The 260,547-nt window shown below is 48.1% G+C and overlaps 17 protein-coding genes, 4 long non-coding RNA genes and 1 pseudogene across 35 annotated transcripts; 11 read left to right on the top strand and 11 right to left on the bottom strand.

Moving 5' to 3' along the window:
- Window positions 1-17,477: 17,477 nt before the first annotated feature.
- SPINT4 (serine peptidase inhibitor, Kunitz type 4) lies at window positions 17,478-18,884 on the top strand (the record flags this gene model as incomplete). The annotated part of the gene is made up of 2 exons (XM_081291446.1): window positions 17,478-17,550; window positions 18,706-18,884. 2 exons carry the CDS (start codon window positions 17,478-17,480, stop codon window positions 18,882-18,884), a joined length of 252 nt encoding a protein of 83 aa, XP_081147572.1.
- A 14,369-nt stretch (window positions 18,885-33,253) lies between these two features.
- LOC308646822 (large ribosomal subunit protein eL6-like) lies at window positions 33,254-34,175 on the top strand. The gene has a single exon (XM_081290235.1). The coding sequence runs from the start codon at window positions 33,271-33,273 to the stop codon at window positions 34,117-34,119; it is 849 nt and encodes a 282-aa protein (XP_081146361.1). The 5' UTR covers window positions 33,254-33,270; the 3' UTR covers window positions 34,120-34,175.
- A 16,734-nt stretch (window positions 34,176-50,909) lies between these two features.
- WFDC3 (WAP four-disulfide core domain 3) lies at window positions 50,910-62,674 on the bottom strand (the record flags this gene model as incomplete). The annotated part of the gene is made up of 6 exons (XM_081293337.1): window positions 50,910-51,041; window positions 51,555-51,739; window positions 53,731-53,862; window positions 61,004-61,150; window positions 61,975-62,106; window positions 62,563-62,674. The coding sequence occupies 5 exons, from the start codon at window positions 62,672-62,674 to the stop codon at window positions 51,555-51,557; spliced, it is 708 nt and encodes a 235-aa protein (XP_081149463.1). The 3' UTR covers window positions 50,910-51,041.
- A 2,628-nt stretch (window positions 62,675-65,302) lies between these two features.
- DNTTIP1 (deoxynucleotidyltransferase terminal interacting protein 1) lies at window positions 65,303-89,686 on the top strand. Of its 2 annotated transcripts, none has more exons than XM_081291064.1 (13): window positions 65,303-65,483; window positions 66,030-66,100; window positions 67,114-67,210; window positions 71,431-71,529; window positions 79,972-80,040; window positions 80,295-80,351; window positions 80,588-80,646; window positions 81,997-82,045; window positions 84,225-84,283; window positions 84,384-84,444; window positions 87,167-87,238; window positions 89,154-89,209; window positions 89,328-89,686. In XM_081291064.1, exons 1-13 carry the CDS (start codon window positions 65,379-65,381, stop codon window positions 89,464-89,466), a joined length of 993 nt encoding a protein of 330 aa, XP_081147190.1. In that variant the 5' UTR covers window positions 65,303-65,378; the 3' UTR covers window positions 89,467-89,686. The 2 variants fall into 2 exon arrangements, with proteins under 2 accessions (XP_081147190.1, XP_081147191.1); XM_081291065.1 differs by having other exon boundaries at window positions 65,304-65,483; window positions 82,000-82,045.
- Window positions 75,031-76,603, bottom strand: LOC308647672. The gene is made up of 3 exons (XR_014021680.1): window positions 76,188-76,603; window positions 75,977-76,063; window positions 75,031-75,217 (listed from the first exon to the last, which is right to left on the bottom strand). It is a non-coding gene; the product is annotated as an uncharacterized lncRNA (long non-coding RNA).
- Window positions 89,687-90,460: 774 nt separating the features above from the next.
- UBE2C (ubiquitin conjugating enzyme E2 C) lies at window positions 90,461-94,476 on the top strand. 2 transcript variants are annotated; one of them, XM_081289766.1, is made up of 6 exons: window positions 91,045-91,318; window positions 91,811-91,838; window positions 92,431-92,517; window positions 93,532-93,736; window positions 93,832-93,891; window positions 94,231-94,476. In XM_081289766.1, the coding sequence occupies exons 1-6, from the start codon at window positions 91,218-91,220 to the stop codon at window positions 94,287-94,289; spliced, it is 540 nt and encodes a 179-aa protein (XP_081145892.1). In that variant the 5' UTR covers window positions 91,045-91,217; the 3' UTR covers window positions 94,290-94,476. The 2 variants fall into 2 exon arrangements, with proteins under 2 accessions (XP_081145893.1, XP_081145892.1); XM_081289767.1 differs by lacking the exon at window positions 92,431-92,517 and having other exon boundaries at window positions 90,461-91,318.
- Window positions 94,477-99,593: 5,117 nt separating this feature from the next.
- On the bottom strand, window positions 99,594-102,624 carry TNNC2 (troponin C2, fast skeletal type). The gene is made up of 6 exons (XM_081293189.1): window positions 102,519-102,624; window positions 100,634-100,685; window positions 100,379-100,522; window positions 100,184-100,298; window positions 99,947-100,083; window positions 99,594-99,770 (listed from the first exon to the last, which is right to left on the bottom strand). The coding sequence occupies exons 1-6, from the start codon at window positions 102,519-102,521 to the stop codon at window positions 99,739-99,741; spliced, it is 483 nt and encodes a 160-aa protein (XP_081149315.1). The 5' UTR covers window positions 102,522-102,624; the 3' UTR covers window positions 99,594-99,738.
- Window positions 102,625-109,176: 6,552 nt separating this feature from the next.
- On the top strand, window positions 109,177-114,456 carry SNX21 (sorting nexin family member 21). Of its 3 annotated transcripts, XM_081293498.1 has the most exons (3): window positions 109,177-109,562; window positions 110,009-110,166; window positions 113,781-114,456. In XM_081293498.1, the coding sequence occupies exons 1-3, from the start codon at window positions 109,301-109,303 to the stop codon at window positions 114,453-114,455; spliced, it is 1,095 nt and encodes a 364-aa protein (XP_081149624.1). In that variant the 5' UTR covers window positions 109,177-109,300; the 3' UTR covers window position 114,456. The 3 variants fall into 3 exon arrangements, with proteins under 3 accessions (XP_081149624.1, XP_081149625.1, XP_081149626.1); XM_081293499.1 differs by lacking the exon at window positions 109,177-109,562 and having other exon boundaries at window positions 110,020-110,159; XM_081293500.1 differs by lacking the exons at window positions 109,177-109,562; window positions 110,009-110,166 and adding an exon at window positions 113,615-113,625.
- Window positions 114,457-114,710: 254 nt separating this feature from the next.
- Window positions 114,711-127,552, bottom strand: ACOT8 (acyl-CoA thioesterase 8). 3 transcript variants are annotated; one of them, XM_081293501.1, is made up of 6 exons: window positions 127,324-127,552; window positions 125,944-126,080; window positions 120,187-120,412; window positions 117,466-117,623; window positions 116,783-116,977; window positions 114,840-115,077 (listed from the first exon to the last, which is right to left on the bottom strand). In XM_081293501.1, the coding sequence occupies exons 1-6, from the start codon at window positions 127,449-127,451 to the stop codon at window positions 114,959-114,961; spliced, it is 963 nt and encodes a 320-aa protein (XP_081149627.1). In that variant the 5' UTR covers window positions 127,452-127,552; the 3' UTR covers window positions 114,840-114,958. The 3 variants fall into 3 exon arrangements, with proteins under 3 accessions (XP_081149629.1, XP_081149627.1, XP_081149628.1); XM_081293502.1 differs by lacking the exon at window positions 114,840-115,077 and adding an exon at window positions 115,094-116,691; XM_081293503.1 differs by lacking the exons at window positions 116,783-116,977; window positions 117,466-117,623 and having other exon boundaries at window positions 114,711-115,077.
- An 88-nt stretch (window positions 127,553-127,640) lies between these two features.
- On the top strand, window positions 127,641-147,542 carry ZSWIM3 (zinc finger SWIM-type containing 3). The gene is made up of 2 exons (XM_081293492.1): window positions 127,641-128,113; window positions 145,195-147,542. Exons 1-2 carry the CDS (start codon window positions 127,959-127,961, stop codon window positions 147,116-147,118), a joined length of 2,079 nt encoding a protein of 692 aa, XP_081149618.1. The 5' UTR covers window positions 127,641-127,958; the 3' UTR covers window positions 147,119-147,542.
- Window positions 127,976-152,728, top strand: ZSWIM1 (zinc finger SWIM-type containing 1). 2 transcript variants are annotated; one of them, XM_081293497.1, is made up of 2 exons: window positions 127,976-128,113; window positions 149,942-152,728. In XM_081293497.1, exon 2 carries the CDS (start codon window positions 150,062-150,064, stop codon window positions 151,430-151,432), a length of 1,371 nt encoding a protein of 456 aa, XP_081149623.1. In that variant the 5' UTR covers window positions 127,976-128,113; window positions 149,942-150,061; the 3' UTR covers window positions 151,433-152,728. The 2 variants fall into 2 exon arrangements, with proteins under 2 accessions (XP_081149623.1, XP_081149622.1); XM_081293496.1 differs by lacking the exon at window positions 127,976-128,113 and adding an exon at window positions 148,495-148,955.
- Window positions 152,729-152,834: 106 nt separating this feature from the next.
- Window positions 152,835-154,716, bottom strand: SPATA25 (spermatogenesis associated 25). Its single transcript, XM_081293505.1, has 2 exons — window positions 153,905-154,716; window positions 152,835-153,532 (listed from the first exon to the last, which is right to left on the bottom strand). The coding sequence occupies exons 1-2, from the start codon at window positions 153,957-153,959 to the stop codon at window positions 152,901-152,903; spliced, it is 687 nt and encodes a 228-aa protein (XP_081149631.1). The 5' UTR covers window positions 153,960-154,716; the 3' UTR covers window positions 152,835-152,900.
- A 152-nt stretch (window positions 154,717-154,868) lies between these two features.
- NEURL2 (neuralized E3 ubiquitin protein ligase 2) lies at window positions 154,869-157,503 on the bottom strand. The gene is made up of 2 exons (XM_081293504.1): window positions 156,560-157,503; window positions 154,869-155,102 (listed from the first exon to the last, which is right to left on the bottom strand). Exons 1-2 carry the CDS (start codon window positions 157,305-157,307, stop codon window positions 154,987-154,989), a joined length of 864 nt encoding a protein of 287 aa, XP_081149630.1. The 5' UTR covers window positions 157,308-157,503; the 3' UTR covers window positions 154,869-154,986.
- A 15-nt stretch (window positions 157,504-157,518) lies between these two features.
- CTSA (cathepsin A) lies at window positions 157,519-163,140 on the top strand. Its single transcript, XM_081293495.1, is given in 16 exon segments — window positions 157,519-157,677; window positions 157,680-157,717; window positions 157,905-158,083; window positions 158,248-158,359; window positions 158,611-158,661; window positions 158,751-158,837; window positions 159,061-159,216; window positions 159,512-159,603; window positions 159,929-160,013; window positions 160,392-160,483; window positions 160,561-160,639; window positions 160,732-160,871; window positions 161,354-161,429; window positions 162,181-162,270; window positions 162,423-162,527; window positions 162,705-163,140. Coding segments are annotated over 16 exon segments (1,479 nt in total). The 5' UTR covers window positions 157,519-157,664; the 3' UTR covers window positions 162,789-163,140.
- PLTP (phospholipid transfer protein) lies at window positions 162,938-173,408 on the bottom strand. Of its 2 annotated transcripts, XM_081293494.1 has the most exons (17): window positions 173,255-173,408; window positions 172,555-172,665; window positions 172,376-172,475; window positions 171,506-171,634; window positions 170,935-171,090; window positions 169,563-169,626; window positions 169,416-169,479; window positions 168,741-168,832; window positions 166,819-166,995; window positions 166,672-166,731; window positions 165,105-165,269; window positions 164,941-165,008; window positions 163,993-164,035; window positions 163,835-163,898; window positions 163,673-163,749; window positions 163,312-163,404; window positions 162,938-163,272 (listed from the first exon to the last, which is right to left on the bottom strand). In XM_081293494.1, exons 2-17 carry the CDS (start codon window positions 172,652-172,654, stop codon window positions 163,216-163,218), a joined length of 1,509 nt encoding a protein of 502 aa, XP_081149620.1. In that variant the 5' UTR covers window positions 172,655-172,665; window positions 173,255-173,408; the 3' UTR covers window positions 162,938-163,215. The 2 variants fall into 2 exon arrangements, with proteins under 2 accessions (XP_081149620.1, XP_081149619.1); XM_081293493.1 differs by having other exon boundaries at window positions 162,938-163,404.
- Window positions 173,409-175,769: 2,361 nt separating this feature from the next.
- Window positions 175,770-179,016, bottom strand: LOC308648098. Its single transcript, XR_014021780.1, has 5 exons — window positions 178,840-179,016; window positions 176,996-177,442; window positions 176,637-176,675; window positions 176,003-176,157; window positions 175,770-175,868 (listed from the first exon to the last, which is right to left on the bottom strand). It is a non-coding gene; the product is annotated as an uncharacterized lncRNA (long non-coding RNA).
- Window positions 179,017-182,057: 3,041 nt separating this feature from the next.
- On the bottom strand, window positions 182,058-182,332 carry LOC308647410 (LYR motif-containing protein 2-like; annotated as a pseudogene). Its single transcript has one exon. The product of its transcript is annotated as an LYR motif-containing protein 2-like (transcript).
- Window positions 182,333-190,539: 8,207 nt separating this feature from the next.
- On the top strand, window positions 190,540-194,216 carry LOC308646725. The gene is made up of 2 exons (XR_014021464.1): window positions 190,540-191,858; window positions 194,048-194,216. It is a non-coding gene; the product is annotated as an uncharacterized lncRNA (long non-coding RNA).
- Window positions 194,217-195,513: 1,297 nt separating this feature from the next.
- On the top strand, window positions 195,514-204,229 carry PCIF1 (phosphorylated CTD interacting factor 1; the record flags this gene model as incomplete). Its single annotated transcript, XM_081290065.1, is given in 16 exon segments — window positions 195,514-195,531; window positions 195,533-195,689; window positions 195,778-195,902; window positions 197,102-197,239; window positions 197,434-197,564; window positions 197,671-197,825; window positions 198,467-198,614; window positions 198,692-198,775; window positions 199,000-199,099; window positions 200,377-200,539; window positions 201,237-201,409; window positions 201,540-201,626; window positions 201,712-201,896; window positions 202,539-202,632; window positions 202,722-202,897; window positions 203,003-204,229. Coding segments are annotated over 16 exon segments (2,196 nt in total). The 3' UTR covers window positions 203,265-204,229.
- On the bottom strand, window positions 197,725-202,939 carry LOC308646726. Its single transcript, XR_014021465.1, has 3 exons — window positions 202,805-202,939; window positions 198,058-198,111; window positions 197,725-197,806 (listed from the first exon to the last, which is right to left on the bottom strand). It is a non-coding gene; the product is annotated as an uncharacterized lncRNA (long non-coding RNA).
- A 128-nt stretch (window positions 204,230-204,357) lies between the features above and the next one.
- Window positions 204,358-224,604, bottom strand: ZNF335 (zinc finger protein 335). 6 transcript variants are annotated; one of them, XM_081290063.1, is made up of 28 exons: window positions 222,777-224,604; window positions 221,881-222,131; window positions 220,153-220,393; window positions 219,276-219,353; window positions 218,720-219,025; window positions 218,493-218,627; window positions 217,174-217,320; window positions 216,085-216,334; window positions 215,811-215,988; window positions 214,780-214,892; window positions 213,710-213,728; window positions 213,456-213,572; window positions 213,304-213,380; window positions 213,054-213,214; window positions 212,371-212,603; window positions 211,377-211,470; window positions 211,154-211,248; window positions 208,538-208,797; window positions 207,520-207,631; window positions 207,061-207,435; window positions 205,948-206,090; window positions 205,714-205,868; window positions 205,473-205,576; window positions 205,305-205,382; window positions 205,015-205,098; window positions 204,864-204,929; window positions 204,703-204,784; window positions 204,358-204,621 (listed from the first exon to the last, which is right to left on the bottom strand). In XM_081290063.1, the coding sequence occupies exons 2-28, from the start codon at window positions 222,079-222,081 to the stop codon at window positions 204,494-204,496; spliced, it is 4,032 nt and encodes a 1,343-aa protein (XP_081146189.1). In that variant the 5' UTR covers window positions 222,082-222,131; window positions 222,777-224,604; the 3' UTR covers window positions 204,358-204,493. The 6 variants fall into 6 exon arrangements, with proteins under 6 accessions (XP_081146189.1, XP_081146187.1, XP_081146190.1 ...); XM_081290061.1 differs by having other exon boundaries at window positions 216,085-216,337; XM_081290064.1 differs by having other exon boundaries at window positions 216,085-216,253; window positions 218,493-218,630.
- Window positions 224,605-250,011: 25,407 nt separating this feature from the next.
- On the top strand, window positions 250,012-257,753 carry MMP9 (matrix metallopeptidase 9). The gene is made up of 13 exons (XM_081291960.1): window positions 250,012-250,197; window positions 250,666-250,898; window positions 251,223-251,371; window positions 251,637-251,765; window positions 251,864-252,037; window positions 252,265-252,438; window positions 252,809-252,985; window positions 253,105-253,260; window positions 254,093-254,375; window positions 254,509-254,648; window positions 255,229-255,379; window positions 255,483-255,586; window positions 257,456-257,753. Exons 1-13 carry the CDS (start codon window positions 250,057-250,059, stop codon window positions 257,572-257,574), a joined length of 2,130 nt encoding a protein of 709 aa, XP_081148086.1. The 5' UTR covers window positions 250,012-250,056; the 3' UTR covers window positions 257,575-257,753.
- Window positions 257,754-260,547: the final 2,794 nt, after the last annotated feature.

The raw sequence follows: 260,547 nt of genomic DNA on the forward strand, positions 1-260,547 counted from the left end.
TAAAACTTCTTTTTCCTTTTTCTCAAAACTGGGTCCTCATTTATTGGATTGGCATCAGGAACAAGGATGAAGCTTTTGGTAACAGTAGCAGTACAAAATGGTGCAACCTTAATGGAGTGGAATTTGGCAATATCTAATAAAACTATATATGCATTTCCCCTATCTTTTTCTTTTCCAGTTTTTTTTTTTTTTTTTTTTTTTTTTGCCCCAGCACTAAAGATTGAACCTAGAGCCTCGCACATCTAGTCAAGTGCTTTACTGCTGAGCCCTTCTTATTTTACTTTGAGATAGGGTCTTGCCAAATTGTCCAGGTTGGCCTCAAATTTGTGATCCTCTTTCCTCAGGCTCCCGAGTAGCTGGGATTGCCAGTGTGCACCACTGCACCCAGTTTATGCCTTTACCCTTTAACCAACGATCACACTTAAAATTGCTACCCGATGCCATACTTCCAACATCACAGAAAACATACCCATGCTTTTTCATTGCAGCATTATTTGTACTAGCAAAATCTTAGAAAGGACACACTTGTCCATAGAATAGAGACTGGCTAGACGACAGGGTGGTGCGTGCACATGGTGGTATGGAAATGCAGCTGTTCATGAGGGGAGCATCGCCGTGAACTGCTCTAGACTAATTTCCAGGATATATCATCAAACCAAAGCAACAACATGAAAGTAAGTATGTTTGTGCAAGGAAAAAAGGGGGAGTGATGAATTCAAAAAATTAATTATCTTTATCCTACACAAAACTTCCCAGAGAATTAATTAATAATAAATTAATTACGCAGCACATCCAATGAGGGCTGATACCATCCTGGTACCAGAAGGGAAAGTTACAGGCCCAATTTACTTATGAACATAAATGTTAAATCTTTAAAAATTGATAAATGAAGGAATGACAGAAAGATCGGTAGAGGGGGGAGAAAATGATAAGAGAGGAGGGGAGGAAATGTAGGGAACTGGTGATTGAAATCAAATTCCTAGCGTGTATGATCTTTTCAAAGCAAATCCAAATATTGTGTATAACTACGATCTCTAGTTTAAAAAAATAAAACACACACACTTTCAAAAATCTAACCAAATACACAAAAATCACATTACCATAAAAATGCAAGAAGAGCTTTGTGTTAAAAAGTCTTTAGCGTAATTCATTACATTAACAAATTCACAGAGGAAATGATGTTATCTTCTCAACGAATGTAGAAAAGAGCAATAGAAGTAATTTTACATAAATTAATGCAAATCTTCTGGTTATGCCAAGAGTGAAAGAGAACTTTCTAAACCTGGTGAAGGGTGCTTATGAGAAACCTAAAACAGACGACACAAAAAGGAGAAATTTAAGAAGCTTCCATTTTAAATCGGGTATTAGATTTCTATTCAACAATATACTAGGGAGCCTGCCCAGCTCAAGACACAATAGAAATGGTGTAAAGCTTTGACGAGGAAAAGGACGACCGTTATTATCTACAGATGATGAGCTCTGAAAAGAAGACACGGGAAATTTATGATGAACAATGGGAGAATACAGCCAGCTCAGACACGGAAGCGTTTCTCCTCCTCCAGCATCATACAAAAGGAAAAAACCAAAAAGTTATGATACTCTTCACAATTTCATTTTTAAAATGTAAGCCTCTGGGAATAAATGTAACAAAGACATGTAAGATCTCCCCAGGGAAAACTTATTTTAGACACATTTTGAAGTTGTAAATAAGACTTCCATGGTAGAACATGCACTTGGCATGCCCGAGGCCCTGGGCTCCATCCACAGCATCATCAGATAAAAACACCCTGTGTAGAGAGAGACCTACCGAGGGGAAGATGATGGGCTGGAGGAGGAGTGGATTTGGAAACACTGTGGGCCCTGTACTGGGTGTGCTTGGGAGGTGCTTGGGTTTCTGCCAGGCCCGCCTTGATTGGAATATACAGAAGAAGCCAGGCCCAGGAGGCCTCCCGGGCTGCTTTCTCTCTCTCCTCCTCACAGCAGCACCTGGTCAAAACCAGCTGGGCCAGGATGTCCCCACCCATTCTGGTGGCACCATGGCGTCTCTGCTGCCTCTCCAGTTCCTGCTGGTGCTCTGTGTGGCACCGCAGCTGTTGTCTGGGAGTCTCAAGGAGCGCTTTCTGAGTAGGTGAGGGGTTGGGGTCCAGTGGGGGGGGGGCGGCCTCCGCGGAGAGGATCTGTGAGCAGACCATCCAGAATATGTCATGAAAAAACAGGGTCGTGTTCAAAGCCCGAGCTTTGTCGTCAACAAGATCTCCGTTTGGATCTCTGCTGTTTGGTGACTGCATGACCCTGGGCCAAGTGTCTGGATTGGCTCTGAGATAGTTAGGAGGAAAAACTGAAATAATGTGTGCAGTCAGAGCGCTCTCTCCTGAGACCGTGGGACATGGTCTGTAAGTTTACTTACTGTGTTATCGGCCTAATCCCCACTATAGTCTTGCTGCCCTCGTTCCTTCCAAGAGGCTTGGTCCTACTTTTCAGGCATTTAAACAGGCAGGAAAATGAAATGGTAGAACTCAAATTGCAATCTACACAGCCTTGGCCTCGGAGCATGTTTGGGGAGGAAGAAGTCTTTCATTGTATTTCACTTTTTAAAAATCCAGAGGTGGAGCTGGGGCTCAGTGGTAGTGCACTTGCCTGGCATGCGTGGGGCACTGAGTTAGATTCTCAGCACTGCATATAAATAAATAAAATAAAGGTCTATCAAAAACATATATCAAAGGTAACATATGTACATATATGTATATATATATATGTGTGTGTGTGTGTGTGTGTGTGTGTATATATATATATATATATATATCTTCAGAGATAGTGCGCGATCACCAGGAATTATCATCAACTGGACAGTACAGTCTATCTCAGCCACCATTGCTGTCCAGCTCAACCTAACAAGGAAAGTAATGCTAACCTTGACCTGAACAACAAATGGGAACAGAACTACTATTCTTCCTGAATGCACTCTTCTGTGGGGAAACCTCTTCAGAATATTTGGGGCTTGGAAAAGGAGTGTGTCTGATAGACATGTTGCAGAGCAGGATAGGTCCCGTTTTAGGAGCTCGGGGCAGACACGATGTAGGAGGACTGGAGGGGCTAAGCCAGCTGCAAGAGCGTAGGAGTACCCAAGGCCAATGAACTGGGGAATCAAGGGCTATAATTTGAGGAGAGACGCCAAAGTCTTTAGGGAAGACTGGCACGTGTTGGAGTGAGACTGGAACCAGACATCCAGACAGGAGCAAGACCTGAGGAGAGCAACCTCTCTGAGATCCCTGGCTCATGGCCTCCTTTCCCACACTGCTCCACTGAACCCCAGGCTCTTCCAACTGGAGACTGGCTCCAATTTCTTGCACTGCCCCAGTGAGTTGTGTCTGGGAAGTGCAGAGTGAGCGCTGGTGACTGATCTCTGGAACTCAGCTTCTTTCACCCATCTCTAGTGCCAGTTGTTTAAGTGACAGCCCCAACCTCATTCTTCATTCATCTCTTTCAGGTCATCAAGATGTCCTACAGATCTCCCAAAAAATTGCAGATTTTTTTCAGAGCAGTCAGCCAACTAATTGGCAATAGATGCCCCGTCTATGAATTTGGCCCCAAAGAAAGGACAAATCATAGAATACAAAAATGAGGGCCTGGTACAAGTTGGGGAGAGGGGTTAATGGGGCCCAAACTTAATGCCTTAGATTCAGGAACAGAGAGGGGACTGTGAGTTGGGGCATTTGGACAGTATCTCTCACTGGAAGTGGGTCTAAGCTTTGAAATGAGACTTGTGGGGGTGTCAACATGAAGATTATTCTTCTTTAACAGTAGGAAGTAGGGCATCCTGGGCTCTGGGCTCCTAATCAGGAGGTACCAGAGGAAAGAAGATGAATCAATGCACCACATTCTGAAATTCACACCCTTCTCACCATGAAAGAAGTCACTCCCAGAACTCACCTATGAATTGGGTCCTTCCTCTCTGATCCAATACCTTCAGTTGGTTGTGTGGCCTTCATCCTTTCCCAAAACTGACCTTCCATTTACTCTTTCTCTACCCAAACAGCCTGTGTTAGTTGACCCTACAACAAACTATGATGTTAAAGAGAAGGTTTATGACTTGCTTAAGACCACCCAATGAATAAGTGAAGAAAGGGTACACAATACCTCTCGTTACTCACCTTCCACCTTCTACTCACACCCACGACTAGACCCAACCAGAGTCTATGGGGACTAGGCATCGGACTTACAGTGGTGGTGAATGACCAATGGATTCAGGTTTCTGCCAAACTCTGTCTTTGATCAAATATCCAAACTCTGGTTCACCGATCAGAACTCAAGGAAGACAAAACCCAATTCCCTCCCTGGGGACCACACAAGAGAGAATAGGTGGCAAGTTCCTGGGCTTTCTGAGCTTTGAGTGTTACTTCAGCCTGTGGCTCAGGCCCTTCGCCTACTTATTCTTGTTTCAGAATACATCTTGGAGCCTCCACCCTGCAGATCAGAACCTGAGAACTGTTCCAGATTCTGCACGGTCCAGGAAGATTGCAAGGCCCAAGGACTTAGCTGCTGTGCTGCCTTCTGTGGGACAATCTGTTCACTAAACATACCTCCGGAACCCTCAAACTGAGGGACCTCCCTGATCCTAGAGCTGCCGGCGGGAGCCCAACAGAAGAGTCTCAGCCACTGTCATGGTTCTTTATTTCTTTATTTTTTGGTTGTTATTGCTGACATATTACTAACACTCCTTCTCTTTCCAAGATTAAAATTTCCACCAAGTCCTGACTAGAAGAGCATCCTCCATTCCTAACCCTTCCTCCCCACCACTACATTATGAAATCTCTGAATCTGCTTCTCTGAACACACCCCAAAATGACTACATCCACAGACCTTCCCCTGGCCCAGAATCCACCTTTATCCCCAGACTGCCTGGAACACTATACCTGGGGTCTGGAAGTGTCATCAAAACCCCAAACAAGTGTGGGTCTCTGCTTTGGGCCTGCCCTCCTTTCACCAGCCATCATTTAGAGGACCCTGCATTCTGACCCTGGAGGTCCAGCTCCGGAAAGCTGTAGTTAATGGCCCTAAATCTGCTAAAGGGAGAATGCTCTGGGATAGAGAAAGGACATGAAGGTGCGGATGAGACATCTGGTTTTGATCTTGCTTTGGGAATATGTCTATCACCTTCAGGAAAATGATTCCTCACTTTTGATCTTTATTTTTCTTATGAATAAAATGCAGACTCTGTTTTGTTTTGTTTTGGTTTTTTTTTTTTTTTTCCTGCTAGCAAGACCAGAATGAAGTCTCAAAAACCCACAGTAGGAAATTGACCAAAGAGCTTCTTGAGAGAAGCACGACTGTCTTGTTCTCCTCTGTTTCCCCTGCCCCGAGCGCAATCTCCAGCCTATGAGACAGGTTTGGAGCACTTAGGTATGCGCTCAGAGCCAAATACCCAGTCTCTACCACTTCTTAGCTAAGTGACCTTAACAAACTAACCTCTCTATGGGCATTAGCCTCCTCATTTTAAAGACGGAACAATATTAGTGAGATTAAAATAAACAATCCATATAAGCTTGAAAACATTGCTTGGCACATAATAATTGCTCAGTAAATTTTAGTGATCAGATAACCACTTTTCTCTCAAGAGACTGGCCCTTATAAATAAACTTACACATCTTTTGAGGCTTTGGGATAGAACACCAGAAGCCAAAAAGATAAGTCTTTGTCGTCACTGAGGTTTTTGAGGTTCTGCTTGGCCTACAGCAGGAGAACTCCGCTTTGTGGTCTAGTTTCCATGGTGGAAGTCATAGAAAATAAAAATCAAGTCTCCAAGAATAAACTGCACTGGATATCACTTGAAGATGATTTTTTTCAGGGACAGAAATGTTAGTGAAGGAACTTTGGAGACCCCATGCCTGACAACTGAGGTATGTTCCCCCAAAGCGTTGTGTAGGTGCAGGCCTGCCTGGCCTCAGGGTGGCATCTCCCAGGACTGCTCCTTTTCCTCTTGTGGCCGCCCAGGGTCACCAATATCCCCACGAGGCCAGAACAGTCTTTTGAAGGCCAGTTTGCCTGGTCTTCCACCCTCCAGGTTCTATCCCTGTGCTCCCTGGGGCGGGGTACAGTCCCAGGAGAGTTCTGCAACACAGAGCAACAGAGGGCAGAGCTATGACCCCAGGGGAGCACAGGGCACTCAGATCTGAGGCTCTGCCAGGAACAGGCTCTTCCTGCCTCCAGGTTGACAGTACCCTAGGCAAGGAGTCCAGCGGAGCGCTTCATGTGTGTGACTTTGGTCATCCCACTGTACTTCTCCAAGACCGTTGACTCTTTCATGTGGAAGATGACAGAACATCCATGCCTTGGGGGATTGTGGGGACAACACAAAGCCACATGGATGAAGAACTTAAGCATTTCCTTAAAAAAAAAAAAACAGGTGGAAGATCATCTTTAGAACTTTCTCAGTGTTATAAGCATGGGAAAAAATGCAGGCTCCTATAACTCCACCACCCAAACAATAATAGTCATCATAATCTGGTGGCTTTTGTTTCAGAGGACTTTGGGGGACATTAGGAATCGAGGGTCTTCTCATTGTCCTGATAAGACTACAGTAAACGTGGTGTTGAGCTGGCGCTGTCTTGGAGCTTCACGCTGTGCGAAGCGTGGACAGTGTGGCAGGTGAGGGACAGTGCAGGGCACAAGTGCATGAACTCTTGCTCAGGACCCCTTGGGCCCATCGAGCTCACTTCTTGCGGCACCTTGGGCATAGCTGACTACTCACACCAGATGGCAGCCATCGACCCGACCCACGTGTCTACGAGGTTAGATCATCGGGGCTCCTGCAGCAGGTAAGTGGTAAGAACCCTGCTGTTAGACCCAGGTAAAGGCCAACTAAATGTGGCTGATGACACTATATTTTTATTGCCATGTCAGGGTCAAATGGCTACATAATGGGTACAGATGACTTTGTAAGTCTCACTCTAATGCTTTGCCCAATGAGGCAGGACTTCATCTTGGACAAGCAGAAAAACATGATCATGAACCTGAGCTGTCTTCTGTGGGAACTGGAAGTGCCGATCCTATTATCTTCTGATAGGTTTCCCGTAGCACATCACTGTCACACCTGCTGTCTCCATGGGTCCTGGGTTCCTCCCCTTCCCCAGCAGCCATCTCCTGCAGACTGCTTGTTGTGGACAGGCCTGTGGAGCTGGGTGGGCGGGCCCGGGGAGGGGGAGACGGGGTGCTGGAGAGGGCCTCCGAAGATGCTGAACTTGTTCCCAGAAAGCACAGTGTTGAGTTCTCCAGGCCACCTGGAAGGGAGGACCCTGGGGCCAGGCCGGCCTTGTCACAGTCCTCCACCAAACCGTGGGCTCTGGAGACTGTGGTTAAGGGCCCCTAACTTTTTAATGTCAACTACCATTGTAGGCCATCTGATTTATTCCTCACCGTGGCCACGATTCTCAGGTCACAGACAAGGAACCGGGAACACAGAGCTGAAGGGATCGGAACCGTCTCCATCAACTAGGGGAGCAAGAGTCAAAACTCCAAGCTGGAGATCTGAAATGCCCTTCCCAAGGGCTGGCCACGGGCGGCTCACCTGTTCTGAGTGGGTTTCCTGCTTCCACTCAGTTGATCCTCTCCCCCCTGCTGACAACTGGGCCTCATAACTCCTCAGTCCCTTTCTACTAGGAACTGCCCACTGGACCGTCCGTCTCTCTGTCCCCATGCAGCCCCTCCCTCCACATTCTACCCTCGCTCTTCTCTCTGCCCTCAATGTCTTCCCCCCAGTTTCCTGCCGAGCTACTCCTGATGCTTCAAGGTTCATATTCAACTTAAAACTCCATGGAACTTTCACCAATTCACTCCAGACAAGATCAGTCACTCTCTGTGTCTCCTCCCAGTGTCCTTCCACCTACCACAAACCATGACACACTGTGTTGTGATTATTTAAGTGACTATTCTTCCTGTCTGGAGTCTGAGTCCCACGGAAGCAGAAACCATGTCTGATTTTGCCCTAGAGCCCTGGCACCTAGTGTCACGTCTTACACACAATAAGGACAGAATACAGACGTTTCCAATAGAAATGAGAAGCGGCTGCGGGAGCAGGAGAACCCTGACCTCCGATGAGCTGTTCTTGCAGAAAAATCCTCCTCGCTGAATGGTCCAGAGTCCCTCAGACGGAAGTTGCCTACTTCAGTTTCCCCCTGGAGTCAGACTCAATTTTTAAACTATTTTTAAACTGATTTATATTTGCTTATAGAAAATTATGATATATAGGAAAACAAATAAAAAAGAAGTTTGAGAGGATCTGTTCACATAGGGATGAGAAGAGCAAGGGTGAAAGGTCCCTGCTACTCTGGGACTCGGTCCAGCTCTGCCCTCATCATGGTGATGCGGAGCCTCTCCTAATCCTCAGAGCCCTAGTCTGTCCACCTGTAAAATAGAGATTAAGAATTCCTAATCTTCAGGTGTGTCGTGAAGATGCAATGAGGTGACACCAGAAACTCTCATGCTAGATTGCCGGCAGAAGGCCTAGGAAGAATGTTACTGTTATTATTCAAGCCTGCCAATCCTTCCTTTATCCATGATTCTTATTTTATAAACAGATCACAACATTCATGCTACTATCAACTTTACTTGCTTGGTTGACTGGTTGTTGATTTTTTTTTTCATTTCTGCAAATTCCGAATAAATTAACTCAAGTTAATGAAAGCAAGTACAGTATTTTCTGAGCTACTGAATATCATCTTAAGAAGAAGCAAGGCACCTGTAGAAAGTACTGCATCCTTGAAAGATACTGTGATCAAACCTCACAATGAAGGATCAGCAGATTTAACAGTGATCTCAACTCTCAACCAAACGTCTGATGAACTCAGCCTCCAAATTCCTTTTGAATGTTGCCAACTTGAAAATTTATGGCAACTACTCCCACAATTCTGCTTTCCTTTCAATTACATGTTTCTGTGTATGAAACTTTCTTGAGATAAATTTATCACAAGTCCATCCTTACTCCTTGATACTTTTCTAATCTGGCTGATTTCCTGGTAACCCCTGGACCGGAGCAGGAAGAACTGTTCAGAAAAGTCTGCAGGCTTCTGAACTCCAGAAACTGACCGGATATGGTTCAGGTGACCTGAGTCAATGTACAGGTTCACCCATTCAGAATACAGCAATCACTACTTTAATAACTGAAGTTGGGACGGGGATGTAGCTCAGTGGTAGAGCACTTGCCTAGCGTGCATGAGGCCCAAGGTTCCATCCCCAGTACCAAATTAAAAAAAAAAAAAATTGAAGCTTGATCTATCTGTCCAGGACTATAAGCACAGCTCACAAGGACCTCTTAAATGTAAATATATATTTATTATAACACAATAAAATATTCAGTGAGTTTCGCAGTCTTGTCATTTCAAACATTTAATAACCATGAGTAGTTGTACTATACCTCTCAAATAGAGAAAACCTCCATCTCACAGGAAGTTCTAATGGAAAGTACTGCTTCAAGCTATATAAAGTTGATGTTCATGTAATGATAGCAAATTAAAGATCGCCGTAACAGATAATTTTACCAAGGTTTTATGGTTTATAAGAAGACTTTTTTACATGTAGTGTATTAGTGTTTAATTCTAATTATTTGTGAAAGAAATAAAATTCCAATATATTTATACTAATTATTGAAACATATATTTGCACTTTGTACTCTGGAGACAATGTAAGAGTGTAATATGAAAACAGTATGAGGAAAGTACAGGGAGTAAAGAGATCCGGAAGTGAAGATTTTCTATTCCACAGGCAACCACCGTACAGATTTTCCAACTAGAAGAAAGAGATGACACAGTAATAAGCCTGTGTTTTTGGAGGACTGGTTGGGTGTTAGGACTGGAGGACCCGTAGGCATCACACCAAGTAAAGATCATGTCTGGAAAAATATAAGGATGAAATAATGATGTGGACAAAGATGTTCATCCATATTATTTATAAATGCAAAAACATTTGAAACAATTTTGGTACTCGATAGAAGACTAGGTATATTGCAGTAGATTCATGGTATAAAACATATGCATGTGTGATCATTATGCAATCAGTTCTCTCATATTTTAGCTGACACTTCAAATCTGGAGACAATTATTAATGAGCACCCATCCATTTGAAAAGTAAAGTATGAAATACGTGTAAAGAGACATGTTCAGAAGAGGCCAGAGTAATCCAATGGTCACCACCAGACTAAGAGGAGGTTAGTGTTTTATCATAAAGGAGAGGATCTGTGGAGATGTTTCGTAAGGATGCTACAGTACCAACGAGTGTTGTGCTCCCTTCCACGAAACCATATGAGGGACTTTAAGAAAGCCAACCAACCAAGCCCAGCTAAACTGTAGAACCTCCTAAGTGCCCTTCAACAGATGAATTTTTAAAGAAAATATGATATATATATATATATATATATATATATATATATATATATATACACACACACACACACACACACACACACACACACACACATACATACAGGGATATTACTCATCCATAAAGAAGAATGATTTTCTGACATTTGCCAGTGAACGAATGATCTGGAGACTATCATGCTAAATGAAACAAGCAAATCCAGAGGTCTAATGTTCTCTCTGATATGTGGGTACTAACACACGACAAGGTGGGGAGGAAAAATAAAAGTTCATTGGATTAGCAAAGGGAAATGAAGGGAAGGCGGGGGGCGGGGGGGACCAGGAAAGACAGTGGAATAAATCAGACATGACCTTCCTATGCTCATATTTGAATACACCATAGTGAATCTCCACAACATGTGCATCCCCAAGACTAGGATCCTAATTAGACTAGGATATACTCCATGTTTGTATAAATATGTCAAACTTGGCTCTCCTGACATGTATAACTAAAAAGAACAAGTTTAAAAAAAAAAAAGATGCATCTTGTCACGGCAAAAATGTGAAAGTCAAAGGAATACATCCAACCTGCAAGAACATTTCAAGCCTGAAAACATCTCTTGACCAAAGAAAGCAAGAGGCAGGAGCAAGTTAAAAGGTAGGGAATATAAAGAAACTGCAATCTGCTCTCTTGGAGGCCACTGGAAGAATGTAGATATGCAATAATATTGATAAGATAATTTTTAAAAGAACAAGATGAACTTAAATACTACAAAAATATGATAGGTCTAAAATACTCATCTATTCCTCTTCAAAAAAGAATAATTCTCCTTTTAAAGAGCCCTTAAATTTTTAGAAAATTGTGATATTTAATAGTGTTTACGAAGATGATACTAGAAGTAATAGGCAAGATAAGGGGAACTAAAGAGGGTGGAGCAGGACGTCAGGAAGGAAGGCTGGACTTCTGATACTCCATCTTTAAATAATATTAAAAGAAGGAAGTGCTAATCAGGTGGTCCCAGTCAACGTGGTGAAAGAAACCCGAAGCCAGATGAACAAAACCATGAGTAAAGGGGATGTGGTCTAACCAAAAGGAGGAGTCACAGACAGCCCTGGTCGGAATCCGGGACTCTCCTGATGAGCACTCAGTCACTGTCCTTTTGTGCCTACTCAACACATTTTTATGGGAACAACTTCCCACTTTAATTCAACCAAAACTAAATGAATCTCTGAGTAGTTACAAGAAGTCGTTTCAGCCAGAGATTCTGGAAGTGAGGTTTTCTGCCTTGCAGGAATGCTAGATAATCAGAGAAGCTGGTCCGAGAAGTTGAAAGTCCAAGGAAAGAGTTGAATGCAGAAACTTTCCGTTAGACAAATCCAGGGAATCTTTTGGAGCAATGGTGGAGAAAAGTGTTTGACCTGAAATCAGCAAGTGGTGTTAGACTTATAAATAAAATTGATAAATACAGTGTCTTGCATTTGGAGTCAGTCACCAAAGGAGAAGAAGGAAATCCTAGTGGGATTGGTGGGGGGTTCTTCTCTGTGAAGTTGGTGGGTTGGTCTTCTGAGTGGTTGGTTGTAAGGATGCCCAGCTAGCTCCTTAAATGTCAGTCCAGGGTGTGTGGGTCTGCAAGGGTGTTTCAAGAAGGCATTAACACTTCAGTGAGGAGCTCAGTAAAGCAAATGGCCCTCCCCTAGGTGGTTGAGTATCGTCCAGTCCCTCAAGAGCCTGACTAAAATAAAGAAGTGGAGAAGGGTTGAATTTGTTGTCTTGCTGAAATTGAGCTGAGCGATGATCTGCTCTCAGTGCTTCTGGTTCTCAGACCTTCAAAGGACATCACCAGTAGGTTTCCAGTTTATAGATGACAGACCTAGGACTTGGTGTCCATTGTGTGAGACAATCCTTACAATAAATTAAGAAATAAATACAAGTTGGCTCTGCTTCTACTGATTCAGTATGGGCAGTTTCCATATGATATATGGTGAAAAGGTCAGAAACCCCTGGGCTCAGTCCTTAAGGAAGAAATGCAGAGAGCGTGTGCATTGTGAGTGCCCAAGTAACACGGAGTAAACTCCCTGGGTCCGGGGGTCTCTTCTTAGAATTCCCCTCTTCACTCTAGGCATATAACATACAGTGAGCAAAAGGTCGAGAAGGTGGAGTAAACTACAATAGGATGGGGGATAAAGTCCACTGTTTAGAAATCCCAAAGGTTAAGGTTAGCAACACAAAAACTCTGAACAGCCTTAATAGGAAACAGACGTTTAATCAAGATTACTGGAAAACAGCAAATAATCAGCCCCAGATGCCTCTGTTCATTTTTAAATCAAATCAAATCCTCATTCCTGGGCCTTCATTTACTCTAGTACCTCCCCACACTAAGTTCTTATTTTTGGCTTCCCGATCCACACCTCTTATAACTAAAGAGAAGAGCTCCGACACCATGGACACTTCTCAGCCTCTGGACTCCCTCTGCATGTTGTGAGATGCTTACTTTGAGGATACACAGTACCCTCCCATGCCTCTGTAGTCAGAAATCTGGGCTAATAACCATTGCATTCCCCTTAGATGGATTTCAGGCAGCTGAGCTGAAGCTCAGTGAAGCAGCACCTGGATCGGTGTTGGGAGCAGTGCCCAACTGCATTCAATTCAGCACCAGAGAGTCAAGGGAAAAGTGTGAAACTCAACGAATTAGGTATAAACGGAATGTACCTCAGCATGATAAAGGCCAATGTTCAAACACTTCAAGCTCTTCCTCTAGGATCTGGAACAGACAAGGTGCTCAGTTTCATCATTTCTGTTCAGCACAGCACTAGAAGTCCTGGCCAGAGCAATCAGACAGACGAGAGAAATAAAGGGCATCCCAAACTGGAAAGGAGGAAGGCAAATGATCCCTATTTTCAGATGACATGATCACGTATATAGAAAACCTTATAGACTCCACTAAAAAATTATTAGAACTAATAAATTCAGTTCAGTTGCCAAATATAAGTTTGGCACAAAAATCAGTATCATTCCAAATACCAATAACAAACTAACTCAGAAACAAATGTTTATCTACTTACTTTTTGGTACCCAGGACTGGACCCAGAGTGCTTAACCCCTGAGCCACATCCCTAGCCCTTTTTTCATTGTTCATTTTTAAATTTTGAGATAGGGTCTTGTAAATTGCTTGGGGCCTCATTAAGTTGCTGAGGCTGGCTTTGAACTTGCAATCCTCTTGCCTCAGCCTCCAGAGCTGCTGGTATTACAGGAGTGCCTGGTTCAAACAGTAAAGAAAACAACCCACTTATACTAGCTAAAAAAATAATTAAAATACCTAGGATTAAATTGAGTTGGAAGATATCCACAATGAAAACTACAAAATATTAGGGAAACAATTTGAAGAGGACACAAATAAATGGAAAAGATATTTTATGTTCATAAACTAGAAAAACTAATATGTTAAAAGTTTTATACAACCCAAAATGATCTACAGACTCCATGCAATCTTTATCAAATACCAATAACATTCTTCATAGAAATAGACAAAAATTCCTAAAACTTGCACGGAACCACAAAGACCCTAAGTAACCAGCACAATCTTGACATAAAGAATAAAGCTGGAGGCATCATACTACCTGACTACAAGACATACCGCAAAGCTGTGGTGACCAAAACAGCAGGGTACCGACATAAGAGCATTCACTTAGACCTATGGAACAGAAGAGAGAACCCAGGCAGAAATCCATACAGTTAGAGCAACTGCTTTTCAATAAAAGCACAAAGAACACACATTGGGCAAAAGACAGTCTCTTAAATAAATGGTCTAGGGAAACTGGATATCCACAAGCAGAAAAATGAAACTAGATCCCTATCTGTCACCACATGCAAAAATCAACCTGAAGTGGATTAATAGAAGGAAGGGCAACAGGGAGGGTGTATGATAAAGTACAGTGTATGCATGTCAGAAAATGTCCCAAAGAAACCCATTATTTTGTACAATTAATATGCACTAATAATTATACTCTTAAATGGATTAAAGACTTAAATATTAATACTAAAACTATGAAACTGCTAGAAAAAAAACGTAGGGGAAATACTTCATAGTATTGTTCCAGGCAATGGTTTTTGGGGTAGAGTTCAAAAGCACAGTCAAGCAAAAATACATCAAACTGAAGGAGCTTTTTCACATCAAATGGTCAACAGAACGAAGAGACAACTGACAGAATGGGAGAAAATATTTGCAAACTATGCATCTGACAAGGCGTTCATATCCAGAATATATAAGGAACTCAAACAATTCAATAATAAAATAAATAATCCAATTTTAAAATAGGCAAAAATAAACACTGAATAGATATTTCCCAAAGGAAAACATACATATGGCCAAGAGGTATATGGGGAAATGTTCCTTATATCTGATCAAAACCCCAGTGAGATATCACCCCAGTTACAAAGGCCATTATTAAAAAGATTTTTTTTAAATGCTGGTGAGGATGCAGGGAAACAAACTTTTATACATTGTTGATGGACATGTAAATTAGAACAGCCATTATGGGGAAAAGCAGGGGTGTTTCTAAAAATTAAAAAATAGAACTACCATATGATCCAGCAATCCCACTATATGAGAATGGAGGATATTACACTAAGTGAAATAAGCCAGACACAGAGAAGTAAATACTTCATGATTCCACTTATATAAGGCCCCTAAAGTAGTCAAATTTATAGTATCAACAGTGGAATGGTTTTTGCCAATGACTGGGTAGAAGAGAAATGAACAGTCAAAAAGTTTTAGTCAAGCAAGATAAATAAAATCTAGAGATGTGGAATACAATACCATACCTATAGTCAATATAATGTATTACACAATGAAAAATATATTAATAATCCTAACTAGAATAAGTTATATTCCATGTATGTATAATATGTCAAAATACACTCTACTGTCACATATATCTAAAAAAAACTAATTTTAAAAATTACTTTAAGTAAAACAAGGATTTAGAAAAGAAAAAAGAATAGGAAACTTGAAGAGTAAACCAGTAATAAAGCTACTAAATAGAGAAAATCTCCCCAAACAGAAAACACAGAGTACACATGATTTGCAGAAAAGTTTGCTCAAACCTATAGGAACAGACTATTTCAATTCAAGTAAGATCTTCCAGATGCTAGAGGTAACTGTTTTGCAATTCAGTCTTTGAGGCCAATATAATCTTTACACTCAAACCAAATGAAGACAGGACAGTATGAGAAATGAAATTTACTTACCAACCCTACTTACAAGCACAGATAGACAAATCTTAACAGTTTACTAGAAAAAATCAGTAGTGTATAAAAAGATTATACATCTCAAGAAACTATAGCATAATTCACCAAATACCAAAGAAAATGTATGGTTATCCAAAAAATACAAAAACTAGTTTACAAACTTCAAGGTCCATTTACAGCCAACTGCAGTGGCACAGGCCACTTTAGTCTCCTACTAGGGAGACTAAAGCAGGGTGATCACAAATTTGAGAGCAACTTGGACTACTTAATGAAATTCTGTTTCAAAATAAAAACTAAAAAGGTCTGGGGTGAAGCTCTGTGGTACAGCACCCCTAGGTTTAATTACTAGTACCACAAAAACAACAAAGATCCATCCGTGATATTTGAACATTTTTTAGCACATGGGGAATAGAAGGAAATATCCTTGACAAGATAAAACCCTAATGTGTACATCATTCTTCAAGGTGAAACTATCAGAAAGATTCCCTTAAGATCTGAAAAAAGATAGAGATGAACATTCACTGCTTCTATTCCACAATGTACTCAAGACAGTATCTAGAGCAATAAGTGAAAAAAATTAAAGTTTAGAACTCATAATTAGAAGAGAATGCACAAAACTGTCATTAGTCACAGATAATTGCCTTTATAAAAGGCAAAAAAATAAAATAACATGTAAGTTTTAGGAATAATGAGAGAATATAGGAGTGTGGCTGGATATAAGATCAATATATAACATCTATCTCATTTTTGTATACCAAAATAAACAGAAAGAAATATAATGTTTGAGATACCATTTACAAAATTATCAAAAATATAAATAATATTATAATATCTACATGAGAAATATCAAAAACCTTTCTTGAAAGATTCGTGGAAAAACCGAAAGAGATGGAAAACTATATTCATAAGACAATATTGTTGTGACCCCAGTCCTCTCAAATTGATCTCCAGATCCAATGCAACTCAAATCAATGCCCAGGATCGGTTTTCTGAATAACTTATCAAGCTGACTCTAAAATTTATATAAAAATGCAAAATCCTAAGGTAATATAAAGTACAAGATATTAAGTGTGGCTTTGAGACAGAACTATTCAGTGGAGTAAAATAAGGAGCTCAGAAAGAGTCATTCGTATGAAACATATGAATGATTGTATTTATATCATGATTCATACATATAATACATATAGTAAAAGTTATTATATGATTAAATAAAAGAGGAGTTCATTTATAAATGGGTCTAGAACCATTAGAAAATCTTAAAAAAAACACTTCATTTCATATTTTGTCAAAAAAAAATCAATGTCAGGTGATGTTAGGTTGTTGTTGTTGTTGTTGTGTGTGTGTGTGTGTGTGTGTGAACCACTGCTTTGGTTTCTTCTCTGTCAATGAAGAAAATAAATGTACCTACCTCATGGGGTCTGTGTGATGTTTAAATGATTAATCTTTATAAATTACTTAAAATAGTTTGTGGCATGAAGGAAGTACTTTGGCAATCATAACTAACCCTATTACTGAGCACTTACTACATTCTGGTGTGTTAATTTTTTTCTCTGCTGTAGATGGTTGAAGAGTAGAAAGGAAGAATCCTTTTTAAAATGTCTTGCTCTGATGGTTCAACTCTCTGGTTGAACCTTCTGCAGAAGCTCTGATCCTTAAGTTTCTATGGTTTCTACATGAATATGGGACTTACTATCAGGGGTCTGATCGGTTTGGGACCTTCAGCTTCATGGCTGGGTACTCAAGCACTCAGTGTTCAACTCAACACCTAGCAATGCCCAATCCTGGCCCTTGGGGTGGGTAGACTCATCCCTTTTAAGTATCAAGGCCAAACCATAACCTAGTGGATACCAAGATCCTCCAAGACCTGCTCTTACTGCACCATGAAGCCTGCTAAGCTGGGATTTCTTCTCTGGCTCTTCATCTTCTGCGCTCTAACTACCCCTGTACTGGGTGGTATGGCTAACACTTTTGATAGATTATGCCAAGAACACAAAGGTATGACGTTAAGGCAGAAAATAAATCCAAAAGCTAATTATAAATGAGGAAAGTGGCCAAAAAAGTGTGCCATCTAGGTGGGCCAGTAGGGTCCTCTTTTGTGGCAATATCCATAGATTATTAGTCTCTTGATTCAGGGCACTACTGACGGGGCTCATAGATGTTTCATGAGGAGAAGAAAACAGAAGTAAGTCATTTCCAGATAGACAGCGTTTTGTAGGAGGTCAAAGAGAGAGGAAGTATTTTGAATTAGGGGTTTTGTGATAAATTTCAAAGAGGGCCAACCTTTCAAGAATATATATTGAACTGGGCATGGTAGAACATGACTGTAATCCCAGCAACTGGAGAGGCTGAGGCAGAAGGATCACAAGTTTGAGGCCAGCTTTAACAGCTCAGCAAGATACTGTCCCAAATAAAAAAATTTAAAGGCTGGGGATGTAGCTCAGTGGTAGAGCACCCCTGGGTTCTATCCCTAGTACTAAAAAAAAAAAAAGAAAAAAGAAGAAAAGTATTTTTGGAATAAAGAGAAAGGGTTTTAAAGACTGAGAAGATTCCAGCATTTGCAATATCTAGGCTCTGAGCTTATAGAGAACACTTGAACACATGATCCTGGTTTATAGGAGTTTATAATGTGGATGTGAAAAGCAATGAGATTACAGGGAATGAGGGTGAGCGCCTCAGCCCCGTGGTCATGCATCCTGCTTTGGGAACAGTTATCTGAATCTTGAGGTGTAGAAGTGTTGTGAAACTGGGGAGTGAATGTTCTGAATTGTAGGTCTTAAGTAGGCAGTTAAAGGGATAGGAAATGAGGGTATGGCGAAGAAGGAGGATGGTAAACTTCAATAAATTGTAAAGATGTGAAATGTGGGGGACCTCGTCACTTTGTACCAGCTCCTTTTTGATACTTCAGTACTTTTCCAAGTTATTGACCACAGCCATAATTTAGAGTTAAAAGCAGGTTGCATCGCTAAGCCACCCTGATTCCACGAGAAATGTCCCTGAGTCTGAGAATGTTTCCAAGCTAAAGTGAGAATTTTCAAGAGCCCACAATGGCAAGACTTCCTGGTATATCCCACTCATCTTCTCCTAACTCAATGGGAACTTCTCACGCAGATCCCTGTGTGATGGATGTGAATCCTGGAGACTGCTTTGATATTTTTATTAGATATTTCTACAACCAAACTTCCAAAAAGTGTGAATATTTTTACTACAGTGGCTGCAATGGCAACCTTAACAACTTCATGATTAAACTAGACTGTCAGGTGGCCTGTGATGAAGAATTCAAAAAGTAAGTAATTCTTTACTATCCTTGGTCTTTCAGGGGATGAAAAATAGAGGGTCTGAGAGCTTGGGAGAGAAAAAAAAATTGGTCAGGGTTTAACCCTGCCTTGGGATGGGAAGAGGGAGGATTGTTCTAACTTAAAGGTTTAACATTTGGGTTGGATCTCAGAATCATTTACTCATTTTGCAGTTAGGAAATCAAACATCCAGAGAGAAAATAGTAGACAGCATCTAATACATAATTACCATGGGCCAGGCATGGCACTGAGCAGCTAATGTATGTTGATATGACCTTAAAATAATATTATGTATTTTATTTTAAAAGTAGATGTATATTATTATTTTCATGTGACCGATGAGGAAACCAAGCCCAGTTGTAGTAACCAACCAGCTCGAGATCCCATGAAATGGCATAACAAGTCTTAGACATCTCGTATGTGCTAAGATCACACAAATCAAATCCTTACAACCCCAGACTTTTAAAAATCTTCATAGCAACATGCTGTTCTATAAAACTGAGCTCCCAACCTATTTTCAGGACAATGGAACATAATGGGGCAGTAGTGTGGGTGATTTCCTGGAGAGTAGCCTTAGGAATAATTCAAAAGCATGAGTTTTGTTTGACTCGTTTTATATGTCTAGTGAATCTTTCCAATGCCTGGAACATCATAGGCAATAACTAAATTTTGAGTGGATGAAGGAGTGAGAGATTAACCAATGAACAGAAGGAACAGTGAAAGACAATGGATCCTCTAGGCTTACCTTAAGACAAAAAAAAAAAAAAATGATCTGCCTTAATCCAAGGAAACTTTTCAAAATCTATAACACAGACTTATTTTTTTCAGGGGCTGATGAGAGGATGTGAGATGGAGTTTCTATGACCAGCCATCTGAATTAAAGATATAAGAAAATTCAGACTAAATTTGAAATCTTTGTGAAATTTCCATTTGTCTTTCCTAAGAAATAGCTGAATAACTATTAAAATGCAAGAGCCTTTGTGTCAGCTCTTTCTCCTCTTGGAATTTCCCTCCCTCTTCCTTACCCAGAAAATGTCAACTGGCCCCAACCATTAGCTCCCCCACACTCTTGAGTCATTCCTCATCCATGAGCTTCAGGAGTGTAGCTGGCCAAATCTGTGTTCATTTATATCACCTCTCCTTTTAAATTGAGCCGATAAGTAGGACAAAAATACCAAATCTGTGCTCCTTTTTTACTTTGACACCAAACCCAGCAGTAGCCCTCACATTTACATGGAACATCCCTTCACTCATAACAAAATTTGCTTTGTCGGTTTCCCTGATTCATGTCCCCCAGGCCATGAGCCCCACTTGGTTTAACTGCCCCCCTGACCTGGCCCATGTTTATGAGTATTTATTTGGACATTTTTATGGCCTCAGTTATTGAAATTTGACTTGGTTATTGGCAGACTTTCTCAAAAAGGAACACTCAACTCCAGGCCAGGAACTGTTTTAGTTACCAAAAGAATGCTGACCCAAACACTGAAACACAGGTCTCCTAAGTAGAATGTCACCGGACTCAGCTTGCTGTGATATGCCCAACTACAGGATTCTCGGGTTGACCATTTCAGACACCCCAACTAAACCTTCACTGAAGTAAGAACGCCTCTCCTGATACCTGTAATCGCCCTCTGCTTGCCTACCCTCCCACCTCACAGACAACATCCAGTCCCCCACCTGTAAACCACATAGGGATCAGTGGTAGCTCAGACCGACACCAGAGAGGTCTTAAGCCATTGAGACCCTGTAACTAGACACACATCCTGAGGAATCTCAATAATGAGATTTAAAAAAAAAAAAAAAGACAGCAGATAGAGCAAAAGTAAAAGCTGATACTTTGAGAGGCTTAACAGAAGAAATAAACCATTGGAAAACCAGTCAGCCAAAAAGGGAAATGTTTACCAACAACAGAATGAACAACAGATTACGTCATATTCATTCAAAGATGATGTGGCCAAAAAATAAATGAACTGGACCTCCACAAAGCAACATGGATAAATATTAAAACCATGATTCTGGGTACAAAAGGCAGGTATCCAAACCAGGATTCAGCAAATATCTTTAAAAGTCAAGATAGTAAACATTTCAGACTTTGCAAGCCAACAGGCAAAATCAAGGATATTATACTAATATGAGAAAATAAAGCCAGGTACAACAGAACATGCCTGCAGCCTCAACTACTCTGAAGACCAAGGCAGGAGGATTGCTTAAGCCCAGGAGTTTGGGTCAGCCTGGGCAACACAGCAAGACTCCATCTAAAAAAGAGAAGGAAAGAGGAGAAGGAGAGAGGGAGGGCGAGAGGGAGGGAGGGAGGGAGGAAAGAGAAGGAAGGGGGTCCAATGGTACAGCAATTGTCTAGCATGCATGAGGCTTTGGCTTCAATCCCCAGCATCTCAAAAAATGAGAAGGAGGGCTGGGGATGTGGCTCAAGCGGTAGCGCGCTCACCTGGCCCGGGTTCGATCCTCAGCACCACATACAAAGATGTTGTGTCCGCCGAGAACTAAGAAAAAATAAATAAATATTTTTAAAAAATGAGAGGGAGAGAGAGAGAGAGAGCAAAGAAAAGAAGTATACACCATCAAAAATTTAAGAAAATTTAGACTAATTTGAGATCTTTGTTTAAAAAAAATCCTACATAAGCAAACAAAATTAATTTCCATTAAAAATTTTACTGAAAATATTTAAATACAACAATAAGAATTGAAAACAGATTTTTATAATACCAGTCTACTGATCAATAAAATGGAACTCAGGTTTTTTGGGAGGAGGGGATAAACATTTTGCTTAATGGGAATTCAAAGTTAGTGTTTCTGATTCATCAAAATTGACTTCAAATGCTGATCTTATTTTATGAATTTTTTCTATAAAAATGTCTTTTTACACAAGCAGGTACTGCTAGGTATTTCAATTCATGACCATATTAATCACTTCTAAGCTATTTATAGAATTGTATTAGAGTCTTCCCTTGGTACTTTCCTTTAGCATACCATTATATAGCAGATTAATCACTTCTAACCATACGTTAGGTAGAAGCAAATATCTGAATTCTGGCAATATGGATATCACTTTTTTTTCTTCTCCGACAAAACTTTCTTCTGGGGTGTGACATCATGGGACCTACACAACCTACCCGGGAGTTTTTCCTCTCTCTTATTAAGGGTTGTATATACTGCATGTGAGTATGATCTCCTTCTTGAAAAGATTTTCAGAATGACCTACAGTAGCAAAGCACTTTTAATAATGTACTCTGCAGACAGACACCTGGAGGCCATGAGGACCCAAAGTCCATTCTAGCCTTGGGCTCTCAGATGCATTCTGTGCTGTTAAGTTATTGCTCAAAGTTCTTTCTTACTCGATTCTAGATCTGCCTCTGAAAAAAGACATGCGTCATGCTGTCTCTGGTGCTGAAGGAAATCTTCCGACACAAACCATTGAACACACGTGAGTCTCAAAACAAAACCACACGGACCCGCGGGGCTTGGGCCCTGCCAACACCCGCAGAGCCTCACGCTGGGTCCGGAGACAGCTTACAGTCACAACACTGCGTGCTACAGAGCTGCATCTTTGAACACATCATTCAATGAAACCCCCTGTCCCCCTACCCAACCAGACACTCCTTCGCTGAAAGCAGCCACCTCCCTCTTGGGACACCTACATTGCTATCTTTAGTTGGGGCAACTCCTAGCTTGGAACACTGGCTGGGCAGGTACTGATAGTCCTCAACTCCCCACTGCCCCAGTAGCCGCTAAGCCTGCACAGTGGCTTCCCAGTGCAAAACAGCTCTCCATGATAGGTCCGCAGCCCCCAGAGCTCAACCTACAAGATCTCCGGAGAGAAATGTCCCTGATTAGGAAGTAGAAAGGGAGAGGGTGAGTGAGATACAGTTCAGAGACTAAATTGGAGACCAAGAGTGAGATCTATGGGTGATATAAGGAGATAAGACCAGGCACTCACTTCACAGAAGTGGGCCCCAAAGGAGATCCTCAGAGTGCAGTCTCTCATCAGGGACCGGCTGGGACATACCCCACTTTCAGGTTACCTGCACCCAAGACCAACCCTCCCACTCTGGTAACCTTCCTCATCCTGAGGGTGGAGATACCAGCAAACAACAGACAAACCCACCCACTGGATGAGAAGGGAAGCAGGAAAGACCCTGATCTCCAACGAAAACAATCCTTGTTTCTTCCTTTGATATTTTTTTTCTTTTTTTCTCCCTCTTTATCCTCCTGCCCTCAGATCCCCAACATATGTGAAAAGAGTGTAGATCACACAGTAAAGATGGTAAGAAGCCATGAGGAACATTCAAGAAATATGGAATAATATAAAAAGACAAAATTTAAGAGTTATTGGGATGGAGGAAGGCATAGAGTTCCAAACCAAAGGAATGAACAAACTATTTAATGAAATCATAGCAGAAAAGTTTCCAAACATGAAGAATGAATTGGAAAACCAAATACAAGAGGCTTACAGAATGCCAAATGTACAAAATCACGAGGCATATTATAATGAAAATGCCTAGTATGTAGATTAAGGAGAGAATTTTAAAAGCCACAAGAGAAAGCAATCAGATTATACATGGGGGAAACCAATCAGGATCTCTGCAGGTTTTTCAACCCAGACCCTGAAAGCTAGAAGATCCTGAAACAACATATACCAAGCACTGAAAGAAAACGGATGCCAACCAAGAATCTTATATTCAGCACAATTAAGCTTTAGATTTGATGATGAAATAAAAATCTTCCATGATAAACAAAAGTTAAAAGAATTTACAGCTAGAGGGGATGGGGTTGTGGCTCAGCAGTAGAGTGCCTGCCTAGCACATGTGAGGCCTTGGGTTAGATCCTCAGCACCACATAAAATAAATAAATAAAGGTATCATGTCCAACTACAACTAAAAAATAAATATTTTAAGAAAATAATTTACAGCTAGAAAGCCTACACTATAGAACATCCTTGGCAAAATATTCCATGAGAAGGAAATGAAAAACAGCAATGAAAATCAGCAGAGAGAGGTATGACACTAAAGGAAAAACTAATCAAAGGAGAAACCGAGTCAAGTTAAATACCAAAAATAAACAAAAATGGCTGGGAACACAAATCATGTCTCAATAATAACCCTGAATGTTAATGGCCTAAACTCACCAATCAAAAGGCATAGACTAACAGATTGAATAAAACAACAACAAAAAAAGACCCAACAATATGCTGCCTCCAAGAGACACATCTCATAGGAAAAGACATCCACAGACTGAAGCTGAAAGGTTAGGAAAAATCATACCACTCCCATGGACTGCAGAAATAAGCAGGGGAGTCCATCCTCATATCAAATAAAGTGGACATCAAGCCAAAGTTAATCAAAAGGGACAAAGAAGGACATTTCATACTGCTCAAGGGAACCATATAACAACAAGACATAACAATTATAAAAATATATATGCCCTTTAACACACCTCTTTCACCACTGGATAGATCTTCCAAACTATAGAACTTAATAATACAATCAATAACTTTGACTTAACTGACATACATAGAATATTACAACCTTCAATGAGCGAATACACTTTCTTCTCAGCAGCACATGAGTCCTTCTCTAAAATAGACCACATATTATGCTACAAAGCAATGCAATTCTTAGCAAATACAAAACACTATATTCTACCCTGCATTCTATCAGGTCCTAATGAAATGAAATTAGAAATCAATGATAAGATAAAACATAAAAGCTACTGCAACACCTGGAGACTAAATAATATGCTACTGAATGAACAATGGGCCACAAAAGACAACAAAGAGGAGATTAAATAATTCTTAGAGGTAAATGAGATCACTGATACAACATATGGAAATCTCTGGGACACTATGAAGGCAGTACTAAAAGGAAAATTAATTGCACGGAGTTAATTCCTTAAAAGAAGAAAAATTCAACAAATAAATGACCTACATTACATCTCAAAGCCCTAGAAAAAGAAAAACAATGCAACAAAAGCAGAAGATAGGAAATAATTAAAATCAGAGATGAAATTAAGACAAAAGGAACGATTAAAAAATTGACAAAACAAAAAGTTGGTCCTTTGGAAAAAAAACTGATAAACCCTTACCAATGCTAATAAAGAGGAGAGAGAAACTCAAATCACTAACATCATTATGAAAAAGGAAATATCACGATGGACACTACAGAAATACAGAAGATAATTGGAAATTATTTTGAAAATTTATGCCTCAATAAAATAGAAAATACCGAAGGCATCAACAAATTTCGTCAGTCATATGATTTTCCCAAACTGAATCAGGATGATATACACAAGTTGAACAGATCATTTTAAAGCACTGAAATAGAAGATGCCATCAAAAGCCTACCAACTAAGAAAAGTCCAGGACCAGATGGATACACGGCTGAATTCTATAAAACCTTCAAAGAAGAACTAATACCAATAATCCTCAAATTATTTCACAAAATAGAAAAAGAGGAAACACCTCCAAACTCATTCTATGAAGCCAATATCACCCTGATTCCAAAACCAAACAAAGACACATTAAAGAAGGAAAACTTCAGACCAATATCTCTAATGAACATACATGCAAAAAAATTCTCAATAAAATTCTGGCAAATTGAATACAAAGACATACCAAAAATATAATGCACCACCATCAAGTAGCGTTCGTCCCAGGGATAATTGGGAATAAATCTAACAAAAGAAGTGAAAGACTCCTACACTGAAAACTACAAAATATTAAAAGAAAGAAATTGAAGTAGACCTTAGAAGATAGAAAGATATCCTATGTTCTTGGATAGGCAGAATTAATATTGTCAAAATGTCCACACTACCAAAACTGTTACACAGCTTTAATGCAGTTCCTATTAAAATCTCAATGACATTCTTATTTTTTTAATTTTTAGTATGGATGGACATAACAACTTTATTTTACTTATTTATTTTTATATGGTGTTGAGGATCGAACCCAGTGCCTTACACATGCCAGGTGAGTGCTCTACCACTGAGCCATAACCCCAGCCCCCCACCAATGCCATTCTTTATAGAACAAGAAAAAGCAATCATAAAATTCATTTGGAAAAATAAGAGACCCAGAACAGGCAAAGCAATCATCAGCAACAAGAGGGAAGCAGGAGGCATCAAAATACCAGATCTTAAACTACACTACAAAACAATAGTAACAAAATGGCATAGTATTGGCACCAAAATAGACATATAGACCAATAGTACAAAATAGAAGATACAGAGACAAACACATATATATACAGTTATCTCGTACTAGACAAAGGCACCAAAAACACACATTGGAGAAAAGATAGCAGGAAAACTGGAAGTCCATGTGTATCAAAATGAAAGTAAGTACAGTCCTGCTAAATCTTGATTCCAGACCTTCGTCCTCCAAAAATGTGAAGAATAAATTTTTGTTGTTTAAGCCACCCAACTGGTGGTAACTTATTACAACAGCCTTAGGGAACTGGAAATGCCTTTTTTTAAAAAAATATTTATTTTTTTAATATTTATTTATTTATTTTAGTTCGCAGCCGACACAACATCTTTGTTGGTATGTGGTGCTGAGGATTGAACCCGGGCTGCACGCATGCCAGGCGAGCGCGCTACCGCTTGAGCCACATCCCCAGCCCCTGGAAATGCCTTTTAAAGAATGAAATAAAGGGGCTGGGGTTATGGCTCAGTGGTAGAGCACTTGCCTAGCAAGTGAGGCACTGGGTTTGATTGTCAGCACCGCATATAAATAAACAAAATAAAGGCATATGTCCAACTATGACTAAAAAATGAATGATATAAAAACACAACATGCAAAACACTATGAGATACAGCTAAAGCAGTACATAAAGAGAAATGTATTGCTGTAATGCCTACTAGAAAAGAAGAAATTTTAAATCAATTCCCTAAAAAAAAAAAAAAAACTAGAAAAGAGAAGCAAACTAAACCTAAAGCAAGCAGAAGCAAGAAAATAATGAAGTTTAGAATAAAATATAGATTACAACGAGAATATGCAAAGTGCACAAGACAAAAACTGATTCTTTGAAAAGACGAGCAAAAATGATAAACCTTTAGCTGAGTGACCAAGACAAAAAAAAAGGAAGGAGACTCAAATTACTAAAATCAGAAAATGGGACATTCAGAAACAATTCCACCACCACTCTAAACATAAATAAAAATAATAATAAAGAAATACTACAAAATCTGTATGCCAAAATAGATCACTTACATGAAATAGATAAATTCTTTAAAAAACAACTACCAAAATCAACTTTTAAAAAATGGGGAGTCTGAACTATAAGAAGAGCTTGAATCAGTTTTTTTTTTAAAATCCCAAGACCAGGTGATTGATGTGACTGCTGAATGTTTTGAGATATTTACAAATTTAACACCAATCATTTACAAACTCTTCTGAAGGGCAGAAGAGGGTGGGCCATTTTCCAAATCATTCTGTAAGGTCAGGCCTCATTAAAAAACCACAGACATTATTTAAAAATTGTAGAGCAATATTCCTCATGAATATAGACAGGAAAATCACCCAAAAGTAGTAGAAAAAAATTCAACAATGCATTAAAAAGTTTATACACCATTATTAAATACCTTGGAATTTGTCTTTAGAGTGCAAGTTTATGTGAACATGCAGAAATCCATGTTAACCACCATATTAATAGAGTAAAGGACATAATACACTTAATAGACACACAAAAAAAGCATTTGGCAAGATTCATCACCCTTTCATGTTAAAAACATTCATCAAATTAGGAACAGAAGAGAACTTCTTCAACCTAAAAAAGAACACCATGAAAAACCCACAGACTATCTTCACCAGTTATCCTCTCTTCTTTCTCTTTATTTATCTTATTGTTTTTGTTCCAATTTTTCAGGCTCAAGGATTAGTTTGTTGACTCTCAAATTTTCACATTCACTTAATAAATAATTTATTTATGACTATTCATTAAAAAGATATTGATGTGCTTCCTGCTGGGCATGGTGGCTCACACTTGGAATCCCAACAACTCTGGAGGCTGAGGCAGGAGGACTGCAAATTTGAGGTCAGCCTTGGCAAATTAGCGAGACCCTATCTCAAAGTAAAAAATAAAAATGGGCTAGGGGTGTAGCTCAGTGGTACAGTGCTCACGGGTTTAATCCCCAGTAACACACAAAAAAAATATTTATCTATCTATCTATAATTAATGTCCTGAAATCTTAGTGATCCTGGGCTATACAGGAGGTGGACCAAGGGAGGCTGAGTTTCACCCACAGAGCTCTAACAAACCATTGACCTTCAAGCTCTATGGCTGGGTGCCCAAGTACTTAGTGTCCTATCCACGAGACTGATTCTGGATGCACCCGAACTCTGCCTTCAGTGGAGCCCCGGGGAAATGAAAATAGAGATATAGGTTCACAAGAGAAGGATCTCCACCTCAAGATATAATCTCAGCACAGCCCAGGACTCTCTTACCTGCTGTTGGGAACGCCATGAAGCCCGAATGGATCCGCTTTTCTCCGTGGCTCTTTGTCTTTTCCATGCTCCTCCATACACTGTCGGGTGACCTGGTGCCTAAAGACACCAAAAAATACTTATGTTATAGTGGAGCTCTTGGAGGTAAGGCAAAATACGAAAAGACAAACCCAAAAGGAATTGTGAAGAAGGGGGTCTAGGCAGAATGGGGGGTGTTGCTGCCAATAACCAGGATCAAGTCCTCCTTTGATCTCAAATCTTAGGGCTCTAGGGCATCTGACTACACTGAGTGCCCTCTCTGTATTGAAGAAAGAAAACAGAAAGTGGAATCAACTTAGTTTCTTACCAAGGGCTGACAGTACAAAAGGAGTGGGGATTATGAAAATTGGGTTGATGTCAAGCATATCCAAGAAATTTCTTTCGAGGGGAGGGTTGTCACGTGACTTTCCGTTCTATCCAACACACGTGTGTAGACCAGGGTCACATTGCACTGATGCAGAGATGCAGACAGAGGCCGTCATTTGCATGTTTAGGGTACTCTCATTCTACTTACTTAATTTTTTTCTTGATTCAAATTATAATGGGCATGTATGAAACATTCAAAGTGAGAGAGACGGAAGCTCTCAGTTGGGGAGAGGGACTGTAGATGGACTTCAAAGAGATGGACGTTAACTCCTTCTTTGTCTCCAACATGGTCATCATGGCTCCTGCTCCAACCACCTTCATCCACGGTCTCAGTGCGCCCAGGTGAGTCTGGATGGGTAAACAGAAGGGAAGCAGAGAGACAGAACACCAACTCTGAGGGAGGAAAAGATGGGCCAGACTAGATATTTTAAGCCTCTCCTTCAGGAGTTTTGTTGGTGGTAAAGGGTTTTTCTAGTGTGTATATTCGCAGAGACTCTGGTGGGGATTGGGGCAGTAAGGCCTCTGAAATGGTGTGTCCTGAGGGGAACAGGTTAGAGGTCACTTTCAGTGCCATGGGAAGCATGGAGTATGTCTCATATGAACAAGAATACCGAGAAAGAGAGAGGCTGTCTCCAGGGCTCTCTGCCTCGAGGTCTGCTGTCAGCTTAGAGGAAGTACAGCTGCCGTTCTGTCCTTCGCCACCCACCTCTCTGCATCTTTGACACACGCTGTAGCCCAGAATCATTGCCCCATGTCGCCTACACAGTAAAATTCATACTTGAGGAACTGGATCTTGTCTCCAGTGATAGAATCAGGTAGATTCACATGGGTGGATGAACTTCAGAAGTCTGAGCCTTTGAGAAAGAGGGTGTCAACGAGATGGTGAGGACTACCTAACTCTGGATTCTGTCTCCCAGACTACTGCAACTACCCTCCCAAGAGGGGCACGTGCAAGTGGATTTTTGTCAGATATTACTATAGCACTGTAACAAAACTATGTGAGCCCTTCGTATTCTCTGGCTGTAGAGGCAACAGAAACAACTTTCAACAGAAATATCTGTGTGAAAGCTACTGTATTGCTGAAAAGTAAGTCTCCTGGTATTTTATCCCACCCTTAAGGATGCTGAATAGCAGAGATCATGTCCCCCCGCCCAACCCCCAGGAAAAAGCAAGTGAGAGGCTAAGGGGAATGAACAAGGAAGCAAGAAATTACATCTGTTGAGGCTGTGCCCAAGGAACAAATTTCAATGTCCCTCATCATTTAGTCCGGCACTTTCTTGACATTATGAAAACTGAAGCCCAGAGAAGCTGATGGTTTGTTTAATTGCCCTCTGAGGAAGGGCACAGGTACAGAGCCCCTAACTCTTCACCCAGCATCTTACTACTACCATGGGGGCCTCAGGTCTTTGAGATCCTGTCCAGTACCTTATTGTTTCACAGTTTAAAGGATAACTGAGAATGTTAGGACAGTAGGAGAAGACCCAATCATTGTTCTGTATCTAAAGTGAATGGCTAAACAATGATCTCAAGAGCAGAAACACTGCTTTATTAATATGCATATCCTCAGAGTAAAGCACTGTATTTGCTTTTGAATAGTTTATGGCCAGAGGCAGTGGTGCATGCCTAAGATCCCAGCAGCTTGGGAGGCTGAGGCAGAAGGATCATGAATTCAAAGTCAGCCTCAGAAATTTAGTGAGGCTCTAAGCAACTCAGCAAGACTCTGTCTCTAAATAAAATATTTTTAAAAAGGGTTGGGAATGTGTCTTGGTGGTTAAGTGCCCCTGGATTCAATCCCTGGTATCAAAAAAAATTTATGGATAGGTATATGGATCTGGAGGGGTATTAGCACTAATGACATCTGTGAGTTCTGCTGATACATAAGGGCCCATAATTGAGTCCTAAATAATAGAATGACCATATGAACATAGTAATCACAAAATTTATTTGTTTATTAACAGGGATCGTGAAACTAAATAATAGGTCAGAAGGAAGAAACAAAGAAAAGGAATATGAAAAACTATGCTAAAATTGTTCCTAGTAAATAAATTAAACATTTCTGGAAGTTTCTTTGATCTCAGAATTCTTGCTAATTTCCTTGCCCACGTTTACCTTTTATACTAATTAGATGTATACATTTTTAACTGAAAATTGACAGTCCATCATCTCTGATATGAATTCATTCATGACTAAATGCTTCCCACATAAACTACAGGTGACCTCTCTGCAGGCTCCATTGATCAGCCTATGGGAGGGCATTTTTTGCTCTCTTCAGTGTGACTGACCAAAACTGAGGGTTTTTTTCATATTTCACAGACTCCAGTGGATTTCCATGTAAGTGGCACTAAAATAATTGCCATTAAATTCTTCCATCTTCCACAAACCAATGACCATCCAACTCCTAATGATCCTCATGCTCTAGGGAAATGTCCCTGGTGCCCCAACACAGAAGCAACACGGGAGCCGTGGCTTTGCAGCTAGGCACTCCAAGTCTTAGGCCAAGGTGAAGCTCTGTTATCTCAGCCTGGAAGGTGATCCCGCTCGGCTCTGATTGCCCTATTCGCGTTCTCTCGTTGGACCTGAGTCTCACAAATGAATCCACTGATATGAGCAACGTAGGCCACTCTCCCAGTGGCCATGAACAATCGGGAAAACTGAATTTGCTTGGGGTATTCTAGCTCAATCTCAACAGCAGCAAACCCTGATCCTGAATTATAGACACAACCTTGGGGAAATCTTGGGAATTAGCAGAAAGCATGGATTAGAGACATTGCAACACCTGTCCCCTGCCCCAGGAATTTTTCCTGTTCAGGAAAAAAGAGGATAAAGGCAACAAGAAGGTTCCCTTAGCCCATAAGTCAATGTCCATGATCCCAAACCATGCTGAGTCCCATGAAAACTTTGTTGTAGGAATTTACATCATAGCGTATACTTCACCTGGTGTTCATTCATGGATTCTGAAGAGCGTCCTCTCGGATCCTTATGAACCACAGTGTTATATAAATAAGACCCAAGAGTCATTTCATTGAAGGTCTTTTGGAACTATATTCTAATTTAAAGAATTACTGTGAGTCAAGTACTCCCTGGAGACAAAAAATTGATAACCCAAGCCTTTCTAGTCCCAAGTTTTCAGATCTCTTCTGGACACTTGAGTAATTGCCCAAGTTTTCTTCTCAATTGATCCTAAATTTGCTCTCAGTAAAAGTATACATGTGTATGTTTTCTGTAATACTGTAGGAAGATTTTCACAAATATGAGAGAAGGGTCAATAACAAAGCACAGAGCCATGGTTATATCATAGGCCTTTGTCCGGAACCACTCATCCAAGGACTAACATGGATATAAACCCACAAGAAACCCAAGTTGGTTTCATGTTAAATTCAAGTGAGATATTTTTAAGGGACAAATCACTGAAAAAAGAGGAACAAAGGTCAGAACAAGGTCTTAGGGTATACACCAAAGCCAGAATGGAAAGATGGTATTTCTGACTCTATTCTCTTCCCTGAGTTGTGTGTAGTCACTAGAACCAGAGAAACTGGAAGGAAAAAAGAGAAATTAAAAGGAGTTTAAGAATGATTCTAGTTCCTGGTTCCAAGAGTCCCTACAAGGAAGGATCTGGTGAAGTGGGATCTGGAATGTAGAACACAGCACGCTCAGAGGGATTCAAGTATTGTGCCCTCCCTCATGTCTGGGTGCAGAGCAGGACCTGACCGAAGATTAAAGAGGGAAGGTTTGTGATCATCGTAGACTCTTAACTCCTTCCTGTCCAACATTTCTACTCAGAAAAGACAGATTAGAAGAGAACCTCTAATCCCCAAGGCTGGCCCTCATGGGTCTGATGAATCACTCCTTCCTTCTCATCTCCATATCCAGCACCCTGACACCAGTTTCATGATGCCAAAGGCTCCTTGTTGGGCTCATTCATGACTTAGCTACTTCCAAATCTCATTAAGCCTATCCGCTAGTCCCAGAATAATTGTTCTCTAGGGTCACTTCTATTTTTCAGGCCCCTGATCTAAGACATGAGGTGTCTTCGGTGAAAAATCTTAATTTCGCCCATGTCTTAAGTCCCCCATGTCTGTTCCGTATGGTTGTTGTTACCATAGTATGCTTTTGTCTTGAGTTTAATGGGTATCATAGATTTTGAAGATTGAAAGTGACCTAAAAGATCAACTAGTTCAACATTTGAAACTGCAGATTTGAAATGTGAAATCAATTGACATACGTCTCCTGGTATCTCAGTTTCATAGAGTACCCTGCCCCTCGTTTGGGGAATATCTTCCATGTACAATTCAAAACCCCCTACTTTTCACGTACTAAACACATTTATGAAGCACCCACTGTGTATGAGTCAGACACCATATGAGGCATGTGACCAAGTGATGAGCCAAGAGGACCAGGCCCTGTGGTCATGGAAGTGACAGTGTAGAGAGGACCAGACAGTACTCTGATAACCACTCAAGTGTTTTATGTGAGTCTTGATCTTCAAGAAACAAATAGGGCTCTTTCCCATCTAGCAAGATGGCGGGTGAAAAGGCTGAGAAGCCAGACACTAAGGAGAAGAAACCTGGAGCCAAGAAGGCTGATGCTGTTGGCAAGGATAAAAAGGAAGACTCTACGGATAAGAAACCCAAGAAAGGAAAGCCCCACTGCAGCCGGAACCCTGTCCTGGTTAGAGGAATTGGCAGATGCTCCCGAAAGGCCATGTATAAGAGGAAGTACACTGCTGCTAAGTCCAAGGTTGAGAAGAAGAAGGAGGAGAAGCTTCCTGCTACTGTTACAAAACCAGTCGGTGGTGACAAGAATGGTGGTACCAGGGTGGTTAAGCTTCGCAAAATGCCTAGATACTACCCGACTGAAGATGTGCCACGGAAGCTGTTGAGCCACGGCAAGAAACCCTTCAGTCAGCACGTGAGAAAGCTGCGAGCCAGTATCACTCCTGGGACCATCCTGATCATCCTCACTGGGCGCCACAGAGGCAAGAGAGTGGTTTTCCTGAAGCAGCTGAGCAGTGGCTTGCTACTTGTGACAGGACCTCTTTCCCTCAATCGAGTTCCTCTGCGTAGAACACACCAGAAATTTGTTATCGCCACCTCCACAAAGATTGATATCAGCAACGTGAAAATCCCAAAACATCTCACTGATGCTTCCTTCAAGAAGAAGAAGTTGAGGAAGCCCCGACACCAGGAAGGTGAAATCTTCGACACAGAGAAAGAGAAATACGAGATCACAGAACAGCGCAAGGTTGATCAGAAAGCTGTGGACACACAAATTCTACCCAAAATCAAAGCTATCCCTCAGCTCCAGGGCTACATGCGATCCGTTTTTGCTCTAACAAATGGAATTTATCCTCACAAATTGGTATTCTAAATTTCTTACGAAGAATCTAATTAAATAACTGATACATTAAAAAAAAAAGAAACAAATAGGATGCTATTAGCAGGGGTAGGTGGGGAATTCAGTCTACCCACAGACTTCGCAGATTCTTTCCAGAAGAAGGGATATTTGAGCTGGCGTCTGAAGCCCAAGCAGACAAAAAGGAGACAGGGTGCTCTTCAGAAGGAGCTGTGTGTGCAAGCCTTGAGGCAGGACAGAGCATGACATTCTCAAAGAAGGGCCCCAGAGGGCTGGAGGCACAGTAGAAGTCATCAGGATCCTGGTCCTGAGGGCTGGATAGGCTGTGATGGGCAAGAACAGAGGGTTTCAAGGACAGTAATGTGTTTTAACACCATTCGGGAATTCTGGGTCTAATAATGGCAGAATAAGCGATATCAGACAAACTACTGCACAGATAGAAATTACGATATCTTAATAAAATGTAAAAAGCAACTGCTTTCATGCACTAAAGAGTGACCAAAAATAGGAAGAAACTGGGTAGACAGGAATCCTACTGGGAGAGATCCATCTTGACATGGATTTTTCTTGGAGGATACTACCGAATCCAACCAGCTAATGGCATCTAAAACTCAAGCAGGAAATGAGTCTTGTGCCCTGAGGATGTTTCAGATGGACTACCAAAGCGGCTATATATTAAGGGGGGAAATCCCAGAAAGGAAGGAACCACAGAAGGTTCCAAAATCTTTATGCAAACTTCTCTCAAATCCTTGGTTGACTCCTCGATCTCTTATGTGCAGGCGAGATTCCATGAATCCAAGGTAAACAATACTTGGAAGGCCAAGATATTGAGCAGATATTTCAACTGCTGCCCACCAGAGAAGTTCAGATTTTTGAACCCTGATATGCTAGAGAGGTAAAACCCACAGCTTTAAACTGAAACCCTGGAAGAATAGTGACTCAATAGGAAAGGCTACATTTCGGGACTAAGCATCCACTCTAGAGCTAGGAGTTGTTGAAATACGTCTGGCCCCCCCACACCCCCTAAAAAAGCATAAAATGAAGCCATCATAAATCCAGGGTGATCTGTCGGTAATTTAACTGCCTGCTAAGACAAAACACAATCTTATTTGGCAGCTCTTGGAAAAGGCGATTTACGTCTGAGCCTGTGTTCTCATCAGCTAAATATATTAACCCCTGCCTTTACGACTTCATTTGATATTGAGTAAAATAGGCCCAAACACTAATGAAACAGGGAATATCAGAAAATGGGAGAGAATATTTAAAGTAAATAGAGGGAGAGAGAAAAGTGCCGACCAACAGAGTGCAAAATCCTAGAAAAAGGTAAGGGCCAATCATGTCCAATCCACGTTCTTATTGCCAATGTCCAGAGACAATGAGTGTTCTATAAACACTTATTGAATGAAAGATCAAAAGCATATAAAACTACCCAATGGAGCGGCAAGACGTCTCAGGTCACACACTAGAGGGAAGGAGAAAGTTCTGGTTTAGATCTGGAGGACCTACCAAATCTCATGGATTAAAAACCAGTCTGCAGAGCTATTGGAAGGAGATGGGACTTTTCGAGGGTGGTCTCCAGGAGGAAGAAATTGTCGCTGGGGTGTGTCCTCAAAGGGTATATTGGGACCTCAGGCCCTTCCTTTTCCTCTCTCACTTCCTGGGAGCAGTGTTGCTCCACCACACGCTCCTGCCACCATGTGCTGATGGCCACACGCCCAAAGCCATGGGGCCAATAATCATGGACACCAACCTCTGAAACCACGAGTAAAAATGAATCTTTTCCTCCTGTTTTTTTTTTTTGTTGTTGTTGTTGTGGGGGGGGGGGGGCTACTGGGGATTGAACTCAAGGGCACTTGACCCCTGAGCCACATCCCCAGCCCTATTTTGTATTTTATTTAGAGACAGGGTCTCACTGAGTTGCTTAGAGCCTCTCAGTTGCTGAAGCTGGCATTGAATTTGCGATCCTCCTGCCTCAGCCTCCCAAGCCACTGGGATTACCGGCGTGCGCCCCTGCACCCATCAATCTTTTCCTCTTTTAGGCTGTTTATCTCAGGTATTAAGTCACGGTGATAGAAAACTGACTAACATAGAGAGGATTTTAAAAACAATGGAAATTCAATCCAATTCAAATATTTTTAAATACTTACTGTGTACAAGGCACTGTGTTAAGTGCTGGGAACTCACAAAGATAATAGAAAACATGAAGGAGCCAGGTGTGATGGTACGAGCCTGCCATCACAGCAACTGCAGGGAGCAGCACAAGTTTGAAGCCAGACTCTGCAACTTAGCAAAACCCTGTCTCAAAAGGGATGAAGCTCCGGGGTAGAGCACTCCTGGGTTCAACCCCAAGTACTGCACAGAGAGGTTGGGTGGGGGGGGTGGCAAGAAAGAAAGGAGGTAGAAGAGAGCCAGAAAAGAAAGGGAGGGAGGAAGAAAGAGGGGAGGAAGGAAATAGGAAACAGACACCAGACATTCTTAGGATCACTGGGATTACGTACATATGTGTTTGTTTGTTTGGGTGCTAGGAATTGAACCCAGAGGCGCCTAACCACTGAGCCACATCCCCAGCCCTTTTTATTTTTTATTTAGAGACAGGGTCTTGTTAAGTTGCTGAGTGAGGCTGGCTTTGAACTCACCATCCTCCTGCCTCAGCCCCCTGAGCCACTGGGATTATAGGCATGCGCCACTGCGCCTGGATACACCCTTCTTCAACCCCCTTCTTGCCTGGTTGCTGGAGTACAGATGCGAATGGAACGCAAGAAGCCAATCTAGACCGTAGAATAGATGCCACCTGCTAGAGTGGGTGGACTAATAAGGGAGCAGGATTCTGAGTGAAACTTCATGAAGCTGCCCAACCAGCCCTGGTTGAATCGCCAATATAATTCTTTTACATGAAAGATAAACTTTGATTAAATCATTATTTGACGGGGTCTCCTGACATATGCAGACCAATTTCATTTTAACTGATACACACAGCCCTAGAACTGCCTGAACCTCTCCAACAACTCCCAACCTCTGGCTTCCACCTTCCAAGGGCACTGCACCTTGAAGCTGGTGACTCTCCCCGCCCTGGAAGAAAAGAAGGCCTTTGGGCCACTAGCACCGACCTCTTACCTGTCACCAGGGGTCAGACACCAGGGTGTGTGTGTGTGTGTGTCCTTGTCCTGGAAGAATGCATAGATGGGCAGCTCCATGTGGACCAGGGATGATTACCACCAGATCCCAGCCCAGGTAAGAACTCTCAGACTCTGCGTAGAGGCCTAGGGCCCAGCCCAGTGGAAGTCCCAAATTACCTTAGAGATTTTGAATTTTGATATTGAAATTTGAATACTTTTAAGAAAGAAAATATTGCTTTTGTAATTGTTATAATTGTGTGAAAAAGGAAGAAAATAGCATGAGAAAGACAATAATATAATTATACATATAATTATATTATTATCATATTATAATAATATTATTATATTATAATAATATTATAATTTATATATATACTTTTTTAATACCAGGAATTGAACCCAGGGGCACTTAACCACTGAGCTATATCCCCAGCCCTTTTTATTTTCTATTTTAAGACAGGGTCTTGCTAAGTTGCTTAGGGCCTTGCTAAGTTACTGAGATTGGTGTCAAACTTAACTATTCTCCTGCTTCAGCCTCCAGAGTGGCTAGGATTTCAGGTGCATCTTCTGCATCATTTATCTGACTTCCATCAATAGAATATGAAATGCTCTGAGCAGGGATCTAAATAGCCTTAGAGACGCACAGTGAGATGTTAGTGTCCCTTTCTCCTTCCTAAGAACAGCCTGTTGTCTTTCATGGAAATCTCTCTCCCTACTCCATGATGTCTTGGGTGAGGGCTGTTCCAGGTGCCTGCTAACGACCCCAAAGCTGGGGAAGTCATCTTCCAGGTGCTGCTGTGTCTTCCAACAAGGGACGCAGAATGTAAGTTAAGACAGAGGTTTTCAACCCGAGGAGAAGTTTTACCCCAGGGGACATGTGGCAGTGTCTGGGGACATTTTGGATTGTCACAGATGAAGGAGTGAGCTACTGGCATCTGGTGGGGAAGAAGAAAGGATGATGCTAATGTCATAATACCAAGACACAAATAACCATCTAACACAAAATATTAATTGGACCAAGGTCAAAAACACTCAGTTAGCAATTATATTCTCCCTCTCTCGGGAAATCGGAATCTTGAGAGAAGGAGCAAGAAGAAGCAGAACACTGGAGCACCTGTCAGAGCTGCCCTATTGTGACCAGACTCTTCCCGTCTAGACGACATGCTTCCTCCCGCTGGGTCCTTCAAAGTGCCAAGTTCTCACCATGGAGCCCTGGCTCTCCATGCATCACGCTAGCCCCAGTACCCTTCCAGCACACTTCCGTTTGCTCACTTTCACTATCTTTCTGTTGCTGGTAACCAGTGACCCTGATATACAAATTAGATGAGGCTGCATTTTAGGATAAACCAGGGGTACCCAGCTGTTGAGCTAAGCAAGCACTCAAAGCATTACTAAAACAATTTGAAAACTTTAACTAGGATTTCCAACTAAGGGTCTCACTGAATTGCTTAGCCCCTCGCTTTTGCTGAGGCTGGCTTTGAACTTGCAATCCTCCTGCCTCAGCCTCCTGGGCTGCTGGGATTACAGGTGTGCGCCACCATACCCAGCAGGAAGAAACTATTTTAATTTCAGTATAAATGTAAGTTTTACATCAAGTCCCTTAAATTGTTAATTATTAGAGACCCTGGTGATCTGACCATCAGGTGGATATTGGAACAGGCCTGCTGTCATTTCAAGTTTTAGTTCTAACAAGCAAAAGAAAACAAGGGAAAGAGAATGGATTCTGTGGTTTATCTTACCTGAACCCTGTAAGAAAGTTCTGGAATGAAAAGCCTATGTTTAATGGAAAAAAAAATTATTAAAACTGGTAAAACATTAAAATGGAAAGATGTAACCTACAAAGTGGATCACTGCAGAACAGAAGAATCTAGAAATTAAAATCAAGAATACTACCTGTAAAGAAATACCAATATATCTTCAAGCCAAGAAATATTACAGAAAGAATGAGGATTTTTCTGTCTAAGACACTTGTTGGTTTGGCTGAAATAAGATTGAAAATAAAATTCTTTGAAGAATTTGGGAAAGATCATAAGAAACAGGACAAGCAACAGCTACAGAGTTCCAGAGCCTTGTTAAATAAATAAATAAATAAATAAATAAATAAATAAATAAATATTTAAGAAAATATAATTATTTAACAATTAAAAATCATGTCTAAAATATAGTGGAATGAGATGGATATCATTACCCTAGATACACGTATGAAGACACAAATGGGGTGACTCTACTTTGTATACAACCAGAGAAATGAAAAATTGTGCTCCATATGTGTGCTATGAATTGAAGTGCATTTTGCTGTCATGTATAACAAATTAGAATAAGTAAATGTTTTTTTAAAAAAACTCACGTCTGTTACGTATTGTGGAATGACAAAAGCCTATTACAGCCAGGCACAGTGGTGCACGCCCATAATATCCATCATCAGGAGGCCTGGCAGGAGGGATCGTAAGGTGGAGGCCAGCTTTGGCAGTTTAGTGAGACCTTGTCTCAAAATGAAAAATAAAGAGACTTCTCTGGAGCCAGGGCAACGGCCTGGTCTCAGATCAGCCCTTCTGAGGACCGCTTGCTTGCAAGTGTCCATCCGTCTGTGCCAAAGCAACAGCCTGCCCCAGAGTGGGCACGACATCACGGGAGGCAACTGGGAGGCGGCCTGAGCTAGCCACGTCAACTCAGCTCCACGCCACGGCGGAATTTTGAACGTTCCCCCCACCCTTTTGTTTTGCTATGTTTCACATTCCTGTAACCCATCCCAGCAACTCGGGAGACCGAGGCAGAGAGTTGCAAGTTCAAGGCCAGCCTCAACAATTTAGCAAAAACCTAAGCAATTTAGTGAAACCCTGTCTCAAAAATTTAAAAGCTGAGGATGTGGTTCAGTGGTAAAGCACCCCTGGGTTAAATCCTCAGTACCAAAAAAAAAAAAGAAAAGAAAAGAAAAACAATAAATAGACAACTGTAAAAACAATGAAGAATTAAAAAGGGCTGGGGATGAGCTCAGAGCACCTCTGGGACCAATCCCCAGAACAAAACAAACAAAGCCTATTATAAAATAGCCAGAACAGAATGCCCCCGTGTCAACATTGCCTATCTGTCATTACAGTTTGAATACAGGTCGCACGACCCCCAAGGCTTCATGTTCTGAAATGTTATTCCCATTAGGAGGCGCCACGAGAGGGAACCTGGCCACTGGAGACGTAGCTCAGTGGTAGGACCTGTCTAGCTTGTGTGAGACCCTGGGCCCAATCCCCAGTACTAAAAGAGAAGGAGTAGGAACTTAACCTGACCACAGTGTTAAGAAGTGGGCCTTGGAAGGGAATTAGGACTAGATAAGGTCATGGAGTTGAGTCCTCAAGATTGAATCCTGGCAGCTTCATAAGAAAAGGGAGGGAGACCAGACAGACCTACAGATAACACCGGCATGCTCCCTGTCTATTACCATGTAACGCTCTGTGCCCCCTCAGAACTCTGCCACCAAGGCTGGCATGATGGTGCACACCTGTAATCCAAGCAACCTGGCTGAGGCAGGAGGAGTGCAAGTTCAAGGGCAGCCTCAGTAACTTAGTGAGACCTTAAGTAATTTAGTGAGACCCTGTCTCAAAATAAAAAATAAAAAAAGGGTTGGGGATGTGGCTCAGTGTTTAAGTGCCTTGGGGTTCAATCCCTGGTACCAAAAACAAAAACAAAAAACTCTGCTGCCCAGAAGGCCATCATTAAATGCAGTTCCTTGACTTTGAACATCCAGAACCACGAGCCAAAATAGACTTCTTTTCTTTATAAAGTACTCTACCTCAGGGTCTTTCATTATAGTAATGAAAATGGTGTGATACATATACATAGAGCAAACCTGGAAGAATGCTCACCAGAATGGGAACGGTACTTATTTAGAGCTGGAAAGATCTTCTCCTTTGAATTGTTCTGTATTACTTGAATATCACAACAGTAATTCTGCATCCTTTTTAAAAAAAAAATCACAAATTGAAAAATAAAAAGGAGGAGGACAAAATGGAAGATGAGTAAAAAATGTAATAACAGAAAGCCTCATGATGCAAAGTTTATAAACAGCCCTGAAGTTACAAGGAAGCTGGGGAAGGAGAGAGAGAGAGAGAGAGAGAGAGAGAGAGAGAGAGAGAGAAAGGGAGGCTGAGACTCAAGATCATCAAACCAAGCTCCAACCCCACCATCTGGACTTCCTGGTCTCCAAATGCAAAGATGAAACCTCAAGCTCCATGACAGAGACGGACAAGATGGACCAGGCCTAGGAGGTCATCTGCCTGCCCACTCTCACCTTAGCTCAGAGAGAAAATGGGTCTGCTCTGGAGCTTCACAGGGCACCAGACCTGTGGCTTTGGGTCAGAGACACGGTGGATAAGGCCGTCCATATAAACATTGCCCAGAATGCAGAAGCATGCCACATCCTCTGAAAAGGAGAGGCATAATATCAGGCCTTAACCTGGATATTGTTACTCATGTATAATAATTAGGCAGAAGAGATGGATCTCATTGTGCATATGTGCACTCATCGTAACATCATTTGGTCAGTTCCCTTCCCCAGGACCTCCCGCTGTGCGCCCTTCTCTGGGTGATGGCCTGTCTGCCCACTGGCCTCCCTTCTATTTCCATGAGTTCATTCTTTCTTTTTTCTCTCTAGGTTCTACATGTAAGAGAAAACATGACCCGTGGTTTTCTGAGTCTTATTTCACGTAACATGATGCTCTCGAGTTTCATCCATTTTTCCTGCAACTGACAATTTTGTTCTTCTTAATGACTGAATAAAACTCCGTTGTGTGTGTGTGTGTGCGTATATATATATAAAATTTTCTTTACTCATTCATTTGTTGACAGACCCCTAAGCTGGTTCCATAACTTGACTGCTATAAATTGTGCCACTCCAGCAAGTATGGATGTATCTCTGTAGTATGCTGACTTTAATTCTTTTGGATAAATACAAAGGACCCATTCCTAGCCTGTTAAGGAACCTCAAAAGAAATCACTAATCTCCACAGTGGCTCTCTACTAATTTACATTTTCACTTACAGTGTGTAAGAGTTCCCCTTTTGCCAAGCGTGGTGGTGTATGCCTGTAATCCCAGAGGCTGGGGAGGCTGAGGCAAGAGGATTGTGAGTTCAAGGCCAGCCTCAGCAATTTAGCGAGGTGCTTAGCAACTCAGTGAGACCTGTCTCTAAATAAGATACAAAATAGGGTTGGGGATGTGGCTCAGTAGTTGAGAGCCCCTGAGCTCAATCCCCGTACCAAAAAAAAAAAAAAAAGAGTTCCCCTTTCCCCACAGCCTCACCAGCATTTATTGTTGTTTGTATTCTTTTTCTTTTTTAATATGTATTTCTAGTTGTTGATGGGCCTTTATTTTATTCATGTATTTATATGTGGTGCTGAGAATCGAACCCAATGCCTCACACATGCCAGGCAAGCGCTCTACTGCTGAGCCCCAGCCCCAGCCCCATGTTGTCTGTATTCTTGATGATTGCTATTATAAGTGGAGGTGAGATGAAATCTCAGTGTAGTTTCAATTTGCATTTCCCTGATAGTAAAGATGTTGAACATTTTTTCATAAAATTTTTGGCCATCTGTACTACTTCTTTTGAGAAATGTCTATTTAGGTCATTTGCTGATTTATTGATTGGGCTTTTGGATTATTTATTTGTTTGTTTGGTTTAGGTGTTAAGTTTTTGGAGTTCTTTATATCTTCTGAATATTAATCCTCTGCTGGAAGAGTAGCTGTAGACTGTTTACACTCCTGATTTTTTGTTTGTTTGTTTGTTTACTATACAGAGGCTTTTTAATTTGATGCTGTTCCATTTATTGATTCTACATTACTTCCTGAGCTATAGGAGCCCTGTTAGAAAGTTGTTGCTGTGCCTGTATGTCACAGTGTTTCCCCTATTCTCTTCTAGCAACTATCAAGTTTCGGATCTTATTCCTAGGTCTTTAATTCATTTTGAGTTCACTTTTGTGCAGAGTGAGAAATAGGAATCTAGTTTCATTCTTCTACATAGGGATTACCAGTTTTTCCAGCACCATTTTTAAAAAGCTATCTTTTCTCCAAAGTAAGTTTTTGGTGGTGACGTTGTCAAAGATCCAATGACTGTGTTTCTGTGAGTTCATCTCTGTGTCTTCTATTCTATTTAATTGGGGTGTGTGTGTGTGTGTGTGTGTGTGTGTGTGTTCTATTCTATTTAATTGGTCTGTGTGTGTGTCTTGTATTCTATTTAATTGGTGTGTGTCTTCTATTTAATTGGTCTCCGTGTGTGTGTGTGTGTCTTGTAATCTATTTAATTGGTCTTTGTGTATGTGTCTTGTATTCTATTTAATTGGGGTGTGTGTGTTCTATTCTATTTAATTGGTTTGTGTGTCTTATATTCTATTTAATTGGGGTGTGTGTGTGTTCTATTCTATTTAATTGGTCTTTGTGTGTGTGTGTCTTCTATTCTATTTAATTGGTGTGTGTGTGTGTGTGTTCTATTCTATTTAATTGGTCTTTATGTGTGTGTGTGTCTTCTATTTAATTGGTCTCTCTGTGTGTCTTGTATTCTATTTAATTGGTATGTGTGTGTGTGTTCTATTTAATTAGTGTGTGTGTGTGTTCTATTCTATTTAATTGGTCTTTGTGTGTGTGTCTTGTATTCTATTTAATTGGTGTGTGTGTGTGTGTGTGTGTGTCTATGCCAGTACCGTGCTGTTTTAACTAGTGTACTCCTGCACTATAATTTTGAAATTGGGTATCGTGATGCATCCAGTATTCTTTGGTGCTCAGCATTACTTTGTTCCAGATCTTTTGTTTTTCAATATAATGTTAGGACTGTTTTGTTGCTATTGTTCTTGTTGTTGATTGCATCAAATCTGTAGACCACTTTTGCTAGTATGGCCATTTTAACAATATGGATCTACTTATCCATGAACATGGGAGACCTTTTCACCCTCCAGTGTGTTGTTCTAGTTCTTTTTTCAGCGTTCTATAATTTTCCTCCCTAATGGCTTTCACATCTTTGGTTAGATTTATTCCTAGGGTTTTTTTTTTTTATTTTGTTTGAGGCTATTGTAAATAAAATTGTTTTCCTGATTTCTTTTTCAGCTGATTCATTGGTGTGCTTAAAAGCTGTTGATTTTTGTATGTTGATTTTGTATTGTGCTACTTCATGAAACTTATTAGCTCTAAAATCTTCTGGTGGAGTTTTTTTATAATAGGAAGAAGATAGTAATTTATTTATTTTTAATTTGAACTTTTCCTCATTTTATTTATATAGTTGTTGATGGGATCTGCTTATTTATATAGATGTTGATGGGATCTGTCGTTATATAGTCGTACACGCATATAATGTAACAATTAAGCTAGCCAATATTACAGCCCAACATTCCCCCCCTCCCTCCCTACCTCTCACCCATTGACTGGTGGAGTTTTCTGGGTCTTCTAACATAGGATCACGTCATCTGCAAACAATTATAATTTGACTTCTTCCTTTCCTGTTTGTATCCCTTTTCTTTCTTCTCTTGCCTAATTGCTCTGGCTGAAATTCCAGATACTGTATTGGACAGGACTGTATTGGACCTCTTTGTCTTGTTCCTGACTTGAGAGGAAATGCTTCCAGGTTTTCCCTTTCAGTATGAAATTGGTTTGGGGTTTGTAGTATACAGCCTTTATTACACGAAGTTCCATCTGTCCCTAGTTTCTTCAGGGTTTTTTATCATGAAGAGGTGTTAAGTTTTGTCAACGGTTTTTTCTGCATCTGTTGAGACAATCATGTGAGTCTTGTCCTGGATTCTATTTACGTGGTTCACCTTTATTGATCTGTGGATGTTGAACCATCCTTGCCTCCCTGGGGCAAAACCAACTTGATCATGAGGCTCTGATCTTTTTGATGTGTCACTGAATTCAAGTTTCACATATTCTATTCAAGATTTTTGTCACTGTGTTCATCAAGGATAGTGGTCTGTGATCTTCTTTTCTTGATGTGTCCTTATTCTGTTTTGGTATCCAGGTAATTATGGCTTCATGGAATGAGTTTGGAAGTGTTCCCTCCCTTTCTGCTTTGTGGAATAACTTGAGGAGTGTTGGTGTTAGTTTTTAAAGATCTGATAAATTTCAGCTGTGAATCCATCCGGTCCTGGTCTTTTCCTTGTTGGGAGGCTTTCTATTACTGCTTCAATCTCATTGCTTGTTATTAATCTTTTCCAGTTTTCTATATCCCTTTGGTTCAAATTTGATAGGTTATATGTGTCTAGAAATTTATCCATTTCTTCTAGGTTTTACAATTTATTGGAATATAGATTTTTCAAAACAGTCCCTTGACCAGTCATAGTGGTGCAGGCCTGTAATCCCAGCAACTCAAGAGCCTGAGACAGGAAGATCGAAGGTCTGAGACCAGCCTCAGCCATTTAGTGAGACCTTCAACTACTTAGTGAGACTCTGTCTCAAAAAAATAAAAAGGACTAGAGATGTAACGCAGTGGTAAGGCACCCCTGGGTTCAATCCCTAGTACCAAAAACCAACCAACCACAGTCTAGAATGATTCTCTGAATCTCAGTGATATCTTCTTGTAATATCCCCGTTTTCATCTCTAAGTTATCAATTTGGGTCATCTCTTTTAATTAGTTTGACTATGGGTTTATCCATCTTATTTATCTTTTCAAAAAAACAAATCTTTGTTTCATTGACCCTTTGTATTTTTTTCATTAATTTTAGCTCTTATCTTTATTACTTCTTTCCTTCTACTAGTTTTAGGATGGGTTTGTTCTTGTTTCTCTTAGTAGGGCTTTAATTTGTTGTGTAATTTAGCAGGGATCCAAGAACACAGAGAGATAGTAAGCTTTTCCTTTAAGCAGCCTTCTGGAATGTCATTTTATTTAATAGTCTATGACTTGGACTTATGTTGCCCTCTAGTGACTCAGAGAAAAAAGCACTCGGCAAAGAACGCTTTCCACTCACACAAGGGCTTCCTCATTCTTCCCTTGTGACTGTGAATCTATATGAAGCTGGCCTTTCTGTGCACCATCCCCCTGACAGGAGGGCGTGTCGTGGGCAGGAAGTAGAAGACTCAACTCAGGAGCAACTTTCCACCCTCTTCACACCACAGACCCCACTTACTGAGAGCGTAGTGCCCCACCAGACACAGCAGTGATATCCAGAACCAAAGCAGAGAGAGATGGTATTGATCATGTGGAGTCCGATTTCTACAATCAGATTCTCAAAAAAGTGGGTGAAAAGGGGAGAAGCTGTGAAACTCACTGGCTCTGGTCAAAGAACAGGACATCGTCAGCCTAGCTTAAGGAATGGCAAATCTCAGAGCCCAGGAATTTCTGCCCACCATGGGGAATCTGAGATGGGGAGGTGTGGGTGGCTTTTCACCATGGCCGAAAGCTAATTGCAGGGTTGGGGTGGTAGTTCATTCAGTGGCAGAGACTTGCCGAGCACATGTGAGAAACTGGGTTCAATCTTGAGCACCACAGAAAAATCAGTGAATAAAATAAAGGCATTCTGTCCATCTCCAACTACCAAAAAATTAAAAAACTAACTGCAGGATCCACTGAGACATATTTTGCGGAACTGAGGTTGGAATCAACTTAAACCTTGAGGAGGGTGGTTATGGGGCCTTCTTTGGTTTAGGGTACATCAGTAGGAAAAGCTGTCCAGAAACCCCTAGTGGAAGTTAAGGGGAGATCTAGACTTGGCCCCATCTTCACCCCCCACTCTCTCCTTTGCTACACCCCTCTCCCCTCATCCCCACCCATTGCCACCCACAGGAAGGTCAGCAGCTCCTACCTGAACAAGGTGGGTGGGCCAGATAAGGAATGATCTGGAACCACCTGTCCCACTTACTCAAACTCATCCCCACAGCTCCCTCTCCAGTCCCACCCGCCACCAGACAGGAAGTCATTCTACAGTATTTTAAGATTCCCAGACTGGTTTTTTTTTTTTTTTTAGTTGTAGATGGACACAATATCTTTTTTATATATTTTTATGTGGTGCTGAGGATCGAACCCAGTGCCTCACACATGGGAAGCAAGCGCTCTACCACTGAGCCACAACCCCAGCCCCCAGATTATTATTTCTGTTGAAAGTTCTACCATTCCAATTTGTTAAACTTCATGTGCATAAAGCTGGGCACCTGTACTCCCAGCTATTCAAGAGTGGGGAGAATCACTTAAGCCCAGGGTGTTCAAGACCAGCTTGGGCCACAAAGTTAAGTTCTCGTCTCAAGAAAAAAGGATATCTGTGCTTGTGTGTGTGTGTTTGTGTGTACACAGGCATTATTTCAGCTTTTTAATAAACAATAAAATGATAAGCAAAATAGTGAAAAAGGAGTTTATTAAGGATTTTGCATCTATGTCCACCCTCATGACATTAGTCTGAAGCTTTCTTCCCTAGATTGTCTTTGTCTGGTTTTGATATCAGGGTGGTATTAGCCTTATGAGTTTGGAAGGGTTCCCTCCTTTTTGATTTCATGGAATAATTGGAGAAGTGTTGGAGTGCGTTCTTCTTTGAAGGTCTGGTAGAACTTAGCTGACCATCCACCTGGTCCTGGGATTTTCTTTGTTGGTAGGCTTTTGATGACATCTTCAATTTCATTGCTTGAAATTGAACTGGTTATATCTCTATGTTCTCCTGTTTCAAAATCCTGGCATATTGAATATAAAAACATATTAAAAAGATAGTGCACCACGATCAAGTGGGGTTCGTTCCAGGGATGAAAGGTTGGTTCAGTATATGGAAATCAGCAAATATAATTCATCACATCATTACATTTAAAGACAAGATATAATTATCTCAATAGATGCAGAAAAAGCATCTGAAAAACTTCAGCACCCCTTCATGTTCAAAACACTAGAAAAACTAGGGAGATTGGGAACATACCTCAACATTGTAAAAGCCATCTATGTTAAGCCCAAGGCCAACATCATTCTAAATGGAGAAGAATCTAAAGCATTTCTTCTAAAAACTGGAACAAGATAGGGATGCCCTCTTTCACCACTTCTATTCAACATAGTCCTTGAAACTCTAGCCAGAGCAACTAGACAAAAGAAAGAAATTAAAGGGATACAAAGGAAAAGAAGAGCTCAAACCGTCCCTATTTTCCAATTACATGATTCTATATTTAGAAGACCCCTCCAAAAAAACTCTATTGAAAAACTTCTTGAACTCATAAACAATTCAGCAAAGTGACAGGATATGAAATGAACTCAAATCAGTTGCATACCTATACACCCATGACACATCAGTGCAGAGAAGTCAGGAAAACTATTCCATTTAAAATAGCCTCAAAAAAATACTTGGAATCAAGCTAACAAAAGAGGTAAAGACCTCTACAAAGAAAACTACAAAACACTGAAGAAAGAAACTGAAGACCTTAGAAAATGGAAAGACCACCTCCCATATTCTCAGATAGGCACAATTAATATTGTCACAATGGCCATACTACCAAAGACACTACACAGATTTAATGCAGTTCCCATTAAAATTCTGACATTCTTCATAGAAATAGAAAAAGCAGTCATAAAATTCATTTGGAAAAATAAAATAGCCAAAGTAATCCTTAGCGAGAAAAGTGCAGCAGGAGGCATCACAATACCAGACCTTAAATCATACTACAGAGCTATAGTAACAAAATGGCAGGGTATTGGCACCAAAACAGACGACCAATGGAACAGAATAGAAGACAGAGACATACCCACATAAATACAGTTATCTCATACTCGACAAAGGCCCCATAAACATACATTGGACGAAAGATAGTCTCTTCAGCAAATGGTACTGGGAAAACTGGAAATCCATAAGTAGTAGAACTGAAATTAAAGTCACCCTACACAAAACTCAAAGTGAATCAATGACCTTAGATTAGACCAGAAACCCAGCACCTACTAGAAGAAAAAATAGGCCCAACCCTCCATCATATTGGTTCAGGAACGAAACTTTCACAATAAGACTCCTAAAGCGCAAGAAGTAAAATCAAGAATCAATAAATGGGATGTTTTTATTTATAGCAAAGGAAATAATCAAGATCATGAACATTGAGCCTACATAATGGAAGGAAAATCTTTGCCACTTGCACCTCAGATAGAGCATTAATCTCCAGAATATATAAAGAACTCAAAAAACATACCAGAAAAAAAATAAATAACCCAATCAATAAATGGGCAAAGGAACTAAGTAGACACTTCTCAGAAGAAGAAATACAAGGGTCAAAAATTTATTTAAAAATGTTCAACATCTCTAGCAATTAAAAAAATGCAAATTAAAACTATACTGAGATTCTATCTCTATGAGATTGGCAATTATTAGAATACAAGTAGTAATGTTAGCGAGGATGTGGGGAAAAATGTTCACTCATACATTGCTGGTGGGACTATAAATTGGTGCAACCACTCTCAAAAGCAGTATGGAGATTCCTTAGAAAACTTGGAATAGAACCACCATTTGACCCAGTTATCCTGATCCTTGGTTTATACTCAAAGGACTTAAAATCAGCATACTACTGTGACACAGTCACATCGATGTTTATAGAAGTTCAATTCACAATAGCCAACCTATGGAATCAACCTAGGTACCCTCAACAGACGAATGCATAAAGAAAATGTGGTATATATACACAATGGAATATTACTTAGCCATAAAGAATAATAAAATTGTGGCATTTGTGGGTAAATGGATGGAACTGGAGAATATCATGTTAAGTGAAATAACCGTGTTCCAAAACATTCAAAGGCCTGGGGCTGGGGTTGTAGATCAGTGGTAGAGTGCTTGCCTTGCCTGTGTGAGGTCTTGGGTTCTATCCTCAGCACTACATAAAAATAAATAAATAAATAATAAACGATATTGTGTCCTACAACTAAAAAACAAAAAGGCCAAATGTTCTCTCTGATATGTGGATATGTGGATGCTAACCCTTAACAAAGAAGGGTAGGAAGGGGAAGTATAAAAAGGGGAAAGAAGGGAAGGAAGGGGATGAGAATAGGAAGACAGTGGAATGAGCTGGGCCTAACTTTCCCACGCTCACATATGACACACACCCAGTGTAAAACCACATCATGTACAACCCCAAGAATGGATCAGAATGGGAACACGTTGATTCCACGTAGGTATAATATGTCAAAATATACCCCACCTTCATATATATCTAAAAACAACAAATAAATAATTTTTTTTAATTCTAAGATGCACACACAAAAAGAATATATGTGATAACATAAAAGATCTCCAAGATACATAATATGGCCCATTTTGGGTACACACATAAGAAAAACCACAATTTTTCAAAATCACCTTGTTTACCTGGAGTGAAACCACACGGAGGGGACAAAGTGCCTTCAAGGAAGAAGGCCTAAAATGGGGACGTTCAGGCAATAAAGTAGCCAGCCTCCCCTGTCCCCCCCCCCCCAGCTCACATTCTCCAATTTAAAAAGGTGAGGGGGCAAACAGGCCCCAAAAGAGGAACTCCCCCAGCCCCACCTCTGCGGCTAGAGGAGGACACTACTTCCACCCATCTCTCTCCCAGCCACACCCAACCACACCCATTTTTATTGTTCCCCCAGCCTCCCTCAGCAGCCTCCCAGCCCCGCCTCACCGGAGCCCAGACACACAGACAGGCCAGCACCAGCCTTTATTGGGGAAGAGGCGCACAAACACCCACCCCAGCCAGGACTGCTTCTCCTGTGCTCCAGGCCAGGGAGGAAGAAAAGCAGAACAGAGAGGGCTGTGAGGGCCCCTGGGAATGTCACAAGCCCCAGGATGTCACCCTCTCCTGGCTGCCAGGATAAACTTCCAGGAGTCACTAATGAAGTTCCAGACAAATCAGGACAAGTAGGGCACCAAGGCCTCTGCAAATAGAAGAAAGATCAAGTCACACTGTGCCTCTGGCTCCAGCCACCCACCTTGTCCTCCCTCCACCCTCAAGAACCCTGGCAGACACTGCTCTCAAAAGTGGACATGGCTACCTGCTTCCTGAATAACCCAACTGCAGACTCTGGTCACACAGAAGTCCACCTTGTATCTCCGTCATTAAAAAGAGGAGCTATGCCTATTCCCTTATCCACTGTCCCTCAGGCCCCCACTGCCCACCCTTTCACTTCCCTAACAATCACACCGCCTGTCTGGCACACTGTCTGAGCTAGCCCCACCTTGACACACCCAGGTCACACCCCATCTCCACCTAACCACCTTACACCTCCAAGCCCGTACTGACCACAGCAGGTTCGCTCGGTGACACAGGGTCTTTCTCCCTAACCATCTTCTGAACCTTCAGCAGTCCCCTTCCAGGACCTAAGCTGCTCTTTGCACACGGCGGTTAAGTCTATTACCTTGATATTGGTTGTTGAGGGGGCTGTTCTCACCTAATTCACATCAGACCTGAGGGTCCTGTTGAAGTTCAAGGACTTTTGGGGTAGCGGGACCGGTGGGACACAGAAACGGCCGCATCCTGACTTGCAGCACTTCTTCCCAGCTTGACAGTTCTCATCCATCATGCATTCCACGATGCACAGGCCTACCAGAAAGGTGGGACAATTCCCAGCCCGCCCTGGAGGGGGGGGGGAAGGACAGGTAAAGAGACAGGGCATTGGCTCCACTGTCCCCAGGTTCCATCTAGAACTCAGACACGGGGACTCCCAGTGAGTTGGCTCTTGACCCCTAACTAGGTTTTAACCAATCTGGCTGAGAAGCCAGGAAGCTAGAGTATCTGAGAACCTCAGGCACCCAAGACTTTGAGCCAAGAGTTTTCAAATAGTGTCCCAAAGAAACTCCCTGGAATCACTCAGGGGTTGGTGGCTAGGCAGGTTTGGGGTAGGGACAAGTGGACTGCAGAAGGACAGGCTCCCCTCTCCCCTCTCTCTCTCATGCTTGGGCTGGGGGGCGTCACTTTCTTGTCTGCCGCCCCTGATGAGGGGTGGTGCGCTGCGGCGTGCTTCTGGAGCACCCTGTCCCTGCCTCTTCTCGTCAGACTTTATTGTTCAGATGGTCCCCAGCTCATGATGAAGGATTCTCAACTTTGGATGGTGAAAAGATGTACCTACTCAGTAGAAGCCACACTTCAGATGTTGAATGTTTTCCTTTCCCAGACTACTTATAAGCAGCACACTATTCTTGCAAGGCTGGGCAACTCAGCCACAGAAGGAGGTGGACACAGAACCGAACCTCTACAGTGGGCCATGACAGTGCCGAGCTAGAAGGTTTGGTAGGGTGGGGCACTAAACGCACTTTCTACTTGTGATGTGTTTATTGGGTGGGAGCCCATCATTAAATCAAGGAGTATCTGTAATTCCTTGTTTAATTATCTGTATTCCCTGGCAGGTTACATGCCGCAGAAGGACAAAAGGCCAACACTTGGAGCAATTCCTGGGAATACCAAGGGACTAAACAAATCTGGGCCAATGATTCTGAAGTGGAGTCCCACAGCACACAAAAGGAGTACTTGAAAATACACACAAGCTTTTTTGTAATATTGAGAACCAAAGGAATTGGAACAGGAATACCCACCCGGGCCCTGTGGCCCTGGAAGGAAGGGTTGCCTTAGGCTGTGGCCTGGGGCACAGGAAGGTGACAGCTCTGGCTCCTCCCAGGAGGGAGAGCAAAGGCGGCCAGGGAGGGCTGTGTCTCAGGTTGATTCTGCAACCCAGGGAGCACTTCAGAACTTCTTCCCACAAGAGGCAACATCCCTCCCTAGATTCCTCATAGTGGAACCACCATTTGACCCAGCTATCCCTCTCCTCGGCGCAAACCCAAAGGACTTAAAAACAGCTTACTACAGTGACACAGCCACATCAATGTTTAGAGCAGCTCAATTCACAATAGCCAAGAACCAACCCAGGTGCCCTTCAACAAATGAATGGATAAAGAAAATGTAGTATATACACACAATGGAATATCACTCAGCCTTAAAGAAAAATGATATTATGGCATTTGTGAGTAAATGGATGAAAATGGATAACATCATGTTAAGTGAAATGAGCCAGTCCCCAAAAAACCAAAGGCCAAATGTTCTCTCAGATATATGGGAGCTAACACATAACAAGGGAGGGTGGGAGGGGGAGTATTTAAGTTCTTTGGATTAGACAAAGGGGAAAGAAGGGAAGGGAGGGGAATGGGAATAGGAAAGACAGTAGAATGAACTGGACATACGTTTCCTATGCTCATATATGAGCACACGACCAGTGTAACTCCACATAATGTACAACCACAAGAATGGATCAAAATCATAATGGGCTGGACACAGTGTGCACGCCTATAATCCCAGCAGCTCAGGAGGCTGAGGCAGGAGGATTATAAGTTCAAAGCCAGCCTCAGCAAAAGTGAGGTGCTAAGCAACTCAGTGAGACCCTGTCTCTAAATAAAATACAAAATAGGGCTGGGGATGTGGCTCAGTGGTCAAGTGCTCCTGAGTTCAGTCCCCATACTCCCATCCCAAAAATTGTAACAGGCTGCATTCCATGTATGTATAATATGTCAAAATACATCCTAGTGTCATATATATCTAAAAACAACAGATAAAAAATAAATTAAAAGAAAACATACCTCCCTTGATGTCTCCACGGCAGGTGTGGCCACAGCCGGTGCTGCAGCATTTATGCCCCAGAGGACACGCCGCGTCCCCGTCACACTGCTCCTCACAGGGAAGGGGGTCGTCGGGACATTCACCATCAGACCCTGCCAGAGAATCAAGCATTGAAATCCAGAGGCTCTCAAGTCCCGAGTGTGAAACACACATTTCACTGTGTCATATGTTAACACATACATATATGTATATATGCACATACTTACACGTGTCCTGTATGCCATGTGCCCTGATGTTTCATATTATTTCTATTCTTTTTTTCAGTGCTGGCCATAAACTGATTTTAGCACTCACAGTCTGAAAACCCCTGTTCAGCTCTAAACCACTAGAGTCTTTCTGCCTTCTTTCATACTGTGGAAGACATTCACACTAATCTCCTGGCACTCATGCCCGGGTAAAGCCAGTCCATAGTCACTCTGAACCAAGGCTTACTTCCACCAATGGGACATTCACAAGAGTGATACAAGCAGAGACTTAATAAACACTGCATTGGGACTTGTCCTCTTGGAACCCTTCTTGGAAACCAGCTGCCATTCTGGAAACCAGCTTGAGCTAGATTGTGAAATGAGAAGATCCCCATGGACAGAGAAGCTGGAGTGGAGAAGCCATCCTGGACATGCCAGCTGCACTCAAGTGCCCTGCATGGGTGACCTCAGCCTCCCATGTGGGTAGGTGAACCCCCCAGCTAAGCCACAGTCAATCCCATGAGACAGAATAAGCTATTACTACTTTGGGCCACTACATTTAGAGATGGTTTGTTACACTGCAATATATAAGTGAAACACTCCTTAATAGAACCCCATGTTTGTCCTGAGAGGCAATAAATCCACTAAAATGATTCACTTCTCCGTATTCTCTGGAAGTAGGGGTGACCAAATTAAAACGTAAATTAGAGAAACTTGTGCATTTCTGATACAAATTATCCCCTCATTCTTTCTTCTTCCAGTCCAAAGACAGACCATGTGGAAAGGGAGAGCAGCCTTCTTCAAGACCAGGAGGCAACTAGCAAGAGGACACAATCAGGAATTGCCAGGGAGAATGAGAGAAATCACTCTATCTTGTTTGCACCACAGAGCCACCAGACCAGCCCTGGTAATTGCTTCAGGATTTCTCATTGTGTGAGGACAAGGAACCCTGCTCTATTGAATCTTCTGTGGTGGGTAGCTAAACATATTCCAGATGTTCCCCCTCAACATCCCTGTGAAGATAATGAAATCCGGAGGAGAGAATGAGGCTTTCCCAGAATGTCAGCTAAGAGTAACAAAATTCAGCCTCTTAATTTGCAATGAAGTACTTTCTGTGACACCATCCTTAAAACACACAGTCAACTAAGCCAGTCCTCAGGAGCTGGCACACCCAAAGAAGGCCTCATCCAAACCAAACCAACTCACCATGACGCAGGTGTCCTAGTGTTTATTCCAGGGTTTTGTTTTCTTTTTTTAAATGGAGAGAGAGAGGTGACAGGCAATTAATGGCCTCCTAGAAAACCAGACCAGGAGCAGCCCGGTGCTCTGCATAGCAACAGGTAAGTGTGCCTGCATTGGGTGGCCCCAGGAAGTCTGTGCGGGGAGAAGAGCAAGGGCTGGACTCCAGGGGGCACAACTGCAGCTGAACAGCGGGCTGTCTGACCTCCCCCTGGGATTTCCCAAATGTTTCGTGCCATTGTGAAGTCAGTCAAGACTGGTCCTGAGTTCTTATTCAGAAAATGTGGTCACTGGAACCACCTGACACACCTCCCACACCTCCTCATCTGCTTGACCAACACTCAAGTTCCATCTAAACAAAGAGCAAAAGACTTTTGTCCCACAGTTGAGAGAGGGCTGAGTATGAAAATCTCCCTGGTGGAAAAACCCAGTGACACACACTTCTCGGAGTTACGCCATGACCCCTAGGGAGAGGGGCTGAGAGCACCTATTTCCCAGATTTCACCATTGTGCTGAGCAAGGTTCTGATGTGGCCAATGCCAAGAGCATCTCTGCTCTCTAGCCTCATTCCCAGGACAATGCAGAGAGGCCCTATCTCTACTCCCTTCCATGTTGGGTATCCTCGAGGTCCCTGGGATTTTGCCAGATTTTAGAAGCCATACAGGTCCTGAGGGTCACAGCATACCCCTTTGACTTGTGCCCGGCAATAATGTCACCCTGACTTTCGCTCAAATACCTGCCAAATAATTCCTTTCTTTCAGCTCAAACATCTGGAATTAATGAGGCCTTCCTTCCTCTTTTTGTCTTTTTTTTTTTTCTGTTATTGTTTGTTTGTTTGGTTGGTTGCTTGGTACTAGGGATAGAACCCAGGGGTGCTCAACCACTGAGTCCACAACCCCAGCCCTTTTTATTTTGTATTTTTTACTTTGAGATAGCATCTTGCTAAGTTGTTTAGGGCCTCACTAAATGGCTGAGGCTGACTGAGCTTTCAATCCTCCTGCCTCAGCTTCCCAAGTCACTGGAATGACAGCATGTGTCACCGCCACTAGCAGACTACGTCATTCTTACACTCCAGCAAGGCAGTCTTTATCATCCTTTATACTAACCTGGAATCCAGTTCTTTCGAAATTCTATCCACTGGTTCTTTTTCTATTACCAGGACCTTTCAAAAACATGCCTCCTTCATCTCTTGGATAAGATCCTCTGCCTTTCACTTTGTCAGGCTAGGTAAGCTCAGTTCCTCATAAAGCATTGGTTCCCCATCACCTCTTTTTTTTTTTTTTAAAGAGAGAGTGAGAGTGAGAGAGAGAGAGAGAATTTTTAATATTTATTTTTAGTTCTCGGCGGACACAACATCTTTGTTGGTATGTGGTGCTGAGGATCGAACCCGGGCCGCACGCATGCCAGGCGAGAGCGCTACCGCTTGAGCCACATCCCAAGCCCCCCCATCACCTCTTAATGATCTTATGAGGAATCAGGATGAGAAATAAGAATGGCAGCCCAAAACTGGGATGGCCACCCAATCCCTGCATCTGTGCCTCTCCCAAGACCCCAAGGGATCACACAAAAAAGTAGTAAGCTGAAGTCCAGAAAATGCAGGCTTACTGCCGCCTCACCCCAACTTCCACTCTGACTTCACCTCCACTTTCTTTCAGAAGGATGCCAATTTTTGTCATAAAAGTGAAATTTCAGAACATCTTAAGCCAAGAAAGGCCCTCTGAACTATCAAACCTACTCCCCTTTTCTTGCAATCTGAGGTCAGTAGTAGCAGAATGAGGTCCCATTGATGGCAGGCACCAGGTCTTATGTCTTTTGAACCACATAATTTTCCCCTACCTTTCAGTAAGGATCACTCAAAAAATAATCAACCAACACTGAGACCCACTCTAATACTGCCAAAAGAGAAGATCCAGAGGCTGACAGTTTTAGGGCTTTGGAAAAGTTATAAACCAGCATGTCAGGAGCCCTCAAGACCACTCATAGCCTCAGTGATTCCTCAGAGGACTCAGCATATAGTCATACTCATGGCTGTGATTTATTAGAGCAAAAGAATACAAAGCAAAATCACCAAAGAGTAAAGGTACATGGGACAAGTCACAAGGAAGCCAGACAGGTTTCTAAGAGTCCTTTCGGGGAATCACACAGGATGCACTTGATTCCTCTAGTAGACAATTGTGACAATGTATGTGAAGTGTCATCTCCCAGGAAAACTCATTCGAGATTCAGTGCGCACAGTTTTACTGCAGGCTGGTCATGTAGGCACCCTCTGCCCAGCACATACCAAAGTCACACTCCCGGAAAGGAAAGCAGGTATTCAGCCTAAGCCACATTGCTTGCACAAACAGTCTGGGCACAATGAGCCACTGTTATCAATTAGGAAGGTAGCAACACTCCCAAAATCCAATTTCCCAGAAGCCAGCCAAGGGCCAGTCTTGCCAGCAGACCTTTCTAAGAATAGCAGACTCCATCTTGCTGTACTAACTCTGCTTTGTACAACCTGAAGTGGGGATTTAGAAGAAGGTCGGCCAGCCAGGCATGGTGGCATATGCCTGTAATCCCAGCAGCCCTGGAGGCTGAGGCAGGAGGATCGTGAGTTCAAAGCCAGCCTCAGCAACAGCAAGGTGCTAAGCAACTCAGTGAGACCCTGTCTCTAAATAAAATACAAAAAAGGGCTAGGGATGTGGCTCTGTGGTTAAGTGTCCCTGCAATACCCAGTACCAAAAAGAAAAAGAGAAAGAGGTCAGCCAGATACGAGAGGAGCCCAAGCCATCAACCCATACAAAGGACATAACATAACGCATGTGTTATAATAAACAAAGCAGGCTCACAGGGGATCTGAAGTGATCCAGTTTCATTCACTGCGGAGGTGAGCCATGCAGAGCCCACAAAGACAACTCCTGGACCTTAATCTTAACCTTTTCTACAAAGTCTCTTCCTTCCTCCCCAGGTTCTCCCATCTCAGTCTAGAGCACAATTATCCCCCATTGCTCAAGCCTGACTTAACATCGTTCTTGGCACGCCCTTTCCAGAGCCACTCACTGCTTTAGTAGTGCTGTCAACTCCATCTTCAAAAGGACTCCAAGTTTTCTGAGGAATCTCCATACTGCTTTCCATAATGGTTGCACCAGTTTGCAGTCCCATCCTCAGACCAGAACTGAGAGCAAGTCCCAGAGTCTACCCATGCCCTCGGGCAACCTGACTGCCCCTCCACCTTGCCAAACATTTGGCACTACCCATGGTAAACCTCTGGCAATGTCAGAGCTTAAGGAAAGCAGGAATTTTTCTTAGGCCAGGAAGAAGAGTTTCCTAGCAAACAGTCCCACTGGGTGAGTAGCCAGCCCTTCCCAGGAATGGAGCTGCAGAAAAATAGTTAACTACCAACTACAGCTACTAACAGACAACCTCACCTTCCAGGCTGGGGACCCTGCTCAGCCAGCAGGCTCTGAGACAGCGTCAGATCACCATTCTGACCTGCCTGCCTAGCTCCAGGGGGGAAGGAAACCCTTTGGGCCAGCCAGGGCCAGAGCAGTTCACAAAGGTACTGTGCTTGAATGCCAGTCTCGCTCTCAGCCCCGCAATTCAGCTCTCAGCCTCAGACACTGGGAAGATTGTACCAGAATCTATGAGCTGCAGTGAGTGATCCGCCTAAGACAGATTCCCAGGCTTTGATTCCAGAGCTGAGCCTCAAGAGTCCAGGCAAGGAGTACAACCTTCTATTCTCTCATACAGGCAAGACGGCTGCCTGAACCAGGCACAAACAGCCCTAGTGGACACTGGGAAGGCATCTGCTACCTGTGGAGGCTTGGCTGAAAGGAAATGTCATGTGCTTGGAGCTTCAGAGTCTCTGAGAGGAGGTAATGGGGAAGGAGAAATTGATCCTGGTTCTGGGTAAAAAGGACAGGTTAGACACTGTACTTCTGACTGGGCCCCCTTTCAATGCCAGAAAGAAGAAATCCGCTGTACATTAAGGGCCAAACATCTTAAATACTCTGAGTCATCAAAACAACCCTCCAGGGTCTATTCTTTCCATCTTACAAATAAAGGAACTGAGGCTCAGAGAAACAGAAGAGACTTGCCCAGGGACCTGCTAACCAGTAGCTGGTGAACATCAGGCCTGATCCCAGGCCCCTGAAATCCCAGACCTGTGCTTTCCACTCTAACATGCTGCCACATGCACTCAGTGAGAGAATGGCTCTAGCTCCTTCAGGAAATAGAAGACCCCGTATTTCAGACAGCAGAGATGCCTAGGTGTAAACTCATTGATAAATATTTTAAAACTATGAAACAACACAAAGTATACCAAGTACACTTGAACAATAGGAAGAGATAAAGATTCCACACTGTAATAGTTAAGTTAATTTATATAACTAGCATCACTTCAATAGAGTGTCCTTAAACATAGGCAATAAATTAAAAGTGGACTTATAAGTAGGTATAATAAACAAGCAGTATAATAATAAAATATACTGGGAAGCACAAACAAGCAGAAGTAGAGGAAAATCCTAAAACAACAGGAAAATAAAAAGGGGGACTAGACATGGAAGATGTGCCTAATTTCTAATACCTTTCAGGAGCCTCTCGAGGGCATGGTGAAGGAGCTGAAGAACACAGCAGAAAGCTGTCACTTCCACCTCCATAGTCTCCGACTGCCACCTCCATAGGTCTCTATCCTCGGCTGGCTTCATTCTCCCCCTTTCTGCCTCTATGCCAACCACACCAGCTTGTTTTCACTTTCTTAAATGGGCGACTCCTTGTCATCTGAAGACCTCGCCACCTGTGTCTCACTCTTCCTGCCATATCTATCACCCCTTCACCCGGCTGACTTCGGCTCCTTCTCCAGGCTGCAGCCAGGCATGGTGGTGAACGTCTGCAGTCCCACTGACTTTGAGGCTCAGCAAGAGGATTGCAAGTTCAAGACCAGCCTCAGCAACAAGATCCTGTCTCAAATTTTAAAATAAATAAATAAATAGGGCTGGGAATGTAGTTCCTGGATTCGATTCCCAGTATCAAAAAAGCAAACAAACAAAAACAGTCACTACCTCAGACATACCTTCCTCGACTCCTCCTCTGAAGCCAGTCCCCCCATTATTCTTTCTCTCAGAGCCTTATCACAGTTTGACCTTATCTATTTACTTACATGCTTGTTTGTTAATAATCTCTTTCTTTCTCCCCTAGTAGGTGATAAACCCCATAAACGCATGGACAGAACTACTTTGTTCATTATCATATACCCAGAACCCATCACTGGATCTGATAAACAGAAAGCATTTAATAAAATTTGTTGAAGGAATGAATGCATAAGTGGAGAAATAGAACCCTGTAAGAGGGAAATTTTTCTTTCAAATATCTCTCCATGAGAACCAGAATAAACAAGAATCCATTTTCAACGGGAGATGGCCATCTCCTGTGAGTGCACAGAACGGGTAGAGTCTCAGAAGCAAATGATTGGGGTCTTCCAAATAAGCACCCAGATTCTATTTTACTATCTCTTTACATATTCTTGAGCTAAGGTTTTAATAGAGAATATTGCAACTGGGAATTGGGAATTACCCAATGGCTTTCAAACCTGCCTACAAATAATAGGCCCCCATCGACCTTCTGGCACCTTCCTCACCTAGCTGGGCCACATCCTACCAATCATCATGGCTTCAGTACCATTTGCATATCTTTTTCTTAAAGTTCTCATAATATAATAGGCACTTAATTATTGTTTCTCAAAGTGAAGTAGGAGTGCCAGAGGGTGTGTGCATTTTGAGAGAGAAACCAGCGGGTCAATCAGACCTCAGGGTGCGGGGGTGGGATGTCTTACCCAGCTTGAAATGAGAGACTGGAGCCACACAGGCTGTGCTGCAGCCAAACGTACAGCACTTCTTTACACCTGGACATGTGTCATCGGTGGTGCAACTTTTAAAACAGGATCGTTTCCGAACAATCCTGGGACAGATTCTTTTCATCCCTGTAAAGAAACAGAGATGGCAACAGGAAGGAGATATGGTGCCCTGTAACACCTAGAAGCACAGCGTAAAGGAGAAGCAGAGGAAGGGTGTCACTAAAGCCACCAACAATAGTCAACACTTATGAAAACATCTATTGATATTCACTTTTTACCAGGAATAACGCATTTGATTCTCACAATTATCTCTATTTTACAGATGAGGAAACTGAGGCTATCACTTAAGATGCGATTGAGAATGTAGCTCAGTGGTAGAAAGAATGCTTTGCATGTGCAAGTCCATGAATTAAGTCCCCAACACACACACACACACACACACACACACACACACACACAAAGAACCTTAAGATTTTAAAGTTTGTTTAAGGCTTAAAAAGGTCTGTCTGCTCCTAAGAGAAATCACTATCTTAAACAGGCTCCCCTTCAGAACTCTGCCCCTCTTGTGACTTACAGGAACTGAGTCCAAAGTAAAAGACATTGACAGTCAGTGGTGTGCTCTTTCCTGATAAAAGGCAAAGAACTGGAGTGCTGAATAATAAAGAAAGGACTCCTGGCTGGGGACGTAGCTTGGTGGCAGAGCAGTTGCCTAGCATGCACAAAGCCCTGGGCTCAACCCCCCATGCCAAAAAAAAAAAAAAAAAGACAAATCAACTTATGAGGAAAGGAGACCCCCCCGCCTTTTTTTTTTCCAAAAAGGAAAAATAAGAAGTTCTTTAGGCAAGTTAGATAGCAAGAGCCAATCTGAGAAGCAGGAAGCTCTTGGTTTTATCCATCCCCAAGGCAAGGCCAGAGAGCATACTGGTATTGTGTCCTCCGTGCCAACAGACCTATAGGAACGTATTCTCGGCAGACCTGACCACAGCCCGTGCTGCAGCACTTCTGCCCAGGAGGACATGACTCATCCTCCTGGCACAGCTCTTTACACGGGTTCTTATCAGGAGGGCATTCTCCCTCTTTCACTGCAAAAGAGAACAAAGAAAGTTGGGATACTGATTAGGCCTTGGGAAATGAGGAATGGAGCCCAAGAGTGCTTCAAGAACTTCAGCATCTCCAAGCATTCCTATCCCAAATATCTCAGCGCCCCGCTTCTCCTCCTCCCACACAACTACGAACTCCCTTTCAGCGCTCCTAAAGCACCAGCTGTGCTGCACATCCAGAGCTGGGGTGGTCCTGGTGGTCTCATTTAATGAGCTCCAAAGAATAACTGGAACTTCTAGTGAGTCCTGTCTCCTTGTCCAGAGAAGGAAAAGAAAGCCAAGAAGATTCACCCTTACTGTCCTTAGAATCTATTTATCCAGTCCTGTCCTACAGAGATGATTGTCTCCACAAAAGAGGAACTTCACACGGGGAGGAGGCAGGGGAGACTTCTCCTCTAGTCACTTTATGTCAGCCAGGGATCCCAAATGATAGCTCACCATGCTCTTCTGCTGTTACCCAGGATGCCAGGAACCCAAAAGCTAGAAGTGCCTTCAGAAGAAAGAGGTAGCTTAACATCCTGATGATGCTGAGGTTGAGATGTGAGCCCATTTCAGGCCAGAGGTGAACACCTTCCCAGAGTATCAACCAAAGAAAGGGCAGGACCAGAGAATCTACCTCAACCCAGTCCCAAAGTCTTCCCTTATGCAATACTGCCCAAGAATGTCTTCTCCTGACAACAAGAAGAGTGATTGGTTGGTGATGTGTGGGAAAATTCCTGGCACTACCATAGGGCACATGTGATGGGGTGATCAAATTCTGTAAGGCAGTTTCACACAGTGCCCCTAGACAGCAAGTGAGGATTCTAGTGGGAAGCTGGAAAAATGGAGGGAGAGTCATTGGATAGAGGATGAAGAGAGCCTCCAGGCCTTTCGAAGGACTTGGGTGAAATGACAAAGGGAAGGACTAGAGGTATGACTTAATAAGAGAACAGCCAAGCTAAGCAAATAACAAAGTTTACCAACATTGTAGTTCCTGCTCATCAGAGCAATCTAGAAGAGACAGAATGAAATGGCCCCTTAGAAACTATAAAAAAAAAACAACAACTATAGAGCAGCACTACTTGAGTTTGTTCAAAGCTAATGTGAATGCACCAAAACCCTACATTTTGGCTAGTTGGTAAACTCAAAAGAAGAGTTGCTATGACTCACAGCACATATGCCCCCTTCCCCTATCTCTTCTTCCTCTGTTTTTATTTTATCTGTCTTGCTCGTGTATTTGGTCAGCTAGTGGTGTCCACTGGCACAGCTTAGCACTGTAGGGCTAAAGTGAGGGAACATTAAAAGTACAAGGTAAAAATCTCCTTAATACAGCCAAAGAGTTTGGTGCAAGGAAGTTGCCCTTAATGTTAAAAGGCTGATGTTGGAGCAACGAAATAATTAAAACTTGTTTAATATCTAGTATGTACTTCATATACATTATTTATTTTAATTCACACAATAATCTTGCAAAGGTAAGAAACTTGATATAAAAGCCAGATATGGTAGTGCGTGCCTGTAATCCCAGCTACCCAGGAGGCTGAGGCAGGAGGATCTCAAGTCCAAGACCAGTTAGGGCAACTTAGTGAGACCTTGCCTCAAATTAGAAAATAAAAAGGACTGGAGATGAAGTACCCAGTATAAAAAGAAGGAAGAAAGGAAGGAAGGAAAAATTGACTCAGAGAGGCTGGAAAGAATGTCAATAAATGGTAGCCTCTGGAACATTGGAACAGTAACAGTATTATTTGAAGGGCTAGTTGTACCATAGTTTTAAGCACTTTGTATGGGGGGTGGGATGTGGATCAGTGGTAGAGTGCTTGGCTGGCATACATGATGCTCTGGATTTGATCCCCAATACCAGGGGGGTAAAATTAAGTGGTTTGTAAGAATTAACTCATTACTCCTCATTACAACCCTCTAAGGCAGGTGCTATTATTCCCACTTTACAGTTGAAAAACTAAGACACAGAGTTTAAGAAAGTGGGTCACACAGCTAGTAGGTGGTAGAACCAAAGTAGGTAGTCCAATTCCATATCCAATATTTTTTTGGAGGATGGGGGGGGGGGCGTTTACTGGGGACTGGACTCAGAGGCACTCTGCCACAGGGCCACATTCCCAGCTCTATTTTTTTTTTAAGAGACAGGGTCCCCTTGCCTTTGCTAAAGTTGGCTTTGAACTCGCGATTCTCCTGTCCCAGTCTCCTGAGCCGCTGGGATTACAGGCCTGTGCCACTGCCCCGGGCCCATATCCAATATTCTTAACCACCATACCACATCACATTTGAACCCTGATCTTTCTGACTGCAGAACTCCTGCACTTTCTACTACCCGATATTGTGATCTGGCAAGAGTCATTTTTCTCTACCACCCATAAATGAATCCAGTTCTATTCGGGGACATCTTACCTCTGAGACAGAGCTATGGGGGGCCTGGGGAATGCCACAGTTAAGCCCATCCTCCCAGCTCATCCCAGAACCACTCCTCCGGGAAGAGAAGCCCAGCTCTCTGCGGGCAAGGGAGGCTCACAGAGCAAGACCCAACCTTCATTCTGCTGCCCTGGAGACAGCCCTGAGGTCAGAGCGAGGAGAGAGGCGGTGCGTGTTTGGGATGGCACAGGCCCCGCTTTCCCATGTGGGGTTTCTGGTCCACGCATTAGGTCCCTCCAATTTTGGAGGCTCCAGCCGAGATATATTAGAAGCTGTAGCCCGCGCGGTGGCGCACGCCTGTCATCCCAGCAGCTTGGGAGGACGGCGAGTTCCAAGCCAGCCTCAGCCAGAGCAAGGCTCTAAGCAACTCAGGAGACCCTGTCTCTAAATAAAATACCAAATAGGGCTGGGGGTGCGGCTCGGTGGGAAAGTGTCCCCGAGTTCAATCCCCAGTACCTGATCCCCCACCCCCCAAAAAAGCTGTAGTGTTCAAAGACCCAACTGCAGGTGTCGCCGTCGGACCGTGCGTCCCCTCAGCTCCCAACCTCAGCCCGCGGACACCTGCTCCGCTCCTCCTACCCCGCACTCGTCCCGGGCCTTGGCCCAGCGGGGAACGGCCCTGAGACACCCACAGTCCCCCGGAGGCTCAGCGCTCCAGGGAGGGAGCCCCAACCGCCCCACACGCAGGGTCTCCGAAGGCCCGTGACCCGGGTGGCGGTTCGGTTCCCATGGTAACCCCGCAGCTGCCGGCGTCGCGCTTTCCGGGCCAGTGGGCGGCGCGCTCCGGTGACGTCACGGCGCCACTTTCCGGCCGGTGGCAGAGTCGGGCTGAAGTTGTGGGGGCCGGGGGCGCCATGGGGGCCACTGGCGACGCCGAGCAGCCGCGGGGACCCGGCGGGGCTGAGCGGGGCGGCACCGAGCTGGGTGACGCGGGCGCAGCGGGGCAGCTGGTTCTCATGGTGAGGGCGCCCCGGGTGAGGCCTGGGCTCGGGCCGGGCAGGGCCTCGGGCTCCCGGGACCCTGGCCCGCGGGCGAGAGAACGCGGCGGCTGGTGCTGCCGAGGGGTTGCCGTTTTCGCAGTCCACGACCTGGATTCAAGTTCTGGCGACGCCCTCCTGGTTAGGTGCTGAGGGCCAGCCTGGCATCCCCCCAGCCCGGGCTGCTCTCCTGTAGGGCGGAGATGAGTAGTACCGGCGACCTCGTCAAGCCGTGGCGAGGGGATGGTAAAAGCCCTAACGCGCCCGGCAAAGCAGCCTGCCACCGAGTAGGCTCTGGGTGTTCCTCCTGCTGCTCCAGGAAAGGCGGCGCTGGGACTTTGAGGCAGGAAACTTTTTCTCGGTTCTTTTTCCCTAGCAGCACCTTCCAATCACTGTCCTCCCCTTCTCCCCAAAGTGGGAGAGGGGGCGAATGGATCCGAGAAGGGATTTCTAGGCTAGCTTCATACTCATCCTCCACCACCCCAGTGTCACAGGCCTTAGTGACATTTGCTCCCTTGATTCCCACAGAACCCTTGGAACATAATGATAAAGCACCGGCAGGTGCAGCGAAGGGGCCGGCGCTCACAAATGACAACAAGGTAAGGCTGGCCCTTAGTGGGACTTACATCCCAGGCACAGAGGTGGGCGAGAGTGTTGGGATCCCCGCTGCACACGGCTGAGAAGAGATCTGTAAACAGTAGAGAGCACTGGCCTGGGAAGAAGGAGACTCATTCTCAACTCTGTGTACTTGAGCAAGTCACTGATGAGTGACTTGCTCTGACTTCCCTCTCTGAACTCATCTGGAAACGGAGGGTAGAGAGGTGGATTTAACAACAGTATCCAAGATCCTTAACATTCATTGAGGCTGCACTTGGGAGCTCTACAGACATCAGCATGGAGGTTAAAAACACAGGCTCTGGAGTCACACAGCTGTGTTCTAATACAGACTCTGTATTAACTGAGTAACTAACTCTTGGACAAGTCCCTAACCTCTCTGAACCTCTTTTTTTCTTAGTCTTGCTGGGGGTCCAATAGTAATATCCAACTCAAGGAAGTGAGGGAGTGATTCACTCAAGGAAGTCATGGGCGTTAAGGATGCCATATATAATTTTTAACCTGGGTAGTGATTGGTCATTCACCATAATTGTTTAAGTGTATGTATTTTTTCTGTATAAATATTATATTTCACTTTGAAAATAATGCCCACTTTATATTTATGAGAATGAAATAAAGTCAAGCATCCATGTGATCTTGCCCAGAATCTGAGCACATGACTAGTGTTTAGTGAAAGCTATCTAGTATTGCTGCTAAAGAATCCTATGTCGCTAGGCATGGTGGCACCCACCTGTAATCCCAGTAATTCATGAGGCTGAGGCAGGATCACGTGTTCAAAACCAGCCTCAGCAATCTAGCAAGACCGTGTCTCAAAACAAAAAATAAAAAGGGCTGGGGATGTGACTCAGTGGTTAAGCACTGCTGGATTCAATCCTTGGTACCAAAAAAAAGAAGAAGAAGAAGAAAGACTGAACCCTATGTCAATAATTGGCTGGGCACACTGGGAGAAGATACGTTTGGGCCACAGCTGCTGACTCTGTCTCGCTCCTAAATGCAGTTTCACAGATCCTGCCATCTCCATGGACCTCCTCCGAGCTGTCCTGCAGCCGAGCATCAATGAGGAGATCCAGACTGTCTTCAACAAGTATATGAAGGTGAGAAGGACAGAGAGAACACTCATGGGGAAAGACTCCTGAGCAGCCAGGGCTTCCCTGCAGCACCACTCTCTGTCTATATGGCACTCAGACATCTCAAGCTTTCTAATTCTGCCAGCTACCCCCCAAGAACTTTTTCCCCTCTTGGAGGTAATTCAGATATCTTTTTTGCCAAGTTTTTGTAAGGATGAAATGACTTAAATGTAATGTGCCCACAATCCTTGCTTGGAAATACCAAGTGTTCAACCAGTATTTTATTACTTGATTAACATTAGCACCATTTTGTTAATTAAAATTACTTTCTTAGCCTATCAATAAACTTCTCCATAGCTCTACCTACATATCCCATGGATGCTTCAAACTCAGTATATTCAAAACTGAACTCTGAATTTTTTTGAGGCGGGGGCTGATACTAAAGATTTATTTTTTAAATTTTGAGACAAGGTCTCGATAGATTACTGAGGACCTCACTAAGTTGCTGTGGCTGACCTTGAATTTATAATACTCCTATCTCAGCCTCTGGGCATACAGGCATGTGCCACCATGCCCTGCCAAACTCTGTTTTCTTCCCAAACCTTCTGCTTATGTATTTTGTTTTTGGGGAAAAAAATTTATTCCCAGCACATGCCAAGGCCCAAGATTTGATACCCAGAACCCATACATACACCAAAAAAAAAAAAAAATATATATATATATATATTTAGCTACTACCATACTGCCAGACACTGTTCTAGGTATTAGGAATGCAGAGTGAGGGGCTGGGGATGTGGCTCAAGCGGTAGCGCGCTCGCCTGTCATGCGTGCGGCCTGGGTTTGATCCTCAGCACCACATACAAAGATGTTGTGTCTGCAGAGAACTAAAAAATAAATATTAAAAAATTCTCTCTCTTTCTCTCTCTCTCTCTCTCTCTTTCCTCTCTCTTTAAAAAAAAAAAGAAAGAAAAAAGGAATGCAGAGTGAAAATAACAGACAGAAACCTTGTTTTCTTTAAGCAAATATGTACTACTTTAGGGAATGAGAGAAGAGAGGACCTCTGGGACATGGGGTTACTTTTTGTTTTATTTTTCAGAGGTGCTATGGATTGAACCCAGGGCCTTCTGCATGCTAAGCAAGTCCATTTTATTTTATTTTGAGATAGGGTCCTGCTAAGTTGCTGAGGCTGGCCTCAAATTTGGTGATCCTCTTGCTTCAGCCTCCCGAGTAGCTAGGATTACAGTCATGTGCCACAATGCCCAGCAAGATTGCTATTGTATGTTTTGTGACTAAGAAAGAGAAGACATTTGAATGGAAACCTGAATAAAGTGAGACGGGACAAGCCATGCAGACAAGTAAGAGAAAAGTGGTCTAGGCATAGAGAAAACGACAGAGGCCCTGAGGCAGGAGTGTGCTTAGCACATTCAAAGCAATAAGTTGACCAGTGTGGAACAGACTAAACTGGGAGAGTAACAAAGTGCTTGGGAGGTAACAAGCCTAGCTCTAGTAAAACTTTTGAAGCCACAGTGAGGATTTTAGATTTTAGGCAGTTGTGGTGTTGCACACCTGTAATCCCAGTGAATTTCAGAGACTGAGGCAGAAGTATCGCAAATTCAAGCTCAGCCTCAGAAACTTAGCAAGACCCTGCTTGAAAATAAAATAAAAAGGACTAGGGGGGCTGGGGTTGTGGCTCAGTGGTAGAGTGCTTACCTAGCATGCGTGAGGCACTGGGTTCGATACCCAGCACCATATAAAAAAACTAAATAAACAAAATAAAGGTATTTAAAAAAAGAAAAGAAAAAGGACTGGGAATGTAGCTCAGTGGCTACATTCAATCTCCAATACCAGAATTTTAAAAAAAGTTTTAATAATACAAGTTATAAAAAATATAGATTACAAGATGATTTATGGATGGATAGATGAGAACATTAATAGATATGTGATGGAGAAACATAATGTTAATTGTAGTCTTAGGTGGTGGGTATTAGCTATTTATTAAATATTCAAATTTTCTATGTATTTGAAATTTTTTAATAAGAAAATACTAATTAAAATTATACAGCCATGTGTGGTGGTTCAGACCTGTAATTCCAGTACTTAGGAAGCTGAAGCAGAATGCTCACACATTGAGAATCAACGCGGGCAACTTTAAAAGGCTAGGGCTGTAACTCAAGTGGTAGAGTGCTTGCCTAGCATGTGCCAGCCCCTGGGTTCAATCCCCAGTACCACATACACACACAAAGATACTTTTTAAAACAAGAGCCAAAAGTCACTAAAATTCATCCCAAAGATACCAAACTCAGTTTTTTACATGAGTATATAGGTTGTGTACATGTTTATATACACATATACAAACTGTTCTGTAACTTAATTTATTTCACTTTTGGTCATGTTTTTAGGTCAGTGCACAATAGCTCCCCCTGCTTCTCTTTGTAATAGTTGTAGAGTAGTCTGTTGTATGGATGTTCCATAATTTAATTAGCTAGTCCCTAGAATATTCAGTTGTTTCCAGTTTTTCCCTGTTTCAGACAACACTGGAATGAACATCTTTGTTCACTTGTGAGACTATTTCTGGGGATAAATTCCTAGAGATGGAATTAGTGAGTAATAGGGAAAAAAGTCACTCTCCAAAAAGGGTGTGTTATTTTGCATTTCTGCCTGTGGTGCTTGCAGACGCTTCATTTGTGTTCTGATTTTGTTCTCAGATCCAGAGGTAGCTTACATTCACCCCTATATATCCATTGTACTGCTCTCCCACGGGCTGCTTGGAAAGCATCCAGATTATTTTAATTGAACTTTTCCCCTAGCAATAATCAGCATTGAACACCAATACTTATTGCCAGTTTTCAGATTTTTGTTTTAAAGTCAAACTCATCCATATTGAGAATATAGCTCAGTTGTAGAGTGGTTGCTTAGCAGATCCCTGGCACCAGAAAATCAGTCAGCCAAACATCCAGTCATTTAATTTGGCATGAAGAATTTTTCCTAAACACTTGAGGTCTCAGATTCAGTCTTTTCACACACTTCTTGATTTGATGTTATCAACAGAGGCATTTGACTTTGCCAAATATAAGGTGGCAGTGTCTCCCCAGAATTGTCTCCCACAGTAGGAGCATTGATTACAGTTTTTAAAGTTTTTCCTATACCCCAGAGAGAACTGATACTTTCTTCTGGAGTCACAACGTGGACTCCTAATGAATGTGTTTTCGGTACCTCCCAGGTATGTCTGGGGACCCTATCACCTTATCCCCAGTGTTTTAGGAAGTATTTCAGGCTCAAGTTCTCCCTCTAACCCAGAAGAGGAACCTTCTGCCAGGTTTCCCTTTCCTTTGCTGGTATCCAAGGGCCTTTGCAAGGCCGCCCTTCTCCCATCCCACAGATTGGGGATTGGGCAGTGAGAATCCTAATAGGACTTTTCTCTGTCTTGATCTTTTCTGTGCCTGTTCACTTTAGACACAAGCTTTCTGGGTTTTTTCCTCCTATGGAAATACTACATGTACATTATAAAAATTAAGAGGCTATAGATAAGCAAAGAAGAAAACAATCATCCACAATATCACTGCTGTTACTTAATATATTATCCTTAAGTTCTTTTGTCTCTGTTTTTTTGTTGTTGTACATAAATAAGCTTGTTCTGTACCAAACTATTTTATAACTGCTTGCTTTACTTGTCATTTTATTAAGAATACATTTTCATGTCAAAAATATGTTCTATACTATCCTTACCATGATTTTTAATATTTGCATAGAATTTCATAATTTATTTAAGCTATGCTTGGACATTTAGGTTACTCTTTGGTTTTATACTGTTTGCACATTAATTTTTTGGGCACCTCTGTGATTATATCCTTAAGAGAGGAATAGAGGGGCTGGGGATGTGGCTCAAGCGGTAGCGCGCTCACCTGGCATGCGTGCTGCCCGGGTTTGATCCTCAGCACCACATACCAACAAAGATGATGTGTCCGCCGAGAACTAAAAAATAAATATTAAAAATTCTCTCTCTCTCTCTCACTCTCTCTCCTCTCTCACTCTCTCTTTAAAAAAAAAAAAAAAAAAGAGAGGAATAGAGGCAGGAGGTAGAGCCCAGAATACGAATCTAAATCTGTCTGATCCCAAAGCTGGGCACATGATCACATTTTCCTTCTGTATGAGAGCAGGATAAAAACTTCTGTTTTATTTTTCAGTTTCCTTCAGGTTATTGTAAATTAGCAGAACTTCTGACCTTGTCCTCTGTTGTGTATCCCTAGTTCTTCCAGAAAGCAGCACTGAACGTGCGAGACAACGTTGGGGAAGAGGTGGATGCAGAGCAGCTGATCCAGGAGGCCTGTCGGAGCTGCCTTGAACAGGTGAGACCAGAGAAGCCAAGACATGCGGGCACAGGGTTCAGCCCTCAGGGTTCTGCTAAGAAATGTGATCCTATCATCAGTGGTATGCCCAGAAAGCCACTTATCTCCAGGGCTTAGAACTGTTGTTGACAGACAAGGCAAAAGAAGTAGGTACTAGGTGCCAGGTATAGTGATAGATGCATTATTTCATTTATGCCTCAGAAGAAACCCTGTTCATAAGGTGTTGTTTTTTTTTTTAATCTCTATTTTACAGATAAAGAAATTACGCTTAGCAAACTCATGGAAGCAGAGAGTACACTGGTGGTTACCAGGGAAGTAGGGAAATATTGGTTAAAGAGCACAGACTTTTGGACTGGAGTTGTGACTCAGTGGTAGAGTACTTACCTAGCATGTGTGAGGAACTGGGTTTGTTTCTCAGCACCACATAAAAATAAGTAAATAAAATAAAAGTTCATCCGCAACCAAATAAATATATATATATTTTTTTTTTTTTTTTTTTAAGAGAGAGCAAGCACAGACTTTCAATTTAGATGTGATGTATATCAGCGTGAGTGTTGCTAATAATACTTTATCGTGTGCTTGAAATTTACTAAGAGAGTATATCTTAAATGTTCCACACAAAATACCTATATAGTGATGGATGTGTTGGTTATTTTAATTATGATCACTATTTCATAATATAGAAATATATATATCAAATAATCACATTGTCCACCTTGAATATATAATAATTTCTGTTTGTCACTCGTACCTCAATAAAGCTGAAAAAAAATTAAATTGGGCAAACCAAAAGAAGAAAAGTAAATTGTAACTTAAGACACAAGAATTAGACAGCTAAGATCTATCTCACCCCTGAGGGTGCTTGGTGGATCACCTTCAAGTTGTCGTAGTCCCTTTTGGGATCAGTAGAATATAGCACACTTGCTATCTCCCAGCCTCTCAGGTGTGGTCAGGAGGCATGACATCAGGTCTGTAAATGACTGTGTTCCCAAGACAATAGAGAACATCAGCTACTGTTATTAATAGGAATTGTCAGCATCACCCAGATTCTTTGCTTTACTGTGAAACTATTAGCTGTGAAAAATGGAAATTTCTTCATAATCAGAGCCATAAGGATTATTGTTAGTTCACTCCTATGAGGTAATTGTAGTGATATGAAAGAAAAATGCCTTCTAAAAGGCTGGCTGCCTACTCAGATGTAGCCTCAGAAAAAAGCAAGACCTCAGCTCTTGAAGGGCAGAACCCCATCCTGTCTGTACAGTGAAAACCAATCTGGTTCTCGTGGGCAAGTGCTATGAGAAGTTCTGATAGTCAAGTTTAAGCTAACCAGATTCCTAAGAGGCCAGATTCATTAATTCACTCCATGACTTCAGTGTGTTATGATCATGTATAACAACTGCTAATAATAAGACAGAAATAATTTGTGTGTGTGGACTGGCTTTGAACTTTCAATCCTCCTGCCTTAGCCTCTCAACCGCTGGGATTACAGGCATGCGCCACTGCACCTGGCTTGTTAATAATATTCTTATAAATTGGAGTTGAATCAAGATTAGATTGATGCTAGGTGCTGTGGTACACACCTGTAGTCCCACCAAGTCAGGAGACTGAGACCAGAGGATCCTGGGTTCAATCCCCAGTACCCCAAAAAAAGCTTAAATTGATAAAACATTTACTCACTTGCATCCCAAAATACTTTCTTGAGTTTATCTCTTTGATTGATATTATTGAGGGCCTACTGTGTACCCATTACTATGCTGCTGTGCCAGGCCCCAACAGTGGTGTGCAAACAGGCATAGTCCTTACCCTTAAAACTCTTGACATTACTCAAGTAATCACACAGTGTATCTGTAGTTACAATCTGTTACAAGTGTGTAAGTATGGAGACAAGACCAGGGATCAAAGGGAATGCAGAATGCCTAAAAAACAGAAGCCAGGGAGGCTGGTTTTAGAGGGTGGAGAGAGTGAAACATGATAAACTGGAGATGCAGGCAGAGGCAGATTACACAGAGCATGAACCAAATTATAGATATGGAGTCGTAACCAGAAGAGTGGCCTAATGAGATTTGCACTTTGAAAAGACTTCTCTGACTGCCTTAGGAGATTGGTTTGGAAGGGAATTTAGGAGACCTTTGAGGGGTTCAGGTAAAAGATGAACTTAAATTGGGCATAACTTGAATTCAATAAATGGTTATACCTTTCCAGTCTCCTGAATCCCCATGTTCACCCTCCAGAGCTGGCCCTTACCAGTACTGATAAGAAGCCAGAATATGGAATAGAAGGCTGTGTGGTCACCATAGAATCTGAGCACAGTGAGGTAAAAAGCCCAAAGAGTCTCATGCTCACCCAACAGGAAACGAGACAAAAAGAAACCTCAAGCAAGTCTTTAACCTTTCTGAGCTTCAATTTCCTCATCTCTAAAATTAAGAATAAAGCCCCTCCCTACAGCCAGTGGTTTGCTGTGGGGATTAAATGGGAAAATATACATAATCAAAGCATAAGTGCATGTGATGCAGAACAACTGGATATTAAATACATTGTTACATTCATAATTACAGAAAGTAGTTCTTACATCAGAGCTTAGCTTTCAGATGGCCATCAGGATAGTTGGAAGGTCTTTGGGGTCCACTTGTCTAAACCATATGCGGAATTTCTTGTTACATTAGAGATTCTTCAGTCAGGCGGCAGTGGTGCACTCCTGTAATCCCAGGTACTTGGGAGGTTAAGGCAGGAGGATTGCAAGTTGGAGGCCAGCCAGGGCAATTTAGCAAGGCCCTGTCTCAAAATAAAAAGGGCTGGAGATATAGCTCAGTAATAAATCACCCCTGGGTTCAATCCCCAGTACAAAAAAAAAAAACAAAAAACAAAAAACAGATTCTACAGATTCTAGACTGGACATGATGGTAATTAGACTAGGAATTTTTTAGCTTTGAGTGGATGAATTCTTGGCGTGTTTGCTTTGACTTCTAATACTACATCTGGACCATCTCAGCTAAGCTCCTTCACTATGCCCTTTCAGGTATTTCTTAGGGAGAAATGACTGATTTTATCTACCACATGTTGCCCTGAGTTTTTTGTTTGATGGTTTTTGTTTTGCAGGGTAGGTATTTTATATATACAGATTATATGCATTTATTAAGAAAAATTTGACATGGTGATTAAGAATATAAGCTTTCTCTTGATTTAAACTGCCCCAGTTGGAGTCCTTGACTAGTTGTATGACCTTAAGAAAGTTACCGTATATTAATAATCTCAATTTTCTCATCTGCAAAATAGGGATAGAGGTTGTACCTCATAGGATTGTCTGAGGACTCAGTGTGCCAACACTCCTAAAATATTTAGCTCAGTAATAAAGCTTAGTAGATGTTACTTGTTGCCTTAAATTCAGAAAACATAAATTGTAAGGAAGAGCCAGGCACAGTGGTACATACCTGTTGAGAGCCACAGCCAAGTCGGAATGGCCCCTGGCATTTTGCCAGAAGTAATGGTTGAGAGGCGAGCCATTAAGATGATGCTGGATTGAAACAGGTTTTGTATTCAATTGTATGTAGACTCCTGCTGTCCGCTGGCTACTTTGGAGTTCTCCTGGGGATTCCTGGGGAGTTCGCGTTGGTTGGTGAAGTTCCGGTGGAGGGTGTTCCTGTTGGTGTGTGGTGTGCCTAGAAGGGATGAGCAGTGGGCCAGGAAGAACCTGAGGAGCTAGAAGAGGCAAAAATACAGTAGGTGACATGCTTTCTTGGGAATACCAAGCAGAAAATGCAGGCACACCACACACCAACCGGAACACCCTCCACCGAAACTTCACCAACCAACGTGAACTCCCCAGGAATCCCCGGGAGAACTCCAAAGTAGTGGGCGCCAGGCGGACAGCAGGGGTCTATATACAATTGAATACCCAACCTGTTTCAATCCAGCATCATCTTAATGGCTCGCCTCTCAACCATTACTTCTGGCAAAATGCCAGGGGCCATTCCAACTCTGGCTGTGGCTCTCAACACACAAGCCTCTCAACACACACCAATAATCCCAGCTACTTGGGAGGCTGAGGCAAGAGGATCCTAAGTACAAGGCCAGCCTAGGCAACTTAGCAAGACCCTGTCTCAAAATAAAGTTTAGAAAGGGGTCAAGGATATAGCTCAGTGGTAGAGTGCTTACCTAGCATGCAGGAAGCACTGGGTTTAGTCTCTACTCTCATAAATTTTAAAAATACATTTGAAAAATCTCACTACCCTGCAATAACCACTAATAACATTTTCTGCTTTCTCCGGGTCTTTTTCCTATATGTGTCTTTATAATATGGCTTATTCATTGGGGCACTAGGGATACAGTGGTGAGTAGACAGACCACCCTGGAACCTGCAGTCCCTTCAGCTGCTACACCGTTTCTTTGTTCCCATTTCAAGCCACACTTCAAGAATGGCTGTCAGCAAGCCGGGTGTGGTGGCACACACCTGTAATCCCAGCCACTCAGGAGGCTGAAGCAGGAAGATGACAAGTTTGAGGCTGAGGCTAGCCTGGGAAACTTCATGAGACCCTGTCTAAAAATAAAAGGATATTGCTTAGTGGTAGAGCACTCTTGGGTTCAATCCCCCACCCCCACCAAAAAAAAAAAAAAAAAAAAAAAAAACGGAGCTGTCAGCAATCACTGGCTCCCTTTCTCACCCACTGTCGTTCTCTGCTTGCTGTGTTTGGCTTGAGTTCTCACCACTTCACAGGGAGCCTTTTAGCATACCCCGTGCTGTCATCCATCCCTGTGGGTCCTGACTGTGCTCAGCTGACTCATGTGGCTTTTGTCGCGTGGGCTCAGTTCACGTCTCTTGGAACATTCTCCCGCTCTTGGTTCATTTCCTTTTGTCCAGCCTCCGGCTAGTGCTTCCTGCCTCCCTGACTTGTAGCGCTGCTGCTTCCTGAGTTCCGTCCTCAGACCCTTTCTGTCCATTTGCGTCCTAAGATGAGTCCATCTAATCCTCTGGCTTTGAAGTCATTTGGACTGATGATGATTCACAGATTTATATCTCAGGCCTGCGCTACATCCACTCTTAACTGCTTCCAGTTCCTTCTAGCAGCAGCAGACTAATCTCTGTAAAGATGAATCAGATCATTTACTCCCTCTTTAAAACCCGCTAGTGACTTCCTGTTACAGATAAAATAAAACTCTAGTGCCTTCCCTGATCCACGGAGCCCTCCTGGACCAGCTCCTGCTGCGTGTTGACTGCATCTCGCCCTGCCGCCGCTCTCGGCCTGCTCCAACCATTCTGACTCTGTCCCGCTCCTCCAGAACTGTCACTTGCTATCCTCCTGCCCAGCACGCTCTGCCCTGACTCTGCTTTTCTTCAGATCTCAGCTTAACTGTTACTCGTCAGCCAGCCCATCCCTGACCACTCCATTGCAGCCCCTCTCTCACCTTCAGTCACTCTCTGTCATTGCACAGGTTTATTTCTGACATTTATTTGAACCTGAAATTATTATGTTCACTTGCTTATTTTCCACCTTCCTCTCAGTCCTTCCCCTACTCTGCTAAAATGCCGAGCTTTACAAGAGTTCAGGCACAGTCTTTTTCATCATTGTACTCCCAGCCATGGAATATGACATGTACACCAGGTGTTTGCTGAATGTTCCAGCAACTGAATGAATTAACAGGCAAGTGAACAAACAGGCTTCCTGCCCTCATAGAACTTACAGACTAGTTAAGCAAAGAGCTAAGAATCATTATCCACATAAATGTGTGCATAATTAATTACACATTGAGACTGGTGAACTCTTTTTTCCCCCTTTCAATGCTTTATTCACTCAAATTACTCAATACAATTTCACTCTATAGGTTCTTAAGCAATCCTTAATGCTAGGCACTGCAAAAGATATAACCAGTTCCCAGTAAACAATTCTAGATTAATTCTAAGCACTACTAAACACTTAATCAGAGAGGCTAATGACAGACATTCTCTCTGCATGCTAAGTTCAAAAGTCTTAAGCCTTAGGCTTTAAGTCCAGCAGATGCGCACTCACTCAGACCACAGTAACCAGGTCCGGAACCAAGCCAGGCTTCCCTGGCATGGAGTGGATGACCAGTTGAGGAGAGGGTCGTAGGGAGAAGTTGCGGCTCTCACCAAGGTCCAGATGAGGTGTAGAGTTTGAGAGTGGTGAGGATCGCTCAGAGGCTCAGGAAATGGTGACAAGTGATGGAATGTCAGGTCCTCATCAGGCTCTCCAGCTCAAGTGCATCCTTGTTTCGGCTGGCTCGAGACTGGTGTACTCTTATCTGAAAAGGAACAAAATTTGGCAGAGACAATCATGAGTCCAGTTTTGGATTTAACAAAACTGGGACGTCCAAGCACGTGCATGGGGCAGGCCATTTGGTTTCTAAGTCTGGACCTCAAAGGATATCCTTTCTGCCATAACTGAAGATTTTTAAAAATCACAGAGTCCTCAGTTTGTGGATGTTAACTGCAGCTGTGAGCACAATGAGAGCAGATAGAATATCTAATGAAAGAGGATGGAATGGAAAGAGGCAGATTAGGGAAGATAAGCCAGCAGATGAGGTTAAGAAAGAGTGGTCAGAGGAGGAGAACACAGGGAGCATGGTCTCAGAGGCCAGGAGAAGAGCGTATCCAGAAGCCCCATCAGTGCTGCTCCAGAGCTGTTGAAACCCAGTTCTGCACCTGGCCTGCAAGGCCCCTGCCACCCTCCACCTGGCCTCCCTTCCCAGGGTTCCTCGCTCCTCACCTCCCTTTGCCCATTACTTGCCAGGCCAATCTTTTCTTCCTTGTTTGAACCGAGTCCCCCCTCCTTGGGGGTTCTGCACTTCTTTCTGCTGCCAAAACACACCTCTGTTCAGCTCTGCTTTTATTTTCTTTGTTTTAACTTTTCTGACCTGGAGGTATCACTGCTTACCTAGGCTGGTCTCAAACTCGTAGATTTAGCCATCCTCCTGCCTCCGCCATCTGGCCAACCCGACTGCAGCCACGCCTCACCGTGCCCAGCTCTGCTCAGCTTTGTTCTACAGCCTGCTCCATCTCAGCTCAGGGGTTGCCTTCTCCATAGGACCTTCCCTGAGCACCCCCCTTAAAATAGAATTCTTCTCTGATGACGGCCACTTCTACCTGGAGTTTTTCTTCTTCGCTGTATTTACCATGACCCCAAATCATCTTGTTGATATACAAAGCAAGGAACTCCACAGTATCTTACTCACTACTGTGTCCCCAGCAGTTATGTCCTAAGAATTCAAGATTTATTAAATGAAAAACAGCAGTTATTGAGGAATATGTAGGATAGTAATGTATTCAGTTAAAAAAGCATGAATATATTTATATGGGAAAAGTGAATTAGAATTTACATTGAAAAGTTAGTGCTAGTTTTCTGTGAATAATGAAATTTCAGATTTGATTTTTAAATTTTGCTTCATTACATTTTCTAACTGTTCAACAGTGATCATTACTCAGATTATTTTTAAAATAAAATAATATAGGGCTGGGTGTGGTGGTGTACACCTGTAATCCCAGCTACAGGGGAGGCTGAAGCAGGAGCAGGAGCATCAACAGTTCAAGATCAGCCTGGGAAACTTAGCAAGCCCCTGTCTCAAAATTTTTAAAAGGCTGAGGATATAGCTCAGCGGTAGAGCACCTCTGGGATCAACTCCCACTTCTGCCAAGAAAAAGAAAAGGCTTCCCACTGACCTCCCCTTCCCCTTTACTTCAGCATGCCCTGCAGGCAGAAGAGGAATGTGCTACCAACGAAGCCTCGGATTTACTTTTTGTGAATAAATACATGTATTTATGTCTTTCTATTTTATCTATTCTTTTAAATAAATATATGTAACCATGCCTTCCCATACTGACTATGAAAGGTTTTAGGGTTTTTTGTTTGTTTTTTCATTTGGGTACCAGGGACTGAACTCAGGGGCATTCAACCCCTGAGCCACATCCCCAGCCCTGTTTTGTATTTTATTAGAGACCGGGTCTCACTGAGTTACTTAGCACCTTGCTAAATTGCTGAGGCTGGCTTCACTCAAGATCCTCCTGCCTCTGCCTCCCAAGTTGCTGGAATTACAGGTGTATGTCACCACACCCAGCTTCTGGAAAGCTTTAGACCAGTTTGGAGTTCTGTCTTAAAAAATACAGGCATTTGGGCTGGAGATATGGCTCAAGTAGTAGTGCGCTCGCCTGGCATGCATGAGGCACTGGGTTCGATCCTCAGTACCACATAAAAATAAAATAAAGATATTGTGTCCACCTAAAAGCTAAAAAAGATAAATATTTTTTAAAAAATAGAGGCGGGGGGGCTGGGGTTGTGGCTCAGTGGTGGCGCACTTGCCTGGCATGTGTTAGGCCCTGGGTTTGAATCTCCGCACCACATATAAATAAATAAAATAAAGGTTCATCAACAACTTAAAAAAAAAATGTTTACCAACCAAAATAGTGATTGTTAACACTTGATCTTTTCCTTTCAGGCTAAGCTACTATTTTCAGATGGAGAAAAAGTAATACCTAGATTGACCCATGAGCTTCCAGGAATAAAGGTTAGAGGCACTGTGTCCGGGGGTCTTGGAGGGGAAAATAAATCGGGCTGGGAGGCATAGGAAGTATGTAGGCTCAGAAGTTTCCTGCACCACCCATTGGTAAGGTCCAGGTCAAAGAGTACCTGAATGGGCTGCAGGGGCCTGGGTCGGCAGCAGCCAGAGGACTACAGGCCAGGGAATCTGTCTTCTACACCCCAGAAGACCCACAGCTCCCAGGCACGGCCTTCCACTGATTCCCTTCCCTTTTCTTCCAGCGTGGCCGGCAGGCAGAGGAAGAATGTACCCATCGAGGAAGCCCCGTTCCCAAAAAGGTAAGCCATTTTCTAGCTGGGAGAGGGTGCTGGGCTTCCTCGTGTACTCTAGGCTGTTCTAGGGACCGGAGGCCAAACCCTAGAAACAGTCACACTGTTTCACTCCCAAGCATCATTTGCACTCTCTGGAAAACTGCCTTCACCAGGGGACCCTGGACATGCCGTTAGGGCGGGGTGGGAGGTTGGTGGGGAGTGTTCCCCAGGGTCAGGGCTCTGACAGCTGTTCTTTGTGGCAGAGGAAAGGACGGCCTCCTGGACACATTCTGTCAAATGACCGGGCAGCAGCCGGCATGGTGTGAGTAGAGGCCGCCAGTGTGGTGAGAGCTGACGGGAGCAGAGGGACAGTTGTGGTCTCGGAGGGAAGGAGGCCACAGTTCTGTGCCTGTGAAATCAGACCTACCTGCTTAATCCCAGAGGAGTGTTTCCCTGGTCTAGGAGTGAAGAGGTGCGCAGTGAGGATTTTATCCTGGTTTTGCCTCAGAACAGTTCAGCTAGCTTGAAACAGTCGTTTCCACTGTGGTGTATATCAAATGCTTGTGGTTGGCCTAAGATACCTTTTGGACTTCCCTTTTTAATCCTTACAGCCACCCCCTTAAAGAAGATATAATTCATTTAGCAGACAAAGAAAAAGAGAAGAAAACAAGAGGAAAAAAGACTCAGAGAATTACTTGCCCAAGGTCATACTGTTAGTAAGGGAAAACTATACCACACTGTCTATGGGATGAACCTTTGCAAAGTTTTGTTTGTTTGTTTCACATTATTAGGAATTTTGAACCCAGAGCTTCACACATGCTGGACAAACACTTTGCCACTGAACTACATCCCCATTTTTTTTTTAAGAGTACTTTTAGGTTCATTACCAACAGTGGAAGATAAAGAAGTATTCCATATACTCCCTGCTTCCCCATTCACACAGCCTCCCCGTTATCAACCTCTGGCACCCACATGGTACATTGGTTACAATTGAGGAATCTACTCTGACGTTACACCAGAGTCCACAGTGTACATTAACACTCACTCGTGGTGTTGTTCATCTGTGAGTTTGTATAAGTGACAGGTATCCACTGTTATAGTATCACACAGAGAATTTTCACCAACTAAAAGTCCTCTGTGCTCTACCTGTTCATCCCTTCCCCACCCCTAAGGTTTAAAGAGTTTTGAAGCAGCAGAATCTTTTTTTCAAACACAACTTCATGGAAACTCAGTATATGAAGCAGATAAAGTCATTCTTCTGGTAAAGGGGAATAAAGATAGTTTGAAACCACTGACATAGGAGAGAGAATAGCATTAATTGCCATCCCTTAGATTTGTCTCCTCCTGGGTCAGTTTGGTTCCTCGTGAACACAAAATGGGTAGGGCAAGGGCTGGGGGTGTGACTCATGGATAGAGCACTTGCCTAGCACGTGTGAGGCCCTGGGTTCACTCACTCCCCAGATGGCACAAACAAAAACAAAAACAGGGCAGCTGCTGCTCTTATCTCCTGCAGACAGATGAGAAAGCTGCAAGGTCCTGGACTTGCCCTCCTGCCCAGTCATATCAGAGCCAGGGCTGAAGGGAGTCTGTATGAGGCCCTACCACCATTAGCAATCTTCCTTCCAGTCTTGGCCCACCTTGGAGAATTCACCTTTCTTCTTTTCCTTTCAAGCAGATGGAAGCCAAAATCCTCTGAACCGATTCGCCGGGAAGGCCCCAAGGTATAATTTTGTAAGCATGTTGTGTGAGCGTGGCAGTGACCAGTATCCCAGAGAGACTCAGCCAAGGCTCTGGGGACCCAGTGAGGGAAAGGGGCATGGGTAGTATAGGATGTGTTCACACATTCCACAGCCATGTTCCCTTCTCTACCTCCAGCAACTGGTCCTCCTGAGAAGATCCCACGTGAAAATTGGAATGAGGCATAAAATAAAGAAAGGGCCAGGCTGGGGCTGTAGCTTAGTGGTGGAGCACTTCCCTAGCACGCACAGGCCTCGAGCTCCATCCCCAGGGCTGCCAAAAAAGAACAAGATTCTATAACAAAGAGAAGCAGGAGTCCCTTATTCCACAAGTTCACGAGTGGTCTGATACTTTGCTCATTACCTAATATTGGCAGGCACTGCCTAAATCTTTGACTTATCTCATTTAATCTTTATATCAAATTTATGAGATAGGTTCTATTATCATTTTGTAGTGAGGAGCTTCCTTTCCTGCCAACTCCCCTGCAGGTAAAAATTATCTTATGCTCTTAATACACTTGAGTTTTGCCCAAATCATACAGCTAGCGAGAAAGAGCCAAGTCTCAGGCCTAAAGTCTGTTGACACCACTAGCCTCTGCTGCTTCCCAAACAGTTGTTTACAAGCTTTTTTAAGGATTGAATCCTTTATTTCAATAAAGTCATTGCTGGAAGCCCAGTAAAATAGATGAAAGTACCGCAGTCTTCCTCGAAGCTGTGTCTGGAAGACGCTGGCCACCTCTCCCCTGGTCCTCTCTGCTTTCCCGCTGATTGTCACTCCTGCCTTCTGAGCTCTGCTTACTCCCTTAAAGCTGGTGGCCGTGAGCTCTCCCAGATCTTTCTGTTCTCTCCAAATTTCCCTCTGTCTTGGTGAGTTCTTCCTTGGCAGTGGCCCTTGGTTGTCCCCAGAATACTCCCCTTGGCCCACTTCACCTAAAGCTTTTCGGCGAATGATCTAAATCATCTACTCTGTGGTTTCAGGGACCACCATCTGCTAAACTCCCCAGTCTCTTGGGGTATCACAAACCTTTCTTCTTTAAAACCTGTATATCCTCCTGTCTGCTAGACCTTTCTGCCTGCAAGTTCCATAGGCATTTCAAAAGCAGCATATCCAGGGCTGGGTTGTGGCTCAGCAGTAGAGCGTTCACCTAGCACGTGTGAGGCCCTGGGTTCAATCCTCAGCACCACATAGAAATAAATTTAAAAATAAATAAATAAAAGTAGTTGTGTCCAACTACAACGAAAACAAATATTTTTTTAAAAAAGCATCATATCCAAAATTGAACTTGCAATCTTTCCTCACTGACCCTCCCTTACATTGCTGCCCTTAGTCATTGTCCCCGTTCCTTTCCACCGCCTCCCTACATCCACTCAAGTGCTGGATGACTCTTCCTTCTGAGTGTGTTCAGTCCCTATTACTTCTTCCTCCTCCTGACTGCTGCCTACCTCAGCCCTAGTCTTGCTTCAGTTCTGCTTGATCACAGCAGCCTCTAGACTGCTCTCCCTGCCTGTCACCATGCCCCTAAACCCATCATCCACACTGCTGGAAGGTGAGCTATTTTTGAAGCATGGCTGACTCTTATATGTTCAAAGGCCTTCAACAAGTCCCCAGTGCCTGAATAAAGAAAAGGACAAACCCTTAAAGGTGGCTTCCTGTGACTACCAGCTCCTCCGTGTCGCTCTCTCCCGCCTCAGCAGTTCTGCTCCCTGGCTGGCTTTCTCCTTTACCAACACAGAATTGCTCGTGGCTTCTCCAGCATGCCAAGAGCTCCCACCTGCCTTTACACGTGCTGCCCTCTGTCTGGAATGCCCGTCTCCTCCCCTCAACCCTGTCCAGCTCATGCTCACCTTTAAGAATTAACTTGAGGACCAGCTCTTCGAGGAAGACTTCCTGACTGACCATCTGCTTTGGCACCACTCACAGCCAGCATTCAGCCTTGTCATTGCCCCATCACATAGTGGCCTGATTATTTGTATCTATGTCTGTTTCTTATTCATCTCTTTATTTCCATCATCTAACACAGGGCCTAGTATATTAAAAGTACTTCATTTCCTAGTCAACTCTTGAACGAGGGATAAGGACAATGGTGAGAAGTGGTGGGGGCAGGAGTGTTTCTGTCCTGCTCACCACATTAACCCCACCCTGACCGGCCTCTCTCTTATACAGTGGGACCCAGCTCGGCTGAATGAAACTACCACCTTTGTGTTGGGCTCTCGAGCCAACAAGTGAGTCTAAGAGCTTTGGTGCTAATGGAGGGGCAACTCGGGCCTCAACTACTAGAGGCTCTGCCTGATGGAATCCTTACCACTCATCTTTTACTTTCAGGGCCCTAGGGATGGGGGGCACCAGAGGGAGAATCTACATCAAGCACCCACATCTCTTTAAGGTAGGTGAGTGCTGGGAGGTCAGCAGGCCATTGCATTGGGAGCAGATGGCATTGGGACTTGTACATAGCACAGACACTGATCTGGAACACACACTGATCTGGGAGTCCGGACATCTGGGTTCTGGTTGCTCCTTCCTCATTCACTTTTTTACCTCTTGTGATTTACTCAGACTATTTTGCCTCAGTGATCACAGCTGCTTTCCTTGCATGATGATTGTGTGCCAAACACAGTTTTAAAAGCCACACTTACACGATGTCATGGAACGCTCCTTTAAGATAGGTATTGTAGCCAGGCGTGGTGATACATGCCTGTAATCCCAGCAACACAGGAGGCTGGGGCAGGAAGAGCACAATCAGACGCCAGCCTCAACAGCTTAGCAAGACCCTGACTCAAAGTAAAAAGGACTAGTGATGTAGCTCAGTGGTGCAACACCCTGGGTTCAGTCTCCAGTACAAATATATATATGATGACATTAGCCAGGTGTGGTGATGTGAACCTATAATCCTAGACGTGGGAGGCTGAGGAAGGGGAACTGCTTGAGCCCAGGAGTTTTGAGACCAGCCTGGACAACACAGGGAGATCTGCCTCAAGGAAGAAAAAAAAGTATTGTGATATTTATCCAAAGGTGAAAAAAGTAGATGTTAGGGAAGGCTAATGACTTGGCCAGAGTTACTCAGCTGGTAAGTAATGAGTCGGAATCAAATCCAGGACTGCAGTCACCAGAGCCGAGCGCTCAGCCCCGGTATCCAGTTGTCTGTGAAAGAAAGCAGCTGGAGCAAGGCAGGCTCCCCTCTTCAAAAGAGATGACTCTTCCCTGAAGAGCAGCTTGCTGTGGTTTCCACTGTTTGAGAAAATAATAGGGGAGATCTTAAGTTAATTCACTCTTAGATGGATTTGTATTTCATCAATTTCAAAACATCCACATAGATTAAAATATAGTACTGCAGCCAGGCACAGTGGCACACACCTGTAATCCCAGTGGTTCAGGAGGCTGAGGCAGGAAGATCACAAGTTCAAAGTCAGCCTCAAAAACTTATTGAGGCCCTAAGCAACTCAGCAAGACCCTGTCTCTTGGGGCTGGGGATGTGGCTCAAGCGGTAGCGTGCTTGCCTGGCGTGCGTGCGACCCGGGTTCGATCCTCAGCACCACATACAAACAAACATGTTGTGTCCACCGAAAACTAGAAAATAAATATTGAAAAATTCTCTCCCTCTTAAAAAAAAAAAAAAGACCCTGTCTCTAAATAAAATACAACAAAGGGCTGGGGATGTGGCTCAGTGTTTAGGTACTCCTGAGTTCATTCCTCAATTCAAAAAAAAAAAAAATAGTACTGCATATTTGTTCTAGACAGTTTTTGCACCTATACATAAGGCTTGCTGCTCCTTGCCAGAACTGTGTAGCCCCTTTGGGATCCCAGAATCATAGGATCTGCCTGCCACACCCTGTGCAGCTCTTTGAGTGCTTTGAGGGGCAGAACTGCTGCCTGTTTCCCAGCATTCTGACCCAGGGCTTCCAACACACAGAAGTAGCCTACTTGCTACTTCTTTATTTTCCTTAGTGTCTTTACTTCTGCTGTTCCCTTTACCCAGAAGACCTTTCTCCTCCACTTTATCTTCCTGTTATTTAACATCTGCCTCCCCCAAGAACCCTACTTGTGTCCTCCCCTAGATGGATATTCTCTGGGACTTGCTGTGAATTCCCATCAACATGGTTAAGAGTATGATTCCAATCCGGGTTCTATCCCTTACCAGCTCAGCCTTGTGACCTTAAGCAAATGGCTCCACATTTCTGAGTCTGTTTTGTCATATACGAAATGTAAAATGAGAATGATGATAGACCAACCTCTTGGGGTTAATTAAGAGAGAATGTAGTAAAGCACCCAGCATAATCCTGTCACATACAAAGGGACTCAGCAAGTGTTAATCATTTTTATTAGCATAGTTCCCCAGTTCTAAGACCTATTTTCTGTAATAAGCCCCCAACCCCTTCTCTTTACAGTGGGTGTTACCTCTTTTTTAAAATTTTTTCATTCTAATAAATGAAGGGAAAATTTTTATTGTTTTCCTTCACAGTTCTCTGTTAGTGATCATAAGCATCTTTTTAGTCATTTACAATCTATTTGTATTTGTTCTGTAAACTGCTTAGTACATTTTGGCCCATTTTTCCATCCTTCAAAAGACATTATTTGAATTCTTCATTTCCTCTTTTAAACTTTGAAATCACAGAGATATAAATTCATTCTTCTCATTAAAAGATTCAAGCAGTACACAGGAAGTGATAGGGAATAAGACACATGTGCCCCTCACTCCTGACTCTGTCTTCCCTCCCTGAGGTCACCAGCAACCACAGTGGTACATATCCTTCTCTGCGAGCATGTGCCTAGAGTGTGTGTGCAGGCATAGTGTGCATGCCTGTGTCCTTGTCCTCTATTGATATTTTACTTATTCAGATGATACTGTACATAGTTGTCTCTGGTTTTATTTTTTTCACCCAAAAATTGATTCTATGTTTTGAGAAAGGAAGCGTGTGAGGATTCAGAGTATATTATTAAATCTCTGGGATTAGTTCACAATCCCTGGCTGCCTGGGCTTACTCTGGAGATTAGTGAGGCCTCTTTATGTACATGCTAGACAAGGTCTTGTGGTAAGAACTGCTCAGGGGCCAGGAGGAAAGCCCTTCACACGAGGCTAATGTCTCCTCCTGTAACTTCATCCCTCACAGTATGCAGCTGACCCTCAGGACAAGCACTGGCTGGCTGAGCAGCATCACATGCGGGCAACAGGCGGGAAGATGGTAAGTCTTGTTCACTCACATACTGCCCAAGGCCCACCCTGCACAAGGACCAGGATTCTGGCTATTGGTGACAGCTTACCTTCAAAGTCTGAAAGATTTCCTAAGCCTTAAGGATGTGGCAAGGGACATACAAGGCCCATTGCTTCATGCTCAAGAGCAGACCGTAATCCCTGTGTTCCCTTCCCTATTGGTAGTGTTCTTTAGCTCCTCACTTTCCCTCCCACCCATTTCCAAGACCACTTTTTTTGGATCCTATTAGTTGTGCATGGGAATGGGTAGTTTAATACTTCATAGTACTTTTCCCTTACATGCCCATGGGTGGATTTAACTCATTGATCACCACAGTCTTCTTCTAAACAACTCTAGAATCTTCTCAACACAATACTCCAGGCAGCACTCGTTGTCAAACGCACATGTAATGAAAGGTGTGCCATGCCCGGCAGCCCCTCCCAAGCTCGCTTCCACTCTTTAAGAGTTCTCAGTTAAATTCAGCAGTGACCTTAGGAAAGCTGTTGTGGTATATATCTTAAAATAATTTGTAGGGCTTTGCCCATCACATGCAATGTCACCTGATGACTCAGTCCCTCTACTGGGACCGCTCCTGATAGAATCTAAAGGCCTTGTAAACTGGTGTGCCATCTCCTTTCTGACAATGAAAGCTACTTTTATTGTATTGTATACTGTGCCCACACTTCATTTCACAAAATATTTAAGGGAACTTACTACTTATATATAAATAATAGATTGATGGATAACGGGAACAGAACCTAAAGTTAAGCCACCCACCAACAGTAGTTTAGGGAAAAGTTGGGTTTTTTCCCATTGCTGACCTGGGAGACCTTCTTTGAGTAGTTGTGGATTCATCTCTAGGCCCCTTTCAAGGACACCTGATCTGTTACATAGTTCACAGAACCCACAAGATGAAGGCAAAGTACTTAAGGGCTCACAATTAGTCCTGACTCTAAGACTGGAACCAGAGTGTCCCACAGAAGAGTTTCTTCTATGGTGAATAACATCCCCTGTAAGGTGAGCTCACAAGAGGACCCTGGCCCCCTGCAGACCACAGCGGGCAATACCATTCTACAGGGCCCAGGGCAGTATAGTGCAGCCCCATTACTAGACCACAGTGCTATTTATCATGTTCTCTCTTTTGCCACAAAGCTCAAAATCAAGTTATCTTAATTGCCAGTTAGTAAATAGCTTCCTCCTTCTATTTCCAAGTATATTTTGCCACTCTTACCATTTTGTTATAATTCTACTCGACACCTTTCTTAAAACAGGAAAGGCCCTAAATAAATTAAGTCACCAGAAGCCCCGGGAGGTGGTGTGTGCCTGTATTACCTAGGAAGCTAAGGCAGGAGGATCGTTTGAATCCGGGAGTTTAGAGCCACCCTAGGCAACTAGGCAACGTAGTGTAGCCCTATCTTGGGGCTAGGAATGCAGCACTTGCCTACCATGTATGACACCCTAGGTTCAATCCTCTGCACCATAAAAACAAAAACAAAACAAACCCCCCATCTCAAAAAGAAATTCTTTTTATTTAAAAAATAGTCACCAGGGCTGGGGATGTGGTTCAAGCAGTAGCACGCTTACCTGGCATGCGGGTTCGATCCTCAGCGCCACATACAAACAAAGATGTTGTGTCCGCCGAAAACTGAAAAATAAACATTAAAAAATTCTCTCTCTCTCTCTTTCTCTCTCTCTCTCTCTAAAAAAAAAAAAAATAGTCACCAGTCCCTATTCTCCCCCACTAAAGTTTGTATGTGAGTGAAAGATTTTCTCAAGGAACCATACTCCTGACAGTCTTTCCATACTTACTCTTCCCTACTGAAGCAGGCGCAACATGTTTAATAAAGTGTTATCAAGGTAGCATAAAATGAAACGGGCATTTGCCATTCTCCTTTCTTCCTGGCAGGCCTACCTCCTCATTGAGGAGGACATCCGGGACCTTGCTGCCAGTGATGACTACAGGTAAAGCCAGCAGGTCTTCTGCCCCCCACCCTCTCCTCTGCCTCAAAAGTGGCCCCTGGGATGGGGCGAGGCCCACATCTTCCCTTGCTTTAACTTTCCTCCTCAATGTCTATTGTAGAGGATGCCTGGATCTGAAGTTAGAGGAGCTGAAGTCCTTTGTCCTACCCTCCTGGATGGTTGAGAAGATGCGAAAGTACATGGAGACACTACGGACAGAGAATGAGCATCGCACTGCTGAAGCACCTCCACAGACCTGAGGCCAGGACCCCTGGCTACATTTGGCAGCCCACTTCTAAGACCCTCTTCCCCACACAGCTGAGGCCACCACTGGGTCTCTTCCTAGGTGGATCTCAGCGGCATTAAGCTGTGCATGGGCTAGTTTGTAGTGACTCACTGCAGAGCACCCCCAGACTGGCATATGGTTCTATATTTGTAAAGTTATTGGGATAAGAAGCAATTAAAACAGTTTGTAATAAACACAGATGGTGAGCCTGCTGTGTAGTCTGCCTTGGGGGGGCTGACAGCACATCAAGGGCTCTGGAAGTGGGTGCAGGAAAAAAGGACAAGTACTTCTCCCCCATCTCATTGACCCAGGTTTTAGAAGACAAAACTGGGAACATATACTTTGCCATCCTTACTTGTTCCCGGTTTCTTGGGTTTTTTTCCAGCTAAAGCATGAATGTGGCAGAATGTGATGGCTTGTGTTTGTTTTTGGTACCCGTGATTGGACCCAGGGGCGCTTAACCACTGAGCCACATCCCTAGCCCTTATTATTTTTCATTTTGAGACAGGGTCTCTCACTAAGTTGCTTAGGGCCTAAGTTGATGAGGCTGGATCTGAACTTGCAGTCTTCTAGCCTCAGCCTCCCCAGCCACTGTGATTACAGGGATGCATCACCACACCCAGCTTTTTTTGTTCGTTTTTGATTTGGTTGTTTTGTGTGTGTACCTGTGTGTTGGGCCGAGGGGGTGCTGGGGATTGCACATGCTTTGTTCCTACTTAACTAACTGAGCTACATACATCCTCATCCCCGCCTTAGGGTTTTTGTTTTTTGGGTTGTTTTTGTTGTTGTTTGGGGGTTTTGTTTGTTTGTTTTTTGTTTGGGGGTTTTTTGTTTGTTTGTTGAGATGGAGTCTCACTAAGCTGTTTAGGGCCTCGCTAAATTGCTGAGGCTGGTTTTGAATTTGAGATCCTCCACCCTCAGCCTCCTGAGCCGCTGGGATTACAGGTTAAAACAGGGCGGGGCGCAGTAGTGCACGCCTATAATCCCAGCTACTCAGGAGGCTAAGGCAGAAAATTCCAGCGGTAATTTTAAGAAGACCTTATCTTAAAAGGCGGGGGAGGGGAGGAGATGTAGCTCAATGGTAGAGTGCCTGGGTTAAATCCAGGCGGGCCCAAAGTCACAGCAAACCAGTTGGAGAGGCATGATAAATTCTCTAGTAGGGAGTCTGCTGTTCTAAACATCAGCCCATTCACCGTTTCCTAGAATTTTCAAAGAACTTGGGACTCCAACAAAGGCATCCGGGTCATTGTAACAGGGGGAGCAGAGTCTTCGGTTTGGGGAAGGGCACCAGCGCTGCAAGACTGGAGGCCCTACCTCCTCCAGGAAGAAGGGATCGGGCCAGGCGTGCCTGCTATTTCCCAGCAGAGCTAGGCGTTGACCTTAAGCCTCATCCCACGTGGACGTTTTCTTGGCCCTTTAATGGTCGGCGTTTTCCAAAGGCCACCAATCCACTGCAGGTTCGTTGTTAGCGGCAGCGCTTCCTGCCAATCGGCCTTCAGCGGCAGAACCACCGCCGCCCAATAGTGATGCGCTGGTGGGCGGGCCTAGCGGTTGCGCAGTGACAGAGAGCTCCGGCGCCTCGCATTGGCTGGATCAAACCCAAGCGAGCCTAGGATTGGCCGACCTTACCGGAGGGTTACAATTCAAACGCGGGCGGGCGGGCCCGCAGCCCTGCAGTTGCAGTCCTGTTCTCCGAGTTCCCGTCTTCCTGCCAGCGCTGCCGGGATGGCCTCGCAAAACCGGGACCCAGCCGCCGCCAGCGTCGCCGCAGCGCGTAAAGGAGCCGAGCCCAGCGGGGGCGCCGCCCGGGGCCCTGTGGGCAAGAGGTGAGTGGGGCGGAAGTAACGCTCGCCCGGCCTGGCATGTCCTTGGCATGGGGACCCAGAGCGAAGACTTCCGGGACCCCCTCCTCCTGGAGCGGGTAAATACACGAAGGCGGGAGCACCCGCCAGGAGCTCACGGCCTGGGCTTCCTTCTGCCCCGCTCCCGGAGCGGGTGGGTAGGTAGGGGCCACGCCAGGAACTTAGGCTGCTTTTTGAGACTCCTGAGGGAAGACTGGAGGGTAAGTACGCTGCCAGGTTTCTCCCAGAAGACGCCAGAGTAGTGAGGGTTAAGAGCATGCCAGAGTCAAACTGCAGGAGCCGGGAATTGAGAAGGGTGAAAGCTCACCAGGGTCCTCCTGTGGGGATGATGAGTCAGACCTGGGAGAAGGGGGAAGCCTACATGACAGCTGCTCGGAGCGATTCCAACAGGAGAAGATGCTCCACCTGGAAAACTGACCCATCCAGACTTCCAGGTGACTCTGAATTCTTTTTCAGGCTACAGCAGGAGCTGATGACCCTCATGGTAAGTGACCTAGTGCTATGAGATTCCAGTCAATTGGTGCGTTCTCCCATCTCCACCCACTTATCAGTAGCTTCCTTCCTCTATCAATCAGACTCCTTGCTAGGTAAAAAGGTTCAGCATAATTTATTCCGGGAAGCCATTTATACTCCCACCTGTACCTTTTCTTACAGCAGTTCTAGCCCCCCCCCCACAAGGCATACAAGTCCTTCCGCTTTCTGCTGCTTTTCCCTACCTCCTGGCCAGAAGCTTAACCCTTTACCCACCCCCAACTCCCCACCTTGGTATTTCTAGTCCATTTCTAGTCTGGTCTTACCTTGGGATTCTCCCTTCCTAGTTGTCCTTTGCTAATTAATGGCTAAATACTCATTTCAAAACTTTTGAACATATTTCCAATATCGTATATTTGAATTATTACCAACAAAATGCAGAGTTGGCCTCTGCTTTCCTTACTACCTTTCCCTCCCTAACCTGGTGATGTATCTGTTGGTTGGGTTTGGTGGCTCAATTTGAGATCAGAGTATGAGGAGATCAGGCAGGGGATCACCCATGACCTTGCTATGCCCTAAAGTATATGGTTGTGTTTCCTCCCCAGATGTCTGGTGACAAAGGAATTTCTGCCTTCCCTGAATCGGACAATCTTTTCAAATGGGTAGGGACCATCCATGGAGCAGCTGGCACGGTAAGTATAGGGTTGGAGTGGATGAGTGTCACTTTGCTGAGTTTGGGGGAAGACAGGAGGTGAGATCCAAGTGCCAGGTCTGCTTCAGTCTGTTAGCTGGGCGAGAGAGTTTCCTTGTGTCTGTTCACAAGCTCTGGGCCTTGTGATGACCTTGTTATCTCCTCTGTGCAATGCAAAGGTAGGTTTAAAGCAAAACTGTCCAAGGGACCAGACAACAGTGAAGTAAAAGAGCAAACACTGGCTAGTGTGAGGGCACAAGTCTCAAAAAGGCAACTTCCCGTTGCTGCACATCTGGTTTAAGATAACCAGCCAGGCGTGGTGGCCCATGCCTATAATCTCAGCAATTTGGGAGGCTGAGATAGGAGGATTACAGGTTCAAGGCCAGCCTCTGAAAAAAGTGAGATGCTAAGCAACTCCCTTCTCTCTAAATAAAAATAGGGCTTGGTGTGGTCTAGTGGCCAAGTGCCCCTGAGTTCAATCTCTGGTACCAAAAAAAAAAAAAGATAACTCAGACCAGGCATGGTGGCACTTGCCTATAATCCCATGAACCTGGGAGGCTGAGGCAATAGTTTGAGGCCAACCCCAGCAACTTAGCATGGCCCTGTCTCAAAATTTAAAATATCGTAATTTAAAAAGCAGGGGTAGAGCCTGGGGATGTGGCTCAGTGGTAAAGCACCCCTGGGTTAAATCCCCAGTGCAAAAAAAAAAAAAAAAAAAAACCTTGGAAATCCAGATCTGTGTCAATCGTTTTTTCACGTTAGCAACTGAGACACTAATGGGACTAAAGCACATCTGTGGCAGCCCTCGGGGTGCCAATGTGTAACATTTATACTGAAGGGTCACTGATGTCCCCCTCAGATAAGAGGAAGACCCCAGAGCGAATGAAACAGTTTGTCTACTGTCCAGTCTCAGACAAAACTTCAGAAGGCCCTCTCTGGCAAGCCCCTGGGTGGCCTGGATTGGGCGTGAGGACAGGGCAAGCTGCTCACTTCTTCCCTCTCCTTCCAACACCAGGTGTATGAAGACCTGAGGTACAAGCTGTCCTTAGAGTTCCCCAGTGGCTACCCCTACAACGCTCCCACAGTGAAGTTCCTCACGCCCTGCTACCACCCCAACGTGGACACTCAGGGCAACATCTGCCTGGACATCCTCAAGGACAAGTGGTCTGCCCTGTATGACGTCAGGACCATCCTGCTGTCCATCCAGAGCCTGTTAGGAGGTGACTTCTGAGACCACCCCTTCCTGTCAACAGGGGCCTGTCAGGCTTTCTGTGGGTCGGCCTCTTCTACCCCTGACCATTCTCTGTCCCCCCAGAACCCAACATCGACAGCCCTCTGAATACACACGCTGCTGAGCTCTGGAAAAACCCCACAGGTAGGTCCTTCTTGAATATGGGATGATCCCTTTCCAGCTTCAAAAACTCCCTGGGAAGGAGCTCAGTGGGTGGGCCGAGGGGAAAGGATGTCACCACTTCTGTCTCAGCCTTGGTGCATTCTAAAGTGACAAGTTAGTCCCCTCCTTGGTAGAATGGGTCACTGGCACCCTCCCCATCTTACTGGAAGCAAGTCCATCAGGAGACGATGTCCCCTGGGAGGGAAGAACAGTCCCTCCCAAGGTGCACCTTGAGTGTGATTCCCGGTCAGCTGCCCTCTGGCCGCCTCACGGGTTCTCCCGTCTCCAGGCACTCACCCGAGACCTGCCCTTCTCTTCCAGCTTTTAAAAAGTACCTGCAAGAAACCTACTCAAAGCAGGTCTCCAGCCAGGAGCCCTGACCGGGGTGGTCCAGCTCTCTGTGTTGATTCCTCCTTAGGTAGCCTGTCCTCTTCTTGGTTTCTGTATAGGACTATGTATCTTGAGCTGTGGTATTATTTTTGTTTTGTTTCTGTCTTTTAAATTAAGTGTGGTTGAGCCCCTGCAATGTATATTAAATAAATACATTTTGGTTGGTTTTTGTAAAGTTGCTGCCTTGCAATTACCCTTGGGTTGGAGGTGCTCGGAACAGGCAGAGGTCTGGCTTAACACAGGGACTCTTGCCCCGTTACAGGGGTTGAAGCAGCTGACAGGCTGAGGGGCAATTTGTGACCTTCGTTATTTTACCACTGTTTGTTCATCTATAAAATATGTCACAATAATGCCTGTTGGCTGGGGGTGTAGCTTGGTGGTAAAGTGCCTGCTTTAGCAGGTACAAGGCCCTGGCTTCAATCCCCAGCACCAAAATAGCCATGGCAGGCACCAGGAATGTCGGCATTGGGGTGGCCCAGCTGTGTTGATGAGGCAAACCAGGCCTTAGACTGAAGGGTACACCTGTCTGTGCCCTCAGAGAGGGGGGGGCCTGCCACCCACTCTGTGACAGCTGTTATGGCCCTGAAGAATAAAACTCAGGTTACCCTACAGCAAGTGCAGAGTCTGGGGAGACCACCAGGGAACGCCCTCCGCTGTGGGAATCCCCAGGTCCCCATGGAAAGCTCCAGAGGACACATTCACTTCCTGCTCCATCTCCACTGGCCGCTCCTCCATCTGCTGTACCCAGATCCCCAACTGTTTAGGTTACCTTTCCTCTGGCCTATATCAGGATCTGGCCTTGAGACCCCTGGAAGGAAATGTCTGCAGGCCCTGGGAAGAGCAGCCTGAGGTGATGGGCCCAGCCCAGGTCCTGCAGGAAGAACTGCAAGGTAGACTGCAGCATCCCAGTTGCTCCAACCCACCTGGGTCTCTGCCTCAGCACCCAGCCTGGTGCCTGTCGCGATGATTTTCACCCACCTCTTTGACTCCTGTTGGCCAAGGTCCTTCTTTGCCCTGTGTTCCCCATCAAGCAAGGTAAAAGGAATTGAAGTTGTCGGGTCTGGGGTAAGAACTTGAGTGTCCTCTGTCTGAAACTGTGTTCAGTTCTCTCTTATGCATAGAGCTTTCTCAATTTAACATACATAGAAACCTACCAAGGATCTTGTTAAAATGCAAATTTTGGGGCTGGGGCTCAGTGGTAGATCACTTGCCTAGCACATGTGAGGCACTGGATTCGATTCTCAGCACCACATTAAGTTTCATTCACAACTAAAAATGTTTTTTTTTTTAATTTTTTTTTTTTTTAAGGGGCAGGGTTGCCTTTTGATGTGTGGTTTTTCCAGGAGCAAGGGCACCACCCTGGAACTTGTTAGAAGAGCCAGTTCTAGTTCCCAACAAGCTTTCCAGGTTCTGATGCTTTCAATCGTCAAAGTCACCCAGTTAGAGGATGCCTGGGAAAGCAAAGCTCAGAACCTGGTGCTAAACTGGTTCTAATTAAAAGCTGAGGCGGTGGTGCAGGCCTGTGATCCAGCACCGCAGGAAGCTGAGGCAGGCGGATGGAAAGCTTGAGGCCAGCCTCTGAAGCTTAGGCAACTTAGTGAGACCCCGTCTCAAAATAAAAAGGATTGGGGTTTATAGGTCAGTGGTTAAGCACCCCTGGGTTCAAGCCACAGTAACCTTTCCCACCTCAAAAAAAAAAAAATGGTGGCGCACACCTAGAATCCCAGCAGCTTGGAAAGTCAGAAGCGAGGCCCTGAGCAGCTCAGTGAGACCCATCTCTAATAAGATAGAAAATAGGGCTGGGGATGTGGCTCACGTGGTGGCACCTCGCCTGGCATGCGTGTGGCCCGGGTTCCATCCTCAGTACCACATACAAACAAAGATGTTGTGTCCGCCAAGAACTAAAAAATAAATATTAAAATTCTTTCTCCCTCTCCCTCCCTCCCTCCCTCCCTCTCTCTCTCTCTCTCTTTAAAAAAAAATAAAGATCATTGTTAAAAAGAAAATAGGGCTGGGGATGTGGCTCAGTGGTCAAGTGCCCCTGAGTTCAATCCCTGGTACAAAAAAAAAACACTGATATACCTATTTTTATCTGCCATGGAGAAGCATCAAAATGGGGTCCTTGATCATCGTGTTTGACCATCTAGATGGCCACTTGGCCTACTCTGTGTCCATCACTAGGATCCAGCACTAAACTAGTTAAGATTCAATCACGTTTTCTTGAATTAATCACCAAGAAAGAGCAAAATCTATTTAGTGGAATTTCTAAAAGAGGAAGGAGTCAAGTCTCAGCTGCTGGTGAAGACATACAATCGAAGAAAACCAACAAAACCAAATAGATGAATTGGAGACAGATATTTCCAGTCGGTGGCTTGGCACACCAGTTCCATGAAACATGCCATTTTGCTTAGATTTCTGACACAACAAAAAGAACTCTGAGCAGTGTATCCCTATAATTTCAGAGACTCTGAAAGCTGAGGCAAGAGGATGGCAAATTCAAGGCCAGCCTCAGCAAATTATCTCAGTCAGTGGTAAAGCATTCCTGGGTTCAATCCTTAGTGTATGGGGGGGGGGGGCGCGCGCACACACACACATATATATATATATATATGTATATTCCAGGAAATACCAGATGGTATGATATTGTTCCCATTCATGCAACATAATTGAAAGCCATGAGAGATGTGAAAAGCCCATTTCTCAGCAAGCACTTTAGGGGTATGGAGTGAAGGGGAGGAATCCAGGCTGCAGAGGTAGCTGGATGTCAGGTCTCCCAAGGATCTGAAAGGTCATATGAAGCTAACAAGCCTGGGTTTGATCCCAGTACTAAAAAAAAGAAAAAAAAAGGGGGGGGGGGTACTTTGAGCTTTTTTGTGAGAACAACAGGAAGCTAACAACCTATAAACAGGGCGGCAACTGAATGAGACTGGTGTTTAGAAAATCCTGATGGAGGGGCTGGGGATGTGGCTCAAGCGGTAGTGCGCTCGCCTGGCATGCGTGCGGCTCGGGGTTCGATCCTCAGCACCACATACAAACAAAGATGATGTGTCCACCGAAAACTAAAAAATAAATATTAAAAAATTCTCTCTCCCTCTCTCTCTCAAAAAAAAAAGAAAAGAAAATCCTGATGGAGGGCTGGGGATGTGTAGCCCAGCACTGCCAAAAAAAGAAACAGAACCACGCTGCTGGCCCTCCCCTCTGGGGAGCAAACCACAGGAAAGAGCCAGGCGAGCTAAGGCAAGCCAGTTACGCACTGCCAAGTGGGCCTGAGAGGACAGGTGTGGAGAGACAAAGCAGCAGGGCTGGCCAGACGCAGTCGCACATGCTGGGACTCGAGGCTGAGGTGAAGGATCCCGAGTTCAAGGCCAGCCTCAACAAATTAGCAAGGCCTTAAGCAACTTAGACTCTGTCTCTAAAAATAAATAAAATGTAAAAGGGGGAGTTTGGGATGTAGCTCATGGCAAAGCACCCCCAATTTCAATCCCTAACACCAAAAAAAAAAAGGAAGTAATAGGGCTAGATCTTTTAGAGGTGGAGGCTGAGTGCCAGAATTCTTCTCTTGGGCCCCATCCTCAGTATCAAGCCTGAGATGGGGAACACAGGAGAACCAGACAGAGGGGAGTAGGATTCATCCATTTCAGGCCTGGATTTAATTTCCTCAAATGTAAAGTGGGAATAACAGCATCTGCCTCTAGGTGTGTTATGTGGGTGAATGAGACAATGGCTATAAGGCAAGAGCACAGCCCAGAGTGGGCACTCAATAAATACTGATGGTTACCAAACCCCAGCACCAATTTCTGGCTGAAAATACAAGCTGGGAAATATATGAATAGAACAAAAACAAGAAATAAACAGGACAGGAATGGAGAAAGAGGGCTGTAGCAAAGAATACGGTAACAGTGGGGTTCAATTTCAAGAATGATGATGATGTCTAGCATATATATCATATATATACTTCTTACATATAATATTTGAGGGTTTGTTATTTTTGTGTTTTGGTACTGGGGATTGAACTCAGGGGAGCTTTACCACTGAGCCACATGCCGTCGTCTTTCAGACAGGTTCTTGCTAAATTGCCAAGGTCGCCTGCAATCCTCCTGCCTCTGTCTCCCTAGTCACTGGGATTACGGGTGTGCACCACTGAGTCTGGCTAGCATTTTTAAATATTTACTATGTACCAGGCACTATTCTAAGCACATTCCACACAAGAACTCATTCTTAAAACCCTGTGAGATTAGCACTAATCACTATCCTCATTTACAGATGAGGAAACAAGCAGAGTGGCTTAATTTGTCAAGGCAGTGAGGATTCAGACCCAGCCTGGCTCTACAGCTAAACTTCTTACACTTAATTAGCTATAAGGGGGCACCTGCTGTGACTGAGTTGTTGACAAAGAGCTTTGGGAGCTATATCCTAGCCAGCCAGGGCCGGGATCAAGTGCAGAGATGGTATCTTGTTGTGAGTTGAAGAATTTATAAGAAGGAGGAAAGCATTCTAAGGAGTCAGAACAGCATGTGCAAAGGGGCCTGGAAATGTGCCCTGGTCCACAGGAATGAGCAGTGGGAAGGTTGTGAGGGAGAGGAGGGGAAGAATTGGGAGCTGGTTCTAGAAGTTATGGAAAGCCTTGAAGCGTTTCAGAGGGGGAGAGGCCAGGGCAGATTTCATTTTTGCTCCATTATGCTATTGGCCTCTATGGAGTGCTGTGGAGGGGGCTGAAGGCAGGGAGCTGGAGGCAGACCGAGATAGGGGTCTTGGGTGGAGATGATGGGGGCTCAACCTCTTCTGAGCTCTCCACCCTCCCCTACAGCAAGACACAGGAAGCTTGGAAAGTCGTTCAAGCATCAGTAATGCTGGCTGAGATGGATGGACACCCCGACCCTCCTCAGCCAGATGGCCCAGAAGGAGGCAAGTCGGACACCCAAGACCCAAAGGTTCCAGAAAAGAAGGGCAGTGGAGAAGTGAAGAGACTTCACCTCTCTCCTCTGGAGCGCACCTTCATCCTACCCGCCGTCCTGGGCGCCCTCCTGGGGCCACCGGCTCCCCTGGACTCGGTTCCAAGTCCCTGCGGTCTCCCCTCCCCTGCCAGGTGCAACCGCTGGCCCAGTGCCCGCGGCCCGGAGCCGGCGGCTACCCCGCAGGGCGCACCCCGCAGGGCGCACCCCAAGCCCCACCCCCCCGGCCGCGCGGCTGCCTGGGTCTCACGCGGCCTCGGGTCCCCCACTGCTGTGCAGCATCCCACCCAGGCGGCCCGAGAGCCGCAGTCCCAGTCCACCCGCGTCACTCAAGTCACGAGCTGAGCTTTGCAACTTGCGCTTTTATTCCCTCCCGACGCAGCCAGAAGGGCCGCGCCTCCGGGTGGGGCAGGGACGACCGGTGGGTGGGATGGCGCTGCCCGCGCCCGAGGGACGCGCGGTCTCGGGGGAGGCGACGGCCGGCCCCTTACTGCACACCCTCCATCATCTTCAGGAACTCTGCGGGAAGGGAGGAAGGGGGTCAGCGGTCCCGCACGGCAGCAGAGGGGGCCACCCGGCCGCCCAGGCACCGGACCAGCCCCACGCAGCCCACCCACAAGGCCAGGGGCACCCGCGTGAGTGCCCTCCGCACTGGCAGCGTGCCCCCAAGCTCCATGTGGCCCCTGCGGCCTCACCGTCGAAGTCAATGCGGCCGTCGTTGTTCTTGTCCCCGTCTTTCATCAAGGATTCGATCTCCTCGTCCGTCACGTGCTCCCCCGAGGCCCGGAAGATCTCGGCCAGCTCCTCGGCGTCGATGTAGCCGTCCGCGTTCCTGCGAGGGGACAGGGCGCAGGGCGCGGGTTACCTCGGCCACCCGACCCCTGACCCCCACCCTGGGGCCCGCCCGGGCGAGCCGCCAGGCCCCCGCGCACCTGTCGAAGATGCGGAAGCACTCGGCCAGCTCCTCCTCGCTCTTGCCCTTGGCGTCCTCCTTCATCTGGCGCACCATCATGACCAAGAACTCCTCGAAGTCGATGGTGCCGCTGCCTGGGGGAGCAGGCGCGCTGAGCCCCAGCCGGGCCGCCGGCTCTGCCCGCCACCCCCGCCTCGGAGGGCCACCCGCCTACCGTCCTCGTCCACCTCCTCGATGATGGCGTCCAGCTCCTCTTTGGTGGGTGTCTGGCCCAGCATCCTCATGACGGTGCCCAACTCTTTGACGCTGATGTCCCCGCCACCATCAGCATCAAACATGTCAAAGGCAGCCTTGAACTCTGCCAGGGGAAGGAGAATGGGGGGCTGAGGCGAGGCGGACCCTGCCCAGAGGCCAAAACGTTCCCCAACACACCCGCCGCCCACTGGCGACAGCTGCCCAGCCCACTCACCAGCGATCATCTCCTCGCTGAGGTAGGACCGGGCCTCCGCCTGCTGGTCCGTCTGCAGAAGACAGAGCCAGTCAGAGAGCAGAAGGGAGCAGATTCTCCCCTGAGCCCCATTCTCCTCGACCTCCACTTTTTAAATTTTTATGTTTTGTGGGGGGGCAGTACTGGGGATTGAACCCAGGGGCTTTCTACCACGGAGCCACAACCCCAGCCCTTTTTATTTATTTAATTTTTTTTGAGACAGGGCCCCCCTAAATTGCTGAAGCTGGCCTCAAAATTGCGATCCTCCTGCCTCAGCCTCCTGAGTTTTGAGGATGGGCCACTGAGCGCAGCCTCCATCCCCATTTCTGTAGGGAAGTGCCCCTGAGTCCTCCTAAAGACCAACTTGGCACACGCTTCCTGGGACTTCTCCAAGACACCTGGGTTCCAGGAAACTTCACGTTTTATCTTCTGATACCCACTAACTGCCCCCTCAGTGCACCCAGATCAGGCTGAAGGAGACCCAGAGTTTTCTAGCAGCACATTCTGTGCTAAGGAAAAAAACCAAAAACACCAAGGTCCTTTCACTTGTCCATTGGAGGCCAGGTCAGGAATCCCCAATGATCTTGGGCAAGTCACTTTGCATCCCTTGGTCTCAAGTGACTTTGGGGAGTAAGGTGAAATCAGGAGAGATGAAGGGCTTGGCATCCTGTCAGCCCACTCTGCATGATCTTCCAATCTCCCCCGTCCCCTAATGGTGGCTTGTACTTTAGTAGTTGCTCAAAAAACATTTGTTCTCAAATAAATAATAATGCAACACAGTTATTGAGCACCTGCTAAGCGTTAGGCCTCAGACCAGACACTGAGACCACCAAGAAGAGATGGACATACAGTCTCTCCCCTCAGGGAATTTGCAGATGGGGAAATTTTAGGTTTCCTTCTCATACCTCAGTCATTGGAGTGAATGCCTCTCACACTGGGCAAAATGTTATGAGGCTTTGGTGTGAAAATACAATTTCTGTGGGGACTTCCTGGGTCAGGGGCTTTGGGCTGAGGTTGGTGGTGAAGAACCACTGAGGTGTCCAAGGAGTTCTTTGGCCAGCTGGTCCTGGCCCCTCCTTCTCCCTGCCCCCTCTTCTCCCTGCCCCTGCCTTCTCCCCTCCGCTGGTCCCTGCCAGGAAGACAGGCTATTTTTAGGTGGTCTGGGCACAGCAGCTGGCTTCTGGGGTCTAGTTACTCCTTGAAGCCAAGCAGGGAGGGGACCTCAGAGGAAAATGACAACCCAAATCAAGACCCCTTCTGGGAGGACGGGGTCTCTCTAGTCTGTCACCTTTTGCTTCTTCTGATCATGCTCAGGACCCTGGGAGCCCTGAGACTCAGAGACCACCAAGAAGAGGTGGACACATGGTCCCTCCCCTCAGAGAACTCGCAGACATGGGGATCTTGGGCTTCCTTCCTGCCGTTCGGTCACTGGAGTAAACACCTCTCAGACAGCCAGCCCCAGACCCTGTGGCCTTCCATCCTCCAGAGGACAGGAGGGTTTGGCTGGGCTTCAAAAGCCCACCCCTGCCACGGGGCCGCTGGCCAACTCACTGTGGCCCTCAGGGTCCGAATCTCCACTCTGAAGGAGACAAGCAAAGACCCCTCCTAGCTCTACAAATGCTGGAAGGCTCAGAAGGTGGGCAGGGGATCTAGGCCCTGAGGATCTGACCCTGGACCATCCCAGCCCTCCTCATCCACGAAAAGTCAAAGGCCTTTTCCTGAGATTTCTCCAAGACACCTGGGTTCCAGGAAACTTCACGTTCTACCTTCCAACACCCCTAACTGCCCTTCAGTGCACCTAGATCAGGCTGAACGAGACCCAGAGACTTCTAGCAAGCCAAGGAAGGAAGTCCCTTCTTGTCCTTACCATGGTTGCTGGTCACTGGGACTCCTCTGCTGTGGGTCACCTCCTCTTCACTCCACCGCCCAAAGATGCTCTGGCCCACTCCAGCCCCCAGGATTTGTAGGGGCACCCTCTCCTCCCACCTCCCTGCTCCCCAGGACTGGATATCTTGCCCAATCAGATCCTGGGGTCACCAAGCCCCACCCCTCCCAGAGTCCTAGCCCATTACCTAATTTAGCCAAGGTCCCTTGCAGAGAAATTTAAGCCTCTGAGCAGGTGGCAGGCCTTGACGTAGTCCTAGATTCTTCTGAGGAGGGCGCGCCCTGCTCCACTACCTTAGAGCGCCCCTCCTCCAGAAGCACACTGGCTTGGAGATGGTAAGGATGGCAGAACAGTGACAAGGAGGCAGGACGGTGGGATGGGAAGAGCACACAGCTTGAAGTTCAAGATTCAAGTCCCAGGCCTGCCTCTGCGAGCTGCCTGACCTTGGGTGATGACCCTCTGAGCCTCCTTTCCTCATGGTTCCTCATAAAGAGACCATGGCCTCTGGGTGTGGTGGCACACACTGTCATCCCAGCCGCTCAGGAGGCTGAGGCAGGAGGATCACCTGTTCAAAGCCAGCCTGAGCAACTTAGCAAGGCCCTAAGCAACTCAGGATACTCTGTCTCTTAAAAAAAAAAAAAAAAAAAAGAAGAAGAAGAATATAAAAACGGATGGAAATTTGACTCAGTGGTTAAGTGCCCCTGGGTTCAATCCCTGTTACAAAAAAAAAAAAAAAAGAGTATGGCAAATGGGAGTCCAGGTATAAGTCACCTACTGGTGCCAGGTCCACAGGGCCGGTGCTTAGCAAGTGAAAGATCATATCTTTGAACCATGGTAAGTGGTAGGGGACATGGTAGTGGTTAAGAGGAGAGTGATGGGGAGGCTACCGTTGATCGAACTTCACCACATGACACACACTGTACTGAGCATTTTAACCACATGACCTCATCCTATGAGGTGGCAGCTATTACAATCCCCATGTGCCTAGAGGACTTTGTAAGTCATAGTAAATCATAAAAATCTACAGTAAAGATGACAATTTTTCTTTCTTTGAGATGGAGACTCTATTTATCCAGCTGGCCTAGAGCTCCTGGGCTCAAGCGATCCTCCTGCCTCAGCGCCCCCAGTAGCTAGGACTACAGTCATATGGGTGCACCTGGATTTGGCAATTCTTATTAATCCTGACTGGGAAGAAGTGGGACAGTCCTCAGGGACCCTTCAGAGGGAGGAGGATCCAGAGGGCTAAAGGAGAAGGGGTATGCTTTTGGAGAAAGAAGTTACCTTTCTCCAGGGAAAGGGGATTTGAGATTCACTTTGGGGGAGGTAGAAGAAAGTGCTCTAAGTGGTAAAGGGAGAGCTGGCCCCTTCCTAGAGCTCAGAAGAAAGTGGAGGAGCTCAGGTAGCCCTCTGGAGAAGAGGGGGTGGGGGATCTAGTCCAAAGGAAGCCACCCTGAGAACCCTTGGGTTCATGCTAGGGCGGGCGGAGTAAAAAGCAAGGTTCACAGAAGTGGCAGAGTCAACAGGAGGAGCACTGGACACCAAGAGCAGGGACAGGCCAGGAAAGGGAGACTGGACACAGGGGAAGTCAGATGGACAGTGGCAACTGGGCTGCCCCCGCCCCTATATATAGACATTCCCAAGAAAAGCTCGAGGAGCCAGCCAGGCTAAATAAGGCCTCCCGCCAGGCGGGGCCAAGGACTGCTACTCGGGATTCCAATTTGGACAAGAAACACTGGAACCACCCGATTCCTTTGGAACAGAAGGTCTGGAACCCTCCTCAATTACTATTCATTAATTTATTCTTAGGTTTACTCAGAGAAATAGATAAGGATCAAACTCCTTAGTGTGACCAAGCAAGGTCCCACTCACTGTCTCTCCAATCTTCCTCTTTCTCTCCTCCCTCAGTTGCAGGTTGCTCTCCTCTAGTCAGACTTAAACATGGCCGTGAACACCACCTTTTATGAACCCCAGGACCTTTGCATATGATGCCAGAAACACCCATCTTTCCTCTCTTCACCTGCCTGCTTACCTGTCATCTTTCTCGGTTTTAACATCTTCTAGTGGGCATGGTGGCACATGTCTGTAATCCCAGCAACTCAGGGGGTTGATGCAGGAGTATCACTCTTTAGCAAGACCTTGAGCAACTTTAGCAAGAGCTTGTCTCAAAATGAAAAATTTTAAAAAGGGCTGGGATATAGCTCAGTGATAAAGTCCCCCTGGGCTCAATCCCCAAGCCCAGAAAAAAAATCACTTCCTCCAGGATTCCCCTTCCCTACACCCAGCCTGGAGGTCCAAGGTGGTCTCCAGTAGTTCCCTCAATCAGAGCACTGAACATGCCTTAGAATCTGTTTAGTCCAATTTTTGTGGGGAAGGGGGTACCAGGGATTGAACTCAGGGGCACTCAACCTCTGAGCCACATCCCCAGCCCTATTTTGTATTTTATTGAGAGACAGGGTCTCACTGAGTTGCTTAGCACCTCACTTTTGCTGAGGCTGGCTTGGAACTCGTGATCCTCCCGCCTTAGCTTCCCGAGTCACATGTGCCACTGTGCCCCGCTATTTTAGTCAGCTTTTATGTTGCTGTGACCAAAGATCTGACAAGAGCAACATGGAGGAGGAAAAAGTTTATTTGGGGCTCACAGTCTGAGAGGCCAACTCCATAGCTCTAGGCCCAAGAAAAGGCAGAACCTCATGGCGGAAGGGAATGGCTAGAGGAGGCAGTCACTGGGGGTGTGCCTTTCTGGGTTTGAATTTTGTCCTTGTGAGCAGAGCTTCCTGGTGGCCATGTTTGGGCTGCTTTCCTCCTCCACACTCTTTCACCATGACCTTCTGCCTCACCTCAGACCCAGAGCAATGGACTTCACGATTGTAGATGAGGTCTCTGAAACCCTGAGCACCAAGTGAACTTCTCCTCCTCTGAAATTGTTGTCAGGCTTTTTTGTTTTTGTTTTGTTTTGTTGTACCAGGGATTGAGCGCAGGGGTGCTTAACCACTGAGCCACATCCCCAGCCCTTTTTATTTTTTATTTTGAGACAGGGCCTCACTAAATTTCTTAAGGTCTCACTAAATTGTTGAGGCTGGCTTTGAATTTGTGATCCTCCTGCCTCAGCCTCTTGAGCCACTGGGATTACAGGTGTGTACCACAGCACCTGGCTTGTGTCAGGTCTTTTGGTCACAGCATCAAAAACATTGACTTCATCAGGATCACAACCGATTCTGAGTTCCATGGGCCAGAGAAAATTTCTTATTTTTTTTTTATTGGTTGTTCACAAAATTACAAAGCTCTTGACATATCATATTTCATACATTAGATTGAAGTGGGTTATGAACCCCCAATTTTACCCCAAATGCAGATTGCAGAATCACGTCAGTTACACATCCACAATTTTACATAATGCCCTATTAGTAATTGTTGTATTCTGCTACCTTTCCTATCCCCTACTATCCCCCCTCCCCTCCGAGAAAATTTCTTATTCAACATCAAATCTCACCAGGCACGGTGGCACACACCTATAATTCTGGCAGCTCGGGAGGCTGAGGCAGGAGGCTTGTAGGTTCAAAGTCAGCCTCAGCAATTTAGCAAGGCCATAAACAACTCAGTGAGACTCTGTCTTAAAATAAAAAATTAAAAGGGCTGGGGATATGGCTCAGGGGGTAAGTGACCTGGGTTCAATACCCAGTACAAAAAAAAAAAAAAAAAACCTCCCAGGACCTAAGCCAGACATGGTGGTGAACTCCTGTAATCCCAGCTATTAGAGAGGCTGAGGCAAGAGGACCATAACTTCAAGACCAGCCTGGACAATGTAGCAAGACCCTACCTCAAAATAAAGTTCAAAAAGAAAAGAAGAGGGATGGGGTGTAGCTCAGTGGTAGAGCACTTAGCTAGCAGGCAGAAGGCCCTAGCTTCAATCTCCAATACTGAAAAAGGAAAGAATGCAGCACAAGAAGCACACGGAGGCAAGTGTAGAGTGGAAAATAGAAGCTTTATTAAAGGACAGCAGCAAAGACTTCTCCCGGAGGAAGAAGGGGACCGAAAGGCGGAATCCGTGGAAGGGGAGATCCTCCCTCTTTTACAGCTAAGGTCTCCTGTTAGTCCTCCCATACTCCTGACCTCTGTTTCCCTCCGACCTGCAGTGATGGGATGAGGTGGGAAGGCAGAGGTGGAGACAGTGGGCGGGAGGAGTCTCTGGGCAGGAAGGCCTGGGGCGGTCTGATCAGCACCCCCCAGTTTGTTGGGAGCTGTTTCATCAGCAGTTCCTTAGGATGGGTTCTGGCCCTTGGGGACATTAACATTTCAATGTCCCCAAGTACTGCTCTGGTTTCCTGGACTTCATTTTCAATAATGGCCTCCATTTTCTTTATCTTACTGGATATTAGACCCGATTTACCCAACTACACTAACCACCTATCTAAATCTGGCTTCACCTGCAGCGAGTACTGAGCAGGGTTTAATACTGTATTCTGTATAAGAATAACTGAACGGTTGAACCATGAACCCAAACCCACTATTACACATAGCTATAATGCACTAATAAAAGCATTAAAAAAAAAAAAAGAGTAGGGCTGGGGATATAGCTCACTGGTAGAGTGCTCACATGCACAAGGCCATGGGTTCAATCCCAGCACCACAGGAAAAAAAAAAAAAAAAAAAAAAAAACTTGAACTGAATGTCATTTGATTCTTTAGAAGGAGGAACTTTAACCGTCATGGCTGAACCGTAACAGGAACGGTTGGCTTCAAGAGGTAATGTCAATGAGTATGTACAAGTGGGAGACGAATACCCATCTCTTAGGGAGGCTGAGGGGAAATGCCATGCAGAATCTAAATGGTGGAGACGTCAAGAGAGCTCCTTGTTCTGACCTGTTTATATAATGAAGCATAAGTCCCTTCCCTTCACTAAGCCTTAGTCGATCCACCTGTCAATGGAAGTGACAGGACAGATTTCTGAAGGACCCTCCTGCTCTGATATCTTGAGTTTATGAGCACCAGTTTTACAGCCAGACTTGAGAGACATATGCCAAGGACAAGTTGATATTCAGCCACAGTTGATGAGTGAGTGAGGGTTGAGTGAATAAATGAAGTGCATCTTTTTTATCCCAACATCCTTCCTGCAAGCCAAAGGAAGAGGAATTAAATCTCTGAAATTATGGACTTGAACTTAAATCTCAGCTCCCGTATTTCCCAGAGGTGGATCTTGGGGAAGTGAATTTGCCTCAGTTTCTTCATCTTCAGAATGGACCATGATTGCCCATCCCACCTCCCCAGGATGTTGTGAGGGTGAGACATGAAAATATGCAAAGAACCTAGAACTGGATGTAGAACACAGTGGAACTGAAAGATGAGAACCTTCTGCTTTATGGAGGCCAGGGAGGGCGGTTCTCATTCAAAAGTATTTCCCCAACCCTCTCTCCTGTGTCACTCAAATATAGGAGGTGCTGCCAAAGAGATTTTGTTTTATTGTGTAACTAGCAAAATCTGCCCTGCTAGGGACTCATGTTTAGGTCTTCTGAAAGGAAACAAGAAGAAATTTTTCTTGACCTACAGGTTTCCCTGCAGTAAAAGATAAACCACAGAGCTCCAGAGAAGCTGCTGAGGTTACCAGGATCAATGCCTGGGAAAAGAGCAATGTGCAGGAACCTCCAGGAAGCTGTGTGATCTTGGACAAGCAACTCAGCCTCTCTGGCTGTTTCCCAGCGTGCCTACTTCTCGTGTGTGAGGCTCAAATGACATTGTGAAAATCTGTGAACACTGCAGAAACAATGATCATTGTGTAATTGCCGTGCTTGAGGCACTAGACTAAAGCTCTTTAAAAAGCTGTAAAATCGGGAGCTGGGAGTGTGGCTCAGTGGTGGACTGCTTGCCTGCTATGCACAAGGTCCTGGGCTCAATCTCCAGAGCCCACAAAGTAACAAACAATAAGCCAAAACTAGAAAATGCTTCTTATTGTTCCCGTTCTACGTAAGAAATTTCAGGCTCTATGAGGTCATGGCTTAGTGACGTTAGAGCCAACCGAAGACTTTGATTTTTTTCACCAGAGAAATGGGATCCCTTAAATCGCATAATCACATTGTAAAATTAATGAGTGCCAGATGCCCTGCGCTGTAATCCAAGTTACTCGTGAGGCTGAGGCGAAGGCAGCAGGGTCCAAGTTCAAGGTCAGCCTGGGCAGTTGAGCGAGACCCATCTCCAAGTTTTAAAATAGGTAAATAAACAGGGCTGGGGTGCAGGCCAATGGTAGAGCCCCGGGGTTGGGTCATCCCCAGTCCAGGGCCGGAGAAGCCCGGGGGAAAACTGGGGTGCCCTGGGGCTCTCCGGGGATTCCTGGAGGCGCGCGCCTGGCCCGGGGAGACGGGGCTCCGCCGCCGGCCCAGGACTCCCAGGTCTCCCGTGGACGGCGCCGGATCCCCGGGAGCGGGCGGGGCCGAGGCGGGCGGCGGCAGGAAGCGGCCGCGGCCGGAGCCGCCGGGCAGGTCAGCCTCGCTAAGCCGCGGGCCGCGTCGGGACCCCTCGGAGAGGCGCCCGGGAGCTCACCCCGAACGCGGGAGGCAGCGGCGCGCGACGGGGAGAAAGGGGCGGGACCAGGGCCCCCGGACCCCGGGAGGGAGCGAGGGACCCCGGGGCTGGCGGCGCCCGCAGCGGCCGGGGGCGGGGCCTCCGCAGGCCCCTCCTCCTCCGGCCTGGGCCCCGCCCTTGCTCTCCCGCCGGGCGGGGGTCCTCCTCCCACCCCGCCCTGGACCCGGTGGCGCCCGCTCCCCCCAGGGTGCCATGGCCTCGCGGCTCCTGCACCGGCTGCGGCACGCCCTGGCCAGCGAGGGCCCCGGGGAGGCGGCGGCGGGCCCGGAGGCCGAGCAGTTCCCGGAGACCTCCGAGCTGGAGGACGACGACGCCGAGGGCCTGTCCTCCCGTCTCAGCGGCACCCTCAGCTTTACCAGCGCGGAGGACGACGACGACGACGAGGATGAGGACGACGAGGAGGCCGGCCCCGACTCGCCGTCTCCCGGGGACAGAACACCGGGAGAAGGGCCAGGCAAGTGTGGAAGGCGGAGCCGGGAACGCTGGGGTGGCTGGGCCTCCGTCCGTCCGGCCGTGGAGAGCATCCCGGGCGCTGAGTTGAGCCAGCTGACACGCCGACACTGCCTGCAGCGCCTCCGATGTCTGAGCCGTGTGACCTTGAGAGTCACCACCCCTTTGATCCAAGAATTCCCTTATGTCAAATGAGAGAGATCACTTCCATCTCAGGGTTTTTAAGCCTATTAAGTGCGCGGGACCTGGGATGGAGATGGAAATGATGTGCCAGCCATGTTTTGGGGATGTTGTCAGCCGGGCTTGGTGTTTGGTACCAGGTGCCTCTCTGACCCTCAGTTCTTTAAAAATGGGGAATAACGCCCACTTCACCTTGGATGAGTGAGGTCATGGCATACCGTGTATGTTGACCTGAGGTCCTTTGATATGACTGGTCATGTGCTTGTGCAGAACGGTGCCCCCCACCCGAAGGGCAGCGAGGCAGTCAACTCCTGGCCCGGCAGCTACAAGATTTCTGGAAGAAATCCCGGAACACCCTGGTACCCCAGCGGCTGCTCTTTGAGGTGACCAGCGCCAATGTTGTCAAGGACCCGCCCTCCAAGTACGTGGTGAGTGAGGTTCCAGGAACACCTGGGCTGTGAGTCTGGGGAAAAGAAACTAGGGAAGATTCCAACTTGATGGAAGTTCTAGCTGTGGAGTTATAAATGGCTGCCCTATTTTACAGATGGGAAAACTGAGGCCAGAAAGGGGATGTGACTTTATGTGAGTTGAGCAAGTCCTCAGGCAAATGACTTAGTTTCTCTGAGACTGAGTAAAGTGGTAGATTAAGGACCTGCTTTCTGTCCCAGTTTTGAGACTTTGAGAACTGGTATGTGTGCTTCCACCTTTCCCCAAGGTTTTTGCAAACTGTGGCGAGACACAGACTGAGAGCCACAGGTTAGTGGTCAAGGAAAGGTGCTTTGGACCCAGGTCAGCCTTGATTCATCTCACTTTTCATTACCAGCTGTCTGACCTTGGGTGGGCTGTGTGATTTTTGTCAACCCCCAGGTTTATCATCTGAGCAATGAGGATAATGCTGAGGATTAGAGCAGGAGTTAAAGGAGACAATGCAAAAAGAGCCCTTAACATTGTGCCTGGCATTAATAGGTGCTCAATAAAATGGTAGCTATTCAGGTTCCACATTACTTCAGAATCTGAAACTTTTGAGTGTCAACATGATGTTACAATTTAAATTCCACACCTGACAGTCAAAATACAGACACACTAAAATACTGAATAAAACCAGACTGAGGGCAAGGGTTATAGCTCTGTTGGCAGAGCGCTCACCTAGCACATGTCTCTGGGTTCAATCCTCAGCACCACAAAAAAATAAAGATATTTAAAAAAAAAACAGACTGAGGGTGTATCTCAGTGATACAGCGCTTACCTAGCATGCTCAGGATTCCCTAGGTTCAATTCCCAGCAACACACACACACACACAGTATAAATAAATTTTGAACTTATATTTAAGTTTCATCCCCAAGATACCTCATTATGTATAGAAAGATTCTACAATCCCAAATCTGAAACACTTCTGGACCCAAGCATTTTGAATCAAGTCTTATTTAACTTTGGATTGGAAATGTCAGGCATCTAGGGCCTGCTGTGGCCCCCTCATAACTCAAGTGAATCTATTCCTGTGTGGAATAATCCTACTGTTCTGCATGGAATCCTGTGTGGAATAGGGGGTTCCGTAGGGGTTAGGGTGAAGAACAGCTGCAGAGAGGGCCTTGGTCTGTTTTCCTTGCTATGGAGGGAGAAACTGACATGCAGAATGAGGGCTGCCAGGCTCTGCTCCCCGTGGAGCCTGCAGCCCAGTGGGTGACTCTGCCCGACAGTGGCAGCTCCCTGCTTCTCACTCCGTCTTTACTACCCCCCTCTACCTCTGACTCAGCAGGAAGGGGGCCCAGAGCCTGTCCCACATTTGGGCCTCTCCACTCCTCTCTGTTGCTGTTACTAACAAAGGCCACACCCATGGGGTGGCTGTTCCAGTTTGAGCAGGGATTGACTCTGATGATCCAGCCTTTGTGTGTGCACACTGGAGACTGACCCCAGGTCCTTCTGCATGCCAAGTCTGTGCTCCACACTGAGCTACCCTGCTGTCCCTGATGGTCCAATCTTAAGTGAAAAAGGTCCCAGAACTCTGGAGTGGGCAAGGGGTCATACACAGGAAAGGAATACTAAAGATCAGTCATCAAGGAGCACGCAGCTCAGAATAGGAAGGAATGGAGGTGACTCTGGGTACCCAAATGGGAAGAAAATGACAAAAAAAAAAAAGAAAAAAAAGTAGAATGGCAACTATTTTATCCCTCCTCTGTTCAATGGGCACCCTGAGTTTCCATATAACCTGTGGGGAGGGTGACAAGCAGAGGTTTTGGAATCCTATCAAATCCTATCCTGGGTTTGAATGCCAGCTAGGCCATTCGCCAGCTGTGGTACTTGGGGCAAGTCTTTGAGGCCTTTACCTCCTCTTTGAGCCTGCTTCTTTGCTGACAGAGGTAAGGACACACCTTCCTTGGAATGCTGTTGTGATTAAATGAAATCATAGATGGAAAAGTGCTTGGTATAGTACAAGGCCCAGGGTAAGTGTTCAGTTATGGAACTATATCATTACTCCCTGTGTTGGTGGGGCATTACAAGGATTACATAAAATAATGAGTATTTTAAGCCAGCTGGGTGTCATAGTGCATGCCTGTAATGTAGTTGACTCAGGAGGCTAAGGCAGGAATATTGCAAGTTCAAGGCCATATTGTCACCTGAAAAAAGATCCTGACCTGAGAATTGCCTTTTAAAAACCAACCTGAAGCCTGGCACAGTAATCCCAGGGACTGAGGCTGAGGCAGGAGGATCAGAAGTTCAATACCAGACTCAGCAATTTAGCAAGACCCTTAATAACTTAGTGAGGCCCTGTCTCAAAAAATAAAAAGGGCTGGGGGGTGGGTAGCTCAGTGGTAGAGCCCCTGGATTCAATCCCCAGTACCAGAAAATAAATAAACAAACAAACAAATAAATAAATAAAACCCAAACTGAGAGCTTCTCAGTTTACAGTCAGAGATTTAAAAGGAAGTCAGGAGTGGTACCACACACCTGTAGTCCCAGTTACTCAAATGCCTGAGGCAAGAAAATTGCTTAAGCCCAGGAATTTGAGGCCAGCCTGGGCAACAAAGGGAGATGCTTTTCTCAGATAAAAAAGATGAAAAAGAAAATTAAAGAGAGGAATCACCTCCCATATCTGATGCAGTATACTCTGGTATACCATCTTTAAAAACTCATGTACTTGCCAGGTGCAGTGGCATACACCTAAAACCCCAGTGGCTCAGGAGGCTGAGGCAGGAGGATTGCAAGTTTGAGGCCAGCCTAAGCAATTTAGCAAGGCCCTAAGCAACTTAGTGAGACCCTGTCTCAAGAAATAAAAAGGGCTGAGGATGTAGCTCATTAGTAAAGCACCCCTGGATTCAATCCCCAGCACCAAAAATAAATAAATAAAGGGCTGAGGATGTAGTTCAGTGGGTAAAACACCTCTGGGTTCAATTCCCAGTTACCCCTCCCCCCCCAAAAAAAAACCCTCATGTACCAACACTTGCACTTGTTCATTCATTAAAGACTGAAGTAGACCCAGAGGTAGACTGCCTTGCCTGCGGTCACAGAGGGAAGGAGAGAGGCTGACCTTGGGTCAGCACTTGAATCCTAATCCAGTAAACTCCTGGTCCATTGCTCTTAGAGAAGTCTGAGGACCTGTCCTCCCTCTGGTTTGGAATAGCCTCTCCAGCCCTGTGTGTGTTGGGGGCTCTGTGCATAGTGGAACACTGCTCTAAGCTGGTCTTTAAGTTGGCTCAGCCCCAAGAGATTGATCTGGGTTTCAGCTCATCCCTGGTTTTCCAGAGGGCCATCAGAAGAACTAACTGCCCCATGGGAAGAGGTAACTTTCCTGAAGTGGGATTAGGGGTAGCAGCCCCAAGCACTGAAGCTCATCTCTCTTTCTTTCCCCGTGCTGCCTTGGGCCTGGTTCATTTCAGACAAGCCTCAGGTAAGATGCCAGTGGGCCTCCTAGCCACTGCCCCACCCTCCTGGGTCCAGTCCCAGAGGAAGGGAAGAGGTGGGGGATCAGAGCTGGGATGGGAGTAGGGAGGGAAGAGGCTGGTGGACAGTTTGCCCCTGCCCTGACCCCTGCCCTTCCTGCAGCTCTACACCCTCGCCGTGATGGGTCCAGGGCCACCAGATCGCCAGCCCGCCCAGATCTCTCGCCGCTACTCAGACTTTGAGCGGCTGCACCGAAATCTGCAGCGGCAATTCCGGGGCCCAATGGCTGCCATCTCCTTCCCCCGTAAGCGCCTGCGCCGGAATTTTACCGCAGAGACGATTGCCCGCCGTAGCAGAGCCTTTGAACAGTTTTTGGGCCACCTACAGGCGGTGCCTGAGCTACGCCATGCCCCAGACCTGCAGGACTTCTTCGTGCTGCCAGAGCTGCAGCGGGCACAGAGCCTCACCTGTACCGGCCTCTATCGTGAGGCCCTGGCACTCTGGGCCAATGCCTGGCAGCTGCAGACTCAGCTGGATGCCCCCTCTGGCCCAGACCGTCCTCTGCTGACCCTGGCTGGGCTGGCTGTGTGCCACCAGGAGCTGGAGGACCCTGTGGAGGCCCGGGCCTGCTGTGAGAAGGCCCTGCAGCTGTTGGGAGACAAGAGCCCCCATACTTTCCTGGCACCCTTCCTAGAGGCCCATGTCCGGCTCTCCTGGCGCCTGGGCCTGGACAAACGCCACTCAGAGGCCCGGCTCCAGGCCCTGCAGGAAGCAGGCCTTACACCCACGCCACCCCCCAGTCTCAAAGAATTGCTCATCAAGGAGGTGCTGGGATAACCCTTGGCTAGTCTTAAAGTCACTGTGGGGAGAAAGGCTGCCCCAGGATTTGGGGGGGGGCAGGGGACTGAAGAGGAGAACATGGAAAGCAGCTAGAAGGCTGCGTACTGAGAGCCCTCAGAAGTTCCACAGAGAATTTGCAGTGGACGGAAGAAATGTTGTTATTGAGATGGGCTCAGGACAAGCTTTGGCTGGGGGTTGGTACGCAGGGAATGGTACACGGAGGAAGGCTGACACAGCTCCTCCAGCTTATTTGCAGCCAAGTCAGGCTGAACGCGCCCTTTTCCTTGGGCCTCCAAGGCAGCCTGGCTGAAGTCTTGCAGTTGAGAGCCAGAAGAACGGCTGTAGTTTTGGCCTAGGGAAATTAAAGGCCAGCCACTCCAATGGTGTCAGTCTCTTTATTGAGTGTGGGGGGCAGAAGGTCCAGCCCTCCACATAGCCCCACCTCAGGAATGGTGGTAGAAGGGAGATCTTTGAAGACCCAGGCAAGCTGATACCTCTGGCTACAGCTTGCTCTCTGAGACTCGGGGCTTTACTCGGATGACGCCTTCCTGGGCACAGGACACAGCCAGGACCCCATCCCGACGCCACAGCCGCCCGTGGACTAGCCCCCGAGAGCCACCTGTGGGTGAGGAGGAGAGGGATGAAAACAGCCTTCTTTGCTCTAGCGCAGCCAAACGCACTTCTTGCAAAGGGTTTGGGCAGAAAAAGGCTATCCCACAGGAGGGCACACTGAATGTTGTGACTGCTCCAAGTGTCCCTTTCTGAGCCTATTATGGGCAGTCACTGGGGTTCTCCTACAAGAGAAACTCCACCTGATGTCTAAAAACACTTTCACATGTCCCTGCTCTTCTGCAAAAAGATCACCAGGGGAGGAGCTCTGAGAAGTCTCCGATAGCTTGGCCAAGCAGATGTGGCAGCCCTGGCTGCTGTGCGAGGAAACCCGCTGGTTCCTTTTTTAATAACCATGCCAAGTCTTCCACATCGTAGTTCACGAGAAACCACCAGCACTGCCCCCGCCAGTGGGAAGATGCCGAGGGGAGACGACCTGGAATCTTCTGGTCTCCACCTCTCCCTGCCCAGAGGCTTTCACCTTGTTGGTTTTGGGCCTTAGTTTCATGTTCATGAACAGAACTGCTGGTCTCCTACAAACACAGCAGAGTTCACAATAGAGAAATGAAATTGCCTTCACTTGTTCCATTTTTCTGACAATGATGCTCAAGTCCAAAGAGGCTAGGGAACCTGGCCCCAGGAGCAGGCCAGTCCTGAACGCAGGTGTCCTAACATTAAGGTCGGTTTTTTTTCTTTTTTTTTTCAGTGCTGGGGATTGAACCCAGAGTCTCAGGCACGTCAGGCTAGTGCTCTACCACTGAACTACATCCCCAGCCCTCAAGGTGGTTAATCATGTACTAAGATGCCACTGGTCCTTGAGAGAACCCCTCCCCAGAAGGTAAAGAGTTCCTGAGCTTTGCCCCTGTTTATAAAGCAGAGCTTTTCTTCATTTAAAATGTATTTCATTGGGAAGGAAGCCACTGTTCTGAAGCTAGACGCTGCATAGGGGTTCTCTCCTTCCCTACAAGGAATGTCCAAGTAGTGAGGCCCTTAGAGACCCTAAGTACCCTGACCCCCCACTATCAATCAACAGAATTACTTAGGAGGCTTATTAAAAATTCACTTTCCTGGCTAGGTGTAGTAGTTCACGCCTGTAATCCCAGCAGTTTGGGAGGCTAAGCTAGGAGGATTGTGAGTTCAGAGCCAGCCTCAGCAACAGCAAGATGCTAACCAACTCAGTGAGACCCTGTCTCTAAATAAAATACAGTAAGGCTGGGGATGTGGCTCAGTGGTTGAGTGCTCCGGAGTTCAATTCCCAGTACCAAAAATTCAGTTTCCTGGACCTTATCTAAGACCTGCTGGGTCAGAATCTTGGTAGAATTAGAGTCTATTTGTAAAAAGCTCCCCCTCAAGCAGCAATCTGATGGGTCACCACTGATCTAATGTGTGGAATAATCTGTTTAGATGGGGAAACTGAGGCTCACAGGAGAGACAGGATTTATCCCGGTTCATACAAAGAATCTGAAGTGGTCTGGGGACTAGAACTGAGTCTCTGGGACAAAGTGAATCCTAGTCCCAACATGTTATAGAAAGTGTGAGCTGACACTTGCTTACTCTGCCATTTTGAAGATGAATAGCCAAAGCCTGGAGGGGCAGGAGAGGAAGTGACCCGTGCAGTGTCCCCCTGGAACTGGGGAGGAGAGAGCATCACCCAAGAAAGCAGGAGCCCTACCACCCCAAAGTGGGTGCCCTTGTCCCATGTGGCCCACACTCACCGGCCCAGGGGCTCTCGCACTCATACAGCATCCAGTGGTCGGCTCGGAAGGGGGCATGGAACCACATAGAGTGGTCTAGAGAGACCATGAAGTGCACTTTATGTTTCCACTGGTGGGGCAGCAGTGCCGTGCCCAGGAAAGCATAGTCTGAGATATAAGCGGCCACGCAGCAGTGCATCTTGATGTCGCCCTCCCCTGTAACAGATTCCAGCCCCATCAGCCCTGGGATCCTGGGCTTTTCAGCTCAGGACCTGCAGGGAGGTGGGAGAAAAAGGGACTTCCAGGCACAGATGTGTAGGCTGGTCACTGCACCTGGCCCATGGTGTGTGTGTGTGTGTGTGTGTGTAAGGATAAAGGAGGTGGATATGGAGGAGGGTGGGAGCAAGCAAGGACTAAAATCCAGTCTTCCCAAATCTCCCGCTTTGAGTCCTGGAAGGGACATCTTCCAGTGTGCACAAAGGCACCTTATGGTTAACAGATCTATAAGAACCTCAACAAGTCGTCTTGCCTTCTCCAGAAAGGTCCTACAATGAAATTCCAGTGACAAACCCATTCTCCCCATCATGCAGATAAGGAAACCAGCCCAGAGATGGGAAGTAACATACCCAAAGCCACACAGGACAAATAAATGGCAGGCCTAGACCCCTGGAGAGTATTTTCCTCCAATCCATGGGTCCTCTTACCAATATAGCCCCGGGCTCGCACCCAGAACATCTGTTTGGGCTCCATTCTCTGCAGCTGGCTCAGGGTGGGTGGATTTACCAGCTTGATCTCAATGGGTACCTCCTGGGCAGCAATTCGGTTCAGCCCCACTCGGTACTTCTCTTTGAGGTTAGGGTCCCTGAAAGTAAAGGAGAGGGACAGGAAGACCCAAGGAGACGGGGATCTCCTTCCATGATGCCCCTTCTGATGGCCCTCATGCTTCCAACAGAGACTCCTAACTTATCCCCACGCCTCTCTTTCCCAGGTGGTAGGCAAGATACTAGAGTCTGGAACCCTTCCCTGCCACTTAAGAGCCATGTGTAATCTCTGCCAGTTAGTAATCTCTGTGACTGTCTTCTTATCTGCAAAATGTGATTAATTGATAGTAACCTATCATAGGGAATACTGGAAAAAACCCGATGATGTATATAAAACCAGGTCTCACTATAGCAAGGCCATACCCTTCAAGACAGAATTCCAAGCAGGGCACATACAACTCATTCCTCCTGAGACAGTACCGTAGTCACTCCTATCTGATAAATGACATAAGCACAGAGAATCCACATAACTCACTCAGAGAGTGGTGAAGGCAGGATATGAGCTCAAGCAGGCTGCTTCCATGGCTCATACACTTAAACTTACTCTAAACGGTTAAGAAATGAGCTGCCTGACTTGGACCCAGTTACCTAACCCTGAACAGCAGGAAGCCTCATATCCCTTGGAGGAGGTGCCCATCTCTAGGCACACCCTTCAGCACAGAAACAATGACCTTCAGGGCTCTTTGTAGGCACTGCCATGTTCACCCCATCCTCTGGGGCGCTCTCCAGCTGAACTTTCAGTGATGAGGGAATGTTTATCTGTGCCGTCCACTCTGACAGCCACTTGCTACATGTGATTATGAGTGCTTGAATGTGGCTAATGTAATTGAGGAACAGACTTGTCACTTCTATTTTAGTTGGTTTAATATAGCCACACATGGCTAGTGGCTACCTCCTGAAAAGCACAACTCTAAATTCAGGGTCCTTTAACAACATTTCAGCAAACATTTGTTGAGTTCCAACCACATACCAGGCCTCTGGCTTATTCCTAATAAGAGTGGTATAAACACAATTTATAACTCACCACATGCCTTAGATCTCTTACCTCATTTCATCCTCATAACAGTCTCATGAGGTAGGAATTATGATTAGCACCACTTTATAACTCAGCATACAGGCTCAGAGTAAGCAAACAACTTGCCCAAAGTCAAAGCTACTAGGGACAGAGTCTAGATTTTAATTCTGACCATTAGGCTCCCAGACCTCAATCATCCCACATACCAGGTTACAAAATAGAGAAGCTCTTTCCCTGCTACCTGGGAAGCAGGTAGTGCATAAACGACCATTCTCGTTTTTTAGGCCTTGAGAGGCTCGATAGTTCCACAAAGTTCCACAGTCGGTGATCACCAGCAGGCACAGCCTGGCCAGAATGCGTGTGCCCTATGTCTAGACCCAGTGCTCTTTCCCATGCACCAGCATTTTTCAAACTTTACTAGCTTTGCTCCAAATAAGAAATATAGTCAAAATATTTAACATGCACTAAGGCAAAGGTAGTGACCAATGAGTGAACCATAGCTCTGCACCAGGGTCCTAGAGGACACTCATCCTTACCAGGCATGAACTCCAAAGCTGCTGAATCAAGCACCTGAAGGGGAAGAGGGACCACTCAGGGGACTGGGGCGGTGGCTATTTACCAGGTGGTAAAGTAGTTCAGTGTTTTAACAACCAGGAAAGCTGCAACAGTGCCTGCACTCCCTGAGCACAGGCTTTGTGTCTTATGTCATGACCCAGCACACACAGAAACACACAATGGAAAAAGTTTCACAAAAGGATTCTTCACCTCATTACATACTAGACACTGCAGTATCTTCTAGGTTTTTTGTTTGTTTGTTTTGGTGCTAGGGATTGAATCCATTAGGCTTTACCATTGAATTATATCCCCAGTCCCTTTAATTTTTTATTTTGAGACAGCATCTCACAAGTTGCTGAGGCTGGACTTGAACTTGTGATTCTCTTGTCTCAGCCACCTGAGTTGCTGGGATTGCAAGTGTGAGTCATCATGCCTGGCTCTAGTTTATTAAAATAATAATAATTACATATATGTATGTGTATGTATATCCTATATGTATGTATATCTATATCTATATCTATCTATCTATCTATCTATCTATCTATCTATCTATCTATCTATACACACAGAAAGGGAGAGGGAGAGAGAGAGAGAGAGAAAGGGAGGAAGGCAAGGAAGTTTGCTTTGGCACTGGGAATTTAATCTGGGCCTTGCTGCATGCTAAGCATGCACTCTAGTAACTGAGCTACAGCCACAAATTCCTCTCTAGTTTTTATGTTTAAATGCATAGTCAAGACTCATGAAAGGCTGGGCGCGGTGGCACATGCCTGTAATCCTAGTGGCTTGGGAGACAGAGGCAGGAGGATTACAAGTTCAAAGCCAGCCTCAGCAATTTAGCGAGGTACTAAGCAACTTAGTGAGACCCTGTCTCTAATACAATACAAAATAGGGCTGGAGATGTGGTTCAGTGGTCGAGTGCCCCTGAGTTCAATCCCCATTCCCACCCCGCAAAAACAGACTCACTAAAGAGCTTAATGACCCACTACCAGGTGGTAACCAGTTTGAAAACACTGTAGAGACTCCAGGTCTCTCACCTTAAATACTGGTCAATGAGGGCCTGGTGGTCAAGCAGCTCTTCTGGTGGCGGCACAGCAGGCATGGAGAACTGGTGCTGCACAGGGCTGGGCTGGGTCTGCTGGAAGGAGGCCTGGAAGATGAAGATGGGCTTGCCATGCTGCACGGCCTTCACGGAGCGCACTGAGAAGCTCGACCCTGTTCGTGTCCGCTCCACCTGGTACAGCACAGGCACCTTTGGGTCTCCTACAGTGGGCATAAGGGACACAAGTAAGCCCCTGAGTAAGCCCCATAAGTCTTGTCACTGTCACCTCTGTTCTGTTTGTCCTCCATTCCATTCTGCTTGGAACTACTGACCCAGGTATTGGGGATTTTGAGAATGCCAGGCCCTGTCACCAGGCTGCTCCCGGTACAGGGGGAGCTCTTCCCTATCAATAGCTCAGAACACAGGAACATTGCTGGATTTCCTGCGTTCAGATCTTGGCTTTACAACTCACCAGCTCTGTGACCCTGGAAAAGGCATTTAACTTCTCTGAGCAATATAATCATTTGTAAAATGGGGATTATCACAGTGCTCATACCTCAGATTTTAATAAGAATTAAGTTGAGTTCATAGTTGGAAAGCATTTAGAACACTATCTGGGACATTTCATGTAATTAGTTAGGGGTACATATTTGGCTTTCTCCAACTGGTCCCAAGTTGGGAAATGGATAAAAATTAGAGAAGCTGTCACTTATTAATCAAGTCCTGGCTGCTTGGTGCTTGCTGATTGTTATTATTATTCTTTGGCTTTCTAGACTGATCACTAGAGATATGATCTGACTTCCTATAGGTCTGACTTGCAGACAGTGGGTTGGATTTTCTTTTTTGTTTTCTGGGGATTGAACCCAGAGGTGCTTTACCACTGAACCACATCCCTAGCCCTTTTTCTTTTTTAAGACAAGGTCTCATTAAATTGCTTAGGCCTTGTTAAGTTTCTGAGGCCAGCCTCAAACTTGCGATTCTCCTGTCTCAGCCTCCTGAGTGGCTGGTATTGCAGGTGTGAGCCACCATGCCCAGCAGTAGGCTGACTTCTTGTGCTGGTTGCTGCTTATTGTGGGTCAGAGTTATTTTCACATAAGGTCTGGCCATTGTTTGTATATTCAGTCTCTCTCAGGAAAGATTTGTTGTCAGTCAGTCATTTGGTCCCTCATATAAATGGAAATCACTTGGTCCTTTTCCTGATGTCTGTGCTCCAATGCAGAGTGGAAGGCACTGGATTAAGGATCATCAGCCTCTAGGGAGAAATTTTAGGGAGAAGGTGCCACCCTGGGGAATGCTGATTTGTGGGCCATAAGACATCTTGGGGAGATTTTCAACTTTCAGATGAAAGAGACAGATCTAGAGCAGTGTTGGCTCCTGCACCCCAACCTGATGCCAAACCAACCAGGCATTGGGGCTCACTCAACAGCAACAAGTATCACTAAGTCTGACTTGTTAGCTGACTGCTATAGGCATTGCCCCAAGGGCACTTTTTTCAGAATAGTAGCTCCTCAATATCAAAGACCTTTGAGGAATGCTTTCCAAGAGTCAGAAGCTAGATGTGGATCCACTTGATCTGACTTCAGGGACTGGGGAGGAAGTCCCCTCTGCCTACCCTTGTACCTTGGGGTGCAGCTGAAATGCAGTTCCCCTATGAGGATCGCAGAACTTTCAGCACTGTGACTGACCTCTCAGTGTGCATTCCAGACCTATTCTTGGACATTCTTATTGGACCAGGGCAGACAGATCCTGGAGCATAGTAAAGGGAGGAAGGTAATGGTTATGGATTAAGTGCTATATTCTTGTCAGAGACAGTGTTAGATAAGAGGCTGTTTTTGTGTTGGTCTCACAATGACTATGTAAAGTGGGTCTTATCCCCATTGAATACAAAAGGAAACAAATGCTTTAAAACAAAAATTTTTGAAATACAGTAATATTCATTGGTTTACCTATTGTCTCTAGTTGCTTTCACCCACAGAACTCAAAATATTTACTACTACCTGGCTCTTTTTAGAATATTTGCTGTCCCCTGCTCTGAATTCTCCAAGCTCTAAATTTATACTGAGTCAAATGACCACTGTACATTATTTTACCTCTGTAGAGAAAAACTAAATAAAACAAAACCCAACTGAATAACATTCTTTCTTGGGCTTTTAGAAAAAGAATTGATGTAATAAATGACCAAGAAACCCCAGCCCTCATTCTTTATTTAAAAATATCATTGAAACATTGTTGGTTATAATATTTGATGTACCCAGTAGAGGATCATAATCTAAACTGATAAGAAAGCTTCCCTTTTTGTCTTGCAGCCAGGAAACTCAAAAGTAAATGTTATGGGTGCTGGGGATATAGCTTAGTTAGTAGAGTGCTTCTTCCCTCACATGCACAAGGCCCTGGGTTCAATGCCAAGCACAATACAAGGAAGGAAGGAAGGAAGGAAGGAAGGAAGGAAGGAAGGAAGGGTAAATGTTATGTAAAACTGCAACAATATGCCTTAGCCCTTAATCTGGTTTTGCTGTTTGTCTTGGTTTTGGTTTTGGTACTGGCAGTACTGGTAATTGAACCCAGGGGTGCTCTATCTGCACTACATACCTACAGTCCTTATATTGAGACAAGGTCTCACTAAATTGCCTGGACTGGCCTCAAGCTTGCAATCCTCCTGCCTCAGCCTACACAGATGCTAGAATTACAGGCATGTACTACCATGCCCAGCTTCATGTTTATTTTTAAACAAACACTACAGAAGGCATTGTTTTGGACTAGGCTCCCATACTCGGCCCTAACAGATCAGACTAAAATTCTAAATGGAGAACATACATATTTTTTAAAAAATAACAAAAAAAGGAAAAAAATTTCTAAATGAAGTCATTGTTGCTGAAGTTCCAAGTCACCAAAACCAAAATTAAACTTCAAAGAAACCAGAGTGAGAGAAAGCCAGATTTCCCAAAGAAGTCAGCTTCAACTGGCATAATGAAGTTCCCTTAATCTGGTGACAGAGAAAAGGTAATCTGAGGTTAACCAATAAATGATTTTCCTGCCAGGTGTGGTGATACAGGTCCATCATCCCACATATTAGGGAAACTGAGGCAGGAAGATCAAAAGTTCGAGGCCAACCTCAGCAACTTAGTGAGGCTTTTAGCAATACAGTGAGATCCTGTTTCAAAATAAAAACTAAAAGGAGCTGGGTACCATGTAGGCCTGGAATCCCAGCGGCTGGGCAGGCTGAAACAGGAGGACCGGTAGGTTCAAAGCCAGCCTCAGCAACTTTGCAAGGTCTTAAGCAACTGAGAAAACCCTGTCTCAAAATAAAAAATAAGAAGGGCTGAGGGTGTAGCTCAGTGGTAAAGCACCCCTGAGTTCAATCCCAGTATTAAAAAACAAGAAAAAAACCCACATCATTTTAAAATAAGTTATTTTTCTATTGCTATTTCCCTGACCCTACCTTACAAGGAAAGTAATTTTTTCTTTTTCCTTTGCTGGGGATGAACCCCAGGCCTTAGGCAAGTGCTCTACCACAGAGCTACACCTCTAGCCCCAAGGAAAGTAGCTTTGAAGTGGCCAATGTGCTTTTTGTTCTTTGTGTCTCTTTTCTTCAGCCTTTTTTTTTTTTTAAGAAGAGAGAGAGAGAATTTTTAATATTTATTTTTCAGTTTTCGGCAGACACAACATCTTTGTTTGTATGTGGTGCTGAGGATCGAACCCGGGCTGCACGTATGCCAGGCGAGCGCGCTACCGCTTGAGCCACATCCCCAGCCCCTTTCTTCAACTTTTCTATGTCTATAAAACCAACCTACTCTGCTTAGCTCATTGGAGCACTTATTCAGTTTCATGGAATGAAGTATTGCCTGATTCTAGAATTAAAATAAAAGGCTTGAGGCAAGAGGATCACAAGTTCAAGGCCAATCTCAGCAACTTAGTGAGACCCTCTCTCAAAATGAAAAATAAAGATCTGGTAAAATGTGGAAAGAGAAAAAGGAAAAAAAAAAAAAAAAGAACTGGGGATGTAGCTCAGTGGTAAAGCACTCCTGGGATCAATCCCCAGTACAAAGGAAAGAAATAAAGACATTGCTTAAGAGGACTGAAGAAGACAGTGTACATGGCTGTGCTCTCTATCATGCATATTTTAATTGCTCCCATAAGTTCACTATCAAGATGATAGTTATTATTTATAAACTGGCAATATGCCAGGCCCTGCATATGCAGGCCTTGCAGGTATTTACCTGCAAAGACTCAGAATTCAACACAGGATGAAGATTCAGAGAGTTCAAGTAATGCCCCTACTCCACAAAACAAAACAGTCAGGTATTTCTCTAAGCCAGAAGGATTACAATGCTAAAAGGCTAGCACTTCTGGAGCTTACAACCAAATTGAAGTAATAAAATACACTTTTACTCTCAGCTAGCACAAGGGTAAGGACTAGGCTGGGCCTACTGGAAATATTCAAATGCTTTATAGCAATGACTACCTGGGAGGGACAAGCAAGAAAAGGATGAGAAAACGATGAACCTGATAAAAGTGTATTAATTATAATAACATTTATTTATTATGGTACTAGGAATTGAACCCAGGGACGCTCTACCACTAAACTACATCTCTGCCTCTCCTTTTTTATTTAAGTTTGAGACAGTCTCACTAAATTGCTGAGGCTACCTCAAACTCACAATCCTCCTGACTCAGCCTCCCGAGTGGCTGGGATTATAGGCAGGCATATGTGCCACCACACTCAGCACATATTGTAAAATTTGACAAAACCTTCTCAGCTGGTGGGTCTATGCTAAAGATAATGGCACTTAAAACTGGGGCATCTGCCCTAAGGGGGAAGGAAAAAGAGGAAAAGCAAGATTATATATATATATATACACACACACACACACACATACATACATACACACACACACACACTTACATACATACATACACACACACATACATATACATACAGGAGGATTGGTAGGTAAAAATAAAAATAAAATATATTTTTATTTGTAGTTGGACACAACACCTTTATTTTATTTATTCATTTCTATGTGGTGCCGAGGATCGAACCAAGCGCCTCGCCTGTGCCAGGCGGGCACTCCACTGCTGAGCCACAACCCCAGCTCCCCCAAGCAAGATTTTTGTTGTTTAGTGTTTTTTTAGAGAGCATGGATTTTGAATTACTCTCCCTCATGGACCCCAGAAGTGTAAGCACCTATAGAGGACATGCCACTAAAGTACCTCTATTCTCACCCCTCCCCCCTTTCACAGATGAAAAAACCCAAGCCTCAGGGAAGGGAGGTAATCTCACTGAAGGTCCCATAGCAAATTATTGCAAAACTGAATGGCCCTAGATTTCTCCTTGTTCTGACTGAGGCTCCCTCTTCTCCACCCTTCTCCAACTTTGCACGGGCCCCCAAGGCCCTAGCAGAGGTTAAAACACTCCAGAGGTTCTAGCAGTCTTGGCACCAGAAAGTGTGTCAAGAAGGAAATCAAAAGGCCCACTGGGAGCAGTTAAGCAACAAAGTCTTGTGTCATCATGAACCAAAAAAACAAGTCCCAGTGAGCCTCAGTGAATGTGAGGTCCAGGGTCCTTTGCTGGCCCCAGACCTTGTTCCTCCCTAGGCAGGGGGTTGTTTCTCTTCCCCCTCAGCCTTTCCCTTCTCTAATTTCCCCCATCTCTTACCCCTTCTCTTCAGTAAGCCCCCAAAGCCAGAAAGAAGTGTCTCCTGGTCCACCAGGGCTGAGCTGGACACAAGACCAGGGTGTTGGGGTTTACCTGCCCGGACAAAGTAGCAGTGCAGGGAGTGCACGTGGATGTCTTCACTCACAGACTTGGCGGCAGCCACCAGGGCCTGGCCCACGATCTGACCCCCAAAGAGCCGCTGGGTGGTGGGTACCCAGTAATGCCTTCCTCTGTGGGGAGAGGAGGAAAGTGGGAAAGACTTGAGGGCTGCTCCAAATTCTGTGTGCCTCCAATGAGCCTCTAGCACAGGACCTCTTATCATTACTGGGGTTTGGGATCCTTTAGAGAATTTGCTGAAAGCTGTGGACTCTTTCCCCAGGTAAATATCCTCACCTCACTGTATAAAATTTCACAGCCTTTATGACCATCCAAATCCTCCTGTGGACTCTAGCTATAGAGAATAGGGACCAGAGGTTGAAAGTGACATGGGCAAGTTCATATTCAAAGTATTTAAACATTGCCAAGCCTGGGCACTACTTGGGCTTTTTATCTCACATCCAGTGTTTCTTTCACTACACAAACCAAGGTAAGGCAGAAGCCTCTCAAGGCCTTGAAAGGACCAAAATGAACCCCAAGAGCTGAGCAGTATTAAGGTCTGCCACTTACACTCCCAACTGGGACAGCCTATTTCTTCCAATAACTAGTTTCAGAACGAGAAGGGCCCTCAGACAGCAAGCTTCTCTCTCTAGGGCTGTAAAATTTTATACAGACAAGGATACTGTGATTTGGCCCCAGAAGTGAAAAGGCTTGGTTGGGCCCCAGATGTGAGAAGATTTGCTCAGTGCAGGAGGAGCCCATGGCCTGTAGAGGCTAAAGCCTCCCCTACCCAGCCTGAGTTTATCATTGTCCACAACATCCGGGCCCCCACTGGTGAATTATAATTCCTTAAGTGGGAAGGAAGGGAGACCAAAGAGAGCTTCCATTAAAGCCAGTGGGAGCTTTGGAGGTCAAAGCTGTTCTAAAACCCTGCTGCAGACTTCAGTGATGCTGGGAAGGAAGCAGACTCAGGCCTCAGAATGAGTAATGAGCTACCAGACCCCAACCAATGGTGCTGGGGATGGGGTATGTGAGAGGAAAAGAATAGCAAGTGTGCAGGGAGCTGTGTATAGGTTTTAAGCCTGATCAGCTGTGTGCCCTTGGGCAAATCTCTGCCCTCTCTGGGCTGGCTCCTCCAGTGGAGGTTCAGGGCAGGCGGACGAACAGGGTATCTCAGGTCCCCACTTTATGTACCCAGACCTCCTAGGTGTCAGAGAGGAACAGCTGTCAGGGACAAGTTCTCTCCTAAATGCAGCATGTCTCGAACCTCGCACAAAGCCCGTTCTATTCCCAGAGCTGGGGGCCATGCGGCGGCGACAGTCGAGATCAGGCGACTCGGTACTAAAGGAGGGATGCGAACCAGGTGCGGCTAGCTACCTGAAGAGATCCTCGTCTAGCGGCTCAAGGCTGAGCACGCTGGTGACCAGGACGCTACGGAGGTCCCCGGAGGGATCGCCGCTGTCGCCACTGCCCTGCCCGTCCTCCGGGACCTGTGGGGACGACATCTTGTTTCCTTGCTGTGGGTCGGGACACCGCTCTGAGCAGGACACACGGAGACCTACAGAGGATCCCGGCGCTTCCGGCAGACTGCCTTAGCTACCGGAAGTCCCGTACAGAGCTCTGAGACTGAGTGTAGGTTATGATTGGTCAGAGCTCCTGTCAATTGTCGAGTGGGTGTGGCCATCTCTATCTAGCTATTGGTGTAAACAAATGCCAGTCTGGGAATTCCGTGGGTGATTGGGTATAACGGTGAGGGGGCGGAGCCTTGGATATGGATAATATAGGCTGAGTATCATTTCCCTTCAGTCAGATAGCAAAGACGCCCCCAGCCCCAAATAGCTCGGTCCTACCTCGGGAGCCTCTTGAGTTTCGTATTAGGCCACCAGGTTGGGTCGCCCCTTAAGGAGTCCTGGGCCCTTGCCAGCCTGTGAACACTCAGTGTGACCTCTGACCCCTGGTGTGATCTTGGACCCAGCGAGGACCAGTCCCTGGCGTGGCCCGAAGGGACAGCCATGGAGCTGGGCAGCTGCTTCAAGACCTACGAGGACTTCAAGGAGTGCTTCAGCGCCTACAAAAAGGAGAACAGGTGCTCCTTCATTCTCAGGGACTGCGTCTCCGTCCGCTTCCACAACCTCAACCACGGCACCTCCATCCGCGAGGACATCCTGTAAGGGCGGGGCGGGGCGCGGCAGGAGGGTGGGGAGAAGGCCGGTCCCGAGGGCGGCCCGGGGGAGGAGGGAATGCGACGGGTCCCGACACTGGCACTCCAGGAGCACTTGCTGTGTGCCTTAGGAAAAGACAGCGTGGCTTTTCATTTGCACGCACTGCCACCCACTTCATTTGCACGCACTGCCTCACGCACAAGCTTTTCTAGCAGTCGTGCCAACTGCGGTTTCTCCAGTGGTTCTGAGCCTCTGCAGCACCCCACGCCCAAAGCGTGGCCTTCACAAATGGATAAAAACGCCTTGGCGATCATTTCCTTCCCTGGTCTCCCCTTAGAAAGCGTTAACATGACCATTGGTTGGTTAATTTCGTTCCTTCATTGATTCATATGGTAAATAGTTCTTGAGCTCTTGACAGCTGTTTTTCCAACACTTACCACGTCTCAGGTAGCGTTCTGTATTCAAGCTTTGCTTTACAGAGCGGTTTTAAGAATTATAGATAAATCTTATTCTCATTCGACAGAGGAGGAAACAGGTTTAGAGGCTAGGATAAATTGAAAACTCAGATGCCTCTAGGGCTCAGGCAAACAGCTTAGTGTTAAGGAAGTTTAATCTTGGGGGAGGACAGTGGGGGCGCTGACGCAGGAGGATCACAAGTTCAAGGGTAGCCTGGGCAATTTAGGAAGACCCCCCAAAAATAAAACTTTTTTTTTTAAAGGCCAGAGATGTAGCTCAGTGGTAAAGCACCTGGTTTCAATAAGAAAGTTTAAACTTTAATTTTACTTTAAGAAGACCAGAATGGCTGGGCATGATAACCATTGCCTGTAATCCCAGCCACTTTGGGGGCTGAGGCAGGAGGATCACAAGTTGGAGGCCTCCCCAATTTAATGAGGTCCTAAGCAATTTAATGAGACCCTGTCTCATGATAAAATAAAAAGGACTGAGGATGTGGCTTAGTAGTAAAACCAGTTGGGTTCAACCTCCTGTTACCAAAAAACGAAAAAGAAAAATGGCTGGGTGGCCCGTAATCCCACCGACTTGGGAGGTTCACAAATTGGAGGCTTGCCTAGGTAATTTAGCAAGATCCTGTCTGAAAATAAAAATTAAAAGGGACTAAGGATGTGACTCGGTGGTAAAGCACCCCTAGTACCAGAAGGAAAAAAGAAAAAGATGAAATAAAAACCAGTATCAGGATTTTGTGCTGGATAAAGCAGAAATGTGAACAGCACAAAATGAAAAGCAGGCCCATCTAGTCAATTCAGTGGATGGTTGCTGTGTGAAAATGAAGATTTGATGTTGCTAACATTTTGTTGTCAGTAATCCAGACTACGTCATTTGTCCACTTGTTAGAAATTGGAACTCAGTTCACACTTGAACACATACCATGTAAGCCAACTCTGAGAATCAAAGTATATCTTAAGTTTGAGATCTGGATGGAGATGTTTGGCCAAAACTCCCCAACTGGGGAGCCAGATGGTCTTTCGCTACTCTTCTGAAGTTCAATGGTAGATTACTGCCTAGCATGCACAACACTTGGTTTTGATCTTCAGTACTGCCAAGGAAAAAAGTTAGGAGGTACACTTGGACTCAAGTGAGCTAACCAGTACAGGATCAGAATACTTAAAAAAAAAAAAAATTGTTGCCTACTGAACATGTACAGACTTTTTTGTTCTCATTCCCTGCACAATGTAGCATACAACTATTTACGTAGCACATTGTGTTGTGTATTATAAGTAATTTAGAGATTTAAGGTTTATGGCAAGTTTTTAAAAAATATTTATTTAGTTGTAGATGAACACACAGTATCTTTTTTATTTTTATTTGGTGCTGTGGATTGAACCCAGTGCCTCACACATGCGAGGCAAGCACTTTAACACTGAGCTACAGCCTCAGCCCCAAGTATATGGCAATTTATATGTAAATACTACATCATTTTATATAAGAGACTTGAACATCCTTGGATTATGGTGTCTTGGAACCACAACTGTATGTGATAAATGCTTCAAGAGAGATATACAAAAAAAAAGAAATAACAAATGCTGGGGAGGTAGGTAAGGCTTCCCAGTGTGGATGAATGTAGGGGGCTAGAGTAGATTAATGGTTAATTACTGAGTATCGTCTAGGATTTGACCAGAAGGAGCCGTGCATAAAGAGCTGTCAGAACAGACACAGACATGTGAAAGAAGGTGGCATGTTAGAGAAACCGTGTGGGCTGCCATACTTGGCAGGAGATGAAGTTAGTTGGAATCTATATGAAGGGTCTTTACTTACTATTTGAGATATTTGGGCTTCATCTCATGTCACAACACCCTGCTAAGCAATGAGAAGAATACAAAAAAAAAGTTACCCTTAAATATCCTTCAGATATGCATCTAGCATGGACTATGGCCCATAACAGCCATTTAATAATTGTAGGAAAAAAATGAGTTATCAAGTGCTAAACATGTGACTCACGGAAATGCAAGCTGCAAGAACCAAAGAAAGAAAAACTACTTACTATGCACAAGAGAAGACAGAGAAAAGGAGTCTTGAGCTGGGCTCACAAATATGGGGAGGTGTTATGAGCTGCATGCAATAGTTTTCTATTTGTTGCTCTAACAAATTACAACAAGTTTAGTGGCTCAAAATTAACTTTTTTTTTTTTTTTGGTGCTGCAGATTGAACCCAGTGGTGCTTAACCACTGAGCCACATCCCCAGTCCTTTTTATTTTATTTTTTTTTTTAACATTTTTTTTTTAAAGAGAGAGAGAAAGTTTTTTAATATTTATTTTTTAGTTTTCGGCAGACACAACATCTTTGTTTGTATGTGGTGCTGAGGATCGAACCCGGGCCACACGCATGCCAGGCGAGCGCGCTACCGCTTGAGCCACATCTCCAGCCCCCCCAGTCCTTTTTAGAGACAGAGTCTCACTAAGTTGCTTAGAGCCTTATTAAATTGCTGAGGCTGGTCTTGAATTTGCAATCCTCCTTGCCTCAACATGCGTTATCCACACCCAGCATACTTAAAAGAGTTGTCTAGGTTAGAAATCAGACTAGGATCTCACTGGACTAAAATCATGGTGTCTGCAGGGCTGCATTTCTTTAGAGTCCACAGAAGAGGATCTGTTTTCTTGTCTTTTCCAGCTTCTAGAGGCTGTCTACATTCCTTGGCTCATGGCTCCCTCCATCTTCAAAGCTGGAAATTGCAGGGTTGAGTCCTCACATCACATTGTTCTGAACTTGCTTGTCTTACACACCTCCTTCTTAGACTTCCTTCTTCTACCTTCCTCCACATTTTTTTTTTTTTTCCTGGTACTAGGGATTGAATCCAGGGCCTTGGGTGCTTGTTAGGCTGGGATTATAGGTTTGCACACCCATTGAGCTTTATCTTTTTATTTATTTTGAAACTATCTCACTAAGTTGCCCAGGCTGACCTCCTGCCTCAGCCTCCCAAGTAGCTGGGATGCCACTGCATCTGGCTTCCCTCTCTACTTTTCCTTTTCTGAATCAAACCTAGGGCTGCACATGGCAAGTACACACTATCACAAAGCTATCTTCCAGCTAATTTTCATATTTCAAAGCCATCTGATAGAAACCTTTCTATCCCCTTATCTGTTCCTGGTACTGGGGATTGATTCCAGGGATGTTTTACCACCGAGCTACATCCCTAGTCTTATTTTTTTGAGACAAGATCTTACTGAGTTTCCCAGGTTGACCTTGTACTTTAGATTCTCTGGCTTTAACTTCCTGAGTAGCTGGGATTACAGGAGTGCACAACTATGCCTGGCCTGATGGCGACCTTAACTCCCCTTTGCTATGTAACCTGTGTAACCTAACATGTTCACAGGTTGGTTTGTTTGTGTGTGTGTGTGTGTGTGTGTGTAAATATAAGTAACCCAGGGGCACTTAACCACTGAGTCACATCCCCAGCCTTTTTATTTTTTATTTTCAGACAGGGTCTCACTAAGTTGCTTAGGACCTTGCTTAATTGCTGAGGCTGGCCTGGAACTTACAATCCCCCTGCCTCAGCCTCCTGAGTACTGAGTTTACAGGCTTGTGTCACCATGCCCAGCTTCAGATAAGGACATATTTGAGGGGTCATTCTGTGTGAGAATTAACATCCTGGCGTGAGTTGTTAACAAGATAGGCTTCTGTTAGCAATGATTTATGTTTACATACACACACCAAACGAAAGCTGCAAGGAGACCTGCTTAGCAAGAAGGAAGGATTTATGCTGGAGCTGCAGAAAAGAAAAATTGGAGGGACCAAGAGGTGGGATTAGTTTTATTTTTATTTTTTGAGGATGAACAGTGAAATCTGAATTACTCGTTTGGGGTGTTTTTTGTTTGTTTGTTTGTTTCTAATTGTGGTGTGTTGCTGAGGATCAAACCCAGAGCCTCATGCATGCTGTGTAAGTGTTCTGCCACTAAACCGTACCCCCTGCTTAAACGGGAGCTGGGAGTATAACTCAAAAACAAATTTTAATTTTTTTTTTAAACGTAAAGAAGAGTAAAGTTCAGTGTCATTTTCACTACACTATTTAGAGGCTACCAGGGTTACCCTCCAGAGACACTGAACCTGAATACATACAAGCACATTTTATATATGCATGTATGTCTCCCCAATCCCCCCAGTGCTGGGGTTTAAAACCAGGACCCTCATTTGTGGTACTGGGATCAAACCAAGAGTCTTCCATATGCTAGGTGAGCACTCCACTACACAGCTACATCCTCAGTCCTAATTTTTCCTTTTTAACACAAGTGGCAGCATATTATTTATATATATATATCCTTCTAAACCTGATTTTTCTCACCGGTCAGTGAATCTGGGAGATAATTCCACGTTGTTTATTCCATTATATCAGTGTTGAGTTTATTTGATTTTTATTGATTTCACAGATGTTAGCAATTGTTTCCTGAAAAGTTACTCCATGCTAGTGGCTGAAAGTACATGGTTGAAAAAGATAAAATGGATGTCTGTTGCCATGCCGCTTCCTCTCTAGTTGGGGAAACAAATATTAAACTATAATCACAGAAATAACTATTCCCTTAAAATAGAGGTAAGGTCTCCAAAGGCAAAGTCCAGGGCTCTGAGTGGCAAAATGATAGAGAAACAATCTGTCCGGTGGTGGAGGTTGTGGGGGTGCGGGAGGAACACTGTACCATTACACACTTTTTTTTTTTTTTTTTTTTTGACGGTAGATTGGGATTGAACTTGGAGTACTTTACCACTGAGCTACATCCCCAGCTCTATTTATCTGTAGATTTTTTTTTTTCCATCGATGAGGATTGAACCCTTATCCTTGCACATGCTAGGCAAGTGCTCTTCTACTGAGCCATATCACCAGCCCTTTATTCATTTTTTTTGAGACAGGGTCTTACTGAGTTGCTGAGACTGGTCTCTAACTTACGTTCTTCCTTTCTTAGCCTCCCAAGTCCCTGGGATTATAAGTGTGCCCCCCCATGTCCAGCCCAGTGCAAGGTATTGATCAGAAAAAAACACTGTTATCTCTGACATTATGCAGAGATAGTTTATAAAGCACATGCAAGTGAAACTTCATTATCTGATGTGGTCCTCTGAATAATCTTGTTGGGGGCAAGTTTTGTTATTCCCATTAAACAAATTAATATCTTGAAAGTGCTTACAACAGGGCATAGCACATTAAAAAATGTCCCATAAATAGCATTATTATTATTTTGCTGATGAGACACAGCCAAGAAAAGTCAAATGTTAAGAGATAAATAGTTTCTAGCTCTTTGTTCTACTTTTTGAGGGTTGTTTCTCTGAATTGCACGTGCTTGAGAAAAATGGAGAATGAATGGATTGATACAGTCAAGAGCAGAGCAGAACACAACCCAGGTGTGATGGCACATGCCTGTAATCCTAGCCATTTAGGAGGCTAAGGCAGGAAGATTACAAGTTCAAGGTCAATCTTGGCAACCTAGCAAGATCCTGTCTCAATAAAAAAAATGTAAAAAGGGTTGGGGAATGTAGCTCAGTGGTAAAATGTACCTGGGTTCAATCCCCAGTACCAAAATAAATAAATTAAAAGAGAGTCAAGACCCTGAAGAGGAAAATAATAAGTCAATCTGTGACAAAAGCATTATTATCCCCAGAGCTATCTGAATGTTAGCCAGGGGAATCTGAATTTGGTACAGTCAAAGCCAAAAGAATGGGAAGGAACAGAAATGAGGAAAAGTCCCCAGGAAAAAGGGGAAGATATCAAGAAACTGTAAGAAAGCCTTAGGTGTTCGACTGAATACCTACCTACCTTCTTTCCCTTCCTCCCTCTCTCCCTTCCCAGGGTTGCTTTACCACTGAGCTATATCTCCGGCCCTTTTTTATTTTTTGAGTCAGGGTCTCGGTTACTTAGGGCCTCACTAAATTGCTGAGGCTGGCCTTGAACTTGCTATCCTTCTGCCTCAGGCAGGGCATGTACCATCACACCTGGCAATTTCCAGTAACTTTCCAATGTTGCTTATCCATTTATTCCTTCAACAAATTTGTAGGAAGAGGGTGTTTACCAATGACCTAGCACTGAGCTGAGGAACAAAGATGAGTAAATTTTGAGATCTGCCCTTGAAGGCAGAGATTGAACTGGCCCTCACCCTAACCCCTGAGCAGCTTTGGCAGGGACAAGTCGACTGCTGGTAGGGCTGTATTATTTATATTTTTCTGTTTTGGGTTGGGTGATTCAAAGGATATTCTTGAATCCTGTACACTGGCTCTTTGTGGTGTGTGTTTGGGGCTTTTTGAGGAATACCTGGATGTTTGGGAATAAGTGCTGCTTTCAGAGACTGGAGGGCAAATGGTGGAAACATTTTTAGGAGGTAATTTAGCAGATGTTTCCATAGCTAAATATGCATACTACTGAATGATTAGGGTGATGATTTCAACAGTAAATGTTTATGTCAGTATAAGTTCCTTGAGAAACAGTAAAGGAAGTAAGCTGATTTAAAGAAAACTGTTTGAAAATAATAGTGTAAATGTTACATGGATGGCTATGGAAGATGTCCAGGTAGTTTTTGTATTCATTCAAGTTCTGGAAAAACTGGCATAATGGTTAAAAGTGAGAGCTCCAGAGTCAGAGAAATAGCTTTTGCCCTTGACATTAGACAAGACTTTTAACCTCTGTGACAGTTTCATCCTTTATAAAATGAGAATTTGGTAAGGATTAAATAAGAAAATGCCTGTATTTGCTGGCCAAGGTGGCGCACGCCTCTAATCTCAGCAACTCAGGAGGCTAAAGACAGGAGGATCGGGAGGGAGTTCAAAGCCAGTCTCAGCAACAGTGAAGTGCTAAGCAACTCTGTGAGACCCTGTCTCTAAATAAAATACAAAATAAGACTGGGGATGTGACTCAGTGGCCAAATGCCCCTGAGTTCAATCCCTGGTACCCCACCCCACCCCCCCCCCCCGCAAAAAAAAAGAAAAAGAAAATGCCTATGTTAGCTGAAACAGTGCTCAGTAATATTTGCTGCAGCCTTATCTAAAGTACATGATAGAAAGTGGTAGGTACTTTAAAGAGAGTTAAAGAAATGACACCAGGCACTGTGACTCACACCTATAACCCCAGCAACTCAGAAGGCTGAGGCAGGAGGATTCCAAGTTCAAAGCCAGCCTCAGCAATTTAGTGAGGCCCTGTCAAAGTTAAGAAATAAAAAGAACTGGGATATATCTCACTGGTAAAGCACTCCTGGGTTTAACCCCCCAGTACCCCCCCACACACACACTGAAAAAAGAAAGTAAGTACCACAGGAATTAGCACTAAATGACGAAAAGTTCCAGTTAAAAAATAAAATCATGCCGGGCGTGGTGGCACATTCCTGTAATCCCAGCAGCTTGGGAGGCGGTACGGAGGCCGAGGCTGGAGGATCTCAAGTGAAGCCAACCTCAGCAATTTAGTGAGGCGCTAAGCAACTCAGTGAGACCGTGTCTCTAATAAAATACAGAATAGGGCTGGGGATGTGGTTCAGTGGTCGGGTGCTCCTGAATTCAATCCCTGGTACCCAAAAAATAAATAAAAAATAAAAATAGGATAAAATTAGAAAATTCTTACAAAGTTTATTGTGGAAAAGAACAATTTGAAACAGAGACTTCAAAGTCCACCCTAGTGAGATACCCCTCTAGCAGCACTCTGCAGTTTATGGAAGTATTTTGACCTTTTTCTTAATTGACTATTACACATTAACATTCTTTTTACAGCAAGTAGAGGTATTTAAGTTGTTTTGTCTATAACTGATTCCTTTAATTTTTTCCCCCCAGTACTGGGGGTTGAACCCAGGGGCCCTTTACCACTAAGCTAAATCCCTATTCCTTTTTATTTTTTATTTTGAAACAGGGTCTTGCTCAGTTGCCCAGGCTTGTCTTGAATTTGCAGCCCTCCTGTATCAGCCTCTGGAATCACAGATGCAAGCCTACACCAGCCTGGCTCTAATCTGCTTTAGGTTTTCCAGTGACCAGTCCCCAGCCAGTTGCCAGCCTTCAGTGGTCAGCTCATTAGCATACATGAACACACATCACTTTGGAGAATCCCAAGTGTTTAAGGAGTTACATGCCAGGAAACAGGACAAAGACCAAGTATATATTTCAAAATGTCACCTTTATATCTGAACTGTGGCCTCTGTTTCTATTTTTCTCTAAGATCCCTTTCAACCAGGAAGTCTGTGACTTTATATGTAGTTTATCCTTTCATATTTTTTGGCTGGTGTGTGTTTTAGTCAGCTTTTTTACTGCTGTGACTAAATGATCTGACCAGAACAATTTTAGAAGGAAAAGTTTATTTGAGGCTCACGGTTTCCGAGGTCTTGGTCGTAGAGGACTGGCTCCATTCCTCAGGGCTTGAGGTGAGACAGGACATCTGGGGAAAGAGTGAGGCAGGGGAAGCAGAGAGAGCCTTCGCTGGCCAGATACAAACATACACCCCAAGCCACACCCCAGTGCACCACCCCCTCCCCACACCCCATCTGGCTTTAGTCATCACCCAGTTGAGTCCATCAGGTGATTATCACTAATTAGGTTAAGGCTCTCGCCACCCCATCATTTCTCCTTTGAACCTTCTTGCATTGTTTCACATGAGCCTTTGTGGGACACCTTGCGTCCAAACCATAACAGTGTGTTTTCCTTTTTATGACTTTCTGGGGATGGGATGATGGTCCTCTGATTTCTCTCCACTGCATTCAGTTTAATAGCTTCCGTTTTTAGCACTTTCTGGCACATATTCCAGGTTTTCTATTAGGAACGTTACAGGCATTGTCTTATTAATCTTTACCACACACTTTGAACTAGATTCTGGTTATCAGAGTTTCTTTCTTTTTCTTTTTTTTTTTTTTTTTTTCTTTTTTAATATATATATATATTTTTAGATGGACACAATATCATCTATATTTTATTTATTTATTTTTATGTGGGCCTCGCTTTTGCTAGGCGAGCACTCTACTGCTGAACCACAACCCCAGCCAGAGTTTTCTTTGTTTTGGACAGGGTCTCACTAAGTTGCCCAGATTGGCCTCAAACTTGATGTCCTTCTGCCTCACAGCTTCTCAAGTAGTTGGGATTTCAGGTATGCACCACTGTGCTGAGGTTACAGTTTTCATTAATAGTCACAAAGCTGTGTAGGAAAGAAAAGGGCATAACACAGATATTTGCCAATAAATTAGTTACTTATAATTCACTATTTAGTAATTATTTCCGATTGTTTATCCCTGCCAGTCCTATCAGCATTGTGGATTTTTTTGGGGGAGAGGGATGGTTTGTTGGGGAGGTATACTGGGGATTGAACCCACGAATGCTCTACCACTGAGCTACATCCCCAACTCTTTGTATTTTTTTATTTTAAGACAAGGTCTTACTAAGTTGTTAAGGCCTTGATAAATTGCTGAAGCTGAACTGGAACTTGTGATTCTCCTGCCTCAACCTCTTTAGTCTCTAGGATTACAGGCATGTGCACCACATCTGGGTTGGGGGGGGAGGTATTTGTTTTTGTGTTTTTAGTTGTAGATGGACACACTATCTTTGTTTGTTTATTTTTATGTGGTGCTGAGGATCGAACCTAGTGCCTCACACATCGTGAGGCAAGTGCTCTGCTGCTGAGCTATAGCCCCAGCTCAATCAGTGTTTTTAATATCTGGCTGATGAATAGATGTAAACATCAGGATATTAATAACATAAATAAAACCATGTGAACTGGAATGGTGCATCTCCCAAGAGTTGCAGGACTAGGTGAAGTCCTGAAAGTAATGAAAGCAAATTTTCGGCCTCAATACCATTTAACAAATGGAAAAGGGAAATCAACAAGGACATAAGATGATAGGAACTTGAAAAGCACGTTTGCATTGCAAAGTATTAAATTCAGCCATTGGGAAACTTGATAAAACTCACCTTTGTATGTTGTGAATGTGAGAAAGGAAACATCAGTGTTTGGGCAAATTGTACTGGGAGGGGTGACAGTTAATGATTTAATTGTTCTTTGATATTCTAAGAATTGGCATATAACTAACATTATAACCTTTTATTAAATATAGTACTAACTTAATAATTTTAGTTAAGTTCTCCTTAAATGTTTGTTTCCATTAATCACTATGAAATATTTCTGGGGTGTTTTGGGCTGCAATTAATATACAAGTTGGCCCAGATCTAAAAGTGATCTTTCATCGCCCAGGGTACTTGCTTACATCTTTCTGTTCTACCATCTTCAAGTCTTAGCTTGCCCTCAGGATGGCTCCCCACATGACACAAATGCAGAAGACACATGCCTGGGAAGTCTTTGGTTTCTTGCTTGCAGATTTCATATCATGCTCCTTTGTCTAGAATCAGACCAGTATCCATGCCCATTCCTAATGGGATTACCTTAATTGGCTTAGAATAACCTCAAAGAAGTAGCTATGAGGGGGAGGGGGAATGGCACTCTAAACAAAATTGGTTCTTTGTTAGTAAGGAAAGGGAACAAAAGGATGTTGGGTTGGCAACCAACAGTTCCTATTACAGCTTTTAACTGAATTCATTTTAAGTAGCACTAATTGTTCTTGGATCAGGTACTTATCACAGTTGTCCCTCAGTTCCTGAGGGAGATTGGTTCCAGGACCCCTCCATTGTATATCAAAATCACTGGATGGTTAAGTCCTTTATATAAAATAGCCTAATATTTGCATATCACCTACACACAGCCTTCTATATACTTTAAGTCATCTCTAGATTACTTATTATACCTTACACAACATAAATAGTTGTGATACTATATTGTTAGGGAATAATGAAAAAGGAGGGACATATATATGTTCAATATAAATGAAATTTTGTGGTGGGGAGGAGGGTGCTGGGATTGAACCCAAAGGTGCTTTGCCACTGAAGCATATATCCCCAGCCCTTTTTATCTATTTATTTTTTTAAATTTTGAGACAGGGTCTCACTCGGTTGCTTAGGGCCTCACCTAATTGCTGAGGCTGGCCTTAAACTTGCAATCCTCCATGCCCAGAAGAAATAAAAAAAAATTTTCCCCAATATTTCCAATCCATGGTAAATTAAATCTGAGGATATAGAATCCAGGGATATGGAAGGCCAATTGTATTCTTAGATCAGTTTTCTACTATCATCATTTTTACTTCCACATTTATAGATAAGGAATCCAAGGTTACATAGCTGACAATGGAATTAAACTCACATCTTAAACCAGGCATGGTAGTGTTCACCTGTAGTCCCAGGTGCTCAGGAACCGGAGACAGGAGGATCACTTGAGCTCAGGAGTTTGTTGCCAGCCTTGGCAACATTGTAAGAATCTGTCTGGGAAGGGAAAAAAAAAAATTCTAGCAACTCAAGGCTGAGACAAAAGGATCACAAGTTCAAAGCCAGCCTAGGAAATTTAGCCAATGCCCTGCTCAAAAAGTTTCAAAAAGGGTTGGGGATGCAGGTTAATGATAGGGTACCCCCATTATCACCAAAAAAAAAAAAAAAAAGAATCTTCAACATATTTTTATCCCAAAGTCTTGTTCTTAACTCCTTACATTATCTAAAATGGCTTTACTTATTTTCTACCTGTAAAAATCCTGTTCAGTTGGTCATGGTGGCACATGCCTATAATCCCAGTGACTCCAAGAGTTGAGGGAGAAGGATCATGACTTCACAGGACCATGTCTCAAAATTTAAAAAAATTAAAAATTAAAAGGCTGGGGATATGGCTTACTGGTAGAGTACCCCTGGAATCAATGCCCAGTACCCTTGCACCCTCCCCTGCCCCAAAATAAAACCTATTTATTCTTCAAGGTGCTATTTATATACAGGGATATTTATCTTATGTAAAATAAATGAAAAGCCTTAGTTAATATGTATCAACCCTATAATTAGAGTAAATCACTCTTTATGCAGTTATATGTATATTGCTTGTATTATGTAATGTCTAATTAGCCATTCACTTTTTCCCCACTATGCTAGTGATCAAAAACAACCTCATGCGTGCTAGGCAAGCACTCCATGACCAAGTTGTACCCCCAGACCTAACCATTCAGTTATTTTTAACTTGACTGGCCACTTGTGTAATAATCTTTCCTCACTAGACTTTGAGAGGAGAGACTCTCTAATTTGTCTCTGTGACCTTTAGAATAACTCATACCAAGTTTGGTGCATAGTAGAACTCAGTAAATGTTGGAAGTTAAAGAGTCTGTCCAAAACTATAGTTAGTAACAGTGACTATTTGTGCTAAGACTAGGAGCCAAGCCTCTGACAGAACTCTACCCCAGTGGTCTTCCCAAAATACTCCTTGTCTTATAGGAGGAGCTTACTAGGCCTCACAATCACTTATTAAGCATTTATTCACTATGGTTATAGAGCATTTACTATGTACCAGGCGCAGTGCCAGACATTGGGGGCACAATAGCTCCCTGCACCCTGGAGTCAGTACAATAGAGAATATAAACTCCTAAAGAGTGGACAGAAAGGAGTTGAAACCAACTAACTCCTTCCAGACCTTGGTTGTATGCACTTAGATATAAACAAGTTCAATCTAATATGAGTTAAGTTTGAAATTCATGATGCCAGTGAGGACAGTATGTCTAGAGATCTTTGTTGGTTTTTTTTTTTTTTTTTTTTGGGGGGGGTGTTTGTTTGTTTGTTTTTTGGTGCTTGGGATTGAACCCAGGGCCTTGTGCATGCTAGGCAAGCACTCTAACAACCGAGCTATATCCCCAGCCCTGTTTAGAGATCTTCAAGGAAGTTATTGAACCTAGCCAGTATGGTGAGGATCAGGAAGAGAAAGGTAAAAAAAGAAATTCAGAGAAAGGAGAAATATTTTTTGAAGGAAACAGGCAGTATAATGGTTAACTAGTCAGACTGTACACAAGCACACTTAGTCAACTCAGATGTTCAGGTCTTAGTTGGAGGATTAAATTCTAAATTCTCATCTTGAGAACCTCCTTAAGCCTGTTTCTCCCTCTGTAAAATGTAGATGGTAATAGAACCCCTTTCCTAGTAATAATAGTAATAATACAGATTAAGGACTTAATATAGCCTGGTGTATAACAAATCCTCAGTAAATGTAGCAATGGTAAGGAGAAGATTTATTAACAAGCCAGGCATGGTGGTGCATGCCTATAATTCCAACAACTTGGGAGGCTGAAGCAGGAGGATCACATGTTTGAGACCAGCCTTGGCAATTTAACAAGATCATTTCAAAAAAGTGGGGGTGGGACTGGCAGAGCGCTTGTGTGATGTGTGAGGTCCTGGTTTGTTCATCAGCATTTAAAAAGAAGAGAGAAGAAAACACATTGGGTATTCGCAAGAATGGAGCCAGGAATGAAGGAAAGAGCTTTATGATTGGTAGTCACCAGTATCTTTTTGGGGGTTAGCTCACATAATGTCAATATGATGTTTTTTTTTTTTTGCAATGCTGGGGTGGAACTCAGGGCCTCACACATACTATGCAAGCACTCTACCACCGAGGTACGCGCCCAGGCCAGTCAATATAACTTGATAAGCTAGAGTAGTCCAAGATGTTGAGCCAGCAGAAGGGTAAAGCCCAATTTAAGTGCTTGATAAAAGGCCTCTTAGAAAAGATCATGGTCTCTCAAAGTCCTGAAAAATGAGTAAGCTTTGAGATGAAGAAGCAGAAGGTCAGGCTGGGGTTGTGGCTCAGTGGTAGAGCGCTTGCCTCGACATGGGAGGCCCTGGGTTCCATCCTCAGCACCAAATAAAAATAAATAAAGATACTGTGTCCAGATACAAATAAAAAAAATTTTTTTTAAAGTAGAAGGTAATTTCAGACAAATTTACAAATATGAGGAAAGCCCCGGAAGTGAAATTCCTCACCATGAACACAAGAAATTGTGGGCAATTTGTCTAAGACAGAAAAACAAGGTTGGAGAGGGTGGAAAACAAGACTAGTGAGGTGGGCCTAGGCCACACAGCACCCGCCTCTCACCAGCCTTGCCATTCTACTGGACTGCCCCAGCCTCCTGGTCCAGATCTAGACGGCGCCACCTCTGCACAGTGCACACCACATGCAGATGTTCTCAGCCCCAGGCCCCTCCACCCTGTGCTCACAGGACTGACATATCCTGTTTTCCTAACTTGCCCTCTGAGGGTGGGCAAACAGGACCAGCTGGATTTGAGTGTTTGGAAATGTGTAGGTGGGGCTTCTAGGTGGTTCCGTGATGTCAGCGGCTGAGATTTTTTTTCCCCTCCTCTGGCTTTTAGGCTGGGTCCCTCCCTGGGGAGGCAGGGGTGTAACCCATCCCACACACTGGTGGTCCATGAATCATTCATCATATCTGCAGAAGGAATAGCATTGTGGTAGGTGGTGTGAATACATAACTTGGTCCTGATACTTGAAGACATCCCCATCCAGTTGGAAAGGTACTATACAAACATCCCACAGAATGTTGTAGGCACAGGAGCTGTGATTATAGCAGCAGCAGCAGCAGCTAGCTTTTATTAACAAATAAAAGTCTGAAGCAGGCTCTGGGCTAAATATTTTACCTGTGGCTCATTTAATCTTAATGATAACCCTAATGAGATCATCTTTTATTTATTTATTTACTTGCAGTATTGGGGATTGAACCCAAGCCTTTGCACATGTTAGGCTAAAGCAAAAACACCTAGTTATCTCCCCAGACCTCTCCCCTCCTCTTTTTAATTTTTTAAAAATATTTTTTCAGTTGTTAATGGATATAATAATGCCTTTATTTTATTTATTGTATTTTTATATGGTGTTGAGGATTGAACCCAGTGCCTCACATGTGTGAGGCAAGTACTCTACCACTGAGCTACAACCCCAGACCTATTTTAAATTTTTTATTGTGATACAGGGTCTCACTAAGATGCCCAGGCTGGCCTTGAACTTGCAGTCCTCCTGCCTCAGGCTTCTGGGTAACTGGGATTACAGGTGTGTACCACCTCGCCTGGCTGAGATTATCTCACTATACCATGAACAAATCACCCAGAGACATGAAATGACTTGCCCAGGTTAAACAGCTTCTGAGCGGCAGAACTGGTATTCAAATCTAGGCTGTTGGCCTCCACTGTCCCCCTTGTCTCACTATTAGGCATACTTCCACACACAGAATCTGCCAAGCTTTTAGAATACATGCTATAAATTCAGAACTGGGCAATTACTGTGGCTTGATGGCACCCACAAAGGCTTCACCAACAAGGTAGGATCTGGTTGGATCCTGAAGCATGGGTTGAATGGGAATAGAAAAAGAGGAAGGACCAAGCACAGTGACACATGTCTGAAATCCCAGTTACTCAGGAGGCTGAGGCAGGAAGATCTTAAGTTCAAGGCCTGTCTCAACAATTTAGCAAGATCTTGTCTCAAAAGAAAAAATAGGCCAGGGATATATAGTTCAGTGGTGCAGAGCTTACCTGGCGTATGCAAGGCCCTGGGTTCAATCCCTAGTACTGAAAGAGAGAGAGACCCTTCATTCCCTCACCGGACCAGATATTCAGTTTAATAACCATTCTCCTTTGAATCATCACTTTCAGCCTAAAATGCCAAAGCTAGAAGAGATCCTAAAGAGCTGGGCACAGTGGCACAAGCCTGTAATTCCAGATTTGGGAGCTAAAGAGGGCTATGGATGTAGCTCAGTGACAAAGCGCCCCTGGGTTAAATCCTCAGTATCAAAAGGGGAGGGGACCCTAAAGCTCATCTAACTCAGTGGTTATCAAATTTTCTTAGAGTGCTGGGGTGTAGCTCAGCAGTGGAGTGCATGCTTACCGTGCATGAGGCCCTGGATTCAGTTCCTGTCTCACACACACACACACACACACACACACACACACACACACGCACGCAAATTAGGGTGTGGATATTTTTCTTGAAATGAAAGATGAGCAGGGATGTTCCTTGTTTGAGGGGACCCAGATATACCCTATCCCCTGAGGGCTCTGAAGAGCTCAGTTGATAACCCTGATCTAGTCTAGTTTCTTTTGAACCTTACTTTTATCCTTACTTTCTAGAGAAGAAGGCAGTAGCTTACCCACCCACCCACCCACCAAAAAAAAAAAAAAAAAAAAGACGACAACAACAGGAACAAGGGGGACACTCTAAACAGAGCAATCAGCCAGGCATCCTGCTGCTGCTGCTGCTTGTCTTCTTTCCCTTGTATCCTGCCTCAGATTGAACTGTTGACGTCATCACAAATGGCAACAGAAAGAGAATTAAAGGAGCTGGGGCTTAGAACTGCTATGGAGGAAATTGAGAGGAATTATAGTTGAGGAGGGTCTTAAAGAAAGAGCTAAATACTTTGGGACTAAAGAGTTCATGTAAATCTTTTTTTTTTTTTTTTTCTTGGTACCAGGGATTGAACCCAGGGGCATTTAACTACTAAGCCACATCCCCAGCCCTTTTTTATATTTTATTAAGGGGGAGGGTCTCACTAAGTTGCTTAGGTCCTCGCTCAGTTGCTGAGGCTGGCTTTGAACTTGCGATCCTCCTGCCTCAGCCTCCCAAGCCACTGGGATTATAGGCTTGCACCTCTGCACTCAGATGATTCTTTCCATTCCACACTACGTTGTAGTCTCCAGGACGCATTAGCCTATATAAATCCTTACTGGGCCTTAATCATATAAGAGAGAGAGGGTGGTCAGCACCTTTCTCATTGTCACCTCTACCTTCCCCTAGATATGTGCAGGTGAAATTTGTCTGTATTCGGACCCAGTCAAACAGGAAGAGAACACGGGAGGCGGACATGTGCCCAGCATATTTGCTCCTGAGGTACAACGAGAGACTAGATAGACTATTTATCAGTGAACTTAACACCCACCACGTACACGTTGATGCCAAAACCGCTATTCCTGGAGGAGACGCCGTTTGCAAATCTCAAAGGACACTATGTCTGCAGAAACTCCAGCCTGTGCTGCCCACATTCAAAAAGGACCTTGATAAAGCCGAGAAGTCCCCAGTAGAACCATCGTTTTGTCTAAATGATGTGCAAATGCCCTCAAAACCAGAGCAGGAAGGCATCACTCCTTCTGATCTGGCTAAGATAGCAAAAGTGATGAAAAACTTTCTTAAGGTAGATAAGGGTTCCATGGCTTCCTTCAGTGTGGGCACCAGCCGAGACTTGGACCGGCTGAGCTTCCAGAGCAGCAAGATGAGTGACCTGTTCATCCGATTCCCAGAGAATCTCTTGCTGCACCGGGTGGAGAATACCCAGGGCCATATCCTCTACGCTTTCTTGGTGGAGAACAAGGAACGAGAAGGTCGAGTGGTCCACTTTGCTGTGCTCAAGACTGAGACAGCCACCTCTGTCGCCAAGATGCTGAGCATCTTCACAGAGTTTAACTCTGATTGGCCCAAGGTCAAGGTGGTCTTTGTGGACCCTTCATTCCCTCATCGGCCCATTCTGCAGGAGATTTTCCCTGCTGCCCGCATCCTTCTTTCCATCTACCACACAACCCGGCTCTTGGAGAAGAAGTTACATCGTAGTTCAGCAAATCCATCCTTTAAAAGACTCATGAAGGAAGCCCTGCGGGAGGCTGTGTTTGTCACTTCTGAAGCCAGCCTTAAAAATCTCTGTCAGATGTCCCAAGCTCTGCTAGACGAGGATCTCTTCAGCTTCCTACAGGCCCACTGGTTCTCCTGTGAACTGCTGTGGTACATGCACGTAAGGAAGGGCCTGCATGCGTGTAATACCTACATGGACAGCCTAGACATAGTCACCAGCAAGGTGTCAAGCCTCTTTCGGGAACAGCAGTCCCTGCTAGACTGCATCCTCCGCTTTGTGGATTACATAGACTTCTTCAATACTAAGGGCTTGAAGAATTTACCCACAGCTCCTCCCAAGTTAAAGAGAACTCGGCCTCCAAGCATGCCACCAAAGGCCAAGAAGCCTTTCGGAATCTGTGGAGGGAGCCTTAATGGGCTCCCTGTGGAAGAGACGAAGCCAGACTCGCAGCAAGTTCAGTTGCAGCAGCAGCCCTCCCTGGGTGACATGCTAGACACCTTAAACCAAAGTGGCTCTGAACTGGCCTATAAGCTATGCAACAAAGAGTGGGAGGTGGTGCAGAATTCCACCCATCTGGTGGGCATGGCCGGACCCTCGGTGGATGTTCAGCTGCTAGAGGACTCTCACCAAGTTAGCAAAGATGGTTGTAGCTGCAGCTGTTCCTTTCAGCGATGGTACCACCTGCCTTGTCGGCACATTTTGGCGCTGCTGCATACCAGCCAGCAACCTGTGGGTGAAGCCATGGTGTGCAGACGGTGGCAGAAGAAGTATCAGCACCTCCTGGGGCCCAATGGGGAGCTCCAGGACCGTGGTGTGATCCCACACACAGACCAGCCTGAAAAGCAAGGTCGGAACGATATGATTCAGGACCTAAGCAGAGAGCTGGCAAACTTGCTAATGCAGACCGAGGGCCCAGAGCTGGAGGAGCGCTGTTCTACCCTGCGCAAGATTGTGGACATCTGGGCTGTCCCCTGTCAGCCTCCTGAGTCCATTCAGCAGCCAGGAGACTTCAGGGACGTAGGCTGCCTCCCTTTCCTCTGGGGAAAACATGAAGAAGGAGAGGGACTCCCTCCTGCTGAAGCCACAATTCAGGATTGAATCACTTGCACTGGCACAATTGGACCAAACCCCTCTCCTAGGAAGTTTGCGAGTTCAGAGTGGGCAGGTCATGATAGGGGTCAGTGTTTTGACCAATGTCTTCCTTGGTAGGGATTGAAAGATTATTTAAAAAAAAAAAAAATATATATATATATAGGAGAGGGACCCCACTGTGAATCTGCCCCTTTTCAGCCCTCCCCTTTGGCATTCCATGGGCACTGCATTCATTGTTCAAAGCCAAAGTTATCTCCATACTGAAAGGTCACCTCTCTTTTTTCCCCAATCCCTGAGAGAAGTCTTCTCCCTTCAAAGATGAACCCCTACCCTAAGACAGGATGAGACAAAATGGACCTGGTAAAAAGGGCCTGTTTTCAGGAACAAAGAGAAGGAGGGTGACTCTTGATTGTTGCTGCTCTTTATGAAGAATCTGTTATTTGTACCTATTTTTATTCATATTAAATAAAGTTGTTTTTTAAAAAAATAAAAAAATTACCAGGGGAAATGTGTTCCGCTTGATTAGGCAAAGAAAGACCAATTGCTCAGCAGGACTCCTGACCCTACTGTTAGGAATTGGACACTCCGGGGTGGGTTTATTTTTTAGTTCTTATTGCTGGGATTGAATGCAAACCTCTCTGCCACTGAGCTACATTCCAGCTCCAGATGGATTTGTTATGAGTATTGTCTAATGGGGTTGTGGAGCCAAATAGAACCTACTACTACTATAAATTCACAGTTAGCAAGCCACCATTTACTTTGCCCTTTTCCTACCAATTTCAGCATTGATTTCAGGTTGCCTTATATTCTTGTAGGAGGACGCCAAGTAGACTGAAAGAAATCTGAATCCTAGACTTGATTGCCAACAACTTGCTGGGGGACATGAGCAAGTCCCTAATTTCATTGACCTGCTTAACTCGTCTGTAAAAATTAGTCTGTTGGCCTGTTCTGGTCCAGGATTTCCTCTCTAGGTCTCTATAAACATTTTTGATACGGTGATAAGACTCAACACTGACTTGGTGTTGCTAGTTGGTGGACTTCATTGTCTAAAGCCTCGTAGTCATTCATCTTTCCAAGATTGTCTTCAGGGGAACTGCAGATAAAGATGGAAGTCTATCGGCGCTTGCATTAGTTCTCTGGGACCTTAAGTCACAGGGCCATTCTGTATCTGTTGTGAAAATTCTGGAAGGAATTGGGCTGGACAATGCCAGTGGGGAAGTTCCTGACCCCTAAGGAAGAGGCAGAATTGGAGAACAGGGCTTCAGTTTCTCTGTAAGGGAGGGTGTGTACACACACACACACACACACACACACACACACACACACACGATTTCTGTAAAGCACAACCCTTTATTTTCATTTTCATTGTTGGCCTTTGAGGGAAGTTCCCCTAATAAGGTGCCCTGCCTGGCGTCTAGCCTGAAGGGAGGCTCCAGAGTTCAGTCCCGGGGCTCGGAGGTGAGCACACTCCCTTAGACTTTCATTGGTTACTGCCAGTCGAGCCCCTCGTAACCCTGGTAACAGGGCCCGCCCTCAAAATTTCGGGTCTGCGATTGGTCCGTGGTGTCAAAGACCGAAAGCCAAGTTCCTCAGGTCATTGGCCTGAGTCATTGCGAAGCTGGCGCTGTGGTTGGCGCGCCTAGAGGTCAATCACGCAGGTCAACTGGGGGAAATGGCGACCGAGCCAGGTGGCAGGAGAGTGCTCTCTGGGGGAGTGGAGGTGTGAAGCACTCGGTCGCCACGGCGGCCGTCGCACAGCTCCCGAAGAGTGGGAGGCTGACTTCAGCTCTGCTGGATTCTGAAAGCCAACGTCAGACATCCCCATCTCCCACCTGGGTCAGAGGTGAGAGGTCAAAGCCCGCATTCCCTCTCAGTTCCGGGTTTTTGGACCTTGTGGGAAATCGTCAGAATCTTGGGCCAAAGACTTGGCTTCCATCTACTGACAGTAATGGAGGGCAGATCACTTAAAAACTTTGAACCTCGGTTTCTCATCTGTAAAATGGGGGTGAAAACCCATTTGGGGACCAACCAGAGGTTACTTTTCTTGTTGCAGTACTGGGGATTGAGCCTAGCTAGGGTCTCGCCCATGCCAGGCAAGTGTTCTACCACTGATTACACCCCCAGCCCTTTTGGGGTTTTGAGACAGGGTCTCACTGAATTGCCCAGGCTGGCCTTGAACTTGTGATACTCCTGCTTCAACCTTCCAGGTAGCTGGAGTTACAGGTGTTTCCATTGTGCCCAGTTTAGAAGTGTTTGAATAACAAGCCTTGCCTGTGTAGAAGCAGGAGAAACTAAGCACCATTGTTAATCCCATTTGATGGTGGAAGGGATTGAGTCTCAAAGGTGATCACTGACTTGCCCCAGCAAGTCTGAGCCACTTACTTTTATATGTACCAGGACCAAAAGAAAGAATGGATGCCAAGTAGTACTTTGCAAATATAAAGGCTATACAAGTATTTAGAATGCTATTAAAATAAATTAAAAAAAAAAACCAAAGACTATAGGCAGCTTTGGCTTTCACACCTATTTATATCCCCTGGAACCATGTGTCTTTCTGTGACTAGCTTCTTGTTGAGGTCTCATCTCCAGTGTCATCTTCCTTACCCCCAAAGAAACCTTTCCCAACCACCTTAAAGTGTCCACCTTCCCGGACTCATTCTCCAACCTGTTACTTAGTTTTATGGTGTTTGTAACCCTCATTATCTGATATATCCCTACTTGTTTACTTATAGTGATGACACATAGTACGTTTTCAGTCAATATAACCTAGATGAATAATTGAAGAGCCAAGACCCTACCGTCTCCTTATACCTCTGCTCCTTTCCATAGGCACATCTTTGGAACAAGATCTGGAAACTACAGTTAAGCCTCAAGCCTTGAGTTACCGGAAGCTTGAACCTGCAGAGAAAGTATTTTGACCTGGGCATTTAGACATTTCCCATCTTTCCCATGGCCCTAACGATGCTGAATGGGCTTCTGATTAAGGACTCAAGCCCACCTGTGCTGCTGCACCAGGTTAGCAGGGCTCCCCAGCTAGATAGCTTCAACTACCAGAGCTGTTTCATGCAAGATGTTTTTTCCCATTTCCCTGAGATCTTATTTATCCATCGGACCTATAACCCAAGAGGCAAGGTGTTGTATACCTTCCTGGTGGATGGACCTCGAGTGCAGCTGGAGGGTCCTCTAGCTCGGGCAGTCTACTTTGCCATCCCTGCCAAGGAGGATGCTGAAGGCCTCGCCCAGATGTTGCAGGTGTTCAAGAAGTTTAACCCAGCATGGGAGAGAGTCTGTACCATCCTGGTAGATCCCCACTTCCTCCCCCTGCCCACCCTAGCCATGGAGTTCCCCACAGCTGAGGTCTTGTTCTCAGCCTTTCACATTTGCAAATTCCTCCAGGGCAAGTTCTATCAGCTGTCCCTTGAACAGCCTATGGAGAGGGTGCTCCTGACCTCCCTGCAGAGCACCATGTGCTCAGCCACAGCAGGCAACCTGAGGAGGTTGTATACGCTCCTGAGCAACTGTGTCCCCCCAGCCCGGCTGCCTGAGCTCCACTCACACTGGCTGCTCAACGACCGCATCTGGCTGGCACACCGCTGGAGGAGCCGAGCTGAGAGCAGGCGCTATTTCCAGAGCCTGGAGGTCACCACCCGCATCCTCAGTCAGTTCTTTGGCACCACCCCATCTGAGAAACAAGGCATGGCCTCTCTGTTCCGGTATATGCAGCAAAACCCAGGAGACAAGGCAAGCTTCAACCTGGGCCCGAGTCCCCAGAACAATCATAGCCCCTCAGATGACAGCCCCGACAGCCCCAAAACAGAGCAGTTGGTAGAAGCTCGCATTCAGCACTCCCTCAATGCCATCTGCACAGGGCCAGCAGCCCAGCTCTGCCTGGGTGAACTTGCTGTGGTCCAGAAATCCATGCACCTCATTGGCTGTGGCTCAGAAAAGATGAACATACAGATCCTGGAGGATACCCACAAGGTGCAGCCTCAGCCCCCTGCCAGCTGCAGCTGCTACTTCAACCAGGCCTTCCACCTGCCCTGCCGCCACATCCTGGCTATGCTCAGTGCCCGCCGCCAGGTGCTCCAGCCAGACATGCTGCCAGCTCAGTGGACAGCAAGCTGTGCCACCAGTCTAGACAGCATCCTGAGCAGCACGTGGAGTGAGACCCTGGATAAGCACCTGGCAGTGACTCTTCTAACCGAGGAGGTGGGTCAGCTCTTGCAGCACTGCAGCAAGGAGGAGTTTGAGCGGCGGTATAGCACCCTGAGGGAGCTAGCTGACAGCTGGATCGGCCCCTACGAGCAGGTGCAGCTCTGATCACTCCTGATACCCCATGTGTACACTCACATACTTCCCCTACGTACACTCATGCTGTCGTCCATCCATGGTCACTCCTTCCACAATAAGGACAAGAGTCTTCTACTCTGCCATAGTCTGCTACCTAGAAGGTGTCTTTAAGAATGGCTCCTTAAGACAGGAGTCAGCATCTTTTCTATAAAGGCCCAAGAGTAAATATTTTAGACTTAAGATGCTCATGTACAGTGGCTGTTGTATATTCTTGGTTTTGTTTTGACAGCCTTTTCATAAAGTGGAAACAATTCTTAGCTCAAAGATCTTACAAAAACAAGCGACCCCTGGTCCAAGACAAGACATGGGTGCTGAGTTTGAGGACCAGGGCTTGGTAACAGCTGCCCCAGTCATGAGATCACTCACCTGACCCACACCCCATGATTGAGCTGGCCCAGGAGCTTCCCACAGAGGAAGCTGCTCAGGGAAGTGACTGAGCCAGGTTCCCAATATTTTTTCTCCTGGCTCCATCTTGGGATCAATAAATAAAGTTAAATGTTGCAAATTCCAATATTTTTCTAGTTTTTTGTTTTATACCTGGCAGTTTGGGATATATTGTGGAAGAAATAGAATTTAGAGTTGGAAGATGATAGATACTACACGTGAATCCAGATGTTTTTTTCTTGGCAATACTGTGGATTGAACCCAAGGTTGCTCTACCACTAAGCTACATTCTCAGCCCTTTTAAATTTGTTTGTTTGTTTGTTTTTTGAGACAGGGTCTCACTAAGTTGCCTCAGCCTCCGAGTAGCTGGGATTACAGGCATATACCACAGCTTCGGCTCATCCCTGACTTATTTTTAAGGCATAGTTCATCTTTTACTAGCTGTGAGACTCAGGATAGGTCAACTCTTTAAACTCAATTTGTAAAAATGGGCATCTTCACAGGGTTGGTCAGATTAAAAAAGAGTGAACTTCTACTCATTCAGATGCTTCATGGTGCTCAACCAGGTGTTCAGTTTCCTTCCTTTCTGCCTTCAGGAGGCTGGAAAATTTAAGGCAGGAGGAAATTTCACCTTGCTAGGACTTCACAAGAAACTTTGATCAAGCTGGGTGTGGTGTTACACACCTGTAATCCCAGCTACTCAAGAAGCTGAGACAGGAGGATAGCAAGTTCAGTGCCAGCCTGGGCAATATAGGGAGATATTCCCTACTACTGAGAAGAAAAAAAAAAAGAAATTTTGATCAAGTATTCAATATAGGAGCCTCCACTGTCAAAACAGGATCACCTATGTAGGTAATTTCAGTTTTATCTATCTGATAAGACCTACCTCTTGTATTAGTGGCAGCAATAGAAACTTCTTGGGGTCTGGACCCTAATGAAGAACTAGAATTTGTCAGTGGCCCAGCCTACCCCTGCCATACACCCCCCCCCCACCCTGTCTACCCAAAAACCATACAGAGAAGCCACCCTATGTGTCTGGTGCTATTTCATCCAGCTACAAGCAGGAGCCAGGAGGCTGGCCCCTCCTGGATCTCATTAGGGCCATCTGCCCAGAAGCTGAGTGGGCATGCACTTGCTCCCACCGCGTTCCCTCCACAGCTCCCTCAGGCTCCGGATGGGCCATCATGAAAGCTTGAGCTGCCCGGATCAGGTCCTCTTCCCGCAGGCCTGGGACAGGCACGGTGGGGATGCCGGCGATCATCATAGCCAGGGTAAGGATGCAGATGTCAGGCTGGGAGCCGGCCTCCTTCCCCACTGCCTCAGAGGGCACTGGCAGAACCCCTGGTGACAGCCCACACAGCAGCAGGGGCCCAGGCCTGCTGGGGCCACTCAGGTGGGGAGCTCTGCTTCTGGAGCAGCCATTCTCCCAGCCCAAGCTCTCTGGTTGCCTCACGTTGGGGAATTTGTGGCAGTATCGGCTGTACTCCTTCCTCCGTGGTATCTCCCAGCTAGCACCCCCAGAGCAGACCCTGGCTTCAGGCACTGCCAGGGTGGGGCCCCAGGTCTGGGCAGCAGGTACCACCTGCTCGGCTTTCTGGTTCAGTGGGCCTAATCCACCAGAGGCCACCACCACTGGCTCTGTAGGACTATAGAGGCCAAGGGACGAACCCGGAGAAGCAGCCCCACCTGCAGAGACAGGAAGGAGATGGAATGTTATTCTTGGTCTCTGAAGAAGAGGCCCTGAGGGGCAGGGCTTAGGAGCAGGAGCAATTAAAACCAGCTCAAGAGGACTGTTTAGAGGTTAGGCCTTAAGTGTTACTCACATCCATATCCCCACTTCCCAACACTGAGCAAATGATGGAGCAGTGTTTGCTGAATGACTAAGTGAGCAAGTGGTAGTTAGTAATTGGCAAGGACTTTTGGAATGGCTTTTCTTCCAAGAGTTGACTCCAAGGTCAGCCCCCAAATCCCCGGCAGAACCTCCCCCTCCCTGGAACCAGGAGGCAACTCCCATGTGAAGCTGCTTTGCCTCCTCCAGTTCCATTAGACCCCTCTCACCTTGGTTAGAAGGTAAAAGACCTGGATGAGTCTGGGGAGACATGAAGTAGGACATGGCTGCCCCAAAGGCCCTGTTTGTGAGGGAATAGTCATATGCCTCCTGTCCTACCCTATCCTTCTAGAATGTCACCTCATAGTCCCTCCCCTTTACACCTGGAACGCATCTCACAGCATTGACCTGTTCATTCTAGAACCCATGTATAACAATGGGATGGGATTAAAAGAGCCCTGTACCAATTCCAGGGTGTTCTAGGTTCTTGCCTTCACCTTGGGCAAGTCACCTGGACAGTTTTGTTCCTTAATGACCTCATCTGTAAAATGGGAGTAATAACTACCCCCACCAGATGTTATGAGGATGAGGTGGGACTATCTATCTGTATGGAGCCAAATAATCAGAGACACAAGTAGAGTCCAGGGTTTTGTGTCCTGTAGTGTCAGACAAGGATGCTCTTCAGTCATTTTCTATTTGACCTTGAACAAATGCATTCTCATCTCGGGGTCTCAGTTATCCTTCTGCAAAATGAAATAGTTGGTGTAGGGCACTGGATCTCAGGCCAGGTTGCACATTAGAATCTCTTGGGACACTTTGAGAAACTGTGATGCCCAACTCATCCCAAACCAATTAAGTCATAATCCCAGAGCCAGACCAATATTGGTATCTCTAAGTTCCTCAAGCAATTACAATATGCACCAAACCTGAAACTCCTGTTCTAAGGAAGTGTTTCTCCACCTGGCTGTCCCTTCTATCTCCTGGAGGGCTTTTTCAATATACAGTGGCCAGGCCTGCACACATCAGAGGAAAGTTTCCAGGGAGTGTGGAGCATCAGTACTCCCTAAGTATCCCAATTAAACAAGCCCTTGTCTAGATGGCATCGAAAATGTTCTCTCTTGCTCTGACCTGCTGATTTGTAGTGATTCTAGAAGTGCCTCTACACACTGCAGGGGCAAGGAGACCCTCCAATGATCAGAATGTCAGCATCAGCTGTTTATTTCTAGTCCTGGTTGGCAGCAGTGTTACCAGCTTCAGACAGGGTCTGAAGGCCAGGAGTGCTCCTGTGGGCCCTCTGGGTGGCTGCAGACCTTCACTCATACTTGCAGAAATCCTTAAGCCCTTTGGGCAGATGGAGTCCATCAATGGCCAGCCGGTGCACCACGCTCCTCTGGATCACTAGGCGGCACAGAGTCTGCAGCGATGGCACTGTGGAAAGAAGGCGGTCAAAGGCACAGGAAACTGAAGGGTGGGTCTGAGGCCAGGCCCCAAAAAACCTAGGTTTTCGTTGGTTCTCATTCTGCCATCAGCTTGGGTAACTCCCTTCTGCTGTCAGGCTCAGCTTGCTTCACAGAGCTGATCATATAGCTGAAATAAACACTACTTCCTGCCTGGCATGGTGGCCAACGCCTATAATCCCAGTGATTTGGGAGGCTGAGACAGGAGGATTGCAAGTTTGAAGCCAGCCTCAGCAATTTAGCAAGCCTTAAGCAATTTAGCAAGGTCCTGTCTCAAAATGAAAAATAAAATGGGCTGGGGATGTGTCTCAGTGCTTAAGCACCCCTGGGTTCAATCCCCAGTATCAAAAAATTATAATAAAAAAACCACTTCCTGAAGACCTTCAATGATGTAACCCTGCTTTTATAACAACACAGCACAAAGCTCTTCCCCCTTCAGTTAGCAGCTTCTGTGAGCAGGGTAGTGTCTGATTTGCTCATACAACCACAGTTCCCAGTGCAGGTTCTAGTTCCCTGAATCTATGAGATGGGATCCGAGGTATAAATAAAATGTTTGATAGGGTTGTAAGGAAGTGGAACTGGATCTCAGAATTAAAAAGCTTTCGATTTGAGGTCTATGATGCCTCTATGCTTCTAAACGGATAGACCTAAATCTATCAGCATTTTTTCTAGGTTAATACCGAAAACACTGGGACTGGGGTTGTGGCTCAGCAGTAGAGCACTTGCCTAGCATTTGCAAAGCCCTGGGTTCGATCCTCAGCACCACATATAAATAAATAAAAAATGAGGGTATTGCGTCCAACTACAACTAAAAAATAAATATTAAAAAAATACTGAAAACATTGTAAGAGGGCTGGGGATGTGGCTCAAGCGGTAGCTCGCTCGCCTGGCATGCGTGCGGCCCGGGTTCGACCCTCAGCACCACATACCAACAAAGATGTTGTGTCCGCCGAGAACTAAAAAATAAATATTAAAAAAAAAGAAAACATTGTAAGAACTAAAAGGGACCTGCAAGGCACCTTAATCAATCACCTGGGATAGGCAAGGGCAAGGAGACCCTCCAATGATCGGGAGTGACTGGTGCAAAACTACAAACAGAGGTGCAATTCCAAGCTGGATTCTTCCTGTTTTTGATGCTCTTGCTGCTGTTTCGTCTTACTGGGAATTAAAGGGACTCTTCGCCACTGAACTACATCTCCAGCCCTTTTTTAAAAAATTATTTATTTAGAGATAGTCTGGACTTGAACTTGTGGTACTAGTGCCTCAGCCTCCAGAAGCAAGATTACAGATTTCATCCCTCCAGGTATCCCTCTTCTAAACTAACGCTGGAGAGACCAAGGTCTAGGAAACTGTGGCCCGCGGGTTCTAGCAGGTGTCTGTGTCCACACTGGGCCAGGAGGGGTCGCTGCCCAGGAGTGGGATACCTACAGCCATACTCGAGTTGAACCAGACGCACGCTCTTGGTGGAGGCAAACACGTCCACCACTGCATAGAGGGGCTGGGCAGCGGGCAGCCCCCGGGCGCTGGGGCCCATGTCCTCTCCGTTGATGACGATGTGCATGTCTGCGGTGCCATCCGGGTGCGGGCAGAAGAGAACGCCCAGGCGGCTGCGGCGCGCGGTCGGAGGCAACACGTTCAGCTCGTAGAGCTGGTCCAAGAGGTGGCTGTAGAGCCCCGGCCGGCTGCGGCCCACGAGGCGGTCCCGGGGGATTCGGAACTGCTCAATGCACAGATATGGTTCCACCATCAGGGCCGGGGGGCGGCGCGGGGCCGCGGCCTCTGCCTCTGCCTCCGGTTGGCCGTTCCGGGGCACGCGGTTGTGGTGGCGCGTGATGGCGAAGACCCAGGTGTGGCCAAGGTTGACCAGGTCCGGCAGCGAAAATTCGGGCACGGCGGCCAGACTGGCGGGGTCCAGCGCGGTCAGGCCGAGGCGCAGATGGCCGCACCAGCCCAGCTCTTTCTCCTCGATCTCGACTAGGAATACCTGGCCGGGGACCAGCGGCTCGCGACTGAAGCACACACCATGGGCGAAGCTCTCCACGCGCGTGGCCCGCGTCCCCGAGGGGTCCACGCGGATGTTGGCTCCGTGCACCCGGTGGAAGCGGGTGGGAGGGGGCTCCTGGCGCGCGGGTCCCCAGGAGGCACCCAACTCCACAGGATTGGAGGCAGCAGCCATCTCGGGGCCATGTGGCAAGACAGACGGCGCCCGGAGCTATTTTGGGCCACCGACTTAGATGGTGACAGTCGGGGAACCATGTAAGGCATTTCCCCCGACTCCCTTCCCGAGGCTCTACTCGGGGGTCCTAGCGCCGCTTGCTCAGGCATCCCCCTAGAGCCCGGGTCCCCAGGGGCAGGGAAACCTGCCGTCCACACCCAGATCATCTGGTCGCTGGCTCCGGGACTACGACCTTCGAGGCCCGCGGACTTTGACCCGAAAATTGACCGCTCCCTCCCCTGAGGCCTTCGGAGAGCCAAAAGGGGGCCTGGGGAGGGCTGACACGTGACGCCAGCCCTCACGTGACTCAGGGTACACATGACTTCTAGTCCCCGGCGCCTCCCGGAGAGCAAGGACGCGAGGAAGCAGAGGTGAGGGGACCTCGGCCGGAGCGGATCCCCCCGCCCAGGGTCGGTGGCGGCGGCGGGGCCTCGGCGGGCGGGATCCGGGCCGGGGTCCCCTCGCGGCGCGCCCAGCTCCTCCCGGGGGACTGCGGCTCCCGAGCGCCTGGCCGCGAGCGAGCGGGTAAACTGCAGGCGCCGCCACTTCCTCCCGCAGATGGTCCGAGCCGCGCTGCCGCCGCTGCTCCTGCTGTGGCTCCTGTCCTGGGCGTCCCGGGTGCAGGCAGCCCCCGACCAGGACCAGATTCAGTGCCTCCCCGGACTGGCCAAGCAGCCGTCCTTCCGCCAGTTCTCGGGCTACCTCAGAGCCGCCGGCTCCAAGCACTTGCACTACTGGTCGGCGGCCCTGCCTCCCAGGGCGGGCGGGAGGCGGCTGGCAAAGCCCACCTGGCGGGATGGGGGCTGCAGGCAGTTCCCGAGACGACGGAGGGCTCCCGGGAGCGAGCGGGGAGGGCAGGAGGGGCCCTCCGCCCGCACCAACTCTCTCTGACCCCTCCCAGGTTTGTGGAGTCCCAGAAAGATCCAGAGAGCAGCCCGGTGGTGCTTTGGCTCAACGGGGGTCCGGGCTGCAGCTCCCTAGATGGGTTCCTGACAGAGCACGGCCCTTTCCTGGTGAGTGGACGCTGCTGTCTCCTCCTGTGACCCAGGAAAGAGGGGAAAGGGACAGTTACCCAAGGGAAAAAGGTGGGGAGAAAAGGGCTTCGTGGTCTTCCAAGTGTCTCCTTCTTCCTGAACCTTGTGCTGGGGCTTACTTAACTGTCCTTACCTGCTGGGGGTTGTCCCTGTGTAAAAGACCTCTGGCACTGGGGCCCTTCCCCTCCACCCAGTTGGTCCTTGGTGCTCATTCCCTCTTTCCTCCGCAGATCCAGCCAGATGGTGTCACTCTGGAGTACAACCCCTATTCATGGAACCTGGTATAGCTGAGCTGTGTGTCCTGCGGGGGTGTCTGGGCAGTCCAATGTGGTGGGGCCCCCTCTTCACTTCATTTCCTCCTCCCCTCTAGATTGCCAATGTGTTGTACATTGAGTCCCCAGCTGGGGTGGGCTTCTCCTACTCTGATGACAAGGTTTATGCCACCAATGACACGGAGGTGAGTCTGGTGCCTGCCCACCCACTCCAGCTTCCCTGGTCTTCCACTGGGGCGTGAAGAGGGGAGCGGGAACATGGCCTCTGGATCTGTTTCTGGCTGTCATGTGCTGTGGATGTAACCAAGTCACTTCCTCTCACACCCAGGGTTGGTTTCATTACCTCTTGAGGATTTTTCTAGCTCAGATGTCAGTGCGACCTGATTCTCTCCATCCTGCCACCCCCAGGTTGCCCAGGGCAATTATGAAGCCCTTAAAGATTTCTTCCGCCTCTTTCCGGAGTATAAGGACAACAAACTTTTCCTGACGGGCGAGAGCTATGCCGGCATCTACATCCCCACCTTGGCTGTGCTGGTCATGCAGGACCCCAGCATGAACCTTCAGGTGCAAGGCAGCTGCAGGAGGGCAGGGAGGCCCCTGGGGACCATACCCTTGTAGTTCCAGGTCAGACTGCCCAGCACCCTGCCCAGCCTGGTCTCCCTCCCAGCCACCAGCGACCCTATCTCTGCCTGCCTGCCTCCCGTGACTAGAAGCCACCTGTCAGGCTACTTTGAGTGACCCCCCCAACGCACCCCACAGACCACCCAGGGATTCTAGGTTGCAGAAGGTCTAGGTGTGGGTCAGGGAGCTCCTCCTCCTCCCCACCCTCCAGATGAGTGAGCCCTGGGTGTTTTCACAGGGGCTGGCTGTGGGCAACGGACTCTCCTCCTATGAGCAGAATGACAACTCGCTCGTCTATTTTGCCTACTACCATGGCCTTCTGGGGAACAGGTATGAGAGACGCCAGAGTTGGGCAATCTAGGGTGGGGCCAGTCATGGGATCTCAGGTCATCCTCCAGGCACCATATCCTGGCCCTGCCCTGGCCTATGAGCTAGTGGGGTTGCCAGAAGAATTTGGTGCTAGAAGGTCAAAAGTAGACATATGAATGTAAAGGAACTAAGGAGGGCCATCTGTGTGGCATGGACCCATATCCACACCCTGTGATCTCTTTCCTAATCTCTGCTGACAGATCCCTGGGTCAGGTCCTGGTGGAGGTTAGAGGAAGGAGGGCGCCCACCTCTGCCCACAGCTGAGCCCTTCCCCCATTTCCTGCAGGCTCTGGTCCTTGCTCCAGACCCACTGCTGCTCTCAGAACAAGTGTAACTTCTATGACAACAAAGACCCGGAATGTGTGACCAATGTGAGGTTCTGCCTCTACTTCACCTCAGCCCTGCCCTCCACAATCCTGAAAACGGACACCCCCCCCCCACCCAGTGACTCCCTGTCCCCTCGGCACCATTGCTTTTCTGTCCTGCACTTTTGAGCGATGTGTTCTCTGGAACCCCAGTGAGGAAACCGAGGCCAAGAATGTTTGTCACTTGCCTGAGGTCACAAGGCTAGGGAGTAGTGCTAGGATGTGGACCCAGGTCTGGAAGATTCCTTCCACTGAGCCTCAGTTTCCCTGTGAAAAAAAGATGGGTGAAGGGAGATGATGGGGATGTAAGCGGGAAGAATCTTGATGAGGGGCCAGGTCACGGAGGACCAGGGGTCTGTAACAGGTGGTGTTGTGTTGTCCCAGCTTCAGGAAGTGTCTCGAATCGTGGGCAACTCTGGCCTCAACATCTACAACCTCTATGCCCCATGTGCTGGGGGGGTACCTGGCCGCGTGAGGTAGGTGCCGCTCTGCACCCCCGAGGCCAGCCAGCCCCACCTGGAGCCCAGCACCCACCCCTCCACTTCACTTGCAGGTATGAGAAGGACAGTGCTGTGGTCCAGGATTTTGGCAATATCTTCACTCGTCTGCCATTCAAGCGGACGTGGCACCAGGTGTGCGAGAGCTTGGGGCACCTTCCCCGTGGGGTGTGGGGTATGGCAGGGCAGGCACATTAAGATCTGACCCTGTATCTGTGCCCCACTAGGCACTGCTGCGTTCCGGGGACAAGGTGCGCATGGACCCCCCCTGCACCAACACCACGGCCGCCTCCACCTACCTCAACAACCCGTATGTGCGCAAGGCCCTGCACATCCCCGAGCAGCTGCCCCGCTGGGACATGTGCAAGTAAGGCGCTGCGCCACAGGTGGCTCTGGGGGCGAGCGGTGGGGCTCGTAGGGCGTCAGCAGGTTTTCCGGGGTCCTCTGGTTGAGACCTCTCAAAGGCCCATGCAGCAAGGCCACCCAGGGCATGAAAATCACCTGTTACCCCAGATGTCTTGTAAATGGCCACACTGGCTGTTCGCACCGCCTGACCTACTCCAGTGCCACCTCCAGCTGGCACAGCAGGGACCATCCAGGGATGTCCTATGTGGTGACTTTCAAACCTGTTGCTCCCTAGATACCAGATGCCAGTTGCATCCCAGTCACTGTAACAACCAAAAGTATCCCTAGACCTTTCTAAATGGGGGTGGGCCGAGGATCTTTGAATCCCAGCCCCTGTCCCCAGGTTAGTGCTGTCTGCCTCCCAGGCAGGAACTCGGGGATGGGAGAGAGGTCTGATCTGTTGACGGTTTCTCCCCCTGTGGCCTGTGCCCATGCTCCTGGCAGCTTCCTGGTGAACATACAGTACCGCCGGCTCTACCAAAGCATGAACTCTCAGTACCTGAAGCTGCTCAATTCACAGGTGTGTAGGGGCAGCACAGCTGGATCTAATAGCAGCTGTAGGGCTCTGGAGTAGCTCAGCAAGCTGCGGGCCCCTTCAGAGCGCTTTCAGGACTGGGGAAGCTAAAACTCCAAGAGGTAAAGTCCTGTGCCAAGGTCCTATGGGTGGCAGGGAAAAGATTTGAGCCCAGGTTTGTCTCCACCCCAGGCTGCTCTGCTTAGGAGGCTCAGGGGTCTGCAGCCACCAAAGGGCTTTAGAATGGGAAGAGCTGGTTAGGTCACATCACAATGCAAATGGAGGTCCAGGGCAAGAGAGGGCTTGCCCACAGTCCTGCCAGACCAGTGGCAAGTCCTTTTAGGAGTCACATAGCCCTGGGGGGATTTCTTAAATACCTTTAACTTGATGTCCCAAAATGAGGATAATTATGGTTTAATTAGTGCTCACCGGTCTGTCAGTGCACTAAGTTGACAGAAAACAAGAATTTCCTGGTCTGTGCTATTTAGCTGGGCCCCTTAAATTCCCTGGAGGCATAGAGCTTAAGCCAGGGAAGAGGTGAGGCTTAGCTGAGTGGGGTGGCCTGTAATCTCAGGGGCTTGGGAGGCTGAGGCAGGAGGACTACATGTTCAAATCCAGCCCAAGGAATTTAGCAAGACCCTGTCTCTAAATAACATATAAAACAAGAGCTAGGGACATGGTTAAGCACCCCTGGTTCAAGCTCTAGTACCAACAACTGGGCTAGGCCTGAGCTCATTCCCCACTGGCCCTGCTCCAGAGATACCAGATCCTGTTATACAACGGAGACGTGGACATGGCCTGCAATTTCCTGGGGGATGAGTGGTTTGTGGACTCCCTCAACCAGAAGGTAAGGCAGGGCTCCTATCCCGGAGGGCAAGTGCTTGGGGTGGCTCTGGTCCACGCTGGGCAAACCTGGAGGGTAGTTCCTGGACTCCAGGTCTTGCTGTAGCTGTGGGCAGGGACGGTGGGGCTACGGGCTGATGTCTGTCCTGGTGGCAGATGGAGGTGCAGCGCCGACCCTGGCTAGTGGACTACGGCGAGAGCGGGGAGCAGATCGCTGGCTTCGTGAAGCAGTTCTCCCACATTGCCTTTCTCACCATCAAGGTGGGCTTGGGGCCGGAGGGAAGGGCAGAGCCCTCCCATCCTTACCCCTGACCTCCTTTTATTCAGGGTTACTTCTGGCCCTGTAAGGGCAAGTTTTGGGGGCTCGGGGGAGGCTGAGGATGAAGGAGGAGGGAGGGAACCACGGGGGTCGGAATCTCACAGAGCTTTGTTCCCCAGGGCGCTGGACACATGGTCCCCACCGACAAGCCCCAAGCTGCCTTTACCATGTTCTCCCGCTTCCTGAACAAAGAGCCATACTGAGGACCCAGGGGACACAAGGAAGCCCTCACTGTCTGATGTAAACCCTCCCACTAGGAGGGAGCTCCTCCTCTATGCAGGTCCCCGACTCAGGACTGCCCCACTTCCCACAGCCCCAGCCCTGGGCCCAGCCTCTCCGTAGACAGCCTGGGGACAAGTTAGCACTTTATTCCTATAGCAGCACCTGGAGGGCATGGCTGGCCCTCCCTGCTTACATGCCCTTCTGGATGTGTGGGTCCTATCGCAGGACCCCAGCTGAGCTCTCAGGGTGGCCCTTGGGAAGGCAGAGGGGGGAGGGAGGGGACGGACTACAGCAGATGGATCGATTATGAAATTAAACTGGGCACGGCTTCAACCCATCTTCTCTGGCACTGGGGACTAAAGGGGAAGAGGGGAGGGTTGAGCGGGGTGGAGTCCCGAGCGGAAGCTACTAGGGTGGGGGTGGGGCTGCAACAGCTGCTGTGGAGGATGGAGGGGCACTGGACGCCTGGGGGTCCCTGGCGTTGGCCGGAGGAGCACTGGACGCCTGGGGGTCCCTGGCGTTGGCAGGCCGGTTCTTGTTGATCACCTCTCGCAGCCCTTTAGCGAAGTGGAGGTCAGCGCCAATGGTGAGGAAGCCCTGTGCAGTGGGCAGAGAGGGTCCCAGTCACTCATCCCGTCACTGAGGCCAGAGCTTGAGAGAGAGAGCCCGTGACTTTGAGGGGCTAAGAGGCTTCTGGGCATCATGGAGGGCTGGCATGAAAGATGAGTAGGTGTGGAGGTTGGGCTGGAGGAGAGCTCCACTCCTACTCATCTTTCATGCCTGGCCTGGGAAGGGGCTGGGGTGACAGGGGAGGGCTGGGACAAGCGGGAGGGGGAAGCCCTGCCCACCTCCTGCCCCTACGCACCGCATGGTTCTTCACCACCTCACGCACAAAGTTGATGCCCTCGGGTAGGGGGATCTGGACCCCACGCCAGGTCCGTTCTGTGGGTGGGAGCAGCAGGCTCGGTCCTGGCCCACCCAGCTCTCCCCTCCCCCTCCCCCTCCCCCCCTCAGTACCCAGCCTTACGGTTGAGCATGGGCATCACCCCGACCTGCAGCATGGCCTTCAGAGGGGTCTGGAGCGGGATCAGCTGGCAGGCAAGAGGGGTAGAGAGGGCAGTGCGTGGGTGGTGGCCTCGCCTGACTGCCCACCCCCGGCCTGGCCCACCTCCATTCTCAACTCACTGCCAGAGACTCCAGTGCAGACTGGTTGGAGTAGATTCGGAACCTGTGGAGAAGCAGTGGCCATAAGGCTGGGAGCGCCCCCTTCCGCGGGCCACCCTGCGGGAGGTGCCCACCTGTCTACAAGCCTTTCCAGGTGGCACTACCATGCCCCAGGCGTGCATCCAGAGCCAGCCGTCTCCTCTGTGGGCCTCCTCCAGGTCTGCTAGTTTTTATTTGCCAAGCACCTATATATGTCGCTTCTGCTGACAGCTCTGCAGGGGTTACTTACTCAGTCAGACACTAAACATGTTAGAGAAGTAAATATTATCTGAACTACTTTAAAATACCAGTTGATTTGGTCCTGACAACAACCCTAAGAAGCAGGCACTATCAGGAATTGCACTTCATAGATGAGTAATTGAGGGACAGAGAGGTTAGGTAATTTGCCCAAGATCATACAGCAATAAGTATCAGAACCTGCCTCTGGAATTTAAGTCCCTAACCATGACCCTGCATTAACTCATTTAGCTCCTAAAACAGCACTGTCCACTGTGGAAGCTACTAGCCTTATGTGGCTAATGAAGTATGGCTTTCTGCACTTGGGTAAATGGTTAATTTAAAGATAAATAGTCACACAAGGTCAATGGATACCACACTGGACAGCACAGCATGAAGGGTAGATGCTAGCTGGGAGGAGTGGCACATGCCTATAAAGTGGCACTTTACCACCAAGCTACATCCCCAGCTCTTTTTATTTTGAGTCAGGCTCTCTCTAAGTTGCTTTGGGGCTCACTAAGTTGCTAAGGCTGGCCTCCAACTTGGGATCCTTCTGCCTCAGCCTCTGAGTTGCTGGGATTAGAGGTGCGGCTCAGTGTTAGCCTGGGTCCTGTCTCTGTTGGGCAGGTGTGGTCACCCTGAAGACAAGGGCAAGGAGGTTGGGGCCTGCCCAGGACCTCCCTGTCTACGTACTTGCGCAGGTCCAGGTGTGTGCGCAGAGCCTTGCCCCGGAGTGTCATCTTGGCATTAAATCGGGCGTCCTGAGGGAAAGTGCAGGGTGTGGGCACATCACAGAACTGGAAGATTCACGACCCACTTCTCCCAGACCTCCTGCTGCCTCTGCTTTGGGGCCGCACCATGATCATGCTGGAGAGCTGGACCTCGGGCTGGTTGGGTGGGACCAGGGCGATGGTGACACTGGCTGTGACGGAGATGGTAGTGCCCGAGGGCTTGATGGTGCAGCGTGGGGGGGCCATGGCCTGCAGCTCCAGCTTCAGCGGGGAGTCAATCACTGCAGGGCTCTGGGGACAGAGCAAGGAGAGCAGGTCACACCAGATCTGTTCCCTGGTAAGCCTCCCCACAGAGGACCACACGCAGCCCTGGCCCTCTGGTAGCTCAGGAGTGACCAGCACCAAGACAGCTGGGGCTTCGCAAACCCCTCCTGTGTGCACCTAGCCTTTGCCCCGGGCTGTGGCCTTACACCAAGGGATGCTCCTTCCTTTTCTTCCTAGTATTTTCTCCCCAATATCCAGGGGCATGAATATTCCAGCTTCCTGCTCCCTCTCCCAGGAGGTTCTGCAAGGATTCTCCCAGGGGCCTCTGAGGAAGCTGTTCAAGTGCTGACTCACCCCTGAACTTGACCCTGCACACTGCACACCGTGAGCTCCTTTCAACCTCACTGTGACAGCATATGCCAGGTTTTGTTATTGTCGTTTTTGAGACGGACAAACCAAGGCCTAAAGAGGTTGCGTGGCTTGTCCAAGGCCATGTAGGCATTTGGTTGGGGGACAGGGAGGGGACTCGGGCAGTCTGCAGGAGTCCCTGCTCTTCACTGCTTGGACGCACGAGTGAAGAGGAGGAAGAGGATCGTCATAACAGCAGCTGGTGTTTATTAAGCACTTGCTGTGTACCAGGTGCTGTCAATTGCTTTACATGAAAATTCATTTTAATTTTCATGACCACCTTGTGAAGTTGTGTAGTGCAGAGGAGGCCAGGTTCAAATCCAAGTTCAAATTCCAGCGCTTGATTCACAAAATTGAAAATGATAACTGAAAACTTTCGAAGTTTTGAACTCCTTCCCCTCTCCCCATTAAACAAGGGGAATTTTTAAAAAATTTTTTTAGTTGTGGGTGGACACAATATTTTTATTTTTAAATCTTTTCTTTTTAGTTATAGATGGACACAATACCTTTATTTTATTTGTTTATTTTTTTAATGTGGTGCCGGGGATCCAACCCAGTGCCTCACACATGCTAGGCAAGTGCTCTACCATTGAGCCACAATCCCGACCACAATATTTTTATTTCGTTTACTTATTTTTATGTGGTGCTGAGGCTCGAACCCAGGGCCTCACCTGTATGAAGCAAGCGCTCTGCCACTGAGCCACAACCCTGGCCCTAAACAAGGGGAATTAAAGAATACATTCATCCTCATTCCTTGCCCATCCTGCCCTATACTTGCAGGGCTTGGGCTCTCTCCCAGCCTCACATGAGCCGTGTGGAGACAGACAGGGCAGGAAGTAGTGACCCCACTTCACAGACTTGGAATGGGCTTGGCAAGATGGGGACTTGGCCACAGGCAAGAGGCCAGGCCTGTCTCCTCCAGGGCTGCCCTGGGGGTCCCCCCTCCACAAGTTGCCTCAAAGGTGTGTATGTGGTATGCCCCCCAAGCTTGGCTACACCCCCAGCCCTAGTCAATGCTCACCAGAAGGACGATGCTCCCAAAGTAGGTGGCCCTGAGCAGCATGTCCAGATCGTGGGGCACCTGAACAGGGAATCGAGGATGAGGCAGGGCCCTCGGGAGCTCCACCTCGCCCCTCTGCCCACCCTGCCAACAGCTCCTCCGGCACACCTTATCTCCCACCAGGGACAGCTGCAAGGCCCCGGCCCGGAAGTAGCTCTCCATGGCAGAGTCAAAGAAGAACTCGGAGAAGGCCACGTACACCATCCGCTCCTCCTCCTGCAGCTGGGGCTCCACCGCCTGGTTCAGGAGGCTCCAGTTCCCCTCGGCCAAGGGGAAGAATGCTCCCTGGGTGAGGGGTCAGGGTAGAGTCAAGGCAGACTGGCCCCCACCCGTGTCTCCCAGCCCTGGGCTGGCCCTGTGGGGGATGGTGGGGTTGCACCGGCTCTGTTCTGGGGGGACCCACAGGCATTGCTAGGAGAGCAGCTGGGCAGCTGCAGGCAGCAACCCCATCCAACTGGAAAAGGGAAGATCAAGAAAGGTTTCATGAGATGGGTGGCATTTGAGTGGGCCCTGAAAGCTGACGGCGGTAATAAGCCACTGTTTGTGGCTCGGGAGACTGAGGCAGGAGGATTACAAATTCAAAGCCAGCCTCAGCAACTTAGTGAGGCCCTGTCTCCAAATAAAATATGAAAAAGGGTTAGAGATGTGGCTCAGGGGTTGAGCGCCCCAGTACAAAAAAGAAAAAAAAAAGCCACTGTTTGCACAAGCAGAGTGGTTCCCCCGTGCCAGGTCCTATGCCAGCCTCTTGGCATAGAAGGACTCCTTTAATCCACAGGACAGCCCTTATGAGGGGCTTTACATGCTGTCACTGGCCTTTACAAATGAGGAAGCAGGCACAGGAAGTTAAGCCACTTGCATAAGGTCACACAGCTCTTCAGTGGCGGAGCCAGGATTTGAACTTCAGCCATTCTAGCTCTGGAGATTGTGCTCTGAAGTTCTCTGAGAGGAGCGAAGGTAGTAGCCACCTACTCCCGATGTGGCCTTGGGCAAGTGTCATCACCTCCCTCAGCAAGTCTTGACATCCTAAAGTGAGAATAGTCAGCCCTCTGAGCCCAACGAGTCAACCAACTGATAAGTAAGAAAAATTGTGCCGGGCAGTGGCGCACACCTGTGATCCTATTGGCTTGGGAGGCTGTGGAAGGAGGATCATGAGTTCAAAGCCAGCCTCAGCAATTAAGCAAGACCCTTGTCTCAGAATAATAATATAAAAAAAAAAAAGAGTGGGAAGGCTGGAGGGTGTGGCTCAGTGCATAAGTGCCCCTGGGTTCAAGCCCCAGTATCAAAAAGAACGAAAATACATTGCATCTGTACCAAGCCCAGGCAGACATTTTTGGTCTTTATTCTCTACACAATACAGTATAAAAGCTCTTTATACAGCATTGACATTGCATTAAGGGTTATAAATAATCTTTATTTAGGTACTGAGGATTGAACCCATGAACACTGAGCTACATTCCCAGCCCCTTTATTCTTTATTTTGAGAGAAGGTTTGCTAAATTGCTGAGGCTGGCCTTGAAATTGGGATCTTCCTGCCTCAGCCTCTTGAGTCATGGGGATTACAGGCATGAGATGGCTTAAAGAATGCATAGAACCTGTGCACATGCTATACCATTTTATATAAAGGACTTGAGCATGCTTGGATCCTGGGGACAACTGTATAAGTGTTAGCACCTCACTCACAAGGTTGTGAGAAAATGAAATGAGATTATGTGCGTAGAACTTTGTGTCCATCTCCTTCAGGGAGATGGGGGTAGGCTGTGCATGAGCAAAGGCCCTGGGGTGGGAAGTGAGAGGCAAGAGTAGCTGTGGAGAAATGGGATGAAGTTGGAAAGGCAGGGCCAGATGTAATTAACAAAGCTCAAACGCCAGAGGCAGGAGGTTGAACCTACTTCTGTAGCAATAGGGAGCCATGGCATTCTCAGTAATGAGAGTGGCCTCATCAGAGCTCTACTTTAGGAAGCTAAAATCAGCCATGGGGGTGGGGGGGAGGGAGGTCAGAGGTCACACACACCCCAACTTGGGTGGCTCACCCGGAATTCCATGTCTAGATTGCTGGTTGAGACCACAGGATCCTTCAGCAGGGAATAGTCGATGCCCACAAGCTCATCCACAGAACTGCGCACTGCAAGGAGGAGCGCAAGTCGTTCAAAGCTGTGTGAGGTCTGTGCTCAACCTCTCTGAGCTTCTCATCAATAAATTGGTGATAACTCCGCTTATAGGTTGTTAGGAGGATCCGATTAGTTCTGTGTGGAGCACACTCAGGGCCTGGTGTGCAGTAAGTGCTTTATGACTACTACAGGGGCTTCATCAAACTGCTAAAGAAAATGGCAAAGGAACCCTCTCCTTGGTCCTTCCTCCTTTCCTCCAGACCCTGGGTGTCGGGCACGATGGGGTAAGATCTCTCTCACAGCAGCAAGGGGTCATCGCTGGGGAAAAGGAATTTGTTCTTGAACACCTGTTACGTGCCAGATGATGAAGCCGAGTGGGGTCCAGTGCGCATCCAAGGGAGGCGCTGGCCACCAGGTGGAGAATACCAGGCCCAGAGGGAAGTGAGTCCTTACCTGAGGTCACCCAGCAAGTCAGCAGCACACCGACCCCAGGACTTCCACGGCTGGGCCTCCTGGGGTGCTGGTGTCAACCGCCCTCCTCCCCACCCACTTTCCCCAGGCCTCCCCTGGGCCCTGGCCCCACGAGCACCAACTCACCAGGCACAGTGTCTAGGAGGGAGTTGAGCAAGACCATTCCCGCATGGTAGAGCACAGGGCAGATCTGGAAGGCGGGGGCCAGAGTCAGGGCCTTCTCAAAGGAGGGCAGGCCCACCCTGCTGCCCCCCGACCTGCCCCTGCCCACACCTGCTGGTTGAGGAGGAAGCGCATCCCGGAGGTGATGAACGTAGACAGAAATTCATATACCTTCCTGCAGGAGGGGAGAGGCCGGTGAGCCCAGCCCTGCCCTACCCCATCCAGATCCAGGACAAAGGACAGCAGCCAGAGAAACGGTGGTGACAGGGACTCCTCAGCTTTAGCCTCAATTACCAGGTCCTCCGCAGACGTTTCCAAGATCCGGCCCCAACCCACCCCCTGCCTGGTTCTCAAGGCCCCTGGCCTGCTCCGGCCCAGCTCCAGGCCCTGCAGGCCCAGTGGCTCCCAGCTGCTCGGAGCATCCTGCTCCTGCGGCTTCGGCCTCCCTCCACCCTCGGTGCTCTGCCCTGTGTCCTCCACTCAGTCCACCCAGATCACCCTCTCGGCATCCCAGAGTGCTCTCTCGGTGCCCCTCTCAGGACCCTGAGGACGAACGTTTCATGGCTCCAGCTAGGCCCTGAGCTGCTCTCCAAATCCTCAGGCTCTGGCATACACTCGGCAAAACACTGACAGTACACCAACCCAGATGAGGAATCCACCCCCCAGGAGCAGCACAAAGTCCCCTTCTCAGATCAGATCCGGAATTGGGCTGGGCCTGGGGCTCAGTGGTAGAGTGCTCACCTGGCATGCATGAAGCACTGGGTTCAATCCTCAGCCCCACATAAAAACAAAGATACTGTCCCCCAACAACTAAAAAATACATATAATTTTTTTTAAGAGCTACTAATTGGGGGCTGGGGTTGTGGCTCAGTGGTAGAGCACTTGCTTAGAACGTGTGAGGCCCTGGGTTCGATCCTTAGCACCATATAAAAATAAATGAAATAAAGGTATTGTTTCTATCTACATCTAAAAATTTTTTTTAAAAAAAGAGCTACTAATTATTGAGAACTTAGTCATGCCCAACTATCCATACTAATCTTCACAATTACTCCTATCTAAGTGACTAGCACTTATATGGTCATTTATCATATGCAAGGTACTATTCTAAGTGTTTTTATAAATATTTTGTAAATATTGTGATATTTAATTTAATAATATTGTAAATAATGTAAATACTGTAATATTTGTAATATTGTAAATACTGCATTATTATTGTAAATATCGTAATGTTTACAACAATATTATAATAATATTGTAAATATTAACAAAATAACCCTTACAATGATCTTATAGAATAAGTCGTATTATCATCTCTAATTTACCAGTGAGGAAACTGAGGCACTGAACTTCGAAGACTTGCCCAAGTTTACACAGCCAGTTGGTGGAGCTAAGATCTGGAGGCTGTGGGTCTGACTTCTGAGCCCTGCATGATGCAAATGGGTTGGGGGGCTCAAAGGGGATGCAGTGGGGGGGGGGGGCTCACTTGAAGGTTCCCCCGAAGACCATATGCATTCTGGAGACAGAAGCCTGGCAGGAGACATTGGACACTTTCATCCGACCAGAGGAATCCTGGGAGAGCTGCAGACCCGTGTGGATGGACACACCCTCCGCAGAGGCATTGATGTAGCCTCCATCATAGCTGCGGTAAGGAAGTGGCTGTGAGCCTGACCGAGTCTGCACGGCCCTCCAACCCCCCATACCTCCATCGTGATAACCACATCAACTTTTTTTGTTTTGTTTTTAATTTTGAGACAGGGTCTCACTAAGTTAATGAGGAGGCCTAGAAATCTCAATCCTCCTGCCTTAGCCTCCCAAGTTGCTAGAATTACAGGTGTGCACCACTGTGCCCTGCTTGAACCTCTTAATAAGGCCTCATTTCTTCATACTTTACCAGACATCCTAGTAAACCCTCCTATCGATATTTATAAAGTAGACACGATTGTTCCTCGAGTATGGATGGAGAAACTTAGAAAATGTAAGGGGTTGCCCGCAGGCCCACAGTACCCCGGTGCAGCTGGCACTCCCTCCACCCCGCCGAGGGTCAGTGTCCTCACAAGAACCAGTAGAGAAGCTGTCTCCGAAAGCGCAGCCCCAAGGAAGCGTTGGTGATTTGTAGCATAAGCTCCTGCTCGGGCTGGAAGTGGAGCTCAGAGGACGTCAGCTGCAGTTCCGTGACCCTCACCCTGTAGGAAGCCCCAGGGTCAGATCCAGATCCAGGGCCAGGAGAAGATTCCACCCAACCACAGGAAAGCCATTCTCTCCTCTTCCAGTCCAGCGGGGAAGCTGGTGGGAGGCCTGGACTTGGGTGGCTCAGAGATCATCTCCTGCTAACCTAAGTGTTAAAAGTAAACTTCACCCATCTTTCTCCCTCTCTGTGGCCCAGGCTGGGGTGTAACTCTTGAGCTAAAAACGATCCTCCTGCCTCAACCTTCCTAGCTCCTGAGTAGCTGGACCACCATGCCCATGCCCGCTAACCCCATCTCTTAGAAGTCTTGTTGCTTGCACCCCCTCCCCTGCTACACCCTCCCAAGCTAAGCTCTGCCCGTACACCAATTCCCCTATCCCTCCTCTCCTAAGTCACCTTCCCATTAGCTCCAACCCATGCCCTGGAGTTCACTCTCCTCCACTGCTAAATGCCTCCTCTCGGCGTTTCCAGGGCACTGGGGCTAGGCTTCAAAACCACCGCCTGGGTTCGTCTTGGTCCCGCCCACATCCTCTAGACCACGCCCACCTCCTGGTCCCGCCGAGGGTTGCAGTCTTGGCGGTTACCTTTAGGGCCATCCTGTTTAAGTCCCGCCCTTTCAATTTGGCCGCGTCGCCAGTCCCCTGGGCCCTGATCCGTCAGCGCCCCCTCCGGAGGCCTCGGGCACCAGCACCGTCGAGGCCCCGCCCCGGCCCCGAGGCCCCGCCCCGGGCCGACTTACTCGGAGATGTTGTAGTAGAAGTGTCCCTCTTGGCCCCGCAGGTCGGGAATAGTGATGGTCTCCAGCTCTTGCTCCAGAAAGCGCAGCCCTTCCTGCTTCACTGAGGCAGCAGTGAGACCCTTAGCTGCGCGCCCCCCACGGCGACCGCTGCCGCCCCCGCACCTGCACCCACGCCTTACCCAGTTCCAGCGCCTTGGAGGTGACGCGGATCTTGCAGCCCGGGAGCTCCGCGCGGGCGCCTGCCAGCAGCGCTAGGAAGAGGGCCCCGAACAGGGCCATGGCCAGCGGGCCTGAGGGTGGGAGGGGTCGCAGGGATCGTCTGGGCCGCTGAGACCCGCTCCTTGGATGTCCAATAAGGGGGAACTGGGCCGGACCGTTACCCGCTTATAACTCGCCGGGGAGCTGGGAACCAATAATCTTGCCTCCATTTGGCAGATGCAGAAACTGAGGCTCAGAGAGGCCAAGAGACTAGCGCTTTGTCTACCGAAGGATTTGGGCACCGGGAAAGGGGCATTCTCAGTTCCCTCGTGCAACCGCCGCGTGACGAGTTTGGACCTCCGGGGAACCAGCCCCCATCCCCCCAACAACCTCCCCTTTCCGCTGGAGACCGGCGGGCTCTGGCTGGTCCGTTGCCGCGGCAACAACCGCACGCGCATTCCTGGAGCGAGGTTTGGGTCTCCTAGGTCCCATGCCGCAATGGCCAGCCGGGCCGCGGGCTCCGAGGTCTCCCGGTTCCCTCTGGCCCTAAATCTCTCCCATTGGAGATTCTGCCTGGTGCCCCCATCTCAGCGCCCTCCTTCGTCGGCTTTCCTCCCCAACCCGGGTTCAAAGGACCTCGCGGCCAGGGCCGGGGTGGGATGGGGACCTGCCCCAACTCACTAAGCGGTGGAGCTGGGGCACGGCGCGGTCACGTGGGGCGGCGGGCAGCGCTGGGATCCGTGCTGCAGGGTCTGGCGGGCAGCGCTCTTCCAGCGCCTTTATAAAGCCTGGCCTCCGCGACCCCCCTCCTCGCTGCAGCACTCCCCTCCTCCCTGGGGGCTGGGAGGGGACGGGGCGGGACGCTGGCAGCCGGGAGGGTGGAGAGGGTTGAACCGAGCCCCGTGACAAGTTCGGTTGCTGTCGAGACAAGTGGGGGACTGAAGCCCCGCAAGAGGGAGGGAAGTACAGGAGCAGGCCTGCTCAAGCACAGCCATCGAATTCCAATTACTCATTCTTCCTGCACCATCTTCCTGCATGATCTTGGCCAAATCGCTTCACTTGGGTCGCTGAGCCTCAGTTTCTTCATCCAGCAAAATATGAGTGACAATAAGAACTATCTCTTAGGCCTTGCCACCCTGGCCTAGCTTTGCTGTGGAGTCCCCCAATCGACCTGGGGACCTTACGACCCAGAGACCCTTCCCATTTGGGAAAGCAAGTCCAAACAAGTGTATCAGCCCAGGAAGGCAACACCCAGGGGACCGGAATCACCCTAGAGGGGGGGTTGCTGTTTCCTTGGACCCTGGTTTGGTGAGTCCTTGGCGCTAGGTGCTCCGGACAGTACCCCTGTTTCCCATCTACTGCCTACAAGGTTCCAAGCACCTAGGACAGGAGTAGATGCTGCTACCTTTTTGTTGTCAAATAATGAAACAGAAAAGGGGAAGGAGTCTTAGCACCAAGCACTCATCTAGCTAGGATGACCAGCTGGCTTCAAAACTGACTTGGGAACCCACTCTGTGCCAGGTAAACCAGGAGAGCTGGTCACCCTATATCTCGGCCAACTTATATAACTTTCCTAACAACCTGTGATGTCACTCTTATGAGCTCTCTTTGGTGGGAAAGATTGAAGCAACTTTGTGACTGTGTTTATGGGGGAGTGGGAGGTAGGTTTTATAGCCCATTAAAGTCAGGCTCAGTGGTACTCGCCTGTAATCCCAGCAACTTGGGAGCCTGAGGAAGGAAAATAACAATTTCAAGGCCAAACTCAGCAATTTAGTGATACATAGTGGGCATTAGCTTTTCCTCCCAAGGAGCTGGGACTATAGACTTCAGCCACTGCACCAAACTTACCTGTTCTTTTCTTTGCTGAAATGCAAGCTCCATCTTTGTATCATTTTTATCTCTTACAGGGTCTTGTTCCCTGTAACCCATTGTCCCTACAACAGCTCCTGTGAGCACTCAATAGAGCTTTGTGTCCCTGGGCCAGTGTTTCCACAGCCCTGGGCCTCAGTATCCTCATCTACAAAATGAGGATAATCAGGGCACCTCCCTTTTCGGATTGCTTGTGGGCATTAAATGGGTCATTGTGTTGGAAGGATTAATAAGCAGTTGGCACTTAGTGCTCAAAAAACTTGAGGTATAGTCTGTAGCATTAATGGGCATGGCTTTTTAGCAAACTGAAGATGAAATTCCTGCCTCTGTGCTCTGGCTTCCAGGCATGTGATAGGGCCTCTCCTGGTTCATCTCTCTCCTCTCAGCCTTCTTCCTTCTGCTTCAGCCACACTGGCTTTTCTGTTTCTTGCTCAGGGCCTTTGCATGTGTCCATTCCTCTACCTGGGACACTTTCCTGCTTGAACTTCCAAGGCTGGTTCCTGGTCATTCTGGGCTCAGCTTAATCGTGTTACTTCAGAGATGCGTCCCTCCCTGCCTCTCTAGCAGTTCCTCTCAATCAGTCGGTCTGGTTTATTTTCCTTATAGATCTTACTACTTTGGGGAGTGGGCGAGGATAACTGGGGATTTAACCCGGAAGCACTTTACCACTGAGCTACATCTCAAGCACTTTTAAATTTTAAATCTGAGACAGGATCTTGCTAAGTTGCTAAGGCTTTGCTAAATTGCTGAGGCCGACCTTGAACTTGCAATTCTCTTGCCTCAGCTTCCCAAGTCGCTAGGATGACAGATATGTTTTGAAATATTTTCTTGTGTATTTGTCTGTCTCTGTAAGAGCTGGGATTTGTTCAACACTTTATCCCTAGTGCTTAGAACAGTGCATGGCACACAGAAGGTGCTGAGTACATATTTTCTCAGTGATGGAATTGGTTTGGAGCCCTGGAATACCCTGGGGAGAAGGCAGGACCTAGAGCACCCTGGGGTTCTTTTCCTCTGCTGTCCCTTGTCGGCCTCAGCTCCGTGGACTCCACACAGCCTGGAGCTGGGCAGCTGGGCAGGTGTTACGCAGCGAGCAGAATGACAGACCACCACACTTATGAAGCCAAATTGAAGGGGAAAAGTCCTTTAATGAGTGTGCCAGGCAAGCCGTTGGGAGCGGGCTAGCGCCTCCCAGAACTCCCAGTTCCTGGATTTTGAAATATAGAGTTTATAAAGGCAAAACCCACAAAAACCACAAAGACAGTTGAGCCAGATGTAGGTCAGAAAAGACCTTGTTGAGACATATTTTGGTAACATGAGAGAATTGTTTGGATTATCCATTTCAGAGTCATTTCTGTTGTCCATCAGGGCCGTAGTCAGGGGCGGGGAGGTCCTGCTGTACTGTCAGCACAGACACAGCGTCAGGAGGCTGGAAAGAAGGCATTTTAAGCAAGCATAAAATGGAGGCAGGTCAGAGCAAAATGGCATTCCTTTGGTTCTTTTCCATTTCAGAGGTGCCCTGATTCCAGGGACCTGCCCACTCAGCCTGCCCCTCTCCATTACCTGGGTTTCCCTTTCTTTCAAAACCATCCTCAGGCCAGCTGCAGTGGTGCACGCCCGTGATCCCAGTGACTCCGAAGGCTGAGGCAGGAGGATTACAAGTTGGAGGCCAGCCTCAGCAACTCATCGAGGCCCTAAGGAATATAGCAAGACCCTGTCTGAAAAATAAAAAATAAAGGGGCTGGGGATGTGGCTCAAGCGGTAGCGCGCTCGCCTGGCATGCGTGCGGCCCGGGTTCGATCCTCAGCACCACATACCAACAAAGATGTTGTGTCCGCCGAGAACTAAAAAATAAATATTAAAAATTCTCTCTCTCTCTCTCTCTCTCTCTCTCTCTCCCCTCTCTCATTCTCTCTTTAAAATAAATAAATAAATAAATAAAATAAAAAGGAGTGGACATGTGTCTCAGTGGTAAAGTCCCTCTGGGTTCAATCCCAGCACCAAACAACAACTGTCCTCAGCCCTCACAGCTCAGAATGATGTTGGAGGACGGGCTTTGGTTGTGTCCCTGACCCCAAACTTCTTGATGAGAGATGAGAATCCCCAAATCCCTTCCACTGAAGAGGGAAAAGGAGTATTCCCGGCACTCAGAGGGATTGGGAAGAAATCTTTCCTACATTTTAAGTAAAGTACTCACCGTGGATAGGAATTTGTATTTTGGAGGTGCTTGATCTATCTACAAAGAAAAATTAGGAATTAATTTATGATAAAATGTTCCTAGAAGTCTTTTTTTTAATAATTATTTTTTAGTTCTCGGCGGACACAACATCTTTGTTGGTATGTGGTGCTGAGGATCGAACCCGGGCCGCACGCATGCCAGGCGAGCGCGCTACCGCTTGAGCCACATCCCCAGCCCTCCTAGAAGTCTTAATTGTGTTTATTTCTTAAAAATACTTTAATGTTAGACCTGTGTGCAGGAAGTAATTAAGGTACATAATTATTGTAATTTAAAAGTTGTACATGGTAAGACATTCTTTGTTTTATGTATGTTTTTACCGAATGATCTATTCCCCACCCCAAGGCAAGCATGAATAAAATCAGGTTGAATGTAGCATGAGCATCGCAGTCTCCTAGGATCTGTCCATCTATTTTATTTTACTCTGTGCGTCTGTATCTTGGCTGTCCTGTTTGAAGAAAAAGGACAAATAAAACATGGCCAACGAAAGAAAGAAAGAAAGAAAGAAAGAAAGAAAGAAAGAAAGAAAGAAAGAAAGAAAGAAAGAGATGCTTTCTACATCTAGAGTGAGACCCAGGCAGGAAAGCACTAAGTGCTTGGTCCAGACAGACGTGGTTCCAGTCCTGCTCTTCAAAGCTGTCTGGTAAAGCACCAGATGGTTCTTATTTCGGGCTTTGTTGAGTCCACAACAAAGCCAACTCCAGAGTGTCCAGACAGCAGGCTTCTGGCTGGAGTCACTGCTCAGCCCTGGTTCACCAGCCCTTGTTCTAGAGGAAATAGAAAAGCCAATCTGTTCTGAGCTTCAGCTTCCACCTCTGTAAATGGGGATGATCTGTCCTGGGGAGCAGTGAGGATTTTTTGTTTTGTTTTGCTTTTTGGTACCATGGATCAAACCCAGGGGCGATTAACACTGAGCCACAACCCCAGCTTTTTTTATATTTTATTGAGAGAGAGGGTTTCACTAAGTGCTGAAGGCCTCCCTAAATTGCTGAGGCTGGCTTTGAACTTGCAATCCTCCTGCCTCAACCTCCCAAGCCACTGGGATTGCAGGTGTGAGCTACACTCCCAGCTAGAAGTGAGGATTTTATGTGATTAAAGCATATAAAGTGCTAGAACTACTTCATGGTGTACCAAAGGGCCCAATTAATGATTCTGGTAATTAGCCTTAACCAGTTGTTAACAAGCAGAAAGTACTTTGCAAACCCTAATTCACTTACACCTGGTAACATCCTATAAGTATCATCAGCCCCCAGATTACAGATGAGGCAACAGAGACCAGAGAGGTCAAGTAATTAGCTCAAGCTGGTCTGGCTCCAGAGCCCATGCTCTCAACTATCCACTCTGTGTCTTTTTTTTTTTTTTTTTTTTTTTGGATGGGGGATTGAGCCCAAGGGCACTTAACCACTGAGCAAAATCCCCATCCACCCACCCCACCCACCCACCCACACTCCCCCCGTTTTTAATGTATTTTATTTTTAGACAGGGTCTTGTAAGTTGCTTAGGCCCTCACTAAATTGCTGAGGCTGGCCTTGAACTTGCGATCCTCCTGCCTCAGCCTCCTGGGCCACTGAGATTACAGGTATGTAATCCCACATCCAGCTCTTTCTTGTTTTTTGTTTTTGCTTTGATTTGTTTTTTGAGGGAGTTTTTATTGTTGTTGTTGTTAGTTGTAGTTGGACACAATACCTTTATTTATTTTTATGTGGTGCTGAGGATGGAACCCAGGGCCTCGTACGTGCCAGGTGAGTGCTGTACCGCTGAGCCACAACCCCAGCCCCCCCAAGGGAGTTTTTATTCCTTATTTTTTAAAAATATTTATTTATTTATTAGTTATTGGCGGACACAACATCTTTGTTGGTATGTGGTGCTGAGGATTGAACCCGGGCCACACGCATGCCAGGCGAGCGCGCTACCGCTTGAGCCACATCCCCAGCCCTTTATTCCTTATTTTGAGACAGCTAAATTGCCCATACTGACCTGGAATTTGTGATCCTCCTCTCTTAGCCTCCCAAATTGCCGAGATTACAGGTGTGCACCACTACACCCAGCTTCCCCCAACTTCTCTGTTTATTACCCCAGTTAATGCTCACATCGATCCCTGGGGAGAGCTAGTATTGCCCCTGTTCTGCAGGTTGGGAAACTGAGGTGCAGCAGGAAGAAATACCTGGTCCAAGTATGTAAGCAGAGGTGACAGTGGCCATAGGATGCCAAGCTGGGTTTCTGCCCAGGATGTCAGCTGGGTCACTTACCTTGCTTCTCCTGTCTCCAGTTGTGTTTCCTTTGGATCTCCGCCTAGCTTGGAGAAGCTGCATCGGCTCCTCTCCCCTCTGACCGTCCCCAACCTCCGTGTCCAGCCAAGCTGCTCCTCAGGAAACGGCACCACCCCTGCTGCTCACCCTGCCGAGCCAAGAGCACGCAGCTCATGTGTCTGTGTGGGTCGTCCTGGGTGTGCCCAGGACATGTGACAGGGACTGCAGTCGGAATGAAGGAGAGGCCTGAGGGGGACACATAGCAGCCCAGGAAGAACTTGGTTACATCTGTTCCCACAATGTAAACAGCTGGACAGAACAAGCCCTTGGGGACTGGACAGTTACCAAATAGAGTAAAGGGGAAATATAAGACTTGGTGGCTGGGGCTCAGCGGTAGAGCACTCGCCTAGCACGTGCGAGGCCATGGGTTCAGTCCTCAGCACCACACAAAAATAAATAAAATAACGATATTGGGTCCAACTACAACTAAAACATAAATATTAAAAAAAAAAAAAAAAAAAAAGACTGGGGCTTTCTAAGTTCAGCCGGGGCAGAACTGTTGGCTGAGTTTCTGTGGCTTCTAAGGCTGGGAGGAGACTTGTCCCTGTGTTCTCCTTTCTCATTTCCTCCTTGAAGACAAGTTCCTTTATCCAGGGACAGAGCTGGCCACCTGGTCCCTGAAGGACTTTCCAGGTTTGAAACTCAAGGACTGTGAGGTTTCTGACAAGGTGCTGCTTCCCGGGCCCTGGGTCATCTGCACTGGTACCTGCCCTCTCGGTCTTGGCTTGAATGTCGACCTGGAGCAGCTCATTTTCCCTCTGATTTCCTTTTTTCTTGGTTCCACCCATCTTTCTAGGCCTGTGTCAGCTGCTGGTTGACGCTGATTTACTCATGGGGGCCAGTCTCTCTCTCTGTTCCTCTCTCTCTCTCTGTTCCTCTGAGGTAACCGTCGGTTTCCTTACACTCTGCATGGGTTTTCCAGCCTCAGATTGTTTGGAGAAAGGGATGGGGCATCTGTAACGGTGCCACCTAGATGGCTGGATTTCATAAACCAGTTGACATTTCAAAGTGACTGAAGGGAGGAGGTGATAAGTGGTAGGGACTTTTTCGGGGAGAGGGTGCACTGGAGATTGAACCCAGGGTGCTTTACTACTGAGCTACATCCCCAGCCCATTTTATTTTGAGACAAGGCCTCACTAAGCTGCTAAGGCTGGCCTTGAACTTGTGATCCTCCTGTCTCAGCCTCCTGAATTACAGGAATTATAGGCGTTGAGCCACCCACCACACCTGGTGGGACTATTTCTTTTGATAATAATGTTAGGTCCATCTTTAGCTTAAACTTGTCTCCTTTTTGGAGGGCCTTCCTAAAAGTTGCAAGAAGCAGCCAACATCTTCCAGCACTGACTGTTTCCAAGATGCCCTAATACTACAGTCTCTGGAGTCCCAACATAGCATGTGCATTGGTCTAACAAGGACTGCCCACCCATAGCTGGCAATCAGGACATCGCAGCCCTTTGACCTTTCTCCTCTTTTCCATGTTTGAGCAAGCCCTCCCCCACCAGTGTAAAATGCTGTTCCTCTCTCTCTCTCCATCCCAGATCAGAGCCCTGCCCTTCACACAGTGTTCAAGCCAAACATTCTTGCCCCTTTTATCCTATGCTTCATGTCAGCAAATCCTGGTGTCTCCAACTCCAAAAGATGTTCCGCATCCCTATACCTGTCCCCACGAGCACCCACAGAAGTCCAGATCACCGTCCTGTTCTCCTGGGCAACTGGCCTCATCCCCCTCCTCACAGTTCCGACTGTAGGGCTAGTTTCTCTGTACCAACCAAAGTGATCTTTTGAAAAATCCAAGCCATGACATTTTTCTACCCTTTTCAAACTCTCCATTGGCTCCCCATGGTGCACAAAATTCAACCTGGATCTCTGGTCGTGACCCCCAAGACATTCTAGGTGACCTAGCTCCTGTCCCCTCCCTCTGTGGCTCCACCTTATCCCGCCATTCAGAACACACCAGTTTGAGCAGCGTGGGCTTCCCACTAGCTCTTCTGCCAGTGCATCTTCAAACACATGCCCGACGTAGATGGCTTCCCCCGTTCACTCAGACCTCTACTCCAATGTCACCCCAATGAGAGGCCCCGTCCCCTCACTGCCTGTCCTTCTGTCTGCCTAGATATTTATTGATTGTGCTGCCCCACGGGGGTGGGAGGGAGCCTGGCATTCTTACTCCTGGCTGAATGTCCAGTGCCTGGCCGAGTCTGGCACATGGAAGGGCTCCATAAACATTTGTGGAATTCAAGAATGGATGGTTATTATCCTCCACAGACTCTTCAAAAAGAGGAAATTTATGGCAGCCTGTGTGGCCCTGGCCTACTTCCCAGCTAAGCCTCTAAGCTCTCTCTGCTTCCGGTGGCACCATCCATCTCTCTGCGATTCTTCAGGGTTGTCTGGAGTTGGTCTGCAGCCAGGAATGTCATTCTTCCCTAATCTCCTCAGGGGCCTGACCGACCCCTAAGGTCATGGGAAGTGCCCCGTTGCAATCTTAGCTGGCTAGGCAGAAATTGGGACTTTTCTTTCTTCTTTTTCTTCCTTCCTTCTTTTTTTTTTGGGGGGGGGGAGGGGATACCAGGGATTGAACTCAGGGGCACTCAACCACTGAGCCACACCCAGCCCTATTTTGTATTTTATTAGAGACAGGATTCCACTGAGTTGCTTAGAGCCTCACCATTGCTGAGGCTGACTTCGAACTCGCGATCCTCCTGCCTCTGCCTCCCGAGCCACTGGGATTACAGGTGTGCGCCACCTTGCCCAGCTTCCTCCCTTCCTTCTTTTTTTATCGTGTGTGTGTGTGTGTGTGTGTGTGTGTGTGTGTGTGTGTGTGTGTGATGGGTCACACCCAGTCTTTTTTATTATATTTTTATTATTAGTTTTCATTTTCAAAACTCAAGTATATTTTTCAGTCCCCAGGCAATTACTTCGATGTGATTTTCTCTGCTCTCTGTAACACAGCCTGTCTGTCTGGCTATTTTGCTCAAGTACTGTACACACAGTTTGACTTGGCCTTGAGCTGTCCATTGCCACCAGGCTCAACAAATCACATGGAGGTTTGAAGATTCTCCAGAATAATGCTATATTAAGATTTTGCTGAAGCAAGTGTTTTCTTCTAACTCCTTTAGCTGCATAGTGCCCTGAGTAATCATCGTCCGGACTGCATGCTCTTTGGTGGCACTTTTCTTTTGAATCCTTCTTGCCCAGTCTTTCAGGTACTTGCGATCAGAATCATTTGAAACTTGGCAAATTGCTTGCAAAATCTTTCTGTAGAGCAGGGAACTTGCTGCCTTCTCATGAACTGCTTTAGCATTACATTAGCATTGCTGGAGGTAACCCAGAAGCAGCCAGCTCCACCATACAAGGCGTTCCACCTGGAGGCTCACTGCTATTTTTTATTTTGAGGTAGGGTCTCTTTAAGTTGCTCAGGGCCTTTCTAAGTTGTTGAGGCTGGCCTCGAACCTGCAATCCTCCTGCCTCAGCCTCCCCAGTCGCTAGGATTACAGGCGGCATGTACTACCATGGCTGGAGAAGTTGGGACTTCTTCACACAACCCACTTCCAAGCTCCTTCACTTTCCCTTCCAACATGCCCTCCCACCCCCCATACTAGGGATTAAACTCAGGGTCTCACACATGCCAGTTATTTGTTCTACTGTGGAGCTACACCCCAAACCCTCTCATTTAAAACATATTTTGAAATAGGATCTTGCAGAGTAGCCCTAGGTCGGCCTCAGAATTGCATCTTCTTACCTCAGGCTCCCGAGTCTCTGGGATTACAGGAGAGCATCATCATGCCCCATCAACAAGCTGGTCCACCCTGGGACCACACACGTGCTTTCTTGGAGGGAATCTTGTCTCCCAGGCCCAAACCATTTGTCTCTTGGTGTGGGGGAGATGGCTGGCCGGCTTGAGCTCCCTTTTCAGTGCTGGGTAAGGCAGAGCTTCTGATCGGAGGTTGAACCTCTAGTCCCTTACTCTTCTGCATAGTAGCACCTTTTAAAGTAGATAGGTTTTTGTTTCGCATACCTATGCCAAGGTCCCAAACCCCAAGATTCTGATGTGATTGGTCTGAGATAGAGCCAAGGCACTGTGTATATTTTTTAAAGTTCTGCAGGGGGCTGGGGATGTGGCTCAAGCGGTAGCGCACTCGCCTGCCATGCGTGTGGCCCGGGTTCGATCCTCAGCACCACATACCAACAAAGATGTTGTGTCCGCCGAGAACTAAAAAATAAATATTAAAAAAAAGTTCTGCAGAAGGATATAACAAGAAAGATTGACAGCTGGGCCAGGCAGCGTGGTATAGGACCATAATCCAATGACTCAGGAGGCTGAGGCAGGAGCATTGCAAGCTTCAGCTAGTCTGGGTAATTTAGTGAGACCCCATCTCAAAATACAAAAGTAAAAATGAAGGCTGGGGTTGTGGCTCAGCAGCAGAGCGCTTGCCTTGCATGTGCGAGACCCTGTGTTTGATCCTCAGCACCACATAAAAATAAATAAATGAATAAAGTATTGTGTCCAACTACAACTAAAAAATTAATATTAAAAAAAAAGTAAAAAGGACTGGGATAGCTGGGCACAGTGACACATGCCTGAAAATCCTAGCAACTCAGGAGGCTGAGGTAGAAGGATCACAAATTCAAAGCCAGCCTCAGCAACTTAGCAAGGCTCTAAACAACTTAGTGAGCCCCTGTCTCAAGATAAAAAATAACAAGGTCTGGGATATAGCTCAGTGGTAGAGCATGTGCTTAGCATATGCCAATCACTAGTACCAAAACAAAAACAAAGCAAAAAACTCCAAAGACTGACAATAATAAGTGAACAAATGTTGAAAAGAACATAGAACAGAGAAATTAGAATGCTCATTCACTGTTGGCGGGAATGTAAAATATTAAAACTGTTTGGAAAACAGTTTGGCAGAGTTTTTTTGTTTGTTTGTTTGTTTGTTTTTGTGGTGCTGGGAATTGAACCCAGGGCCTTATGCATGCAAGGCAAGCACTCTACTAACTGAGACATATCCCCAGATTAATTTGGGCAGTTTCTTAAAAGGTTAAAAAATTTACCATCGGGGGCTGGGTTGTGGCTCAGCGATAGATTGCTCACCTCACACGTGCAAGGCCCTGGGTTTGATCCTCAGAACCACATAAAAATAAATACATAAAATAAAGGTATTGTATCCAACAACAAAAAATAAATATTTAAAAAAAAATTTACCATACAGCAAATCCACTCCTAAGTATCTACCCCACTAAGTGAAAAATGTATGTTTATACGAAATGCTTGTACGTGAATGCTCCGCAGCATTAATCTTTTTTTTAAAAATTTTTAATATTTATTTTTGTTTAGTTTTCGGCGGACACAACATCTTCGTTTGTATGTGGTGCTGAGGATCGAACCCAGGCCACATGCATGCCAGGCAAGTGCGCTACCGCTTGAGCCACATCCGCAGCCCAGCATTAATCTTGATAGTAAAAAAGTAGATATAAGGGACTGGAGTGGTGGCTCAGTGGCAGTGTGCTTGCCTAGCATGAGTGAGGCACCGGATTCGATCCTCAGTACCACGTATCAATAAATAAAATAAAGGTCCATTGGCAACTAAAAAAATTTTTTTAAAAAGTAGATAGATAATCTAAAAGATTATCAACTGGTAAACAGATAAAATATGATATATCTTTACAATGGAATACTACTCAGCAATAACAAATAAAGAACTGCTGTCATAAGCTTTCACATGAATGAATCTCAAGAACATCATGCAAAGTGGTCCAGAAAAGGGAGATTATTATAGAGACAGAATGCAGATTAATGTTCACCTGAGCTGGGGTGTGAATAAGGATGGACTGCAAATGGGTACAAGAGATCCTTTTGGGGTGATGGAAATGTTCTAAAACTGAATTGTGGCCGGGCATGGGTGTATGCCTATAATCCCAGTCACTCAGGAGGCTGAGGCAGGAGGATTGCAAGTTCAAGGCCAGACTAGGAAATGTAGAGAGACCCTATCTTGAAATAAAAAATAAAAAGGATGGAATATGTGCTTAGTTGTGTGAAGCCCTAGGTTCAATCTTCAGCATCAATAAATAAAAAATAAAGCTGACTGTGGTGACAGTTGTACAACTCTGTAAATTTACTAAAAATCATTGAATTGTATATTAGAAACAGGAGAATCTCATAGTATGTTAAGTTACACCCTAATAAATCTATTAAAGATACTTTCCTCCACTAGTGTTGAGGTCTCTGTGTTAGAAGCCAAGTGTTGAGGAACCCCTTAGCTGGGACCCAATCTCAACTAGATGTCCTCCTCTTCCTCCTCTCTAGGTCAAAGTTTCCTCTGATCTCAGACTTTCAGGAAGCTGCCAGCTGTCGCCCTGTCTTCTTTTTTGGAGAAGTCTGGAATTTAATTCTGCAGACTCAGCTCATGTAAACATCCCGGTCTTGGCCATTCTGCTCAAGGTAGAAAAACAATGGGTATCCTAGGGAATAGGTGGGAGCATGGAGGGAACAATCCAGGTGTCGTCTACTCCTGTCCTGATATGATCAACTGCCACCTGGAGATGCTGAGCACTAATTCAGGACAGGGACTGAATATGGATTCCCAAGGCCCTGGAAAGACCACATTCCCCTGTTGTGCTCAGGTTGACCAGTTCTCCAAACACGTCATTCCCTTCTATACCTCTAGGTAGAGGCCATACCCTTTCCCTTTCCTTGCCTTCCTGGAAAATCCAATTCTATTAGCAAGATTCAGTTCATTGCCAACTCCTCTGAAGCCTCCTTCCTTAAGCACCCACTTGCCTGGCTGTCCCTGGGAGCGCTTATCTGCCTGTGGCAGAGGGTTTTTTGTGATCTGCCTCCCCACTGCTTTGTGGGCTCTGAAGACAAAGGGCCTGTCTTACCTGTTCTCAAGGCTCTCAGACGGGCTCAGTACTTATGGGTCTGGCCACGTGAAGCAATGGAGGGAACACACACCATATCAGACGTTCACAGGGCCAGGAAGACCAGAGGAGACGCCCATTCCCCTCATCTATTCTTGGCTTAAACAACTTCTGCCATCTGGTTCCAGAATGGCCAGAGAGCCACTCCCTGTTGCAACCACACTTTGGGCTGGAAGCCTCCCTTCCACAGCTTTCCTGGGGCCAGGCCCACTTGGCTTGGACATTGCCTCAGTGTGATTTCAACCTCAGAGAGTCCTTGATGTGCAACTCCTGCTCTTACTGCACTGGCAGAGAACAGGGGGCTAAGATATATGGTATTTTTTTCAATATATTATTTTTGACATAATAGTGTACACATTTAGGGGGCACAATGTGACACCTCAACACACATACACAATGTATGATGATAAGATGAGGGTAACTGGCATCTCCATCATCCCATTTCTTTTTTTTTTAACTGCATATTTTCTTGTATTTCTAAATATATTGCATTTTAACCAAAATTAAATAGTAAACTTAGTAGCTGTGCATGTTTATGCCTATAATCCAGTGGCTTGGGAGGCTGAGACAGGAGGATTGTGAGTTCAAAGCCAGCCTCAGCAAAAAGCAAGGCACTAAACAACTCAGTGAGACTCTGTCTCAAAATAAAATACAAAATAGGGGCGGGGATGAGGCTCAGTGGCTGAGTGCCCCTGAGTTCAGTCCTGGGTAAAACACACACACACACACACACACACACACACACACACACACACACACATAGTAACCTTAGTGAAAAACAATATAATAAGTTGGGTCCCATCACCTCACTTCTTTGTGTTGAAACAGTCCACACCCTTTCTACTGAGCTAGTATGTTTATGTTCTGCTTCAACATGGAGCAGCCTTTGTCCTGAGCTGAGACCGGGGTCCTCACAGGCCCTGGCAGTGAGTTCCTAGCCTGGAATGGCTACATGATTTTTAGGGACCAGAGTACAATGAAAATGTGAGAACTTTCTTCAAAACTTTGAAGGATTAATATGGTGACGGAAGCCAGGGACACAGCTCAGCAACAGAGTGCCTGTCTAGCATGTGTGAGGCCCCGGGTTCCATCCCCAGCACTAAAAAAAGAAAGAGTGACAGAACATTAAGCACAGGGCCTTTCTAAACCCACGAGGCTGCCCTGGTCCCAGCTGGAGGATCCTGCTTATCTCAGCCACCTAGCCCAGGCCTGCTGTCAGCAAAGCTTCAGAAACATTGCTGGAGAACTTCAAAGTCCCAAAATCTTTGCTGAAAGCTTCATCCCTATCTTGGGTGTAGAGGATTCCAGCTGGTGACAGAGATCAAACAGGCAGCTCATGCTTTCCTTGGCCTCCCCAAGGACACCGCCTTGGTGTTCCCACCACAGAAACCAGATCCTGGAATAGAAATGGGGATACCAGAAAGAAATCACTCAGACCTCAATTCAGTGTGATTGACACAGGCTGAGCATGGTGGCTATAAGGGCACACAAGCCCGAGCTCCCACCCCTATGTAGCCCACAGTCTAAAGGATAAAGAAAATGGTCAGATACTTGAGCATGGGGCAGCAGGGGAGCACAGAAGAGCCGAGCTGACTTCGCCAGAGATGGGATATCTTTTAGGGAAAGTTGCCAGTGGAGGTGCCATCTAAGGGCTGACTTGAAGCCTGAGGGAAGAGTGAGAGCACACAGCATATGCCACGGTCCAGGGTCAAGAGAGAACCTGGCACACTGAGGAAAATTGCAAGCAGTTCAAGATGGCTGGGACCAGATCAAGAAGAGAGAGTTTAAAGGTCTCGACTGTGAATGTAATGAATGTAGTACATGCTCTGCTGTGGTAGCTCTTTATAATTACAGGCCTTGAAAGCCAAGCTAAGGGTTTGGGATTTTGTCCTGCACTGAAGAAACACTCAAGGGCTTTAGGCACAAGGCAACTATGTCAGGTTTGCCATATGACTAGAAGATCCCTGAGGCTGAAGATTGTAATAGACTAAAAGAGGGGCACTGCTGGAAGACCAGCGGACCTCCCAAACCAAGAGGTATGGGAGGTGCGAGGCTTCAAATTCCCTTAACAATCAAATAGATAAATGTACAGTGAAAGACAAAACACAGCAATGGAAAGGAACTCACTGTGACTCCATGTGACAACAGATGAGTACTGCAAGTGCACTGCTCATTTCATTTATATAAAATTTAAGGAAGGGGTAAAGCTCTAGTGTTTAGGAACAAATGCTCAGATGGTACAACTGCAAAAGCAAGGGATAACTGCCACAAAAGCAGTCAGGCCAGGTGCGATGGCGCACACCTGTAATCCCTGCGGCTCAGGAGGCTGAGGCAGGAGGATCACAAGTTCGAAGCCAGTCTCAGCAATTTAGCAAGGCCCTAGACAACTCAGTGAGACCCTGTCTCTAAACAAAATACAAAAAAAAGGGCTGGAGATGGAGTTGAGCGAGTAAACGCCTCCTAGGTTCTATCCCCAGTATGGGGTGGGGATGGGGGAAGATACATTATTAAGCTTCACACTTTTTTTTTTTTTTTTGAGACGGGGTCTCATTATGCTGCCCAGGCTGGTCTTGAATCTGCTGTGCTCAAGTTATCCTCTTGCCTCAGCCTCCCTGGACTTTAGGCATGCAAGCATGCCTAGCTCATGTGTGCTTTTTTTTTTTAATACTTTTTAGTTTTAGGGGGCCACAATAGCGGTGCTGAGGATCAAACCCAGTGTCTCATGCATGCCAGGCGAGCACTCTACCATTGAACCACAACCCCAGCCCATGTGTGCTATTCTTTTTTAATTCTTTAGTTATAGATGGACACAGTACATTTATTTTTATGTGGTGCTGAGGATCAAACCCAGTGCCTCACACATGCCAGTTGAGTGCTCTACCACTGAGCCACAACCCCCAGATTATGTGTGTTATTCATTTTTAAAATTTTTTTTTAGTTGTAGTTGGACAAAATACCTTTATTTTATTTTTATGTGATGCTGAGGATCGAAGAACCCAGGGCCTTGCACGGGCTAGGAGTGCTCTACCACTGAGCACAACCCCAGCCCCCCCATGTGTGCTATTCTTTTTTTTTTTTTTTTTTGGCAGTGCTGGGGATTGAACCCAGGGCCTTGTACTTGCGAACACTCTACCAACTGATACATGTGCTATTCTTAATAAAAGGTTTAAAAAGGAAAGAGGCTCCCTCTTTTGGGGGGTGGGGAATTGAACTCAAGGGCACTCGACCACTGAGCCACATACCCAGCCCTATTTTGTATTTTATTTAGAGACAAGGTTTCTCTGAGTTGCTTAGAGCCTTGCTTTTGCTGAGGCTGACTCTGAACTCGGGATCCTCCTGGCCTCAGCCTCCGGAGCCCCTGGGATTACACGCATGCGCCACCGCTCCTGGCAGAGGCTCCCTCTAAAGTAGTGGAAAGGAAGATGGAGGGAGAAGGCTGATTTTGACTGAAAAATGAATAGAGGGGGGCTGGGGATGTGGCTCAAGCGGTAGCGCGCTCGCCTGGCATGCGTGCGATCAGGGTTTGATCCTCAGCACCACATACCAACAAAGATGTTGTGTCTGATGAAAACTAAAAAATAAATATTAAAAAAATTCTATTGGGCTGGGGATGTGGCTCAAGCGGTAGCGCGCTCGCCTGGCATGCGTGCGGCCCGGGTTCGATCCTCAGCACCACATACCAACAAAGATGTTGAGTCCGCCGAGAACTAAAAAATAAATATTTAAAAAATTCTCTCTTTAAAAAAAAATGAATAGAGGAAAGAGATAGGAAATACATCAGAAGGGGAGGCAGATTAAGGTGAAGAGCAAGGACAGGGTCCTGGTAGAGTGCCTGCCAGCAGGGACAGGGTCCTGGGTTCAAGCCCCAGGACCACAAAAACCCAGAAACATGAAGAGCAGTGCTGAACACTCTGGTTAGAAGTAACCTGGAAGACACTGAAGTGGTAGGTCCATGGCAGCTGGTGAAGTCAGATGAGTCACCTCCCAGGAGTTGGGACTCCATTCCCCACAGAAGAGTCAAACCAGGGAGGGTTAAGGTTCTGATTCTGAGAATACTACCGTCCTGTTACTTCATGGTTGTTCATCCCTGACCTGCCCTAGCCTCAGTTTCTACTCAGAACTCCTGGTAAAACTGGAACAGGTACTCGGGAAGTTTGGTGCCTTGGTTACCAATCAATAATTAATGAGAACAGATAACAATCACTACATGGTTCTTACACTTTAGTGTAAAAATGAACTACTTGAGCTTGTAGATTTGGGCACTCTTTAGAGTGAGTGTAACTCCATGTCCCAGGCAAGGTATGCCATTTGGTCCTCCGATGCAGGGTGTGAGATAGAGCCCAGGTGTCTGGCTTCCTAGTCTTCCATCAAAAGGTGAGAGGACAGGACTGCTTATGAAGCTGGCTTGTTCTTGTTTCTGGAGGGCTCGAATCTACATGGAGCAGGCCTCGCAAACCTGTGGGCCGACTTCAGCTAACATTTTTTTTTTTTTAAAGAGAGAGTGAGAGAGGAGGGAGGGAGGGAGGGAGAGCGAGCGCACACAACATCTTTGTTGGTATGTGGTGCTGAGGCTCGAACCCGGGCCGCACGCATGCCAGGCGAGCGCGCTACCGCTTGAGCCACATCCCCAGCCCTCAGCTCACATTTATTAAGCACTAAGTGTAAGGTGCTGTGCTGAGTACATGAGCTGCATCACCTCAGTTGACCCTCTCCAACCCTTAAGGAGGTGGGTGAGTTTATTATGTTGTATTGAGGAAGCGAAAGTCTAAAGAGGTTAAATTCTTCAGGTCATGCATCTTGAATCTGAACCCAGACTGCTGAGATGCCTGGTTCTTAGTGTTTTTTGACCGCCCTCGCCGTCCTAATCTGCAGGCAGCAGCGTCTCGGCCTCACAGCTGCGCTCCGGTTCCCTCGGCTCTACACAAGCACTAGTCTTCCGGCAGGGGCCAAACCTGCCTCCCAAGCTACGGGGCAGTGGGCTCACTCGGCAGGCCAGACGGAAGGGTGCCTATCCCAGGAAGCTCGCCAGCCCCCACCGAAGGCTGGCAGGGGGCGCCCAACAACTGCCAACCTCTCGCTAGGCTCTGGGGCCTCAGCGAGGCTTGCCATCGGGTTTCTGCGGCGCTGGGGACAGTACCCAGGGCCTCGCTCATGCGTGGCCCACGAGCTCTAATGGCCACCGATACGTTTCGTATCGGTGCATTTCGTATTTAATTCCCTAACTCTGCCAAAGCCGCCTTCATTCCCAGCGCCCCCAAGCACTCCTCCACCGCCCCACGGCTAAGTGTCTTCTACTCCGAGCACTTACAACTCGTGCAGGCGCTAACGGGAGGGTCACTCGCACACAGCCTGGACATGGGGGCAGGGATGGAACACACTCTGGAACCCTACGCGACGCTGGTCCAGAGAGGGCAAGAGGCTGGCTTGAGGCAGCACAGACCCGCGGAGGCTAGGACCCAGGTGCCCATTACGTTAAGCCTACGTCACCAGGACTCCGCCCCCGAGTTGGCGTCTGAGCCCGAGCCCCCAGAAGATTCCAAATCGGCCCCGAGTCCCCTGGCGAGCCCAACTGGGTCCTCTGGACCCTGCAGGTGTACTCTCGGGGGAAACTGAGGCAAGGACGTTGGTGAATTCATTTCTCGCTCTGTTCACAACCCGGGGGGAAGCAGAGCTGTTTTCCTCTCCTCAAAAACGCTTGGGACAGCAGAGAAGGACGGGAGGGAGGGGAGGGGGTCAGAAACAAGCAAGTTCTAGGGAGCCAGACAGCCCCGCCACACTCAAGATGGCGGCACAGTCGTGGCGAGGTCCCTCAGAGGCGGTACCAGCGCATGCGCAGCGCGGAGTCCCGGCCCGGGACACAAGATGGCGGCAGCGGCGCTGGGGAGGGCGAGGCGGAGGCGGCAAAACGGGAGGTCGAGCAGAACGTGTAGCCGCATCTCTTCAAGTCCGCTCCGGGCAGGTAAGAACCCCAGGAAGCCATGGTCTCGCCGCGAGCCGCGCCAGGGTCCAGGAATCCGAAGCCGGGCAGCGGTGGCCTTTCCGGCGCTTTCCGCTCAGGGCTACCGCTGGCCTGGACTCTTTCGCCGCCGCCATCTTAGACCCGCGGGTGGGCAGCCGGGCCAGTGGCCGGAGTGAGGAAGGTGGGCCCGGAGAGCGCGGGCGGAGCGGCCTCCAGGGCCCCTCCGCTGCTGCCGCCGCCACCGCCTTTGTGTCGGGCTCCGACTCTGAGTCGCCTCAGCCCGGGGGCGGGAGCGCGCGGCGGGGCGGGGGGCGGAGCCCGGGAGATGGGCAGGCGCGCGCGCGCCAAACAACCCGCCCCCGCTGGGGTTGGGAGAAGGGCAGGTGCACGCGCGCTGGGCCTCGTCCTGCCCCGCCTTCGCGCGTCCTCGCGCCTGCGTACTTTGCAAGTCCTGTGGCTCCTCCTTTCTGGGCCGGAAAGTTCTGATTGGTACACAGCTGAGATGCTCCCGCCTCGTCTTCCTCCAATCCCGGAATCGGACTCTTCCTTCTAGTGGGTTCCTCGGGTTGCGCAGATACAGTTGTGTGTCCTTAGGCTCCGCTGCGCTTCTTGAACTGCTTACGCGTGAGGGTCGGGAGGCCACCTGCGGAATGAGTACATCACGTTGACAAGGACAGCTTCTCGTGCGGAGAGTGCACGAGGGGTTAGGCGCTGCGCGGAGAGGTTGAGCGGTGCCAGTGTAGAAGCCGGGAAGCGGCAGCAGGGCCTGGAACCGTGTCCGACCCTAAAGCTGGTACTTGTATCAGCAGTAAGGCCACAGACTTGTTGCACCCCAATCTCAGCGACTTTATTCATTCTTAAAATTATTAATTTTTCGAACCCAAGGACTCAAGTATGCCAAGTAAGCGCTCTGCACCAAGCTGCACCCCCCCCCCCGCCCTTTAGAGAATTTAAATTGGTAAAGATTTCCAGTGGTATAAAGTCATCCAGAGTCCCAGTTCTACCGGAATGCGTGTAAAAATTATAAATCCTCTTGAACCTCCTCTCGCCGTTTCTGGCTCTTAAGATGTGGAGTGAGATAGAGGAATCTGAGGTATTTTCTTTTAAAAGCCCCAAATGATTCTGATGCACAGTTTTGAAAATACTGCAGTGTCCTCATTTGGCCTCAAGCTAAACTGTGCCATCTCATCTAAAAAGTGCATCTACCTGGTGCATCTGTATGACAGGACGTTTCTTGGGAAAAATATTTTTCAATAAAGATGAACGAGATGTGTTATATAATGTGTTTATGTTTTAATTTTTTAAAAGACATTCAGAGAAGTGTGTCTTTCATTCAGTGTGGGTGGCTTGGCCTGGTACCCTCAGATCTCTGATATGTATGTGTGTACATTTTTTCCTTTGGGCTAAGGATTCTTTATTTGGTGGGTCCCAGTATGCAAAATGAAATCGTGGGCCCTTTGTTTAAAAACTATTAAAAGCTGGACCAATGGTGTGGCCTGTATTCTCAACCACAGGGGAGGCTGAGGCAGGAGGATGGCTTGAGGCAAGGAATTCAAGACCAGCATGGGCAACAGAGCAATATGCTGTGTTCAAAACAAACAAAAACGTGTATATATGCATATAGATACATGATATTTTTTATCTTCCTCTTCATGCCCTCACCCCCTTGGGCAGTACTGGGGATTGGGACAGTTTACCGCGGAAGTAGGGCCACAACCCTTTTTATTTTGAGACAGGGTCTGGCTAAGTTGCCCAGGCTACCTGGAATTTGTGGTCCTCCTGCCTTAGCCTCCGGAGTTGCTAGGATGACAGGTGTGCACTACCACATCTGGTTATATAGATTTGAAAAATTCTGGGCTGGTAGAGCCCTTGCCCAACCAAGCTTTGCGTCCTCTCGAACATGGTCCTGGTGCAACCATGCAGGCCAAAAACTTACTCAGTAAACCTATTGGTTGGAAGACTGGAGAAATACCATTTTCATTTCCTGAGTTTCCAGATTCCCTGAGGCCAGCCTGGGCAACTTAGAGACCCCATCTCAAAAAATGTGTATGTGTTAAAAATTCCAGGCTGGGTTTGTCTACTGCCTGCCCTGTCTTAGTCTCCCAACTTGCTCTTTGTCCTTGTCCCTATTGTCCTCTCCCTGCAACATTTTACAGGTCAGTGACTGTCTTTTTTTGTTTGCTCTCCAGTTGCTGATACAAGGAGTTCCTTGAGCCCCTGTCCACTCCACTGCTGACCAGTTCATCCACCTGTGCTGAGCCTTCCTCTGCTGCAGGCCTTCCCCAATCTCTGTGGGACCTTGTGACGTGGGGGTCAGTCCAGCTGCAGAAGAAAACCCTCTCATGCTAGCATTGCAGACCCCAGAGGGTGAGAGAAAGGGGACCTCATTCAGCCTTGGAACCTATGGGCTCAGCCCCCAAGGAACAGTTCCAAACCCTTTTGTTGTCAAGGCACTCTTTCGTTGTATATATATCCTGTGCCCCTGCATTTTATCTGCCAAACTGTACTGATGAAGTAATCATTGACTTTTCCCTTTCCAAATTAACAAGATGACTATGACTAAGTGTACAATAAAATCAGTGTCCCAGTGATTGCTATGATGTCGTCAACAGCCAACCAGAGCTCCTGATCAGCATGAGCTAATCAGTGTGGCCACAATGAGTTGGTAAAATTTCAACATGCAAAGATAATGAATGTTTAAATCTGCTTTTGTGGTCTTATTGTGGGCAAAGGTTTGATTTCTTGTGGGTATTGTGACATATTGAAAACAACTCCAGCATCAACAATTTGATCTTGGTTGGCCCCCTAGGGATATAACAATCCCTGGCCAGAAACCACTTTGGTCATCAAAGCTTGTGCTGGGTGTACTTTGGGTGGGGCTGGTAGGGAATACAAATTGAAGGAACTGGCCTCCTTGCTAGTACTTAATGCTAGTTTTCACTTGGGGATTCTGAAGACTTGAATTAGGTAGTCTTTTTTGGTTGCACTGGTTCTGTTAGCAACAGATTGCTTCCTGCCCTGTAGTGTAAAACGAGGTGACCAATTAGATCCCACGCTCCTTCCCCAGCTGTGCTTTGGTTTACTTATATATCTTCTGCTGGATGTGAGTGGTAAAAATCCTCTCAAGAGTAGGGGCTCCCATTCTTTCTTGTAGAAATAGCTTCTCAAGGGCAGACACTGTTCTGTCTTGTTTGCCAGTCTTGATTTGTAAATGTTTACAGAATTAATAGAGCTCCTTTTGGGTCCAGGTACTATGTTGAGCTCTGGAGAGAGATACATTGGCATGAATTCCTGTTCCTGGAAGGTTAAAAATCTATAATGAGGAGATAAATCCAGTTTACACCAAACCATCTGAGTACTCAGCACCGGTGTTCATGGCGCTGGGGAGGGCCCTGACCATCTAGTCTGCGAGGGGCAGTCGAGGAAGGTTTGTTGGAGGATGTGAGCCTAGGGGCAAGCCAGGCAGAGAATGAGGGGAAGGTTGTTCTTGGCAGGGGAGCAGCAGAAGGGCACCTAATTATGGTTGAGGGAACTGCAGCCTAGGTCCCAAGGCTCCTTCTGAAGTACCATACTGACCTTCCAGGGCAGGACTGGGTTAGATTTTAGCGCATCTGCAGGTGGTCACCAGGGCCCTTGGTTGTAATTGGAGGGCGAGATGGAGCTGACTCTTTGGTCCTCTGTGTGGCAGGTCCCGTGTGGGTGCTGAGATGGCCAATGAGAATCACGGCAGCCCCCGGGAAGAAGCATCTCTGCTGAGTCACTCCCCAGGCACCTCCACCCAGAGCCAGCCCTGCTCTCCAAAGCCAGTCCGACTGGTACAGGACCTCCCAGGTACTGCCAGGGGCAGTGGTGGGCAGTGGGGTAGAAAGGGTCCTCCGAGGGCAGCCATGACCTTGGTGGGTTCTGCGCTTGTTTGCAGAGGAGTTGGTGCATGCGGGCTGGGAGAAGTGCTGGAGCCGGAGGGAGAACCGTCCCTACTACTTCAACCGATTCACCAACCAGTCCCTGTGGGAGATGCCCGTGCTGGGCCAGCATGATGTGATTGTGAGTGCCAGCCTAGCCCAGGGGTCTCAACAGCCTCTGGCACATGGGTCGTCTTCCCCAAGCGTACTCTGAACATCTCTTAGCGCCCAGCCCTGTGCTGACACCAGCAGACACAGTGTTAAGACAGATACAGTCCCTGCCCTCCTGGAGCCTACATTCAAATAGGGCAGACAGACAAACAGATGATCATCATAGAGTAGCACAGTGAAGTTCGGCTACCTGTTGGGCACTGTGCCAGGGAGACAGGTGTGAGAAAGATAGACATGCCGTCTCCCCACAGTTCACTAGAGTGGGGCCATAGGATTACAGGTGCAGATGTGTGTGAAGTATGGTGTGAAGAATTCAGCAGAGGGGTTAGGGGTGTTTGCCTAGCATGTGCAAGGCCCTGGGTGTGGTCCCCAGCACCACCCAAAGGAAAAAAACCCTACGGCAGGGATCCTGACTTGGTCTGGGGAAGGGGAAGGTACAGGAAGCACTGCTCTGAGAATCAGCATTTAAGGTGAAGTTAACTAAGTGAGAGTGGTAAAAGGAGAGAAGAGTGTTCTAAGAACTTGAATGTCAGAGTGCTGAGGAAGGGCAGGGAGAGGCTGTCTGGGGGGAATATGGGCTTAAGGTTCCTCAGCTGGGGCAGCTTTTATTAGATACAAGCAAGCCACCTGGCATCTCCATTTTATAGATGAAGACGCTGAGGTTCAGAGGGACCAAATGGCCTGATGCCTCACAGCTAGCAGTAGGCAGAGCAGGAACTACACTTTGCTGTGATTTCAGGACCACATGCTCACATACCACACATACTTTTGGTGTCATCAAAGGAGGTCCACTCACAGGGTCTTGATCTTTTGGATATGAACATTTCTGAGTCTCTTTTATTCCTTTCATTCTTAAGAAAAATAAAATAATGTACCAAGCACCGATCTCATGCTGTATGTTGGACTCGCTGATTCACGTAGTAATCTCCAGTGTGAGGTGGGGCTCTGTGTGGCCATTTGGAAGGTGAGGAAATTAGGAAGGGAAGTAGCTCACCCAAGGCCACACAGTTCCAGGTAGCGGGCCAGAGCAGAGCCCGGTGTTCTCCGCCAGCATCCCAGCCTCTGTGTTCTCGGCTGAGTAGAGCAGGGCGGGAGGGCATGAGAGTCCGAAGTACTAGGGCTCCGAAGCACCTGGCCCTGGTTGCAACTCTGCTGGTCTCCCTCCACCAGTCGGACCCTTTGGGGCTGAATGCGACCCCACTGCCCCAAGATTCAAGCTTGGTGGAAACCCCCCCGCCTGAGAACAAGCCCAGAAAGCGGCAGCTCTCGGAAGAGCAGCCAAGCGGCAATGGTGTGAAGAAGCCCAAGGTGAGTGTCCGGGGCTCTCAGGACCTGGCTGGTAAGTGACCAACTCAGGCAGGCAGCCAACAGGCTCCCTGCAAGAGTTGGGCTTAGGCAGGCTGGTCAGGAGGGGGGCCCAGGACACAGCTCACCAGATACGCAGTGTTGGAGCTGGTTGCTAAGTCTTCTGATCCAGTCCCTTTGTCTCTCTTTTGCTCTAGATTGAAATTCCTGTGACACCCACAGGCCAGTCAGTGCCCAGCTCCCCCAGTGTCCCAGGAACTCCAACGCTGAAGATTTGGGGTGCATCCCCTGAAGATAAACAGCAAGCAGCTCTCCTTCGACCCACTGAGTGAGTCCCTGCTAATTGGCTTGGGGGTGCCCATTGCTAATGGTCAGCTTGGGGGATATGGTGGCAGCAGGCAGAGCATCTTCATTGCTTCTGTGTGTGCCCCAAGGGTATACTGGGACCTGGACATCCAGACCAACGCTGTCATCAAGCACCGAGGGCCTTCTGAGGTGCTGCCACCGCACCCTGAAGTGGAGCAGTTCCGCTCCCAGCTCATCCTGAAGCTGCGGCAGCACTATCGGGAGCTGTGCCAGCAGCGAGAGGGTAATCCTTGGGCCCCAGCACCCTGGTTTCCAGCCACTCTTAGCAAGAGCCAGGGCTTTGCCATCTGGTCTTAGGGATGGTGCGGGGAGCTTGGTCAGAGCGTGCTCTGTGGAGCGGACAGACCTGTTGGGCTCCTGGTTCCATTACCCACTACTTCTGATTCTAAGCTCAGCTCTCAACACACAACATGTGGTTCCCTTACTTGTAAGGAGGGAGTAGAAGCAGTGCTTACCTACAGGGTGGCTGGAGCTTACTATTTGCCAGGCACTGTCAACTCTTCACATACCTGAAAAAGAACATAAAAAGAATACCTGTATCTCACAAGTGTCAAAACCAGTGAGTGAAATGACCAAGTGTCCTATTAGTGAACTGCAGTTTTTAACTTTTACATAAATAAACCTGCTTGACATTGCTGAAATGTAGGTCCTTCTCTTCCCTTTAACCCTATGTGACACTTACTGACATAACCATAAACTAGCGATTCTCAGAATATATTTTGGAAAATGAAATCTAGAAAATAAACTTCTGAAGTAACAGGGCCCAGGTCTTGTTTACTGACCAGTGTGGTGCCTCTTGTGTGCCCACCCCAAAGTGGAACCTGTTGACTAAATCCAGAGCCTCAGCAGCTCTCTGTCCCTCAGGTATTGAGCCTCCACGGGAGTCTTTCAACCGCTGGATGCTGGAGCGCAAGGTGGTGGACAAAGGATCTGACCCCCTGTTGCCGAGCAACTGTGAACCAGTTGTGTCACCTTCCATGTTTCGTGAAATCATGAATGACATTCCCATCAGGTACATCTCTGCAGCTGCACCGCTCAGTGCTGCCCAGTCATGTAGAAGGGCTCTAATTCTGCCCCCCTCTAACCCAGGTTATCCCGAATCAAGTTCCGGGAGGAAGCCAAGCGCCTGCTCTTTAAATACGCAGAGGCTGCCAGGCGGCTCATTGAGTCCAGGTGAGGCCGTCACTGCACCACACAGGATGGGTCTGTGGGCAGAGTGGAAGTCTCAGGCCAGTTGGCCTGTGCTCACACAGGCAGACAAGGGCTGGGATGTGAGCCTGGGGGCTGATGCCCTGGACACCAGTGACGTGGAATTGGGAGGGGAGGGTGGCGCAGACACCTGAATGGCTGGGCCCTACACCCAGCTGAGCCTGCCTTCTCTCGTCCTTGACTGGCAGGAGCGCATCCCCCGACAGCAGGAAGGTGGTCAAGTGGAACGTGGAAGATACTTTTAGCTGGCTTCGGAAAGACCACTCAGCCTCCAAGGAGGACTACATGGTGAGTGGACCCCAGGGTGAGGCCACTGGGAAGGCTCTCTGGCCACTTCCCTCCAGGAAACTCACTCTGCCTACCCAGGCTGGCAGGGCTCCCGTGGCAGCCTGTCCCGTGCAGTACCGCAGACCTTGACATAACCAGTCCCCAGACTCACGACTGTGGAGGCATCTGTCTAGGCTCCTGGCTTTCTCCCCAAAGGACATCCCTTCCCTTCTTTTTTTTTTTTTGGTACTGGGGAGTGAACCCAGGGGCCTTAACCACTTAGCCATGTCCCCTGCCCTTTTTATTTTTTATTTTGAGACAGGGTCTCACTAAGTTGCTTAGGGCCTCGCTCAATTGCTGAGGCTGGATCTGAATTTGCAGTCCTCTGCCTCAGGCTCCCGAGCTGCTGGGATTACAGGCATGCGCCACCAAGCCCAGCTCCCTTAACATTCTTAACAGAACCTTAGGCTTGGCCACACACATATGGCTGCCTTTCCAACTTAATGAATGTTCAACAGCTCCCAAGTGGATTTTTGGAAACAGATTGACAAACTGCTTTTCCTTGTGTGTGTTTATATTACAGTTAAAAGCTACCATCAGATTCAACTCCCTGCTCTTAATGTGTCCAGAACCATTCTGTTTTCTGGCCAAAACCTTTCACTTCTTAAGCCTCTCCACCAGCACTAGCAATGGGCTTTCTTTTCAGGACCATTTTTCACAAGAGACAAGGTTTCGCACTTCACGATAGTAACTGTGTACTTGACACGTAGAGAGTGACAAAGGTAGGTGTACTCACTAGCTGGAGTGACTCATTTTCACTCTGCAGTTTCACAGGCGTGATTCAGCAAAATTACAAATGCTTGCAGTCATCCTTGCAAGTAGCTCAAAGCTCAACTTCTAAATCCACACCAACCAGGCTCCTTGTTTTATAATCACTGTGCCCTGATAGATGGAGCACAGATGCTGTGAGCTGGGACCACTGCCTGGCTGGTCTGTTCCCCTTGTAGTCATCATGGGAACCCAACAGAAACTGCTGGCATTTGTTGGACACTTGTTGTATCCCAGGGGCCTGGTTACATTTAATGTTCAAACTGCCCTGTTAGGTATTTTGTGTTCCTTTGACCATTGAGGAGTAATATTCAGAGAACCTGAGGGATTTGTCTAAGGGACACAGCTAGTAAGTAGTGAAGCCAGTTTCAAAGCAAGGACTGCTGGAATTCAAGAGCCCTGCAGTTACTTGCCAGCCCCACTGAGGCCCTTTGGCCCCCACAAGTGTCTTGATCAGGAGTTTTCTCCAGGATCGCCTGGAACACCTGCGGAGGCAGTGTGGTCCCCATGTCTCAGCAGCAGCCAAGGATTCCGTGGAAGGCATCTGCAGTAAGATCTATCACATCTCCCTGGAGTATGTCAAGCGGATCCGAGAGAAGCATCTTGCCATCCTCAAGGAAAATAACATCTCAGGTAGGAGCAAAGTAGTGGTGAGCCTCTGTGATACCACCAACTCTGTCCCACACCCTGACTGAAGGAACAAATAAGGCTGAGCCTCAAGGCCAAGGACAGGCTTAGGGGAGTCCATTTCTCCCCGCAGTGTTTGGGGAGGGCCTACTGTGCCCTTTGGCTAGGAGCTCTCAGCACTCCTTGGGGGAAATGCAGAGATACGATGAGAAAGGCCAGTAAGCAGTGAGGTGGACTGGATTTCTATCCACTCTCTGCAGGCCTCACTTTTCCCAGACTGAGGCATATTACCTGACCATAGGATCTTGAGTACTCACATGCAGCCCAAATAAACCACCTGGACCCCAGGGGTCCACAAATAAGGTAGTATAACTATTATGTTGAAGGCAGAGTGATTCTCAAACCCGTGCCCAGCAGCAAGACCTTTGGCCCAAGCCTACTTGCACACTAGGCCCCAAGGCATGCCGAGTGGGGTCTGCATCAGTAGCTATATCCACAGCACATGGACACAGGCCACCGGTTTATTCCTCTGCCAACTGGTAGCTTTTAAAAATGCTCTTTTGTTCCCTGTTACTGAAACTGAGCCACAATTAATTGATCCATGGACTGAAACTTCTCTCCCTCGGTGTAAAGCACTTGGCCACATAGTAGATGCAGAGGCCATGGGGGAAGGACAGCCCCTCACTGCTCTCCCTGCCCACAGAGGAGGCGGAGGCCTCCGAGGTGGAGCCCCGCCTAGTGTACTGCTACCCAGTGAGGCTGGCTGTGTCCGCACCCCCCATGCCCAGTGTGGAGATGCACATGGAGAACAATGTGGTCTGCATCCGGTACAAGGGAGAGATGGTCAAGGTCAGCCGCAACTACTTCAGCAAGCTGGTAAGAGCCGAGGGGAGAAGGGCCCTAGCTGATGGCATGAGTTGGGGCCTGGGATCTTAACCAAGTCCTCAGGAGGCGGCTAGTGATCAGGGTGTGGGCCACTGCTGAAGTCAATGCCTTGGTCTTGCAGTGGCTCCTTTACCGCTATAGCTGCATTGACGACTCCGCCTTCGAGAGGTTCCTGCCCAGGGTCTGGTGTCTTCTCCGACGGTACCAGGTACAGGCTTGGGGTCCCAGCGGGAAGGCTCCTCTTGGGGGGGGGAGGGAGGCTGAGCCCAACACTCACTGAGGCTACTCTACAGATGATGTTCGGTGTGGGCCTCTATGAGGGGACTGGCCTGCAGGGATCACTGCCCGTACACGTCTTTGAGGCTCTTCACCGACTGTTCGGCGTCAGCTTTGAGTGCTTTGCCTCACCCCTCAACTGCTACTTCCGCCAGTACTGTTCCGCCTTTCCTGACACAGATGGCTACTTTGGCTCCCGCGGGTGAGAGCCAGGGGTGGTTGGGCCCCTTCTGCCCATGCCTAGGAAGCAGGCCTCCAGAGCATGGGGCCTGCCTTGCCCACTGCTTCCTAATGTCTTAGGGCTTTGGAGTCAGGCAGCCTTGGAGGCAGTCCTTGCCTTCATCCCTTACCAGCTGTGAGACCCTGGACAGGAGGCTTAACTCTGACAGCCTCAGCTTTTCGGGCTCTGTGGGCAGGCATGTGAATGCCCTGATCTGGTCTGGGGGCTTCTGGGTGAATTAGCTACATGGAGGGCAGCTCTGAGCAGTGTCCACCTCAGAGCCCTCACAGGTAAATTCATGGGGTGGGATGAGCACTGATGGAAGAACACAGCTGTGTTCAGGGGGAAGAAGTGGCCACAAGAGCAAGAGGCCACAGCTCAGTAGCCAGGGAGCCTTGGGTATGCCCTGTGCTGTGGCAACTGCAACTCAGCACAGCTGCTTCTCTAGTGTGGAGCACATGGCACCACAACATGCCTGAGCCTCTGTCCTCTCACCCATTCAGTGTACAGGGTCATGCCTTGCCCCAAGATACACGGAGGGCAAGTGTTAGCCTCTGGCCTGCCTATGGGGTATGGGGGTGACAGGTAGGTCCCATGGGACTGAATGTTCACCTCTGGCCCTAGGCCTTGCTTGGACTTTGCCCCGCTGAGCGGTTCTTTTGAGGCCAACCCTCCATTCTGCGAGGAGCTCATGGATGCCATGGTCTCTCACTTCGAGGTGGGTGTATCACCCTGCTGGGGGAGAGGCAAAATTGCCAGCCACCTGGAGGGCAGCCTCTGATGTCCACCCTGTTCTTCCTCCCACAGAAACTGCTGGAGAGCTCACCAGAGCCCCTGTCCTTCATTGTGTTTATCCCTGAGTGGCGGGAACCCCCCACACCAGCGCTCACCCGCATGGAGCAGAGCCACTTCAAACGCCACCAGCTGGTCCTGCCCGCCTTTGAGCATGAGTACCGCAGTGGCTCCCAGCACATCTGCAAGAAGTGGGTGCCCCGGGGGAAAGCAGGGCCAGGAGGGATGGCTGGCCAGGCCAGGCTCATCTGGCCTAGGCAAGCCCCACCCTGAGCAGCTGCCCGCCTTGTCCACAGGGAGGAGATGCACTACAAGGCCCTGCACAACACGGCTGTGCTGTTCCTGCAGAACGACCCTGGCTTTGCCAAGTGGGGGCCGACGCCTGAGCGGCTGCAGGAGCTAAACGCAGCCTATCGGCAGTCAGGCCGCAACCATGGCTGCAGTTCCTCCTCCTCCTCCTCCTCCTCCTCCTCCTCCTCCTCCTCCTCCTCCTCCGAGGCCAAGGACCGGGACTCAGGCCGGGAGCAAGGCCCTAGCCGCGAGCCTCACCCCACTTAACACGCCCTGCAGGGAGGAGGAGCCCCAGGGGTGCTGGTGTGGACTGCTGGGACACGGGCCTCTGCAGGCTGAGCAGATTCCAGGGCCCGCCCCTGGGGTGGCAGCAGGACTTGGGCTGCCAATGACATAGGAATCTTGTGGCTCTGCCAGGGCTCCCCCTCCCTGCCCATCCCCACTGCCTGCCTCAGACTCACTCCAAGTCCCTTGTAAATAGGCCCAAAGCCCCCCTCACGCTGCCCACGTTGGCGCCTTGTTTCATTTGTAAAAGGAAATACAGACCCCCGCCCCCAAACTTGTGAGGGTCTTGAGGACAGAGAAGACTGAGAACCTGGAGATACTTCTGGGACCAATTCCCTTTCACACTCAGGCTCACCTTCTCATGACCCCTGGGCCTTCACACCCCATCAAGGGATACAACTGGTCCCTTGCATAACAGGTTGGAAGAACCCAGAGCCTGCACTGTTTAGCTCCAAACTCCATAGTTGGGCCTGCCCAGACACTTCTTGGGAGATGACCAACAGCTATGCCTTGTACCCAGGCCAAAAGCCACTTGCTGGCCCTGGTGCCACCCTGTGAGTGGGCAGCTACATGTTTTATTATAGTCAAAGCTTAGAAGCTAGTCAGCCTGAGAGCTGCCTCAGACCTCAGGGTGTGGTGCCTACTCTCTAAGGACCTCTGAGCAGAGACCCCAGGGCAGAAAGCAGGCTGGAGGTGCTTGGCAAGGCTCCCTCCAGCTGGGCCTCTCCTGAGATGAGGCATCTGCAGCGAGGGTCTGCCCTGCGGTGGGACCACCGTACTTACAGAGGCAGGGCCAGCTGTGCTTCAGGGCCAGGTAGCCTCCACCTCACTCTCCCACCTGTGGTGGGCTCTTCCTGGCGCCTGCCTTCTGCTTCCTCGTCCTTGTCTGGTTCAGACTGTTAGCAGCAAGTGGACAAAATAAGATGGCCAGGGCTGGACTCTGGTCCCTTTATTGAGACTGAGGGACCAGTGGGTCCATCCAAACAAAAATAAAATTTCTTTCCCAAAGCCTGCCTGCAGGCTGGGCACCCAGCGTGTCCTGGCTGGGGTCCACGGCTGCCTCCCAACCCCCTAAACACAGGTCTGGCTTTCTGGGGGTGACAGGATGCTGGCTGCCCAGTATCTGGAGACCTATGTGGGACAGGGAGGTGTATGCCCCCACCCCAGGAGAGCTGGCCCCGATATCCATGATCTGCGTTGGGCCCTTGGGCTCAGTCATCGGCCAGGGTGATGACGTCGTACTCGATGCCCTGGTGCTGCAGCTGTTGCACGTGTTCGGGCACTGCCTCCTCTGTGCCAAACAGGCCCTGGGCTTGGGCCATGGCAGCATCAGCCACCGCTGCCAGGGGAGGGGAAAGCATGGTGAGCCCAAGGCCCCAGAGCTGCGCGTGGCCCCAGCCCCCATACTCCAGCCCTGTACCTGTGACGGCAGAGTGGGCTGCAGCCTCAAGCTGAGCCTGTGTGACCAGCTGCTGGCTTGGGGATACAGGCACATACTGGATCTGGAGGGGGAGAAACTGATGAGATGTGGTCCTGGAGAGGTTCTCCAGGCCCGGCTGGTCCAGTCCTGCAGTGCCCCACCTGGGACTCCTGGAGGAACGGGGCTCCTTGTTCATACTGGATGTGTGTGATCTGGCCCTCCTGTACCTGGAGAGAGGAAGCCGACCGTGACCCCCTGAAGGAGGCTGTACAGCCTTCCTCCCAAACCCACCTCACGCCAGCCTGGCCTTACCTGGATGTGGTGGCCATCAGGGACCACAACATATTCCTGGGGCAGCAGGTGCTGGACACCGTCCTGAGAGATGATATACTGTACCTACAGAGGAGCGGGGAGGAAGCAGGTAACAGGGCCCCACTCACCAGGTGCTCGGCTGGGAAGGCAGGAGGGCCGCGGACACCCGTGGCAGCTGCACACAGGGACCATGGGAGCAGTGGCATGGAAAGTACTGCTCTCCCCAGGTGGGCGAGCTTGGTGAGGGGGCACAGCAAGAGGTCAAGACTGAGGGGTGAGTAGGAGCTCACCTGGTTGTCCGAGGTCACCAGGTGCTGCACCGTCTGACCGTCTGCCGTGGTGATCTCTTGGATGTAGGTGGCTTCCTCCTGCCAAGACCAAGCCAGCTCTGGCTTCAGCTCTGTCTGCCCCCATCCTGTCCATGACCTGTCAGCATGGCCCTTGGCCCTGGCTCTTACCTGATTGGTCACTGTCTGTTCCTGGGCCACAATAATGTGTTCCTGGCCCAGGGCCTGCTGTAGCCTCTCTGGGCCCAGGACCCCGTGACTGGACTGGAGGGCAGCTGGGTAGAGAGGAAGGTGCTCACCAAGGGGTTCTGGGGGTCTCGAGACTATCCCAGTCCAGAGATGCATTCTGGGACAGTGGCTCAAGTCTCTGGACCCTCCTGGTGCCCACCCTGTGGCCCCAGGAGCCACTCACTATGCAGCGTGGCCAGCGTCTCGTCGTCACTATTCAGGATGATGGTCTGGGTGGGGGTCCGTGCTGGGGTGCGGACTGTCGGGGTGCCAGACTTCCTCCCGTCAGGACTGTGCAGCCGCTGGATGTGGAACTTGAGGTGCCCATTACGGTTGAAACTGCATAGGAAGGAAGGAGGCTCATGGTGGATCTGCCAGACGGGCCCAACAGCCCCTGCCCAGCCGCACCTGGCCTCACCGCTGCCCACAGAGATGGCACGAGAAAGGCTTCTCATTGGTGTGGGTCAGCATGTGCCGCCGCAGGTCCTTCTTGTTCTTCGAGGCGAAGCTGCACTGGCTGCACTGGTGGGGCCGCAAGCTCGAGTGCTGTGCCATGTGGGCCTGCGGAAGGGACAGTCAGGGCACCGCTGGGTCAGGACAGGTGGCAACAAGTCCCTGGGTCCTCGGAAGCAACTGGACTGAGGGAAACCCAGACCCTGTAGGCTGTGAGGAGCTGGGTGGAAAGAACACACCAAACCAACACGGGGCGGCTGCGGCCCTGGAGTGAGGGGCCAGAGGCACCACCGTTAGGTCGCTTGGAAAATCCTGTCCCGGCTCTATACAGATGTGACTGACAGGTGCAGCGTGAGGGAATCTGTGACACTGTAGGGCTTAGTCCTGCTTAGCTGGGCCTCAGCCTTCCCATTTGAAGGGGCGGGGTTCGAGGTCCTAGCCCCTCAGTGAGCTCAGGATGCAGTGCATGACTAGATCTGGAAACTGGGGATCCTCAGGCTAATGTTGGTGTGGCTGGGCCTGGTCCACACCTGTCACACCAGCAAGTTGGGAGGCCAAGGCAGGAGGATGGAGACCAGTCTCAGCAACCTAGGCCCTATGTGACTGAGATACTGTCTCAAAAACTAAAAAGGGCTGGGAAATAGCTCAGTAGTAAGGTGCCCTGGGTTCAGTCTCTAGTACTGGAGAAGAGTTCAACAAGAGATGCACCTGGGAGCTGCCCTGTGTGCCTGCACAGCACCCCACTGCCAGCCTCCAACACAGCTCAAGCTCCCCACCCACCCTGTCACCCTCTACACCTGTGCCACGCAGACCCAGCTCCACCATCACTTGTGTGGCGTCCCCCTCAGCAGGACTCCCCAGTCCTCCCCACTGACTCGCACTGAGCGGCACTCCCTGGCCTCACGCTGGCTTCACACTGGGAATGCTGTCTGGCCTTACTTAGTCTGGCTGGCCTCTGACCAGACTGAGCTTCCTAAGAGCCGGGACCTTGCTGAGGGGTTGCCTTTAACTAAAGGACAGTTACACAAACTCATGGCCAAATGAATGACAGCAGAGGCATGGTGGGGGTAGCACTTACCCGGACCTCGGGCCACTGGCGGGCACTGAAGGGGCAGTCGGGGCACTTGAAGGTGCCAGGCCCAGCATGGGCCCGTTTGTGACTCTCCATCTCAGCTCGGCCAGGGAAGGCCTCAGCACAAATCTTGCAGGAAAACTTTTTTGATGCTGCAGTGGCTGCAGATGGTGGGGAGGGGGGCACTGCCAGGCCCAGGGTTTTGCTGGCTGCAGGAGGTGGGGAGGCAGAATGCTGGGAGTCCCCTACCCGGAGGGTCTTGGCTGGAGATGGTGGCTCAGAACCATCTCTGGGCAGCCCCCCACACTGCAGAAGGGGCCACTTGGCTCCAGAGGCCAGGGCATCTGAGCTGGGGAAGGAGAGGGAGCCATCTGCAGTCAACTGTGGAGAGATCAGAGCACAATATGAGGTGCCGGGGAAGGCTGGGAGGGGCCGGAGGCTGGGGCCAGCTGCTACAAGACTCACCTCGATGTGGTGCAACTGGGTCCCGTCAGCAGCCATGATGTAGTGGGTGCCAGCTTCTTTGAGGGTGTCACTTACAACCACCGCCTGGGCTGCCTCCCCTGGGGGCTCTTCACTGAGGGCCCAGAGAAGGGGATGGTGAGATGGAGTTCTGGGTGAGGATGAGGGCCACAGGAAGCCCCTCTCCCAGGCAGCCAGCATCAACCCCTTCCTCAGATAACTGCCATTACAGATGACCTGGACATCACCGCATGAACCCTGGGGCTCTGCCCTGTGCCAGCTGAGCCTCCGCTGTCTCTTCTGTAAATGGTTACCAAGTGCTCAATCAACTGTACTGCTCAAAAAATGGTCGGCTCTGTCCCTTTGATGGGCAGGAGGCAGCCAGGCAAAGAGCCCTAGGAGTCTGACCCAAGTCTGGCCAGTGGGATAGGAGAGGGCTGGGCAGGAACAAATGGGTGCATCTGCCACCATAAGCCTGGTCCCTGTGGAGGCAGGGCCAACTGGGACCTGCAGCCAAGAGCACAGTGAAGATGCAGAACCAGCCTGCCCAGGGCTGCGGACACTGTCACAGGCTCCCGCAGTGGCCGGAGTTCCCCAAGCACGTTCACATCTCTGCTCACACTCACTCACTGCAGGGAAGCCAAGTGCAGGTTAGACCTCAAATGTGGGCAGCACCTTGACCATCGAACACAAAGGGCAATGGGATTAGAAACCAGAGAGACCAGGCTTCACAGCCTTACTCCCACGTGTCTGACTTAGTCCACTTACTTGACTTCCCTGGCCTACTTCGTTGTTTGTAAAGGAGGGAGACATGGATCTCACAGGAATGAACTAGATGAGATCCGGATATCAAGTTCCTTGAACAGCTAAGTGGCCAAAGAATGGAAGCTCCTGACCCAAGGACAGAATCTTCCAGCAGCCTGTGACTTCCTACTACCTAGGGTGAGTGGGATGGCCCAGACCTGACTGCCACAGCACACCTTCAAAAGGTGGTTTGGGCCTTGCAGAAGACACATCTCACCTGTAAGGCGTGCCAGGAGCTGATGTCCCCTCCTCCATGGTGGGTGCTGTGATGACACTGTAGCCAGCTCCACCAAATGGACCAGGTGCCAAGGTGATCTGCTGTAGATCAGGAGTGCCTAGCTGGCTCTCAGCAGCCACACTGCCCCCAGGCTCTGCCACGTGGAGGGTCACCACCTGTGGAGTGGTGTCTTCGGGGGAGGGCTGCCCACCAGAAGACGCTAACCCTGCTTCCACGTCCTCTGACTTTACCACGGCCACCTGCAATGGCATGACTGGGCATGATGGGCAGAGCCTGGCAGAGGAGCTGATAAGACCCTCCTCCATCTCAGCGCCTCGAGGCTCATCCACACTCTGGCCAGATCCGGTGCTGCCACCACTCGTGTGCACAGCCCAAGTTTTCTAAAACACACCCTGGTTTTCCAAATCCCATTTAGCACCTGGAAAGAGCTAATAATAATGGGACAGTAACAGTACTCTCTAGGGGACATTTGACAATGTCCAAAGACATTTGTTTGTCACTACTAAAGTAGTTGGTAGAAGCCAGCTGCTAAACATCTCACACTTCCCAGGACAGTACCCACAACAGAGAATTATCTGGCTCAAAATGTCAATAGTAGTGGGTGTGGTGGCACATGCCTGTAATCCCAGTGGCTTGGAAGGCTGAGGTAGGAGGATTACAAATTCAAAGCCAGTCAGTGTCAGCAACTGAGCAAGGCCCTAAGCAACTGAGCAAGACTCTGTCTCAAAATGAAAAACAAAAAAGGCTGGGGGTGTAGCTCAGTGGTAGAGCACCCCTGGGTTCAATCCCCAGTACTAAAAGAAGAAATAAAAAAGAGTTCTTGTAAAGTAATATCAAAGATAATAGAAAAAGAGACAGAGGATACAAGCAGGTGATTCAGGAAAGGAGCAAAATGGTCTTTGACAAACATATGAAGAAGTCCAACTTCAATTACAATCCTGTTATAAACTAAGAACATGAAATGTGCTTCCATCAGATGGCACTGCTTGAATTAGTGAAAAAACTAGAAAAAACCCAACCAATAAAGAACTGACTAACTGCCAGAACATCTACGTGATGAATGAAGAGCATGGCGTGGAGACGTAGAAAACAAGATTCGTAGGCGCTGGGTGCTGCTGAGGAGCATAACTGGTGCGATCCCATTTTTTAAAGAAATGAACGTCGTCTAGGGTTGTGTGTGTAGATGGGCACGATCCTAAAGAAGTTCTTACTCTGTTAACTGGTATCCGAAGGAGGGAGGGTGTTAAGGACTTCACCTTGTAGACTGGACAGTTCCTAGTCGTGTTGTTTTCCCAAGTGTATATATACTTTTTTTGTGTGTGGAGGGGGACACCAGGGATTGAAGTCAGGGCCATGTGACCACTGAGCCACATCCCCTGCCCTATTTTTTGTATTTTATTTAGAGACAGGGTCTCACTGAGTTGTTTAGCACCCTGCTTTTTGCCAAGGCTGGTTTTGAACTCGCAATCCTCCTGTCTCAGCCTCCTGAGCCAAGTGTATGCTTTCATAATTAGAAAACAAAACACATGTGACAGGCACCTGAGCAGCAATCAACAGGACAACCGAAAGTCCCGACACTCACCCACACATGTGGAATCCAGCCCATGATAACGGGGCCCTTTCAAACCATAGGGATACGGTTTTTTAACATGCCTTGTCAGACAACTTTTGGAAAAAATTAAGTTAGACCCCTACTACCTTTCTGTATACACCAGAACCAAATTCTAGGCGGAATAAAGATTCAAGTGTGAAAAATAAAACCCTAAGAAAAAATACAGATGCATGTTTCCATGTTCTTAGTGTGAAGGTTGGGGTAGGTCTTTGTAGGGATCATATCAAGGGCAAAACCCATCAAGTATGTAAGAGCGTAAACTTCCACATGGCCCTGAACACATGGACTCTGTTCCATGACCATTTCCAGGCCACGCCAGCCCTTCTTCGCAGACCCCCTCTCTTCTCTGCCTGGCTCAGCTCCAGGTTTTTAGAGCTCATCATCTGTAACGCACATGCTCCATCTTTCCCAGGGTCTGGGACAAAGGAGGCACTAGCAGACGCCCTCTGCCTTGGAGGTGGCCTGGATGTGTGGGGGCAGAGAGGAGTGTGGGTGATCCCCGGCAGTGGGTGGAGGAAGGACGGGGTGAGGATGAGGACAAGGAACTGAGGGTGGGGTGCAAACACGCCACAGTCGCTGGAGTGCAAGAGAGGTCCAAGCTGGGCAGTCTCGAGAGTCAGTCTCAGGAGGTGGCTGGGGACTTGTTGAGAGGGGAAGCTCGTTCAGACCCTGAGGGAGCATCCACAGGAGCAGGGCAGCCACAGAGAGGGGAAAAGCCAACGAGAACAGGGCCCAGAAGCCACAGGCAGCATCACCCCTGCTCAGAGTGGCAGAGGTCACTGGGAACTGGAGAGTGGGGAGAGGTCCCTGCCCTCCTTGTTCCCCTGGAGCCCCCGGCTGTGAGCCAGCTCTGCCCACCAGATTTCAGTGGGCCTGTGCTCCCACCAACTGGGAGCTCGTGGGCAGGGCAGGCCTGGGTTGCTGCTCTCCGTCCCAGGACCCAGCATGCACCTGGGTGCGGGGTGGAAGCCCAGGCAGCTCACCTGCAGGGCTGTGCCCCCCAGCTCCCGCTGGGCACTCATGTTCAGCAGCAGGTCCAGAGCCGTCTGGGTGGCCATTGCCGTGGACTCCTCAGCTCCTGGGTGAGGTGAGACCTGAGCTTAAGAGAGGGCTGGCACCCGGCACCCGCTCCACGCTGTCCCCCACCAGCACTGCTACCCTAACCCTGCGCTGCCCACCTGGAGCTCCCAGCCCCCCAGAGCTCACCTTGCTGGTAGATGATGGTGGCACTGCCCAGAGAGTCAGAACAGAGAAGCGGGGGAGTCTCAGGAGCCTGGAAAGGTGCTGCCTCCGGGGGGATCTGTGGAGTGAGGACAGGACCGAGCCTGAGGGGGGTGGCCCAGATTCAAGCGCCACTCACGAGCGCCCCGGAGGTGTCAGCATTTCACCTCTCTTGGCTTGTTCACCTTCCAGCCACTCTTCCAGAATGCTGACCAGTTCAATGCTCAGACGGACGGACCGAGGCTCAGAGACTGACTGGCTAAGAAGGGCTAGGACTGGAACCAGGACCGTCCACCTCTGGCGCCTGTGTTCTACCAGCACACCACGCGCTCCATGTTTTCTGGGGCAACTGCAGGCGCTCACGTGGCAGAGAAGGAGAGCCACCAACCCAGAATCCATCCTTCCCTTCTTTCTTGCTAACAGCACTCTGAGTTTCACCGCAGGAGGAACATAATCAGCTTGAAGACTACATCTCTCAGCCTCCCTTATAGCTAGGTAAAGTGTGGCCACGCAGCCAAAAAAGGGACTTCTGGTAAAGTTCGAGGGAAAGATAGAAAGGCAGATGGCAGGTATCCTTTTTACCTCCCCCCATCCCTCCCTCTTGCTTCCTCTCTGGATGTGGCTGAGAAGGCTGGTGTTTCTACAACCATACTGGACCATGGGCAACCGCAAAATGGAAGTTGTGTGTCTAGAAAGGCTGAGTGACAGTGCTGACAGCCCGGTCCTCTGGAGCTGCCACACGGGTTCTGGACTCCTGACCTTTGGAATTCTGCCTGCATTTCCCTTCTCTCCACGGATACTGGAAGCTATGCCTGCTCTAAGCCTGAGGTGGCGCACCTGACTCAGCTGGCCTTTATCACAGTGTAAAGGGCAGGGATTGTTCCGCTGAACCCCAATGTGCAAAGGAAGACACTGAGGTCAGGAGAGGTGGCATCACACCTGGCCCTCGCCCCAAAGCCCTCCACTGCCACCTGCTCACCTCAGGAGGCCCCGGGGAGCCGGGGGGTGGCCCAGGGGCCGTGCTGTGCTGCTGCTTCAGTTCCTCAATCTGCTGCAGGGAGAAGAAGGGGCGGCGGCGGGAGGGGGGCTCCTCAGGGTGGCGCCGCCCCCACTCCTCGAAGCTGCTTGCGTGGCGGCAGCGCACGTGCAGGCGCAGGTTCTTCTTGTGGCGCGTGCTGAAGTGGCAGTACTCACAGGCAAACGGCTTGGCTCCTGCGGGCACAGCAGGGAGCGCTCCCTCACTGCCCCCAGGAGACCGTCCCCAACCCGGGACCTCTCCGCTGCCACTCCCAGCAAATCATCCTATGCTTCTACAGTGGTGGCCAGGACTGCAATGGATCAGGCCACTGGCTGCACTCAGTCTTCCTGAGAGTGACAGTTTCCAAGGTCACATGGCCACACACCCCCAGGGAAAAGCGAACCTGGCTAAGGGAACGCGAGCTCCTTCTCTGCTCCCCAGCGTGCTGACCAGCGGCTGGGTGCCAAGGGGACAGAACACTGCCTCTCCACGCCGGGCCTGCCTGCTGCACTGCAGAGCCCGGGTGCGACCTGGCCGCGCAGGGAAGGCCCGTTCACTCCTGTGGACTAGGGCTGCCACGGAGAGGTGCCTCCGACCTGGGTCATGGGGAACCGAGGGTGGGGGGTGGGTTGTGCCAGCCTGACCTGTGTGCTTGACAGCCACGTGGGACAGCAGGAAGTCCTCCCGGAAGGTACGGTAGGGACAAAAGCTGCATCTGAAGGGCTTGTCGCTGACATGGGAGAGCTGATGGTTCAGCAGTGCCTTCTTGTCCTCACAGACGAACTCACAGAACTCACACTTAAACCTGGGGCGGAAAGAGGGGGGGAGCTCAGCAAGGGGAAGGGTGCTCCTATCACCGGGGGCCTCGGCGGGACGTACCTGCGGTTTACGTACCTGCGGTTGGCAACAGCCTGGATGTGTGTGAGCAGGTGCATTTTGAAGGTGTAGCGCTTCTTAAAGGACTTTCCACACTGCAGGGGATGGATGGAGTCAGGGGGAAGGCCTGGGGAAGGCCCTCGTCCCCACCCAGGGCTTGGCCCACTCACCTTGTCACACATGTGGGGCTTCTCAGTGCTATGCGTCTTCATGTGCTGTGTCAGTCTCTTCTGCATGGGGTACACGCGGCCGCACACAGGGCAGGGGAAAGAGCTCAGTTTTGGGGTCTGGGAAGACATGAGAGGAGGCCAGATGAAGAAGACGGAGGAAGAGAAGAGAGGAGGGTCAGACTTCACCTCCTGCCCACTGCTGGTCCCAGCTCCAGCCCCAGGCTGGGTCCTCCCAGGTCAGGGCCCCCACTCACCGGGTCTGGCCTCTTCTTCCTAGGAAAGGAAGACCCAGGAATTAAGACTCAGCCTCCTCAGCCTGCATGCCCCTCACATCCCCCGACTCCATCATAGTCCTAAGTTCTTCTCTTCCCCCCTAAGAACCTTCCTCAGGTTTCCGGGATGGGGGTTCACCAGGGACAATGCTGAGAGACATGGTGTGACACGTCCTGCACTTGGCCACCTTGGGAAACCATCTCCCTTCCCAATCACAAAGTACTGAGAAAGTCCCACAGGAAAGAGCTGTGGGATGACAGGCACCCGCCTGGCGGTCCCAATCTTACCTGGCCCCCAAATTGCCTTCCATTTCCCCCGCATCCCCTTCCCTTTCCTTCCTTCCTTTCCTCTTTCCTTCTATCCCCCCACATCCCACTGAACCCAGGGGCTTGCCTCCACTCAGCTACACCCCAGCCCTTTTATTTTGAGATAGGGTCTAAACTGCCCAGGCTGGCCTTGAACTTGTGATCCCTCCTGCCGCAGCCTCTCAAGTAGCAGCAATCACAGGTGTGCAATCCCACACCTGGTTCTTAAGGAAACCCACAGGCATCCTGGAAAGCCGACTTCTCTCTCCACAGACCCACTCTGAGCCAGGGCCCCAGTGGTCTCCCCCAACCTGCTCACACACTGCTCCCAGGGAGGCCATCCCTTGCGGAAGCTGCAGACCTGACTAATTCGGCAAGCAACCACCAGTCTCCAGGCACACCTGCTGCTTCTGGTCCTAGGTCTGTTCTCAGCACTGTCAGAAGTGTGATGCGGAGCACACAGGATCGCTCATCATTTACAGAACCCCCAAGCACAAAATTCCCTTCAATCCCCTCAACTGTCCCCATTTTCCAGATGAGAAAAGAAAGCAGATGGGGGCCCCAAGGCCTCACTCCTGCCCTATCCTAGCGGACGTGACGGGAATAATCACCCTGGCTTCCTGGTCCTGTCTCTAATTCATTGTGAACCGGGTGGGCCCGGAGCAGGAGTGTGGTAACTGGGAACCATGGTGAACCTCCACCTTCCCCACCCAGCAGCCCCTCCCCACCACCTCACACGCACCGACCTGTCTCGGCTGTGAACAGCCGCATGCCGAATGACGTCCTTGCGGTAGACACTGGTGTAGCTACACTCGTCACACTTGTAGGGCTTGCTGCCCACGTGGTTGAACATGTGCTCCTGCAGGAGAGGCAGAGACTGGCTGGGCCCAGCTTCCCCTGCTTGCACCCACGGCCGTGGGGTTCCACAGGGCTCACAGACCAAGGGTGTGCAGGCAGCAGGCGCATTACAAGGGCCAAGGCCTGTGAAGGCTGGGCACTCTCCCCAGCAAGAGCACCCACTCTGCGCCAAGCCTGTGTCAACTTGCCATCTGATAAAACAGGAAACAGGCTCCAGGTGAAAGGCCCTGAGATGCAGAGCCTGGAGCGTGGCTAGGAGGCCCGGCTCCTCAGCTCCGCCCTCCCCACTGTGCTGTGGAACACCCCTGTGGCGCCCACAAAACAACTTCCAGGTCAGGGTCCCTGTCTGCAGGAAGCAGTACATAAAGAAAGCCTGTGACTCGGACCCCAGTGCCTGACGTACCCCACAGCTGCGACCTGCCACAGCACACTGGCCAGGCCAAGTAGCAGCTTGCTGGGACAGTAAAATGGGGTCCTGAAACCCTGCACCTCGTGGGCCATGGGAGGACAAGATTAGCCAAACGAAGATGGGCTCGGGGCTGCTGCAGGCCCACCCTGGGTCAGGGGAAAAGGAGCCCCTTTCTCGAGACACATCGCTGCCCTCTGCTGCAAAGCTCCAACACTGACCCAAGAGGCCACTCCCGCCAGAGTGGGGTGGCAACAAGCAAAGCTATGACATCCACAATGGGAATGGTACCCGTGAAAATAGGGTGCCACCAGGCCACCTCCACACCACCTCAGCAGCCCTCTGCAGGCCCCTCCCAATGTCCCAGTGAGGCTAGGACTACTGCTTTGCACATGCTGAGGCCAGAGGTGTCCTGAGAGGAAGGGACAGGTGCAGCATGCTCAGGCCACCCGCCCCAGCACCACCAGTGGCCTCTGTCTGCTTCTGCGTCTCCCCTTCCCCCCGCTGCGGCACCTTGAGTGAGGACCAGCGGCGGGAGCGGTAGCTGCACTGCAGGCACTTGAAGAGCTGGGGGTCACCAGCCTCGTGGGAGTTGACGTGGAAGCGCAGGTCCTCATGGGACAGGAAGCGTGAGCCACAAATGCGGCACAGATAGGGCCGCAGAAGCGGTTTGGGTGACTTGTAATAATACCTGCCAAGAGGGTGTGGGGAGAGGTCTGGCTGGGAGCTCCAGGGGACCCCAAGGAGCCCCTCACCCGCCTCTCCCCCCCAGCTCCGCTCTGCGTACTTTCGGTATTTCTTGCCTAGAAATCGCCGGGAAGGTCGACCACGGCGGCGCGGTGGGGCATCGGGCTCCTCCTGGCAGGATGGGGCTGCAATCTCTGTGTCGGACTGGCTCACACCAGGCTCCATGGTGACCTTGCCGGCCTTGCCCAGGGCCTCCAGGTGTCCGGGGCCTGAGGAGCTGGGAGCCTCAGGATCTGGCGGCCCCAGAGGGCTCTTGGTGCTCTGCGAGCTCACTAGAGGATCTCCCCCACCTGCTACAGACGTGCAGGCCACAGATCAGCCAGACGCACAGGACTGATGTGGACAGGCGGGCCAGAGGCCAGCCAGATAACCCCACACCCAGTCACGGACCACCAGTGCACACACTGGGTCACCTGCAGACCACCCAAGGTCAGAGAGGCAGGCTTAAATGGGACAGTCTGGGGTGACAGCAAGGGATCTGGGGACCTCCCAGGCAGGATGCTGGGCTCGTGTCAGCTCCTCACTGACTGCTGTACGTTCTCAGGAAACGTCACGCCCCTCCAAGCCTCATCTGTCCTATCTGTCGAGTGGTCTACTGTGGGCTTGGGAAGTGACAGCAGTGCTCTACTGCTGGCCTTCCCAGGGAGGCTGTGGCCAGGGGCCAGTGGGAGGCAGGGAGGAGGAGGCACGGTGCTGCTCACACCCTCTATAGGGAAGCCATCTGAGTGTGTCACCTCTGCAACCAATGCCCAGTCGGCCACTTTAAGAACCAAACCTCACAAATGAGAGGTGGGAGGTGGCGGGCATGCGCAGGTTCTCCCCGCACTGCGGCTCTCGCTGCGGTCCCCACGGCCTCAGGCCTCAGGTTTGTGCTCTTGGTTCAGGATATTCACACCTGGTGACTGCTCAGTTACAGAGACCCACGTGCCTCTTCTGCTGTGACGACTTGCCACCGGGTGTCACCCTCACAAGCTGTGCTAGAGCTTCCCTGGCTGGGGCCCGGAGAGTGCCCCGTCCCCCACAGGCCTGTGGGCCAGCCCGGGCAAGGCTGCTGCCCTGTGGGCAGACTCAGTGCTCCATGGGGGCGCGCGGGGAGGAAGGCCACCCTTGACCCACTGACAACCCTCACCAGCAGACAGGTCTGAGGTCTCCAGACGAGGCAGCTTCCGGGGCCGGCCAGGTCTCCGTCGTGGTCTTGGGGAACTGGGTGTGGGACGCTGGAGCCGAAGCTGCCGGCCTCGGGGCTCATCCTCAGCTGGATTGTAGTCGCTGTCCTCTATGGGGACAGGAGGACAGTGGCTGGGCCTGCCCTTCCAGCTCTGACCCCTAGCTGGCTCCCCTGGGAAGAGGCCACCTCCCCATCTCTGCCTGCTCCTCCCCCAAGCCTACCAGTAAGACCCCCCAGGAAGCCCTCCTGGGCCCCATAGACTGACAGCTCCTCCCTCCAGGCCACTGTCTTCTCTGCGTCCTTCCTGGCACCTGCTGAGCTCGAGCAGTATCTTTATGTGAAGCAGAAAACAGCACCCCTTCCTCAAGACAGTCACCAGAAAACCGCTGCAGCGAACAGGAGTCCACAAACTGCACCACTACCCAGCGGCCACCAGCCAAGACGGCCACCGAGCACTTAAAAAGTGCCTCCTCCAACCCAGCACAGTGGCACAGGCCTGTCATCCCAGTGGCTCAGGAGGCTGAGGCAGGAGGATCTCGAGTTCAAAGTCGGCCTCAGCAAAAGTGAGACGTTAGGGGCTGGGGATGTGGCTCAAGCGGTAGTGTGCTCGCCTGGCATGCGCAGAGCCCTGGGTTTGATCCTCAGCACCACATACAGATAAAAAGATAAAGATATAGTCCACCTAAAACTTAAAAATACATACATATATGTATATATACATATAAAAGTGAGATGTTAAAAAAACTCAGTGAGACCCTGTCTCTAAATAAAAAATACAAAATAGGGCTGGGGGTGTGGCTCAGTGGCCAAGGGCCCCTGAGTTCAGTCCCCAGTACCTAAAAAGAAAAAAAGTTCCATGACAAACTGAGATATCATCTAAAAAATTAGCACAAATAACTGAAGTAAAATGACTTAACTTTTTAAAAATAAAATAAACGATTATGTGTTGAAATAGTATTTCAGATGTCAGGTAAACAAGATATATGATCAAGTTTACCTTTTTCTTTTTTACTTTTAGCATGACTACAAAAAAAGCCCCGAAGCTGCCGGCCTCGGGCAGCATTTTTGCTTACATTTCTGTTGAATAAATGGGAATAAGGCCCCGGGCTCTCTTTTAAGTGTGCAGCCTGCACAACTGCAGAGTCCTGGTCCCACAGCTGGCCTTCGCTCTTACACTGGAAGTCCCCTTTGGTATATCTGCTCCCATGGGGGCCAGAAGGATCTCAGTGAGTGTCTGAGATGGGCGGGGGACGGCAGGCTTGGGAACCAAGGTGGCTTACCCTCCAGGTCATCAATGGCACCGGCATCTACAATGTCATCCTCCTCCTCCTCCTCGGGCCCCTCCTCCTCCTGGCTCTTGGTCGATGGGCTGCATTTCCGGAGACGTCCCTTCTTACCGGCTGCTGCTGCTGCTGCTGCTGCTGCAAGGGTAGACGAGCCTGCTGTGTCCGGCTCTCAGGACTCCACCCTCCATGCCGTCCCCGCCAGGAAGGCTGCTGCGATGTACCTGGGCGGAAGTGCCGCTCCCGCATGTGCCGCAGCAGCGTGGCCTTGGTGCCGCTGCGGTACTGGCACATCCTGCACTTGAACTGCTGCACCACCACCACCTCCATCATGGCCTCCAGGCTCTGGAGGTCCAGCTCCTCAGTGCCAGAGGCCGGGGGCAGCTGTGCCAGGGAGCTGGCCCCACCCTGCACCTCTTCCGGTGGCTCCAGGCATGTGGATGTGGACGTGGGGCCATCTGACAGGGCCTCGATGGCGGCCAGGCTGCGGGCCAGGTTGGAACTGGACATTGGTGATGTCATGGGGGCGCCTGGGAACAGGTCAGAGGATTGGGGGAGGTTAGCATAAGGCAGGACTGGCCATGAGCTCCAGCTGTCCCTCCCAGGCAGGCCCAGGGATCCTAGAACCAAATTCCCCACCAGAGGCACTTTGCCAAGAGGGAAACGAGGCCAGAGCAGCGGACAATCTGCCAAGACCACATAGGGTCTGCAATCTGTGGCAGAACCTGTGCTCTCCCGACCCTGCTCCCTGCAGGGCTCCGGGGCTGCTATTGGTCTCACCGTCATCAGGGCCCTGCAGGATCAGATAGCGAGTGGCCTCAGCCCCAGCATCTTCAGCACTGGTCACAGTGACGCAGCCTAGGCAAAGAGAGGACGAGGGTCACCCTCCTGGAAGGGGGTGACAGGGCAGGCCCACTCACAGGTCCCCCACCTCCTGCAACTGGAAACCAGCTCCATGGTCCACTGACCCTTGGGTGCATCTCTGCAGGGCAGGTGGGAGGCTTGGTGTGGGTGAGCCGCAGGCCCAGTCACCAGGATTCTGCGGCTACCCCATGTCCCTGGCCTTTTGAGACCTGGAAAGTGCTCCTCCTCCTGCTCCAACTTCTTCAGGGTCAAGAGTTCCCTGTGCCACTTTCTGAGTTGGCTTCCCAGACTGTCCCAGGGCTCTGTAAGTTGCTAGGGCCTCTGTCATGTCACCAATGACAGAAAGCATAGCATGGTACTTAACAGCATGAGCCCTGGGGTTACGTGTTTTGGCTTATGGCCCAGGACCATCCTCTGCCCCTGCCTAGTGACAGTGGTGACGTACTCTGTGCCTCAGGTTTCTCTTCTGGACGGTAAGGATAATGACAGTATTCACCTTTGGGGTTACTGGGAGGATTAATGAGCTCCTGCATGTAAAGTGTTGAGAAGTGTCCCCAGCACAAAGTAAGCTATAACTGTTTCTGTCATCCATCGAATGCTGTCCCATGGGGGCACCACATGAAGAGCGTTACTGCACTGAGTCATTTAATCCTGTGTCATCTGCCACCATGAAACAGGGGTTATCCTTTCCCTCTCACACACTTGTCCCAGAAAGGTAAGTAGCCTGTGTCCACACAGTTGGCGCTGGACTTCGGGGGAAGTCCCTGCGAGGCAGCCCTGTGGCCTGACTCACTCTGGATGAGGTCGGGCCCGATGGTGGACGCGATGATCTTGTCGATGGCAGAGCCCAGGTCTGAGGAGGAGGCTGCGCAGTCGGACACCAGCATGCTGGGGTCGGGGAGCGCGCTGGAGTGCACCAGTGCTGGTGGCCCGCCTGACACCCCTGCCACAGGCCCATGGGACACGGAAGACGAATCAGGGAGGTAGCCATGAGGCAGAGGGTCGGTGCTTGAGCTGCTCTCAGACACCTCTTCCTGGGTGGCAAGAAATGGCGCAGTTCAGGAGCCAGGGAGGGGCACCAGGGAACCTGCAGCTCCCCCCGCCGTCCTCGGCTCTCCAGCCCAGGACACGGTAATGCCCCCCCCCCCCCCCCCCGCACCCTTAGCCCCACTGAGGCCCTGTGGGAGCAGCTCTCTAGTCAGAGTCTACTGAAAAAAAGACCAGTTGACTCTCGTCAGGGGCTGCCCCCAAATAAGAGAAGGGGTCTCTCCACACCCCTGCCACAGCCAGCTGGAGGCGTCCCAAAGGGCTGTGGCAGGGACCCTTCCTTCAGCCTACACCTTCCACACTGCCCGAGGCCAATCCCTACTCAGCCTGCAGCACCACTTAGTGGTGCCTCTTTTAGAAAGCCAACCCTGAGCCCGAGGCCGAGCGAGGACCTCCCTGTCCTCTGTGCTGCGGCCACCCATGTCCCCATCACTGTGCTACATGATGGCAGGTGCTTCTGCACTTCTGAGGCTTTCCCAGAGAGGTCTCCCAGTGAGTCCAGGCAGGGCCAAGACGTGAACCAGGACGCTGCCCCTCAGGGGTGGGGACACTGGCCGTGCAGTGGAGAAGCCCAATGTGGATGCAATTCCTCAGCCCTACAGAAGCACTCCCCCACTCAAACCCCAAACCTGCAGGATGCTTCCTGCACCACGATCACCCCCATGCCCGGCTGTACTCTCCATAAGGGTGTGGACCACACCTGTCTTGGCCCCAACTGTATCTCTAGGGTCTAGTGCATGCTGGACATATGGCGGGACCATCTCTGGTGACTTAATGAAACCCCAATGAGAGACAGGGCCATTGCTTTGTAGCTCTGTCGAGAGATGTCTTGCAGACCACCACCTGCAGGTAACACTACCTGCAAGTAACACCACCTGCAGGTAACCACGACGAGTGAGGTGTGCTTACTATGAGCTGAGAGAGGTTTCAACGGCTTTGCATATACTGACTCCTTTAATCCTCACAAAAACTCTACAAGGCAAGTATGGCTGTCATTCCCACTTTTGAGATGAGGAAGTCGAGGGTTAGAAGTTGGGTAGCTTGCTCAAAACCTCAGAGCTACAAAGTGGCAGGGCCAGGGAGAGATGGCTTGCAAAGTGCTCCCAGAGAATGGTGGCAACCCCGCAGGCATGGAAGCAGGGACCCGGCTTCACTTCTCAGACAGGTCTCCCAGTGAACGCAGGCAGGGCCAAGACGCGAACCAGGACGCGGCCTCTCAAGGTGTGGGGACACTGGGCCGTGCAGTGGAGAAGCCCAAGCCTAGATCTGCGTCCTGACTGCCGCAGCCTGTGCCTGTGCCTTACAAGAGATGAAGCTGAGCTGAGAAAATCCACGTCAGGTGTTTGGCACGATGCCTGGCTCAGAAACGACCAGTATCAACACCAAGCAAGCCTTGCTGGCTGCTGCTCCTGGGCTGCCAGGTACTGCTGCCCTGGTCCCTGCCTCCACCCACGCCGTCCAGCCCGGTCCATACCAGAGAGCGGCCTCCGCGGTCTGAGCTTTGCCCCACGCCAGAGTCGTCGGCCTCCCCGGGTCCTGGGACGGACGCGGCGTCGCTGCTATCGGCAGACACGGCTTCTGAAGTGCACACGCACAGGCCGCTCTCCGAAGGTTCCTCGGGCCGCCCAGGACGAGGGGCGGCGTCGCTACTGCTCTCCACCTCGTTCTCCTCCATCGGTTCAGGGGGCCGCCTGACAGCGGGGCGCAGTGTCTAGGGCTTTCACTCTGCGAGAAGAGGTGACCAGAACTGGAACAAGTGGGCCACCTCCCTGGCCTCGACGACCGCGACTGCCCCAGCTGCACTCTTGGGCCCATTTTGCAGATGCGAAGACTGAGTCTCCGACGGGGCGGGGCTTCACGTGTACTGCGAGGGGAGCTCCCGGAAGAGCACGGGGAAGCCTTCCTCCTAGGCTAGGGCCGTTCCCCGGCAGGGTGGTCACTGGCCGGTAATCTTGGCCCTTTCTCCGGCCCCGCACAATGGCTCGATTTACTGGCCCCGTGGTTCAGCCCTTCGGCCCCCCCACAGTCCCCCCGGGTGCGGGGTCCGTGGTACAACCCGCAGGCCCCCTGGGTCAGTGGTTCGCTCCCCCCGCCCCTGGCTCCCCTGCGGAGGGGGCTGACAGAGACGGTCTCGGGGCCTGGTGACTTGGGGCTGTCCCCGGCGCTGCCTGAGCCCCAGGCCCGACGCCATCTTGTGGCGGCGCCGGGTTTCCGCTCAGGCAAGTGCGAGAGCGACTAAAGGGCCTGGGACCCCGGGGCCCTGTTCGGACAGCCCCGCCGGCCCGGGACCTCGCCGCCGGGTATCTCGGCAGTGGGGCTTTACTCCACAGCAGGGTGCAGGGTGGCGGCCTGATATTACCCGACGCTCACCTGAGGCTTTCGTTGCCGCCTTCCTCTCCGGCTCCGGCATCGACGAGGTCGCCATCCTCTTTTCCCCGCTGCGGAGGAACCCATCATCCTACTGTGTGCCGGAACTACTTCCACCGCAGCCCCAGTGAAAAACAGATTCCCAGTGTTCCGAAAGGTCGCTCTGAGGCCTCAGAACCATAACTGGGTCAGGAGGGACTCTAGAATTTTACCTGTTGCCTAGTCTAGCTGACGGTTCCGAGGGGGCGCCTGGGACTATTTTCTCTCGCGGCGGACGGCTACGGAGGAAGTCGTGTGACGTCACTGCAGGTCCCTACCCCGGGCCGCAGGGTGGGGCGCGGCGGCGGCGGCTTCGGCTCTCCCGGGGCGTGGCTCCTGGTGTGTCCATCACGCCCTTTCGGGGCCGCTCTGGAAAGCGTGCGGCGGCGGGAAGTTCAGACTTGGCGGGAGAGGAGTGAATCCTGCCATCGCCTTGCCTGTCTTTTGACCGATTGCCTAACGCCGACCTCGGGCCTGAGGGCATCTCGTCCGATTCGGTTTGATGTGCCCTGGCGGAGGGGAGCACGTGGTCCTTGTCGTACAGGTGGGGAAACCGAGGTTTCTAGACGGAAAAGACTGGTTCCATTTCGTGTCAAGGAAGTGACTTAGCAGGCAAGCCGGATGGCGGAGTCAGAGGACTGGAGCGTCCTCTGCATACACTTGTCCCATTAATGGGACTGCCGGCCACGACACCCTCCCACAGCTGCCTGGGCCTATCATAAATAACGCACGTGTATGTAAAGGTCTTCCTCCAGCCTTTCAGAAAATGTATGCCCCTTCCCCAGGATGCCCCAAGTGCCACCTTCCCTTGAAGCTTATTAGCATTTTGCAATGGAAGCGCACTGGAGAGGGAGTGAGGCACCCTGGTTTTGTCCTTAAGTTTGTGTTGCACAAGTTTTTTTTTTTTTTTTTTCTTTCCCTCAATTGGAAAATACACATTTTTGGAAAAGAATCTTAAAATCCTTCTGTGGAGAAAACCTATTGAAAGGGACAAAAGGTGCTTTGCACTGTTATTTTTGTGCACTCGAGCATGAGGGGAGCATGAGGAGGTTCCCCGGTTTTTCCCTAGGTGAGGTTTGCCTTTCCTAGGCTTCCTTCTGTGCTAGAGGGAATAGAGCAGGAGACTGGCCTTTGCCACCACGTCACAAGATTGCAGTCTGTCATGATACCATGGAACAGACAGGAGACCAAGGCCCAGAGGAAAGACTCATTGGCCCAAGATCTTGTGGTTCCTTGGAAACAACGTATTAGAATCATTCCATTCTAAAGTCAAGTGACCAAATCTTGGGCTTTTTTACTGGGAATCGAGCGTTCTCCCCACCAGGGCATGCTGTTGGAAAGAATTCTGGAAGCAGTGAAGGAAAGGGCTCTAGGTCAGAGGGGTGTTAAAGTGGACCACTGAGAAAAGGGCATCCGAAAAGGAGGAGGTGTGCCGAGCAACGTATGGGTGGCACAGGCTTTGGCACAGCATGGTATCTTAAGAAAGCAGGGCTTATCCTCCATGTGGAGAAGAGAAAGCTGAGGCTCTGAGAGGGGAAGTGACTGCAAGGTCAAGAGTGTGGAGCTGGCATGTAGACCCAGGAGTGTCTGATTTCAAAGCCTGTAGAACTTAGGTGCTCTGTGAAGTATGCCTAGTAGTCCTGACTTTTAAGATACCCTGTGCCAGTCACTTCCAAGAGCTTTATACAAATTAATTTATCTTCAGAACCACCTTATGAAGTAGTTGTGGTTATTATCATTTTGCATATGAAGAAACAAGCATAGAACAATAAAGTCATCTAAGAAATGAAACAGTGTACAACCAGAGATATGAAAAATTGTGCTCTATATGTGTAATATGAATTGTAATGCATTCTGTTGTCATATATAACATTAAAATTTAAAAAAAAAGAAATGAAACATTAAAAACCAAGCAGCGCCATCCTTTTATATCGCTGTACCATTTCTAGTGTACCTCTAATATTAGCTGGTTCTTGAATGGATACTTTGTCTTTTCCTCAGACATTTTACAGATGAGGAAACTGAAGCCCTGAGAAAGGAATTGACTTGCGCAAAATCATAAAGCAAGTTTCCTGGTCTATTGGAGAGGGCATGAGTCCCAGCCAAGTCTCCTGCAGCAGATAATAATCATACTAGCCAGTGTTTATCAAGCACTTACCAAGTTCCAAATGCTGCATCGAGTTCTTTAGACTGTAATCACAACAACCAGAAATCCTAGATCCTCTCAGAATTCCCACCTTGCCGATGAGAAAACGGGCTCAAGAGCAGTGAAGTGACTTGTCCAAGCTCAGGCACTTGATGGTCAGCACTTTTGAAATTTCAGCCCTGGTTTCCTGACCCAGCCCAATCTCCTCATGCCCAGATGCCCCAGGTGGGCAGCAGGGCTGAGAGTAGGCCACTAGCAGGTGGGTGCTTTGTGGTTCCTCCCTACCTTCCCTCTATGCCATTGCCAACTAGGGCTTGGCTAAACCTGTTTTTAAAAACCTATTTATAGCTTAAAACTGTACCACCACTTGGGATAATGAATCCCTTCAGTTGACACCCTGTGGTGTAAATTAAGTCTTCCTTTTATTTGTCCTAAATCTTCAGGATTGGAGGTGGGTGGGGTAGTGGGGAAGGTCCCTAACATCTCAACCCTTAAATTCAGAAAATAGGCTGAAGTCCAAATAATATTTGCCTGTGTGTGTGGCAGTGATTTTTTTAATATTTATTTTTTTGTTGTAGTTGGACACAACACCTTTATTATTTTATTTATTTTTATGTAGTGCTGAGGATCCAACCCAGGGCCTTGCACATGATAGGCGAGCATTCTCCCACTGAGCCACAACCCCAGCCCATGACAGTAATTCTTGATATTCAGGTAGCAAGTAACATGCAGCAGGCATCTCGTCTGATCATACGGAGACTCGAGGAACAGGCAGGGCCTGGATTTTGTCTCCTTTACCCTGCCTATTTCCTATGGTATTGCAACATTTAGCCCAGTTTTACTGTATGAATGAAGAATGATCCCTCATTTTACAGACAGGTAACAGACAGAAGATGAGGGATATAAATCAGGAAAATAGGAACCATGTCAGATGGTTCAAAAGAGATAATGTAAGCCACGTGTGGTGGCACGTGCCTGTAATCCCAGTGGCTCAGGAGGCTGAGACAAGAGGATTGCAAGTTCAAAACCAGCCTCAGCAACTTAAGAAGGCCCTAAGCAACTCAATGAGACCCTGTCTCTAAATAAAATACAAGAAAGAGCTGGGGATGAAGTCTGGGATGTAGCTCAGTGGTAAAATTTCCTGGGTTCAATCCCCAGTACCACCAAAAGAAAAGAAAAAGGAATTTAATACTGAGAATCAGCAACAGAGCTGTTTGATGGCAAAACAGCAGCCTGGAGGGTTGAGACAGACCTGATAATGGCAACTTCAAGAAGCCCCAGTTTCTCTGGAGCAGGAGGTATAAAGAGAGGAGATGTATTACTAGAGACCAGGAATTGGGACTCTTCAAGGCCCATCTCGCAGGAGCTAAATCCTTGGAGGTGTCCCCGAAGCTGCCCAAGCACCTCCCATACCCCACCTTTCCCAGGACTGAGAGATGGGGAGAGATACCCTGGTTTCTTTCTTCCTGATTCTTCCCTTCCAATCTGTCACCAGGGCTTCCCATTGGCTGACTCTAGCTGGAAGCCAGTTGGCAAAGGAGCCTGGGAAACATGGTTTTCAGAGCTCAGCCTTTGCCAAATGGAGCCGACGAGGAGAATGTGAGAGAATGGATCTGAGACGAACAGAAACTTAACTCATCCAAATGATTCCATGCTGTAGAAAAGGGCCCTTCCAACTCCATGTGATCTTTCTCAAGTCCTCATGTTTCTGTGTCTTGTTTAAGCATCACCTCTTTCCCAGCACAGTTGCCATCTCCCTACGGTGAGCTCCCCTGGTAAGTTGTGCATGCCTCTATCATAGCAGATGCCATGGTGCAGTGTGGCCAGTTATCCCCAGTTCTTCAATGGACTGAGCCTCCCAAAGCCAGACCCAGGTTTCTCTGCTGGGCAGAAGCTGGTTGTTAATGAGTTTTCTCTTGGTACGATGACATGGGATAAAGTACTCAGAGTCAGGCCAAACTGAGCGTCCAAATATCCCAGCACCTACATTTGTGTGCTGTCTGATCTTGGTCGGGCTTCATTCCCTGCCAGTCTCAGTGTCCTCATCTGAGAAATGGGAAGACAATAGAACTTACAGGGATGAAAGGACGTGCAGGGACTCGACTGAGCTTGTGGGCTCTGAACCTGCATCTGCATCTCTCCCACCTCCACCTTGAGACCTTCCATCTACTCCTTTGTTTCCTAACCTATGAATTAGGGAAGATATCAGTGCTTCATGTGGCATCCTTGAGGATGAAGTGAAACACTGAGGCAAACAGTGCAGGTACTCAATAAATATGCTCCTACGGTGCCTATCTTAGCAGCTGAACACTGGCTAGGGAGGCTCTTGTGACATGTCTCAAAGGGCGATCTTGTCTTTCTTGGTCACCACTGTAGCCACATTATCCAGCATAGTCACGGGCCTAGAGCAGGTGCTCCATCCATCTTGTGGGGCCATTGAACTGTGACTGAGTTACACATAACATTTTTTTTTTTTTAAGAGAGAGTGAGAGAGGAGAGAGAGAGAGAGAATTTTTTAATATTTATTTTTTAGTTCTCGGCCGACACAACATCTTTGTTGGTATGTGGTGCTGAGGATCGAACCTGGGCCGCACGCATGCCAGGCGAGCGTGCTACCGCTTGAGCCACATCCCCAGCCCCTACACATAACATTATTCTGCCTGTAAGCCCAGTGCTTTGTGACCTCTTCTGTCCCAGGTATCAGAGGACATATGTCCTACAGCAGCCCAACCCTGGCACTGAGACATTTTATACAGGTCAAGGGACCATCTTGGAAGGGAAGGCAAGTACTTCGGGGCAGGGGGAAATGTAGGGTCTGGGACACCTACATGTCTCAAAGTTTAACACGTTGCATTTCATCCTCACGGTAGCCTGTGTGGCACAGATCACTGCCCCCACTTTAGTGATGAACTGAGTTCCAGGGGATGGGGAAGCTCACCCAAGGCTGTGCGGAAATGAAGGGGCACAGCTGCATTTGAATTCTGGACTGTTGAGCTCCAACCCCCTGTGTCTTCTTTCCATGGTACCAGCTGCCTCTCAGAAGGTAGGGAATGGAAGCTGAGCCCCAAATGCCAAGGCTAAGGTCAGGCTCAGGCTGAATGACAGCTTGAGATAGGCTCTGGTGGCTGAGCTGAGGCTGGCCCAGAGGCAGGTGGTGCTAAAGTCGGATGCCTGGGAAGTTGAGCCAGGACCACAAAGACGAGAGATGGCCAGAAGCTATAGCAGGGCGTCAACGAGGTGCTGGGTCCCAAACAGAATGTCCTTGGGCTCCGTCCCCAACAAAAAGCTCCCTGCCTTCTTGTTCTGTGACCTTGAGCAAGTCATTCAACCATCTCATTTCTCTCATTTCGGCATCCTCATTTGTCACACAGTGTCATCCCCCCTGCTGGGTTGTCAAGGTATTACATGAGACAATGCTGGGAGACAGAACTGGGTCAAGCCCAGGCTAGAGCTCCAGTACTAATTTGTTAAATGACCCAAGGCAAGTCATTTCACTTCTGTGCATCTCAGTGTCCCATCAACGAACGTGGGTTAGTTCCTGTCTCACCAGTTCATTACGGGGGTGCAGTGGTTAGATTGTGGTCCCTGGAGTACATTTTCCTGAGTTCAGGTTACGTTCCACGTAGCTTGGTTTCTCTGAGCCTCAGTTTCCTCCCCTGTACTCAGGGATGAACGTAGTGTACTCACTTCATTCAGTTGTGATGTTAAATGATAGAACCAACAGAAAGAATGTAGACCTGTGTCTGGCACAGGTAAGCCCTCTATTCCTGAGAACTCATTAGCCCCGGGTCTGGCCCATCATAGTAACTAGTGCTTGCTGCGTGGTGGGCGCTGCTTGGAGCACTTCACACTCTGACTAATCCTCAAAGCAGTCCTCTGAGGCAGGTGATACTCTCTTCATGAGCACTGAGTTTCTCAGAGGTCCACTGCCTTGCCAGAGGTCACACAGATCAGTGGGCAGACCTGGATTTGATCCTGCAGACTCCAGCGACTCCATCCCTAATAAAGCCTCCATAAATGAGAGCTGTTAGAAATGTCTGTGTTATGTGGGGTGTTTTTTAGAACTAGAAGAGATGGCGATTACTCGTGTCTAAGTAGAGTCTCATTAAATGAGCCCCAAAGGCCTGGGTGCTAATGGGTGAAGGAGTGCCCGTTGGGTCTGCTCAGTTCCTGTTGGCGTCCACCAGGGGGCAGCCAAGAGGACCGAATCAGGAGGTAGCACTGGAGACCCATGCAGGGGGCATCCAGGACCTGGGACCACAGGGAGGAGCAGAAAAGAGAGGCAATAGCCTGTGCAAAGCCAAGGGTTTATCTCCCCTATCCCCCAAACTGGGCTGCTCAGCTTCTTTGTGTGGGCTTCCAAGAGAGCAGGTGCTCAGCTCCATCTGAATCCTCCAGGCATCAGAATCTTCTGGGTATGGGCCAGGAATCTGAAACTTTGAAAACTTTAATGAAATATTGTATGGGAATGAAAATCAATAAGCCGGAGCTAAACCTATAAACACAAATAGCACTTAACAGTGGAACGTTGAACAAAAATGTAATGCAAAGTGGAAAAGCAAGTTGCCAAGTTACACTGAATTTGCCATGGAGTGGGAAGAAGGCAAGGATGCGAATGAGAGCCACCACCCTGCGCATGCCCATAATCCAAGACTCCAGAGGCGGAGGCAGGAGGATCACAAGTTCCAGACCTGCAACTTGGTGAGATCCTGTCTCAAATTTTAATTGGGATAAAATAAGAAATATAGAGGTTGGGGTGTAGTTCACCCCCCCCCCCCCGTAGAGCGATTTCCTAGCATGTTCGAAAACCTGGGTTCCAACTTCAGTACTGGGGAGGGGAGTAACAAACGGAGACCCTTCTCAACCTCCTCTTGTGTGGGGGTGCTGTAGCCCCCAGCTTCATGTCTGTTTACTACTACCCCACTCTGTGCAAATAGCTCTTGGTCAGTCTTCCCCCCTCAAGAGGATGGACTGTGGAGGGAGTCCTGCAGGCGCCCAGTTCCTGGTTTTGTTTTGGCCATTTTTGTTGTTGTGCCAGGGATTGAACCCAAAGGTGCTTGACCACTGAGCCACATGCCCAGCCCTTTTTATTATTTGAGACAGGATCTTGCTAGGTTACTGACAGCCTCACTAAGTTGCTGAGCCTGGCTTTGAACCTGCGATCCTCCTGCCTCAGCCTCCTGAGCCTCTGGGATTACAGATGCTTGCCGCTGCACTTGGCTGGCCATTTATTTTTATGTAGTCAAATTTATTAATCTTTCTCATATGTCTTTGAGATTTTATATGTATATAGGAGTGCTTTTCCTACTCTAAGAGTATTATGAAGCAAAGAATTTAAAAAGTATTATGAATGGTCAATGAAATCTTTGACCCGGGAGCAGTGTTCTAGAACAGCTCCCTAGAACATGAGTTCCTGAAGTGTTCTCCACTCTCCCCCAGCAGAGTAAGGGAGACCATCCGCATTTGGCAAATGTTGCTTTAAAACAGTTCCTGCCTAGGGCTGGGGATGTGGCTCAAGCGGTAGTGCGCTCGCCTGGCATGCGTGCGGCCCGGGTTCGATCCTCAGCACCACATACCAATGAAGATGTTGTGTCCGCGGAGAACTAAAAAATAAATATTAAAAATTCTCTCATTCTCTCTCTCTCTCTCTCCTCTCTCACTCTCTCTTAAAAAAAAAATTTATAAAACAGTTCCTGCCTAGAGATTATAGAAGAAAAGCATTTCATATTCTTTTGTCATCATTTTAGAGTCGTTTTTCCTAATTATATTTTCAATCACTGAAATTTATTTTGGTGATTGGAATGAAGTAGAGATACAGCCTTATTTTTTTCCAAGTGGCTAGCCAGTTGGACCAACACCACATTGAAAATTCTGTCTTCCCTCAACTGATTCAAAATGCCACCTTTAGCATATACCAAATTCCCATAGGTATTGGGTCTATTTCTGGACTCCCTATCCTGTCCTGGTGATCTCTCTGTCTGGGATTCTGTCTTTTTTAAAGCTCCCCAGGTGATTCAGATCCAGCCAGTCTGCAGATGGTGCTTATCCATGACAAGATATTTTTGTGGATTCTTAGCAATGAAGGAAAAAAGCAAGAGCACCATAAATTACTTTACATTTCAAGGGCACACCTTTTATTTTGAAAAAATGTACTTACTATACTTTTTATTTTAAAAATTTAAACTTTTGATAGTAGATGGTCATCTTGGTTTATTTTGAGTACATTTTAAAAGAAGCATGTAACAGAAATGTTCATAAATAATTTAAGTGTGCAGCTTGATAAACTTTCACTGATTGAACACACCTGTATTAATTTCCTGGGGCTGCTATAACAAATTACCACAAACTTGGTGGCTTAAAACAACAGAAACGTATTTTCTCATAGTTCCGAGGTCCGAAGTCCAAAGTCAAGGTGTCAGCAGGTCCATGCTCCCTCTGAAAGCTCTATGGGAGAATCCTTCCTAGGCTCCAGATTCTGTGGTTCTGGGAGTTCCTTGGCCCATGGAAGTTCCTGACACCATCTCTGTCACCATCCTTACATGACCTTCTTTTCTTCATCTCTGTCTCAAATCTCCCACTGCCTTTGATTTATAAGGATAGTAAGTCATTGGATTTAGGGTCTCCCATAATCCAGGATGAGCTCATCTCAAGATCCTTAACTTAATTACATCTGCAAAGAGCCTGTTTCCAGAAAGGTCACATTCACAGGTTCCAGATGGGTATCTTATGGTGTGTGGGGTAGGGGTAAGGACAAGGTGGGGGTACAATTCAATCCATATCATTGCCCATGTAACCAACATCCCATATCAAGAATTAGGACAGGGGGGCTGGGGATGTGGCTCAAGTGGTAGCGCGCTTGCCTGGCATTCGTGTGGCCCAGGTTCGATCCTCAGCACCACATACAAAGATGTTGTGTCTGTCGAAACTAAAAAAATAAATATTAATAAAAAAAAAAGAATTAGGACATGACAGGCCTCAGAAGATTCCCTCATGTTCTGCCCACTACCTGCGTAATTTCTGCCTTGACTTCTTATTTTTCTTCCAAATTTTTTTTTTAAGAGAGAGTGAGAGACAGAAAGAGAGAGAGAATTTTTTAATATTTATTTTTTTTTTTAGTTTTCGGCAAGCATAACATCTTTGTTTGTATGTGGTGCTGAGGATCGAACCCGGGCCGCACGCATGCCAGGCGAGCGCGCTACCGCTTGAGCCACATCCCCAGCCCTCTTCCAACTTTTTATTTTGAAAAATTCTCAGACCTTCAGAGAAGTTGCATAAATAATACAATGAGCACTCTTGTAACCATCACCTTAATTCACCAGTTAACATACGGCCAGATTTGCTCCAAAACTCTTCTCTCTATATATATGTTTATTTATATTTATACATAGAATAATACTTGTGTAAATAGAGTATCCTTAGTGAGCTGTCTTTCTCTGTGACAAAAATACCTGAGAAAATCAACTCAAAGGAAGAAGAATTTGTTTTGGCTTCTGGGTTCAAAGGTTTCAGTCCATGACTTGGTTGTTTCTGGGCCATGGTGAGGCAGAACATCATGGCGGAAGGCGTGGCAGAGTCAAGCTGCTCACATCATGGCTGCCACAGCACAGAAAGTGCAAGAGACAAAAGGGAAAGGGCCTAGGCACACCCGCAAGACCTGCCTTCTCCAACTAGGCCCCACCTCCTGTTTCCACCACCCCCCAGTAGCCTGTTAAGTTATGAATCCACCAATGGATTAATCCATTAATGAGATTGGAGCCCTTGTGGTTCAAACACCTCCCACCTCTGAACACTGCTGCATTGGGGACCAAACCTTCAACACATGAGATTTGGGGGGACATTCCAAATCCAAACTATAACTTTTTTCCTAAATACAGAAAGTTGGTACATATCCTCACATTTCACAGGTAAATCCTCCACTTTAAGCTTCCAAAGAACAAGAGCAGTCTCTTACAAACCACAGTGCAATTATTCAATACATGATCAATATGCAGTTCCTCCAGTTGTCCCTCTAATATCCCATAATGAAGGCTATACATACTTTAAACCCAAGGCCCAAAGCTGAGGGCTGTGGCACACACTTGTAATCCCTGCAACTCAAAAAGCTGAGCCAGGAGGAGTGCAAGTTCAAGGCCAGCCTGGACAACTTAACAAGACTCTGTCTCAAAACATAAAAAGATGGGGCTGGGATTGTGGCTCAGTGGTAGAGCGCCTGCTTAGCACAGGCGGGACCCGGGTTCGATCCTTAGCACCACATAAAAAATAAAGGCATTGTGTTGTGTCATCTACTCCAAAAAAATAAATATTAAAAAAAAACATAAAAAAAGAGCTGGGACATAGTTCAATAGTAAAGTGCTCCTAGTTCAGTCTACAATACCAAAAACAAACAAAACAACCCAAGCCCCGGTGAAGAAGTTCATATTGAACTGGGTGCATAGATCACAGTGGTACAACACTTAACAAGCATGTGCAAGGCCCTGGGTTCATTTCCCAGCCAAACACATACACCCCAGAATTTCATACTACTTTTAGTGATCATTCATATTCTCTCTCTCTCCCTCCCCCCTCTTTCTATCTCTCTCTGTCGTCATTATCACTCCATTTATTTATTTACTTATTTGTTTTTGGTACTGGGAATTGAACCAGGGGCATTTCACCACTGAGCCATATCCGTAGCCCTTTTGAGTTTTTATTTCAAGACAGGGTCCCACTAAGTTGCTGAAGTTGGCCTTGAACTTGCCATTCTCCTGCCTCCCAAGTCTCTGGGATTACAGAGGCACACCACTGTGCCCTCTGGTCATTATTAGTCCTTTTAAACTTTCCTGGCAAAAATGAACAATTGACAAAATTACACTGATTCCCAAATATTTTTGAAAATGCAGTAGTCCTGGAAATTGAAAACCTGGAACTCTGCTCTAGAACAGCAGCCCTGTCCAGATGCAGATTTTCTGACACTTATACAGCCCCGTGGGGCCATCACTAGCCACACATGGCTTTGGAGCACTTGAGATGCAGCCTGCCATGCACTGACCCCTGCCAGCAGGCCTCCCCACTGGATGCGAAGCCTGGGGAGCAGACAGAGCCACCTTCTTGAGAAGAGCCTGGGTCCCAAGGAGGCAGGGAGACTGAATTGCCCCCACCTTGCTGAGGGAGTTCCCCTTGCCCCCCACCCCACCCCAGGGGTCTGTGTATAGATTACAAATATATAAGGGGAAAGGGGCGGGTGGGGAGGGCTTGTGGGGCTGGAGCCTGGCTTCCCCCCTCCCCCTTCCCCAGCTCTCCTATCTCTGGAGCCATTTAAAAAAGAACAATAAAATCGTTTTAAAAAGAAACATGGCTAGTGAGACTGAGGAATTGGATTCCTAATTTCACTTAACTTTCAATCTAAGTGGCCACCGGGTTTCACAGCCACTGAATCCCACAGCCTAGGTCCTAGGGCACCGGCTGGGGCTCTGGCAGGGCCTGGAGAAGCCCTCAGCTCCCTGGAGGAGGTCTGAGTGCTGGGAAGATGGGGAGGCTGGGGATGGGCCCTGAAGTCCAGCAAGGCCCTTCCGCCTGGCTGCCTGCCATCCCATGTCCCCCTTCCTTGGTGCGCCTGTGAATCTCCCAGCATTTCCTATGGGGACGAGGCCCTGGGACTATGTGACGAAGGAATCAGATATGGTCTGGGTCAGAGTGGATCGTAAATGTCTGTGAATGTGTGTGTCTTGGGGGCCCAGCGGCCCTCCCAGGGACAGGCGGTGGGACAGTACCTCCTCTTCGTCTGGTTCACATACAGAACCAGGGTTCCTTGAGATCCAGTTTGTGAAGGGGTCATGGAGAGGCTGGAGGGGACTCCCAAGTCTCTGGCGTCAGGCTGAGGGCACCCCGAGTGGGGCTGGGGGCTTGGTAGGGAGGAGTGGAAACTCCTGGCTCCCCTCAGAGGCTCCAGGTCAACTGAGAACCCACACCTGAGTGACAGTCCCTGCGTCTGGAGAGAAAGGCGTGGCAGCTCTGGAGTGAACCTGAGGCTTGGGGCAAGAGGGAAGGTCGTGGCTTCTGACCCCAGGGTGGTAACCTGCCCTACCCTACCCCTGACTCAGGCTGAAACCGCCAGGCGAGCGCCCTGAGGCGCCTGCCTAGCCTAAGCTTCCTCCGCCCAGCTCTGGGTGTTGTCCGTTGCCTCCATTTCTCCTTCAAGGAAATGCCGGGGCACTGCCAGGGGCGGCCCAATCCCACTCCTCCTTTTCCATGGGGCACACCCCTACTCACTCTTCAGAACCTGGCTCAGTGTTGTTCTTGCCTTTCTTACCTCTAACCTCTCCCACAAGGAGTTAATCACCTCCTTCTTCCAAATGCACTGAAGCCAGACTGCCTGGGTTTGAATCCCCACTTTGAATCCCTAGCTGTGCAACCTATGGCAAGTTATTTTTTTTATTTTTTTATTTTTTAAAGAGAGAGTGAGAGAGGAGAGAGGAGAGAGAGAGAGAGAAATTTTAATATTTATTTTTTAGTTTTCGGCAGACACAACATCTTTGTATGTGGTGCTGAGGCTCGAACCCGGGCCGCACGCATGCCAGGCAAGCGCGCTACCGCTTGAGCCACATCCCCAGCCCCCTATGGCAAGTTATTTAACTTCTCTGTGCCTCTATTGCTAAATCTGGAAAATGAGACAAATAACAGCCCCCACCTCATGGGTAGTCATGAGGATTAAGTGTATTATTACATAGACATGCTTAAGACAGGCCCGACACAGTCGTGCACTCTTGTAATCCCAGAGGTTTGGGGGACCAAGGCAGAAGGATTGCAAGTTAGAAGCCAGCCCGGGAAACTTAGTGAGACCCTGTCTCAAAATAAAAAATAAAATGGCCTGGAAATGTAGCTCAACTGAGTGGTAGACCTTGGGTTCATTCCTAGTACCACAAAAACAAATTTGTTTTGCTTAAGACAGTGCCTGGCACATAGTATGAGCTCAAAAACAGCTGACTGCTATTACTATTATGTTTCTATATTTTAAAAATACCTGAGAATACAGTGAACACAGCACATAAAGTTCCTGCCTGGGATGTTCTCATCCTGGGGTGAGATAGACAAACAGGAAATTCGCTTGAACGATGAACGATGCCACAATAAGGGAAGTGGTCGACAGAGGGGGTCATGGGAGCATGGACATGGCCCCCTTCCCAGGTTGGGGTGGTCAGCATCACGTTCCTGGAAGAAATGATGTCTCAGCCGAAATCCAAAAGATAAATAAGATTTCATCAGGCAAAGGGGAGAGGCAGTGGGGGGCGTGGGAAGGGTTTGAGGCCGCAGATGGAGACTTCTAGGGCTCCTTGACTTGAGGTCAGGATGTGTTCTGTGGGGAGGGGCTGCTAAGTGAGGACGTGTGGGTCCCCGGTTGTCCAATGCTCCCTTTAGGGTCTGTCTCCTTCCAGGTTTTTAGGCTCTCTCCCCAAGGTGCTTTAACCCTTTTTATTTTGAGACAGGGCCTTGCTAAATTGCTTAGGGCCAATCTTAAGTTGTTGAGGTTGGTCTCAAACTCGTGATCCTCCTGCCTCAGCCTCGGGAGTCACTGGAATCCCAGGCCTGCGTCACAGCACCCAGCTCCCACGTCCTTTAATTCAACACACTCAGCATGGCCTCACAAAGGAAATGAGAAATGGGAAGCCTGCCCTGCCCATCAGGGAGTCATCTCAGGCAATCTTTTCCTTGTGAGTTAGAATTCTTTTTTTTTTTTTTTTAATATTTTTTAGTTGTAGAGGGACACATAACTTTATTTATTTATTTATGTGGTGCTGAGGATGGAACCCAGTGCCTCAGTGTGCTAGGCAAGTGCTCTGCCACTGAGCCACAACACCCCTCCCTGCCATTTAGAATTCTTAATAGCCTGGGAAGTTAGGTCCCTGTGTTTGGAATTATTTGCTGTGCTTACCAGACTCCTGGGAATAGTGATTCCTTCAGGGCAAGTCAAGTTCCTGGGCCAGCAAGTTCAGTCCTGCTCCTCAGAGTCCCTCTCTGGAACCTCTGAGGCCTGTGAACACTCAAACTCCCATGTAGGTCCTGGCAGGGTGGCGCCTACCTGCAATCCCAGCAACTCAGGAGGCCGAGGCAGGAGGACGGCGAGTTCCAGGCCAGCTGTGCAATGTAGGGAGACTCTGCCTCAAAGAAAAAGCTTTTTTTTTTTTAAATGATTTTTTCAAAGTAAGAATTTTTGAGGGGCTGGGGTTGTGGCTCAGCAGTAGAGCGCTCGCCTAGCACGTGCAAGGCCCTGGGTTTGATCCTCAGCACCACATAAAAATAAGTAAATAAAATAAAGGTATTGTGTCTAACTACACCTAAAAAATAAATATTAAAAAAAAAGAATTTTTGAAAAGGCTGGGGATGTAGCTTATGGGTAAAGTGTCCCTGGGTTCAATCCCTAGTACCCCCCACCCCTCCAAAATCAAACTTCCATGCAGGTACCCAAAACCTGGGGATTCCATGCTGGTGATGAAGATTCCAAAGCAGCAGGTCTGGCCCAAGATTCTACATTTCTAATGAGCCCCAGGTGACACTGGGCTGCAGGTCCACGAACTACACTTGGAGCAACAAGGCACTACACAACATGCCCATTTTTCCTGGCCTTGATGACAATGATGATTGCAAAAGTAGGTTGGAGCCTGTCCTGAAGGGCCTTGGATGGCAGTCTAAAGCGTTCAGACCTTTAAAGTTTTCAAAATTATTTTTATTTTGAGACAGAGTCTCACTAAGTTGCTTAGGGCTTCCCTAAATTGCTTGAACTGTCTCAGCCTCCTGAATCGCTGGGATTACAGGCGTGCACTGCACCAGGCAGGAGTTCAGACATTATTCTGGAGGTACTGGGGAGCTACGGGACTTTCAGAGGATGGTCAGGAAGAGCTGACCAAGGAGATGAATCTGGGAGTGTGGGTGATGGGTGCTATGGGCCTGAGCTATTGCAGTAACAGGAGAGGAGTGGTAGGGAGGGTGCTCAGACAGAGGCCGCAAGAGCACAGAGGAAGGAAGTGTAATAAGCTGGACCAAATTCAAATGTTAAAGGTTTAACCCCCAGCACCTCAGAACAGGGCTGCATTTAGAGATAGGGTCTTTAAATAGGTAATTAAGTTAAAAGGAAGTCACTAGGCTGGTCACTAATCCAATATGACTGATGTCCTAAGAGGAGGAAATTAGGACACAGACAGATGCACACAAGGAAGACAACATGAGACACAGGGAGGAGATTGCTGTCTACCAAATAAGGAGGGAGGCTGTAGAAGAAGCCGACCCAGGCCAGCACCGTGGTCTTGAACTTCAACTCTCCAGAATGCTGAGGAAATAACTTTCTGCTGCTGAAATCCCCCAGTCTTTGGCGGGGGTTTGTTGTTGTTACTGCAGTCCTAGCTAACTAACACCTTCAGAGGGGAAGCATTTATGAAATTGTCCAGGTTATCAACTACTTAAATGATGTGGAGGGGGAGGGATCTGTGGGGTTACATGCACAGAGTTCAGCTCCTTTTTGTTTGTTTGTTTGTACTGGAGATTGAACCTAGGGGTGCTCTACCATTGAGCTATATCCCATCCCCAGTCCTTCTTCTTTCTTGAGACAGGGTCTTGCTAAGTTGCAGAGGATGGTCTGGAACTTTCCTTCCTCCTGCCTCCACCTCCTGGGTCACTGGGATTACAGGTGTGCACCATTGCAACTGGCTAAATGCAGGTAGTTTTAAGTCAGGATGACTTAGGAAACAAAGGTACTGTGAGTAGACAGCAGAAGGGGTGACCCAGACAGAGCAGCAGGGCTGTGGAAGAGTGGACTTGGGCCAGGCTGCAGTGGAAGTACCTGTAGGACCTCTGGGAGGTGCTCTCACTGAGGCTGGAGGAGGTGAGGCTGGTGGGACTAGCAATGCAGCCAGGCCTTCCGGGTTGTCAATTGGGGCCCTGGGGTACAGCAATCAAAACTGGTTCCAACTAACTTAAGTAAAATGTAATGTACTAAAGAGATTTTGGGGTCTCCTAGCCGTGATGTGAAGGCTCCAGGCTAGACTTGGAAAGTGAGCTGGAATCCAGGCCGGCTGGTCGACAGCGAGCATGTCGGGAACATGCTGCAGGGTGCCTGGGAGGACTCCCAGGGCTGCTGGGCTCTCTCTCAGTGCCACCTCCTGCTTGTGAGTCTCCTGGGATTCAAGGTTCTAGGTGGGAGCATACTAAAGCCAAAACTCATCACATGTCCGCATCCAGAGGACCACACATGTCTAATGGAAGGTCACCGCTCCTCCCTGGCTGAGTAAGATGGCTGCATGTCCGGGACACTCTTCCCATAGAGAATTGGGCTCTAGGGGCTGGGGATGTGGCTCAAGCGGTAGCGCGCTCGCCTGGCATGCGTGCGGCCCGGGTTTGATCCTCAGCACCACATACCAACAAAGATGTTGTGCCCGCAGAAAAATAAAGATTAAAAAATTCTCTCTTGGGCTGGGGATGTGGCTCAAGCGGTAACGCACTTGCCTGGCATGCGCAGGGCCCTGGGTTCGATCCTCAGCACCACATAAAATAAAGATGTTGTGTCTACCGAAAAACTAAAAAATAAATATTAAAAAATTTTTAAAAAATTCTCTCTCTCTCTCTCTCTCTCTCTCTCTCTCTGTCTCTCACTCTCTCTTAAAAAAAAAAAAGAGAGAGAATTGGGCTCTACTTTTCTCCTGGTGCCTATGACTGCTTTGGCCAATGAAATGCAGTGGCAATGACCCTGTGCCAGTTCCAGGTCCAGACTTTAAGGGAACTGGCAGCTTCTGCCTTGGTCTGAGAGTTCACACAGAGCCTGAGAGCACGCGGAGGTCCAGGGGAGCCTGGCCTTCCCGTTGGTCCCGCCAGACCCCAGTGCTGGAAAATATACCTGGGATTTTGGTTTTCTTCAGGTGTGGTTAGGCAATAGCTCAAGAAGACTGTCCTGGCCAGATTGTTACCCATAGTTCTCAAGTGGGAGGGGGTGCCATACCACCCAGGGCCACATGGTACCAAGGTGAGTCAGGAGGCAGAGATGGGAGAGGACAACAGGGCTCAGAGCCTTTAGTGTGCTTTTGGTGGAAAGGAACAGGTGGGCAAGGCAGGTTAGGACTGGCACACTTGATTAACTTCACGGGGCTCTGATTATAGTAGTGGATCTAGTTGTCCAGTACCTGGCCTGGATGATTTTTTTTTTAAGAGTAAGAGAGGAAGACAGAGAATTTTTAATATTTATTTTTTAGTTCTTGGCGGACATAACATCTTTGTTGGTATGTGGTGCTGAGGATCAAACCCGGGCCGCACGCATGCCAGGCGAGGCGCCACCGCTTGAGCCACATCCCCAGCTGCTGGCCTGGATGATTGGGAAGGCCTGGAGGGCTGGGGTTGAGGCTCAGCGGCAGAGCGCTTGCCTAGCACGTGCATGTGAGGCCCTGGTTTTGGTCCTCACTCAGCACCACATAAAGATGAATAAATAAAGACATTGTGCCCCGACTACAACTAAAAAATAAATATTACCAAAAAAAAAAAAAAAAAAAAAGGAGGCCTGGAGGACGTGGGCTCAGGACTGGAGGCTGGAGTATCAAAGGGGTGTTCATAGGCAAGTTGTTGCTCTCTCTGGGAACTAGCGACCCTGGGTCATTCTAACCCCTAGTCCTCCCCTCCGTCTGCCAGGCCCCAAGATATCAAAGCATCATGTACTAGAGAAAATAGAAAGTGATGACCACACCCAGAATATGAATGGAAACCAGGGACCTCCCAGCCAACCCCCGGCCACCGATTGACGCCCAGGGAGCAGAGGAACGGGTGTGCTGTGGTCTACTCAACCCTGACATGTAGGACAGTGGGCACAGTCACGAGAAATGATTGTTTTGGAGCCATTAAGCTTGCTTTGTTTCTTCTCCTTTTTCTTGGATGTTGAGCTGGGGTCTTGCTGTGTTGCCCAGGCTGGTCTCAAAGTCTTGTGCCCAAGCCACCCTCTTGCCTCAGCCTCTGAAGAAGCTGAGAATACAGACTCATGCCACTGCTTAGAGCTATTGAAGTTTTTTTTTTCTTTTTTATATACAAGGGATTGAACTCAGGGGACTCAACCCCTGAGCCAGGTCCCCAGCCCTATTTTGTATTTTATTTAGAGACAGGGTCTCACTGAGTTGCTTAGCGCCTCGCTGTTGCTGAGGCTGGCTTTGAACTCTCCCGCCTCAGACTCCCCCACCAAATTGCTGGGATTACAGACGTGTGCCACCACGCGGGGCACCTGTTCGTATTCCCTCCCAGCCTCAGAGAGGCCTGGGGAGGATGTTCAGTTATTGAGTAACCAAATGTAGTTATGACTCCCCTCACCATGTAATGAGCTATTACTTTACTTATTTATTTCAGTGCTGGGTTTTGAACCCAGGAGCACTCTAACACCAGGCTCCATCCACAGCCCTTTTTATTTCTTATCTTGAGTCAGGGTGTCTCTAAGTTGCAGGCTGGCCTTGAACTTGTGATCCTCCTGCCTCAGACTCCCTCCCAAGCTGCTGGGGTTACAGGTGTGCGCCACCGGGCTTGGCTTACTACTCTTTTATAAAGATGAAGAAACAGAGGCTTAGAGAGGGCCAATTATTGACCTAGGGCCACACCATTCAAATCCAGGTCTGCCAGACCCACAGCCCAGCACCTTTACAGCCCCAGGTGTCACTTGACTGGCGTCCTCGGAGAACCCCCAGTTGGAGCTGGGAGAGCCGCGCTGGTGGTCTCCACGGCAGGCTTTAGGTGGCTGTGAGGAATCCCACCCACAGCCCTGAGAGGGGAGGTCCCACACCCTCTGCGGCCTTTCCGTCTTTCTCCCCTGGAGAAGTCGGGCTCGCCCCTCAGCCGGAGCTGGGCTACAACTGCAGCTTCCAGACCTGTCCCCCACCCCGCGCAGGTTTCAGTGCCTCCCTTCTGCCCGCCCTCCTGCTGCCCCCACGCAGGGCCTGTGCCACCCTCCCTTCATCCCGCCCCGGCTTCAGGTGTATCCAGTCCCGGGCTGTGGGAAGTGCAGGCTGGACCCATCTCAGCAGGCTGTGGGAGTACATTCCTTTTATTTTGTCCTAACCTGCCCCAGGGGTGGGGGGAGCGCTGGAACTCAGTATGCAAATGTATGCAGATCGCAGCTCGAGGAGGGAGTCCCAGGATGAAGGGGCAGAGCGACAGACAGAGCTGGCCCAGCCGGCCACAGCCCGGCTCTGCAGCAGCCGCGGAGATGGCTCTCCCGGAGGGCGTCCTGGGCCCTTGGACCGTGCTCTTTGAAGCAAGTCTTTGCAGCACAGGGGAAGGAAGAGCAGTGGAAATTGGTTCTGGATACTTCCTGGCCAAATGTTTTCAACTGCTTCAGCTCTGCTGGGGGTGGGGCGGGAGAGGGTGTGAATCTCTGAACCTCTCTGGGAGCTGTCGCTGTTGGGGTTTCTAAACCAGGGATCTTGCTAACAGCCTCTTCCGGACCCCACTGATGGCTGAATCAGAATCCATTGAGAATCTCTTTTTATCCCCCCAAAGTCCCCAGCCTTGACAAATACTGAGACAAACCTCTCTTTTTTAGTTGTAGATGGACACAATACCTTTGTTTTATTTATCTATTTTTATGTGGTGCTGAGCATCAGACCCCAGTGCCTCATGCATGCCAGGCAAGTGCTCGACCACTGAGCTATTACTGCAGCCCCCAGAGGCTCCTAATGGGGAGTCTCTTTCACGTTCCAGGGGTCTCCCTAGAGCTGTGTTCTCAACCCTGGCTCCCTGTCAGAATCAGTGAAGCTTCTTGAGAAAATCCCAAGACCAACGTAGTCAGAAACCCAGGCCCAGCTAGACAAGGGAGAACCCCAGGTTGGGTGCTGGGAATGCAGTTCAGTAGTAGAGCGTCGCCTCGTACATTCACCCGCATGGTCCCCGGTTCCAGCCTTAGCACTGCAAAAAAAAAAAAAAAAGGGAAAAAAAGAAAAGAAAGAAAGAAAGAAAAAAATTCCAGGTAATTCCAATGTACAGCCAAATCTGAGAAGGCTTGCTCAACAGTTAATGTGTCCCATAAGACCCTTGCTATACCTGTCCCCTGTTTGGGGTTATATTGAGCTCCAGGCCCACTAGCCAGTGTAGGCTTCCGAAGCTTCTATAGTCAGCACTAGCGTGCATCTGGCACACTCGAGTACAGCAGCAGCCATTATAAAATAGAGTACTGTTGCCCTACTCATCTGCAATAGGTGCTGCTTTGAACTTTAGAGTGCCCCGTGTTCTAGCCCTGTGCCCTGTCCCTGAACCCCTGCACCACATCAGTTCTGAGTGGTCAGGACTCCTGAGGTTCTGGGTGTTAAATATTAGAATGTCACTCCAGTTCTAATGTTGTGGTAAGGTGTCTCTGCTTTATAGTCAGAAAGGCCCCCTGAATTTTTCACTGTTATGTGACTTTGTCTCTCTGAGCCTCAGTTTCCTCGTCTGGAAATTGAGTAACCAATGGGTTAAGAAACCCTCTCTCTCAGTGTAGGAGTGAAACTGAGAGGTTTCAAACAGAGGTCTCAACGTGAGCCCGCATCAGAGTCACTTGGCAGGCTTGGAAAGATTGCTGGTGCCACCCCAGAGCTTCCGATGCAATCCTTCTGGGGTGGGAGCTGGAGATTTGCATTTCTTTTCTTTCTTTCCTTCTCTCTCTCCCTCCCTCCCTCCCTCCCTCCCTCCCTTCCTTCCTTCCTTCCTTCCTTCCTTCCTTCCTTCCTTCCCCTCCCTCCCTCCCCCTTTCTTTCTTTTGTACAGGGGATTGAACCCAGAGGTGCTTTACCACTGAGTTAACTCCCCAGCACTTTTAATTAATTTTTTATTATTATTTTTCAAAATATTATTTCTTGGTGTAGATGGACACAACACAATGCCTTTATTTTTATGTGGTGCTGAGGATCGAACCCGGGTCCCGCCAGTGCTAGGCGAGTGCTCTACCTCTGAGCCACAATCCCAGCCCCACTTTTTATTTTTAATTTTGAGACAGGGTCTCACTAAGTTGCTGAAGCTGGCCTCAAACTAGCCTCAGCCTCCCTGAGCCGAAGCCTGAGCCATCACATTAGCAAGACCTGCATTTTCACAGGTTCCCAAGTACTGCTGCCGCTGGGGTCCAGAGACCACATGGGACAACACCCAGCTGAAGGAACACAGGGAAGTGTGCCCTGCCAAGAGCAGGCGGTCCCTTGGGCTGGTCACAGGGGTGAGCTGTTCCCATCGCTCCGTGTGCACCCACCTTCCTGAACCTTCTGCCAGGCTCTGCCCATTCACTCCCCCAGCAGGGACGAGCCACCCTGAATGTTCAGCCTTGGGTGTTGGGAGGATAAATCTAAAGGACTAGATTTAGACCTTTAGGGGCTGTGGTCACTGGCAATATGGTGTCCTTCTCCAGGTGTCATCCAGAGTGAAACAATGACCCTATGGGGAAGTCCACCTGGCCGTTGATTTTGGACTCTGGTCACATTGAAGATTTTTTTTCCAAATATCAAAATCAACTATGTAAATGTGGTTTTGGGGTGGCACCTGCTTGGCTGGGGCTCCAGACATATTCCTACCTGCTGGTGGGCAATCCAGTGGCGCCTCCTCTGCCTCCCCCCAGGCCCTTCAGCTCTCTCCCGGGGACAAGACCCTCTGGCCTTAACGGGACTCCACTGCACCGACTGTTCCCTGCCCCTTCCGCTACCTGACTCTTCTAGTTCGCCCACCTGTTTTACCCCCCTTTCTTTCTTTTCTTCTGAGCCCCGACAATGCTGGGTTCCCTCTGTTGGTTCCTAGGCCCAATCCCCCAGCCTGGCTTCTGAGTGACACCCTCCTGGCCCCACGTGGCTTCCCCCACTGACTTCCTTCTTGCCAGAGCCAGTGACCTGATCTTAGCACGGGATTTGGAGTCAGAAGGCCTAGGCAGAGCTCTGTCACTCACAGCTGTGTGACAATGAGCAACTTACAGCACTTCTCTGAGCCTCTATCACCTGGAAAATGGTTCACGATCACAGCCTTCTGTGAATTCCAAGGGTTCTAAAAGTTCAGATTCAAACAGGACCTTGAGAGGATCTACCACAGGGGCAAACCAGATGTTATGGGGCACATGACAGCTCCGGAAGAATCTGTCACGTGTCAGCCAGATCCATTGATTTAGAATTACCGCAGACTGAGATAGCTAAGGATATACACAGAATCTGTGGTGGGAGGATCAGGAGGCTGTTGTCAGATCTGGGTTGACTCCCAAGTTTGTCCCTTGCTAGGTGTGTGCACTTCAGCAAGTCCCTGAGCCTCGGTCTCCTCACCAGTAAGGTGGAAGCCTGAATGCTAATTTGTGAAGTCAAAGCGAGCATCCTAGGCTAAAGAATCGCGAAGCTCGAAGCTCACGTGCGGTTTGCTTTTTTCTTCCATGCATACCTATTCTGTGCTTGGGAGTGTGCTAAAAACCTGTAATGCATAATCTCATTTAATCCCCATTCCAATCCTTTCAAGTGAGGACTGTTTCCCTCATTTGATTTATTATTTTTGGTGCTAGGGAATGAACCCAGGGCCATGTGTGTGTGCATATACTGTGCACATGCTTCACCCCGACTTTACAGATGAGGAAATGGAGGCAGAGTGAGGCAAAGTGACTTGCCTAAGGTCACACAGCCAGTTAATGGCAGGAGCCAGAATTTGAACCCCAGGAGTCTGATTTTTAAGTCTGTGCTCTGACTTCTCTACTGAAGGTGCTCACAGGTAAGTAGGAGCATGACTCGGTATCAGTAGGGACTCTAAGAGTCAGCCTGGGAATGGCCAAACCCTGGGGCTAGAGGGGGTAGGTGTGACTGTGGCTATGGGGAGGCAGGTATTGAGTGATGCTTTCCCCTGGAGCAAAGCCTGTAGATACACACCTTTATGTTTCATCCCAGACAGGGGGAGTGTCTCCCCTACATCCTGCCAAGGCCTGTGGGGCATAGCCCCCCTTCTCTGTCAGGCTTAGGAGAGACAGGCTTGGAGTTCCCCATCCCAGGCAGGAGGAGAGATGCCTCATCCCCTGGCTGAGCCCAGTCTGGGGGCCTTGAGTTATTAATAGCTGTCTGCAGCGCTGTGTCATCCAGCTGGTGACTCAGGGATCCAGGATCAGCCCCCTCCCCATCCTGATGGGGCCTCCACCTGAGGGAGGGGTTTAAAGTGCAACTTAGGAGTCCGGACAGGGGGTCAGGATAGTTGGGGGCCGCTCAGGGGTGCATCCTGCTCTCTGCCTCCTCTCCTGGGGCCTTGGCTAAACTCTGTTGTGGTTCTGGAAGGAGGGACTGGGGAAGTGGGGAAGGGGATGTGGTAACCAGAACCACTTCCTGCCATTGCTGTGTTGAAAGCCAAGCTTCCCCCAAGTTCCCCTTGATGGGGGCTGGGGAACTGGGAGGCGGGGGGGGGGTAAGGAGGAAGTTGGGGGATGAGGAGAAGCGGGCTCCTGCTTGGACGAACTCCAGGAATCAAGCTCTGGGGTCCTGGCTGGACTCTGCCCTTGCTGCCCAGTTGTGACTGTCCTGAAGGCAGTCACAATCAGAGCGGCAGCAGGCACTTAGTACCCCGTGCCAGGCACTTTGTAAGTGTTAACCCTTGATCCTTACGGCAGACCCATGAGGGCAGTACTATTATTACCCCCTTAACAGATGGGGACTGAGGGGCACTGCTAAGTTCTGCCAGTCGCTCAGGTGATGCGGCATGTTAGTGGGAGAGCTGAGGTTTGGATTTAGGCAACGCAGCTCTGCAGTGTGGGCTCTTGCCCTCTGCTCCTTACTGTCCTACATACTGTCCCCTGCTTGCTCTGCAACCACTTGGCCCTCAGTTTCCTCATCTACACAGGTAATTGGAGTAGATAAAGTCACAACCCTTTAGGATGCTTGTCTCTCTGATAGTTACTCATTCGAATTCTCCTCCACTGGACTCTCATCTCCATAAGTAAGGGACCGAGGCGAGCTTGGTCACTACTGTAGTCCCAATTTTTAGAACAATGTCTGGCCCATAAAACTCAACAAGTGTTTATCGTGTGAATAGTATTTAAGGGTTTGAGGGTCATCACCAATAGTTTGAGTATCTAATGAAAATTTTTGGATTCTTTATTTCAAAAATCAATTTATACCAGTGGTTCAGCCCCTCCCTCTTACCCAGGGGACATTTGGCAATGTTTGGCAACATTTCTGGTTGTCACAACTGGCAGGGGGAGGTGCTACTGGCATCTAGTAGGAAGAGGGGCTGAGGATGCTGGTCCACGTCCTACAGCGCACAGGGCAGCCCCTCAAAGCAGAATGATCCAGCCCCAAACATCAAGAGAGCCAAGTTTGAGAAATATGGCATGCATGCATACATAGGACTTATTTTGTGCAATCGATGGCAAATTGGCTGTAGCTCATGACTTCTTCTAAAGCCTATGCCTGCTACCCAGGGGAAGACCCTTCACATTGGAGGATCTTTCACTGTGTTTCCATCTCCAAAAATCATGCTGGTCTTTGACTTCATACCCCCAAGTTAAAACTATAGTTCTCCTGGGTCCTCCGTCTTCGGATCTCTCAGATGCTGGAGGCCCCTCTGTTGTCTTCAATGGGCAGCAGATTATCAAAGGAGAAGGGTCCAGGCTGAAGGCACCCCACTAGTCCACCCTTTGTCCCTGTCTGCATTCTGGTCATCTCAGTTCCCTGTAAATGATAATAAACACGAGCCAAGTGCAGTGGTCTATGTCTGTGATCCCAGCAACTGAGGCCGAGGCAGGAGGGTCCACAAGTTCAAGATCAGCCTCAGCAATTCAGTGAGGCCTTAAGCAGCTTAACAAGACAAGACCCCATCTCAGAATTGGAAAAGAAAAAACAAACTTTTTTTTAAGGGGATGGGGCTGGGGCTGGGCATGTGGTGCATGCCTATAATCCCAATGGCTTAGGAGGCTGAGGAAGCAAGTTCAAAGCCAGCCTCAGCAAGAGCAAGGTGCTGAGCAATTCATTGAAACTCTGTCCCTAAATAAAATACAAAATAGGGCTGGGGAAGTGGCTCAGTGATCAAGTGACTCTGAGTTCAATCCCTAGTACCAAGGAAAAGAAAGGAAAAACAAGGATCTGGGAATGTGGTTCAGTGGCGAGATACCTCTGGGGGTTCAATCCCTACTACTCCTACTAAAGATGGAAAGCCTCTGAAGGAGGCGGCCCATGGCTTGAGTCCTGACTCTGGGTATTAACTTGCTGTGTGGCCACAAGCAAGTTCCTTAACTGTCCGAGCCTCAGTTCCCTCCTCTGAATAGGAGAGGTTGCTCATCAAACCTACCTCATGGACGGTGGGAATGAACAGAGAAGCCCGCAGAGAGCTTACCACTGTGCTCAACACAGTCAGCCTCAAAGAATGCATTGATATGACGTGGAGGTCAAGTGACTTGCCCAAGATCACAGAGCTGGAAAGTAGCAGAGCTGGCGCTGAAGTCCAGGACTGCATAACTCCAAAGCAAATTCTCATTAAATGGGAAACTTCAGAGGTTCTGTTTTCCTGTCTCACAACCTCATTTATGAGGTGTATGTAAAATGCCTGACACCTGCTAGGTAATGTATTTGTGGTACTAGAGACCGAACCCAGAGGGGCTCTGCCACTGAGTATACCCCCAGCCATTTTTAAATTTTTTTATTGGGAGACGGGGTCTCAATAGGTTGCCAAGGCTGGGCTTGAATTTGCCTCAGCCTCCTGAGTGGCTAAGATTATAGGTGTGTGCCCCCACACCTGGCTACTAGACACTTTTATGAATTAATGAATAGATTGGTACTGAGAATTGAACCTAGGGGCACTCTACCACTGAGCTACACCCCAGCCCTTTTTATTTTTTATTTTGAGAAGGGTCTTGCTAAATTGCCCAAGCTGACCTCAAACTTGCTATCTTTCTGCCTCAGCTCCCCAAGTCGCTGGCATCATACCACCCACGCCTGCTTGGTTAGCCCGTTTGAATTGTTATTGTTGTTTTTCCCAAATAAGGCCTTGGAGAAGGCAAAAAATATAGGCCCTGCCCCACATTGGCTGGCTGGCTGGAAGGGAGGGAGGGAGGCTTCTGGGTACTGGAGAAGTGATTATTGGTGCGGAAGCCTTCCCTGGATGGAGCAGGACTGCCAAGGGAAAGGGCGGTCAGAATCCAAAGCCAGAAGTGGGAAGGCACTTACCCAGGTCACAGGGTGGGCACAGATCCAAAGACCCTAGTGTTCTCATTCCCGGTCACAATCCTGGTCTTGGCCTCTGTAATTAAAAATCACCACCATCTACTGGGGACTTAAAATGTACTCGGTACTAAGCATTGTATGTATTTGATCTTATTTATCTGCACATCAGTTTAGGGACCAAAAGTCCATTTTTTACCGCTGAGGAAACAAATTCAGCGTGGTGAGGACATTTGCCGGAGGCCCTGAAAGAAGAATACAGCCAACACTGCTGGTTTGCAGAAGCATAAAGGCTTCCTTTACTATCCTGAGCACCCGGGGTTCCCCAGGAGAAATCCCCCCAGGTCGTGCCTCCAGAACCCAGACTTTCCGCCCCCAGATGGGAGAGGAAGCCAAGTCCAGACAGGTTTTCAGGGAGGAGATGAGAGCACAGAGCCCGGAGTGTGGGGAGGGGCTAAGATGGGACTCTGGCCAAGATGGGACTCTGGCCAAGGCCACATGGTTGGAAAATGGCAGAGGTGGGACTGAAATCCAAGGAGGGGAGGCAGCAGATGGACAGAGGTGGGCTGGGGATCTCAAGGAGTCTGGACAAGGAGCCTGGGGAAGGAGGTTCTGTGGCTGACCACTTGAGGCCTTTAGATTGAGGGCTGGGGGAGTCCACCCCCTCCCTCCCTTTCCCACAAACTCTGCAGTTTGCAAAACCAACCCCTCCCCGGAGCGCCTGCGGTTTCCTGCGGGTCTGGGGTCCTGCCTGACTCTGCAGTGGAGCTGTGGCAGGGGGGGACAGGAGGAGTGGTGTAAGACCTTTCTTTGCCTTCTAGAGCTGGGGCTGCTCAGCGGACACACATACACACACACACACCCACACACACACACACCCTGAGTCAGCACTTGCCTGGAGGGGCGGGGCAGGGTCACTGATTCAGTTAGTGGCAACTCTTTAAAGCCCCTGCTAGGACAGCTGCAGCCAGACACGGCTACCCTCACCATGAGATCCCGGCAGCCCCTGGTCCTGGCACTCCTGGTGCTGGGATGTTGCTCTGCCGCACCTGCACAGCGCCAGCCCGCCTTTGTGGTCTTCCCCAGAGACCTGAGAACCACCAATCTCACTGATATGCAGCTGGCACAGGTAAGCAAACACCCCCACGGAGAGTGGGGGAGGGCTGGCCAGGAAGGTATGCAGTGGACCAAAGGGGGCATGGGGCCTCAGAGATGTTCAGGGACGTCTTGGGATGATGGGGAACAGAGGTGTCTGGGGTGAGGCACTGGGGTCTGCGATGTTCAGAGCAGATAACAGAAAATGGGGGTTGCTGGTGGGCAATGGAAGATGGTGTGGGGGATGGGACACTGGAGGATTCTGGAGTGGTCAAGAATTGGGAGTGAACAAGGGTAAGCCCCAGGGGTCCTAGGGAGAGCAGTGCCCAGGGGTGGGAAGGAGCTGAGGGTGTCTGCAGGAGGTGGATTCTTGAATGGGCAGCACTAGTGTCCTGGATATAATGCCTTACTGATCACCCTTGAGCACCCGAGAGACAAGTCCTGGGCCAGAAGAGCAGAGAAAGGGGCTGGGCTCTGGGATGTCTCTGCTCTCCATCCTCAGGAATACCTGTTCCGCTACGGTTACACTCGTGTGGCTGAGATGCACATGGATGCACTGTCCCTGCGCCCAGCACTGCTGCTTCTGCAGAAGCGGCTGTCCCTGCCCCAGACTGGTCAGCTGGACAGCGCCACCCTGAAGGCCATGCGAACCCCACGCTGCGGTGTCCCAGATCTGGGCAAATTTCAAACATTTGAGGGTGATCTCAAGTGGCACCACCACAACATCACATACTGGTGAGCGGTTGGGGTCAGAGTGGGTGACCAGGGTGGGGTCGGGATCCGGGTTTGTACTGGGGTGATCACATCCTGTCTTAGGTCCTGGATCCACTACTTGTAGGGCCTGGAGCAAAAAGCTCCAACTCTGAGCCTCAGTTTCCCTTTCTGAGTGGAACTTCTGTCAGGTCCATTGTGGGGACCCAAACGGCCGGGTGGGGGATATCTGAGGGGGATGCCCTCGGGGAACGAGGCATACGTTGAAGACTCTGAAACGTGGGGTGTCGCTGCTGTCCTGCTCCAGCCTCTCACTTCTGACCTCTTTCCTCCCACCTTCCCCTACAGGATCCAAAACTACTCAGAAGATTTGCCGCGCGACGTGATCGACGATGCCTTTGCCCGTGCCTTCGCCGTGTGGAGCGCAGTGACGCCGCTCACCTTCACTCGCGTGTATGGCCGGGAAGCAGACATCGTCATCCAGTTTGGTGTCGCTGGTGAGAAGGGGCAAATCAGGACTCCCGGACCAGGCATGGGAGGGAGGGCCAAGGAGAGCAGAGCCGCGGTGGACCCGCTTTCCTGGTGGCTTTGACCGCCACTTGCGCGCAGGGCGCCCCCGCCTGCGGGAGTGCAGAGCGCGCGCCAGGCTTGGAAAGCGGTGCGCGGGGAGGTTTCCGGGCCGCGCTGGGTCCCGCGCCCTTGCACAGCGCACAACCTGCCCAGCGATACTTGGCTGACTCCGGTTCCTTCTGCGGTCTTTAGAGCACGGAGACGGGTATCCCTTCGACGGGAAGGACGGGCTTCTGGCACACGCCTTTCCTCCTGGCCCCGGTATTCAGGGAGATGCCCACTTCGATGATGAAGAGTTGTGGTCGCTGGGCAAGGGCGTCGGTGAGATCTGGAGCCGCCCCGGTGTCCCTACACGCCTCCTCCATTCCCTTCTCCCAGGCCCATAAGCAGCCTTCCTGACTCAAGTCCTCTTCCCGCAGTGGTTCCTACCCACTTTGGAAACGCAAATGGAGCCCCCTGTCACTTCCCCTTCACCTTTGAGGGCCGCTCCTACTCCGCCTGCACCACAGACGGCCGCACCGACGGCGCTCCTTGGTGCAGCACGACCGCCAACTATGACACGGACCGCAAGTTCGGCTTCTGCCCCAGTGAGAGTGAGTGAGGGGTCAGGCGAGGGATGTGGGTGTCACTACCCTTGAAGGTCCAGAATCTTAGATTCTAATCCCATCTTTGCCACCAGTGCTGTGTGGCCTGCAAGTCATTCTCCTGCTCTCTGGGCCCAATTTCCTGAACTGAAGGGAGGAGGGTTGGACTGCAAGTGGTCGGTGGGTCAAAGCATTTGCTGTGTTGCACAGAAGGTAAATGGTTCTCACCTCCCCAGAACTCTACACTCAGCATGGCAATGCAGATGGCAAACCCTGCGTGTTTCCATTCATCTTTGAGGGCAATTCCTACTCTGCCTGCACCACCCAAGGTCGCTCTGATGGCTACCGCTGGTGTGCCACTACTGACAACTATGACCAGGACAAGCTATATGGCTTCTGCCCAACTCGAGGTACCTATCTGCCTACCTGATTCAGCCTTCCTCTGCCATCCTGCATCGGTTCCTCAAATGTGGCTCCTTCACTCATTATTCTGTCTCTACTCCTTCCTCATCCACACACCATGACTATGTCCCCTCGCCCTAACTTCCAGTTGCCCAGCCAAAAGTCCAGGGCTTGGACTTTCCTTGCTCAGCCTGAGGCCTCTTCCTTGGTTTGGTGACCTAGGCCCTGACCATTGGGGACGCCGGTCTCTGCTGTGCTCCATAGCGCCCATAGGCTTTAGAAATAGGCCACCAAGATCCTCTAGCTCCTTGCTTGGCCCCCCTCTGGCACTTTATTGGACCCCCTCCCCTGGCTCACCAACACTCTGGGTCTCTCCAGCTGACGCAACTGTGATTGGGGGCAACTCTGCCGGGGAGCTGTGCATCTTCCCCTTTATCTTCCTGGGCAAGGAGTACTCCACCTGTACCAGCGATGGCCGCAATGATGGGCGCCTCTGGTGTGCCACCACTTCCAACTTTGACAATGACAAGAAGTGGGGCTTCTGCCCAGACCAAGGTGAGTGGGATGGTTCAGGGGCTTCCAGGCTGGGGGCTGTGGCCTGGGCGATAGTGGAGGTCGGGTGGCCAGTGCTGGGGGCTCTGCCCGGAGCTACATCTCAGGTTCCTTCCCTCCAGGATACAGCCTGTTCCTTGTGGCGGCGCACGAGTTCGGTCATGCGCTGGGTCTGGATCACTCTTCCGTGCCAGAGGCGCTCATGTACCCCATGTATCGGTTCCTGGAGGGCTCCCCGCTGCACGAGGATGACGTGAAGGGTATCCAGCATCTCTATGGTGAGGCTGCGGGACAGGGGTGGACGCAGCAGAGGAAATGGGGTAGCTCAGCCACAGGACCAGGGAATGCCAGAGGGGGAGGACCTCAGCATCCGTTGGGGTGGGGCCTGGGAGCAGTCGCTGCCTGGTCAATGCTTGGAGATGGTGCTAAGGAACCCACACTCTAGGGAGAGGTAGATATGGTTCCAAAGCCAGACAAGCCACTTCATAGCCAGGTGACCTTGGGTATATCAGTTCACCCCTCAGTTTCCTGTCTGTAAAGTGTTAATTTTAGTACTTGCCTCAAAGGGCTGTCATGAAATTTAATGAGTTAGAATGATGTGTGGCATATAGGAAGCATCGTGTGTTTGATATTTTCATTGTCGTGATCTAGTGTTAGTTCCTCATTAAAAAATTGGGGATATGGAGGGTTGGGGTATAGCTCAGTGCTGAGTGTCATGTGCAAAGACCTGGGTTCAGTTCCCAGCACTACACACACACACACACACACACACACACACACACACACACAGAAAGGAGCAAAAACAGGTGAGGGTATAAAAGAATCTAAGTCATAGTTTTTTGTTTTTTTTTTTTTGGTTTTTTTTAAGATCAAAGGCTAACCTGTGAGTTTCTAAAGCCCTCAGCACTGTTTGGGATGGTGAGCCCTCTGTCCTCTGTGCACAGGGCCCAGGCCAGGAAAAGTATGACTTGAATGAAAGCCGAGGGCGTGGGGAGCGCCTGCCGGCTGCTGGGGGAAAGCCGGCTCAGGCTAGCGAGGAGAGCTGCGCCTGCGCGGGGCTCCGCTGGGCTGCGGGAGTGCAGGGGAGTCTCAGTCAGGGTCTCTCTTTAGGTTCTCGGCCTGAACCTGACCCAAGACCTCCGTCCACCACCACACCTGAGCCGAAGCCCACCGCTCCCCCGACGGTCTGCCCCACCGCACCCCCCACCGCCCGCCCCTCAGAGCTCCCCACAGCTGGCCCTACAGGCCCCCCTTCAGCTGGCCCTACAGGTCCTCCCACGGCTGGTCCTTCTGAGGCCCCAGTGACTTTGGATCCGGTGGACAGTCCCTGCAATGTGGACGTTTTCGACGCCATTGCGGAGATCGGGAACTCTCTGCACGTCTTCCGGGACGGGTGAGCGGGCGGCGGTGTGCGGATGACCCAGGGAGGTGGGGGTGACAGACGTGCAGATGAGGGACCGCCTCCTCCGCCCGCCGGCCCCAGGCTCCGTGCTCAGCGCCCTGTCCTGCCCTTTTCACGTCCTCAGACGGTATTGGCGATTCTCTGAGGGCAGAGGGCCCCGGCTGCAGGGCCCCTTCCTCATCGCCGACACGTGGCCCGCGTTGCCCGCCCGACTGGACTCTGCCTTCGAGGAGCCACTCTCCAAGAAGATTTTCTTCTTCTCGGGTTAGTTTTCTGCTCTCTGGCTCCGCCACCTCTCATCCCGCGCCAGGCGGGGAGGATCAAGAGACCCACTGTGACCGGTGAAGCCTACATCAGTGCCAGGTGCCAAGGTGCACCCTGTGATCCCAGCAACTCGGGGAGGCTGAGGCAGGAGGAGGCCTAGTTCCAGGCCAGTCTCAGCAATTTAGCGAGGCCCTCAGCAATTTAGTGAGACTCTGTCTCAAATTAAAAATAAAAAAAAATAAGAAAAGGCTGGAGATGTAGCTCAGAGTTACAGCTCCCTTGAGTTTAATTCCTAGCACCTAAATAAATAAATTAATTTAATTAAATAAAAAATTACACGATTGGAAAAGGGCTCCCCCTTCTGGTACCCGCAAATTGTCATATTTTCTGGGGTGGCATTTGGGTCCGGCGGCTCGCCACCCCTTGCACACTGGTACCCAGCTGTTGGGCCTCTTGGCTACCGAGACTCCGGGCACGCCGGGCTAGGAAAGGCCTGGCCGGCTTCTCCCCTCGGACATTCAAGGAGGACGTCCGTCCCTGCCCCGCCTGCCCAGTCCGACGTGACCCTTCTCCCCTGCAGGGCGCCAAGTGTGGGTGTACACGGGAGCGTCGGTGCTGGGCCCGCGGCGTCTGGACAAGCTGGGTCTGGGCTCTGAGGTGACCCAAGTCACCGGGGTCCTCCCGCGCGGCGGGGGCAAGGCGCTGCTGTTCAGCAGGCATCTCTTCTGGAGGTGAGAGCCACGCGGCCGCCGGCAGGGGGAGCCCGGGCGCCGTCGCCCGCCCGCGGGCTCAGCACCGTCCCTTCGCGCCCCCCCCCCCCCCCCCCCGCTGCAGGTTCGACGTGAAGACGCAGAGAGTGGATTCCCGGAGCCCCACTCCGGTGGATCAGATGTTCCCCGGGGTGCCCTTGAACACGCACGACATCTTTCAATACCGAGGTGAGGCTGCGGTGCGAGCCAGAGAGGGTCCCTTTAGGAGACACCACCCCCACTCGCCCCACTGCGATGGCGACTGGACAAATTCTCAACCAGAAAGAAAAGGGTCCCTGGAGATTGGGGAAGTGCCCCAGCACTGACCGACTAACTCTCTGTAGAGGCAGAGACGTCCCCAAGTCTTACAGGGAGTCAGCAGCAGAGTCAGGACCAGGACCCAGAATAACCGCGTCCCCAACAGGAAGCTGTTTCCCCTTTAGCACAGGATGTAAGGTTTGCAAGGGGGCATGTTCCCTTGTCACACAGCAACTCTCAGGTGCCAAATTATGCAAGAGCTATGCAGCCACTGGGATACAGTGAGAGAAAAGGCAGCTCCTAGATGGGCGTCTCTGGGCAAGCCACTGCCGCTCTTGGAGCCTCTGCGTTCCCATCTGTGAGTTGGGGACGAGTAGAGCTAGAGTTACTGCACTTTCTTCTTCTTTCTTCTTTCTTCTTTCTCCTCCTCCTTCCTCCTCCTCCTCCTCCTCCCTTCTCCTCCTCCTCCTCCTCCTTCCTCCTCCTCCTCCTCCTTCTCCTCCTTCCTCCTCCTCCTCCTCCTCCTCCTCCTCCTCCTCCTCCTCCTCCTCTTCTTCTTCTCTTATGCCATCAGTTGACAAGATCTGTTCCCTTACAGACAAAATCATTTTTGAATCTAGCATTTTTTTTTTTACTATCTCCTTTACAAACACTTTAATCCAAGCCATATTGGTTTCCAATAACCTTTGGTGTATTCCCTGAGAGTAGGGAGGGGAATGGTCCAGGCATGACCCCCAGCCTATTCCAAGGTCAAGGAAACTTACACGATCTGACCCCTGCCCCTCCAAGCCTCTGTGTTCCCATCCTCTCTGCTGCTCCTGTGATTCCCTGTACTCCACCTCCGCCCGCTGCTCTTTAAACAGATCAAGGTCATTCCTGTCTTAGGGCCTTTGTGCCTTCTGTTCCCTCTGTCTGGAACCCTACATTGTCACCAGGCTGCCTCTCTCTCATCCTTCAGATCTCAGTGTTAAGGCCATCTCAGAGAACTCTCGTTATCTTTTCACTTAGGAGTTTATATTTCTTTTTTTTTTAATATTTATTTTTTTGGTGTAGATGGACACAACACAATGCCTTTATTTTTATGTGGTGCTGAGGATCGAACCTGGGTCCCGCCTGTGCTAGGCAAGCACTCTACCGCTGAGCCACAATCCCAGCCCAGGAGTTTGTATTTCCTCCATAGCTTTCTACATTGTCAGAACCAATTTCATTTGTCTTCATATTTCTTTATTAGTCCTCTGACTTACGCCACTAGAGTATAAGCACCAAAAGAATTCAGATCATGCCTATACATATGTATTTTTTTGGTTTTGTTTTTTGCTATATCTCTAATACATCCAATAGTCTTGGCACATAGTAGGTACTCAATAATTTTAAGCATATTCATATTTTTTAAGAAAATTAGAGTCAGTAATTTTTTTTTTTTTGCAGTGCTAGGGTCTTGTTCATGCTAGTCAAGTTGTATACCTCTGAGCCACACCCCCAGCTCCAGTAAAAATTTTTTGAATGAATACATGAATTTGCTCAATGAATAATATTGAGTGAATTGCTTTGAGTATTAAGATAGGCCATCCATTCATTTATTTTCTAGTTCATTCACAAAATGTGTAGGGAGCACCTACTGTGTGCCAGTGCCTTCCAGCATCTCACAGGCAGGTGGTGGAGATGGAAGTGTCATGTAAAAATCTTGGAAAAATCTAGAAAGCCAGGAGGGATGATTGTAAAGCTCTTGCTCCTGTGTCTGCAGATGTCTGTGGGAGTGGGGTGGGAGTCACCCCTCTCATGCCTGACTCTCCCCTGCAGAGAAAGCCTACTTCTGTCAGGACCGCTTCTTCTGGCGAGTGAGTTCCAAGAAGGAGGTGAACCAGGTGGACCAAGTGGGCTACGTGACCTATGACCTCCTGCAGTGCCCTGAGGACTAGGGCTCCCTTCCGGCTCCAGCAGCGCAGTGCAGGTCCCCACGGGACCTCCCCACGGGAAAGAGGCCAGTTTGCAGGATACAAACTGGTGAAGTCTTCTAGAACACAGAGAGGAGTGGGGGTGGGCTGGGCCCTCTCTTCACAGCTTTCTTTTTTGTCCGAATGTTTCTAATAAACTTGGATTCTCTAACCTCTAGGAGCAGCTTTCCTTTATGTATGTTCGCATTTTACGGGTGTTTTCATATTTGCTTATTAGTCCTCTGTCTTGCCCCACTAGAGTATAAGCATCCAAAGAATTGAGACCTCTAACAGTCTTGGCACACAGTAGGTACTCAGTAATTTTTATCATGTTCATTTTTTTTATCTTGGATTCTCCTCCGTCATATGGACGGATGTATATATTTCACTGATAGAGTGCTTACTAGGTGCCAGGCAGGGTTCTGGGATTCTCATAAATATTAACGTATCCAGTCCTTCCTCTTAGAAATGTTTGTGGTTGCTTCTGTTTTACAGCTGAGGAAATGACCTATTTATTCATCCACCAAACATTTATGGAGCCTCTTCGTGGAAGGAGGCTCTGTGCTGGGCACTGGAGACAGAGGAATGAATTGGTCTAATCCTTCTCTCAAGGACCTCCCAGTGGTCCTCAGACCTTAGCGGGAATGACCATGTCCTCAGAGCTTAGCACATAGACCCACGCTTCATTCTCAGAGGCAGACTCTGTGGCTGGTGGGGTGGGATTATGCTGGGAAGGTGCAGAGCCCGTCATCCTTGTGTGTGTGTGTGTGTGTGTGTGTGTGTGTGTGTGTGAGAGAGAGAGAGAGAGAGAGAGAGAGAGAGAGAGATTCTGTGCATCGCGGTTGAAGTAGGAGAACATTTCCCAGCCAGGATGCCCTCTCACTTGGAACTGGTTGGGGAGGATGAACAAGGGCATCTTCCTGTGCCAACGGGCCCATCTTCATAGAGGGAATCTGCTAAGAACTGTGAACTGTTCTGTGCCCCTCACACACGTGTGCATGCAACAACAGATACTCGGATGGTGCTCGCAGCGTTTTTCATATGGCAACAGCCTAGGAGCCTGGGATGAGGCAGTGAGTAAGTAAAATATGCACACAAACATGACAGTAGCTACCTCTTGTACATCATCATGTGCCAGGCCCTGTTCCAAGTCTGTGTGAGTTAAAAACCATCCCGTGAGACAGGTACTACTGTCGCCTTCCAGGAACTATTACAGTCATCACCAGCCCCCTGTTTTACATATGAGAAGCTAAGGCCAAGTGACCCAATTCACCCCAGGCCTCACAGCTAGTGAGCAGTGACAGTGGCATTGGAATGTGCGCTCTTGGTGCAAACAGTGGGAGAAGAGGAAAAGCAGGCGGGGTTGATGAACTCAACGGTGCAGTGGTGGCATGTGGATAGGAGAGGACAAAAAGGATTCTGGAATGGTTGAGATAGGAGAAGGGGCGAGGGCCAGCTGAGAGAAGACCCAGATGCCAAGCTGAGGTGTGTGGGTTTGACCTCACAGGACAGTGGGGGACCTCAACTGAAGAGTGGGGTGGGTGAGTGGAGGTGCTGGGTTTCATTAGATCAGATCATCTCCTGGACCGGAAGCCTAAGTGGGAATTTAAAGAGGAGTTCAGAGAACTGCCCCCAGGTTTCTTCTGGGGGAACCCACTCTCCAAAGTCCTCTGTTTCTCGCCCAGGAGTGACCCACCTTTAAAATCCCTCTCACCTCCCTCTGCCTCTAGACACGATTCCGTTTCTCTGCTTTCATCCTCATCACAGGAAGACTCCCCCCATATGTCTCTATTCCCCCAGCTCCCCTTCTCAGTTCCCATCCTCCTCACTAATCCCGCCTCCTGTCAGCCCCACTAAGCCACCACGGGCTCCAGCTGCCAGTGCATCACGCACGTGGTGGGGTTGACCTGCCCTCCCTCCTGAAACTCCTTCTTCCCTTGGTCCTGGTTCTCCTCCCACTCACTGGCTGGATCCTCCACTTGGCAACCTTGGAGTGATGGCGCCCTTGCGCTCAATGCTGGACTTCTCTCTTCTGTGCTCACTTATTCCCTGTGCTCTAGTCAGAGCTTTAAATAGCAACTCTCTGCTAAAGACTCCACAATTTATATCCCCAGTCTTAACCTCTCCCCTGAGCTCCAGAGGCATATGCTCAACTGCCCACTCCTTGTTGACTTACCAGGCATTTCAACCAATCAGGTCAAACCCTACTCTTGGGCGCCATCTTCCAAAACTGCTCCTCCTCCAGTCATGACTACATTAATCAAAGGCAATCTCATCTACCCGCAATCAAGCCCGAAACCTGATCATCCTAAAACCTAGGAGCAAGTTATCTAAGCTTCTGATTCTAGTATGGGGAATCTCGACCTCAGCATGACTGACTCTTCAGGCTGTACAATTCTTTGCCGTGGGAGCCATTCCACCATGATAGGATGTCTGGTGTCTTCCTATGAGAAGGAGCATGATCCATGGCCAGATGCTAGGCCCATTCAGTGTCAGCCCTTCTCCTATGACAGGCCCCATTGTATGGACAAGGTACAGTGAGGTGATGGTGGACCTTCGATTCATGAGCCAGCAGATTTGGTGCAAATCTAAGGTATCAGTACTGCCCTCCTCCTGCTGTGACAACTGAATATTTTTCCAAACATTGTTAAATATCCCCTGATGGGCAACATGGACCCAGGACAAGAATTTTGCTTTAATAAATGTAGGACAAGTGCACTTATTACAAGTGTACGTTTCAATACATCTTCACAAACTGAAGGCGACCAGCACCTAGAACCAGAAACAAAACACGGTCATCACCCCAGAAGCCCCCTCAGCCTCCCTTGCAACCAATTCTTCTCTGTAAAAGTTACCACTATCATGGCTTCTAACAGCTTAGGTAGACTCTGACCATATCTTAAACTTTACTTAAATGTTATAAGGGATGTACTTCTTTGTGTCTGGATTCTTTTGCTC

This window comes from Spermophilus citellus (assembly GCF_964194105.1).
Source record: "Spermophilus citellus genome assembly, chromosome: 4".
In the NCBI taxonomy this organism is placed as follows: domain Eukaryota; kingdom Metazoa; phylum Chordata; class Mammalia; order Rodentia; family Sciuridae; genus Spermophilus; species Spermophilus citellus.

Excerpts from the sequence above, each read along its gene's own strand:
- LOC308646822 (XM_081290235.1), top strand. The coding sequence starts at position 33,271 with ATGGCGGGTGAAAAGGCTGAGAAGCCAGACACTAAGGAGAAGAAACCT.
- ZSWIM1 (XM_081293497.1), top strand. The coding sequence starts at position 150,062 with ATGGCCCTAACGATGCTGAATGGGCTTCTGATTAAGGACTCAAGCCCA.
- MMP9 (XM_081291960.1), top strand. The coding sequence starts at position 250,057 with ATGAGATCCCGGCAGCCCCTGGTCCTGGCACTCCTGGTGCTGGGATGT. Across the intron at positions 250,198-250,665 it reads CTGATATGCAGCTGGCACAG|GAATACCTGTTCCGCTACGG; the intron begins GTAAGCAAACAC and ends CTCCATCCTCAG. Across the intron at positions 252,439-252,808 it reads TGGCTTCTGCCCAACTCGAG|CTGACGCAACTGTGATTGGG; the intron begins GTACCTATCTGC and ends GGGTCTCTCCAG.
- ACOT8 (XM_081293501.1), bottom strand. The coding sequence starts at position 127,451 with ATGTCGTCCCCACAGGTCCCGGAGGACGGGCAGGGCAGTGGCGACAGC. Across the intron at positions 120,413-125,943 it reads CTGCTACTTTGTCCGGGCAG|GAGACCCAAAGGTGCCTGTG; the intron begins GTAAACCCCAAC and ends TGCCCACTGTAG. Across the intron at positions 117,624-120,186 it reads CTCATTGACCAGTATTTAAG|GGACCCTAACCTCAAAGAGA; the intron begins GTGAGAGACCTG and ends CTTTACTTTCAG.
- ZSWIM3 (XM_081293492.1), top strand. The coding sequence starts at position 127,959 with ATGGAGCTGGGCAGCTGCTTCAAGACCTACGAGGACTTCAAGGAGTGC. Across the intron at positions 128,114-145,194 it reads TCCATCCGCGAGGACATCCT|ATATGTGCAGGTGAAATTTG; the intron begins GTAAGGGCGGGG and ends ACCTTCCCCTAG.
- TNNC2 (XM_081293189.1), bottom strand. Across the intron at positions 100,523-100,633 it reads CAGCGAGGAGATGATCGCTG|AGTTCAAGGCTGCCTTTGAC; the intron begins GTGAGTGGGCTG and ends TTCCCCTGGCAG. Across the intron at positions 99,771-99,946 it reads CGGCCGCATTGACTTCGACG|AGTTCCTGAAGATGATGGAG; the intron begins GTGAGGCCGCAG and ends CCCTTCCCGCAG.
- ZNF335 (XM_081290059.1), bottom strand. The coding sequence starts at position 222,081 with ATGGAGGAGAACGAGGTGGAGAGCAGTAGCGACGCCGCCCCTCGTCCT. Across the intron at positions 205,869-205,947 it reads TGCCATCTCTGTGGGCAGCG|TTTCAACCGTAATGGGCACC; the intron begins GTGAGGCCAGGT and ends CTTCCTATGCAG. Across the intron at positions 204,930-205,014 it reads CTGATGGCCACCACATCCAG|GTACAGGAGGGCCAGATCAC; the intron begins GTAAGGCCAGGC and ends TCCTCTCTCCAG.
- SPATA25 (XM_081293505.1), bottom strand. The coding sequence starts at position 153,959 with ATGTCCTACTTCATGTCTCCCCAGACTCATCCAGGTCTTTTACCTTCT. Across the intron at positions 153,533-153,904 it reads TCTTTTACCTTCTAACCAAG|GTGGGGCTGCTTCTCCGGGT; the intron begins GTGAGAGGGGTC and ends CTGTCTCTGCAG.
- DNTTIP1 (XM_081291064.1), top strand. The coding sequence starts at position 65,379 with ATGGGGGCCACTGGCGACGCCGAGCAGCCGCGGGGACCCGGCGGGGCT. Across the intron at positions 71,530-79,971 it reads GTCGGAGCTGCCTTGAACAG|GCTAAGCTACTATTTTCAGA; the intron begins GTGAGACCAGAG and ends TTTTCCTTTCAG. Across the intron at positions 80,041-80,294 it reads ATGAGCTTCCAGGAATAAAG|CGTGGCCGGCAGGCAGAGGA; the intron begins GTTAGAGGCACT and ends CTTTTCTTCCAG.
- NEURL2 (XM_081293504.1), bottom strand. The coding sequence starts at position 157,307 with ATGGCTGCTGCCTCCAATCCTGTGGAGTTGGGTGCCTCCTGGGGACCC. Across the intron at positions 155,103-156,559 it reads GGTTCAACTCGAGTATGGCT|TGCCATCGCTGCAGACTCTG; the intron begins GTAGGTATCCCA and ends TTCTTTCCACAG.
- PLTP (XM_081293493.1), bottom strand. The coding sequence starts at position 172,654 with ATGGCCCTGTTCGGGGCCCTCTTCCTAGCGCTGCTGGCAGGCGCCCGC. Across the intron at positions 163,899-163,992 it reads CTGCACTGGAGTCTCTGGCA|CTGATCCCGCTCCAGACCCC; the intron begins GTGAGTTGAGAA and ends CTTGCCTGCCAG. Across the intron at positions 163,750-163,834 it reads GGTGATGCCCATGCTCAACC|AACGGACCTGGCGTGGGGTC; the intron begins GTAAGGCTGGGT and ends TCCCACCCACAG.
- SNX21 (XM_081293498.1), top strand. The coding sequence starts at position 109,301 with ATGGCCTCGCGGCTCCTGCACCGGCTGCGGCACGCCCTGGCCAGCGAG. Across the intron at positions 109,563-110,008 it reads AACACCGGGAGAAGGGCCAG|AACGGTGCCCCCCACCCGAA; the intron begins GCAAGTGTGGAA and ends GTGCTTGTGCAG. Across the intron at positions 110,167-113,780 it reads ACCCGCCCTCCAAGTACGTG|CTCTACACCCTCGCCGTGAT; the intron begins GTGAGTGAGGTT and ends CCCTTCCTGCAG.
- UBE2C (XM_081289766.1), top strand. The coding sequence starts at position 91,218 with ATGGCCTCGCAAAACCGGGACCCAGCCGCCGCCAGCGTCGCCGCAGCG. Across the intron at positions 91,839-92,430 it reads AGGAGCTGATGACCCTCATG|ATGTCTGGTGACAAAGGAAT; the intron begins GTAAGTGACCTA and ends TTTCCTCCCCAG. Across the intron at positions 92,518-93,531 it reads TCCATGGAGCAGCTGGCACG|GTGTATGAAGACCTGAGGTA; the intron begins GTAAGTATAGGG and ends TTCCAACACCAG.